Source organism: Candoia aspera, chromosome 6 (assembly GCF_035149785.1).
Source record: "Candoia aspera isolate rCanAsp1 chromosome 6, rCanAsp1.hap2, whole genome shotgun sequence".
In the NCBI taxonomy this organism is placed as follows: Eukaryota; Metazoa; Chordata; class Lepidosauria; order Squamata; family Boidae; genus Candoia; species Candoia aspera.
The window spans coordinates 88194721-88477409 of NC_086158.1; the positions used below are offsets into that span (position 1 = coordinate 88194721).

The 282689-nt window shown below is 42.1% G+C and overlaps 2 protein-coding genes across 9 annotated transcripts; one reads left to right on the plus strand and one right to left on the minus strand.

Annotated features, from left to right (window-relative positions):
* Positions 1-13604: 13604 nt before the first annotated feature.
* On the minus strand, positions 13605-224316 carry GBF1 (golgi brefeldin A resistant guanine nucleotide exchange factor 1). Of its 8 annotated transcripts, none has more exons than XM_063307612.1 (40): positions 224140-224316; positions 216047-216152; positions 213888-213954; positions 156411-156542; positions 155211-155329; positions 153407-153515; positions 152941-153001; positions 140939-140993; positions 120155-120281; positions 110712-110929; positions 109636-109789; positions 109242-109453; positions 108980-109078; positions 108446-108640; positions 106127-106307; positions 104835-104972; positions 104006-104094; positions 93334-93536; positions 92047-92170; positions 90526-90651; positions 90158-90240; positions 89805-90041; positions 89241-89334; positions 80776-80952; positions 77892-77956; positions 75638-75761; positions 73894-73965; positions 71122-71216; positions 69046-69199; positions 64810-65032; positions 49554-49711; positions 45759-46002; positions 43117-43307; positions 38562-38712; positions 22342-22472; positions 20903-21004; positions 20079-20192; positions 18550-18727; positions 17411-17548; positions 13605-14890 (listed from the first exon to the last, which is right to left on the minus strand). In XM_063307612.1, exons 1-40 carry the CDS (start codon positions 224205-224207, stop codon positions 14619-14621), a joined length of 5586 nt encoding a protein of 1861 aa, XP_063163682.1. In that variant the 5' UTR covers positions 224208-224316; the 3' UTR covers positions 13605-14618. The 8 variants fall into 8 exon arrangements, with proteins under 8 accessions (XP_063163682.1, XP_063163678.1, XP_063163680.1 ...); XM_063307608.1 differs by having other exon boundaries at positions 43105-43307; XM_063307610.1 differs by having other exon boundaries at positions 104835-104930; positions 109636-109804.
* A 29524-nt stretch (positions 224317-253840) lies between these two features.
* PITX3 (paired like homeodomain 3) lies at positions 253841-260944 on the plus strand. The gene is made up of 2 exons (XM_063307845.1): positions 253841-254122; positions 260073-260944. Exons 1-2 carry the CDS (start codon positions 253841-253843, stop codon positions 260616-260618), a joined length of 828 nt encoding a protein of 275 aa, XP_063163915.1. The 3' UTR covers positions 260619-260944.
* The last annotated feature ends 21745 nt before the right edge of the window (positions 260945-282689 follow it).

The following is a 282689-nucleotide window of genomic DNA, read 5'->3' on the forward strand; positions in this document are numbered from 1 at the left end:
TATTCTCTGGATCATTCCTCAGTAAGGAGACATCCAAAGAATTAATGAGGAACGTTGTGCGAGCAAACCGATGAGAGGTCAGACTTTAGTTCTAAATTCAGTCCTCGACACTTTTTCAGGTTGTAAGCAAATGCAGATTTCAACTGCTGTAACTCAAGATGCCCACTCAGTCAAAGACGGCATTCGCAAACTAGGTGGTAGTCCATGTTCTATCTCGAAAGGAGAATCAAGAAAACCATGTGTTTTCAGGATCATTTCTCAGTGTAAGGAGAAATGAAAACGGTCAATGAAAAAAAACGGAATGTTGCCACATTGCCGAAAACGGAGCTCTAAGCCCAAGGGAAAAGAGCGGAAATGTTAACTACAGCGTGGTGTGAGCAAACCGTTAGAGATTAGACTTGAGCTGTAAATTCAGCCTTGGACACTTTTTGAAGTTTTGAGAAACCTCATTGAGAAGGCTGATGTTCGCAATTCCTATGACGGCGTTTATGCTCAGTGCAGAATTCAACTGCTAGAACTCCTGATTCCCACGAAGTCAAAGTCCGTATTCGAAAGCTAGATGGTAGTCCATGTATTCTCTGGATCATTCCTCAGTAAGGAGACATCCAAAGAATAAATGAGGAACGTTGTGCGAGCAAACCGATGAGAGGTCAGACTTTAGTTCTAAATTCAGTCCTCGACACTTTTTCAGGTTGTAAGCAAATGCAGATTTCAACTGCTGTAACTCAAGATGCCCACTCAGTCAAAGACGGTATTCGCAAACTAGATGGTAGTCCATGTTCTATCTCGAAAGGAGAATCAAGAAAACCATGTGTTTTCAGGATCATTTCTCAGTGTAAGGAGATATGAAAACGGTCAAGGAGAAAAAACGGAATGTTGCCACGTTGCCGAAAACGGAGCTCTAAGCCCAAGGGAAAAGAGCGGAAATGTTAACTACAGCGTGGTGTGAGCAAACCGTTAGAGATTAGACTTGAGCTGTAAATTCAGCCTTGGACACTTTTTGAAGTTTTGAGAAACCTCATTGAGAAGGCTGATGTTCGCAATTCCTATGACGGCGTTTATGCTCAGTGCAGAATTCAACTGCTAGAACTCCTGATTCCCACGAAGTCAAAGCATATTCGAAAGCTAGATGGTAGTCCATGTATTCTCTGGATCATTCCTCAGTAAGGAGACATCCAAAGAATAAATGAGGAACGTTGTGCGAGCAAACCGATGAGAGGTCAGACTTTAGTTCTAAATTCAGTCCTCGACACTTTTTCAGGTTGTAAGCAAATGCAGATTTCAACTGCTGTAACTCAAGATGCCCACTCAGTCAAAGACGGCATTCGCAAACTAGGTGGTAGTCCATGTTATATCTCGAAAGGAGAATCAAGAAAACCATGTGTTTTCAGGATCATTTCTCAGTGTAAGGAGAAATGAAAACGGTCAATGAAAAAAAACGGAATGTTGCCACATTGCCCCGAATGGAACTCCACGCCAAAGGGAAAGAAACGGAGAAGTTAACTACAGCGTTGTGTGAGCAAACCGATGAGAGATTAGACTTGAGCTGTAAATTCAGCCTTGGACACTTTTTGAAGTTTTGAGAAACCTCATTGAGAAGGCTGATGTTCGCAATTCCTATGACGGCGTTTATGCTCAGTGCAGAATTCAACTGCTAGAACTCCTGATTCCCACGAAGTCAAAGCGTATTCGAAAGCTAGATGGTAGTCCATGTATTCTCTGGATCATTCCTCAGTAAGGAGACATCCAAAGAATAAATGAGGAACGTTGTGCGAGCAAACCGATGAGAGGTCAGACTTTAGTTCTAAATTCAGTCCTCGACACTTTTTCAGGTTGTAAGCAAATGCAGATTTCAACTGCTGTAACTCAAGATGCCCACTCAGTCAAAGACGGCATTCGCAAACTAGGTGGTAGTCCATGTTCTATCTCGAAAGGAGAATCAAGAAAACCATGTGTTTTCAGGATCATTTCTCAGTGTAAGGAGAAATGAAAACGGTCAATGAAAAAAAACGGAATGTTGCCACATTGCCCCGAATGGAACTCCACGCCAAAGGGAAAGAAACGGAGAAGTTAACTACAGCGTTGTGTGAGCAAACCGATGAGAGATTAGACTTGAGCTGTAAATTCAGCCTTGGACACTTTTTGAAGTTTTGAGAAACCTCATTGAGAAGGCTGATGTTCGCAATTCCTATGACGGCGTTTATGCTCAGTGCAGAATTCAACTGCTAGAACTCCTGATTCCCACGAAGTCAAAGTCCGTATTCGAAAGCTAGATGGTAGTCCATGTATTCTCTGGATCATTCCTCAGTAAGGAGACATCCAAAGAATAAATGAGGAACGTTGTGCGAGCAAACCGATGAGAGGTCAGACTTTAGTTCTAAATTCAGTCCTCGACACTTTTTCAGGTTGTAAGCAAATGCAGATTTCAACTGCTGTAACTCAAGATGCCCACTCAGTCAAAGACGGTATTCGCAAACTAGATGGTAGTCCATGTTCTATCTCGAAAGGAGAATCAAGAAAACCATGTGTTTTCAGGATCATTTCTCAGTGTAAGGAGAAATGAAAACGGTCAAGGAGAAAAAACGGAATGTTGCCACGTTGCCGAAAACGGAGCTCTAAGCCCAAGGGAAAAGAGCGGAAATGTTAACTACAGCGTGGTGTGAGCAAACCGTTAGAGATTAGACTTGAGCTGTAAATTCAGCCTTGGACACTTTTTGAGGTTTTGAGAAACCTCATTGAGAAGGCTGATGTTCGCAATTCCTATGACGGCGTTTATGCTCAGTGCAGAATTCAACTGCTAGAACTCATGCTTCCCACGAAGTCAAAGTCCGTATTCGAAACCGGGATGGTAGTTCACGTATTTTCAGGGTCATTTCTCAGTCTCAGGAGACATCCAAAGAATAAATGAGGAACGTTGTGCGAGCAAACCGATGAGAGGTCAGACTTTAGTTCTAAATTCAGTCCTCGACACTTTTTCAGGTTGTAAGCAAATGCAGATTTCAACTGCTGTAACTCAAGATGCCCACTCAGTCAAAGACGGTATTCGCAAACTAGATGGTAGTCCATGTTCTATCTCGAAAGGAGAATCAAGAAAACCATGTGTTTTCAGGATCATTTCTCAGTGTAAGGAGAAATGAAAACGGTCAAGGAGAAAAAACGGAATGTTGCCACATTGCCCCGAATGGAACTCCACGCCAAAAGGAAAGAAACGGAGAAGTTAACTACAGCGTTGTGTGAGCAAACCGATGAGAGATTAGACTTGAGCTGTAAATTCAGCCTTGGACACTTTTTGAGGTTTTGAGAAACCTCATTGAGAAGGCTGATGTTCGCAATTCCTATGACGGCGTTTATGCTCAGTGCAGAATTCAACTGCTAGAACTCATGATTCCCACGAAGTCAAAGCCTATTCGAAACCTAGATGGTAGTCCATGTATTCTCTGGATCATTCCTCAGTAAGGAGATATCCAAAGAATAAATGAGAAAAGCCAGAATGTTGCCCCATTGCCCAAAACGGAGTGCCAAGCCCAAGGGAAAAGAACGGAAAAGATAACCACAGCGTTGAGTGAGCAAACCGATGAGAGATCAGACTAGCTCTAAGTTCAGTCCTCGACACGTTTTGAGGTTCTATGGACAACATGGAGAGGACTCCTTTTACCTATTCCTATGAGGCCCTTTATACTGAATGCAGAATTCAGCTGCTGGAACTCAAGATGCCCACTCAGTCAGAGACGGCATTCGCAAATTAGGTGGCAGTCCATGTTCTATTTCGAAAGGAGAATCAAGAAAACCATGTGTTTTCAGGATCATTTCTCAGTGTAAGGAGAAATGAAAACGGTCAAGGAGAAAAAACGGAATGTTGCCACATTGCCCCGAATGGAACTCCACGCCAAAAGGAAAGAAACGGAGAAGTTAACTACAGCGTTGTGTGAGCAAACCGATGAGAGATTAGACTTGAGCTGTAAATTCAGCCTTGGACACTTTTTGAAGTTTTGAGAAACCTCATTGAGAAGGCTGATGTTCACAATTCCTATGACGGCGTTTATGCTCAGTGCAGAATTCAACTGCTAGAACTCATGCTTCCCACGAAGTCAAAGTCCGTATTCGAAACCGGGATGGTAGTTCACGTATTCTCTGGATCATTCCTCAGTAAGGAGATATCCAAAGAATAAATGAGAAAAGCCAGAATGTTGCCCCATTGCCCAAAACGGAGTGCCAAGCCCAAGGGAAAAGAACGGAAAAGATAACCACAGCGTTGTGTGAGCAAACCAATGAGAGATCAGACTAGCTCTAAGTTCAGTCCTCGACACGTTTTGAGGTTCTAAGGACAACATGGAGAGGACTCCTTTTACCTATTCCTATGAGGCCCTTTATACTGAACGCAGAATTCATCACGAATGAGATTGTCAGTGCCACACTTGGGGGAAAAAACAGGTCTTACGTGTTTTTCAGAAGGCTAGGAGGGTGGGGACCTGCCAAACCTCAGGGGCAAGAGTGTCCCACAGAACTGTCACAGAAAAGGCATGCTTCTTAGATCCTATAAGATGGCAATGTTTAAGGGAAGGGACTAAGAGCATGCCCACCCTATCTGATCTGGCAGTATGGGAGGGCTTTAAAGGTAAGAACCAGCACCTTGAATTGCACCTGGAAGGAAACTGGGAGCAAGTGCAAAACTACGTGGGTGGTTTTCCAGAGCAGGTCCATGTAGATTGCATTGCAGTAACCCAAACAGGAAGTGACTGAGGCATGAGTGACCATGAGCAAGGTCTCCAGGTCTAGGAAAGGGCGCAATTGGTGCACCAGTTGAATCTGTGCAAAGGGCCTCCTAGCCATGGCTGCTACCTGCTCCTTGAGCAGGAGCTGTGAGTCTAAGAGGACTCCCAAATTGCGCATCAACTCCATCTGGAGAAGTGCCACCCAGTCCAGAGTCAGAGATGAAATATCATCTGGGCCTGGGGGGCCAAAAGCCCAGAGCCACTCCGTCTTGCTAGGGTTGAGTCGAAGCTGGTTCCTTCCCATCCAGACTCTTACCGTACGTTTCAGATTATTGGAACTTTTCTTTTTTTAAAATTGCATTGTTATAAATCTTGATACATTGTGTTCTTTCAATACAGTGGTGTTTATATAATTAAAGATTATTGACATTCTATTATTTATTTACAGTATTGAAAATAGTATTATATCAATATTAATTACAATTTAGGATGCCAATATTACAAGTATAACAGTATTTGGCTTTTTCATCCAAAGTTGAGTATAACATTGAAAAAAGAACCACTGCAACTTGCATCAAAGTATTTGTTGTAAGATAAATGTTTTGATCTTAAGCTGATTACTTAATATTAAAGTCTCCATTGTATTGTTACTTAGTGTGTATATATACACACACACAAACACATGTTAATGAAAGGAAAACATTGATAAACGGAGCAAATTTAACAAGAATTAAAATACCAAAAAGTAGGAAAAAAGGGAAAAAGGAAAATAAAGAACTATTGCTGATTTGCAAAATTTATAGATGTTTAGGCCATCTTAGAAAGCAGACTGTAAGTGATTATATTTGCGATGCTGCATGATGTGTTGTATGTATGGGAACTATTCTTGCTTAAATTTAAACTACAGGTAGTCCTGTTCAACAACTGACCTGTTTAGCAACCGTTCAGAGTTACAACGGCACTGAAAAAGTAACTTTGTGACCAGTCCTCGCACTTACAACCATCACAAGGTACCTGTGGTCATATGATTGAAATTCAGGCATTTTGCAACTGGCAGGCTTTTACAACCATCACAGTGTCCCGTGGTTACGATTGTCATTTGTGTGCTTCACAACCAGCTTCCAACAAGCAGTCAATGGAGAAACCAGCAGTAAAATTGCAAGTTGTGGTCACGTGATGTCTCGTTTAATGACCCATTCTGTTTTGCTTAATGACCGCAGCAGAAGTAAGGTCATAAATCTGTTGCAGTCACATGATGTCTTGCTTAGTGACACGTTGCTTTAGTGACAGATTTGCAGGTCCCAATTGTGGTTGTTAATTGAGGGCTACCTGGATTGTGTATATATACAGTTTTGCCTCTACTGCATAATCTCCAAGTTTAAGTTCCCAGTCAGAATTGTATCTTCCTTCCAGTGTTGGGCAAAATTTATTCTTGCTTCTGTAGGCATGTATCTAATTAAATGACAATGTTTCTTGCTGATTTTTTTCTGAGATTATACATTGCAAGAAAAGTTGTGGTTTCATTTCAAATGAATTCAAATTCCAAAATTTTCTGCATTGAACTACAAAGTTATGACATTGCTGAACAAGGACTTACAACCAGTTCTCAAAGTTGTGGCAGTTACAGCATCTCCACGGTCACGTGATCGCAATTCAGGCACTTGGCAACTGGCTCACAATTACGATGGTTGATGTCATGAGTACTGATGGCAAGCAGGAGGGGGCCTCTATCCAGGGGGGAAAACGCATGCGTAGTACTGAGGAATTAAGCAGCCATTCAAAGAGACACAGATCAGACCCGCCTTAACTTTCGGGGTTTATCTGTCTGGGTTTTTCCCACACTTCTTCAGTTTGTTAGGATTCTGTTTAATGTAGCAGTAATGTACCTACTCCTTGTCTCAGCGTGATTCCTGACTGTTAGGACATCAATCCTAACAAACTCCTACTCCCATTGAAAGAGGGAGGAACAAGGAAAAATAAAGGAGAGACATTTGGAAAATGTCTTCGGAAAACCAGGAAATTTGGCAAGCCATCCAACAATTGGCAGCAGCCCTGCAACAACACCAACAACAAGTAGATCTCCAGATCAACACATTACAAGCAGCCATGCTACAGCAGTTACAACAACCAGCTCCGATTAACCCACAACCGGTGCCAGCAGCAGTAGCAGCAGCAGCAGCAGCAGCAGCAGCAGCAGCAGCAGCAGCAGCTCCGCCAGTAGTCTTGAGATCCCAGGGCAGTCTACCAGAGAAGTTTGGAGGAGAAGCAGGATAGTTGAGAACCTTTCTCACACACACTTTGACGACCCGATCAGAGAGGTCACTGCCAGCCGGGAAATTCGGAAGCTCAAGCAAGGCAACAAGAGGGTGGGAATCTACATTGCTGATTTCAAGCTGTTAGCAGGAGATCTGGACTGGAATGAGAGTGCCTTGAAAGATCAATTCAAACAGGGGCTGGATGAAGAAATTAAGAATGAATTAGTGCGCCACGGAACACCAGCTACCCTAGAAGCTTTATATCAGTTGTCTGTGGTCATAGATGCCAGGCTAGAAGAGCTCAGACAGATGCAGCCGGGGAGAGGCAGGGGCCTCAGGACGCTTCCAGGATTTCTAGCTCTCTCCGCAGCATCTCCTTACTCAGGACCAGAGGAGCTGATGCAGATCAGGGCAAGCAGGAGGCTTATTTCCGAGGCTGAGAGACAGAGAAGGAGAGAGAGAGCCCTCTGTTTCTACTGCAGAGTCCAGGGGCATATGGTGAGAGCTTGCCCAGCAAGAAGCCAAGCAAATTCCGTAAGAGCCCCAGGGCAAGCAGCTGAAACAAGAGCCACCTCCGCCTCTACTTCCAACCAGGGAAACTCCGTCGGTCTCCCTCCACAGAGCTCAGCAGGGAGACCATCAATCAATTAAGAAGGGCTCATTCCGAGGATTCCAGGCAATCCTTTTACTACTTACCAGTCATAATGCATGTAAACCCAGAGCACCAGGTCAAGCTAGAGGCCCTCGTGGATTCCGGAGCTTCCACCAATTTTATTGATGTACAGACCGTACAAGACTTCAACATCCCGACCATAGAATTGCCATGTCCCATAGAAGTGACGACCATTGACGGCCAGCCCCTCAAGGCAGGGCCGATTAGAAGGTTCACAGAACCTGTGCAACTAACAATGGGAGACCACATTGAGTGGATCCAACTTTACGTTACGGCATCACTTAATGTGCCTATAGTCCTGGGCACACCTTGGCTGAAGATCCACAACCCACTGTTGAACTGGACTACAGGAGCAATCTCCTTCCCAGCTAAGGAATGCCAGCACCACAAGATTCAAGCCGCTCTCCTCTCTCCAGCAACCAATGCAGTCACGGAAGCAGGGGGGGTCCAGTTGCCAGCCAAGTATGCAGATTTCGCAGACGTTTTCATCGAACAAGAGGCCACAGCACTACCCCCCCATAGGGACTGTGATTGCACCATTGAGTTGATATCAGGAGCCAAGATTCCAGCAAGGAAACAATATCCCATGTCCCCCAAAGAACTAGCCACCTTAAAGGATTACTTGGATTCTAATCTCCAAAAGGGTTTCATCCAACCATCTACTTCCCCAGCGTCTGCTCCTACCTTCTTCATACCAAAGAAGCCTGACCTGTTGGCACCGGCAACTCTGGAGGCACCCATGAGAGTGGTCCACGATTTCAGTTTTTTAAATAAACTCTCAATAAAAGAAAATTATCCCATGCCGTTAATATCTGATCTGCTGGATCGCTTACAGAAAGCATGCATTTTTACTAGGTTGGACTTCAGGAATGCGTACAATCTGATCCGGATGAAAGAGGGGCATGAATATTTGACTGCCTTCGACACCAGGTTTGGTAAATTTGAGTACCTTGTTTTGCCCTTTGGCTTGTCTAATGCAGGAGCCATATTTTCCCGATTTATGAATCAAATTTTCTCTGATTTACTAGATAAGTATCTGGTCATTTATCTAGATGACATATTAATTTTCTCTGAGGATGCTACAACTCATGTAACCCATGTACGTAATGTCTTACAAAGACTGAGAGAGAACAAGCTGTTCGCCAAGCTAGAGAAGTGTGCCTTCGATTTAACTGAATTACATTTCCTGGGCTATAAGGTATCAACAGAAGGCATATCCATGGATCCTTCTAAGGTCCAGGCAATTCTCTCTTGGCAACCCCCCTGAAATGTGAAAAATTTCTAGGGTTCTGCAATTTTTACAGGCGGTTCATAAAAAACTTTAGGGACAGGGCTAGACGCCTCACACAGCTTTTGAAGAAAGGATCAAAAATCATTTGGGGGGAGAGGGAGCAAGCAGCATTCTGAGAATTCAAGCAACTCTTTGCATCCCAGCTGCTGTTAAAACACCCTGATCCCACGAAGCAATTCATAATGCATTCAGATGCTTCCGATATTGCCATTGGGGCGGTGTTTCTGCAATATACAAACAAAACCAAGAATACATTGCTTCCTTGTGCCTTTTTTTCACGCATGCTCTCACCAGCAGAGAGAAACTATGAAGTTTTTAACAAGGAGTTGCTAGCAATTAAAGCAGCATTCCAAGATTGGAGGCACTGGCTAGAAGGTGCAGCCTTTCCTGTGAAAGTTTGCACCGATCACAAGAATTTACAGCTTCTACAAAACACCAGATCCCTCACCCCACGCCAAATCAGATGGAGCCAGTTTTTCTCCCGTTTCAATTTTATTATTTCCTATGTTCCCAGGGTGCAAAACTGTTTGGCAGATGCCCTGTCTCGATCCATTCAGGCAACCCCCGCCACTCACCAGGAGGTACAGGCTACTATATTACAACCTCACAACTTTCAGCAGTCTATGAGGAGGAATCCCAAGCAGAGGAGTTCGTAAGTTTGCAGTTTCCACCCCCCTGCCCCCTGAAGCCTTGACACCAGTAACAGAGGCGGGGGGGGGGGGGAACCGCAGCCCTCCACCTCGGGCTTGCATTTCCCAGGGGGGAGGGGGGACAACTCTTCTAATTATCTAGCTATTTTCCAGCAGCAGCCACCTGGGCCAGAAGAGTTATCAGACCTGGAGAGCAGCACTGATTCGTCCTTGGAGGAGTTTTCCTTTGAAGACTTTCCATCGTTGCCCAGTTCCCATGAGAGCTTAGAAGGAGACATAGACTCTTATCAAGCTCTGGAAGGGAGGGGGCTGAAATGGAATGTGAATCTGGAGGGGAGGGTGATGGCGAGCAGTACTGATGGTGAGCAGGAGGGGGCCTCTATCCAGGGGGGGAAAACGCATGCGTAGTACTGAGGAATTAAGCAGCCATTCAAAGAGAGACAGATCAGACCCGCCTTAACTTTCGGGGTTTATCTGTCTGGGTTTTTCCCACGCTTCTTCAGTTTGTTAGGATTCTGTTTAATGTAGCAGTAATAAACACTAGAGACCTACTCCTCGTCTCAGCGTGATTTCTGACTGTTAGGACAGTTGCAGCATCCTGCAGTCATGTGATCACCATCTGTGACCTTCCCTGATGGCTTCCTACAAGCAAAGTCAATGGGGAAGCCGGCAGGAGGTCACAAGTCGCCCCCGCAAGTTGCTCCTGCTCCTGCTTCTGCTTCTTCTTCTGAGGAGCACCTGGGCAGCATGAGAATCTTGTACTCCGTAGCGCCCACCCACCTGCCTGTACTCCAAAGCGCCCTCCTGCCCATACTCTGTAGTGCCATAATCCATAGTTTCACTATGAAACCAGCACTTGGTACAATTCTGGGCAAATTGCTCTATCATCCTGCCACTTGCCTACAGCCAGCATAGTGATTTGTCTCTTCCAAATAATCCTGCTAGCTCTGCTGGATTATCAGTTGCAGATTATTTATTCCAACTGGCTGGATTCACACAGTATCTCCTGTCTATACGACACAAATACAACTCTAACGATTTCCACTAACTTTCATAAATCTTTGCTAAAAAACTTGTTCCCAAGTGCCTTAATAATGGCATAAGCTTCTAGGTATCTATTTTTGTCTTGTTTGCTTTGAGGTTCTGGATTCTTCACTGTCCTCCGACAAAAGTAGGTAGGCATGTATGCTGTGCCCGACTGCCTGACCATATTTTTGTTTTTTCCCTTTCCCCCTTTCGCAGAATTTTCCCCCTTGCAGAAGAGAGATTGCTTAAACAAGCTATTTCTTCCTATACTTTTTTTTGGCAACGCAGCGCTTCCCTAAAAGGTGCTAACCACAGGTTAACAAGCTCAGCGAATTAATTAGTTAATTAGCACCCTGGGCTGGCTTGAACTATCTGAAACTGGCAAGACCCTGATCAGTCTCACCCTAAAGACTTTCTTTTGCCTCCTAAATGGCCTGGAGCATGCTAAGCGAACAGCCAGTGCTAAGCATTCCTTTGGATGTGTATTCCCCATTGTGTGCCCATTTACTCCCTTGTAATCACTTCCTTTCCAAGGAATGTAAATACAAACATTAATTTCCCCTTGCTAGTTATCCCAGAACCAAGGTGAGGATTCCAAAGGGCAAGGGAGTGGGGAAAAAGGGCTGTAAGATTTATCCGTTTTTCCTAGCTTCCTCCTGTTCCAGAAACCTTCCCCACCATTTGGGCTCACTTGGCTGTTTGGGGTCATATCCTTCTGATGCTCTAAGTATGTTCAGGGGCAATTTCTTAATAAATCTTTTTCAAGATTTATTACCACTCTGGCATCTCCCTTAGCGTTCTTATTCTTTGGTATCCGTCCTGCAAATTTTAAATTAAGCATCAATGCACAAATTAATGGCAATACATCTCAAGAAGCAATTAATTCAATGGATCAGACTGCACAGAAGATGTGTAGGAGTTAGGTTTTTGTAATAGGATTAGGTTTGATCCTCTGTTGAGGTTGAATACTGAGTGGCTCATATCTTTTGGAATTGGACTTTTTTTTATAACAATAGTTTATTAATAAGATGATAGGAAAAGTAAGGATTAAAGATACGATAGAAAATACTCAGTACCGGAAATACACAATGAACACTTTAAGAGAACTATGCAATTCAATTCCAAAACTGAGGAACAATACTGGGCTTGCAATTCTTTAAAAGCCACAGGCTTTAAACATCTGGATTTTTTTTTTAAATAGAAAGCATAAGCAATGAGGCTGAAGCAAGATATTCCCAGATGTTTATTCCTAGGGGCATGGGGGGGGGGGAATGAAACAAAAAGTGAATAATTAAACAAGAATGTATTTAAATACTGTTTAGAGAAAAGTCAGATAATTATTTCTCACAAAAATTAATCATATAACTGGGACATGTTCTGATATGACATTTACTAACTCAGCAAGAAATCAATTGGGAGCAACTTAAGATATGGAGATAAACTCCAACTAAAAGCTGCAATACTTTCCATGGCAAGACTGATTTAAACCTGATTAAAATCTTCAGCCGTAATTGTCTGATCCACGGCCAAGGTGAAAAGATGTGCAATATATCTGGAGAAAATTTCTGAGGCTATAATAATAAAAATACTGCATTGACATAAGGATATTTTAAAAAAATTCTCTAGAGCAAGTATTTCTTCTTCCATCAAAAGTTCTGAACACTCCTGAATCAAGCTTGCTATATATTTTGAATCTACAGATTCTTAATCCACTAATATGTTTGATCAATATGTGAATTTCTTGTTAAAAACAATTGTCAGGTTTTAATTTACATCACTTTTGCCTTTTTTTGAAGGGACATCTCAGGCCTTTTACATCTCCCAACATGAATGAAAACTCCATGTTCTTAAAGCACAGAAAGATCATTGGTTTGGTCTACTGTAGCGGTTCAGGCAATGGGCCAGGAGACAACCCCACCAAATAAAAACTAAAAAAGCTCCTTACACCAAAAATCCACTAGAACCTCTGGGAAAAGAACAGATGTTGCAGAAACCCAGCTGAAGCCAAGTGTACAAACTCCCCCAAAAGCAAACATACTGCTTTTTTTTTTTTAACAAGTGAAGTTCAATCAAGTTCATTTATCAGGTCAGGTTAGATCATAAAATGTTTTTCATGTCAGTATCCAGAGTTATACAAAATATTGCTGGAAAAAGAAAAGAAGGATTTTACCTTGTTTTGTTTTGCTGCTTGATCATCCTTAAAAAAAATTTTACTTCTGAAAGATCTGTGGGGAAAGTTCTGAAAATATCTTTCATAATCATAATCCCATTTGATTTTCAATCAAGGTTGATGAAACATTTAGCATGATGTCATGCTAGATGTAACATATGGTTCCTAACTGGAGATCTCAAAAATCTTGTAATGGACTGAACTAGGAGTGAAATATAGCATACTTGCAAGGGCAGATTCACCCAAAAGCTTTTCTGTAAAACCTATTTAACCAATGTAAAAAAAAAATACAATTTTAGACACGCTGCTATATTTCAGTCCACTGAACTTTGTAAGAAGCAATTACACAATTATATTTTAGGGCCAAACAAAGGCTATATTTTTTCATAAACTTAACTTATGAGTGCTATGCTTTGGCAAGGAGCATGTTACAGTGGGACTATGTCTATCTAGCAATCCAGTCTGGTGTAGCGGATTAAGGCACCAGGCTAGAAACCAGGAGACCGTGAGTCTCCAGCTTTAGTATCCAGCTTTAGACACGAAGCCAGTCAGGTGACCTTGGGCCAGTCATGCTGTCTCAGCCCTTGGAGGACAAACCACTTCCAAAATCTTGCTAAGAAACCTGCAGGGACTTGTCCAGGCGGTTGCCAGGAGTCAACAATGACTCAAAGACACACACACACACACACACAGTCTATTTATGCTCTCTTTGCTTCAAAAAGGCAGATTCTTCATAGGCCAACAGTGATGATCTCTAACTTTCCAAAGCAATCTCGAATAAAAAGACAACGTATCTGACATGTAAGGAAATAAACTTCTAAGCCAAATTTCATTTACAGGTAATTTTTATTCCATTGTAAAAAGTCAATTAATTTCATATATATATATACATACATACATACATACTCACACATATGCACATACACCCAAATCCACACCCACACCCGCACGCAATCAACTTGCTGTTCCACACAGTAGACATTGGCTTCAGTTCTCAGTGGGATTCTGCAATAAATGTAGAGAATTTTAGCCTGCATAAGAGGAAGGAAGCCCTAGCTGAAACACATTTTATTTTCTGGGCTCACGCAGGAGAGAAATGGCCTCCCCTAAGTGAAAGACTGCTACAAAGATTGGAAGAAACATTTTGCAGCCCATTCCCGAAGGAGGTATAGGAGAGGCCATTTTCTGCCTGTTGCAGAAGGACCTCACATAACATACCCTTTACCTCAGTACCTCTTGAAGGGAAGCAGCAAGCACTAGATCGGAATGCCTGCAAGGCACTCAGCAATGTGGAAATAAAAACAGGAGCACCACTCCAATGCTACCCCTAATGAAGCTCACATAGCAATCTGAGATTATTATTTTCTTTCTTCCCTTTGTTCTAGATGCAGCTTTCCCCCAGTTTCAAATTCTGTTCAGTGACCTCTTTCTACTCCTCTCAGAAAGCTCAGTATACTCTGGAAAACCTACAAGTCTGAATCCCCCAAGATTCAAGAGCCAAATAAGGGTCCTAAAGAAAACCTATGGATCAGTGCAAGGAATACTGACAAAGCACTTATACAGAAGCTGGATGTTTCTTTGCTTGATTCTTACAGTACCTGGCTTCCCTGCTCCATTCTGAAAGGAATCAAAGCAGGCTGGTACTGAAAACTGTAAAGCAAAGAGGAGCTGGCCATGGGAGCCAGTCCGTGTACTAAGCAATCGGAGAGGATTTTTGCCTTAGGATATTTACTTTGGGATGCTACTCTTCTGCTTAGGACCTTCTCTAGAGCAATCATAACTTCAGTTGGACACAGCATGATCAGAATCCCTCACTCCTGCAGTGATCTCTATTTTTCTCTTTAATTTATTTCAGAAACTGAGATGGAGTCAGTAGACTGCTGAGTAGCCAAAAGGGGAACAGGGGAGGTTGCCTCTATGAGGGCTGGGTTCAAAATTATAGGCAGAGACAAAGGAGGCACTCCCACTTGTAAGGGGGAAGCCAGTGGCTGAAGAATAAGAGGCTGCTGTGCCACTGCTGGAGGTACATCTGTTGCCATGTTCATCTTCCCAGGTGCTGCTGGAGAGGCAAAATGTAGTGCAGGGTGACTGGAAATGCAGGCATTCTCAGAATCTGTAGGGAAAAGATTACATATTTTTCATTTTTATATGACATTAATGTGATGGACATTAGGCTCCATCACTTTCCCCAAATTTCACCCAGTTCATTCTGAACTCCTCTCATTCCTTAGATTTTGAGTGTTTTCATGTCTGCAATGGGAGGTTTCTTGTATAATCTCCCTGCAAAATGTCTATTGTAGGAGAGGTGTGTTAGTCTATGGTGGCAAAAAATCAGAAGTCTGGTAGCACCTTTTCTTCCCACCTCATTCCAATTTCTAATCTCAGCTGCTCAGCAAATAAGTTTTATCAGAACTGATATACAGTAAATGCCACCACTTGTCATCTAGACCCATGTCCCTCCTGGCTGGTGAAAGCAGTCTGGGAGGTGACATGTGGCTGGGTCCAGGCGATGGTCAATACATCCTTGAGGGAAGGGGTGTTTCCAATTGCCTTTAAGGAGAAGCTGGTACAACCCCTCCTCAAGAAACCATCGCTGGACCCTACTGTGCTGGATAATTTTTGTCCAGTCTCCCACCTCCCCTTTTTGGGGAAAGTGGTTGAGAAAGTGGTGGCATTACAGCTCCAGAGGGTTCTGGAGGAAGCGGATTATCTAGATCCCTTTCAGTCAGGTTTCAGGCCAGGATATGGGACAGAAACTGCATTGGTCGCACTTACGGATGATCTCTGGTGGGAGCAGGATGGGGGTATTGCATCCATTCTTGCTCTTCTTGACCTCTCAGTGGCTTTTGATACCATCGACCATGGTATCCTTTTGGGTCAGCTCAGGGAGTTGGGGGTGGGCGGTGTGGTTCCGTGCTGGTTCACCTCCTTCCTCCAGGGCCAGTCCCAATTGGTGGTGATAGGAAGTGAGATCCAACCCTCGACCCCTCCTTTGTAGGGTGCTGCAGGGTTTGGTTCTCTCTCCTCTCCTATTCAACATCTATATGAAACTGCTGGGTGAGATCATCTGTCACCATGGGATGAAGTATCATCAATATGCTGACGATAGTTGTATATTTCCATCCCAGGTGAGGTAAGTGATGCTGTGACTGCCCTCTCTCGGTGCCTGGGGGTTGTGGGGGCCTGGATGGGGAATAACAGGCTTTTGTTGAACCCTGGTAAGATGGAGTGGCTGTGGGTTAAGGGCTCTTCCGTATCTGGGACTTTGTCATCTTTGGTTCTGGATGGGCTTGCACTGCTCCAGACAGACCCAATGCGTAACTTGGGGGTCCTCGTGGACTCACGACTCCTGCTCGAAGAGCAGGTGGCAGCCGGGGCCTTTGCACAGCTTCGTGCTCTGCACCAGTTACACCCTTTCCTGGATCGGGAGGTCCTTCGAACTCATGCCCTTGTTATCTCCCATATAGACTAGTGCAATGTGCTGTACATGAGGCTACCCTTGAAGAGTAACCGGAAGCTTCAGCTGGTCCAGAATGTGGCTGCGCGGGCTATTTTTGGTACCCCTAGAAGGGCGCACATAACACCTTTGCTACACAAGCTGCATTGGATACCAGTCTGCTTCCGGGTCCAATTCAAGGTGTTGGTTATCACCTATAAAGCCCTACATGGCATGGCACAGGGCTACCTGAGGGACCGTCTCTTTCCCGCTTCAGCAGCCCGTCCCACCCAATCATGCAGAGAGGGCATGCTACGGACCCTGTCAATAAGAGAATTCCATCTGGCGGGGTCCAGGAGGCGGGCCTTCTCTGCAGTAGCACCCACCCTTTGGAACATCTTGCCCCCGGAGGTGAGATTCGCCCCATCACATCTAGCCTTCCAAAGGAACTTGAAGACCTGGCTCTGCCACCGGGCTTGGAGCAGGGAGGAGAATAGTCATACTTGGGGCTGGCTAGTGCCTTGAAGTGCCCCTCCTATACAGTGACTATACAGCCATCTGGATTTTATTATATTTGGTAGCTCTGTGATATTGTTTTATAGTGCATTTTATACTGAAATGTTATTATATATTTATTGTTTTATATTGTCGGAGATGGGCTGTGACAAATTTGATAGATAGATACCAATTCTTACCTGCTATTTCTAGAGTTGGGCATACCTCTTATCCATTTCATACCCCACCTTAAAATCTTTTTAAAAATTATTTAATTTAACTCAACCATACCTCCCCAGGGAAGGCTACCTCTTTTATGACATTCCACTGTCAGGCCCAATATAGCCTGACATTTTGGCCCAATATAGCCTGTGTAAAAATGCAATCTGTTCCACTGGCTGCATTTTAAACATTTAATTGATTGGTTTTCATGCTTTGAATTTTAGCTTTGTATTTTGTTTCTTGAGTACCTTTAAAGCACCTACTTAAAAACCATTTTAAGAAAATGCAGAATACCTACTTTACTGAAGGATAAAGCAAATGATTCCTCCTTGCCTTTGCACATTTCCCTATTAGACTATGTGATTATGAGCAACTGGAGACAGAAATCTCTTTTTGGTTAGGGTTTTTTTCCTTTCTTTTTTTATTCTGTTCTTATATTCATAGTTCCAACGTCCATCTTGCAGAAGGTATAACGCCTACCATTGGCTTCCAGTTCTGGAGACTTCTCAGAGGATGCTGAAAGAGTGGATGGCCTTGAATCCTCTCCAGAAGAACGTGTCTGAGCAGATATTGATGGTTTTGGAGGATGTACTTCCACTGGTAAGGTAGAAACTGGGTCTAAATAAAAGCAGCAAGCAGCAGTATTATATTTCTTCCCTCAGATAAGGCTGCATTCAGACTACTACCCCTCATTTATCTGCACAATACTTTATTTCCTTAAACACACGCACAATACCCTAAACACTTACACTTCATTCAAACTTGGTTGATCATCATCCCACAGAAATCTAAGCTAGAGCTACAGTATGAGGTACTAAACTACAGACAGTCCTCGTTTAACGACCACTCATTCAGTGACTGTTCAGAGTTACGACAGCACTGAACAACTGGTACCTATGACTGGCCTTCGAAGTTCCAGCCATCCCAGCACCCCCATGGTCATGTGATTGCAATCTGGGCACTTGGCAATCAGTTTGCACTTACAACATTTGCAGCATCCTGCAGTCACATGATCACCATTTGCAATCTTTCCTGCTGGCTTCCCACAAGCAAAGTCAATGGGGAAGCCAGCAGAGAAGGTTGCAGGTTGGTCCAGTAAGTCACTTGCACCCTCACCCACCTGGTGGCAGCAACCCCTGGCCCCTCTGTGCTCATGCTGTGCAGGCCACTTGCACACCCTCCTCTGCCCAGCAGCAGCCACTCCCAGCCCTGCCGCACTCGTGCAGCACCTCATCTGGGACTCGCTTAATGACCTGCAATCCTCATTTAACAATGGCAACTGGGAGTGCAAGGATTGCTGTCACTAAGCAGTGCCAGGATTCTGTCACTAAGCTTTATGACCACATTGCTTAGTGACAGAAATTCCAGTTCCAATTACTGTCATTAACCAAGGACTACCTATACTAGGAATATGTGTGTTCAATAGTCCTTTTCAGGTAAAGAAAACTTTAGAAATAGGTATCCCCAGCCAGGTTTCTCTCTCTGCCTGGGCTTGTGGCTTTCCCAATCTCAAATAGTAGGGTCTGTCTGTCTGCAGGGATCCTGGTCTAGAATGGACGATGTAGCTCTGAGGCTCAGGGGCTCTATATGGGCCGCTGAATATATACCTGAATATATACCTTGGATGACTGTCTGTTTGAAGAGCTCATCCTGCAGTTTTGGCAAAAAGCAGACTATGCGCTCCCAGGTGATCTCCCATAGATCTGAGTAGCCTGTTCGTGAATCAGCATTATGGAATATCCCGGCTGTGTCCATTACTAGCAGCATATTCTTCAGTGATTCAGGGATGGCCTCTGGCTGGAAGGCACAACATATTTAAGAGCTGAAACCAATGGCTCTGCAACTTCCCGGAAACTTAGGTGGCCCCGGAACCTCCTGCAAAATTGCCACTGAGTTTTGATGGCAAGAAACAAGTGTTATTACTTGGAACTGCATTTGAGAATAAGAGAACACTTGGCATGTTCTAACTTTCTACTGCTAACCCCACAACTTTTCTGGAGTTGCCAGGAAATGGGAGAGAGCTGCAGCACTACCTGACAGCAGTACAGTACTAATCACTTGTCTGTTTTTCCTAAAACCAATTTCACATCCCAGGTCAGATCGCTTTAACAATTTCTCCTTTTGCTATCTCATGATAAGTGTGCTGACAATAAGTTTTAATTGCACTTGTTGGTCCTGAATTTTTGATGCACCAATCATGGTTTGGCACTAAAACTATCTGCTCCTGCCATTACAGGAACAGCAGCAGCAGCAGCAGCAGCAGCAGCAGCAGCAGCAGCAGCAGCAGCAGCAGCAGCAGCAGCAGCAGCAGCAGCAGCAGCAGCCTCCATTACCCCTCTCATACTGCCTGCCACGTTTGAAATCTTAAAACAGTGTTAAAATCCCTTTTTCGTTCTACTCTATCCCTTTTGGCTGTAGCTGTACAGAACAAGCTGCTTCTGTACTGTGATAGCTGGGATGACAAGTGGAACAAAATATCTGATTCCTGAGATTCTCATCCAACAGATAATGAATGAAAAGCCATGCCAGAAATCTCAATAGAAAACTGTCCTTCTTTTCTTTGATCATTTTGAGATTCTGTTTCAACTGGATGGAATAGGAGGAAAGTGGAGGAATCTTTTGTCACCTCCTTCTCCTGCTTGACCGTTTCTTTGAGACAAAATAAAAAGTTGATTTCTCTTCCTTGAAGTTGAAAACACCCCAGGCCACAACTCTGCCTTACATTCCGCCTTTCTTTATTTTTTCCAAGCAGGTGCATTGCTGCAATGGGTATTGCTCCATCTATCATCTCTGCTTATGAAGAGGCAAGCTTTTTGTTACCTAGATGAAAATAGTTAAGAGGTGTAGTGTGTAATGTTTGTGTGTTTATAGGATGGGGAAGGAAGGGAAGAGGACAGAATGGATTAAATAATTCACAATTAGTACTTTTCATTTATTTATTAATCCTGATTGTCTAATTTTTATGTGTGACCCCAGACATAAACATGGCACTTGGCCTGATTAAGGCTGCATGCTCTTGTTATATTTCTTCCTGCCTGGCAACTTTGCAGTCATCACAAGTTACTGTCCCATTGAGAAACTGAGGAGGTAAGGACTGGACCGGGCAAAGAGAACTACTAGCAATCAAGGATAGCATCCATTCACTTACCAACAAGTCACTGGAGCCAGCGTGCATGTATTTGTCCATAAAATCCAAAATTGTCAGCCATAAAGCAGCAAATGTTGGGAGAGAGAGGAGCGGGGACAGATGTTGCAAGAAGACCTAAACAAAATAGAAAGCCCAGTGAGAATTGTAGTTTAGGATTTAGCAGGACATGTAATATAAGTCTTGTCCCCAGTGACTCTCAATGTGATCTTAAAAGTTTTTTTTTTTACCAACATCAGTTTGACTGAGTTGTACACTGTTCCTTGTTATTCTTAATACAAAATTAAAACAAACTGAGTGAAATGACTAGTGCCAATTACAAATGTGGCACACATTTTTCAGGGTAGATATATGAGGAATCAAATTAAGGTTCCCCCAAATCAGCCTTCCATTTTAAATTCTGGAGTAAAATTTTACTACTTCATATAAAACACATCTAGTCCTTTAAAGCTGAAAAAAGCTCCTTCATGAGATTACAGATACAACAGAAATGGTTAAACATACATATTTAAATAACAAGTTTATAGCAAAAAAAAAGTGCTGAATCTTTTTTTAAAACTTGTATTGCCTCCCAAAGGAAACTGTGAGGCAACTTTCCAGTCCCATAAGTGCTCTGATAAAGGAAACAAATTAGCTTTCATTCTTGTTCAGTGACAGAACACATGCTGGGCAGTCCCTGTTGGAAGTGGGGTCACTGGTTCCATTTTGGCTACATTCTGGAAATCGTATCCAACTTTTATTTTCCTTTGCTTAATAGGAACAATCATAAGAACCATCACAATTCAGTCAGAAATCTTCCCTCTCTGAAAAGAGAAGCAGTGTTGCACCTTGGAGAGTAAAGTTGAAGCTCTCATTCTGGTCTCCTCCATCCCTCCAATATCTGCTGGGCTAATATTTTCGAGAAGCTTGGTCAGCAAAGGAAACAGAACCTGTTGATCCAAGGTACAGAATTTGCGAAGGGTGAAGAAAGAAAAGGAAACTCTAATATACAGGTTGCAAGCAAGTCAGGACTCAAGTACTGGTAGACTGGAGGAGGAAGCAGACTGACTCATCAATAGAAAAATGGCATTATTAAAATAAATGTCCTCCTATAGGCCAAAAATGGGCACTGGTTCCTATTAGTTTCCACTTGTTTACTTTGCCCTGGCCTGCATACCCCACAAGCCAGTGAATTAATGATCAGAATTATGATCAGGGGTTCATAGTGCTGTTAGTGAGGTATCTAGTAAAAGAATTGGCTGTTAGTGAGAATCTGCTGTCTACTTCGATGTATGTGGCAACAACTCCCTATGCCATTTTTCTTGCAATAGTCCCCAGATAGCATCAGCTTCAACATTCTGATTTTAACCATAATTCAAAATGTAAGAAAGGTCTGACTGGGGTTGGGTGGGGGGCAGGAGAGGAACTTGGATAGTCTGTTGCTTTTTGATAGTCCAACTGCCTTTGAACTTTCTCCACAGCAGCAGCAATCCCAAACTGTCTGCATTCCAGCTGGTCATTGTAAGCAATTATAACTTAGAACTCCTTCCTCAATTTGTTTCTTGTCTTCCCTCTCCTGTCCATTACCAACATTGTTTTCCCTTTCTACAAATGTTTCTAGGCTGCTCCAGGAGCTTTTTTGGCTAAAAACACTAATATTCACGATATCATAGCAAAAGCATCTTATATAATACAAAAATAGCTAATTTTGAATTTGCAGTTGCTGAAATGTTAAGATGAAGTTCCATCAAAATCTCACATTTACAATGTGTATGTTAATGTGCAATACCGTTTGACAGTAGTAAATAGGAAATTTCCCATTTGGCATGGTTACTGTCATTCAAAGTGACAGTAAAACTTTTTCTCTGATTTATCTAACAGCAATTAAGATGAGATCATCCTTATATCCCACATCAACTGAGTTATCCTTGGGTTATTTATTTGAACTATTTCTATCCAAACATTCCATATAATATTTAAAGTAATAAGGTATCATTAACAGTACAAATAAACAGCATATAGTTGAATAAATTCCATGTATATAACAATCTCTTTCAAACATGGAGATGATCATGGCCTGATCATAGAAAAACAATTTTTAAGATTTTCTAATTTTTTTTTTGTTTCAACTTATTGCAGTCTTTAATTTCTAGTAAAAGAATAGGTTGTGGTGGCTATTTCACTTAAATTTCCAAGACCCTGCGATCAGAGTGAGTCCAATCCTTACCATCTCTGAAAAGCTAAGTCATTCCTCCACATAGAATTTCCTGTAAGGGAGACACATTACCTTATTGAAACAGGATTCCCATTCCAAAGCATCGAGAGCTTGCAGATCATGCACAAGAAGAGCCCGCTGCAGGTAGGTCAGCGCCTGCATCCGCACTTGTCGTCTTGCATCACAACACAAGCAAGCAATGCCTGTACAGAAAACAAAATGATGTGGAAAAGAATAGTGATTCTTGGTCAACAAACTTTAGAGCTTTCTTATATCCAACAAGGAGTTATATTTCTCACCTCTTCCGAAGCAACATGAAAATGTTGTAGCATATTCAAAATAACAAAGGCAAAGCCAGATGTTCCAGTGTTCCAGTGTTCTACAGTATTAGGTATGAGCAATAATTCTCATAGTAGTTGGCTTATAAATGACCGAGAGTTAGCAGTGAAGGTGACCAAGTGTCATGTTCACTGTCTCAATGTAGTTTATACATCGTAACATTTCACATGCCATGGCGCTGACGCGCGTTTCTGTTTAGGAGGGAGCTGCTGTGAAACCTTGTACCAAGCTCTGTATCTGAATTCATTACAATGGAATGTGTTTGAGTTATGTTATCTGTTCAAGGCCTTTTCCCGCAGACCATCAGAAACTGTTAGGAGCACCTGGGATTGTGAACTTGAGAAGATTCTATGGGGGGAGGGATTTCATTTGCACCAAGGGTTTTTAGCTTGAATTTGGCGCGCTTTCATCATTCTCAGCTTTCTCTGTGATCCTGCATACTATTCTTTAATAAATCAGATATCTTTGAATTCCTGTTCATGAGTCTGACAGTGCTTTAGAATAGGCAACCATTACATAAAGCTGAGAATCCCCAAAGTTGTACCATTAGCTACTACCAAGATCATTTTCTTGCGAGGGAAAATAGTTAACGATGACTGAGTCCAAGCTCACGACCAGGGGACTTGAGGAGACAGCTAGCTTGATGCCCGAGTCGACGGTCAAGAGCGGAGAACTGAACCTCACCCCAGAACCTTCAGACTCCCGGGATGGATCAAGTTCCAATTCTGAGGTGGAGGAATCTAACGATGGGGAAGAGCCAGAGCAACTGCCCCCCAGCGAATTGCTCGCAGAGTTGATCACCTTGGATGAAGTAGGGGAACCCCAGCCAGGGACATTAGGGGTGTCCTGGAAGTATCGGTTCCCACTAGCCCCAGACAAAGAATCTACTACGTTATCAACACAGAGAAAGCCGAACACGCGAGGGAGGGAGGACTCTCAAACCCCTGAAAGACTAAGAGTGATGGAGGCCAAAATAGAATCGATAGAGTACATGCTAAGAAACCTGTCTCTGTCACTGGAGGGGCAGGGGAAGCGCGGAGGAGATCCCAGCTTCCCACAACCATCCCTCATCCTCCCATCCGGACTGCCAGCGGAGGGGGGCCGGAGACAGCTCCGGGATGAATCTCCACCCCACAGGGCTCAATCACCAGTGTCCCCACACCGAAGAGGGAAAGCTACTGTAACCTGGGGCCCAACCACTCAAGTGGCTGCCGATTCCACTCCAACTGGAGTGGGGGTGAGAGACTTTTCTGTCAAGTTTGATGGGGATCCAACAAAGTTATCTTTCTTTTTAACTAATGCTAAAAGTTGTATGAGGCAGTTTGGAGCATACTTCCCTTCCAAAGAGGCTAAAATAACTGCCACTGCCACCAAGTTGAAGGGTCGAGCGGCTGACTGGTATGTTCAGTTAAGTGATGCTGACTCCCCTGCACTTGATTATTTCGATGATTTCATGTGGGCATTAAAGCTGCATTTTGAGGATCCTCTGGCCAAGGCAAGAGCTAAGAAGGCGCTGAAGGATCTTACCCAGGGCCAAATGTCCGTAGCTGATTACACCCTAGAGTTTAAGGCTCTAGCTGGGAAAATCCCTGACTGGTCTCAGTCAACCCTAATAGAACTGTTTAAAGAGGGACTCAACCGGGACGTCCTATGGTGGGCGTTGTGTAGAGACGACCCAGAGTCATTGTATGACTGGATCTGTCTGGCAGGCAAGGCTGAGCATGCTCAGCATACCTTCATGCAAACTAGAAAATCTGAAAAACCACCCACCACCATGAGGGGACCCCGAAGTGCTACGACTGCTGCCCGGCCAAGCTATAGAGCTTGGGATGAGGAGAGAGATTGGCGCTATGCGAGGGGTCAGTGTCTCCGATGTGGAAAGGAGAGCCACCAAGCAGCTGATTGCCCAAAAGCCAAAGCTGGAGATCGAGCGGGGAAGCCGCCGGCCAAATCGCCCCCCCTCACGGCGGATGACAGCAGCCAAGGGGACAGCCGACGCGGAGGAAGTAATCTTCTTGGGAGAGGCTGAAGACGACTCTAAGGAGCCAGCGGGAAACGCCAGCCACCTGCCATGAAGAGCGCCTGTGGGCAGGTGGAGGAGGATGGGCGCGAAGATGCTATGGTGAGTGCTAACTGTCCCACTTTAGCAGTAAAAGTGAAATTGGGTTCCCGCACGAAAACTGCAGAGGTCTGGGCTTTGGTTGACTCTGGGTGTTCCATGTGTTTAATTCACCCTGATCTGGTTGCTGCTTTGGACCTGCCTAGCTTCCCCCTCCAGCAGCCTTTGATCTTCACACAGGTGGATGGTTCAACGGTGGGGGGGGGGGGCGCAACCCATTTCACTGGAACTGTCGCAATGCGCAATGCCACCGTGAGACTTTGAAATTCGTTGTAGCACCTGTTGGCAATCCCTTGGTAATTCTGGGGATCCCCTGGTTGACCTATCAAAGCCCCTATATAAACTGGGAGCACAGAACTGTGAATTTTAAAGATGGTTTTTACCAAGCTCCTACAGCAGAGAGAGTTGCACGCGCGGGGGTTGGAAGGGCAGCGATTGCCAAGCCGCACCCTAACTTGACACATTTAGAAGGCTTGCCTGATCAATACCAAGACTTTGAAGACGTATTTGGGGAGATGGAAGCAGATCAGCTACCCAACCACCAGAAAACTGACTGTGCAATAGAGTTGGTCCCCAATGCTCAATTGCCCAAGCCTAAAATTTATCCGATGACTCAGAAGGAGCTTGAGGCATTATGGGACTTCATTGACAAAAATCTGTCAAGGGGATTTATTGAACCTGCTACATTCCCAGTTGGGGCCCCTGTGTTATTCTGGGAAAAGAAAGATGGCACGCTTTGACTCTGTACGGACTATCGAGGGTTAAATTCCATCTCTATTGTCAACAAGTACCCTCTCCCGCTCATGAAGGACATGTTAGCTCATTTGTCAAAGGGCAAGATTTTCTCCAAGCTCGATCTTCGCGAAGCCTATTTCCGCATTCGCATAAGAGCTGGGGATGAGTGGAAAACTGCTTTTAATTGCCCACTAGGATCGTTTCAGTACAAAGTCCTCCCTTTTGGGCACCCGGAGTCTTCATGCAGTTGATTAATGAAGTTTTACATGATCATTTGTTTAAAGGGGTCCTGGTTTACTTAGATGATGTTCTCATTTACACTGAAACTGAGGAGGAACACGAATGCCTCCTCAAACAGGTATTACGCAAACTTAGAGATGCCAAACTCTATGCCAAGCTTTCCAAATGTGAATTTCACAAAACCCAACTTGACTATCTGGGCTATCGGGTGTCTGACAAGGGTATTGAGATGGACCCTGCAAAAATTCAGGCGATTCTAAGTTGGGAATGTCCCCGCACCTGGAGGCAATTGCAAAGTTTCCTCGGGTTCAGTAATTATTATCACCAGTTTATCCAGGGGTTCGCTGAGATTGCCTTGCCCCTCACTGATTTACTCTGTACCAAGGGCTTGGGGGAGACACGCAAAGTAAAACACCCTGGGGCCGTGCTGAATTGGACGCCTGAATGCCAGGCAGCATTTGAAAAGTTGAAAACCCTTTTCACTGCTGAGCCTATTCTACAGCACCCTGATCCTGAACGCCCCTTTGTGGTCCAAGTTGATGCTTCTGACTCCTCAGTTGGGGCTATTTTGTTACAGAGGGATTCTGAAAATCACTTAAAACCCTGCGCTTATCTGTCCAGGAAATTTTCTGAAACCGAACGCCGTTGGCACGTTTGGGAAAAGGAGGTGTTTGCTGTAAAAGCTGCTTTGGAAACCTGGCATCACCTCCTTGAAAGCGCTAAATGCCCTTTCGAGGTTTAGACCGATCACAGGAATTTGCAAGCCCACTGCACCCCGCGCGTCTCAGCCCTAAACAAATTCGCTGGGCTCAGTTTTTCAGTCGCTTTAACTTCCAGTTAAAGTTTATCCCGGGAAAGAAAAACTTTCTGGCTGATGCTTTGTCACATTTACCTCAGGACCTTGACCAGGTGGCAGATGTGGTTGGGACTGCTCTCACTGAACCACAACTGGGCTTGGTTGCTGTCACTCGGAGCCAGACCCGTGCACAGGCAACCCCACCCCCAGCCCCGTCTGGGAAGCGGGAAGTGCAAGTTCCTTGTCAGTTACAGAAGGACTTTCTCCAGGCACTGAAATCTGTCACTTGGTTGCTAGCTAATAGAGACAATGTTTCTTTTGAAAACGGTCTGGCATGGGTGGAACACCGCCTTTATGTGCCTGAAACTTTAAGAGCTGATGTTTTGCAGCATTCCCATGATGATAAACTTGCTGGACACTTTGGTTTTGTCAAAACCTTGCATTTGGTTCGTCATCAATTTTGGTGGCCAACCTTAAGACGTGATGTAAAAGATTATGTTGCTTCCTGTCCTGTTTGTGCCATGTCAAAACGAAAGGGGGGGAAACCACAGGGGCTTCTACAGCCAGTGGCCAGCCCGTCCCGTCCCTGGGACGAGATTTCTATGGATTTTATTGTGGATCTTCCAGTCAGAAGAAAACTGTAATTTGGATTGTAAAAGATTTTTTCTCCAAGCAAGCGCATTTCATTCCCTGTGCCTCCCTCCCATCAGCCCCACAATTGGCATGCCTATTCCTCCTCCATATCTACCGCCTCCATGGTAGCCCCTCCCGTTTGGTCAGTGATCACGGAACACAGTTTACTTCCCAGTTTTGGAAATCATTTTTAAAATTGATTGGCACCAAACAAGCGCTGTCCACTTCTTCCCATCCTGAGAATGACGGTTCTACTGAGATTTTGAACTCTACTCTTGAACAGTTTCTAAGAGCATACATTAACTACCATCAGGACGATTGGGTGGACTTATTGCCTTTTGCTGAAGTTGCTTATAACAATGCTGTGCATCAAAGTACCGGACAAGCCCCTTTTCGCGTGGTTTCTGGTCACGACTTTGTTTCCATCCCTGAACTGCCACAGCCCACTTCCCAAACATGTTCTACATCTGACTGGGCTGTTAAGCTGTCTAATTCCTGGCCAGTCATTCAGCAAGCTTTGGCTGACGCCCAAGCTGCTTACAAGTCTCAAGCTGATAAGCATCGCTCTTTACAACACGACTTCAAAGTTGGGGATCAGGTGTATCTATCTACTAAATTTATCAAATCACCGCAACCCTCTAAAAAACTTGCTCCCAAATTCATTGGTCCTTTTCCTATTGTTGGTCTTGTCAATCCAGTTACTGTTAAATTGGAACTGCCTCACAATTTGAAACACTTGCACCGTTTTCCATTGCAGCTTGCTTAAGCCTGTGCACCACTCACCACGTTGGCACCCTCAACCTCCTCCTCCCGCTCCAATTATGATTGACGGCCAACACTTTGAAGTCAAGGACATCGTTGATTCTCGCAAGCTTCGAGGCACCCTTCAGTATCTGGTCCGATGGAAACACTTTCCTCATCCTGAATGGGTGTCTGCCCACCATGTTAATGCTCCTGATTTAGTTTGCCGTTTCCACCTTGCTTACCCTTTGAAGCCTGCTGCTTAATGTATTCTTCATTTTGGGGGGGCAGTATGTCATGTTCACTGTTTCAATGTAGTTTATACATCGTAACATTTCACATGCCATGGTGCTGACGCGCATTTCTGTTTGGGAGGGAGCTGCTGTGAAACCTTGTACCAAGCTCTGTATCTGAATTCATTACAATGGAACGTGTCTGGGTTATGTTATCTGTTCAAGGCCTTTTCCCGCAGACCATCAGAAACCGTTAGGAGCACCTGGGATTGTGAACTTGAGAAGATTCTACGGGGGGAGGGATTTCATTTGCACTGAGGGTTTTTAGTTTGAATTTGGCGCGCTGTCATCATTCTCAGCTTTCTCTGTGATCCTGCATACTATTCTTTAATAAATCAGATATCTTTGAATTCCTGTTCATGAGTCTGACAGTGTTTTAGAATAGGCAACCATTACACCAAGCTTATTACTGACCATGAAATTATTCAGGAATTAAAACAAAAACAGGATTCTGAAGAATTCCACCAGGTACCTGATAGAACCAACTAGGTTTCAGAGGGAGCTTGGGAAATTCCCTGAGGCTCTGCTGAACTCCACAGTTCAAGTGAGGCCTTAGTCACCACTTGGAATGAAAGGGCAATGTCAGCCTTGGATTTAATTGTGCCTGTGTGGCTTCTCCAGTTTGTGGGAGCTCCCTGGTTTTCCGAAGAGCTCCAGGAGGTAAAATGACACCTAGAATGTCACTGGAGAAAGTTGAGGAGGGAGTCCAACCAAGCACTGTGATGAGGAGAAATTTTTTTGGCTCTTAGTGCATCTGTAGAGAGCTGGCTGGCAGCCCAGTTCAAAATGCCTTGGGCCCTTTTGGGGAAGGGTCAGGGGAGCATCTGCAAGGCCCCTATGCATCACAGACAAAGTAAATCTTCTTTGACCTGGATTCTGGTAGTGCATGTCCTGTTGTGATTGAGGCATGGTTTGGCTTGGTTATCTGGGAATAGTTCGAGTCTGTCAATCACAATGGGGGGGCAGGGCCCTTGGGGCTAGAAACATAGCCATCTGTTTATTAGAAACTTATCCCTCTTGTTTGGTTAAGGCCTCCCAGAAGACAATGTGTGGTTGAATAAGGGTGTGGTTTTACCAGCTCTTAAGGAGGCAGTTTTCCTCCTCAAAAAACCACACAGGATCCAACAGTATTAGATAAATTCCAGTTAATCCCTAACCTCCCCATTTTAGGGAAAACTGCAGAGGCTGTGGTTGGGACTACAGCTTTAGGATGAAACCCTGGCAGGCCAAGGATGTGGGCAGTACATCCATATTGGCCTTTTTTGGCTTCTTAGCAGCTTTCAGTACATCAGTCATGGTTTCCTTCTGGACCAGCTCAGGTGGTTGGGATTGGGGGGGGGCACTCTGTTGTGGCTCTCCTCCTATGGGGTTGGTTCCAGTGAGTATTGGGAGTAGAAATCTAATCCTAGGCCCCTGCTATATGGAGTGCCTCAGGGCTCAATACTCTCCCTGCCCCTACTTAACATCTACAAGAAGCTGTTTGGCAAGGTCATATAGCAAGGTCATCTGTTCAGCAAGGTCATCTCCACCCTGGACCATGTGATGTCATCAAGGTTCTGTCACATATCTGGAAGTGATAGGAGTCTGGATGGTAGTAAACAGGCTTAGGTTCAACCTTAGCAAGACTGTGGCTGTGGATTTAGGGGCTACTTTGCTACAGAGTTCTGGATGAGTTGCCCTATTCCAGATGGAACTGTTGCCCAATCTGAGGGTCCTCCTAGATTCCTGGCTTCTGCACAAGGCCTTTGCACAAGTTCATTTGTGTGCCAATTACACATGTTCCTGGATTGGGGGAGGACTTACAGTCACTCACACTTTACATACCTCTTGTTTGTACTACTGCATTATGCTCTACATGGGGCTGCCTTTGAAGAACACTCAGAAACTACACTGGTCCAGAATGCAACAATGCAAATAATTACGGGTACACCTTGGTATGCCTATATATCATCATTACTGTATTACTTGTCCTCCTAGGCACTGGTTCAGCTGTAACTATATGTATGCCTGGCTCCCAGCACAGCATGTTTTATTTTAGCTTTGTATTTCTTGTTATTTGTATATGTTTTTAACCCTTGTTAACCATCCAGAGTGAGCAGTCATATAAACTGAATAAATAGGCAGCTCAATGAAAAATGCCAAACAAGTATAAGGCAGCTGTAAAAACAAACTTCATTCAGTTAGATTCCTGCACATAATCCAGCCCCAAAATAGTTCCATCTGAATACATCTAGCAAAGCCCACCACCTCTCAAGGTAACTGGTTCCACTTTCAAACTGCTCTTACAGTTAAGAAGCTTCTTCCTGGTATTCAGATGGAATCTGACTTCCTGTAATTTGAATCTATTATTTCACATTTCTTGACATTCTTCTGGGTGCCATTTGAAGAATGTTATCTCCCTTCAGATTTTTATTCACAAATTCAAGGTAGAGTCTGGTTGATGTAGAATAAAATAGATCTATTACTTTCTGTAGTTTTGAAGTTATACTTCTTTTGATGCAGCCTAAAATTGCATCTTTTCTTTTGCAACCATATCACATTCCTGATTCATGTTGAACTGAATGAATGATTAATTTTGACTTAGAACTGAGACTGAAAATAAAATTCCTCATATATACTGTAGGTATATATATCACATACCTCAAAATCAATATTGCATGGTTGGAAAAGGTACAGCTTAGCTTCCCCTATGATAAAAAATGACAGTGCTTGCAGCTGAAATTGCCAAAGTAGATGGTAAATGGGACATGAACTATCAATCGATCAAACCTTTATTGGCATTATAAAAGCAATAAGATACAAAAGGCATTAACATATGAGAGTAACAAAGCAAGAGAGGTACTCATTGAAAAATTTGATTACATTTCCTTTTAAGTACTTCCTCTAAGAATTTGGCAACAATTTGGATAGTTTCAGATACAGCATCACTCAGAAGATATTGGCAAGATGATACAGTATCTACAACATTTAATGGGTATTTACTCTGTAAAGGGTTTGAGAGTAATTCATGCTGAAGAGACACAAATAAGTGGCAGTCAAAAATGATGGGATGGATTGTATCTGGACTGCCATAGCGACAGAGCCTCTCATGCTTGGGAATGCATTTGTACCGTCCGAAGAGTACCTCAGAAGGAAAAGCATTTACTCTGGCCAGGAAGAAGGCCCTACGCTGAGATGGTACCACGAGATCCTGCAAATAATGCGCCATCTTGCCCAGATGATTTTCTACACCAAGCGTAGTAGGCGAACAGACACAAGGTAGAGATGGTCTGAATTTATGATATTCTAAGTCCAAAAATCTCTGTTTAATAATACTAAATACATAGGTTTCGTCCGAGAAATATAAATCCTCAACTGCAATCCCGATTTGCCTGAGCTTGGACATTATACAGCGAGTCCAAAGCAAAGTATAGTTATCTTTTTAAAGATATGATAACAGACTTCGAGAAGCAGCGCTAAATAAAATTCTAAGCCAGTATTTAATTGTTATTATCCAAGCTTTAGCTTTGACCAGTTTCTAAGCAAATCAAGCTTTGACCAGTTTCTAAGCAAATTGTGCGATAGGAGACGCAATTAGGAGCCCCTAAAAGCTGCCTCAAAAAGGATGCCTGAATACCGCCTAGATAAAAGTAAAGGTAAAGGTTTCCCTTGACATTAAGTCCAGTCGTGTCCGACTCTAGGGGGTGGTGCTCATCTCCGTTTCAAAGCCGAAGAGCCGGCGTTTGTCCGTAGACACTTCCATGGTCATTTGGCTGGCATGACTACATGGAACGCTGTTACCTGCCTATTAATCTACTCACATTTGCATGTTTTCGAACTGCCAGGTTGGCAGCAGCTGGGACTAGCAACGGGAGCTCACCCCATCACGGATTCGAACCGCCGACCTTCTGATCGGCAAGCTCAGCAGCTCAGAGGTTTAACGCGCAGTGCCACTGCGTCCCCTCTACTTTAGAGTTAAAGACTCTTAGCCAAATAGGAATACCATATAGTATTTGAGAGAGAGATTTGGCTTTAAATATTCTAATCGCTGCAGGTGCAAATTGGTTACCTCTTGTAAAATAAAATTGTTTAATCTGGGCAGCCAAACAATTGGCCAAATGAATTATCTTATTACAATGAGTTACCCAAGAAAGATTATAACTAAATGTAATGCCAAGATATTTAAAAGTTTCAACTTGTTCAATTTCTGTACTACCCATGACCTATCTCAGCAAACACCATCTTTTGGCATCTTTGATTTAGAGAAGTTAATGGTGAGTTACGTTGACAATAATTATAAAATGCTTCCAAGTAAGCCCACTCTCACACAAGAAAGGACTGTAGTATCGTCGAGTGGAGTGGGAAGACCGCCAAGACTGGGGGGGGCAGGGAGGTGACCATTAACTGAGCTAAGAGAGTGAGCCAAATCATTCAGAAAGAGGTTAAAAAGGTGAGGGGCAAGAACACAGCTCTGCTTAAACCCCTTCTGCGTGGGTATTCTCTCTGTTAGATGACCCTTGATCGAATATTTAACTTGACAAGAGGTATCTGTGTGAAGGTTCTTTAACAGAAACAACAGCCTCGGGTCAATTCCTTGGTTCTTCAGTTTGGTCCGTAGTACATCCCTCAGAATGAAATCAAATGCACTTTTGAGATCTATAAATGCTATAAAGAGCCTTTTCCTTCCTTAATTCAGACATTTTTCTACTAGGAAATTCAATGTAAGGCAATGATCTATTGCAAAATTTCCTTTACAGAAGCCTATCTGTTCAGGACCAATTACATCATTTGTATACATCCAATCTAGCAGACAGCGTTCAAGCTTGCCCAAGATAGATAGCATAAAGCTTGCCCAAGATAGATAAGAGACTGATTGGACGAAAATTACTGGGCTGATCAAACCCTCCTTTCTTGTAAATTGGGATTATTGAGTTGAGCCAAGTATTCGGAATTTTACCATAGTGATCAATAAGCGTGAACAAAGAAGCCGACGGCTGGGCCCACCAATTAACATTTTTTTAAAATAGTTTGGCTGGAAGCCCATCTGGACCAGGCGATTTTCCCATTTTTAAATCGACAATTAATTCGGTAATTTCATGTATACTCACAGGAGGCCACTGTGGTAGATCTAAGAAAATGGAGTCATTATCCTCGTTATAGGACACTACAATACATTATTGAAAAATGTGCCACCCATTGCACATTTCTTTTGCAGGAGTGGCAAAAGAAGGGTTATCAATAGAATTGCTCAAAGTAAGTTTCCAGAAAGATTTGCTGTCATTAAATTTTATAGCTCTAAACAATTGGTCCCATTTACCCTAAAAGAATAATTTCTTTTTCCTGGTTATAAGATCTTAAAAGCTTTTCTTATGTTTTAAAAATTCATTATATATACTAGAGTCCCCAGATTGACATTGTTCTTTAAACTTGCATCTCAATTTCTTTTTTCTGTTATGACATTCTGATCGAACCAAGTGGTAGATTTTGAGACAGCTACCTCTACAGGTTTAGCTTTTAAACTACATTTACTAATTAAGCGGGAGTAAATAGAGAGAGCTTCTTCAACCGAGGTTGAGTTGGTTAAGTCCAATCACAATCTGGTCATTGATTCAGATCCAAGTAAAGTATGAAAATCCTTTTCTGAAGATGCAGACCATCTAATTCTTTTAAGAATATTGTCTGAATCATGACTGTCATAAAGCAGTATACGATCAGGGTTCGATAAGTTACATTTTAAAACTATAACCAAGGGAAAATGGTCACTTTCAGTATGAGTTTCAATAGTAAAATAGGAAATATCTAACAATAAGCTATATGAGCAAAGAATATAATCTATTACACTTTGATCCCTAACAGAGGTAAAAGTGCACCCTTTTGAATCAGGAAAACAACTTAAACCATTTAGAATTATCATATTATACATGATGCAAAGATCTAGCATCTTCCTCCCTGTGGTATTAAAAACTGCATCACTAGATGAACGGGGTAAGCACAGAATCGGCGGTAGAAGCTCTTCATCATCAAAGCCTAACTTTGAAAAACAATCGTGTATGCTATTTCCAATTCTAGCATTAAAATCACCAGCCATAAGAAGTTGATCTGCAGGAAACTTTAGCTAAAAACGAAATGTAGTTAAAAGGCTTATCCTAATTGGCAATATAGTCACCACATTCTGCAGAGTGGGGTAAGTAGACATTAACAATAATAAAATTTATAGAAGTTAATACCAGCCTAAGCGCTTGGGCTATTGGGGGACGTGAGTCTAATGACAGAATCTGTACATCAAGGTTAGTATTCACTAAAATTGCCAAACCAGCCTTATGATGGCCCTTACTAAAAAGTTTGTAGGCTGGAAGAAAAACGTTTCTAAAACCATTTAAATTAACAGGGGTTGCTGACCAAGTTTCCTGTAATAAAACACAAAGGAAGTTAAGAAAGTAATAAAATCCGAGTCATACATTTTGTTTCTCCACCCCGCTACATTCCAGGAAACCAAACTCAAGGATCTGGAGAGGGTATGTATTCTTAGTCAGTCCAACTCAGTTATCTGATTCAGGGAATTGGAAGGATTGTCAAATATGCAGCCATTTAGAGAGATGGACTTTGGAGCAGAATGTGCAGCTTCCATATTTATAAAATTCAAATCAATCAGTAGATTCTGGGTGTTAGGGATGGCCTGACAGTACTCTGAGCCTTTAGTTGTTGTTAAAATAGACTTCGCATAGAGCCTCAATGGGGAGAGGATCATGGTCTTTTTGTTATTAGTTTAGGAGCAGGAAGCCTCATCATTTCTTATACTTTGAAGTCTATTTTTTGTAAATTCTAATATTTCTAAAATCGTTTGTTGATCCAAGGTAGGTAAAGTTCCAAAAGAGTGAAGAAGTTCCTCTTCAATTGAGTTCTCTAAAAAGTTATAGAGTGTACAGTTCTGAACTTGAGTCCACAGTTCACCAGTAACTTCTAGTGGCTGTTGGGATTCTTTTACAATCCTGTCAGTCAAATCAGTTGGATAAGTCGAAGCCAGATGACGTAACATTAACTCCCGCCGCTCTGAGATTCTTTGTTGGCTGGCTTAATCGCCGGCTTCTTAGGGAGTAGAGCTTTGATTATTGTATTGACAAAGATACGTACTGGAAATATCCCTTTTGTTCAGAGGTACTTTTTATGTTTTTGGATTAGTGAAGGCAGTCTAGCAGACTTAAATACTAACATAGTTCTTTGTGCCCATGGGGTATAATTAAGGAGTTCTACTGATACCAAATCAACCAGTTGAAATTTAATACAAAGAAGATCATGAAGATGGGATTTAACCTGGGATTTACAGTATATTTCCAGCTTGGTATTTTCCCTTTATAGCTGCAAATTGTTAAACATACTTTGGTTGGTTGTAGAACCAAAGATTGATGTTGTTTACATTCTAACAAAATCTCTGGTTCGCTGCTATTTCTCCGTTCACTCTCCTGACGATAAAGTGGATTTTGAAATAACCGCTGGGTTCTTTGTTTAGATGGCAGAGAAGGAGCCTGGTGATCCTGATATATTTGAGCAATTTTAATATGAAGCTTCTTCATTTCAGCGATAAGGCTGGAGAGATGAGATTCAGTTTCTTTCATATTCACAAAAATACGCTTCACTGTTTGAGCGATTAAGTCAAAGTGAGACTGCTCAAAGGCGAGCATGTCTATCTCTTCCTTTTCCTCTAACTCTTTCCCATTGTTTTTCTCAATTCCCTCCGACTCCAGCATCCTATTAGGAAAAGATGTATACTGCTTCTTTAATTGCCCCTCCCCAGGCCTAGCTTCAGTGTCTGTTTGCTTCTCCAACACAAACCTAAATACATCTCTGTCCTTTGGCTCTGCAAACTCATGACCGTTTGTTGCACTGATAGTAGAATCCCACTGATGATCTTCACTTTTATCATTAGAGGTAAAAAAAGTCTTCTATTTCAGATTGTTTACAAGCTGGTGATAATAATTGGCTCCTCAAAGCTCCTGGAATCATAATCCCTCTCCCGCTTTTGAGCCAGCCAACAGGGTATAATAAAAGATTAAATTATCTCACCTCAAGCTTACAAAGGCTTGTCAGTAAGATAAAATAAGCTAAAATTTAAAACTATTTAAAACTATTTAAAACAATAAATAAGAAAAGAGGCTGGTGGAGAGTAAACATTAAGGACCTCAAGGTCTGCTGCTCCAACTAGATACTTGTAGATATGGAATAAACCAAGAATGGAAGAACTTATTAAAGCTTTAAAATAATTGGCGAGTCTCTTTCCTATCCTCCAAATATTTTTGTGGCTTGAAAAATCCTCTTTTTTTGCTGGATCATTTTAATCATTCAGAAGAGCAGTAAATTCATATGCCGGAACATGAAATAATGTATATAAAATCACGCATGGAACAGGTTGATGGACAGAGAGGTTTTTCCAATGAAGAGAGATTCAAGAATGAAAAAATGGTCTTATTTATAAATGATGTTATTCACTGCCATCAGATCGCCAATTAGATTGTCCCCATAATATAATGTCCCCTTAATATAATTAATGAAAGATCACTGAGAAGAATGACCTTATATTCTGAATTATTTGATTAATACTTAATCAAATTAATACTCTTCCAAACGGCCCTGAAGACATGGTTTTGCCAGTGAGCCTGGGGATCCCAGGTTGATGCGGAGCCCATCAAATGGCTTGTTTGAATGCCGTTTGATAGGCTCCGCATCAACCTGGGATCCCCTGCCAGGGGGGTGTAGTGGGTTTTATATTTGAGGTTTTATTTTTGTAAGCCGCCCAGAGTCACTGTTTATCTGTGTGGACAGATAAATCTCATGAATGAATGAATGAATAAATGCAGTATTTTTTATTGTTCATCCTCTGAGTGATGCCTAATGCCTAATGATCTCACCAAGGATCCAGGTCAATAAATGAACATAAATTTATTCTGGAATGAAAAAATAAGGTTCCCCCTTTTTTTATAGCCACTCATATGTAGTGTTTATGGGGTATAAGTGTAGTTTTACTGTGTAACATTAAGGAGGTAGACTTGTTCTGCAGATAAGTTGAGGCTGAGGTTCATGGTACAGTGGAAGTTGTTGAACTCATGATGGAATTTGATGAGAGATTCTTTTTCATGGCCCCAGATGATGAAAACATAATCAATGAATAATTTGATGAGACCCATGGAAAATTTCTAATTTCTTTGATGTTACAGTTAAACTACATAGTGGACACATAAATGCCATGTTATACAGAAAACATATACTGTAGATCATAATGCATGCCTACATGCTTCCCCCTCCATCCACAACATACTACCAAATATACCACCTATAGCCAGGCACTACACAGTAACCACAGTTGTTCTGCCCCATTTGGCACAGATGCTCAACAGATGGCATTCAGGAGACTGAATGAGATGAACAGACAAATTAAAAACACTAGACTAATTCCCAGGGAGGACCTATTAAAAGCCAGACCACAAAAACAAAACACCAGAATACCACTAGTTTTCACCTACAACGCACAGCTTAAGCCATTAAATGCATCATTAAATAAGCTACAGCACATACTGGATCATGACACTGAACGTTCTCAGGCAATGAGTGGCAGGCCCATACCTACATACAGACAACCAACACAAGCAACAAGAAACAACAGGACAATGATGTTTGCATGGGAGCGGGACCCTGCATCAAATCCAGATACCCACTTTGTCCCCACATTCACCAATAGTGTTATCACAGGCCCCAAAAACTTCATACTCAAAATTAGAAGTGCATTCACATGCTCTTCCTTAATATGATATAAGCCATCATTTGCCAGCAATGCCTTTCTGAATTTTATGAAAAACAAAAGAATTAATGGACACAAATTGACATCAGGACTCAGAAAAAGCACAAAGTAGTATCAGAGCATTTTTAACCTCCCAGGACAGATCTCAAAGTAGCCATTTGGGAAAAAAGAAATTCTATCACCACAACTGAGCAAGAGATTTCTGAAACTTGTATACAATGAAATATTTCAGGCTATTTTAGAAGGTCTCAACAAACACAATGGATTTTAATACATTAGAACTGTTAATTGATAACATGCTAGTAATCTGTGTCACATGTAACCTCCCTCCTCCCTAAGTCCAATTTAAAGTACATTTGTTTAGCTACTCTATGAATTTGATGAAGTGAGCTACAACTCAGAAAAGCTTATGCCTTTTAATAAAACTTATTGATGTAGTTGAAAAAGGTGCTACCAGATCCTTTCTGGTTTTTGGCTACCAAAGACTAACATGGTTCTTTTACAAAGGCTAATTAAAAAGTTTATCTCATTTATTTACTCCAATTGGTAATGATCACTCCTTTTGTCCAACAGACATCAAACTGTACAGATACCATACTGTAATGTTCCAGATGGTGCTAGCTTTACCTTGCAACAATGGGCACCAACAATTGGTCCATAATGCTTGAGAATTTGCTTCTATTTTCTTCTCTGAAGCTTCCAGATGGTGCTGCTCTTCTGCCCAAGAACTGTAGATGGTAGCAGCTCGTGTATGAAGGGTATGCATTAGGTCCAACAACTGTAAAAGAAATAAGATAGGCAACAAACGTATCGATCTCTCTTTTTAAGAACAAATAAAAAACCTTCACTATATTTAGGATTAAGTATTACCAATATCCTATTCATTTCACACACACACACACACACACACACACTGATACAGTATATGAAAATGAAATAAGCTCTCACAAAAAAGGAAGAGTTATGAAGTCTCAATTGATGTAAATGAAACATGATAAAGAAAAGAACCTGGGTGCTACTTACTGCAGAATGAATTCCAATTACAGTTTTTTAAAAAATGAACAGAAATATGTATTTATTTAAAATATTTCCAGACTGCATTTTGGGGGAAAGCCCTTCCCCCATAATTTTTATTAGGAATAGACATTTCTGGGGTATTTAATACAACAATTTAGTACAAATCTTTGTTCGTAGCTGGCTCATCAACTAGAATACCTTTGATATTTTCAGAATTTCTAACAGCACAAGTTATTTTAAATTCTAATATATTCTAAACTAAACATAAAGAAAGGGTGGTATGGAATACATATAGTACTTATGAAGGCACAGTTTGATAAGGGGAGATGACACTCCATTAGTAATAAATTGTGAATAAAGGGCTAAATAAGAAAAATATTAAAGATAACATTTTTGCGGAAAGCCATAATTAGTCACAGAGCCTCCCGTGCCACCATGTGGTATACTATACTGAAAGTTTCTCAGCATCTTGGATGAATTTTTGGATTCTATTTTGAGATAAAGCTATGATATCAATTAAATCCTAGAAAAACTCAGTGAGCTGGATGAACAACACGACTAGTGTAATGGTAGGAATTGCAAAGCAAAGTGCAATTGATAAGCAGTATGCACATGAACTTAAAGTTAAAAATTGGGCAACTACATTTTATCAAAGAAATTGCTAAATTTAATGCTAAAGAAAGTCCCAAAGAATCATTTCTGAACCTGAGAAGGATCACCGTGTGTACATCATTGATAGAAAGTGATAATGACCAAATTTAAAAAGCTTCATTGTATTATCTGCAATGGGTAAGAGATTAACGATTCTTTAACTTTGATGATAGAACATGTGTTACCCTTTTGTAAGTTCACAGATTTGATTGGAAAGAAAAGATTCTTCTTTCCTTCTTTTGAAAGAATTCCCTTTAACGGAAAGAGATGGAGCAAGAATGGCAACTTGTTTTGTGACAACTGCGGAAATCTCACATTATGTAAAAAGGACTATATTTCATAAAACTTAAAAAAACTTTTATAGACAAAGCCTATACAAGTATTACAAATATATGAGAGTATTACTCAGCTTAATCTGCTTAAGTATAGAAGCTTAAATTTAAGATTTTGGCTCTTAGTTTTGTTTGAGTAACCTTCATAGTTGAGTGCCATTATTTTAATTGTTCTGTTTTTATTGCATTTTGAACAATTGTATGTTGCCCAGAGCCTGTATGGATTGGGGAAGATTATAAATCTTGTTAAACAAACAAACAAACTAGACACATGAAAGTTATGATACACAAACATAGTTTTGAAGGCAGTCTGTTATGAGCTACAAATGATTCCAATTAGAATGCTAATTTCCTCCAATCATAGGTCAACTGTTAGGAAAAGCGTGCTAGTGTTCAGTGTAACTGCTCTGGACCAATTAATTAGTATTAGACACTGAAACCTCAAAAAAACAACAGATATCAAACTATCTTGTTTCTTTATCATATTTCTTGTTAAACAACTTCAAGAATCCATTAAAAAAGTAGTTAGTTATTCCAAATTACCACTTGTCTAAATCCACCCAAACTTTGGGATTAGGTTTGGTTTACAGCTTTCAAGGATGGAAGACTGAATTCCCTTACCTAATTGATATGCTAATCCAAACTGCTCTTCAAGCTAATATTCTTAATTATAGGAGAGGTCCCATTGGTAATCTGTGATTCAGATCTGATTCACTTTTCTTATTATGAGCTATTTATTTTTTAAAAAGTCACACAATATAAAACAATGTGAATAAATATCTAGTTAGCTTGCTTGCTTGCTTGCTTGCTTGCTTATTTATTTATTATCTATCCTGCCTTTATTATTTTTTATAAATAACTCAAGGTGGTGAACATACCTAATACTCCTTCCTCCTATTTTCCCCACAACAGCAACCCTGTGAGGTCAGTTGGGCTGAGAGAGAGGGACTGGCCCAAGGTCACCCAGCCGGCTTCCTTGCCTCAGGCGGGACTAGAACTCTCCTACTACACCTGATTGGCTCTTGGGCTGAGAGAGAGAGACTGGCCCAAGATCACCCAGCCAGCTTTCTTGCCTAAGGCGGCACTAGAACTCAGAGCCCCCTGGTTTCTAGCATGTTGCCTTAACCACTAGACCAAACTGGTTCTCCACTTATTTTATTTTATAATTATTATATATAATATTATAATATTTTAATATTATATTATTATATCATACAATATATATATTATACAATATTATATTACATTGTGTAATATTACATAATATTAATAATATTATGTAATAAATATATAATTATTATATTACATTTTATAATTATTATATAACTATTATATAAATAAAATTGCTCAGATCTGTTCAAAGTTGGACTCTATGTGTGAAGCAGGGTCTGAGGAGATGCTGAGGGAATGTTTTAGCCTTCTTATCTGGGAACAGTTTGATCCTGTTGGACCCGAGGAATTCGACAGGATCTTCCAGATTGTGAATACCACCACCTGCCATTTAGATCCATGCCCCTCCTGGCTGGTGGAGGTGGAGGTGACATGTAAGCAATGGTAAATACATCCTTGAGTGAGGGGGTGTTCCTGGCTGCCTTTAAGGAGGCGCTGGTGCACCCTCTCCTCAAGAAGCCATCACTGGACCCAACTGTGCTAGACAATTTTCATCCAGTCTCCCACCTCCCCTTTTTGGGGAAGGTGGTTGAGAAGGTGGTGGCGTTGCAACTCCAGGGGGTTCTGGAGGAAACGGATTATCTGGACACCTTTCAGTCAGGTTTCAGGCCAGGATATGGGACAGAAGCTGCATTGGTTGCACTTACGGATGATTTCTGGCAAGAGCAGGATGGTGGCAGTGCCTCCATCCTGGCTCTTCTTGACCTCTCAGCGGCTTTTAATGCCATCGACCATGGTATCCTTTTGGGACAGCTCAGGGTGGGTGGCATGGTTCTATGCTGGCTCACCTCCTTCCTCCAGGGCCGATCCCAATCAGTGGTGATATGGAGTGAGATCCGACCCTCAACCCCTCTATTGTGGGCTGCCGCAGGGTTTGGTTTTCTCTCCTCTCCTATTTACATGAAACCATTGGGTTAGATCATCCATCACCATGGGATGAGGTGATGATACCCAATTATACATCTCTATCCCAGGTGAGGTAAGTGATGCAGTGACTGCTCTTTCTCGGTGCCTGGGGGTTGTGGGGGTCTGGATGGGGAACAACAGGCTTCAGCTGAACGGAGTGGCTGTGGATTGATGGCTCCTTGGCTTCCGGAAAATTGTCATCTTTAGTTCTGGATGGGGTTAGACTCGGTGCGTAATCTGGGGGTCCACTTGGACTCACGACTCCTGCTTGAAGAGCAGGTGGCATTCGTGGCCAGAAGGGCCTTTGCACAACTTCCGGTTATGCGCCAGTTACGCCCTTTCCTGGAAAGAGAGGCCCTCCAAACAGTCACTCACGCCCTGGTCATCTCCCATATAGACTATTGCAATGTGCTCTACATGGGGCTACCCTTGAAGAGTATCCGGAAGCTTCAGCTGCTCCTGTGCGGGCCATTTTTGGTGCCAGTTTGCTTCCGGGTCCAATTCAAGGTGTTGGTTAAAGCCCTACATGGCATGGGGCCAGGTTACCTGAGGGACCGTCTTATCCCCATCCCATCAACCCGCCCCACCCGATCATCCAGAGGGGGCATGTTATGGACCCCGTCTGTAAGAGAATTTCATCTGGCGGGGTCCAGGAAACAGGCATTCACTGCAGTGGCCCTCGCCCTTTGGAACATCTTGCCCCTGGAGGTGAGGCAGGCCCCTTCACTCCTGACCTTCCCGAAGGCCCTGAAGACTTGGCTCTGCCATCTCACTTGGGGCAGGAAAGTGGGTAACCATTCTTGGGGGTGGCTCACACCCTAGAGCCCCTCCCACCAGCTTGGAATTTTATAGCCTCTTGGATTTTATACATGCAAATTATTGCATTTTATATTTGTAATGTGCTTTATTTTTATGGGATTTTAACGTTTATCATTGTAGCTTGATTTTATTGTAAGCTGCCCAGAGTCCCCCTTTTGGGGGAGATGGGCGGTAATAAAATTTGATAGATAGATAGATAGATAGATAGGTAACTATTTTATAGTTATTACACTAGAAAAACCACAGGGAGAGGAAGAAATCATGGCTATACTTACGTCGTGACTAACCTGTAAAGATACAGTGTGATAACTGGCTGGGACACTCTCATCCTCATCCTCATCTTCACTGGTGGAACGGTGCTGATGCTGGCTGTAGGTTTTAAAGTGCCTCAGAGAGTTTTCCTTTGCTTTCTTCTTAAACCGTGTTGATTTGGGGTCATATTTATGATTCTTTCCTCGTTTCTCCTGGGACTTACATCCTATTAACACAATATATAGTGGTACTTAAATGTTTGTGAACCCTTTTGAATTTGCAGTATTTCTGCATAAATATGTAATCTGTTCTTTATCTAAAACTAAAGAGAACCCAATTAAACAAATTAGTCACAAATATTATACTTGTTCATTTATTTATTGAGGAAAATGATCTAAAGCTACATATTTGTATATGGCAAAAGTATGTGAACCTCTAGGATTATCAGTTCATCTGAAGCAGAAATTAGAGTCAGGTGTTTCAATCAATGGGATGATAATCAGGCGTGCATGTGGGAGGTCTTGCCTTATTTAAAGAACAAAATTCTGGGTATTCACTATCTAAGTGTGATCTTCATAATACAGGTATGTGGAAGTATGTCATGGCTCAAGTAAAAGAGATTTCTGAGGACCTCTGAAAAGCAGTTGTTGATATTCACCAGTCTGGAAAAGGTTACAGAACTATTTCCAAAGTTTTTGGACTCCACCCATCCACTTTCAGGCAGACTGTGTACAAATGGAAGCAATTTAACACCACAGTTACCCTCCCCAAGAGTGGTGGAATAACCGAAATCACACCAAGAACAAGGCCTGTAATATTCCAGGAGGTCACAAAGAACTCCAGGATAACATCTAAGGAACTAAAGGCCTCTCTTGTATTGGCGAATGTTCATGAGACCACTATCAGGAGAACACTGAATAACAATGGTGTGCATGGCAGGATTGCAAGGAGAGAGCCACTACTCTCCAAAAAGAACATTGCTGCCCATCTACAGTTTGCAAAAGACCACATGGATAAGTCAGAAGGATGAAGAATGTTCTATGGATGGATGAGACCAAAACAGAACTTTTTGGTTTGAATGAAAAGCGTTAAGTGTGGCTAAAAGCAAACACTTCATTTCAGCGTAAGAACCTTATCCCATCCATGAAACATGGTGGTGGCAGTATTATAGTTTGGGCCTGCTTTGCTGCCTCTGGACCAGGACAGCTTGCCATAATTGATGGAACTGAATTCTGAATTGTACCAGCAAATTCTACGGGCAAATGTCAGGGTATCTGTCCATGAACTGAAGCTCAGGAGAAAGTGGGTCATACAGCAAAACAATGACCCAAAGCACACAAGTTGTAGGACCAAATGGTTAAAGCAGAAGAAAGTTTATGTTTTGGAATGGCCAAGTTAAAGTCCTGACCTTTATGTTATGAAGCAGAAAATTCAAGTGAGGAAGCCTACCAACATCCCTGAGTTGAAGCTATTCTGTAAGGAGGAATAGGCTAAAATTTCCCCAAGCCAATGTGCAGCACAGATCAACAGTTATTGGAAACTTTTAGTTGCAGTTATTGCTGCCCAAGGGGGGGCACAGCAGTTATTGAAAGCAAAGTTTCACATACTTTTGCCATACACAAATATGTAGCTTTGGATAATTTAATTAGTCCAATATCCTGACTAAAAGCCAGTATGAATTGTGTCTCACCCATCCCCAGAAATCTAGGTACAAACCTTTTCTATCACCTCAGTCACTCTTGGGTTGAGGAAAAGTAGCTCTCTTGGTTTTTTTTTCTTTTAAATATAGTTCTTATAATTGCTTCTTTAAGTAATAAAGAATGATTAATGAAAAGAGGCAAAATTGATCCAAAATGTTGGATCATTTTCTTTATCTAGTTTTAGGACTTGTGTGGAGAACAGATCACATTTTAGGTCATATTTATGCAGAAATATTGAAAATTCAAAGGGGTTCACAAACTTTTAAGCACCACTGTAAATACATAAATCTTGCATGCCTACTCTAAAGCTCTCAGCTTAAACAGTAAGCAACTGAAAAAGTGATAGAAAAATGGGGGAAAGCCCAAACATTCCTTATGGAATCTGTCAAATGATTAATGCCTCTTTTCATTAATCATTATTTACTACTCAACCCAAGAGTGACTGAGGTGATAGAAAAGGTTCATACCTAGATTTTTTTTGAGGGGGGGGGACACAATTCATACTGGCTTTTAGTCAGGATATTGGACTTTACTGGTTGCCTAAATGGATAATTGTGATTGATGTAATGAAAAAAGTACAGCTCTACTAGTTTTGTTGGGGTTCTCAGCAGCTTTCAACACTAAGAAAAGGCTCACTGGAGATAACTTACTCTTGTATCACTTCCACATGCAGGTTCTCAACTTCTGCTAGCTAGCTCCAATACACACAAACTACTTTACATCACATTTTATTCTTCAAGTCTTTATATTTGCAATTAGAATTATTTAAGGCACTTGCGTTTACTATTCTTTGAAGGGAAACATACATGTGAAGGAGGGTAAGGATTCTTTTTTCTGGGAGTAATCCATATGGCTAGCTTAACTGACATGATTTTCAAAGTCACCCAAATTATATAGATATTCCCTTACTATCCCTGTTTTAAAAAAATGAATTGATGATGATGATGATATGTAGTACTAACAGAAATCTGGCTTACCTCCATTCAGGCTGGCTTCCACAAAGATGCGGATTGTTTTGACGCACAGCTCAAAGTTCTCAGGAGTGACATGTGCTGCATCTCGCACAATAAAAGATAAGGACTCAACACACTTCATGAGAGATTTGGTATTGTGTGGGCCCAGGTCCATTCCCACAGTCAGACTATATTGATTCACCAGGGGAGAACTGCTTAGCCTGGAGAGTCCAGCCATGGCTGAATTATCAATGTCATCTTTCCCAACCTGTGAAACAGAGAGTATTCAAAGTTTACAGGAAACAACTTATTCTAACTAAAGCCAATATGATGGTTTTCTCTTTTTTACAAATATAATTTTTATTAAGTATTTTAAGGACAATAGTAAAAACTAATACAAACTAAACTTAGAGAAAAAGGAGAGAACGGAAAAAAGAATAAAAAGTGCAGGAAAAAGGAAAAAGAAAGAAGAAAAAGAAAAGAAAGAATATAAAAAAGAAAAGAAATACATAAAGAAGTGACTTCCAACCTTCATCACAAATTTAATAACTGTTCACCCGCTATAAGGTTACAAACAGATATCTCTTCACCCCATGCTATAAGCAAATCCACAAAACATCAACTTCTCAATCTTGGTGTCAGCAAAAAGTCCATAAGGTGTTGCCAGAACTTTGCAAAAACAAAGTCTTATTTTAACCTTTATCAAATAAACCAACTTTATATTCCTTCCTTTTACTTCTAACAGTCTTTAATTTAATTAATTTAATCTTTAATTCAATCAAAGATTGTTGTAGGATTTATCTTCAATTCTTCTTTATCCCATCGCACAATCCCATTTAACAAGCCTTTTTTGTAGATCCAATAAGAAAACATTTTCCAGGACATTTTCTTGGTTTATCATTTGTATTTCATTTTTAATTTTTAAAACTTCAGCCAGTTTCTTTTGTATATCCAGCAAAGTGTCCTTTTCCAAATCATTCTCTTGGCCTGTCATTTGTAGTTCCACTTTTAGTACTTTCTCTGTCTTGTCAGATAAAATTTGTTCCACATCTGTCATTCCTTCATTAACATCTTTTATACATAGTTTATCCATAGAAGCAGACATCATTACTGACAGTGTTGATATTGTAGTTATTAATTTCTAGCTTCCTTTGGGAATTATTTAAATGAGACTGAGTGCGGCCAGGGACTAAGGATCTAGCTGAGAATAATTTTTTCCAGACTTGAAATACAAGTACTGATGTAGGAATCAAATCTACTGTAGATTTTTTTTATTTATTTGTCAAATTTTGCCACCACCCATCTCCCCCCAAAGGGGGACTCTGGGCAATTTACAATAAAAATAAAACATTAAAATAATACATAAATAAATATCAAATACAAATATAAATATAAATATAAATATAGAGAAAAAAATACAATAAAATCCAGATGGTGATGAGTTTTAATGCCGCTCATATATATCTAAGGCCACCTTAGGGCGCCAGCCATCCCCAGGAGTGACTACTTCCCCTCCCACCCCAAGTAGGCTGGCAAAACTAGGTCTTCAGTAGTTTTTGGAAGGCCACAAGAGATGGGGCCTGCTGTACCTCTGGGGGGAGGATATTCCAGAGGGCGGGAGCTGCTGCAGAGAAGGCCCACTTCCTGGACCCTGCCAGATGAAATTCTCTTACAGATGGGGCCCACAACATGCTTTCTCTGCATGATTGGGTGGGACAGGTTGATGTAATGGGTGATAACCAACACCTTCAATTGGACCTGGAAGCAAACTGGTACCCGGTGCAGCTCATGAAGCAACAGTGTTACATGGGGCACCAAGAATTGCCTGCACGGTTGCATTTTGGACCAGCTGTAGCTTCCGGATACTCTTAAAGGGTAGCCCCAAGTAGAGCGCATTGTAGTAGTCTATATGAGAGATGACCAGGGCATGAGTGACCGTGCAAAAGGCCTCACGGTCCAGGAAAGGGTGTTAACTGGTGCACAACATGAAGTTGTGCAAAGGCCCTCCTGGCCACGACTACCACCTGCTCTTTGAGCAGGAGTCGTGAGTCCAGGAGGACCCCCAGATTACGCACCGGGTCTGTCTGGGGCAGTGCAACCCCATCCAGAACTAAAGATGACAATTTCCTGGAAGCTGAGGAGTCGTCAATCCACAGCCACTCCATCTTACCAGGGTTCAGCTGAAGCCTGTTCCCCATCCAGACCCCCACAACCCCCAGGCACCGAGAGAGGGAGGTCACTGCATCACTTACTTCACCCAGGATGGAGATGTATAATTGGGTATCATTAGCATATTGATGATACCTCATCCTGTGGTGATAGATGATCTCGCCCAGCGGTTTCATGTAGGTGTTGAAGAGGAGCAGAGAGAGTATCGAACCCTGTGGCACCCCACAAAGGAGGGGCTGAGGGTTGGACCTCTCGCTCCCTACCACCACCAATTGGGACTGGCCCTGGAGGAAGGAGGTGAACCAGTGCAAAACCACGCCACCTATCCCCAACTCCCTGAGTTGCCCCAAAAGGATACCATGGTCGATGGTATTGAAAGCTGCTGAGAGGTCAAGAAGAGCCAGGATGGAGGTACTGCCACCATCCCGCTCTCGCCAGAAATCATCCATGAGTGCGACCAATGCCGTTTCCATCCCATAGCCGGGCCTGAAACCTGACTGAAAGGGATCCAGATAATCTGTTTCATCCAAAGTGGTGCAACGCCACCACTTTCTCAACCACCTTCCCCAAAAAGGGGAGGTAGGAGACTGGACGAAAATTGTCCAGCACAGTAGGGTCCCGCGATGGTTTCTTGAGGAGGGGGTACACCAGTGCCTCCTTAAAAGCTGCAGGAAACACCCCCTCCCCCAAGGATGTATTTACCATCGCTTGGACCCAACCACACATCACTTCCCGAGCTGCTTTCACTAGCCAGGAGGGGCAAGGGTCTTGTTTAGTTTAAGAGTAAGAAAATTGTCCTCCTCCTTTCACCCAATTCTCTTTACCTCACACATTCAGCTAGTGCTTCACTGGCAGCTCTAAGACTTGGAAACACAGCCTGAAAGAGCCCTGCTGAGTTGGTTATCACAGCCTGGAAGAGTCAGCTGGATTCCATCCGTATTTACTGACCAGGACCCTGAGATCAATATTATAAAACTGCTGCCAAAGCATTCCCAGTAAGATGGGTGGGAAATAAATTTGATAAATAAATAAATTCTTCCCAATATTAAATTCTTTAAAAAAAATTTCCCTGGTTTAAAACATTTTTTTAATACGTCAACTTTTAAAGATTTAAAAGTCAGTCTCTGTGTGTATGTGTTCATGTATGTATATGTCTGTGTGTATGTATATATGTATTATATATGTGTGTCGATAGATAGATACAATAGATACAGCAGGGTTCTCATACACACATTCAAACATTAATAAATAAATTCTAGAGTCAAGGTAAGCAATAATTAGTTGTGTTGGATAATATGATTCAATATAAGGCAGCTTCTTATGTTCACAACTTAAAGAGAGAAAAGAAATCAATGGACTAATGGACTCGTTGGTCTTGGAAACAAAGCAAACTATTTTCTGATTTGGGAAAATTATATGGGCTAGTTTTGAAGCCTACTCTTGCTGGTTACCACACATAACCCTCAAGGTTACCTTAAGCCATTGTTGAGGGCTTACAACAGAGTTTGACTGCATATGCAGAATCACTTTTAGCATTGTGAATTAGGGACATGATCCTTTTACTTCTTCAAACAATAGATGGAGAAAACTCCTAATTATTCATTCAACCTAGATACATATAAAGAAATAAAAGCACTAAAAATTACTTACCACAAGCCAGCCACTGTTCACCACATCCACATCAGTGACAGAACGATGCATTTTACCTTGCTTGTTGTGATCTGCATATACCTCTGAATCAGAAGTGTAGCCACGATCTAGGCTGGTTTCATTTGGATGATAGGAGATCTCACTGTCTGACTGAGCTCCTTAAACAAACAATTAAACAAAATGGAATGAGGCAAATGTGTAAGAGCTTATTTTTTTCATACCAGCAAAGAGACTGGTATTTTGAACTTAGCCTAAAACAGACCTGAAAGGAAGGGATTTATTTATCAAATTTCGCCACCACCCATCTCCCCCAAAGGCCCTGGGGGGTTATCTAGATATTCCACCAATACATTACAAGAAGCCAAGTATCTCCAGGACAGCCATTTCCTTCTGGAGGCCTTTTGCCCTTGTTCCACCATGGTCATTGATGTGGGCCTTTGTTGTAATGTCTCACCCTTTCACTTAATGTTCCAAGGCTACCAGTTCAAACACACTGTTCTCAGCTCTAGTGACTTGATATGCAGTACCAACTCAGGCTGAGACAATATGCTCTGAGCAGTGAGCTTTTAGGTTCAACCTATCAGGCTGGTGTCCTATTTCTCTTATCATAGTAGATGGGACCTCTGCAAGGATCTAGCAACCCTGCTTAGAACCACTAGGCAGCTCAGCAGGCAGAGCTGACAACACAGCAGATTTTTCAGGCTCAGGCAGGTTTTCCTGAAGCTCAGGAGTATTTTCCGGAAAAAGGAAATCACCAGCAATCATCCCATCTGCCCTCTGGACAGCTGCTTGTAGCAAGATCGCAAACAGCGTTTCACGTTCAACTGGTAAAAGCTTAGCTGGGAGGTGGGGACATCACCAATTTCCGAGCTGCGCTGTAGCCTTAAAGGGACACTAAGACTGGCCACCCCATTTCTTTATCACCCAATTTATATTTCTTTTAAGTACACATACCCTAAGAGAGGCTTTCTACAACAAGGAGAAGTGGGTTCTCTTGGTGCTTATTGTTAGTTTTGAGATTACTTTTTAAAAATTATTTCTAAGTTTTGGACTTTGTTTTCCCTCTAAATATTGAGGATTGGGGATATGCCAACAGCTCTATCAAGGCTAGCCAACTGTTTGGTTTGATAGCTTTCACTGTGGAGCTCAACATCAACATTCTGAAGGTTTGAAGCCTGTTTAACTTGTTCAGGGGGTTGAGGTTCAAGGTAGCTCTCCAGGTTCCATTATTTATTGGAACCATGAACAAGTTAGAAAATAGAACAGAGTTCCATTCCTAAGTTGGCATCTGTTATAATGTGCCACTGTCTGGTAGGTAGTCCACTGCATTCTTCTATCTTTGCTCAGGCCTGCAACTAGAGTCTGTGTCACCTGGGACAAACATGGATTCCACACCCATTTTGGCACCCCCCCCCCAGTGCAGTGCCCAGGGCACATGCCCCACTTGCGCCCCCCCCAGTTGCAGCCCTGTCTTTGCTGTTTCTCCTTGCACTTGGAGATGGAAGATGGACATTTTTCCCCCTTGGAATACTTTGAACTGTTGTTTTCTTTCTTTGGGATTGAGGGGACTTTTTATCCTTGTTCTCCAGAAACACAGAATCAACGACATCCCCAAATAGTTTTCTGGACCATAGAGTTTTGCCATGAAGTTGGCTCTTAATTAGTGGTCTATCTCCCACCATTGTGCTGTTTTGGCTGTGTCCTATAGGCTGTCCAATATCAATTCTGCTGTTCTGAAGATCTTGACAATGCACTCTTAAATATTTTGATTCTACTGGGACTTCTTGGAATGGATCCCAACCCAAATAATATTCCTTATAGTGGCTATGGAGGTTACATCTACCCTGATGGCCAATGACACTGCCTTGTGAACTTGTTTTAGAAAGTTGCCTGTACTACATTCTCTTGGGTCTATGAGAATATTTCTTCCCTCTATTGGATCAAAGGATTTGAAGATCAGGGCTGTTACTGACTTGTCATGCTATCTACTTCATGTTTTCCTGAGAAAGAAGATATATGAGGATAGTTCTGTTATTGGTCAGTTCTGTCCAGTCGTTTTCAGCCTCTATGTGGCAAGAAAGGGTGCTGACATCCCTTGTGTTACTTTAGAGTTGCTAGTAGTAGATCCATACTGAACCACTATGCCTGTGTAAGACCCTTGTTATCCTTATCAGGCAGTTGTCCATCTGAGCCTCTTGAGGATAATCCCTCCACCCTTTTGTTTGTTTCTTTGTCTGTCTGCCTATGCCCTGGGGATCTTCCTCCCCATTTAAGATATTTCGTGATGATGATGATGATGAGGTGAGCATGATATATGACTCTGTTTTCTTTTTCTGTGGCTCCAAGGCTGGAATTCTCTCTCTTTGCATTTCTTCTCATCTAGCATTTGTTCTCCTGCTACGCATTTTCTGCATGAACATGACAAGGCACCTGAGTGCTCTGATGTGGAGTGAGAGCAAGGTCTGAGGAAACCATGATTTGCTTTGGACTAATCCATAAATGAATGAGAACAATTCCATTCAATTCCATGCTGCTTTGCCTAAGGGTGGGTAGGGGATGAAAACTGATCTTCCTTGAGGGGTTAAGTTGGGACAACTAGGGGAACTGCCCTTCTCCCAAGTCCTGAGCCAACCTAGTCAGTATAGTTAAATTAGCCAGTGCCTGCTTTATCTTGGGACATGTCCTACCTTCAAAGAAAGTTTCAGATTGGTTCTCCTTATCTCTCTATTTCAATATTAAGTAGATACTTGACACCCCTAGAAAAACCTTAAGGATTCTGATTTTCTCCCTTTGATTGGAGCTATGTCAAGCTCCCTTTCAAAGAGAAGGAAGAGGCGGTTACTCTTTTTTTAATATAATTTTTATTCAATCTTTTTAAAAAAGAAGATAAAAACTAATACAAACTAATATAAAGTAAAGAAGAAAAGAGAAAAAGAAAGAAGTCAGAGAAAGCAAAAAGTGCAAGAAAAGAAAAAAAGTTAAAGAAAAAGAAAAAAAGAAAAAAGATACAAAACAGTGGCTTCTGATATTATTCACAGCAGTTATAAGTACAATTATCTCTCTTTAAAGTTACAACATAATACTTTTTTCCTGTCTAATCATCAAAACCATAAATCACGTCATTTTTTTTCATTTTTACACAAAAAGTCCATAAGAGGTTTCCAGTCCCCAATAAATGTAGATAGTGTCTTTTCTCTAATCAAAGAAGTTAGTTTATCCATCTCAGCAACATCTGTCAATTTCACCAACCATTCCTCCATAGTGGGTAGTGTCAAATCTTTCCATCTCTGTGCATAAGAGGTGGGTACTCTTTCAAGAAAGAAGTGGTAGTTGAATCCTGCAATGCTGGACACAAAACCTATAATGTAGCTGCTAAGACCACAGAGTGGCAAAGTCATCAAACTGAGTGCCAGAGATCAAAGAACATCACTTCTGCTTGAGTGAAGACCAGCAATTTCAGAATAAACGCCTTGGCCTGGGCTTATTCAACCACTGAAATATCTATGATAACCTGCCCATGAGAACCAAGTGTGGTGTTGGCCTAACTGGGGAGACCCAGGTTCAAATCCATACTTAGCAATGGAACCTCACTAGGTGACTCTGGGACAATCTCTCTCTCTCAGTCCAATCTACATTGAATTATTGTTATTGTGGAGAAAAATGGGAGGAATAGTGCTCTATTTTGAATTCCCCTTTGAATTCTTAAATGAAAGGTAGGGCATAAATCAAATAAACAAACAAACACTAGGCAATCTGAAATAACAGCTGTGATGTAAGCGCTGCATATATGTATCTATGCATAAAAAAATTCCCTTCTCACCCCTATGGGTGGTATGTGTCTTCCTCAACCTGGGGTCCTCTACCAGAGGCCTGGGAGTTTGAGGGTTCTGTGTAGTATCTTAGCTGTTCCTAGCACTGCAGTCTTCTGGACAGAGAGTTCTGATGTTGTTCCTGGGACCTGCTGGAGCTACTGTTCCAGCTTAGGAGTCACAGCCCTGAGTGCTCCTACCACCACTGGGACCATTTTGGCTTTCACTTTCTACATCCTCTATAGTTCCTCTTTCAGGCCCTGGTGCTTCTCTAGCTTCTCATACTCCTTTTTCCTGATGTTGTTGTCACTTGGCTACATCTATCACTACTGCTGTCTTCTGGTCCTTGTCTACTACTACAATGTCTGGTTGACTGGCCAGTACCTGCCCGTCTGTCTGGATCTGGAAGTCCCACAGGATCTTAGCCCTGTTATTCTCCATGATCTTCTGTGGTTGTACTGTTCAGTGTATGCTGTTCCTGCCTGCATCTTACACCCTGTCACTAATGTGTTGGACTGTCCCTGAGGCCTCTCTGCACAGTCTGCACCTTGGGTCCTGTCTAGTGTGGTAGACCCCTGCTTCTATGGATCTGGTGCTTAGTGCTTGCTATGATCAGTACCTCAGTGCTGTCTTTTAGTCCAGCTCTTTCCAGCCACTAGGATTTCCCAGTGTCAACCACCTCAGCTATCTGTCGATAGTACATCCCATGCAGGGTCTTGTCTTGCCATGGCACTTCCTCTGCTTGATCTTCTTCCATGTCTGCTGCTGCCTCAGGCATTCTTTCAGCAGCATATTTTTGGGTGCCATCTTACTGAAGTATTCCTGGATGCTCTGGATTCCATCAGGACAGGGGCTTTGACACTCACCAAATCCTGCCCACCCTCTCTCCAGCTGGTGTACAGTCTCTGGGTATTGGACTTGAGGCAGAAACCTCCATACATTGTGAGGAGCTTCCAGGTCTTCACATCAGCAGCCTCCATTTCCACCTTTCGCCAGCTCACTACGCCGGCACAGTATCTGATGACTTGGCAGGGTGTACGTGTTGATGGCATGGATCTTGTTCTTCCCATGGAGCTGACTCTTCAGGACCTGTTTTATCCTTTGATGGAACTTGGATGTTGCTGTCTTCCTTGTCTCCTCATCGTGATTCCCATGTGTCTGTGGGATACCAAGGTACTTGTAGCTGGTCTGTATGTCTGCTATGTGGCTTGCTGGTAGTTCCACCCCATTGGTCTTAACTACCTTCCCTCTCTTTACTACCATCTGGCCACACTTCTCCAGTCCGAATGACATCCCAATGTCCTCACTGTAGATCAGTGTCAGGTGGATCAGTGAGTCAATGTCTCATTCACTCTTAGCATACAGCTTGATGTCATCCATGTAGAGGAGGTGGTAGTTCCACTCTTGAACTTGTATCCATATCCAGTTCTTGTGATTATCTGGCTGAGGGGTTCAAGCCTAGGCAGAACAGCAGTGGGGACAGTGCATCACCTTGGTATATGCCGCACTTGATGGCCACTTGTGCAAGCTGCCTTGAGTTGACTTCTAGTGTTGTCTTCCACAGTCCCACTGAGTTCTTGAGGTAGGTCCTGAGTGTCCTGTTGACTATGTCTAGTGCCAGGCATTCACAGATCCATGTGTGTGGCATTGAGTCATAGGCTTTCCTGTAGTCAATCCAGGCTGTGCTCAGATTGGTCTGTCTAGACCTTGAGTCTCAGGCAACTGCTCTATCTATGAGCATCTGGTGTTTTGAGCCTCTGGTGTTGTTCCCAATGCCCTTCTGAGCTGTGCTCATGTACTGGCCCATATGGTCCTGCAGCTTGATGGCTATGATGCCTGATAGGACTTTCCATGTTGTGGGGAGGCAGGTTATTGGCCGGTAGTTGGATGGTGCTTTTCCCTTGTGGGGGCCTTTCATGATCAGCACTGCCCTTCCTTGTGTTAGCCAATCTGGGTGGGACCCTGCTGCTAGCGGCTGGTTCATCTGTGCTGCTAGGCGTTCATGTACTGCTGTTAGTTTCTTTAGCTAGTAGGTGTGCATCATGTCTGGGCCAGGTGCTGCCCAGCTCTTCATGTTCTTGACCCACTGTTGGATGTCTGCTACTATGATGGTGACTGGTTCCTGTTCTGGGAGATAGCTGTAGTCTGCTCTCAGGTCCTGCAGCCACTCTGCACTGGTGTTATATGTCTTCCCTTTCTCACATACGTTCTTCAAGTACTGTTCAGTTTCTGCTGGTGGTGGCTCTGCTGTTTCTGTGTTGTTGTACTGCAGTTGGGAGTACACCTTGGAAGGTTCTTTGGAGAACAGGGCATTTATCTTTTTGCTCTGCTTCTCTTTTTGGCCTGGTAGCCAGTGCTGTGAGCCTTTGTTTAGCAGTCTCTAGCATCTTCAGATGGAGTCAGGCCCTTGTATTTCTTCAGTAGCCAAGTCTTATCCTTAATCTCCACACCCTTCTGTAGTTCCACCACTGACTAACTTCTCTCTGCATTGCCTTGATTTTAGCCTCCAAGGTAATTTTCCTGGGGGGTGGGGTACGTACTGCTGTTCTATTTGATTGTGTAGCCAAGCATCTACAGGATTACAGCAGCTGTAGTGTACCAGTTCATTGGTTTGAGTTATGGTGGTAGTAGGGATTGTTGTGAGGTGTCATGCGCTGCCTGCCTCTGAATAATACTCAGACACTGGTTCGTGGATCAGGCTCTGATTTATTCACAGCGCAGTTACAGCGTCGGAAGAAAAAAGCTGAGAGTGACAGGAGCGCGCCGGTGCGGGGTTTAAATACCCCGCGCCGGTCAGCGCCCCCTCACTCGCAGTCACATCACCCCCCTTTGTCCAATACGTTGCCCTGCCGGTGGGTGAGGGGTTGTGAGGCCCCGCTGGCGTTCCGGGATCGCCCATCATCAGGTTTTCTATTCCTCTGGTGATTGCTGTCAGCTGGGCGATCTCCGATGTATTGGCGCTGATGGCTTGGGTGTGCTCCGTGATCCGTTTAGTTATTGTTTGTTGGCCGTTAGTCGTTGTGGGTTGATGGCTACTTATCTTGAGCCCCTTCACCTATTTCCTTGCTATTGTCATGTGTGCCATTGCGCTGATGACTTCAGCTCAACGGCACTCATGACATACTGCCCCCTTTCCGAATAGTGCTCCCCCCCGGTTTTCTGGTTTTTTGTTTTTTTTTTTTCTCGGTGGAGCTGTCAAACGGCACTTTTGTTTTTTGTTTTTTTTGAAATTCCCGCCGGAGTAGTTGTCGCCCCTCCCTTTGCTCCTCCCTCTACCACGTGCCTTCCCAGGGTGTGTCCATGGTGCGCATGCCCGGGTCCCGTCCTGGCGTGCGCATGCTCCAGCCACACCCTGTTTGTTTGGCTCAGTTCGGCGAGGAGAGAGGCGTGGCTGGTCGGGTGCTTATCAGCTCCAGGTAGGGCCCTTCTTTTTTTCCAATTTAAAGTGCGTCGCCTTTGTTGTATCTCCTGGGCGTCGCCCCCAGGTTGCCCTGTTGACTTGCTTGCCACTCCCCCGCGGCCGGGGGGGCGGGGGGAGGGTGCTGGCGAACGCTTGTCATCACCTCGTGGGCCCGGGGCGGGGGGAGTGAGTCCCGGGGGGGGGAGGTCCACCCAAGTCGCGGGCTTGGGGGGGCCCTTTCCCTTGGGGCACGGGAGGCGGGGGGCCTGCGGGGGGGGGGGGTTGGCTTGCTGACCTTGGTTGTGGCTTGTCGGGGTATGCCCGGTGAAATGCTCTGGTTAGGTCAGGCGCGTTAACGTTGTGCGCCGCCACCCATTCCGGGTGGGGGAAGTGTTTCCACCTGACCAGATAGTGTAGAGTTCCTCGTTGCTTGCGGGAGTCGAGAATGTCCCTTATCTCGAAGTGGTGCTGCCCGTCGATCATCACCGGTGCGGGCTGTGGCGTGCTTGGGTGCCATCGGGAGGTGGTTGCCGGTTTCAGGAGGCTGGTGTGGAACACCGGGTGGAGTCTCCGTAGGTTGTGTGGCAGGTCCAAGCATATTGCTACCGGGTTCACTATTTGCGTGACTCGGAACGGCCCGATGTACTTAGGCCCCAGTTTTTTCGAGGGTTGGGTTGACTTTAGGAACTTGGTGGATAGGTAGGCCATATCCCCTGCTTGGAACGTCGGTTGTTGGCACCGGTGCTTGTCGGCCTGCTCTTTGTAGGCTGCCTGTGCATCCTTCAGCGCCGCCGTGATTACTGGCCATGCTTCCGCGATCTTCCGTCCCCAGTCGCTAGCGTCCACCTGGGGTTCCGGGGGTTGAGGTAGCTCCGGTATGGGGACGAAGTCGCGCCCCGAGACTACTTCAAACGGAGTTTTCCCAGTGCTCGTGTGGACGGCGTTGTTGTATGCGACTTCGGCGAACGGGAGCAGTTCAGCCCAGTCGTCTTGGTGGTAGTTAGTATATGATCGTATGAATTGCTCTAAGGTGGCATTAAGAACCTCTGTGGCTCCGTCCGTCTGGGGGTGCCAAGCCGTAGATAGGGCCTGTTGGGTCCCCGTCAGCTTTAGGAAGGCCCGCCAGAATTTGGAGGTGAACTGTGTGCCCCTGTCGGTCACCACACGTGCGGGACATCCGTGTAGCCTGTACACGTGGATGAGGAAGAGTTTGGCTAGCTGTTGTGAGGATGGGACCGACGTGCAGGGGATGAAGTGGGCCTGCTTTGAGAAGTAGTCCTTCACCACCCAAATGGCCGTTTTCTTCTGGCTGGGTGGGAGGTCCACTATAAAATCCATAGAGATTTCCTCCCATGGGCGGGAGGGTTCTGCCACCCGTTGTAATAGCCCCGCGGGCTTGCCTGGTGCCCGTTTGGCCCTAGCGCACGTTGGGCAGGACGCTACGTAGGCTTTTACGTCTCGCCTGAGCGCGGGCCACCAGAATTGACGCCGTGTTAGGTGTAGGGTCTTGAGGAACCCAAAGTGTCCTGCTTGTTTGGCGTCGTGTGACCTATGCAAGATCGCCTGGCGTTGCGAGTCCGGGACGTAGATTCTGCCTTCCCCCCATGCCAGGTCCTGTGCCATCGTTACCTTGTCGGGGTTTGCCAGGAACCAGGGGTCGGTTTTGAGGGCGGCGGCGAGGTCCGTGCGCATTCCCCCTGGTAGTTGCGGTTGGCTTCTTCCGGTCGCCGGTTGTCCCGCCGTCGGCTGCGCCGTAGAGTCGAGCTGCCTCCGCGCGCCGCTTCGGGTGGTCACGGCCATCCCCAGTTGCGAGGCGGATAGGACCGTCCCAATGGTGTCTGGGGCGGGCTCTTCGTCTTGGGGCAGTCGGGAGAGGGCGTCGGCCAGGAAGTTCTTTTTGCCCGGCATGAACTTCAGCTGGAAATTAAAGCGGCTGAAGAATTGGGCCCATCGGACCTGTTTTGGGCTAAGGCGTCTAGGCGTTCGTAGGGCCTCGAGGTTCCGGTGGTCAGTCCAGACCTCGAATGGCTGGGTGGCTCCCTCGAGTAGGTGTCGCCATGTCTCTAGCGCTGATTTCACCGCGAAGGCTTCTTTCTCCCAGACGTGCCATCGCCTTTCTGTCTCGGAGAACTTCCTTGACAGGTAGGCGCATGGTTTCAGGAGTCCCGTGGGGTCTTTCTGTAGCAGGATGGCTCCCAGGGAGAAGTCTGAGGCGTCGGCTTGGACCACGAACGGCCGTTCTGGGTCCGGGTGCGCGAGGATTGGCTCCGTAGTGAACAGCGCTTTCAGCTTGTTGAATGCGGTCTGGCACGCGGGAGTCCAATTCAGCACTGTGCCTGGGTTCTTGGCGCGTCGGGTGTCCCCCACCCCTTTGGTTTTGAGGAGGTCCGTTAGGGGGAGGGCTATCTCTGCGAACCCCCGGGCGAATGACCTGTAAAAATTCGCGAATCCGAGGAAGCTCTGTAGTTGGCGTCTGTTGCGGGGGCGCTCCCAGTTTAGCACCGCTTCGACTTTTGCGGGGTCCATTTCGATGCCGTCCCCGGAGATTCGGTACCCCAGGTAGTCTAGGCGCTCTTTGTGAAACTCGCACTTTGTAGGCTTGGCATAGAGCTGCGCCCTTCTGAGCTTGTCGAGGACTTGCCTGACTAGGGTCACATGTTCCTCGTGCGTTTTTGTGTAAATAAGGACGTCGTCGATGTAGACCAGGACCCCTTTGAACAGATGTTCATGCAGTACCTCATTGATGAGCTGCATGAACACCCCAGGGGCCCCCGCGAGTCCGAAGGGCAGTACTTTGTACTGGAAGGCGCCTAGGGGGCAGTTGAACGCCATCTTCCATTCGTCCCCCTCCCTGATTCGGATGCGATAGTACGCCTCGCGAAGGTCCAGTTTGGAAAAGACTTTGCCCGTGGACAGGTGGGCGAGCATGTCCTTCACCAGGGGTAAGGGGTATTTGTTGGACAGGGAAGCCGCGTTTAGGCCCCGGTAGTCGGTGCAGAGCCGTAGGGTGCCGTCTTTCTTCTCCCGGAATAAGACGGGGGCTCCGACCGGTGAGCATGCTGGCTCTATGAATCCCCTGTCAAGGTTTTTATCGATGAACTCCCGGAGGGTTGCCATCTCCTTCGGGGTCATCGAGTAGATCTTTGGTCTAGGTAAGGGGACGTCGGGCAGTAGGTCGATCCGGCAATCCGTCTTGCGGTGGGGGGGTAGTTGGTCAGCTTCTGCCTCTCCGAAGACCTCGGAGAAGTCGGCGTATTGTTCCGGTAGGTCTGCTGTGGTAGCGGCGTTGTCTTGTGTGGTCGCCTCCGCTCGTCCTACAGTGGGGTTGGTTCTGCCCGCTGGAACTGGTGCTCGATACTCGCCGTCGCCGAATGTGAAGGTGCGGGTCTCCCAGTTGATCCGCGGGTTGTTTGTCGCGAGCCATGGCATCCCCAGGACTGCAATGGGCCGTCCGATGTGCGTGACGACGAACGATGTGCGCTCGGTGTGAGTGCCCATTTGCAGGGTGACCGGCTCGGTTTGTAGCGTGGCTGGTTTCCCTCCCGCTGTGGAGCCGTCCAGCTGGTGGAATGCCAGCGGCGTGGGGAGGGGGAAGCAGCGGAGGTCGAGTTTGGCGACTAGGTCGGGGTGGATGAGGTTTTTTGAGCACCCCGAGTCCACTAGTGCCGCGGCCGTGGTAGCTCCGTTGCCGGCAGAGAGTTTGATTGCTGCCATTATTACGGGGCTTTCGTCGTTCCGTCGAGGTGGTCCGCGCTGCTGTCCCACCGCCTGCCTCGCCACGCGTTTCAGGGCAGGCGGGGAGCTTTTCCCGCCGGCTGTTCGGGGTCTGCGTTATCCTCTTCCCCCCAGTAAGCGTCCCAGCCTTCCTCTGGTGTCGCTGTGGCCACGGTCATTCGGCGGTGAGGGGGCGGCCCCAGGTTGAGTGGTTTGGGGCTAATTTTCGGGGTGGGTTTGGGCGCGCTGGTCGGCGGTCGGTTGGCGAAGCAATCCACCGTCTTGTGCCCTAATTTGCCACACCTCCCGCAGGGCTCCCGGGTGAATTTCTTTTTTGGGTATATGGGGCCGGCCATCCCCACGTGTGGTGCGGGTACCTTTTTTCCGGCATAGTTTGTGTCTTCCGTGGTTGTCATGAGGAAGGTGCGGTGCGCGTGTTCGGCTTTCCCCGCGAGGTGGATCCACCCGTGTAGCGTTTCTGGGTCGTCGCGGTAGAGGGCCCATTGGAGAACGTCGCAATTGAGTCCCCTTTTGAACATTTCCAGCAGGGTGGTCTCGGACCAGTCACTGACCTTCCCCGCGAGGGCTTTGAACTCCAGGGCGTAGTCAGGGACCGTGCGTGTGCCCTGTTTAAGTCTTTGGAGTGCGTTTTTCGCCCTTACTTTGGCTAGGGGGTCTTCGAAGTAGTTTTTCATCTCATTGATGAAAGCAGGGAAGGTGGCGAGGGCGGGGGAGCTGGACTCGTACAGTTGGACGTACCAGTCCGCCGCCCTGTCTTGGAGTTTGATCGCCACGGCGGCGATCTTGTCGGCCTCGGAGTCGTAGGAGTGTCCGTGCCTCCCCATGAACTCCCTAGCGTTCGTGACAAAGAACGAGAGTTTCGTGGGGGTCCCATCGAAGAAGATGGGGAAGTCCTTTGGGGCCCGGGCGTTTTGCGCGGCCCTGCCTCTCGCTTCCCGGTCTGTGGTGTCGTCCGCCTGTGCCGTCTGCTGACCCTCCGCTGGCCCGTGGGGGTTCGGTGCTTCGCTCGGGGTGTGGGCCTGTGCGGGGACGTCGTTGGGTGGCGCGGGGGCCATAAGCGACTGGAGCATGGTCTGGAGTTCCGTCAGTTGAGCCCGCATGGCCGCGAGTTCAGCTCGTGCCTCCTCGTCCACAGCCCGCGCCGCCGCTGGGGCCGGTTCCGCTGGCGCGTCCTCGGGGGTGGGTTGCCAGCGGGGTTCCTCCTCCCTCTGCCGCGGGTCCGCTTCCTCCGCCGTCTGCTGGGTGTCTCCATCGTCCTCCTCCGTGTTGACCGCCGTTGGGCTGTCGCTCCACGCCCATTGCTGGGGTGCGATGTGGGGCGCGGGGTCCTCCGCTGGTTTCGGAAGTCGTGCTGCTCCCTCCCGCGGTCGGGTTGCCTCCGTCGCCATCTCCCCTTGGGGTTGGAGCTGAGGCTCGGGTCGGGTGGGGTGGGCGTCCATGGCTCCGGGAGTCCGCGGTGCCTCTGGCCTTGGTCGGTCCTCCTCTGTCTCTTGCCGCGAGGCTCGCCCTCCTTGCCCGCGCCGCTCCGGCCTCATCTTGCTGGTCTTCTCGCCGTCTACTCCTCCCGCGGCTCGTTGTCGTCCGGTGGGGCTCGGCGAGGCTGAGTTTATGACTCTCAGCTTTATGTCATGCGCTGCCTGCCTCTGAATAATACTCAGACACTGGTTCGTGGATCAGGCTCTGATTTATTCACAGCGCAGTTACAGCGTCGGAAGAAAAAAGCTGAGAGTGACAGGAGCGCGCCGGTGCGGGGTTTAAATACCCCGCGCCGGTCAGCGCCCCCTCACTCGCGGTCACGTCACCCCCCTTTGTCCAATACGTTGCCCTGCCGGTGGGTGAGGGGTTGTGAGGCCCCGCTGGCGTTCCGGGATCGCCCATCATCAGGTTTTCTATTCCTCTGGTGATTGCTGTCAGCTGGGCGATCTCCGATGTATTGGCGCTGATGGCTTGGGTGTGCTCCGTGATCCGTTTAGTTATTGTTTGTTGGCCGTTAGTCGTTGTGGGTTGATGGCTACTTATCTTGAGCCCCTTCACCTATTTCCTTGCTATTGTCATGTGTGCCACTGCGCTGATGACTTCAGCTCAACGGCACTCATGACATGAGGGCTCTGTTGGCATCTTCTAGCATACTATCTGATGGTACTTCTCCAGAGCCTTGGTAATCAGTCTCAAGAGTTGACTGTAGCTAGTTTATCTGTGATCCTATACCTCATATCAGCTCTGTGCTCCGTAATGGAGTGGGTGGCAGTGACGTTCAAATTTCAGGTTTTGGCTGCACATCCAATTCTTCTTCCAGGTCTTTTTGAGTCTGGGATGTAATGTGTAGTTAATCTCAAGTTGTGAGAGCAGCTTCCTCTTCACTGTGTTGAAGCAGTGAACTAGCTGTTTCTCAGTTAGTGTGGATGTAGGTCTTCTGTCCATCCATAGTTCCCTCATACATTTCATATACCCCCCCTCATTAGGTCTACTACATAGCATTCATTAGTCTACCTCGTAGCATTCCATCAATTCCAGGTTCTCTTGTCTTGTATGGTGTATGGTTTGTTCCAGTAGCCTGCTTATTGTTAGATTTTCTGGTTCCCCAACATCTGGCACAGACCTTGTTAATCCAGGCGATGTCTGAGCCAGCATGACTCTCCTAGTTCGGGTCACTCTTACAACCGAGGTAGGCAGGTGAAGTGTTAGGAAGTCTTTCCCCACAGGCCCCTACTGGTAAGGTACCTACCAGCCAGGATTCAAACCCCAGTCTCCCATGTCAAAGGGCAGCTGTTAGATTCCTCCGACCAAAAGGTTCATAGAACCCCTTATCGGAGCATCTTCCATTGCTTCCTTATCACTGGGTCAGACTCTCTGTTGCCAGATGAGAGGGGGTGTTGGGATGGAGTGTGAATTGCATTATTATGGCTAGAGATTTATGGTGGTACACATCAAGGCCAATCAGTAGAGATACACAAGCAACACCACCTGGGTGGGAAGGGGGGTGACATACTGCCGTGGGAAGAAGGAAAAGAAAGCAATTAAGGAAATGTAGTTTTAAATGTATGTTTTAGTGGGAATTCTCCATTCGCAGCTTTACTCTTGTCCTGAACAGTTTGCTTCAGTAAAACAGTTAAAGGACCCAGGTCTCCTGACTGTCACTGTGTGAATGCTTGAATGAACCAGGGCTGACAGCAGCATTCTAACCACTACACTATCCAGCCACTCTGTGTGTGTGTGTGGGTGTGTGAAAGTGCAGGCAGAATTGAGCCTAACAAGCTTCCCATCTGGCTCCTCTCAGCAGGATGCAGCTGTTTCAAACCTTCAGAACTGCCAGGAAGCAGTGTTTCTCTGTTCCTTTCCTTTCTGGTAAAAGAAAGGGGGAGCAAAGCTGAGAATCCATCATTTCAATACATTTTTGGTGTCATTCATTCATTCATTCATTCATTCATCAAATTTGTCACCACCCATCTCCTCCGAACTCTGGTCTTAAGCGAACACCTATGTCACTGTCATCCTTTGATTCCCTAACAGAAAAAGCTAGCATCTTGCATATTTTCTTTGCCCCAAGAATCTAGTGATTCAAACCATTGGGAGCATCTTATACAACCTCTCCCCAGTACACTGCCTTCTCCTCATCATTTTTTTTTGGGGGGGGGGAAACTGAGAGGCAAGTAATTGTAGAGAAACAGGAAGATGACCTTGACTGAAATATGCAGGAAATGTTACCTAGGCAAAAGGGGATGAAACATTTTTTAAGGCTAGAACAATGTGATAGCATTCAGAAGCAGCTCAGGTAGATGCCTCTCTATTCACTGAAGTATAAGGAGGAAGAGGAGATACAGCACAAACAGACTTGCAGGATTCTGTTATTATAGCCAATCTTAATAAAATAGTTTTAGTTTTTATATGGTTTATCATATATGATTTTATATGATTTCCTGGTCTGGTCTAACTAGCGGGGCTTTCAGTAAGCCATCTCCCCACTATTTCTGGGGTACCTTGAAGCAGTAACTTCTTGGAAGCTGCATATTGACAGCAAGGTAGGTGAACCCTACCTATAAATCTTATTTCCACCACTCCTAGTAAAAACATAGCTTTTAATCTGCTGCTATATTTATATTTAATCCTAATGACTAGAAATATGACTGGCAAAAAATGAAAAGGAGAAAACTGCTCGTCTTCAACCTAAGTTGAAGAGAGATGGTAGCTGAAATCAGACCGGGTTTTCTGTAATCTCCTTTACTAAACAAAAGTCTGGAGCAACAACTGCTAACCTAACAGATAGGCATCATGCTTCTCAACAACAGAACTCATTGCCACTGACCAATCTTACCTGTGTCATTCTCTGTTCTTGGTGTAGCCTGCAGCGCTGGGGGTGGTTTCACCCCAGAACCAATGCATTCCAAGAGAGTAAAGAGTGTGTACCAGTCTTCTCCAGAGTGAATATTGGCAGCATTAGTCTTGAGAAGCTCATGAAGGCCATATGCAATCTGATGACTTGCCCTGTTTAACATGCTGGGTTTCATCATGAGCAAGATACGCAAGGAGAGCAACACCTACTCAGAGAGAAGCAATCGTAAGTACAGGAAAGGTGAATTATGTCTATACCAGATTCACTTTTGTTATCTGCTTGCAGCACATTCAAGTTCATATTAGGTGAAGAATAACTAGATTTGAACTTGTATTTTCTTGCCTGAAGAAAAATCACAAAGCTTTTTTCTTGAATTTATTCCTACTTTAAGTGTTTTGAAACATGAAGGAAGCAAAAAGAGGGAAGTAGTAATAAATAATAACTCAGTAGTAAAATAGATCCCTGGTTATTTAAAAAAAATACTATATAGAGTCTGAAAACTGCAAAGAGTTTAAAACCTTTCACTGCCATTTCAGAATGGAAAAGAGAATATGAAACACAAGATTTGTGTCTAAACGAAGTAAATTTTAAGTGAGATGTCAGAAATGAAGGAATTCCTTCATAACTTTAGGGTACTGCTATGATGTTGCAAATGACACCTCCTTTTCTGATATTTGTTGTAGCATAATCTTGTCAGATGGATTTAAATCTTTTTTGTCTGCTCTGAAATCCTCTTTTATTAGCTCAGAAACCCATCTATCTCCCAATGTTTGCAACATAATAGGATTACTCAGGTTTCTCCAACTTGTTGTCTAGGCGCAGCAGTTCCCAACCTTTTTGGCACCAGGGACCAGTTTCATGGAAGACCATTTTTCCACGGACAGGGGGGGGGTGCGCGATGGTTTCGGGATGATTCAAGCACTTCCTCTTTTTCCCAACTTTTTATTCTTTTTTCTTCATGCCGTTTGGAGATAGCAGCCAATGGGCTTGCTTTCTCTGACAGGAGGTGGAGCTCAGGCAGTAATGTGAGCAATGGGGAGCGGCTGTAAATACTCAGGCTGTAAATTTGCTCGCTTGCCCACTGCTCACCTCCTGCTGTGTGGCCTGGTTTCTGACAGGCCACGGACCGGTACCGGTCCACGGCCCAGGGGTTGGGGGCCCCTGGTCTAGCGAACATAAAAAACTCCCACCTTTGAAGCAGTAGGAGTGGGTGGAGTGGCCATGCCACCTTTCCAGTTCTAAAGTAGAGAGGTGTCATGACTCAGAGCCCTGAGGGGAAGAGTTTCAATATAAATAACTTCCCTGGTCAAGAGAAGTTAGAATCAAACGTTGGTTGATTCTACCTATGCAAGCAACCCTGCATCTTAAAATAACATTAACATTCCTGGATTCCAGCACTGAAGCCATAAGTGGCAAACGTGGGCCTTTTACTCATTCCGTACTAATGGACTAAAAGAAACAAAGAAGTTCAATCAGAGTGTGCAACTTCTTTGAACAAAACACAAACAGACTTTCTTCACTCCCAGTTCTAGTTGCACTTAGAGCTCTTGTAACTATCACATGAATGAATCTGAGCCCTGTTGTATCTCTGATGATACTGGACACCTCTTAGCTTTTGTAGAAGTTCCTAACCTAACCTAACCTAAACAAAAAACAGAACAAAACAAAACAAAACAAAAAACAAAACAGAACCAAACATAAACAAAACATTTGTTTTTGACCACTTCCACTAAGCATCAAGGCTGTGTCTCTTTCCCACAGCAGAGACTGGTAGCAAGGGGAAAGTTCTTAGCTGCTGCTCAGCATTTGAATTCAAAGAACAGAAGACAAGCATCAGTTAAAACTCTCTATTTCCCAGCTTTAATTCCTGGTTGGCATTGAGGTTCTGAGGCCCTTTCACAAATTTCAGCTCACCCAGAAAAAATGATGGGGATCAGCATATCTATGGGGGGAGGGAGTATGTGAATAAAGTAATGGCCATGGCAACAAAAGGCTGGCATTGGTCTCTAACTTTCAAAAATATGAGGGCTATCATATTCCAGCCATACAGTAGGAGAAACTGGTGACTTGCTTATAATTTTTCTAGTGGTCATGTGTGAATTCATATTTTGGTTTTGTGCCTACAGAGTAAATTGCTGGGTATATTCCAGCTAAGCTTATTGGTGAGAATGCTGGACTACTGACAATATGCTTAAATGAAAAAAACTACCACCACTTCTCTGGTCTGTGTCACCAGTACTACTGAGCTGCCATGGTCAGAGTGGATGGGTGAGATGGGTGAATTAACAGATCATTATTTAAAGTGCCACAGTAACAATTAAGCAAATAGGTCATCTTTATCTGCTCTCTTCTTCATCTCCTCTCTGAAATTTGTGCATATTCTTTCAGAATGAGAGTGGCTGGCTGGAGAAAGCTTGCTGGTGGGAAGGTGACAAACTGTACCCAGTAACAGTAAGCTGTAATGGAAATAACCTGATATATGTGATAATCAATTGCCAACTGGAAAAAAATGGAATAAAATCCTCATGTGGAGAAGCTGCAGATGATAGATATTAGATGGTGCTTATTTAGAACTTCTGTATTACCAGACATCCGATCTGGCAATGGTAGGGCTTCTTTGTGAAGTCCACTGCTAGAAGACTTATCTCTCTGTTGAAGATTCAGATGGAAGACCTATGTCCATACTTGAAAATGAAGGGTTGAGATGATACAATCGACCTGATTTTACAGTGAAGAGTAGTTTTTGAATGTATAGTCCGTGTAAGAACTAAAGAGATATTTGCTATCAAAGAGTGTACTTACACAATGGGCTCAAGCATCCTGACCAAAAACCATGTATGATGGAAAGCAACAACCCAGCCATTGTTCTTGTTGCACTCACCAACATGCCTGGCAGTGTTTATTTGTTGAAACCTTGTGGCTTCATCTTGAAAGATTTCCATAGCATCAGACAAATGTGGAAAGAATCTGGTTGCTTTTTCCCATAGGAAACATAAATATTTGGCAAGAAATACTTGGCAACCCTGAGCCCCATGATAAAGAAGGAGCAGAACTTTTACAACCCACAGCCTTTGTTATCCACAAGAGTAATATCATGGCTGTGGCCATGACTGAAAAACCTTCAGTATAAAGGTCTTTCAAATGGAATTTGAAAGATGGTGCTAAAAGACTAATGAGTAGTCCTTTCTTCTACCTTCAGAATTTTATAATGTAGTTAGAAGGCATGAAGGACAGTTTTATTCACATTCACTATTTTTAGTACAGTAGGAAGCATGGCTTTGCTGCTCTACTGCCATGCATCTACTCTAAGTCAGGTGGATCAGGCTGTATAACATCAAACCCAAGGGAGTGGGCCATTCTCTTATTTGTTCTGTGTAACTATGAGTATTTTCTGGACATGAAAAAGGAGTCTGATTGCCTATCTCTGCACTTGATAAGGACAATGGAGAGAATCAGATATCAACAAAAATCTCAAAACATAGTCACTAACATCCAAAGATAGTGCATTTTGGGAGAGTATGGATTGTCCTTCTGTTTCTTCTGATCTTCAGACATGAGCAATTATACACATGTAATTGTGCTTAAATCCAAAGCTTGGTACTTCGTGATGTACCAGGGACAGAAAAGCAATCAATGTGACTGTACTACATTCACTGCAATTTGCCAGTGTCAATTTCTCTGTTTGTGTGGAGCTCAGCCAAGCCACGATTTTGCTCAGCAGTGAAACCTTAGGCACACAAGTCCTATGGAATCAGCCTCATTTGCTCTAAAAAGTCAGACTTGTTTTGTAAAAAATTTTTTAAAAAAATGAGGACAATCGAGCAGGACTCCTTAACATGCCTCTGTCGCAAGGTAATCAAGTAAAGGGAGTGCCCATCCAATGGCAAATTCAGCACTTTCTGAATGGTTAGCATTACATCCATAAAGTCCAGAAACTCTGAATACGTCCTATAGAAAAAAATCCTGAAAGAGCATGGAAAAATTCTGGAAATACTTTTCCTGTAATGGTCAAAAAAGAACGAAAAGAAATGGCTTACCCTTAATGTTATGGGCAGATGACACTATTAGCATTGGAACATTCTCAATAATTTACTGTGTAGGTGCAGAGCCCATGAGTATGAATCATGACCATAAAGATGACAAAGGAACTAACACTGCAGAGACACCATGAAATCAGCCCCTTCAGAAAACTGACACATCAGACAGAGCTGCATTTACCTGGGCACTTATTTCTTCTCTGCGCAGAAGTCGGATTGCCAGTCTCAACAGTCCCACTACTGCTCTTTCCACCAGAAAACAGTATTCCATAGCATTAACACACAAATGGTAAATGTGATCTCGCATTGCCTGCCAGACAAAAGTCACACGATCCCTAGAGGGAAAGGGAAAGAGTATTGTGAGAAAAAGATAAACCCAAGCATAGGCTTTCTTAGGGAAGGGGAGCACCTGAGCATGTGTCCTGAATCTTTTGAGCAGCTCCAATAATATAACTTGACATTATGCCAGCTTGCCTCTTTTCTTAGAGCTCAATAATCTTGCCTGTCATGTACTCTAAGTGAAAACTAGAGATCCAAATAATGCCTCAGTATGTAAGTGGGAGGAGAAAAGCATTAAAGGTAAGTTCTTTCTAAGATGGAAAAGGAGCTCTAGTTAGAATGTTACCAGTATAGGCACACTGGAAGAATTAATTATCCTGAATAAGGAAACAGAGCTATGGAGTGGAGGGGGGATGAGGGCCTTTAAGGAGAGAAATGGACTTTTCAATCATTTATTCAACAAAAAGATAACATATACTTTATGCCATTTCCTTCTGTGGAAAAAATAAGCACATCCTTGGCTCTAATTCCTGGTATTACCCCCTTTGGCAGAAACAACCTCAAGGAGGCATTTCTTATAACTGTCTGCCACTCTCTAACATCAGCTGGGAAGAATTTTTCCTACTCCTCCATGCAGAATTTTTTCAGCGATATGAACATGCATAGCCTGTTTCAAATCATCCCATAGCATCTTGATCTGGGCTTTGACTTAGCCATTCCAGAACTCTATATAAAAAATTCCCTTCTCACCCCTATGGGTGGTATGTATCTTCCTCAATCTCGGGTCCTATATGTATGTATGTATGAGCATTTATTAGCATTCAGCATTCATTTATAACCATTATTACAAATGGTAAGCATGACTTGAGATGGTTGGAGGATGTATTGAATATCTCTTGAATTGTTTGTAGAACATTTGATGTTCATTTTCTTAATCATTATAGGGTTACATAGGGTTACTTTTGGATGGTTGCAGACTTTAAAGAAAGTCCAATTTATCATTAATTACATTCAGTTCCTTATAAATTAAAGAGACAGTATCTGTTCTTACCATATATTACCTAGCTAGGAATTCTTCTTGAGAGACATTATTAGTTGGTTGATCGAGGAGGGCTTTTTATCCTGATTTTTAGTACAAGGTTTTAATACGATGCCCTCTGTATACACACTGGCAATTAGAGCTAATAGACCTGCCCTTTAGTTGATAAATTCTACTCATGGTGAGGAAATTGAGGTATTTGAGGTATTCTTATTAAATGACCAATACCCAAGTGTATCCAAAGGCAGTAGTGAAATTTTCATTTAAAGTCTTAGCTTATAGGAACCATTTCATCCCTTCTATGCAATGTTAACTTTATAGGGTTTCTCCCTTCTGTGTGTGTGTGTGTGTGTAAAAGACAGCACACCATTAATACATGTATTAAGTGTATGTATGTAAGATACACGTACACACACACTTATTCATGTATTAATGGTGTGCTGTCTTTTTAAAATTCTGTGACTTGGTCTTGGACAATCAATCAATATGCAATCTTACTGGACTATATGCACCTATGGTTCTTTTATAAGTGGAAATTAGCCCAAGTCCTTATGTTATATGGTGACTGTTGTTGCTAATTTTATAATTAGTGGGAAGAGATCACTTTCTGGTCAGCTTCACACTAAGAAGTGGGTCACATATGGGGACAGATTGGAGGAGATCAAGCAGAAGTTATCTGTCCTAGTAAGTAAGCTCACCATCAGTTCTCCCATTAAGAATGATTATGTGCCAACAAGTCATCATCAACTCTTAGTGACCATATAGATTTTCTCCATGACATTAAGAATGAGATAAACAAACCTGATTGCCATTTGCTATATTCTTCAGCCTGACAATTTATCCCTGAGTCTCCGGTTAGAGAACTCTGTCAAGGAGAATTGGAAGTTCTCAACATTTTTTGTCATGCTGAGAGGTGAAATGGGCATCTATATGACTCACCTATTTTCCAGCACAATCCTCAGAAGCATCTCCAAACAGAAAGCACAGTCTTCTTCATCATAGGTTTCCTCATCAGGAGTCACAGATATGAGAGCCTGAAGCAGCCAGAGAATATTCACATATTTAAAAATTGGTATGAAGTGGGAACAGACATTATAAAGTAAATCTACACGTCCCTATTGTCTCCTCAAAAGCCTTTTTTGCTGCTGCTGCTGCTGCAATGGTCATGGAAATGAAAAATCAAACAAGTTTTGTAGGCATAATATTATACATTTATTTATAACAATATTTGTCTGCCGCTCCAATTTTAAGACACTGGCAGCTCACTATAATCAAATACATTTTAAAAACTTCATAATCTCAACAGCATAAAAGCATCATAAACCAGCATCGATGGGTGACCAGGTCCCTCTTGGGTAAGGAGGAGTTAGGGGAACTCTTACAGGACTGCTGTGAGGAATATTCTTAGCATCTGCTAGAGAAAGCCGCTCAAGTTCACTCAGTGTTGGACTCTGGCTGGACAGATCCTTTGGAAGTGACTGAGACACAAATGAGCCCTGCTATTTGGGAGGAGTTCAAGTTGGTTAGTCCCGAGGAAGTGGACAGGGTCCTCATGGCTGTGAGTTTGGTCACCTGTGTTCTGGACTCATGCCCCTCCTGATTGGTTAAGGCCACCTGGGTGGTGGCATGTGGTTCGATCCAAGCAGTGGTTAATGCCTCTTTGCAGGACAGTCTGTCTTGAAGGAGGCAGGGGTGCACCTCCTTCTCAAGAGGGCATCAATAGGTCTAGACAACTTTAATTTAGTCTCCACCCTTCCATTTTTAGGGAAGGTTGTTGAGAGGGTGGTTGGTGCTCAGCCACAGAGGGTCATGAAGCAGATTATCTGGACCCTTTTCAGTCTGGGTTCAGGCTGGGGTACAGAACCGAGACAGCATTGGTCTCATTTGCAGATGTCCTTTGGAGGGGATGGTACAACCATCTTGGCCCTCCTGGATCTTTCAGCGGCAGTGATATCCCTCTGAGCCAGGTTTGAGGACTGGGAGTGGGAGGTGATTCTCCTCCTTTCTCCTTGGCCAGTTTCAGTTGGCAATGGTAGGGGGGAGAGAGGTTGAGACCTAGGGCTCAGGTCTCTCTCCTCTCCTCTTAACATTTACATGAAATTGCTGAGTGAAGTCATTCGCTGACATGGGGTGCAGTATCATCAGTATGCTGATGATACCCAGTTGCACATCTCCACCCCTGGCCAGGCAGGTGATGCTGTTGTGGTGCTGACCGAGTGCCTGGAGGCTGTGGGGGTCTGGATAGGGAGGAACCAACTTTGACTCAACTCTGGCAAGACCATCTGGCTTTGATGCAGACTGGCATTAGTAAATACAGATTTTATTGAAAAATGTCTATTGCACAATGCATTCTAATTAGATTTAGGATCTTGAGAGATAAGAGAATTAGTTCTTGTGATACATGTCCATCTTAGTGTGGCACTAAGACTTCAAGCTGTAGTATGTAGAGTGCTACTATAAACAATTCCAGGAGTTTAAGTATCTTTGACCTACATCCCAATGCACAGCCATTTGAATAAGTTATATCTCTTCTGTATATATTCCAGAGCAGGAAAAACATATAGGTGGTCCTCATTTAGTAACTGCATTTGGGACTGGAAACTCCATTGTTAAACAAAGTGCTCACTAAGTGAAAAATCACACGACCGCAACTGTGCTTATGATTTTTACCTCAGCTTTTCTTTGCTTTACAGCATCAGAAGGATACAACCCCAAAAAGATGGGTAAGCCCAAATGGTGGGGAAGGTTTCTGGAACTTGACTCATAAGGAAACCGGGTTAAAGGGCAAATCTTATAGCCCTTTTTCCCCACTCCCCCACCCTTTGGAATGCTCACCCTGGCACTGGGATAATTAGCAAGAATAGCATTAATGTTTGTATTTATATTCATTGGAAAGGATTACAAGACAGTAAGCAGGCATACAATGGGGGATACACATCCAGCCAGCTGTTTGCCTAGCATGCTGCAGCTCTGCTTAGGAGGCAAACAAAAGTCTTTAGTGAGAAACTAATTAGGGTCTTGTCAATTTCAGGGAGTAGCAGGGGGAGGAGGTTTCTGATCTGTGAATTACAGTCACAGAGCTGAGCCTGTTAACTTGTGGTTAGCACTTGCTGTGCTGCACTGCACTGTGGAGAAAAACAGCTCCGGAAGAGATAGCTTGTTTGGGCAATCTCTCCGCTCTGCGAGGAAGGGAAAAGAGAAAAAAACGGGTCAGGCACTAACTGACTGTAATGGCGAACATGTGACTGAGGGGGAGATGCAGCGAAGGTCATAAATGTGGGCATTGGTCGCAATGTTACTCTTTCATCACTGTCGTAACTGCGGACAGTTGTTGTCCAAGGCAGTCGCTAAAACACGACTACCTGTAAAGGATACGTAGGATCATCCCCCAAAATACTAAATAGAAATACTATCATACTCAAGGATCCCAGTTTGGATTACTGGTAGAAAGCTAAGCATGGTAATCCCATATTTCTGAAGGAAAATGAAACCAAAATGAGACAATATAGCTCCAAAGAATTTCTAGGGGGACAGAACTTCAAGAAGCTGGCAATATTTTCTTATTTTGATAACTAAGCAATATAATACCCACCTAAAAAGTGCAATGAAATCTCATTACTCGCAGTAAGCTTTCTCAAATCTCTGCAACTGGTTTAAGCCAGTCATGCCCTCATATTTCCAATCTTCCTGAAAGGCTAACTCAAACCTCACCTTCATTAATTCCTGCAGGGACTCAAGTTGCAGAAACTTGCTCTCAGTGATTAACTTCTCTGGATCACATTGCTATAAAGGGAAAATTAAAAGGGACTGCATTAGGAGACAAATTATTAATCTCGCAAGGCAGACCTTGTAGAATGTACATAGTGCAAGAATGTACAAGTGTCCACGAACAGTTCTAGAATATATTGCCTCTTTATTAATACCCCATACTAATTTTTAGGGCGAAGGACCTCTTGGTTTGAACCCAGCATCTTTTTCTTAAGCAATTAAGGAGCATAGTTTGTTGAAAGGACTATGAACTGTAACAAATACAAATAAAACAAAATATATAAATCAAACAAATATACCTGTCCAATATATCTAAAAATGTATTGTAGCACTTAAGGTATGGAGGCTTCTAAAGAACTTAATGTTGGCTCTTTTTTTCATTTGTTTAGTGCTATCATCTACTGATGATAAAATCCATTATAAATATCTTTTTCCCGAATCAGAGTGAAAGCTGTTAAATTTCATGTTAAAAACATCCAACTATGCTGTTTTTCCTGTCTGCCATTAATCAGAACAATAGAGGAATGACACAAGGTTCCCTGACAAAAGATAAAACATTTTTATTGCCATACCCACCTTGAGCTCCCACCCAAAGGTGGTGATGGTGGTATTATTATTATATTACTACAGGCAGTCTTCTCTTAAGTATCACAATTGGGACCAGCAACTCATCGCTAAGCGATGCGGTCATTAAGTAAGACATCACGTGACCGCGACTTGCAATTTTACTGCTGGCTTCTCAATTGACTCTAGTTGTTGGAAGCCAGCTGTGAAATACACAAATGGCAATCACATGACTGTGGGACACTGTGACAGTCATAAATGCCCACCGGTTGCAAAGTGCCAAAATCTCGATCGCATGACTGCTGGGACACTGTGATGGTCGTAAATGTGAGGACCAGTCATAAAGTTACTTTATGATGTAACTTTGAATGGTCACTAAACAAGGCAGTTGTTAAACGAGGTATATCTGTAATATGTATGCATACATGACTATTACATATGTATGTATACATTTATATTAGTAATTAACATACATGATCATGATATTTGTATGAATATATCTGGCACATATTTATTTTAACCACAACATCTATCAATATCTCCATTTGGACTAGTGGCATTTTCTTATGAGACAAAAATGCCCACAGTAGTCTTCAAAAGTACTTGTTACTGATAAATTAGTATGATATGGAAATGTTAAAGACTGAATGAAACAAAGAGATCTGCATTTTGTTTAAATAATGGGAAACTGTCTCAATGTCTGTATAAAACATTTCAAAACAACTTATAGCATATTCAGTCAACAGTATTTCAGGCTTACTGGACCCCACTGCATCTGCATAAAAAAAGGAATGAGTAAATCACCGTGTTGTTGGAAATGCAATGAAAATAACAATTAAAATATCTATTTCCAGTCTTCTAAAACAGTTACATTCTGGGAAGATGTAATTACACATAATAATTTGACTTTGAGGCATGGTTTAATATTTTCAGATGTCAATATTCTTTTGAATATGGACACTGACAGTTGAACAACAGAAACAGATTCATCACTTTCTTCTCATTGCAAAGAAATCTGTCCTTCAACAATGGAAAGATAAATTTATGGGCTTGATTACTCAGTGGATTGAAGATTTGATGTTCTAGTTTATATGCATTTATCTTTTAACTGAACCCAAATTACCTTTATACATTCCAGGGCCATTTTCTTTGCTTCTTGATTCTCTGTGGATGGTCCTCTTATACCAGATTGTTCTGTGCCACTGAGTGTCAGCCAATTAACAAAAATTAACACTGTAGACTCACCACTACAAAAGAAAGAATGCTTAAATATATGGAGGGAGGAGAAACTATGCAAACAGTATCAGAGTCCCAATCCTAATGCAGCCAAAAAGCTCCCATTTATTCTCAAGAGAGATGTCAAGTAAAGCACGACCGCATCACTTAGTGACGGCATTCCTTGCAGTCCCGGTTGCCACAGTTAACTGAATCCCATGGTTGTCAGGTAAGACTCCTGCCGGCTTCCCACAACCAAAGTCAGTGGAGAAACCGGCAGGAAGTTGCAAGTCCCAGGCCGGCAGGCAAGTAAGGGGCTGCTGCCGGGTGGGGGAGAGAGTGAGGGGTGCTGGGAGGGTGCGCGGGGGTGCTGCATGGGTCGGGGAGGGTGCAAGGGAGTGCGCAAGGGTCAGGGAGGATGTACAGAGGTGTGACGTGGGTCCAAGAGGTGTGGGGGGTTTGTGCGAGTGGCCAATGCAGCATAAGGGTGGGGAGGGTGCGTGGGTGGGAGAAACTTACCCCAGCAACTTGCAACCTTCCCTGTCAGCTTCCCCATTGACTTTCTGGGGAAGCCAGCAGGGAAGGTTGCAAATGGCAATCATATGGGGTGCTTGGCAATCGAAGTGCGAACAGGTCACCAAGTGCCAAGATCACAATCACATGACCACAGGGGTGCTGGGACAACCATAACTCTAAGGATCAGTTGTAACCACCATTCGTTCAGCACTGTCATAACTTCAAACTGTCACTAAACAAATGATTGTAAGTCGAGGACTACCTGTATTAGAAGTACAAGGATTGCAAATGTATAAAAAGATAATTACAAAATGACTGAGGTATGGGGGAATCTCAAACATCACAATGGGGACAAAACATCCTCAGGAGACATAGAATATTGGGTGTAGAGGAAAAACTATGAGATGGACAAAAAGTCATGACTGCTGGCTAGAACCTAATTAAGAGCAATTTGCACTATAGAATATAGATTCCATCTATATTTTCTAATAATTAACAGCTTTACATGTAACTATAGAAGTTCAGGCTTTTTTTCCACCAGTCTACAGGTAGTCCTTGATTAATGACCACAATTGGGACTGGAATTTCTGTCGCTAAGCAATGTGGTTGTAAAGCAAGATGTCATGTGACCACATCACTTAGCAACTGCAACCCCAGCAATTCCCCCTGCCATCGTTAAGTGAATTTTACCAGTTGATAGCTGAGGACTCACCCCAATCCAACCCATTCCAGGCTTGGCCCCACCAAGCCCCAAGCCTCAGTAAGGTAGGGGGCTGCTTCCAACTCCCCTCACCTGCCTATCTCCCTTCCACCTCTGCCTTTTCGGCTGCCTTTCACCCTGCCTTGCAGGGCAGCAAGCAGCTCCAGAATCACGCAGCTCTGAAGCTGCTTGCCATGCCCCGGGAAGCCTCAACCACCCCAGCAAGCACCAGCAAGTATTTGTTCCCCAGCTGCCTTCTCTCCCAGTTCCCTGCACCGACCTTTTCGGATCCTTTCCAGTGCTTTTGCTTTCTCTTTTTTGGACCCAGCTTCTCTGGCAAGCTGTGCTGCCTTCAAAATCAGCTCTCCAAAGTCAGCTCTTCAAAGTCAGCGCAGCTCAACGAAAGCTGAGGGAGCCACGTGTAGGAAGTGTTTGCCAGAGAAGCTGGGTCTGAAACGGAGAAAGTAAAGGCAGCAAAAAGGGTCCAAAAAGGAGACAGCAAAAGGCAGCGAGGTGCTTCGCAGCCATGGCAGCTGGGCACAAAAGGCGAATGGTTGGTGCAGGGAAAGAAGGCAGCTAGGGAATAAATACTTGCTGGTGCTTGCTGAGGCCGCTGTGGCTTCCTGGGGCATGGCAAGCAGCTTCAGAGCTGCACAGTTTTGGAACTGCTTGCCGCCCCACAAGGCAGGGTGCAGGGCAGCCAAAAGGGCAGAGATGGGAGGGAGATAAGAGGGTGTAGGGAGTTGAAGCACCCCTGCGGTTGTAGGTGTGAGCAGGCTGCGAAGCACCTAAATTTTGATCACGAGACTGCGGGGGCACTGCAACAGCTGTATGTTTGGGTTCTGGTTGTAAGTCACATTTTCAGTGCATTCGTAACGTCAAACAGTTGCTGAATGAATGGTTGTTAAGTGAGGACTACCTATATTGCATTATCTGGGCTACCCACCGATTAGAAGGTGTTTCCTCTCGCTGAAGAGAAATCTTGCCATTGGGATCTACAAAATCTTCAACCTATGGATCAAACCAATAAATTACTACTTTAAAATGTATTTATTAAAATATTTCAATACTGCTTTTCATTGCATTATTAGAATCTATATTTATGCATCATAAATATTTTAAATATAGAAGCACAGCCATACAATAATTTTGAAAAAGGCCATTAAAAATATTGTTGCTACTTTTATCTTTCAATGCTTACTATTTTTAGTTTTGGGGTTCTGTTGAACCTTCTCAAGAGGACCATTTCCTTTGTTGCTTAATAACAGTCCTGCCCATTTGAAGACCACCACTAAAATGTATATTACTGTGAACAGGTTTTTTTTAAACTGATTTTTAAATTTTGTTAGCTGCCCAGAGTTAGCTGCTTGGAAGTTAGCTTATTTGGGTGGCCAAATAAATTGAAATGAATAAATATACAAACCAAAAATAAACAAACAAAAATAGAGCAGCCTAACCCACTGAAATGTCCAGGCAAACAAAGTTGTTGCTTAGCACTTAATATATAATGGCCTTAATGATGGTTTTCTAACTGGAACACCATGTCAGAGAAGTATTTTTCTTCATATAACTTAATACATGGTGTATTAAATTATATGAAGTAGCAGGTTATTTATACAAGCAGGTTAACAGAGTGTGATACTTTCCTAAGTTGTTTCAGGTGGGTCAGCCTCATCCACCAAATCCTTTCTTTTATCGTACAGAACAGAGGAGGGATCACAAAAGGAGCCTTACCTTACTTTCCTTCTCTTTTCTACCACTGCCATGTATATTAAAGGGTTAGGCTGAAATAACCACAGGCCACTCCCTTTCGGACCCTCCATGCTAATGGTAATTATTTTATTATTTTTATTTTTATTATATTTAGTATTATTTCCATTGGCTCTGAAAAGTTCTAGGCTTTTCAGAGAGAGTGAGAGTGGGAAAAGGTAAGCTGTTTGTCTCCCCCTACTTTTACCTGATATATCTCTGATTTTGCCAGTTAACTGGTTTTTTTTTTTTTGGTGATGTTTAATAAATAAACAGAGCAAGTTTGGTGTAGTGGTTAAGGCATCGGGCTAGAAACCGGGAGACTGTGAGTTCTAGTCCCGCCTTGGGCACGAAGCCAGCTGGGTGACCTTGGGCCAGTCACTTTCTCTCAGCACTAGGAAGGAGGCAATGGCAAACCACTTCTGAAAAACCTGCCAAGAAAACTGCAGGGACTTATCCAGGCAGTCTCTGAGAATCGGACATGATTGAACGGATAAAACAAACAAACATCAAGCTATTTTTTTTTTTGCTAGCTGTACTGAGTGGTGTATGTATTTGCTCTAATCTGGATACAGGGATTGACTGGGAGTCTGCTGGGTGCAAACCAAACTGGAAATTACCCACAGTAAGTTTCCAGCGGTTTCTAAATTTACAGGCCAAAACTAGGACCTTCAGTTGGAGGTGCCTCCAACTAGAGGCAATTCTGCATTGGAGCCTTAAGCTGCTCCTGTCCTGTGTTGATGCCAGCTGAACTTGAAGAAGAAAACTCTATTGACTGGGACTCTCTGGCAGCAGATAGCCAGGTATTCAGTCCAGACTGCTGGTTAATGCAGCCCCCTATTGGACAATTCTCTGCTGCTGTCCCCTCCCAACTTTCCATGTGAAGAAAGCTATTGCAATTGCTTTTCTTTCTATGTATGTGCCTTACATATGCACACATGTAATGCTGTTTACAAAGATGAAGCATCAAAATGGATATAAATCAGCATTAAAACAAAAATCTTTCTTGAATTTTCCAGATTCCTATACATTATCACCAAAACAAGAATACAAGTAGACCTCAGGTTACGACCACTCATTCAGCGACCGTTCAAGGTTATGATGGCACTGAACAAGGGGGACTTAGAACCGGTCCTTGAAGTTGCAGCCGTCGCAGTGTCCTCACAGTCATGTGATTGAAATTCAGGTGCTTGGCAACCAGCTTGCACTTACAATGCTTGCAGCATCCTGCAGTCATATGATCACCATTTGCAACCTTCCCTGACAGCTTCCCACAAGCAAAGTCAACGGGGAAGCCAGCAGGAGGTCACAAGTTGCTCCTGCTTTTTTCTCCCAAGGAGCCCCTGGGTGGCAGCGGCATCTCATACTCCATAGTGCCCTCCTATCTACATTTGCGCCTGCCCACCCGCACTCTAGAGCGCCCACCTGCACACACGCCTGTCCATAGCACTCACCTGCTTGCCTGCACTTGTGCCTACCTATACCATCTACCTGCCCACATTTGCACCTGTAGCACCCGCCCACCTTCACTCCATAGTGCTCACCTGCCTACCCACAGCTCTCACCCACCCACTTGCTTTCAAGTTGTCTAATAAGGAAAGGCTTGTGACTGTGACTTGCGACTTCCAGCCAGCTTCCCCATTGACTTTGCTTGGTGGAAGCTGGCAGAAAGTCGCAAGTCACAGTCACCTGAGGTCCTTGCTTAATGATCTGCTTAATAATGGCAATGGGGACTGCAGGGAATGCTTTTGCTAAGCAACGTGGTTGTGCTTTACAACTGCATCACTTAGCGATGGAAATTCTGGTCCCAATTACTGTCGTAACCTGAGGACTACCTGTAGGCAAGGATGAAAAAGAGAAGGTAATGAATGGTTCCTCAAACACATAACTTTATATCATTGGTCTTTATATCTTACAAATTTCCAATTTATAGGATTTTTAAGCTAGCATTTAATATATTCTGCAAAGAACATTTTAAAAATGTCAGGCTTTCTTGGCCTGAATATACAGCAAAGGCCAAGGATGGCAAATCCTCTTGTCCTCTCACCCAATTAACCTCATATCTACATTATTTGCTTTACCTCCACCATGGTTTTTGGCAATAATTCTGCTCTGAAAAGCTGCAACATTGCCTCCATTATGTTTTTCCAGCCCTCTCGTAAAATGTCACCATGTCGATGAGCCAAGTGGAACACAGTCTTTGCTGCAATGTGGGCTTTTGGATTGCTTCCAAAAACTGTTGGCAAATTCTCAATTGACTGCAAGAGAAAGGTACAAATCAATAAATCCTCATTTTAAAAAAAATCACAATTTGGTTAGGTCTAAATTAGTAACTCAAAATGGAAAGACCAAAGTTAGTCAAATTCGCCACAATAAATAATACTTCAGTAATTTCATAGCCTATGTATTGCAGTACATTGTCTGGAACAACTCTTAAAGGAATTTGGACACTTCCATTTGGACAAAACGTCATCAGAAGGACATAAATGTGCCTCTTCAAGCCAAGGATGGCTTGAGTTTAACTTCTCACGAAATGCTGGCAATTTTACAATTTATCTGCTATGTATACAGTCCTAAGTGAACTGGGTCATTGTAAACTGTTTCTACATAAAATTCAGAATCTACAGACAATTCATACATACATAGATACATACATTGCCTTCTCACCCCTATGGGTGATAAGTGTCTTTCTCAATCTCAGGTCCCAGAGGCCTGGGAGTTGAGGGTTCTGCTCCTAGCATTGCACTCTTCTGAACAGAGAGCTCTGATGTTGTTCCTGGGATCTGTCGGAGTCCTTTTCCCAGCTCACAGCCACTTTCACAGCCCTGAGTGCTCCTACCACCACTGGGACCACTTTGGCCTTCACTTTCCACATCCTCTCTAGTTCCTCTTTCAGGCCCTGGTACTTCTCCAGCTTCTCATTCTTTCAGACCTGGCCATACTTCTCCAGTCCCAATTATATCCCAATGTCCTCACTGTAGAACCATGTCAGGTGGATCAGTGAGTTGATGCCTCATTCACTCTTAGCATACAGACTGATGTCATTCATGTAGAGGAGGTGACTGATGGTGTTCCATTCTTGAACATGTATCCATATCCAGTCCTTGTGATTATCTGGCTGAGGGGGTTCAAGCCTAGGCAGAACAGCAGTGGGGACAATGCATCACCTTGGTACATTCCGCCCTTGATGGTCACTTGTCAGAGCTGTCTTAAGTTGACTTCCAGTGTTGTCTTCCACAGTCCCACTGAGTTCTTGAGGAAGGTCCTGAGTGTCATGTTGACTTTGTATAGTGCCAGGCATTCACAGATCCATGTGTGTGGCATTGAGTCATAGGCTTCCCTGTAGTCAATCCAGGCTGTGCTCAGATTGGTCTGTCTAGACCTTGAGTCTCGGGAGACTGCTCTATCTATGAGCAGCTGGTGTTTTGAGCCTCTGGTGTTGTTCCCAATGCCCTTCTGAGCTGTGCTCATGTACTGGCCCATATGGTCCCGTCATATGGCAGCTATGATGCCTGATAGAACTTTCCATGTTGTGGGGAGGCAGGTTATTGTTAAAAATTATATGCTGCCTGACTCCCAGCAATTCTGGGCAGCTTACAAATGATTTAAAACATGAAAAAACATGACAATAAAAACAAGAAACAAAAAAGAGTAGAGATGGCAGAATAACAAACTGGATGGAAACAAAAGAAAGCAATCTAAATTAAAAGGAGATTTCAGTCATCCCCACCAAAGGCCTGGGTAAAACGCCAGGTCTTCAAGCCCCTTAGAAACAGCAGCAAGGGGGAATGTTTGGATCTTTGGGGGAACCTCATTCCATAAGGCAGGTGCTGCAACAGAGAAGACACACTTCCAGGGTCCTGATAGATGGCATTGCTTAACTGAAGGGACCCGAAGCACTCCAACCCTGCCAGATTGAATTGGCCAGGCAAATAACTGTTAAAAATAACTACATGTTTGTTCTGGAGAATCTGTGGCTATGTTGTATAAACTCTGAGTGGACAAATGGAGAACAGAGAGAGTTTAGCAAGAGAGTTCAACTGGGGAGAAGGAAGAAAGAGAAAGCAGAACAGAGAGGAAGAATCAAGGATGGAGAGGATGGAGAGAGATTGTTGACTGATTACTACTGATTGAACATTGCTCTGTAGTTTAACTTTTGTGTCTGACTGAAGCATTGCTTCCTGCTGACCTAATTGAGGCAACTTCAGGGGAAATATAAGAAAGCCAACTCCCAAAGGAAGTGGATAGGGACAGCAAAGAAAAGTTTGGTGAAGGAGGTCAAGGAGAGGCCGGTACAGACAGGAGTAATTGCCCTCGTGACCTATGGAGGAGGTGCCATGTTTGTTTTCTTCCCTAAAGACAACAAGAACTATACAGGCTGCAAGTGCAGGCAGACTGTCCTCCTGGAAAAGAAGGTGAAGAGCTTAAAGGCAAAATTTTCCATACAATTTTATCAAGGAGAATAAGGAAACCTTGGGTCAGACATAGAAATTTTTGTGCAGGGACAATACTAAGAAGCTTCCAAGAAGATAGAAGGAAGAGGGAACAAAGAGATGGAGAAACATAACCCACTCAGGAAAAGATGCAAGCCACTCAGGAAAAGTTCTTATTCCCTACAGCTTCAGTATAGATTAAAAAGCCTTTCTTGCTGATTATCTTTCTGGATCCCTAGAAGAAAAAGCTGCCATAAGCTCAGGGAGTGAGGATGTACAGGCTCTGCAAAGGAGAGGATTCCTGCCTCTGCCCCGAAAAGAAACAATGTCTGGTGGTGAATGGAGACTGAGAAGGACTGAAGCAGCAAACTGTTCACTAGATAGTCTGTGAAGAGAAATGTGCTATCTTCCTGAGGCACAAATGTTGGTTGTAACAGAAAGACTTATTACCTCTTTTTACCCTGGAGAGTAATTCACAGATTTCTGAAGAAGGGCATTTGCTCAGCTTTCCAGGGATGGGAAGGAGAGAAGCTCAGGTTATATCAAACTGAAAGTAGGTTGTAAGGCAGAGGTTGATAAGGTCCATTATCCTGGGTATTTCTATTTTGGTGTATTTGGCTAGATCAGGTGTGTTGCGCAGAACTGCAGCCATGGATTCTTTTGCTAGTGCCGGGTCTATGGATGTGAACAGAACTGTAACGTCGAATGATACCATGATCTCATCTTCTTCTATTTTTATGTTTTTGATTTTCTGGAGGCACTGTAGTGGGGAGTTGATAGAATGTGGTGTCTGAGTTTCTTTGTAAGCTCTTTAGCTATGTTATATGTGGGAGTCCCTGGTAATGATATGATGGGCCGAAGCGGTATGCCCGGCTTGTTACAACATACAATACGAAGACTGTAACAGCCACTATGTAGGACAGACAGGCAGAAGACTAGCAGAGCGCATCCACGAACACCAACTAGCAGTCAGAAGACACAATGACAACTCCTTAATCTCACAACATGTCATGAGTACTGATGGTGAGCAGGAGGGGGCCTCTATCCAGGGGGGAAAACGCATGCGTAGTACTGAGGAATTAAGCAGCCATTCAAAGAGACACAGATCAGACCTGCCTTAACTTTCGGGGTTTATCTGTCTGGGTTTTTCCCACGCTTCTTCAGTTTGTTAGGATTCTGTTTTATGTAGCAGTAATAAACACTAGAGACCTACTCCTCATCTCAGCGTGATTTCTGACTGTTAGGACACAACACATGGACAGACTCAACCATAGTTTCAACTGGGAAATGGTGAGCATCCTAAACCAAGCCAAATCCAAAAACGCCAGAGAATTCCTGGAAGCCTGGCACTCAGACAAAGCAGCCATCAACAGACACATAGAGGTAAACAACATTTACATACCAGTCAAAAGAGAAAATAGAAAAGCCAAAAGACCAGTACACTCCCTTGCCAGCAATCAACACCCAGATATGCAAAAATCAACACTAGGATTAACACCAGATGAACCATCAAACAGCACAATACACCCTAATCAAGGAACTCAGGCAATCAACCAAGCAGCAAACAACAGCCCAATCAAAGAACTCCCAGGGAGAGAACAACACCCCCACCAACACAAGCAGGGCAAGCCACGGTATATAAACTGAGAGCAAGGCCCACTCCGTCTTTGCACTGAAGATGTGGCCTAGTCTGGCAATGAAACGTCTGCAAGAAAACAACAAGGCTCAGAGAGCACCAAGGACTCCACAGTTCAACCCTGAGCTACAAATATTTGCTTCAAAAAGGTGTGCTTTGCACAATTACACCTAGTGAGCTAGTTGCATTATTACCTGAACTGGTCAGACTGGCAACGTTATTCATGTTTTGCGTCATATACTGACCACTACAACGTGCTCTATGTGGGATTGTTCTTCAAAGTGCTACCGTGGATGAAAAATGTGACAGCTATGCTGCTAACTGGTGCAAGGTACAGAGATCATATGGTGCCTATGTTAAAAAAAACTACAACAGTTGCCAGTTGTTTACTGGGTTCATTCTAGGGCATTGGTGTTCTCCTATAAAGCCCTAAACAACTTAGGGCCTGACTATCACCTCTTCCATTCCAAACCTGTTTGGTTGATAAGGTCTGTGAGATTATCCATGTTAACAGTGAGAGAGATGGAAATAAAGATGAATTATGCAAAACAAAGAAATTTGAATTTGCAAATAAAACAGGGAAATGGTTGGCATGTAAAAAAAGAAAAAAAGTGATATTAAACTTACAAGAATGAAATATTCCAACAACAGATAATGCAGGTATGTGAAAAGTGTTTCATCAATATTACTCTACTTTATATAAAGGTCAAGAAATTTCCTCGGAAAAAGTGGATGAATATTTACTGAAGATTTATCGACCAATATCTTTATTGAATAATAACTATAAATTGTTTACCACGATTTTGGCTGAAAGGTTAAAAATAATTTTATAGGACTTTATTCATGAAGATCAATGTGGGTTTTTATCTAAAAGACAATTACAAGATAATATTAGAAATGTCTTGGATATTCTGAAGTATTTGGAACAACACAATGAAAAACAAGCTGCATTGATCTTTGATGCAGAGAAGGCTTTTGACTATTTATTTATTTATTTATGATAAATAAATTTGTTTGTTTATAATAAATAAATAAATAAATAAATTTTTTATGTTTCGAATTTAGTTACTGCCCATCTCACTCAAAGAGCGACTCTGGGAGGTTTACAATAAAACCAGAATAAGTAGACATTAAAATACAATAAAAACAATAATCTTAAATAAAAATATATAATCCAAGTTATAGCTGTTAAAAAAATTATTAATTCAATTTAAAGGAGCATCTTCAGGGTGAAGATTTGAATTGGATTTTCTTGTTTAGACTTCTGAAACAAAAGGACCTTGGAGATAATTTTATTAAATGGGTAACATCAATTTATACTTCACAGAAAGCACAAATAATTGTTAATGGAGAACTAACAAAACCCTGTGAGATTCAAAAAGAGACGGCGACTTCCGGCTGAGAGCCATGACAAGCTAGATGTCCCTTTTTTGTAACAGGATGGCATTACGATGGAGATGGCAGGGGAGGCAAGAACTGAGCTGCCAGGGGAGATCTTGAGATAACCCACATGACCCCATATAGCTGCTCCTTGTGAGTAACCTGCAGGAATCGCCATTTTGTGGTTTGCTTGTGGGTTGAGTGGCTGGGAGCCGAGGGAGAAACCATCTTTGCTCGCAGTCATCAATGCAGCCTTTTTTAAGGACAGCAAGCATGACCAAGCCTCAATTCTTAATCACTTTGGAATTATGTTTTTTTCCCTGCTGCTTTAGAAAGTATAAGACCCTTCGGAATGACAAGTTATACTGCATTCACTAGGTGAGTCGCCTTCTTAGAAAAAGAATTTTTAATTACAATTTTAAAAGCTCTGAAAAATATTACTTCCTGGATTAAATAGCAATAGGGTGCTTTGAATATAGAGTTTAGAGAGTTTAACTATGGATTAAGGGCTCAGATGGACTTGGACTTAAAATTTTAAACTTTTGGAAGGATTCTTCTCATGAGAAAGGGGCTTTTTTTATCCTTTCGTTAGTCAAAACAAGATAGGTAAAGGTAAAGGTTTCCCTTGACATTAAGTCCAGTTGTGTCCGACTCTAGGGGGCGGTGCTCATCTCCGTTTCAAAGCCGAAGAGCCGGCGTTTGTCCGTAGACACTTCCGTGGTCATGTGGCCGGCATGACTAAACAGAACGCTGTTACCTGCCTGCCGAAGCGGTACCTATTAATCTACTCAAGTTGGCATGTTTTCGAACTGTGGGACTTTAAAAGTTGCACACTAGAGGGAGCTAGAGGATAACAAAAGAATGGAGGGGGATATTTTAACAGTGAGCAGTTTGATGGAAAATTATGAAAAATTTATTAAAGTTTATGACAAATGGACTTTGAAACTTTTGGAAATGATAGATAGATGGACAATTAAGGATGCAATGGAAGAACAAAATACTTTGGATAAGTTTGAAATTAATCTGAATGTGGATATAAATGTAAGGGATGAGAAGGATGCAGAAAAGGATGTGCTGGACTTTCAAATGAAGCAGAATGATGCTTCAATGTCTAAAGAGTATATACAACTAACAAACCAGAAAAGTGATATGGATAATTCTTTTTTTACTGCATGTGTCCTAACAGTGAGTATCACACTGAGACGAGGAGTAGTTCTCTAGTGTTTATTACTGCTACATAAACAGAATCCTAACAAACTGAATAAGTGTGGGAAAAACCCAGACATATAAACCCCAAAAGCTAAGGCGGGCCTGATCTGTGTCTCTTTGAATGGCTGCTTAATTCCTCAGTACTACGCATGCGTTTTCCACCCTGGATGGGAGCCCCTTCCTGCTCGCCATCATTACTCATGACAGCATGTACAAAAGAGATCTGTTAAAGTTTTGAAGGATTTTCTGAGAAGTGACCAAAAAAAAGATGAATTCCTCCTTCTGGATTTACAAAACAGACTTGCTAATGTTTTGGAAGATTATTTGGGAAAGGATTAAAAAAAGATGTCAAGAAATCAAGATGTAGGACTTTATTTGAAGGGGTTAAGAATTAAGATTGTTAAAGGGATAGGGAAGGAATATAAGGTTGGCTTATTCAATCAAGGATAAGATAGATAATAAGTTGTATCTGAAAACCCTTACTGGACTTTTGCTGACAAGGAATGAATGATAAGGATTTTGGATTTTGTTTTTAGCTAAGAGATGAGATTTCAGGTGAAGAGAATATATGTTGCAACTTAAGAGATGGAGATAAAGTTGGGGGAGATGGGCGGTGATACAAATTTAAATAAATAAAAATAAATAAATTTACTTAAATTGTGTGTACTTGTTGGGATGAAGGGGGGAAGTTACTCATTTTTTCTTGTTATTTTTCCTTTCTCACACTATATTTTTCATTCTTTTTTCTTTATTTATATTTTTGTAGTTTGTGTAGTTTTTATTCTTTTTAACTGTAATCCTTAATAAAATTATTTGAAAAAAAAGAGATTCAAAAAGGAACAAGACAAGGATACCAGCTGTCTCCACTCTTGTTTATTTTAGTTCTTGGGGTACTGATGAGAGAATTGTGGGAGTTAAGATTAAAACAGAAACTTATACAGTAACTTAAAGGCTTCTGTGGATGACCTGGTGTTAGTCTGGAAGATCCCCCAGAGCAGGTTTCTCAACCAGGGTTCTGTGGCACCCTAGGATTCCACAAGAGGTCACTAGGGGTTCCCTGGGAGATCACAATTTATTTAAAAAATCATTTCAAATTTGGGCAACTTCACATTAAAGAGGTAAGTTTCATTCTTTATTTTTACTTTAAGAACACTTAATACATATACGCAGGCCTACAGATGAAACGAATATAACTATTTTGTAATTTCTGGCCTATATTTGAGCCTGAATGTGCAGGGGTTCCCTGAGGCCTGAAAAATATTTCAAGGGTTCACCCAGGGTCAAAAAGTTGAGAAAGGCTGCACTAGAGGGAGTGGAAACATTAATGGGAGACTTAAAGGACTTTGGCATGCTAGCAAGTTTTCAGATTAATAATCAGAAGATGAAGATGCTAACAAAAAATATGAAAATAGAAAATCAAATCAAACTGATGAAGAAAACTGGTTTTAAGATTGAGAAAAAAGTAAAATATTTGGGTATTATTATGACAAATACACCGTTACTACCTCAACCCTAGCCACAATAAAATCACTGATTTTACTGAGGATGGGGAAGAGGCACACAAATGCATTTGTCATTTTGGGGGTCACTGATGCCATCAAGTTTGAAAACCCTGGACTAACCTGTCAGGCTTGTTCATGAGTATTGCCATGAAAGTATTCTGTTGCAAGTAACATGGTTTAATTGTAGTTTAATTTCCATCTTCCCATTTGAATCTGATATGTATATAGCACTGAAATAATTTCAAATATTGAGCCATTTACTGGGGTCAGCTCACTGCTGGTTAAGTATTAAGTAATAAAGTGGTATATATTCATATATGAATCAGTCTTCTTCATTAACTGTGATTAAATTTAAATTATCTACCTGTCTCCATTTGAAGACTTACCTCACTGCTGAGGGCTGTGAATTTACAAAGAGAAATTATGAGGTTGTCAAAAACATCACTGAGGCCATAATGAGCAGATATCATGGCACATTTTCTGAAAGACAAATCATAACACTGTAAGAGAAACCACAGTGAATGTTTCTAGATTCTCCAGATCCTTCACATTATTTTCCTGTGATACAAAAAGACTTGTTCAAATCAAGCAGGTAACTTTCAAATGATACCATGTATGTGTTAATGATGGGCAAACTGATGACTATTATCATCATTGCAATGATTATTGTATTTAATCCACGATTAATCGTGGATTAAATACAATAATCATTGCAATGATGATAATAGTAGATGGCATTCAGAAAATACAATTCTGTCCGCCAAAACACAAATACTACCTCAACGTCCATTTTCCATTCTTGCATATCTATTCATATGTATTCACTGGAGTCAAATACTGTATGCCTTTTTATGGAAAATATCAGCAAGATTTCCTTAACATCAAAGTTTTTTGGTCAAAATAAGGACATGGGATATAAAATAATGTTGCAGGCTGTGAAGGAGAGTTACCTGAAACCAGAAATAGCCTTCTGGATTATTGTTTCATCTAAGCTTTTGTCAAAAACATAGGAAAGGGCTGCAACAGTAGGTCCCCAGGTCATAGCAAAGAGGTCATGATCATAGCTGCCAGGTGGAACATGCAGGAAGATTCCTTCATCAGTGGCTCCACGATGCAACAACACACTCCATACATAGTTTTCTTTTACTAAACCTGTCTGCTCTTCTGGCATCACAATCTCTTCATTTCTATCAGAGATGAATACAAAAACATTAAATGATCAGTTGTTAAACTACATTGTAGCAAATGTACTAAGATTGCTCTGATAACTCTCTCCTTCCAAAGGTAAATATAAAACACTTACTTGATAGCATAATATATATCTTCTAACATGTCCTGGTCAAAATCTTTGCCACCATTTACTCCTTTCAGATTTTTTCGGAATTCCTGTAATTAGCAGTGAGAGAAAGTACAGCATTACGTTCTGATACATTCTGAATTCTGCAAATTAGCTTTATTGTATTTTGAATACTTTATTATGAAATGCAGAAGGAATATCTTTGGAAGATTGTTTTGGGATTAGTTTCTAAGCTACTGAAAATTCAAGAGAAAAAAGCATAGAAACAGGAGCAAGAAAGCTGAAGGTGCAAATATAAATCTTAATAAAGCCTGAGACATCAGAAAAAACAAGATATTCAGGTTAGCAGATCCTATGAAGAAGAAATATCTCACCTCTAATGTCATAGGTACATTCTGCTTGCGAACATTATGATTGTGCTGGTCAGTATTCAGCATGATAACTGCATAGGCCAAAGCAAAACAGGCATCACTATTAGCAAATGGAGTCCCATTTGATTTCTGAAAAGGAGAGTGAGAATGGAAATCAGATCCAATATAATGAAACTATAATATTGTATTTAACTAAAAGGAAAATGACACAAATTTAAGCCACTCTGCTCTAAAAAGAAAGAGTAAATAGAAAGTCTATAAATCCACACAAAAAGGTCTCATACATTACCCAGCTTTCCTACCAAAGTTTGTTCATCGAGGATTGCCAATTCTCACTAAAACCAATCTTGGAGAATATTTCCCCCTACCAAATTTGTGTATATCACCCAACTGGATATGTGTGTGCATGTGTATATATATGAACTACCATAGGCCACACTCCAAAATAAAAAGGCAGGACAAAGACCAAAATTAAATTAATATTGATTATTGATTATAAATTAACATTAATTGTCTGTAAAGTAATGTAACTTTTTGTAAAATTATTAGTTCCCCATCTATATGTACACATTCTTTCTCACAGAAACTATTCCCTTGCATACAGAGAATGCAGAAGTCAGCTCAGCGAAGTTAAGACTTATTTATTCTTTAATAAATCCATTGAGTCCACAGGTTTGTGGACTCAAACCAAAACATTGAGGATAGATCTGTTTAGCCCAAGTTACAAACTGGAATAGAAACTGGGAAAAACTTTCCTCAGACATTGATACGTTTTTTTCTCATTTGTTTGCAACCAAGAAACAGGGTAATAGCCCTATGTACTAAGTTGCAAGTATAAAGGAATCGTATTTAGGTTGCAGTAAGTTTATAGTAAATTCAATTGAGTTGTGTGTTCTTACTTCCAGGTAAATACACAGAGAACTTCTAATCTTGTACATCTTTTTATTGCCTTTGATATTTGCAACAGATAACCTCACATTTATGTCTCTTACATATTTGCTTACTTTCAACAGTACTTTCCTGTATTATCTCAGAGAATGTAACATTATGACAACCACTCCAACTCCATTCACAGCTGATTTCAGGAAGGAAAAACTTAGTCTTACTTTCAAGTAAAAATAGTATCTAACCTCTACTCATACCATTTTTCAGCATGTGAGTGTTGTCCCAGTTTCCATTGTTATATTATTTCCATTTCAGTTTATCATTTACCATCTTGGTGCTAGTTTTGGATATTTTTCAAATAGACAATTCACACAGAATGCTAAACTATAATGTGGTTTGTTTGATTTTGGCTGATTTTTGTTGTGTTTTGGTAATAAATCATAGCTCACATATGAATTCAGCCACTGTTGAAACTTTCTCACCCCTCCCAAAAAATTTCAAGTAAATATAACCTGACCAAAATCAGCTATTCTTTTCCACAATGGTAAAAGTAAGTATACAGAAAAGTATTCTTCATCCCAATTTAATTACTTAATATATTGTTTAAGAACAAAAGAATAGGACAATTTCAAAACATACATGCCAATGTTCCGTAAAGGCTTCCAATAGCCTCTGAATCACAGGAGCTTCTCCTGGCAAACGAAAGGCTTCTAGGTAGAATCGCAATGCTTCATCTAGTCGTAAACCTTGGAAATGGAAAGTCCTGAGGAGAAAATACAAAATCAAGGTAATCTGGTAGAACAAAGGGAGTATTAGGCAGATTTACATCACAAAATCATTAATGGTCAGAACATGTTTTATTTTCAGACCTTTATTTCCAATTATTTGGAGATGCACGGGCTACTTTCGGAGAATGGTTTGGTATGACAGTAAAAATCCTACAGAGAAGATGATACCACTAGGTTGTTCCAGAGAGTCCTTTATCCATGTTAATGTTAGCACTTAGCCAGTTTCATCAGGTCTTACCAAAGCCCTGTATTTTTAACATAAGGGGCAGCAAACAGGTCTGTTCATTAAAAGGTCTTTTACACACCAGCTGTATCAAAAATGATTTGGAAATACAGAGTTCCATGCAATGAAAAGTGTAACAGTCTTCTTATTTTTAGGTTCTGATTCAGAGAACTCCAAAAACAAAGGAAGGCAAATCTGGCAGCTTCTTAAGCCAGTTTTTAAAATCAAATTATGGATTTTAGCCCGAAACACGCAATGAATAATGCTGAAATACTACCCAACTCACATCTATTAAAATTTAGCTTACAAATATATTAATTATAATGGGGCAATCAACTGAATTTGATCTGAGGGCCAGGTTCTGGCTACTACTTTACCTAACAGGCAAGGGAAAGAAACTCTACCCTTCAATATCATTTATATTTGTCATTTGTATTCCTGCAGGAAAAGGTGAGCAATGACATTTATCTCTTCCTGCTACAGGAGAAATGCTCAGGCTCAGACCTCTGTTTCAGCCATGCTGATGATACAGTATCATTCTCTTTCAGCCCAATGTTAACTCCCAAGATTAGTGTGGAATTAAAACAAGGGAGACTCCCATGTGTGCTCTCTTGAGGTCTCAATAGTAAAGGTAAAATATAAACATGATAAATATATAATCTAACCATAAAGAGACAGGTTTGTACTATTTTAGAATGAACAGCTGCTCCATCTCAAGAAGGCAATTGGTAAGTTCCAAATTCCAAATAACTAACATACATACATACAACCCCATAAAATAGCACAGCAAGCATAATTCCTAATGATTTCCAAGGTCCTTTGCAATTTATAACTGTATGAAAATCAACCAACCATTATTCCCTATTCCAGGGTTCTCTTAGCTTGCTCCCAATGTGTTTAAGCATTTCTACTCACCTGACAAAACTATCCAGCAAATCGACATTTTTCCGATCACTCACAAATTCCCCAATCATTTTCTTGTCCAGTCTAGGATTTTCTCTCAGCCACTTTGCCACTTGATTGTTATCCATTGGGGTAGCCAAGAAATTTTTCTCCTGAAGAAGCTGTATTCCTTTCTTTGGCTTTTGATTGAACTGCTCTGAACCACTTATTAAGAGCTTAAAAAGTCAAACCAATGAATTAACCAAGATATACTTTATAGTGGGATTATTCTAATACCAAATCACATACTGTCTGTATAATAATAGAATTAAGTATGTTCTTTTTTAATCTTTAGATTTGGAGCCCACTTTTAGACTTTATTCCACACGATCAGTTATACATTAGTAAAATATAATACAGCCACTTCTTGTTTAGCGGCTACCTCATTTAATAACTGTTCGTAAATACAATGGTAATTTTTTAAAAAAACAATTCTGACCAATGCACTTACACTAAACTTTTGCGCCTGACAATAACACATGCTGGACTGAGAGTAATGCTGGCGTTGCTGCATGAGAGAACTTTATCTAAACGAGATGGCAGTAACCAGTGATCTTTGCAGCACCTCTCTCTCTCTCTTTCTGTCATATATTTGCTTAGTGACCATTTCACTTCCGATTTAAGGAATGGATCACAGTTGCTAAATGAGGAGAGGGTGTAATTCTATGAAGATATTACCATTTAAACACCTTTTAAACGATAACATCTTCTCAGAATTAACACCCTCTCCTCACCCTAAGCAAATATTTATAACCTCTCTATTACACAGGAAGGCAGCTAACAAAAAACAGAACAGGAACAAGTTACCATCACAACATGTATTAAAGAACACAGTAAACAGTTATCTCCCAAAGGCTTTCTGAAAAAGCCACAGTTTTTATAGGCCTAAAGGAACATTCCTTGAAAGGAAATTGTATTCTTTTGACATATTACTGAAATGGCTCTTATCTCATGTAATCTACCAGCACATCTCAGGCAATGGTAGAGTACAGGATAAGTTCTCTAGTGTCTTGACTGCATTAATAGGTTCATATTTTCATCCTACACCGTTTGAACTTTAAATGTCAATTCTTTGACTATAGCTACAAAACACTAAATTTGATGCAAAATTCAGATCAATTTGCTCTTGTAATATTGCATTCCAGAAAGTTGTAATTTCTGTGTACAAAGGCTGCCTTCTGTGAAAGAGTAATTTAGGTAACATGTCATTAAGGCATAAAGACACCATCATCAAAGCATGCATCTGATCATGTTTTGACACACCCATTACCCATATATACATTATAGCCAGAAGCATACGCAAGCTACAAATCTGAGACTGAAAAGAAACACAGAGCTAGGTATCATCTTAAAACCAATGACATGCTGCACCAAATCTATTTTTATCTCTCTCTTAATTTTCAGTTACGAAATGATGTAGACAACTATGGTATCCTACAATCCTTCAAATGTCACAAAATAATGATCTAATTTCACTTTCTGGCTGGCTTCATATAACATACTAAACTTTCATAACAGGTTTTGAAATTTCTAGCCTAAAATAGGCTAGAATCAGGATGAGAAATACACAATTCAGTTTGTTGTGGGAACACAGCCACTGTCTTAAGTAAATTGTGTGAACAAGGACATGGCATTATGCCGTAATATGATTTAATTGTTTGGACAAAACATATTATGTGAACACAGGAATTGTGTTTTCCTATGAAAGCAGATTCTGAGACTGATCCTCCAAGAAAGATTGGAATTACCCATGCTCGAAATTTCATCCCACCAACATTATACACCACAACATGGCCCATTAAAATGAATACTTCTAAGAGGTCTAGAAGAATCTACAGGGGTTTATTTTTCCTGTCCATATTAAAACCATCTGTTAATAGTTTATTTTCCTGTCACTTATTTTTGTACTGAACTAGCAAAAATCCCAACAGATTGAAAAAACACCCAAGTATCAGAAGAGAGGGAGCTCTTCTAACTCAAAATGAAGTTGGTCAGCCAGCTGTCCAACTGCTGAATATTTCCAAACTCTGTTCACCTTCATCAAGCAGAGCACTGAAGTAAATAACATATAAAGCCCTTTCTATTTTTATGATTATATAACCTCCCCCTTCAAACCAGAATGCAATTGGATAGACTCCATTCTGTGAAATTAGTTGAAATCAATAAACTACAAAAAAACCCTATATCCTTGGACACAAATACAGGTAGTTCTTGGGTCATCATGGCAATTGGAACTCGAATTTCTGTCACTAAGTGATGGGGTTGTAAAGCGCGATATCACGTGACCGCATCGCTTAGCAACGGCAATCCCGGCAGTCCCAGTTGCCGTCATAACCCCAGGACTGTGCAGGTCATTAAGTGGGAAGAGGCAGGAGTCCCAGGCAAGCAGGCGAGAACTGCACATAAGAGCTATGGGCACGGGGGTGCTGCGAGTGCTAAGGAGTGCAGGCAGGTGCCATGGGCAGGTGGTAGCGGCAGATGTAAATGCGGGCCAGCCCAAATTTTGATCACATGACCACAGGGGCGCTGCAACAGCCAGAACTTTGAGGACCAGTCATAAGTCAATTTTTTCAGTGCCATCATAACTCTGAATGGTTGCTGAACAAATGGACTTAGAAAACCTGAGGACTACCTATGCTGTCACCAAGTCAGTGTAAAATTTATTCTAACCAGATTAGACACAGGTTTTCTGCCACTGCTGCTTAAACTATAATTCTGTTTCATTTCTGTAATCTCTTAAGGAGCTCAGAAGCCAATTATCTGGAAATAAGGTCAATTACATGCAACATTTTTCCATTTCAGAAATCAATCAATACACTCAATCAGTATGTACCTCCTGATGATGGCTACAAGAATCACAGATGCAAAATTTTGAGACCAGACAGGTCCATCATAATTTTTCCTTTTGCTTATTTTTAATAGAACTGATTTTTATATCAAAAGATTGATGCTTTTATTTTCATCTCTTGAGCAGGAAAAAGGATTGCTGTCTCTGGTCACAAGCCTCAAAGCTGTTAAAGCCAGGAGATGTGGCTACAGTGGTAGTTTTCTTTTTCATCATCATTATTACCACCATCATGATATGATGCCTTGATTATGTGTAATTTGTGCAGGCTGTGAGGGGCTTACCTGTCTCACCAGTTGGTGTCTATATTACACTTGGTAATATAAAGTTACTAAAGAATTTTTGTTTTCAAAGGAAAAGAAAAATTTGGTGTAATTCTCATTAGTAGAGTGTGATGTTCTTATACCTACTTCACTGTGAAGTGACCAAGATCTTGAGAAGATCAGATCACGGTATATCTCTCCACTAGCTCTTTGAGCTAGTGGAGAGATATACTGTGCTCTGGGAAACTCTTGATGTCAGAAAGGCTCAAAATAGGGTGTGATTGGGAGACGCTCTTGGCCCAATATTTCCAAATCTATCACCTTCCCCAAACCAGTAGAAAATTTGGATTAGTCTGAATTATTTTCTTCTTAGGACTTGCAGTAGGAGGGAACATTATTCAACTTGGAAAGGAATGAGGAGACAATCATGTTACCACCCTGACATTTCTCTTTGATCTATTGCTGAATAGCTTTTCACATGACTGCCCTCTCTCGGTGTGATGCTGTGACTGCCCTCTTGGGGCCTGTAGGAGTCTGGATGGGGAACAACAGGCTTCAGCTGTGGGTTAATGGCTCTTCTGTATCTGGGACTTTGTCATCGTTGGTTCTGGATGGGGTTGCACTGCCCCAGACAGACCTGGTGTGTAATCTGGGGGTTCTCCTGGACTCACAGCTCCTGCTTGAAGAGCAGGTGCCAGCCGTGGCCAGGAGCGTCTTTGCGCAGCTTTGTGATGTGCACCAGTTACGCCCTTTCCTGGATCGGGAGGCCCTTCATGCAGTCACTCATGCCCTCATTATCTCCCACATAGACTACTGCAATGCATTCTACATGGGGCTACCCTTGAAGAGTATCTGGAAGCTTCAGCTGGTCCAGAATGCAGCAGCGCGGGCTGTTTTTGGGGCCCCTAGAAGGGCACATGTAACACCACTGCTGCATGAGCTGCACTGGGTGCCAGTTTGCTTCCAGGTCCAATTCAAGGTGTTGGTTATTAACTCTAAAGCCCTACATGGCATAGGGCCAGGTTACCTGAGCGACCGCCTCTTCCCCATCACATCAGCCTGCCCCACCCAATCATGCAGACAGGGCATGTTACAGACCACTTCTGTAAGAGAATTTTGTTTGGCGGGGTCCAGGAAGTGGGCCTTCTCTGCAGTAGCCCCTGCCCTGTGGAACATGCTGCCCCCGGAGGTGAGGTTAGCCCCATTGCTCCTGACCTTCCAGAGGAGCCTGAAGACCTGGCTCTGCTGCCTCATTTGGGGCGGAGAGGGGAGTAGCTCCCCATGGGGATGGCTGGTATCTTAGACCACTCCTCCCACGTATGGACTCTATTGGATTCTCCTGCCACTTGGATTTTATTCTTATTCTTATTTTTATATTTATTTATTAAGAGTAATGATATATTTATATATTGTATTTATCTTTTACGCTTGCTGTTGTAATTGATTATTTTACTGTAAACCACCCAGAGTCCCCCAGTGGGAGGAGATAGGCAGGGACAAATTTAATAAATAAATAATAATAAATAAATAAAAGAACATTTAAACAGGGATGTTATTTTTTTTCTGGACTGCGGTTATATTAGATTTTCAATTTTGTTGGGCAATAGCCATATGTCAAAAGTAGTGACTGAAACAGAAACAAAAACATTTTTTTTCATTTATATTTGATTAAAGTAAATATAATTTAATATTTCCATCATATATTTAATAATGTCCTCCTTCTGTCCCATTAAAAGCAAAACTTTGGTAACAATTTCCAGAATTTGTTTGGGATCACAATCAATGCTTTCAGACAGGGCATATGGCCTTGGAGCTTCACATTGTACCTTTTTATTTTGACTTCTGGAGGAAGAAATAACAGACTGAAGACAGCTCTGCGAAAGCCAGAGCCAACAAACTCGGTAGAATGAAGAGTCAGTGAGTAGACCAGCTCATCAAAACCTCTCCGGACAAAGAGAGGATTTGAGATCACCCACAAATGCTCCAGACAGCTGCCCCTCGCAAGGAGACTGCAAGATAGCAGTTTCTGGCAGGTTTAGAGCTCTGGGAGATAAGGGAATAGCCATCATGCTCAAACTGTGGTCAGCACCTTTGAAAAGACACTAAGTTTGCATGCTTCCATTTCTAATCACTTTCAGAAATTGCTTGTTAACTGCTTTTCAGCTATTTGTTAACTGCTTTTCAGCTATTAGAAACCCTTGGATTGACAAGTTTGACAGCACCAGATGAGTTTCCTTCAATTGTTAGCGAAAGAAAGTTTTAACCACAAGTTTAAGAACTGAAAAACTATATTTTGAAATAAATAGCAAAAGGGTGATTAAAACTTTGATTTTAGAAAGTTACAAATGGACAAAGGGTCCAGATAAATTTGGAATAGGAATTAATTATAAAGAATCCTTCCCATGGGAAAATGCTTTTGTTTTGAATTTTTTTAAAAAAAACATAAGATTTTAAAAATTGGACACTAGAGGGAACTAAAGATTACAATTAAAGGAGATGAACACATAAACTCAACTGACAATTACAGAATGAAGCAGAATATTCTAACAAAATATTGAAGGATATTTTTGAACAATGGACACAGAGGTTAATATTAATAGTTTCAACAGAGTTTCAACAGAGACATCTGCTTCATAGACTGTGTTTAAAAGATGTTCAATCAATCAAACCTTTTTTGGCATTATAAAAGCAATAAAATACTTCAGCTGGTCCAGAATGCAGCTGCGTGAGCTATTTTTGGTGCCCCCAGAAGGGCACATGTAACACCACTCCTGCGCGAGCTGCATTGGGTACCAGTTTGCTTCCGGGTCCAATTCAAGGTGTTGGTTATCACCTTTAAAGCCCTACATGGCATGGGGCCAGGTTACCTGAGGGACCGCCTCTTCCCCATCACATCAGCCCATCCCACCTGATTGTGCAGAGAGGGCATGCTACGGACCCCACCTCTAAGACAACTTCGTTTGGCGGGGTCCAGGAAGCATGCCCTCTGTAAAGGGTTTGAGAGTAATTCATGCTGAAGAGACACAAATAAGTGGCAGTCAAAAATGATGGGATGGATTGTATCTGGACTGCCATAGCGACAGAGCCTCTCTGGCTTGGGAATGCATTTGTACCGTCCGAAGAGTACCTCGGAAGGAAAAGCGTTTACTCTGGCCAGGAAGAAGGCCCTACACTGAGATGGTACCACGAGATCCTGCAAATAATGCACCATCTTGCCCAGATGATTTTCTATACCAAGCGTAGTAGGCGAACAGACACAAGGTAGAGATGGTCTGAATTTATGATATTCTAAGCCCAAAAATCTCTGTTTAATAATACTAAATAGATAGGTTTTGTCCGAGAAATATAAATCCTCAACTGCAATCCCGATTTGCCTGAGCTTGGACATTATACAGCGAGTCCAAAGCAAAGTATAGTTATCTTTTAAAAGATATGATAACAGACTTTGAGAAGCAGCACTAAATAAAATTCTAAGCCAGTATTTAATTGCTATTATCAAAGCTTTAGCTTTGACCAGTTTCTAAGCAAATTGTGGGATTGTTGTTGTTATTCGTTCAGTCGCTTCCGAGTCTTCGTGACTTCATGGACCAGCCCACGCCAGAGCTTCCTGTCGGTCGTCAACACCCCCAGCTCCCCCAGGGACGAGTCCGTCACCTCTAGAATATCATCATCCACCTTGCCCTTGGTCGGCCCCTCTTCCTTTTGCCCTCCACTCTCCCTAGCATCAGCATCTTCTCCAGGGTGTCCTGTTTTCTCATTGTGTGGCCAAAGTATTTCAGTTTTGCCTTTAATATCATTCCCTCAAGTGAGCAGTCTGGCTTTATTTCCTGGAGGATGGACTGGTTTGATCTTCTTGCAGTCCAAGGCACTCTCAGAATTTTCCTCCAACACCACAGTTCCAAAGCTTCTATCTTCCTTCTCTCAGCCTACCTTATGGTCCAACTCTCGCAGCCATATGTTACTACGGGGAACAACATTGCTTTAACTATGCGGACCTTTGTTGTCAGTGTGATGTCTCTGCTCTTAACTATTTTATCGAGATTGGTCATTGCTCTTCTCCCAAGGATTAAGCGTCTTCTGATTTCCTGACTGCAGTCAGCATCTGCATTAATCTTCGCACCTAGAAACACAAAGTCTTTCACTGCTTCTACATTTTCTCCCTCTATTTGCCAGTTATCAATCAGGCTGGTTGCCATAATCTTGGTTTTTTTGAGGTTTAGCTGCAAGCCAGCTTTTGCACTTTCTTCTTTCACCTTCATCATAAGGCTCCTCAGTTCCTCTTCACTTTCAGCCATCAAAGTGGTATCATCTGCACATCTGAGATTGTTAATGTTTCTTCCAGCGATTTGAACTCCAGCCTTGGATTCCTCAAGCCCAGCATGTCGCATGATGTGTTCTGCGTACAAGTTGAATAGGTAGGGTGAGAGTATACAGCCCTGCCGTACTCCTTTCCCAATCTTAAACCAGTCCGTTGTTCTGTGGTCTGTTCTTACTGTTGCTACTTGGTTGTTATACAGATTCTTCAGGAGGCAGACAAGATGACTTGGTATCCCCATACCACTAAGAACTTGCCACAATTTGTTATGGTCCACACAGTCAAAGGCTTTAGAATAGTCAATAAAACAGAAATAGATGTTTTTCTGAAACTCCCTGGCTTTTTCCATTATCCAGCGGATATTGGCAATTTGGTCCCTAGTTCCTCTGCCTTTTCTAAACCCAGCTTGTACATCTGGCAATTCTCGCTCCATGAATTGCTGAAGTCTACCTTGCAGGATCTTGAGCATTACCTGACTGGCATGTGAAATGAGTGCCACTGTTTGATAGTTTGAACATTCTTTAGTGTTTCCCTTTTTTGGTATGGGGATATAAGTTGATTTTTTCCAATCTGATGGCCATTCTTGTGTTTTCCAAATTTGCTGGCATATAGCATGCATTACCTTGACCTCATCATCTCGCAAGATTTTGAACAGTTCAGCTGGGATGCCGTCGTCTCCTGCTGCCTTGTTATTAGCAATGCTAATTGTGGGATAGGAGACGCAATTAGGAGCCCCTAAAAGCTGCCTCAAAAAGGATGCCTGAATACCCTCTATTTTAGAGTTAAAGACTTAGCCAAATAGGAATACCATATAGTATTTGAGAGAGAGATTTGGCTTTAAATATTCTAATTGCTGCAGGTGCAAATTAGTTACCTCTTATAAAATAAAATTGTTTACTCTGGGCAGCCAAACAATTGGCCAAATGAATTATCTTATTACAATGAGTTACCCAAGAAAGATTATAACTAAATGTAATGCCAAGATATTTAAAAGTTTCAACTTGTTCAATTTCTGTACTACCCATGACCTATCTCAGCAAACGCCATCTTTTGGCAAATATTATTACCTTTGATTTAGAGAAGTTAATGGTGAGTTACGTTGACAATAATTATAAAATGCCTCCAAGTATCTTTGTAAGCCCACTCTCACACAAGAAAGGACTGTAGTATCGTCGGCATAAAGTAACAGTGGAGTGGGAAGACCGCCAAGACCGGGGGGGCGGGGAGGTGACCATTAACTGAGCTAAGTGAGTGAGCCAAATCATTCAGAAAGAGGTTAACAAGGTGAGGGGCAAGAACACAGTCCTGCTTAACCCCCTTCTGAGTGGTATTCTCTCTGTTAGATGACCCTTGATCAAATATTTAACTTGACAATTTACAAGAAAGGAGGGTTTGATCAGCCCAGTAATTTTCGTCCAATCAGTCTCTTATCTATCTTGGGCAAGCTTTATGCTAAACATCTTGAACACTGTCTACTAGATTGGATGTATACAAATGACGTTATTGGTCCCAAACAGATAGGCTTCTGTAAAGGAAATTCTGCGATTGATCATTGCCTTACATTGAATTTTCTAGTAGAAAAATGTCTGAATTTGGGAAGGAAAAAGCTCTTTGTAGTATTTATAAATCTCAAAAGTGCATCTGATTTAATTTTGAGAAATGTACTATGGACCAAACTGAAGAACCAAGCAATTGACCCGAGGTTGTTGTTTCTATTAAAGAAACTTCATGCGGATACCTCTTGTCAAATTAAAAGATGTTATGAAAGAGGAACTTTTACCTGACAAAATCGAGACTGAGTTGAGAGTGGATTTACAAATGACAGGGTACAAGAATGACATGGAAAAAAGTGTTACACTGGATATTCAAAAGAAACATGGACATGCAAAAGAAACTGGCTGATGTTTTAATAATTAAAAGGGATATACCCACATTAAACCAAGAGAGTGACCTGGATAATTTTCCTATATTGGATTTACAAAAATGGCTTGTTAAAGTTTTGAAGAACTTTGTGAGAAGGGCAATGAAAAAATGAAAATAAATCAAGTTTTAGGACATTATTTGAAGGGACTAAAGATTAAGATTTTTAGAAGTAAAAGCAAGGAATATAAAGTTGGTTTATTTGATCAAGGTTAAAATAGATATGTTGTTATTTCTGGTAATCCTTAATGGACTTTTGCTAACACAATATGTTAAAACACATGACAATACTTTATGGATTTGTTTATAGATAAGAGATGGGATATGGGAAGAAGAGATCATCTGTTGTACTTTAAGAGGAGGTGATAAGTTACTAAATTGTTTATACTTGTTGTGATAAAGAAGTCCCTTCTTTATACTTTCTTTTTCTTTACTATATTACTTTTCTTTCTTTTCTATTTCTCTATTTTTCCTTTTTTCCCTTTTTCTGTACCTTCTACTCTTTCTTTTTATTCTTCTATCTTTTTAAAATTTGTTTTTTTACTATAGTAATTATAATCTTTAATAAAATTACTATGAAAAAACACTGTACCTTTCTATTTCACAAAGTATGTAAAATATATTAATTCATTTTATGTTTTTATTTTAATTTGTTTGGCTAATTCCATTTTATTGACTATTTCTCTAATTGTTTTAGTTGCTTGTTTTTGTCATATGCACCTAGAATCAGTGCAGAGGAGAACTGCAGAGACCCAGGTTCAAGTCCACCCTCAAGCATGGGGGTTCAATGAGTGACTCTTCTACTTCAAGGATTGTTTTGGAGGAGAAAGCACTTTGAGCTCCTCTACAGAATGTGGGATAGAAATCTAACAAATTATTAAATAAAATGTTTTAGTCGTTGTTATGGAATTTTATTTTCTGATTTAATGCTTGCATTTTCTAATGTTTTTGCAAACTATTTTCAGCATTGAGAATTGGTTTTATGTGTTTTAACAACAGCTGAATTTCCAAATATCTCCATTTCCACTGCTTTTGTTAAATCCCCAACTCTGTTTCTTTCCTGATGCTTTCTACCTATAGCAATTCCACAAACCTACTGACATTTACTTGGGTCCTTCTATTTCTATGTTTTCAAAAGCTAATGAAAATATTTAAAGATCACTTTAGCATGGGATATTCAAATTTGATCCCCCCTTCTTCTTTTATGCTTATTTTTACTATAAACTTAAGAATGAACTCTACATCTTTATCGTATGCATAATGCCTACATAATATAGATGCTTTAGAAACAACATGCCATACCTTCTTTTTACTCTTAATCATTATCAGTTCTTGTGTTGTGGGTAGGAAGCAGGAAAATCGAGTAGGCTTTCTTGGAATGATCTTTTCTGCTAAAACAAAATCAGACTGCTTTTACAGTAGAACCTTTCAAATAGCTAGCATTGCTGATTGTAATCAATTAAAACAATTTTCACTCCACAACCCAGAAGTACTGCTCTTCTTTGTCAGCCATAATCCTGATGGAGACTATTAGTTAACAACAAAACAGGACCCTGTGATTAAGCTGCATATATTAAAATAGAGGGAAGGACACTACATAAAAATACTTGCTACATAATGTACAAGATAGCTACCTACTGTATCTCTCCACAGCCTGAAACAGAATTTTGCAGTGGAAACACAACAGAGCCACAACCATTGAAAAAAGAATGATTTATAGCAGTATAAATCCTACAGTACACTGTATGGAATAAAACACCAAATAGCACGCAATTTAATATATATCATACAACCAGGAGTCTGTGAGTTCTAGTCCCACCTTAGGCATGAAAGCCAGCTGGGTGGTCTTGGACCAGTCCCTCTCTCTCAGCCCAACTCACCTCACAGGGTTGTCGTTGTGGGGAAAAGAGGAGGAAGGAGTATTAGGAATGTTCGCCACCTTGAGTTATTTATAAAAATAATAAAGGCAGGATAAAAATAAAATAAATAAATAATATATGAAAATACTTAAAATCATTAACCAGTCTTATTCATAGCCAGCTACTAATGATGTACCACCAAAACCAAATGCATATTATTTATATGCTTCACTGTTCCAGTCTACCAGTACTGAACTAAAAGTCAGATTTACCTGTATCACTTCCCATATCTGAATTCAGACAGTCTTGCTGTTTCAAGTGGGAGGTCACCAAGCATCCATTATTCAATGAACATGTCTCCGGTAATTCTGCAGTGGATGATTTAAGTTTTGTTTGCAGTTCTTCAGCAACTATATGGTAAGAAGAATATCTATCTATCTGTCTGTCTGTCTGTCTGTCTTTGTATGCCACATATTTTTATGATTCTAAGTGGCTTACAATGCATAAAACTAAAAACATCCATAAAAATACTTGTAAATACAGAAAGCAATTCAAAGCATTAAATAATGTTTATAACAATTATTGCTACTATTAGCAATCACTGCTACTTAAATACCCTCGTAAAGAAGACTGTCCTCATTATTTAAAAAAAAGACCCAGGATAGGGGCACAAATGACCTCTGGTGAAAGCTGTTCCAAAGAGAGAGGCTCCCACTGTGAATGTCACTCTCTTGTTCTTAACCCCTTCACTGTTTCTTGGGTGGGTATGCAGAGATTCCTTTCCTTGCTAGACCATGTCATCAACAGAAAATACTTTTAAGTTCACCATATTGTTCTATAGTTGACATTATTTTGAAGAAATATAACCATATTTAATCTTAACTGTTTGCTTTCAGGAGGTAAAAGATTGCCAAAGTATTCTAAGGATAGAGATCCTTTAGGGTTACAATCCACAGAGTTTTGTATGAGTGGATGACCGTAGAAATCAAAATAACAAACACAGTTTTTAAAAATCAAGCAAAAACAACACTAGAAAATATTATGATACAGTAAAAGAGAGGCATAGTAGAGACAGTAGGTAAAGGCTGGATTGTGACAAATCCTAAGTGTACAAGTAACAAGCCAGGGCTTTATTTAGCATCCAAAAGCAAACAATGTTGGTGGAAACCTAGCTTCTGCAGCAACAACATTCCAAAGCTGTTGTGCCATGATACAATACCAACTCCTGTGTCACTGCATAATGAACCTCTCCCAACTGGGGTGTAATGAGCAGGTTATCAATGTTCGGATGGGTACATATTAGAAAAGGGACTCCCTCAAATATTGGAGTCCCAAATGAGTATGTCCCTTGCCAAATTTGTCTGCAAAATTAAAAATTAAAGTAATGGACTGAAACCTTGAAGGGAAAAATCCCACAAGAGACATAAGCAGGTTTAAGAGATTATAGGCATAATAGTTTGCTAAAACTTAATGTGGAACAGAACAACAGTTGCCTACAACACAGTCAGGAATGGCAAATGTCACCATTCAGTTAAGAAGAAGGTACCAAATAAATGATTCTCACTTGCTTCTCTGATGCTATGGGCAATTTCTGTATTTGGTTTTAGTACTTCTTTCTCCTGCTGGTATATGCCTCTAAGTACTTTGGCTTGGCACTGTGCTTCAATTTGATCAGTCACTGTCAACAATGCTTCAAGTGATAGCAAATGAGTAGTGTACAGTTGTCCAGTAACAGGAAAGGCATTCTGAAAAATCAAACATAATTAAGGATATATCCAGTTGTAGAAGGAAACCTAAATACAACATCTATTTAACTTAAAGTTCTACACGGCTATGCAAACCTTCATAACCTTTTGCAATCCTTAAATATCGGTCCCCACAGAAGATTGGTTTTCTTTTCTGTTAAACACTGACTCAGTATATAAAGCTCCTAAATTTTTCTTGGTTCTGATTTCCTCCCTAAGAAAGTTGTATCAGCTCAGGTATCCATCCAACATATACTGTGGTGAAGAGAGTTGCAAGGAAATCATTTTTCTGCAAACTCCCCATCATACTTGAGGATCCCTTTTATTTCATCAACTGACAGCCTAATTGCTTCTGTTTTTCTGCCTTGAATTTAAAGAAACCGGTTTCCCTTAAAGTTTCTTACCACAGAGATCCTTTTTTTCATTCCTTATTATTACCTTATACTTCATCTATCAGGGTTTGTGCTCCTTTCTGTTCTCCTTGTTAGAGACAGGCTTTCCATTTCCTGAAGAAAGCCTTCTTAATTTTTACAGCTTCCTGGATGTCACTTGAAAGCCATGCTGGCTTCTCCTTGGACTTGGCTGATCCTTTCTTGTATTATGGAATGTAGACAAATTAAGCTTTAATGGCTGTGGTTTTAAATAACATCTAGGCCTTATGATTTGGCCCTTATGACCTTTCTTTCGAATCTCTGTTTCACCAGCCCACTAATTTTTAAGTTTCCTTTTTAGTAATTATATGTGACTATGTTGGATCCTGCTAGCAATTTCCATTTGCCTATACGCTAAATGTAACAGCATAATGATCACTATTTCCCATCTGTTTCCAAGCACAATTCAAACCTGATCACAGTCACCACGTAGGATTAAATCTAGGCTTGTCTACTGATTGGTCTATTTTGTTCTATGCTCAAGAAACAATAATTTAGGGTATCTAGAAATTTGGTTTGTTTGCCACAATCTGAGCGTTCATGTATCTAATAATAAATCTGAGAGTAACTGACATCCCCATTATTTATAACCATTTTTCGTTTGCATGTTTTCTGTTTTTTTCCCCACCATTATCCTCAGCATTTTGATCAGACAGGCAGTATCAGATCTCTAAATCAGGGGTTCTTAACCATTTTGTGCCATGGATCTCTTTGCAGGTCTGGTGAAACCCAGGACCCATTCTTAAAAAATGTATTTAAATACATGAAATAAAACAGTGAAAATAATTTATTTCCCAAGTCATGGATCTCCTAAAATCTATCCACAGGCCTTCAAGTCTAGAACTTTGCTAATTTGCATTTGTAGCCAGGTGTTCCCATCCATAGTGATACTGTGAAAGAATCTGGAGTTCCATTATTTTCTGGTATATTAGATTTTATACCATTTTATACCATTCTTGATATAAAGAAAAATCATAGTAGTTAGGAATGCTAGATTTAATTATTTCTCTTGCTGTATTCCTAATTCCATACTTATTTCATAGCCTGTAGAGGAACACACAAAGATTAAGCACAACTTGCTAAGCACCACAGACCTAATCAAGTATAAGACAGGGATATTTTATCATCAGTGTCCAATTGACTTTAAAGAAAAGTGTTCTGGGAACAGCATGCCAACATTGATCAGAATCACAATCCAAAATTATTTTTTTCCTATACATACACCTAAAATCCATCCTCTCTCCCCCATAAACAGGCTTACTTCAACACATATTACTGCAATTGGGTTTTAAAATATTTCCACTGACAATCATGGTTAAGTTTTAAACCATGAGGCATTTTTCTGAGGAAAGGGTACAGCACTGAAAATAGACCTTCCAGCTGAGCTCCTCTTCAGAAAATACTCCCAGTACTCAGGATCTGAAAAAGTCTTTTACTGATAACTTTGGATGATACGCTGAAGCACTGCTAGGGTGCAGAAAAGCTCTGATCAGCTATAAGATTATTTTTCTCCTGTTATATCAGTTCAGTGAGGCATGAGTAAGGAGGGCAAAACTTTGAGAGGCTTGTGGGCCAAACTGGGAATTTCCACAGGCCACATTCAACCTTTGGAGAAGTTCCCTAAGTTTTCCTTAAAAAATAAACATGGATATTATTTTGTGCTTGCAATTGTACTGAAAAGAAAACACCAAAGTAATTCTTCAAGACCTTTGATAGCAGTTTGCTGAGGTCTTCAAACAGGTTAGCACAGTAGTAGTCACAATCGTAGTTAATGTAGAGTTCAGTTACAAAGCTAGGAATCCTCCATAGCTGAACTATAGCCTCTAGAGCCATCTCCTTCATTTCATAGAGCATCTTGGGGTTTTCCACAGTGATGATCTCCATCAGTTTCTTGATATACATCTGGCAGAAAGGTATAGGATAGTTCAGGTTATTGGATTAATCTATAGCATGGGTGAATGTTGTAAATTATACTTCCTTTCTTTTCCTGGTCTCCACCCTTACTTTTCTATTCTAGACTTTGCAGCTAGAGTTTCAAAATGTTTTTCTCTCTGCACAAAGCACTGAGGCAAAAAATATAAACTAATACATTAGAATGTAAGAGCACAAAATGCTAGCATATGAACATGTATAGGGAGCATTTTAATGATATGGAACATTTTTTCAAACTGTCCCCAGGCATTCCCCCAGACAGGAATAATTTCTTCCAAAGATTGGGTAACTATACTTCAAGAGGCTCACCTCCAGTTGGAATTTCAGGTGTTCTCTCATATTCTCAAATAGAAGGAAACAAACCCTAAGGGAAGCTGAATATAAATTGAGCCGCTCCATGTTCAATAACTGGGAAAGAATGAAAAGTTCAAAGATAATGAATGTAAATCTATTCTTTCCTCCCATCCAAAAAAAACAATCCAAAATCATACAGAAAATAATTATTCCAAAATGCTTTATGTGCCATATTTTTAAAGATAATACTTATATAGGTATTTATGACCATACTTACTTGAAAGAGATACCGACATAACTCTTCTTTTATAAGTCCTAAGAGAGATGGACAGTTTGCAACAGAAGTCAATTCAAGAGCAACAGTGAGCAGCTGTAGACCCATGTGGATCATCACCTCAGAATTGTGACGGTCATGTGGATTAGTGAGGGAGATGAGGAAGCGCAGTAGTTCACGAATACAGGGCAATCCATAAGGGGCTAATGTTGCTCCTTGATAAAGAGAACACACAAAAAGTTTGCAACTATGGTACTCCTGCTCAGCATCCTTCCAGTTAGTCAGAGATACAACATTATTCTTGATAGTGGCAAATTATTGGTATTTCTTTCTTTTTTTAAAGACATAGAATGGAAAGAAAACAGAAATTATGATTACGTTTTTCCAGTCCACTCACCTTCTTTTTGAGAACACTGAGTAAATCGTACTCCTCGGGGATTAACGTAGTCCATGTCATGAACTGAAGCAGAATCTGAGTGTTCAGTTACAGAAGTACACTCCTCAAGAACCTCTGGGATGGATTCAACTGAGGCAGATGGAGTCTTTTCCTCCTGGGGACATACATTCTTTAATCACAAAGACAATAAGGCAGAAAGGTAGCATAAGCTAATATTGCTACATGACACAGGTAATCCCATACACTAGTTCACTGACATAAGTAACCCCATATGCTAAAAAAAATCAGTCTTCATAATCAGAATTGCTCAGCTTTGTGATTAGATATCTTGCACCTACAACAGCAGCAAATTATTTTCCACCTCTAGCTACTTTAAGAATAGTAATATATTCAACAGTAAAAGCCTTTTCAAAGTTTTAAATTTCAATTTCCATCAACCTTGCCAAAGGCAAGAGAAAATGGGAACTGTAGTCTTAAACTTTTCATGACCATCCGGTTGCCTACTCTGTTCAAAAATTTATGTAGGCAACTTGTCCACTGCAAAATTGCTCTTCACCTTAAAAGATTTGTGTCATTCATAACCCAAACCAATCCAACTAGTATAAGGTTAGTGTTGTCTAACCTTCATGAAGAGTAATTCTGGTAATACAAACTGTGCTTGAGAAGACCTACAGGGACAGCAGATATTAAAGTTTGAAATGGAAATACTTTACTGAGATTTCACTATTTTAATTGTAGTAATTATTTTGCAAGTTTCATAAAAAGTAGATTAGAAATCAAATTCATACACATACAGAAATATTTTTCATCTTATTACCTTTATATTTATTTGCAAGGCTAATCCGAAAATGCAGTAATGTAACTATCACCCTATTTTGTGTTTCAGCCTCTATTACCCATATTAATCATATTATTTTCACATGCTAATTTCTTAATATACTCTTTCTTTTGGTTTGGAGGGAGAATTAAAATCAGCCCACTTAAGACTACATAGCTGGCCAACTGAACTGAAAGCACTTTTATAACTGTAACTGGTATGTTGGTCTGCTGAGCTGCGCTGTAAAGGAAATTCATACCTGTAGTTCTAACTGTTCTCTGGCTCTAAGCTCAGTTAAGGGCATTGTTGCACTGATTCCCAAAGGTTTGAGAAGTTGTAAATCTGTAAGATCATCCTTTGAGCTGATTTGGGAAGATAACTCCAAACCACTGTCAGTGACAGGACTGACTATAGAAGATGCATTTTCTGAATTTCCAGATGAAATGGGGGAGGGTACATCAATGACATTAACCTCACCTGTGAACAATAAATAGCAGTAATATTAGCCATATATTCATTTATTGTACATGGTGTCCTCTTTCCATTTTTATATCTGCTATATGTGTACTGTTATCCATTATTTCACTAATACATACATGGTGGCCTACCTCACTGGAATTAATTAAAAAGAACATACTGTATTTATTTCACAAAGGACTCTATTGTCTTTTAATCATACCTCAAGGTATGATTAAATTACTTTTTGTATCAAGAGCCACAGCCCTCACAGGAAGAACAATGAAATCCCAACTCCAAGCATACAACTTTGAAACTCACAAATTTATCTGAAGTGGAAAATTTTGACCCCAGAAATATTTCCATGAAAAAATTTTTGACCCTCATCTCTGATTAAAATCAGACTATTTCTAATCAGTTCTGAATTAGAATATTTACAGAGCACCTGTTTCATAATATAACTGAAGGATAGTATACTTTCCTACAGAAATACGTATTTACATACATACTCTGTTTAAAGACTTTTGTGTTGAAGTTAACAACTTGTGTAATAAATCAGCACCCAAGGAGCCATGCCTGCAGACCAAAAAGATGCCTCAGAGAGCAGCTGAGATTTTTTCCAGGATCATATAATTATCATTGCAACTCTGTACAATTCTGGGAACAAATGTTTGGTTTAAGGAGTAGTAGACAGGTGATACATACAGGCCACTGCACATTCTGAAGCAATGATTCTGGTGCACGGCACATCCTATTCTATATTCCAAACTATTATGTTAACTCATCTTGTTAAGACATACAGTTTCTACAGACAAAATTATAGGAGGCAAAATCACTGAAATTATCACAACCGTAAGTTCTCAAACTCTTTTGGCATTTTTGATCTGGTGCATCTTGAGAGAAATAGTAAAGTCTAGCTGGATGTAAGGATAGAGGCAAAAGTGATTCATATACATTTAATGAGATGTATCTTCTTAAGTAGCTCTGATGAGAAACATAGTCCATTTATTCAGAATATTCAGTAGAGATTTCCAGCATATATTAATTAATAGAGTATTTGATTTATATCCTGCCACAATCTTGTAACTCTAGAGGATTAAGGAGAAATAGGGAGTTCAGAAAAGAAGAACAAAGACAATAAAAATGTTTTCCAGACATCTGGAATGAAACAGGAGAAGACCTGTGATTGTTTGATTGATACTAACACTTCCCATTTTTTTAGAACAGCTTAAAATGTTTCACTTCTGTGACAGCTATTTTCTCTTTCATTTTCATAACTAAAAATGTCCACAGGGAAATAATGCTAATGTCTTCATTAAACTGTCCACAATATCATGAGAACCAGTGCCTTTTCTTAATATATTTTTCAGTTCTCCCCCTACTTCCTTTCAGAAAAACTTGCAGTTTTATTATTCTGTTAGAAACAAAATACCTTCCTAACAGTAAGAGTAATTTGTCAATATCCTCCACTAAAATCATGGCATTACACCTACAGCTTTTCCATAAACTATTTTAAAAAGTTATCTGGAATAAGAGATTGATATTGGTATTTCACAGATTGCTCTTGAATGGGCTATCTCTAGTTGCCTATCTGGTTTTAAGAAGCTCTCTGGTTTACTGAAATCAGGAGTCTGGTAGCACTTTTTCAGACTAATAAATTGTATTAATTAATTTTATTAAAAGGCATATGCTTTTGTGGGCTAAAGCTCACTTCATTATGACTAAAGTGATGTAGGATTTAAACTGGGATGAGGCAAACACGAAGTTATTATGTAGATGCAGGTGACATGTGAGATAGATTACAAGTACCTTATCAATTAAAATTGTAATGAGTTAAAAAACAATTGTGTTTGCTAAGACCTCCTGAGATAGCCCAAAACATTTTGATATATTTGGTCCAGAAGGCGGCTGTGCGGACAGTTGTTGGTGCTGTAAAATTGGCACACGTGACACCACTGTTACTCAAGCTGCATTGGGTACCAGTTTGCTTCCGGGTCTAATTAAAGGTGTTAGTTATCACCTTTAAAGCCCTACATGGCATGGGACCAGGTTACTTGAGGGACTGTCTCATCCCCATAACATCGACCCGCCCCACCCGGTCAGGCAGGGAGGGCATGCTACGGACCCTATCAGCAAAGGAATTTCATCTAGCGGGGTCCAGGAGGCAGGCCTTCTCGGCAGTGGCGCCTGCCCTTTGGAATATCCTGTCCCTGAAGTTGAGATGGGTTTCCTCGCTCTCAGCCTTCCAGAAGAATTTGAAGACCTGGTTCTCCCGCCTTGCTTGGGATGGGGAGGGTAACAGCTCCACCTGGGGGTGGTTGGCGCCATAGCACCCCTATTGATTGTGATTCCATCTCCCCTTGGATTTTACATTCATTATCTTATTTACATTCTTAGATTGTAATTTAGGTTTATATGTTTTTATTATTACTTTTATTGTAAACCCAATGGGGGGGGAGATGGGCAGTGATATAAATTTAAATAATAAATAAATAAATAGACAGACAGACGGACTGTGGTATCCTTCTGGATCGGCTCAGAGGATTGGGTGGCACAGTGCTGTGCTGGTTCGCCTCCTTCCGTTGGGGTCGATTCCAGTTGGTGATGATTGGGGAGGAGAGTCCCGCCCTTGGCCCCTACTATGTGGGGTGCCATAGGGGTCGGTGCTTTCTCCTCTCCTTTTTAACATCTACATGAGGCTGCTGGGTGAGTTCATCCATCACCATGGGGTTGGGTATCCTAAGTATGCTGTGCTGGTTTGCTGTGCTTAACCTTGTGTTTGCCTCATCCCAGTTTAAATCCTACATCAGTTTAGTCATAATGAAGTGAGCTGTAGCCCACTTTTATTATATATTCACTCCTGGTGAATTAAGCTATGCTGTGAACATCTTATCCTGGTGTTTGGAGGCTGTGAGGGTCTGAATGGAGAACAACAGGCTTCAGCCAAACCCTGGCAAGACTGAGCGCCTGTGGTTGTCGGGGCCTACGTGTTCCAGGGTTATGCCATCTTTGGTGCTGGATGGGGTTGCACTACCCCAGACAGACCCAGTGCGCAATCTGGGGGGTCCTCCTAGATTCACGACTCCTGCTCAATGAGCAGGTGGCAGTCATGGCTAGATGGGCCTTTACACAGCTTTGTCTTGTGCACCAGTTGCGCCTGTTCCTGTTTACAGTCACTCATGCCCTAGTCACCTCCAGATTGGACTACTGCAATGTGCCTATATGAGGCTACTCTTGAAGACTATCTGGACGCTTCAGCTGGTACAGAATGCAGCAGTGCGGGCAGTTATGTGCGCTCCAAGAACAGTACATGTTACATCTCTATTCCCTGAGCTGCATTGGTTGCCAGGTTGCTTCCAGGTCCAATTCAAGGTGCTGGTTCTGACCTTTAAAGCCCTTCATGGCATGGAACCAGGCTGAGGGACCACCTCTCCCCAGTTACATCAGCCTGCTCCATCAGATCTTGCAGGGAAGGCATGTTTTGGGTACCATTGGCCAGGGACTTGCATTTGGTGGGTCCCAGGAGACATGCCTTCTCAGCTGTGGCACCCGCCTTATGGAACATCCTTCCCCCTAGGATTAGATCAGCGCCATCCCTTTTGATATTCCAGAAGTTCCTCAAGACCCGGTTATGTGATCAGGCCTGGGGCTCCTAGGGAACTGGAGACTTGCTTGGTGGCTCCATTGTTGAGGGGGCCATTTTTATCCTCCCTCATTTACAGTTTGTATTTTTGGTTTTTATGATATTTATTATAAGGCTTTTATATTTTTATCTACTGCTATATTTACTGTTTTTATCTGATTGTTGTATGCCATCCAGAGTCGCCTCTGGTGAGATGGGCAGCTATATAAATTGGATTAATAAAATAAAAATAAATAAAAATAAATACAGGAGTTCAGCAATCTCTTTCTCAATTGTGCTAGAAAAGAAATTGTTTTTCAAAAGGCTACTCTGAGATCTGTAATGGAGTGTCCTGGGTGGTTGAAATGTTGTGATATTATTTTGTCCCTGGTTTGAGTGCTGATATCAAACTCGTGTCCATTAATTCTTTTACACAAAGTTTGGCCTCTTATCTTGGGTAGAATCTAGAGGGGCACTGCCGGTGGATGGTGGCATACATCATATTAGACAAAGAACATGGGAAGGTGGTTTTAATCTTGTGATTTTGTTAAGCTGGGGTCTGTGATAGCCCTACTGGTGTACATAAGGGGACAAAGTAGACATCTGGGTGTACTGCAGAATCTGGTTCCAATATTAGCATAATTGTTGTTTCATATTGCTTGTGAGAATCTATTTCAGATGAGCGGTTGTCTGTATGCATTTTAAGGGCCTTGCCACACAGTGCCTGAGAAAGTACAGTGTCATGATCCTATATGGGTAGTAGCATATTAATAATGTGTTTGAGTGGCTTGAGCTGTGAGCTGTATGTGACAACCAGTGGTGTTTTGTTCTGTTTTTATGCTCTGTCTTTTAATAGGCCCTCCCTGGGAACTGAGCTGCCTCAGTTGATTTGTCTATTGATCTTGTTAGGTGGGCAGTTTAGTCTCTTAAATGCCTAGTTAATTCTATCCGTTGAGCCTCCCTCTCAATGCAGTTGTGGTAAGGAGCCTGGTTACAAATAGATTTGGCAATGTGTTGAAGCTGGAAGCACGCAGTTAATGGATGGTGATCTGTAGGTTTCTTGTATAATGTGGGGTTTATGAGTCCACTGTGTAGTCTTATCATGACATCATGAAAATTGACTTGATCTACATGCGGCTGCCCTTGAAAAGTATCTGGAAGCTTCAGTTGGTTCAAAATGCGGCAGCCCACACGGTTTTGTGCAAGTACAGATCTGCACATGTGTCACCTCTCCTGCAGGAGCTGCATTGGTTGCCAATTTGCTTCTGGGTCCAATTCAAGGTGCTGGTTGTCGCATTTATTTATTCATTCATTCATTCATTCATTTATTTCTCAAACTTCTATTACTGCCCATCTCCCCCAAGAAAGGGACACTCTCTTTTAAAGCCCTTCATGGCTTGGGGCCAGGTTATTTGAAGGACTGCCTTTTCCCAGCTACATCTTCCCGACCCACCAGATCAGGGAGGCGCAATGTGTTACAGGTCCGCCCCATTAAGAAGGTCCATCTAGTGGGACAGAGAAGAAAGGCCTTCTCCATGGTGGCTCCCTCCCTGTGGAACATCATCCCTGCAGAGATAAGATTGGCCCCCACCTTAACACTCTTCTGAAAGACCCTGAAGACATGGTTTTGCTAGCGGGTCTGGGGATCCCAGGTTGATGCGGAGCCCATCAAGTGGCTTGTTTGAATTGTACTGTTGCTGCCAGGGGGGTGGGGGTGTTGTGGGTTTTGTATTTGGGGTTTTATTTTTGTAAGCCGCCCAGAGTCACCATGAGCGAGTTGAACAGCCATATAAATCTCTTTAATAAATAATAAATCTAAATATAGGTTGAGGCTGAGGTTGATGGTGGGGTGGAAGTTGTTGAGATCATGATGAAATTTGATTATTCTTTTCTATGTGTTCAGATGATGAAAATATTATCTATGACACTAATATCTTATGATTTTTTTCTACTTGATAGTCTCATTTAAATTTGGGCTATGGTGAAGTAGTGATCATTCTCTGCTATTGCTTTATTTGGGCCTTAGCTGATTTTCTGGGACAGTAATGCCCAGGCTAGAGACAATTATATAGGCTCAGATATTCCAAGGATCAGATAGTCTGATAAGATAGCAAGAACAGCACAATTAAGAGCAACTAAGCACAATTAATTATCTGGAAGAAGTTTGAGTCAGTTGATCCTGAGGAAGTGGACAGGGTCCTACAGGTAGTCTTCACTTAACAACCATTCATTCAGCCACCATTCAAAATTCTAACAGCACTGAAAAAATGGACTTATGACCTGTGTCCGCAATTATGACTGTTGCAGCACCCCCACGGTCATGTGGTCAAAATTTGGGTGGTCGGCAGCCCGCCCGCACTTACAACTGCGGGGTGCTTCAACTCCCCTCATCCACCTATCTCCCCCTCATCTCTACCCTTTTGGAAGCCCTACCTCCTGCCTTGCGGGGCAGCAAGCCCAGCCACACCACGCCAGCAAGCCACCCACCCGTGTCACCCACCCGCATCAGCCACTAGCCCACATGCCACCCTCCCACGCTGCCTGCCCATGCCGCGCCACCCACCCACACCACCTGCCTGCACTGCACCACCCGCCCATGCTGCACCAAGCCACCCACCCGCTGCTCCAAAGGCTCTGAGAAGATAGCACAAGCTTCCAAAGACAGTGTTCTGAAGGGAGAGATATGGAGAAAACGTTCACCAGAGAATCTGGGTCCAAAAAGGACTCAGCAAAGTCAGCAAGGTGCTTTTGCTTCGCCCGTGGCAGCTGAGTAAAAAAGTCGAAAGGTGGGTGAGAGGAACTGGGAGAGGAGGCAGCTGGGTGAATGAATGCAGGCTGGGGAGGCTGGAGCTTGCTGGGGTGACTTCACGCAGCACGGGTGGCTTGACGAGGGAGAGTGGGTGGCTTGGCGTGGGCAGGTGGCTGGGGCGATGCAGGGAGGTGGCATGGGCAGGTGCCTGGCTGGCATGATCTGAGTGGCGCAGCCTAGGTGGGTGGCACGGTGTGGGCAGGTGGCGTGGGGCAGTACGGGTGGGTGGCTGCTGCGGCACAGGTGGCACAGCACAGTGCAGGCACATGGCGCAGCACAACGCAAATGGCACGGCACAGCACTGGTGGCTTGGCACGGGCAGCACAGGCAGGCAGTGCAGGCAGGTGGGAGGCTTGGTGCGTCTGGTGCCACAATGCAGGCGGGTAGCACAGCGCAGGTGACTTTGTACTGCACGGCAGGGTTTCCTGCCCTGCAAGGCAGGGTGCAGGGCTTTCAAAAGGGCAGGGAGACAGGCAGATGGGGGGAGCTGAAGGCAGTGTTTGGGGCTAGGAGGAACCAAGCCCGGAATGGCTTGGATTGGGTTAGGTGCTCAGGTTAACAAGTAAATGGGTAAAATTCACTTAACACTGGCAAGGGGAATTGCCAGGACTGCAGTCGCTAAGCGATGCCATCTCACTTTACAACCACATGGCTTAGCAACGGAAATTCCAGGCTCTATTACCATTGTTAAATGAGGACTACCTGAATTCTGGACACATGCCCCTCCCGGGACGTTACACATTGTTGGGTCCAAGCGGTGGTTAATGCCTCTTTGTGGGAAGGGATGGTTCTACTTGTCTTGAAGGAGACAGTGGTGTGCTCCCTTCATAAGAGTTCACAGTTGGACTCAACCTTGTTGGACAATTTTTACTCAGTCTCCAACCTTCCCTTTTTAGGCAGGGTTATTGTCATGAGTAAGGATGGTAAGCAGGGGGCTCCCATCCAGACTGTTAAGCGCATGCGTAGCACTGAGGAATTGGTCAGCCATTCAAAGAGACACAGATCGGGACCGCCTTAACCTTTGGGGTTTATATGTCTGGGTTTTTCCCACGCTTCTTCAGTTTGTTAGGATTCCTGTTATGTACTAGCAATAAACATTAGAGACCAGTTCCTTGTCTCAGCATGATTCCTGGCTGTTAGGACAGTTATAGCGAGGGTGTGGGCTCTCAGCTTTGGAGGTCCTTGGATGAAGTAGATTATTTGGACCCTTTTTGGTCAGGGTTCAGGCTGGGTTATATTACTGTAATGGCACTGGTTGTACTTCTAGATGACCTTTGAAGGGCTCGGGATGGGGATGATGTGTTCATTCTGACCCTCTTGGATCTCCTGATGGCTTTCAATATCACAATCCCTTTCCCACAGTGTTCCAGCTACAGTGGCAAGAAGTGTGTAAACTCTTTAGAACTATCTGTGATGGTGCAGTTCTGTGACCTACAATGTAATCAGAATGTTAAGTCCTATTAATAGCTAGAGAGATTCTGGTTAAACAACATCCAAAAGAGTGCACTCTGTCATGTCTTTCTTGAGCAAGTTAAGCCAATATTCACTGTCTTTGCTGGAAAAAGTATATGAAGATGAAGGTTAGCTTTTGTAAGGGGGCAAACTGAGCTGGATGTTCAAATAAATGAGATGACAATCCAGCATGACTTTGATGTGACTTCCTCTCTGTAACAACATTCCATGTATGTTCATTGTTCTCAACAGTTATAAAAGTGTAGAGAAAATGCAACACCGCTGTTACCCTTCCCAGGAATGATTCTTCCACAAAAATCACCCCAAGAGCATGGTATACAATATTCTGAGAGGTTGCAAACAATTTCAGAATAATGGCAAAGACTCAGCAAATTGATTTTGCACTTTCTGATAGCAGTGTTCATGAGTCCACCATAAGGAAAATACTGAACAAAAATGGTGTTCATGGGAAGATACCAAGGAAGAAACCTGACTGTCACCCAACCTAACTTTACCAAAAAAGATCTGGATGATGTAAGAATTTACTGGAACAATGTTCTGTGAACAGATGAGACAGAAGTGGAACTTTTTGGTATCAATGAGAAATATTATGCTTGGAGAAAACAAAACACTGTATTTCAATAAAAGAATATCATCCCATTCATGAAGTGTGGCAGTGAAACAGTTCACGCATGAAACCTCTTGTACACCCTTATATTAAATCATAGTTGTCTTCTTGTACTGCTTATGTTCATATTCTAAGCATTAACGTCTTGACCAGGCCTGCATAGCATGTGGCCCATCAAATAGCCTTGTGCAGCCCGCCAGTGTTTTTTTAAAACTCAGTAAATCCACTGTCGCCAAACATTGTCGCTCTTAGGAAGGATCCACCACTGCTGCTGCTCACACACTGTTCAGAGGCTCCAATGTCTCCAGGTCTCACTGACCACCAGCTCCCATCCTGTTGCCGAACAGGTGATTGGCTCACCAGCTATTCATTTGTAACCTGTGATTATTTTTAATTTATCAATGTGTCCCATTCCCCTCTATGGGTTGTGTAGGCCTGGTCTAGACAACAATCAAGTATATACTGATATCCATTCCACTATGGCTTTTATGGTTATAGAATCATTGGACTCTCTTCTATATAATATCAAAAATAATTTAGTACAGGCCAAACTTGAGTCAGGTTTCCATTTATGTTTTATTCTTCTAAACCCCTCACAATTTAGGATCTATTTACATGAAAGAACATTTCTTCCCATAGCTCCTCTCACCAACATGGCAACTGGTAACAAGAAAGAGGGAGAGTTTTCTCAATGGAGTAGATACATTTTAGTATATAAACAATTATTTGTCATACCTGTGCCATTAGCAAATGACTGTTCTATTCCTTGAGATACCTTGGTTACATGGCAAGAGTTTCTTGGTGATCGTTTCTGCTTTTTCCATTTTGATGAATCACTCATCCCTCCTGCTCTCATTTTCAACTGTGAATAATAAACACATAAAATGTCTCCTATAGCCAGAAGAATTGCAACAGCGTTCTATTAGGTCAAAATCATATTCATGCCAGTCTATGTCAGTATTCGAGCCAGGGAATTAATATTCCAATATGTTTATATTTATATTTAAATATGTGTATGCATGTGCATGTAAATATATATATGTAGCATATATAGTACAAAATATAGCTCAGAATTGAACTGATGGATTCTTGGTATTCACTGAACTTGGCTGTTTTCTTGCAGACATTTTATAACCAGGGTAGGTAACATCATTAATGTTTTTCATCATCAGTTAATATTCATCCCAATTTCAGTTGGAAATCTAAACTGAAATAAAAATGTGCTAGAGATATTTTAAGCCACAGAATGTGTATCATGAACACATATACAAGGTACACTATATGAACTCAGGGACATGAGCTCTCAGGTACACTATGTATATTGATATATACAAATCAGTTCCTAAATACAGAAAATGAAGTATTGTTCAAAATTTTAGTGATATTGATTTCCAGAATTCTCTTTCACAGCTAAAGGTTATATTCTTTTTTTTTTTAACTGTATTATAAAGCCCCAGCTTGCAAGTTACAGAGCCAGTTTGATGTAGTGGTTAAGGTACCAGGCTAGAACTGGTTCTAATCCCATCTAGGCCACGAAGCCAGCTGGGTGACCTTGGGCCAGTCACTTTCTCTCAGCCTTAGGAAGAAGGAAATGGCAAACCACTTCTGAAAATTTTGCCAAGAAAACTGCATGGACTTGTCCAGGAAGTTGCCAGGACTCTATACGGACTCAAAGGCATCAAACAAAACAAACGATTTTTTAAAAAACATTTGCAAGCTAAGTATTCTATTATTGATGGCAGAATGTTAGCTGCCTCAAATGTACCCACCACCCCAAGGTCAAGGCTTGACACAAAATGCACTACACTTTCGACTCCTGAAAAGTCCAACTGACTTGCAGTTTCATCTCAATCATTGTCATTACCCTCCTGGAACACTAATAGATGGGAAGTTAGAATTGGGGACCCTGCTGTCATGAGTTATACAGTATTTCTCAGTTTGATATTTCTTTGCTTCAAGAGACCTGGCCAGCTACTGTTTCTTTACTGAGAGATATAAATCGTTGTCCTTCACAGCAGTCCCTGGATCTGGACAAGGGAGATTTTTGTGCTGGTTTGAGCATGCACATCTCAGTTGGTCCTAATACTAAATCACTTTATTAGATCCATCTGAGAATTTTGCACAAGCAGCCATCCTTAACTTCCCTGACGTAGTGAATAAAAAGGATGGTGTTGAAGGACAGAAGGAACACCTGCTACCAAGGCAATGATCAGATAAATGAAACTTGAGCCCAGGCCAAGAAACTAATTTATGAAAATGCTTTAGAGAGCCCACTCTCCCCTACAATTCTCATGAAAATAAAAGTGGGGAAATGATGTGATTGTTTATTCATTCAGTCACTTCTGACTCTTCGTGACTTTGCGGACCAGCCCACACCAGAGCTTCCTGTCGGTTGTCACTACCTCCAGCTCCCCCAAGGATGAGTCCGTCCTTGGAAGGATATCATCGATCCATCTTGTCCTTGGTCGGCCCCTCTTCCTTTTGCCTTCCGCTTTCCCTAGCATCAGCATCTTCTCCAGGGTGTCCTGTCTTCTCATTATGTGGCCAAAGTACTTCAGTTTTGCCTTTAATATCATTCCCTCAAGTGAGCAGTCTGGCTTTATTTCCTGGAGGATGGACTGGTTTGATCTTCTTGCAGTCCAAGGCACTCGTCAGAATTTTCCTCCAACACCACAGTTCCAAAGCATCTATCTCACTTCTCTCAGCCTTCCTTATGGTCCAGCTCTCACAGCCATATGTTACTATGGGGAACACCATTGCTTTAACTATGCAGACCTTTATTGTCAGTGTGAGTCTCTGCTCTTAACTATTTTATCGAGATTTGTCATTGCAATCCTCCCAAGAATTAAACATCTTCTGATGTCCTGGCTGCAGTCAGCATCTGCATTAATCTTTGCGCCGAGAAATACAAAGTCTGTCACTGCCTCTATGTTTTCTCCCTCTATTTGCCAGTTATCAATCAAGCTGGCTGTCATAATCCTGGTTTTTTTTTTTGAGGTTTAGCTGCAAGCCAGCTTTTGCACTTTCTTCTTTCACCTTCATCATAAGGCTCCTCAGTTCCCCCTTGCATTCAGCCATCAAAGTGGTATCATCTGCATATCTGAGATTGTTAATGTTTCCTCCAGCAATTTTAACCCCAGCCTTGGATTTCTCAAGCCCAGCATGTCGCATGATGTGTTCTGTGTACAAGCTGAATACGTAGGGTGAGAGTATACAACCCTGCCACACTCCTTTCCCAATCTTAAACCAGTCTGTTGTTCCGTGGTTTGCTCTTACTGTTGCTACTTGGTTGTTATACAGATTCCTCAGGAGGCAGACAAGATGACTTGCTATCCCCATACCACCAAAAACTTGCAACAATTTGTTATGGTCCACATAGTCAAAGGCTTTAGAATAGTCAATAATACAGAAATAGATGTTTTTCTGAAACTCCCTGGCTTTTTCCATTATCCAGCGGATATTGGCAATTTGGTCCCTAGTTCCTCTGCCTTTTCTAAACCCAGCTTGTACATCTGGCAATTCTTGCTCCATGAATTGTTGGAGACTACCTTGCAGGATCTTGAGCATTACCTGACTGTCATGTGAAATAAGTGCCACTGTTCAATAGTTTGAGCATTCTTTACTGTTTACCTTTTTTGGTATGTGGATATAAGTTGATTTTTTCCAATCTGATGGCCATTCTTGTGTTTTCCAAATTTGCTGGCATATGGCATGCATCACCTTGACAGCATCATCTTGCAAGATTTTGAACAGTTCAGCTGAGATACCATCGTCTCCTGCTGCCTTGTTATTAGCAATGCTTCTTAAGGCCCAACCAATCTCACTCTTCAGGATGTCTGGCTCTAACTCACTGACCACACCGTCAAAGCTATCCTCGATATCGTTACCTTGTTGTGGTGCTGGAGCCTGAGCACCTCAATGATGCCATGAGCTAAACCGTGAAGGGCCACCCAAGACAAGAAGGTCATGACAGAGAGGTCAGACTAAATGCGATCCCTGGGGAAGGTAATGGCAACCCACCCCAGTATTCTTGCTGTGAAAACTAAATGGATCAGTACAACCAGAGATATGTCGGTATACCATCGGAAGATGAGACCCCCAGGTCGGAAGATGGTCAAAATGCTACTGGGGAGGAACAGAGGATGAGTTCAACTAGCCCCAGACGTGATGACGTAGCTAGCTCAAAGCCGAAAGGACGGCTAGCGGCCAACAGTGCTGGTGGTGAACGGCGAATCCGATGTTCTAAGGATCAACACACCATTGGAACCTGGAATGTAAGATCTATGAGCCAGGGCAAATTGGATGTGGTTATTGGTGAGATGTCAAGATTAAAGATAGACATTTTGGGCATCAGTGAACTGAAATGGACTGGAATGGGCCACTTCACATCAAATGACCACCAGATCTACTACTGTGGACAAGAGGACCACAGAAGAAATGGAGTAGCCTTCATAATTAATAGTCAAGTGGCTAAAGCAGTGCTTGGATACAATCCAAAAAATGACAGAATGATCTCAATTTGAATTCAGGGCAAGCCATCTAACATCACAGTAATCCAAATATACGCCCCAACCACAGATGCTGAAGAAGCTGAAATAGAGCAGTTCTATGAGGATCTGCAGCACCTACTGGACAACATGCCTAAAAGAGATGTTATTTTCATCACAGGAGACTGGAATGCTAAGGTGGGCAGTCAAATGACATCTGGAATTACAGGTAAGCATGGCCTGGGAGAACAAAACGAAGCAGGACATAGGCTGATAGAATTTTGCCAAGACAACTCACTCTGCATAACAAACACTCTCTTCCAACAACCTAAGAGACGGCTTTATACATGGACTTCACCAGATGGACAACACCGAAATCAGATTGACTACATCCTTTGCAGCCAAAGATGGCGGACATCTATACAGTCGGTAAAAACAAGACCTGGAGCTGACTGTAGTTCAGATCTCGAACTTCTTATTGCACAATTTAGGATCAGACTAAAGAGATTAGGGAAGACCCACAGATCAGCTCGATATGAGCTCACTAATATTCCTAAGGAATATGCAGTGGAGGTGAAGAATAGATTTAAGGGACTGGACTTAGTAGATAGGGTCCCGGAAGAACTATGGACAGAAGTTCGCAACATTGTTCAGGAGGCGGCAACAAAATACATCCCCAAGAAAAAGAAAACCAAGAAGGCAAAATGGCTGTCTGCTGAGACACTAGAAGTAGCCCAAGAAAGAAGGAAAGCAAAAGGCAACAGTGATAGGGGGAGATACGCCCAATTAAATGCAAAATTCCAGAGGTTAGCCAGAAGTGATAAGGAATTATTTTTAAACAAGCAATGCGCGGAAGTGGAAGAAGACAATAGAATAGGAAGGACAAGAGACCTCTTCCAGAAAATTAGAAACATCGGAGGTAAATTCCAGGCAAAAATGGGTATGATCAAACACAAAGATGGCAAGGACCTAACAGAAGAAGAAGAGATCAAGAAAAGGTGGCAAGAATATACAGAAGACCTGTATAGGAAGGATAACAATATCGGGGATAGCTTTGACGGTGTGGTCAGTGAGCTAGAGCCAGACATCCTGAAGAGTGAGGTTGAATGGGCCTTAAGAAGCATCGCTAATAACAAGGCAGCAGGAAACGACGGCATCCCAGCTGAACTGTTCAAAATCTTGCGAGATGATGCGGTCAAGGTAATGCATGCTATATGCCAGCAAATTTGGAAAACACAAGAATGGCCATCAGATTGGAAAAAATCAACTTATATCCCCATACCAAAAAAGGGAAACACTAAAGAATGTTCAAACTATCGAACAGTGGCACTCATTTCACATGCCAGTCAGGTAATGCTCAAGATCCTGCAAGGTAGACTTCAGCAATTCATGGAGCGAGAATTGCCAGATGTACAAGCTGGGTTTAGAAAAGGCAGAGGAACTAGGGACCAAATTGCCAATATCCGCTGGATAATGGAAAAAGCCAGGGAGTTTCAGAAAAACATCTATTTCTGTTTTATTGACTATTCTAAAGCCTTTGACTGTGTGGACCATACCAAAGTGTGGCAAGTTCTTAGTGGTATGGGGATACCAAGTCATCTTGTATGCCTCCTGAAGAATCTGTATAACAACCACGTAGCAACAGTAAGAACAGACCACGGAACAACGGACTGGTTTAAGATTGGGAAAGGAGTACGGCAGGGCTGTATACTCTCACCCTACCTATTCAACTTGTACGCAGAACACATCATGCGACATGCTGGGCTTGAGGAATCCAAGGCTGGAGTTCAAATCGCTGGAAGAAACATTAACAATCTCAGATATGCAGATGATACCACTTTGATGGCTGAAAGTGAAGAGGAACTGAGGAGCCTTATGATGAAGGTGAAAGAAGAAAGTGCAAAAGCTGGCTTGCAGCTAAACCTCAAAAAAAAAACCAGGATTATGACAGCCAGCTTGATTGATAACTGGCAAATAGAGGGAGAAAACGTAGAGGCAGTGACAGACTTTGTATTTCTCGGCGCAAATATTACTGCAGATGCTGACTGCAGCCAGGACATCAGAAGATGTTTAATTCTTGGGAGGATCGCAATGACAAATCTCGATAAAATAGTTAAGAGCAGAGACTCACACTGACAATAAAGGTCTGCATAGTTAAAGCAATGGTGTTCCCCATAGTAACATTTGGCTGCGAAAGCTGGACCGTAAGGAAGGCTGAGAGAAGGAAGATAGATGCTTTGGAACTGTGGTGTTGGAGGAAAATTCTGAGAGTGCCTTGGACTGCAAGAAGATCAAACCAGTCCATCCTCCAGGAAATAAAGCCAGACTGCTCACTTGAGGAAATGATATTAAAGGCAAAACTGAAATACTTTGGCCACATAATGAGAAGACAGGACACCCTGGAGAAGATGCTGATGCTAGGGAGAGTGGAAGGCAAAAGGAAGAGGGCCGACCAAGGGCAAGATGGATAGATGATATTCTAGAGGTGATGGATTCATCCCTGGGGGAGCGGGGGGTGTTGACGACCGACAGGAAGCTCTGGCGTGGGCTGGTCCATGAAGTCACAAAGAGCCGGAAGCGACTAAACGAATAAACAACAACATACAGATCTTCCGTATATTCTTGACACCTTTTCTTGATCTCTTATTCTTCTGTTAGGTACTTGCCATCTTTGTTTTTGATCATACCCATTTTTGCCTGGAATTTACCTCCGATGGTTCTAATTTTCTAGAAGAGGTCTCTTGTCCTTCCTATTCTATTGTCTTCTTATACTTCTGCACATTGCTTGTTTAAAAATAATTCCTTATCTCTTCTGGCTAACCTCTTGAATTTTGCATTTAATCTGGCATATCTGCCCCCTATCACTGTCGCCTTTTGCTTTCCTTATTTATTTATTTATTATTCAAATTTTGCTACCACCCATCTCCCCCAAAAGAGGGACTCTGGGTGGTTTACAATAAAATTAAAACTGTAATAATAAACAATTAAGATCCTATAAAAAACAATTTACAAATATAAAATACAATATAAATAAGTATAAAATCCAAGAGGTTAAAAAATTCTAATCAAGTGGGAGGGGCTCTACGGCGTGACCCAACCGCATGAATGGTTGCCCACCTTCCCGTCCCAAGCAAGACAGCAGAATCAAGTTTTCAGGGCCCTCCCAAAGGTTGGAAGTGAAGGCGCCTGCCTCACCTCTGCAGGCAAGATGTTCCAAAGGGCGGGGGCAACTGCAGAGAAGGCCCACTTCCTGGACCCCACCAGATGAAGTTCTCTTACAGACAGGGGCCGTAACATGCCTTCTCTTCCTGACTGGGTGGGGCAGGTCAATGTTGTGGGGATGAGACGGTCCCTCAGGTAGCCTGGCCCCATGCCATGTAGGGCTTTAAAGGTGATACCCAACACCTTGAATTGGACCTGGAAGAAAACTGGCACCCAGTGCAGCTCACACAGTAAAGGTGTTATATGTGCCGATCTAGGGGCACCAAAAATAACCTGCGTGGCTGCATTCTGGACCAGCTGAAGCTTCTGGATACTCTTCAAGGGTAGCCCCATGTAGAATGCATTGCAGTAGTCTCTATGGGAGATGACGAGGGCATGAGTGACCATTCGGAGGGCCTCTTGCTCCAGGAACGGGCGTAACTGGCGCACAACCCAAAGGTGAGCAAAGACCCTCTTGGCCACGACTGCCACCTGCTCTGCGACCAGGAGTCATGAGTCCAGAAGAACCCCCAGATTACACACCAGGTCTGTCTGGGGCAGTGCCACCCCATCCAGAACTAAAGATGACAATTTCCCGGAAACTGAGGAGCCGTCAACCGACAACCACTCCATCTTACCAGGGTTCAGCTGAAGCCTGAAGTTCCCCATCCAGGCCCACACAGCCCCCAGGCACTGAGAAAGGGCAGTCACCACATCACTTACCTCACCCAGGATGGAGATGTATAATTGGGTATCATCAGCATACTGATGATACCTCATGCCATGGTGACGGATGATCTCACCCAGTGGTTTCATGTAGATGTTAAATAAGAGAGGAGAGAGAATCGAACCCTGTGGTACCCCACAACAGAGGGGCCAAGGGTCAGATCTCTCGCTCCCTGTCACCACCGATTGGGAACGGCCCTGGAGGAAGGAGGTGAACCAGCACAGAACCACGCCTCCCACCCCCAACTCCCTGAGCCGTCCCAGAAGGATACCATGGTCGATGATATCGAAAGCCGCTGAGAGGTCAAGAAGAGCCAGGATGGATGCACTACCTCCATCCCGCTCCCGCCAGAGATCATCCATAAGTGTGTGACCAATGCCCTTTCTGTCCCATATCCTGGCCTGAAACCTGACTGAAAGGGGTCCAGATAATCCGTTTCACCCAGAACCCCCTGGAGTTGCAACGCCACCACCTTCTCAACCACCTTCCCCAAAAAGGGGAGGTGGGAAACTGGACGAAAATTGTCCAGCACAGTAGGGTCCCACGATGGTTTCTTGAGGAGGGGGTGCACCAGCGCCTCCTTAAAGGCAGCCAGAAACACCCCCTCTCCCAAAGATGTATTAACCATTGCTTGGACTCAACCACGTCACCTCCCGGGCTGCCTTCACCAGCCAGGAGGAGCATGGATCTAAATGACAGGTGGTGGCATTCACAATCTGGAGGATCCTGTTCACTTCCTCGGGTCCAACAGGATCAAACTGTTCCCAGATAACTGGGCAAGAACGTTCCCTGGGCATCTCCAGAAACCCTGCTTCATGCTGGGAGTCCAACTTGGAGCGAATCCGGGCGATTTTATCCTGCAGATGCTCAGAAAACTCTTCCGCACAGCCCTGTAGGTGGGCCACTGGGCCCATCTTTCGCAGAAGGGTATGTGTGATCTTGAACAGGGCCGTAGGGTGGCATTCTGCGGATACAATAAGAGCGGAGAAATATCAGCATTTTGCCGCTCTTACCACCACAAGGTAGGACTTAACAGTGGCTCTAACCTGTGTTTGGTCGGATTCAGTCTTTGTCTTCCTCCAGCGGTGCTCTAGACATCTCTTAAGCCTCTTCAAAACCCTCAACTCCTCCATAAACCAAGGGGAGTGTCGGGTTGGATGAGGCAAGAGAGGCCGCATAGGCGCAATCCTGTCCAAGGCCCTGGCCATCTCCCTATTCCAGGTAGCGGCAAGGGCCTCCACCGGATCGTGCCGCAGATCCTCTGGTATAACCCCAGGGTCACCAGGGCATGATCCAACCATGACAAAGGGGAAAGATGTAATTCTCCCCTCAGATCATCTTGCCACTGCTCCGACAAGAAAACTAGGTCCGGGGTGAGGCCACTGTCTCTAGTCGGGTCCCGAATAATCTGGGACAGGCCCATGGCTGCCACGGTCGCCATGAATTCCTGAGCTGCCTCTGAGGCCCGCCCCAGGGAAGGCATTGAAGTCCCCCGAACCATAAGTTTGGGGAACTCCACTGCCAACTCTGAGACAGCCTCCAGCAGCTCAGGCAGGGAGGTTGCTGCGCAGCAGGGAGGCAGGTACAGTAGTAACACTCCCAACTGTTCTTGGAGGCCCAACTTGAAGAACAGGGTCTCACAACTGGCCACTTGTGGAGCAGCACCCCTGAAGGCCACTAGAGACTCTCAGATAATAACCACCACCTCTCCTCCCCTGCCCTGGTGTCTCGGCTGGTGCCACACCTGAAACCCAGCTGGGCACATTTCCAAAAGGGCTACCCCTCCTTCTGGGCCCAGCCAGGTCTCAGTGATACACGCCAGGTCTGCCCCCTCCTCTGTGATTAAATCACATATGAGGGGGGCCTTGTTAACAGACCTGGCATTAAGGAGCAGCAGCCAGAGACCAGGGCACTCAAGAACCCACTGACCAGGGCCTGGGTCTGAACCCGGAGGGCCAGAACACACCACCGGTAACCAACACCGGGGCGTCTTCCCTGAAGATGGCCCACCCTCTGGTTCCCGTCATAACATTCCCGACCCATCACCACCTCAATAGTACACCCTGCCCTATAGCCCCGGGATTTCCAGGCCCCGTTGCCTCTACTCCCAGACCTTCAGGAACCCTGGGTGGAAATAAGGGTCTCCTCCACTCACACATCTCCAGCACTCAATCAACCCCAGGGCAGTGGTAGGCCCCGCAGTGTACCAGCTCATGCTCTCGGCACTGTGGGGGCCTAACCAATGCCCCCACACTCTTCCTGTGCCCCCCCCCAGCCTCTCTCACTGGTCTTTCTCAGCAGACAGCCATTTTGCCTTCTTGGTTTTCTTTTTCTTTGGGATGTATTTTGTTGCCGCCTCCTGAACAATGTTGCGAACTTCTGTCCATAGTTCTTCTGGGACCCTGTCTACTAAATCCAGTCCCTTAAATCTGTTCTTCACCTCCACTGCATATTCATTAGGAATATTAGTGAGCCCATATCTAACTGATCTGTGGGTCTTCCCTAATCTCTTTAGTCTGATCCTAATTGTTCAACAAGAAGGTGAGATGTCAAGATTAAAGATAGACATTTTGGGTGTCAGTGAACTGAAATGGACTGGAATGGGCCACTTCACATCAGATGACCACCAGATCTACTACTGGGGACAAGAGGACCACAGAAGAAATGGAGTAGCCTTCATACTTAATAGTAAAGTGGCTAAAGCAGTGGGGGATGGTTTCGGGATGATTCAAGTGCTTCCTCTTTTTCCTGACCTTTTATTCTTTTTTCTTCACGCCATTTGGAGATAGCAGCCAATGGGCTTGCTTTCCCTGACAGGATGTGGAGCTGAGACAGTAATGCGAGTCTGACCGCTCACTCACCGCTCACCTCCTGCTGTGTGGCCTGGTTCCTAACAGGCCACGGACTGATACCGGTCTGCAGCCCGGGGGTTGTGGATTCCTGATCTATATGATAGTACCAGGTAAAGGAGATTAAATAGCCACCTTAGTGAGCTACAACAAGCAATATAGGTATATGCAAAAATTTAAGCAGCCATGGCCACATTGTATCTTTCCATCAGCTCTTTGAGTAGTCCAGTTCAGGTAACAGACTCCACAAGTTTGACTGGAATGATACTTCATTGATATAGGTTATATTAACGGAATCTTGAAAGCCTACATTTTTCCTTTTCTCCCTCTTATATCCAAGGGAGTTAGGGCAGAGCCAATCTGAGTTTCTTTTTTGTGCTTTCCTCATTTTCTTGACTTAAAGCATGTTTTTGTAACTGTCGCTGCTTTGGAGTCATCTCTATGGCTTTCACCTCCCTTTAGATTTAGTCTCCCGCCTGCAAAGAAAACACTGGAATGGAGTCATGAAATTAACTACAGACTCACTCCAACTCCCCTCACTAACTTCCACCCTCCTTACACAGCAGCTCTCTGAGATCATTAGACAAGTCCTGCAGCAGAGAAGTAGGAGTAGGCAATTCCCTCCTTCCTTCCTGCTGATGTATGGGCCTACTCCCCTTGCCCTTACCTGGCAGCTCCCCCAATCATCCAGGGAGTGCCCTCTCTCCTCTGGCTGCATGCTAGTCTGTTCTTGTGTTAGCCCTTTTGAGGTAATCCAGACTAGGAAACCAAGCCATGTAGATGTAGTGGGATGAGGGAATGGCCTTGAGGGACAGGAGGAAGAGCTGCTACCAAGACAACAGTCAGATAAAAGGAGCTTTAGTCCAGGGCAGAACTGTAAAGTGCAAAAACATCTCAGACAAGTTCTAGTTCTCACGAAAATGAAGGGAGGGAGGGGGGAAATGCATTCAGACTTGCAAGATTCGTTACTATATCTTTATAATAAAAGTAACTCTGGCTTGCATGACTGGTTTCAAGTCTGGTCTGCCTTGAAGGGCTGACAGTATGTCAGTTTACTCACACTACTTCCTTGGCCCGAGCTCAGGCCCCTTTTATCTGACCATTGTGTTGGTAAAGCCCTTCCTCCTGTCCTTCAAAGCCATTCCCTCTTTCTGCTAAGTTTCTGGAGAGCTCATCATGCTGGGAAGCACAGAGTCACTTTCATCCTGGGAGTCAGTCACTTTATAGAGGTGGCAGATCATGGGGATGAATCTTTCCTAGGAATATTAGATGAAACTGGTGTACAAGGTGCAGGGTGTGGACATCTGTTGAACTTTCCCATGATCTGTCCAATTTCAGATAGCCCTGCTAGATATTCCTTTTATATCGCACATCCAGAATAGTTTCTACTTTATACTCTTCCTCCCAATTCACCAGAATGTAGGGACACATAAGTATTTTAGATTGTAAGCTATAGGGAGGTTCCCACTGTACATGTAGCAATTGATGAAAAATAGGATGAATCTTCAGAGATGCAGATACTTGCAGACAAAAGGCCACTGGGTTAATTTGCTGAACCACTGAGAAAGGGCTAATAAACTTTAGAGTCCAGCTTTTTGGAGGGTTGGGCCAAAAACAAAAACTCAGTTGAAAGCCACATCAACTCTCCCACTGCAATCTTGGCAAACTCTTGCCTGTGTATGTCTGCTACCGACTTGTATGCAGCATTCACCAAAATCCAGCTGTTCCTTTTAGAGAAGCTGAGCAGCCTCTCTCTCCTGTAGGATGTCTCAGATGTGATGAAGGAGTTCTAGAGGGCAGAACATGGGGGTGGAAACTATAGGTCACCTGAAAGGGTAACATGTCAATGGTACTGAGTTATTGTAGGCAAATTCTGCAAGAGTTCAGTCCAATTGTCTTATTGATAAGAAACACAGAACCTTAAATATTGATCCAAAATCTTGTTCACTCTCTGTGTTTGACCATTAGAGGCAGGTTGCTTCAAAGAGTACAAATTAATTTTAATGTCTAATAATTGGAAAAGTGCATCCCAGCTGGCTCACCAAGGACAGATTTAGCCCAGCAACAAATATGACAAGAGTCAAAATAGTCCTTGACATTTGCTCTTGCCCTCAGCCATCAAAACTCTCTGAGTACCCAATGCGGTTTTAAACACATCCCCATGTCCAGTAGTTCTACTATCATTTCTTCCCTTAAATGATAGGAACATATAACCAGCCATTGTGAAACAACTGCCCATCATCTGAAGTGAAAAGCAAAGAATCAGTCTGTGGAGCTTCCTTGAGGTATCCATCCAAGCCCTGGCATACACATCCTGTTGATGCTGAACTCTAATCTGATCTAGTAGATGTGTTCCAGAAGAACTGTGGAATGAGGTTCGATATTAAGAAGACTGACTATCTTGAATATGGTAGATATTCAAGATTAATAATTTCAAATTAAATAAGGTGATCCAATTAAAGCACCTGGAATCAAACATGGCTCCTGAACATGAAACACCCCAGGATGCCCAAGTATGAATTTACAACACCTGGTTGAAATGACACCAAGTAACTGTGTTCTATTCAATAAGAAAACCCCTATACGTCTGAAATCCAAAGTCTACCTAACAGTCATAAGACCAGCTACAATGTATGGAGTGGAATGCTGGCCCACAACAAGAAACATGAGCAGGATCTCCATACTATGGAGATGAGAATACTATGGTGGTCACTAGGCATAATAAGACTAGACTGAAAAACAAATGAAGATATGCTGGTGTTGTCTCCATTGCTGAGAAAAACAAGAATTGTGTCTGGAGTGATGTGGCCATGTACTATGTACTAGCAAAATCTCCATAGCAAGAATAGCTCTAAAATTAAAAGTAGAAGGCTGCCAGCCAAAAGAACAAATAAAAATACACAGGTTCAACCAAATGAAAAACAAAAGTTCAACTAAAGAAGAAGAAAGCCAACTTCCACAATATGATCTTGAGTATATACCCACTATTTTCAAGGAGAACATCTGGAATTGCTTTAGTCCTGAAGCCCTGTACCCCAGAGATAGAGAACCAGAGGAACTATGGAATGAACTTAAAGAAGTTGTTATGGATAGATGTGAAAAGAGACTGGCAAAGAAGAAGAAACAGAAGAAAGCAAACTGGATGTCAGAACAAACCGTGGAAATTGCCAAGAGAAGAGAAGCCAAAGCCAAGAAAGACAAAAAGCTGAGGAAGGAACTTAACAAAGAGTTTCAGAGAGATGTTCAAAGAGAAAAGCAGTATTGCAATAATTGCAGCAATATTTGTAAAGACATTGAAGATGGAAACGGAGAAGAAAAGTCTTTCAAAAGATCTCTGAACTCAGAAGGAGGTTCCAACCTCGAACTGGTATTGCGAGGAACGTAGACCTGTAATCTTAACTCAATAACTAGTGCCACAAGCCATTAGGAAAGGTAAGAAGTTCTTTAAGTGTCTAGTTACAGGTTCAAAGCCTTGAATGAAACTTTCCCATTCCCTCTCACTGCCAACCCCTCCTCCTCGTTAGAATAAACTGCCCAGCACTTTTCCGCTTTTTTATGCACCCCCACCACTTTCGCTTTGAATCTGCATCACTTTCCAGATGGTGCCAACTATCTGACCTTGATAAGCAGCTTCCCCAAAACAACCTTCAACGACTCTGTTGGAATGGAATGCTGGCAATTCTCTCCCCTGCACCTCTGTGTTACAACTCTAACTACACGTATCTATTCCCAGCTACTCAACCCCAATAAATCGTGACAGAGTATTGAGTTCAGACACCATTAACTACGCTCCACTCTGACAGGTATGGTAAAAGACAACAATGGACAGATAGTAACCAATTCAAAGTAGATCAAACAAAGATGGAAGGAGTATACCGAAATACTGTACAGTAGAGATGTCAACACTGAAGATACCCCGGAAGATATTCCTTACTTGCAAGAATCTCTAGTATTAGAAGATGAAGTAAGATCAGTACTCCGGTCATTACCAAGTTGGAAGGCTACAGGAACTGATGGAATACCCACAGAAATATGGCAAGCAACAGAAGGAGAATCAGTAAAGTAAGCTATGCCAGCAAATCTGAAGAATGACACAGTGGCCAACAGGTTGGAAGAGATCAATCTACATTCCAATACCAAAAAAAAGGAGACTTAACAAAGTGTGCAAACTATTGTATAATATCCTTAATTTCACACCCTAGCAAAATAATGCTTAGGATCACCCAACACAGTTTAGAGCCCTACATGGAAAAAGAGATGCCAGATGTTCAAGCTGATATTAGAAAAGGCAGAGGAATATGAGACATTGCTGATTCACGCTGGATAACTGAGAAAGCCAAAGAATACTAAAAAGAAGTCAATATTGTGTCAGACTTGAACAACAACGTTATAAATACTAAAACTTCTTTTATTATAGGGCTACAGTAACAGAATCTTGCAATTCTAAATGTGCCTCTCCTTTCCCTGCCTTTATCCTAAAGAGAACTGGGGAGGGTCAAGTCTGAGATATTTTCTCAAATTACATTCCTGCTTTGGACTTACTGTAAAATTCTCTTATCTGACCTTGGCCGTAGCTCATCCTCCTGTTCCTCAAGATTATTCTCACAGCCCATTACAATATGAGCTTCACTGATTACAGAAAGGACTTTGTGTTGATTATATCAAGCTGTGGAATGTGCCCCCTCATTAACTCAGCAACCTAAAGATTCAAAAGGGGATTACAAGGGGCTGTGTTTATTACAAACAATGAATTAAATTTGTATCTATTGAATGGATCTATCAGTGGTGATTTCCCTGGCAACTTTTCCCACTGGGTTGGTTTTAAAACCTTTCTTGAGTGATTGCATTTTAATCTCATGGAATTTTATCATTCTTATCTAGATAATCGATCTGATAGTGACCATCCTTCTGCTATTATAGTTATAAAAGCATTCAATAATTTCTTCCTGGAAACAGACACTACCCCAACCTTGGAACCAGATTTAGAGCTGGGGCTGATCCATGCCAAATGGACTCAGCAACTCAATGAGCAAACATTTCAGCTGTTCTTTCTGATGCAGCATTGCAATTTCACCTTATTATATTAAAGAGAGGTCTGGGAATTCCCTTCTGCAGACATTCACCAAACTCATTCAGTTACTCCAGCCAGTATTCTCCATTCAGATACCGAGGAAGAAAGAAAAACATAGGGGGAGGCTCATCCCTCTTAGCCCTTTTGACACGGAATGTTTTGAGGCCAAGAGTAAACTGATTAGAAAATTCATATTATATAAAGAGAACCCAGCTGAGCACCCCATCCAGGACTTTATGTCCTTGAAAAAAAACAGTACACACTCCTATTACAACACAAGAAAAGAGAACTCACTGGGACTTCCTGGCAGCATCATCTCAAGCCAGAAATTCCATTTTATTCTGGTGCCTGATAGCTTCCCACCTTTTGATAGGCCCCTTTCACTTCCCCACCTTTTACCTGTGTCTGTGTGGGAGGACCACTTTAGAGCACTAAATGTACAAGAAGATTCTCCTAAATTTGACCTAAATCTCAATGTTAACTTGTTCCCCAATTAGGTCTCTGTCACAAGTGCTGAAATGAAGACTCTTATAAATCAGCTAAAGCCTAGTAAAGCTCCAAGGAATGATTTTATTACTGCTGAAATATTATGTAATAATTTGGAATGGTGGACCCCAGTTCTTGGTTTTCCTGTTTACTTATATTGACTGTAATGCTCAGATCCCAGAGGACTCAGGCCTAGTCCTAAATAGTACCCATTTACAAAAAGCACACCAGAGACCTGCCTGCTAATTATAGGTCTATTAGCCTCTTATTATACTTAAGTAAGTTCTATGCCAGATGCTTATACAACAAATTAATTGACTGGATCAACCTAGAGTACATATTGGCAGACAAGCAAGCAGGCTTTAGGGCCAGGCATTCTATCTATGGACATGCCCTTATACTTCAACATCTGGATGAAAAATATACATATAAAACAGGCTCAGTTTTATATACAGCATTTATTAATTTTAGGTTCGCATTTGATCTAATTCCCAGAGCAAGACTATGGACTAAGCTTATAAACACTACCATAGTTAGACGGATACCGTTGCTTATATATAATCTTTATAAGAACTCTAAAATCAAAGTATGCAGTATGCAGTATGCAAGGCCACCACACTAATGAGATTCCAACTTACAGAGAAGTGAGACAGGAATGCATCTTAGCTCCCCTGCTGCTTAATCTATACATAAATCTGCTCATGGCCAAAATAAATCAATCAGAAGATCAACCCCCCAAATTAGCTCACAGATATATTGTAACTTCGTTGTATGCAGACGATGTAGTAGTTCTATCACCAACTAGACTTAAAGGATCTCTGAATGCCCTGACCAGTTATTGCTCTGAGAAGCACTTGGGACCAATTATATCACAACTAAGATCCTGATCTTTGCAAAAAGACATAAACTGCATGCCTGGAAGATAAAATATTGAAATCCTTTAAATATCTGGGTATGGTTTTCTACAGTTCCACTAAAAGTAGTGCACACCAAAATAATGTTATGCAAAATGCTCAAAAAACAGTGACTGCAATTCAATTCTTTAATTTCACCAGAGGAGCACAGCATATCCCAGCAGCACTGAAGTTTTATATTCAGCTAAGGCTTGCATACAAATACTGTTCAGTGCCCAGCTAGGTCCTCTTTTACTCTCCTGAAAGGGTCCAATCAAAATTCTTATGGGCTTTTTTCCAGGTAGCCCCCTTGCATTACAAACATAGTATTAAGGGCTGACTAAAGTTGAAATAGAGCCTCGTGTGGCGCAGAGTGGTAGGCAGCAGTATTGCAACCGAAAGTCTCCCCACAACCCGAGTTCGAATCCAGAGGAAGCTGGATTCTCAGGTGGCCGGCTCAGGTCAACTCAGCCTTCCAACCTTCCGAGATGGGGAAGGTGACGACTGGGGAAGGCAATGGCAAACCACCCTGCTACAGTCTGCCAAGAAAACGTTGCAAAAGCGGCATCACCCCAAAGGGTCAGACGTGACTCAATGCTTGCACAGGGGACCTTTCACCTTTTCAAAGTTGAAATGGGTACATGGAACTGTATCACAGCATACTGGCTGAAGTTACTGTTTTTTCCTGCAGGTTTGAATTTTCCTTATTGAGGACAATTACAAATCAGTATGGACCAGGGCAATTTCACAAAAACTCCAACATCTTTTCCAGGGAGGCATCCTTAATGATGGGCTATGAGCGTGCGCTCAATGCATTCACACAGCATATCAAGGACCTGGAAGCCCAACAAAACCAGTCTGCTCTAAGAATGTTTTTCTAAGTAGCCAACCCCTCTTTTTCAAACCAGCGAGATTTTACATCATATAACCGTCACCAAATTCCAAAGAGCATTAACTGTAGCATACTTCTGTGAGGTTTGAGTCAGCTTCTGACTCCGAAAACAAAACTTACCTTGAGTCAGAAGGGGAAATCGAAACGTATCAGGAAGGATTTGGAGAAATAAAAACCAAAAGTGACTCAGCAGAGCGGGAGAAACTAGAGACACTGATTGGACAAACTTCGGAGGGAGATTTAAATCCTCCAATCAGCGCTCAAGAAAGATGAGCAGAGAAGCACGCGAATCAAAAGGCAGCCCAATTGGCTGCAGGTGAGAAAAGGCACGGAAAGGATCATTTTAAAAGGCAGGCGCGCCAAGAGCAAGCTGCCAGAGACAACTGATCCTTCGAGCTCACAGCATCTGCAGAAGAGTCCTTATCTCAGTCAGAAGCCTTGCCTCTAGCCAGCGTGGAACCAGAGCCAGCCCCTTCTGCCATCACAGACCTGCTTCCTGCACACATCGCTCCAGTCGAGCCTCTCCTTGCTGTCCCTGCCGAGCATAGCCTCGCATCCAGTTCCAAGCCTCACCTCATTGCTCCAGCACGATTCAGTCTTGCCTCCAGTTTCAAGCCTCATTGTGATGTTCTTGCCAAATCCAGCCTTGTCTCCAGATTTGAGCCTTGCCTTGACACTCCAGCCAAGTCCAGCCTTGTCTCCAGATCCAAACCTTGCCTAGGTGCTCCAGTCCAGCCTTGTCTAGCCTCTGCATTCCAGCCTAGTCCAACCTGCGTGCCCATTCACAGACTTGTGCCTCCAGCCTCCTCTTTGCCACGCACTCTAGCTCCACCGAGTCTTACAGCTTCAATAAGAGAATTAGCTGAGTTCTGCCTCACTGTTTTGCCATAATCTGAACCTGCAGCCTTGCCTGGGTGTCCTTTACTGCCTGGGTGGACTTGATTGAATTGCATTGCCTATTCTATTACAAGGACTTTTTGCTGTTGTAAATAGTTATTGTAAATAAAGAATTTAATAGTAATTCTGCCTGCTGTCTCATAGTCTTAACAGGACAACTTCAACACTCTCCCCAGTACAGGGCCAATACAAAAAAGTCCCCTATGAGCCTCTGCAGACAAGGGGCTAGTGAAAAACAGCTCATGTTCTGTTATACTGAACCGTCTATAAAAATCCGAGGAACCACCTTATAACTCCTTACCTGGCAAAACACACAGAAAATTCTCATCTTTTTAATGTTCAGTTGTTGCTATCAGATCAGTATGATTCAGTCTCCTCAAACATAGCCAAATTTTGCTATATTGTTTGTAAAATCAGACAGACTTTGATTGCCCATTGATGAACCCACCACCAATTGTAATATATTTTTTATTCTGATTTGTTTTTATTTACTTATATTTTAATGTGCATTTATCTGTAATTCTGGTCTATGACAACAACAACAATATTCCTTCTCTCTCCTTCTCCTTCTCTTAATGTGCTTAGAAAAATGGGAATCCCAACATCTCATTGCCCTCATGAGAAACTTATACACAGGTCAGGAAGCCACAGTATCAACAGAACATGGCAAAACAGACTGGCTCCAGGTTGACAAAGGAGTGATACAAGGCTATATACTTTCCCATTATTTATTCAATTTAAAATTGGAGGAAGAAACATCAATTACTGTGTTACACTGATGCCAAAAATCTAATAGCTGAAAATGCAAAGGATCTGCAAGGTCTGCTAATAAACATCAAGGAGCATAGTGAAAAATGGGACCAAAATTAAATATAAAGAGGACCAAACTAATGACAACAGGTACAACAATCAGCCTCAGAAATGATAATGAAGATATCAAATTGGTAGATAGCTTCTGCCTTTTAGGATCAACCATCAACTGTAAAGGAATAAGCAGTCACAAAATACATCACAGACTAGCATTTGGTACAGCAGCTATGAAGGCTTTGGAAAAGATACTCAGATGCTGTGATGTGTCCATACCTACAAAGATCAAAATAGTGCAAGCAATGGTATTCCCTGTGACATTCTATGTAAGTGCAAGTTGGACTTTGAAGAAACAGGATAGAAAGAGTATTAACTCTTTTGAAAGTTGGTGTTGGAGAAAACTCCTGAGAATACTGTGGACAGTGAAGAAAACAAACAAACGAATCATCAAACAAATCAACCTAGAGTTCTCACTTGAGGCACAAATGACCAGACTCAAATTATCCTACTTTGGACACATCATGTGAAGACCTAACTCTCTGGAGAAGGCTTTAATGGAAAGAAAGATGGAAGGAAAAAGAAGGGGATGACCAGTAGCAAGGTAGATGGGCTCAGTTACAGTGGTAATGAGTGGACTGTTGGAAGACCAGAAAGACCAGGTTAGGGACAGATCATCATGGAGAAAATCTATGTGGCCACTAAGAGTTGACACCAATTTGATGGCACATAATCAATCAATCAATCAATCAATCAGGGACACCACAGATGTCAAATGGCAGATACAGTGAAACAAGTCGACCCTTCAACCAATGGGACAAACAAGGAGGAGGAGGGTGTAGGTGCACTTAAAAGTAAAGGGGTCAATAGAGCAATACTTGTCGGGCTCAGCCCAAGAACCACATAGAAGCAATCCAGCCAAAGTCCAGTTCTTTATTTGCTTACACCTTTTAGACAGAATCTTGCCAGACTAAATCTGCATCACTCTAACCTAATGGATATACTGTTCCTTGGGAGATTCTAGGGAGTGGCTATCCTAAATCTCTTCCTCTGTCCACTATCCAACTCAGGACTGTGTTGTCTCTTGTCTCACCCTCCTCCTTGGAATGTGCACTGTCCTTTCTGAGAACCTGCTGTGCTATTACAGTCCATCACATCACCTCCCCCTCTGGAGACACATTCCATCACATCACTCTCTATTTTGGATCTTACCTTCTTTATGTTGGTCCCCACATAGCTCTTAGGCTCCTCTTTAAACTGAGATGATCTGGAACAATGTAAGCAGACAAAGGTTTTAGGAACAGGGAATATAAGAAAATATTCTTCTTTTTTATATATACTATTTTTTTATTAAACATTACAATTTACAACAATAGAAACTAATGCAAACTAAAGGAAAAAATGGTGCAGTATTTATCTATTTAGCATATGACATACAATGCCAGGGAGTCTACAATGTTTTTACACACAGTAGAATATAGTAAAGAAAAAGAAAAGAAAATATATAAAGAAGTGACTTCCCCATTCATCACAAATATCAATAATTTTAGTACATTATCACCTCCCCTTAAAATACAACGAATGATCTTTTCTTCCCATATCCCATGTCTTATCTATAAACAAATCCATAAAACCCATCATTTCAGTCCTGATGTCAGCAAAAGTTCATTAAGGATTACCAGAGATGGCAATATATCTATTTTAACTTTGATTAAATAAACCAACTTTATATTCCTTCCTTTTACTTCTAACGATCTTTAGTCCCTTCAAAAACTGTCATAAAACTTGATTTTTTCATTTTTTTTCTTTGTCCCTTCTCACAAAGTTCTTCAAAACTTTAACAAGCCACTTTTGTAAATCCAATATAGGAAAATTATCCAGGTCACTCTCTTGGTTTGTTATTTGTATATTCATTTTATGTCATGTTTCCCATTTCAATGTTCTGTTAACATTGTAACGTTTCACATGTCAAGTCATTTTCCGTGTCCATTCGCTTCACTCGTTCGGGGTTTTTCCATTCCTGCGCCCTCTTTTGTTTTGGAGCTTTGGAATGTATGTTTGGGTTTGCGATCTTGTTCAAGGTTACTTTCCCAGGCGTGTGTAACGGTTCTTAGCACCTGGGAGGGGGCGCGTACTGACGGGTGCCTGGGGCGGGACTGGCTTGCAGGCAAGTCTTTTAAGTTTGTATTTCGCACGCTTTTGCTCATTCTCAGCTTTCTCTGTATTTGCATACTATTCCTTTAATAAATCAGTTATCTTTAAGCCTGAGCTTGTGAGACTGAGTATTTGGGATTAGGCAACCATTACATAAATCTGAGAATCATTTAATTACTTTCCGCTAGCCCCATCCAAAGTTGGGTAGAGAGGAGCGCTAGCGATGATCGAACCTCCGCTTCGTGAGAGTGAGGGGAGCGAAGAAGAGCCGGACTCGACGAAGACTCTGGTAGCTCCAACTTCGAGAGCGCAAAGAGCCGCAAGTCGGGAGAGGCGAGATGCTCAACTGGATGAGCTATTGTCAGCGGTGCAGGGTGCCACGGGGGGTCTACTCCAACCCCAGCCCGAAGTGGGAGCAGCACAGGGGGGGGGGATCTCCACAGCCGTCCTGGGAACCCGAAATCCCCTTATCCCCAAGGGTGGTGGTAACCAACAGACCCCTAGAAGAGCCGGTCACTCCTGCCCGCATGAAAGCCATAGAGGACAAGATGGAAATGATAGTGACTTTCATCAAAGATGCCACTAAAAGTTCGGGGTCCCTACAGGAAGACTGGGAAGAGGAACCCTCTCAGCTGTTACCCCCCCCCCCGACGGAGTTCCCTGTCATTCAGGGGAAGAAGCAAGATTCGAGCTCCCCGGACCGTGGGGGGAAGAGAGTCAAGGGCGTCTCGAGATCGGCCACCACTGGCGGCTCGACGCCCGCTGTTGTTTGCGAAGCCACCACAGCCGGTGGAGCCGGTAAGAACCTTCCCACCTTTTGGGGTAAAGTTTGATGGGGACCCTACCACCCTGTCCTTCATTACCAATGCTAGACATTATATGGAAGATTGGGGCCGAAATTTCCGCTCTGAACAAGGCAAGATTAATTTCATTGCCAATAAGCTGAAGGGGAGGGCAGCTGACTGGTACGTAACACTGTGCCAAGCTGAAGCCACCGAGTTAGAGGACTTTGATGAGTTTTTGTGGGCGCTGAAACAGCACTTTGAAGACCCCTTAGCCCAGGAGAGAGCGAAGAACGCCCTAAGAAAACTCTACCAAGGGACTCTCTCTGTCGCAGACTACGCTTTGGAATTTAAAGCCCTGGCGGGGAAGGTGGAAGACTAGTCCCAGTCGACTTTGGTAGAGATGTTCAAGCAAGGGCTGGAGACGGAAATCTTCCATTGGGCTTTGGGCAGGGACGATCCCAAAACGTTATATGGCTGGATACAGTTGGCAGGCAGTGTGGAAAGCGCCCTACAAATGTATGCCCAGAGTAAGGAGATGAGACAGACCCGAGCCGCGAAGGGGGCTCGTGCCACTGGACTTTCGAGTCGCCCTAAGCCGAAAACCTGGGAAGAAGAAAGGGAACGGCGATTGGCGAGAGGGCAGTGTTTAAGATGCGGAAAAGAGGGGCATCGCGCTACTTCGTGCCCGAGGCGCCGACCAGAAGAGCGGCCCGGGAAAGCGCCGGGAAAATCACCCTCCCTGCCGCGCAAGATGAAGGCTGCCTGTGCTGAGCTCGACCCTCCGGACCTCCCATTTGGGGATGAGGACGAGGAATTACAATTTGACAAACCGGCGGGAAATGCCTTCCACCTGTCCTGAAGGGCGCCCTTGGACAGGTGGAGGAAACCGGGCGCGACCACGATTCGGTGAGTGGGAACTTCCCTACAATGACTGTCAAAGTAAAATTGGGCTCTAGAACTAAGACTGTCGAAGTCTGGGCCATGCTGGACTCGGGTTGTTCTCGTTCACTGATGCATCCTGATGTCGTAGCTGCCCTAGAACTGCCCGTGTTCCCTCTGCCACGGCCCATGATCTTCACACAATTGGATGGGACCATGGCGGGGGGGAAGGCAGTCACACACTCTACAGGACTGGTGGCTTTACAGATGGGCACTCATTGGGAGAAATTGCCGATTGTCGTAGCTCCGGTGGGGGGCCCTTTGGTGATTCTGAGAATGCCTTGGTTTGTGCAACAAAACCCTTTTATCAACTGGTTACATAGAACAGTAACGTTTGCTGATGGATTTTATAAAGTACCTGAAAAGGACTTGTTAGAGGACATGGAGGGAGGTCGGGTGGCTAGCACTACAGTACAAACTCTTTTACCACTAGAAGGCTTGCCCAGCCAATACCAAGATCTAGCTGATGTGTTTGGGGAAAAGGAAGCAGATCGCTTGCCACCTCACCGAACAACAGACTGTGCCATTGAGTTCTTACCTAATGTAAAGTTACCTCACCCAAAGATTTACCCCATGTCTCCCAAAGAGCTGGCTACGCTAAGGGAGTTCATTGACAAAAACCTGGCTAGGGGTTTCATTGAGCCTGCTAACTCCCCGGTGGGGGCTCCTGTCCTCTTTAGACCAAAAAAGGATGGCTCATTGAGGCTCTGTACCGATTTTCGCGGGCTCAATGCAGTCTCAATATTAAATAAATATCCTTTGCCCCTGATCAAAGATATGTTACCACATCTGGCCAGAGGCAAAATCTTCTCAAAACTGGATTTATGAGAAGCCTATTTTCGCATTCGCATAAGGGAAGGGGACGAGTGGAAAACAGCGTTTAACTGTCCTCTCGGGGCTTTTCAATACAAAGTCTTACCCTTTGGTTTGTCGGGGGCACCTGGGGTTTTTATGCAACTTATCAATGAGGTCTTGCATGACCACCTGTTTAAGGGAGTACTGGTGTATTTGGATGATGTATTGATTTATACTGAAACCATGTCAGAACATATTCACTTGGTGCGTCAGGTGCTTACCAAATTGAGAAAAGCAGAGTTGTATGCTAAACTGTCCAAATGTGCCTTCCATCAATCACAAATTGATTATCTGGGATATAGAATTTCCGCTAAGGGCATTGAAATGGACCCTGCCAAAGTGGAAGCTATTATAGCATGGGAGCCTCCATGTACCAGGAGACAATTACAAAGTTTCCTTGGATTCGCCAATTTCTATCGGGCATTTGCCCAAAATTTTGCCGAAATTGCCCTCCCTCTTACCGAACTGTTGAAAACTAAAGCGCAGGGGGATACGCGGCATTCAAAAAACCCAGGAGCGCTCCTTAAATGGACTCCGACCTGTCAACAGGCGTTCGAAGTGCTCAAACAAATCTTCATTACTGAACCAATTTTACAGCATCCTGACCCTACCAAACCTTTCATAGTACAAGTGGATGCTTCTGATTTCTCCGTTGGAGCACTACTACTTCAGTCAGACCAGTCTGGCACCCTAAAACCCTGTGCATACCTCTCTCGCAAATTCACCGAAACAGAGAGACGGTGGCATGTTTGGGAAAAAGAGGTTTTCGCTGTAAAAACTGCTTTAGAGACTTGGCGCCACTTATTAGAGGGGGCTTCAAACCCTTTTGAAGTCTGGACTGACCATAAGAATCTGGAGGCACTAAGCACCAGTCGTAAACTCAGCCCCAAACAACTTCGCTGGGCTGAGTTTTTCAGCCGTTTTGACTTCACCCTTAAATTCATACCAGGCAAGAAAAACTTTTTAGCTGATGCGCTCTCCCGCCAACCCCAAGATGCTGGCCCAGGGCCAACAGTCCAAGGTACGGTCTGGACCGAAAAGCAATTGAGTTTGGCAGCGGTGATGCGCAGTCAGGCGCGAGCGCATCAAACGCAGCCTCCAGCCGCCCCGCCTCCCAACCGCTCACCGCGCTTGCCAATTCCATCGGATTTGCAACAACAGTTGCTGCTCCACCTTAAAAATGATACTTGGTTACAAACAAATCAAAACATTGTAACTTTCACTGACGGTTTTGCCTGGCGCAACGATCGTCTCTATGTGCCTGACGCTTTGCGCAAGACAATTCTCCAGCGCTGCCACGATGACAAGCTGGCTGGGCATTTCGGATATCTAAAAACACTCCACCTGGTTCGGCAGCAATTCTGGTGGCCAACGTTGCTTAAAGACCTTAAAGCCTATGTCACGGCATGCCCTGTTTGTGCAGCTACAAAGTGCAAAACAGGCAAGCCTCAAGGTCTCCTTCAACCCGTTGCCACCCCATCCGTCCCCTGGCAGGACATCTCCATGGACTTTATCGTTGACCTACCCCCCAGTCAACGAAAAACCGTCATTTGGGTGGTTAAAGATTTTTTTTTCGAAACAAGCCCATTTCATTCCATGCGCATCTATCCCCTCCGCGCAACAGCTGGCACGCCTCTTCTTCGTTCACGTGTACCGCCTTCACGGTATCCCCGCCCGTTTGGTGAGTGACAGGGGCACACAATTTACGTCACAATTTTGGCGGGCATTTTTGAAACTGCTGGGCACCAAGCAAGCCCTCTCCACCGCGTGGCATCCGGAGACGGACGGCTCTACGGAGGCGGTTAATTCTACTCTTGAGCAATATCTGCGAGCTTTTGTCAATTACCAACAGGACAACTGGGTCGACCTACTCCCTTTTGCTGAAGTCGCTTATAACAATGCCGTACATCAGAGCACTGGCCAAGTTCCCTTTAAGGCTGTCTTCGGCCGGGACTTCGTTCCAATCCCTGAACTCCCGCACCCGCAGCCCCTACCAGCCTCACTCACTGACTGGGCTGACTCTCTCAAAGACTCCTGGCTAAACATTCAGCAGGCTCTACTCCATGCCCAAACCACTTATAAACGACATGCTGACGCTAAACGCTCCCCTGAACCTGCTTTCACTGTAGGGGATAAAGTCTATTTGTCGACCAAGTTCATCAAGTCACCACAACCTTCAAAGAAGCTGGGCCCTAAGTTTGTGGGTCCTTTTTCTATTGTGGCACAAATTAACCCTGTTACTTTTAAACTCGATTTGCCCCACAACCTCAAACGTTTACATCCTGTTTTCCATTGCAGTTTGCTCAAGCCCTACCTGCCGTCGGACCGCTGGCATCCCCAACCGGTTCCACCACCTCCTCTCATGATTGATAACCAGCAACACTTCGAGGTTTCGGAGATCCTGGACTCTCGTCGCCAGCGTTCCACTTTGCAGTACCTCGTTCGCTGGAAACATTTCCCTCATCCTGAATGGGTTGCTGCCCCTGATGTGCACTCACCTCGTCTGGTTACACGCTTTCACTCTGCCTACCCTGACAAACCCGCTCCTTAGCATTGTTTTTTTGGGGGGGCGATATGTCATGTTTCCCATTTCAATGTTCTGTGAACATTGTAACGTTTCACATGTCAAGTCATTTTCCGTGTCCATTCGCTTCACTCGTTCGGGCTTTTTCCATTCCTGCGCCCTCTTTTGTTTTGGAGCTTTGGAATGTATGTTTGGGTTTGCGATCTTGTTCAAGGTTACTTTCCCAGGCGTGTGTAACGGTTCCTAGCACCTGGGAGGGGGCGCGTACTGACGGGTGCCTGGGGCGGGACTGGCTTGCAGGCAAGGCTTTTAAGTTTGTATTTGGCGCGCTTTTGCTCATTCTCAGCTTTCTCTGTATTTGCATACTATTCCTTTAATAAATCAGTTATCTTTAAGCCCGAGCTTGAGAGACTGAGTATTTGGGATTAGGCAACCATTACATTTTAATTATTAAGACATCAGCCAGTTTCTTTTGTTATGTCTAGTGTAACATCTGTTTCTATGTCATTCTTGTAGCCTGTCATTTGTAAATCCACTTTCAAATCACTCTCTATCATGTCAGGTAATACTTGTTCCTCTTCCATAGCATCTTTTAAACACAGCCTATCTATAGAGGCAGACACTCTTAAAATTAACTTCTGGGTCCATTGTTCAAAAATATCCTTCAATACATCCAATGCTGAAATAGTTTGCTTCATTCTATACTAGTAAGTCAAGTTTGCATGTTCTTCTCCTTTAATTATAATCTTTCATTCCTTCTAGCATCCAATTTTTAAAGTTGTATCTTATTATGGGGGGGGGTTTTCAGAATTTTTCAGAATTCAAAACAAAACCATTTTCCCATGGAAAGGATTCTCTTGTAATTTAATTCCAAAATCTTATTTCAAATTTATCTGGACCTTTAGACTGTTTGTGACTTTCTAAAATCAAAGTTTTAATCACCCTTTTGCTGTTTGTACCAGAAAAAAAAATTAAGTCCTTAAACTTGCATTTAAAACTTCTGCTACAGACTGAGGAAACTTCATTCCAGTGCAGTCGTCAGTCCCCCTTTTTGTGGAGCTGTCTTCAGTTCGCCATTTCTTCCCCAGAAATCCAAGAAAGTACTCTTCTTAACAGTCAGCAGACAATTATAATGGAATTGTATTATGCTTTGATTAAGAGACTTTTCTTCTATACGCAGCTTCCTTACCTTCTGGACAGAAGAAGTTTCCTTACCTTCTTCTAATCAACATTACAAAAAGTAATCAGAAAAGCAACAAACCATACTAATCCGTATGTTCAGAATTCTGTTAGAACTGATATTCTTAGAAAATGATTTATTAGGTCAGATCATTGTCTCTTAGTCAAGATGGTCTCAGAAAAAGATCTCGGTATAGGGGTTTGGACTGTGAATGTTGTCATTCTTAGTTACAGAACTAAAGAAAGGTACAGATCTGGGCAATTCCCTTTGTAAAACTGTTGGAAAAAATGACTGGATGTATACCTGTCTCATTATGTTCATTAATTAAAGTAAATTAAACTAAAATTAAACTAAAGCTAAGATTATTATTCCTTGAAAAAGTAAACTAGATACATGAGTTAATGGTCAATGGTTGACACCAGTTATGCATATTTCACAACTACATCCAGCAAGGTGCTCCTGAGAACTCACAAAGAGAACATAAAACTATCTTCCTAGAGTAGGAGAACACAACCTATTTCTGGATATTTTTTTAAAACAATGTTTGGCTTCTGAGGACCACAAAAAGCATTGTTACTATGGTGACACTGAAATGAGCAGGGATAACAATTTTGTATGCTTTAACTTAATGTGTTCATTTTTTACTTCTTTTTGGCTAAATACACTCCCTGCCTAAAACCTGAGGAAAATTAGTGGCAAAATCTGTGAAGAAATGTGGTCCTGGCCTTTGAAAAGGGTAGGTATGAGCAAGCCATTATGAGTGGACTTTCAGAAAAGATTACTCAGTCCTAAAAAAGAGGAAAATGTGAGAAACCTAAAATACCTCCGCTTTGATTTTGTCTGGTAGAAGGTAGGGCAGAGAGAAATACTGACAGGCTTTCAAGATTCTTTTATTTTACCCTGTAAGAATTAAAAAGTTTCCTGGAATCCTTGCCATGCCTGTTTCTTGACCGGCCTAACTTGAAGGGCTAACACAACCTCCACAAAGATGGAGCTGGCAATCAGTGCAAATCATTCTCTCCTGTTCTAGACCATTTTGGATATTGTGCTAAATTCAACTGTAATTACCAAAAATCTGTGTAACTGCATACTAGCTAATTATTCAAAGTATAAAAAAAGGGTTTTTCATAAAGCATTTTATGAAACCTTATCTGTCTAAATCCATTACTGGCATCCATGGGCTACACAGCATGGTTTTAGATTCCTTTGTTTTGTTTTACTGGGGAAGGGAAAATAGCTGCTAACTGACAATCATGGTAAGAAGATATTTATAGACAAATCTGAATGTAGTTCTCGACTGAGTTTTGGTTCAGCAGTTTTTAATTTGGAGGACAGGTATAGTATCAGAGTATTGGAGAAGGGAAAATGTTGCTCTCATCTTCAAAAATGGGGAGAAGGACAACCCAGGGAACTACACTAGTCAGCTTGAACTCAGGTGCAGATGATTAAGCAATAGGTCTGCAAGCATTTAAAAAAGAATGCATTCATTTGCAGGAGCCACCATGGGTTTATCAAGAATAAATCATGCCAAGCCAAGCAGGCTTCCTTTTTTGATACAGACTGCACTTTAGTTGTTTACAGGATTGCAGTGGACATAGTATACCGTGACTTCAGCAAAGTAGAAAAGATGACAAAACGCGGGCTGGGCTATATTATCATTAGAGCTGGTTAAGCATCCAACATGTATAAGCCAATGGCTCCATGTCAAACTGGAGGGAAGCGTCAGTGTTTCATTCTTGGTCCTTTGCTGTTTAACCTATTTAACCTAATAGACTACCTGACTTTCTTACTGAAATGATACACCCTAGCCAGACAGGCTTTGTTCCAAAAAGAGCCAGTTTGGTCTAGTGGTTAAGGTGCTTGGCTATAAACCAGGAGACTGAGAGTTCCAGTCCTGCCTGAGGCATGAAAGCCAGCTGGGTGACTTTGGGCCTGTCCCTCTCTCTCAGCCCAACCCACCTCACAGGGTGATTGTTGTGGGGAAAATAAGAGGAGGAAGGAGTAATAGGTATGTTCCCCACCTTGAGTTATTTATAAAAATAATAAAGGTGGGATAGAAAATAATTTTTTTTAAATGTTTTAAAAAATATATGACAAATAATATAGGACATAGCTTAAATGTTATTGACAAGATTAATCAGAAAAAAAACTGGTTACAATTCGGAATGGCCTTTTTTATATTTACAGTTCTGAAAAAAAATGGCTTGTGGCTCTAATTTTTTCACATGGAACAGAGTATTTCCAAAGAACAAAAAAAGAGTTCAAAGAAAAACATCCAAGCCTGGCTACATTTTGCAAAAACCTACATCAAGTCTGACAAAAGCATGTGGGAAAATATGTTATGGTCTGATGAGACTAAGGTTGAACTTTTTGGCCATAATTCCCAAAAGTAAGTTTGGTGCAAAAACAACACTGCGCATCACCCAAAGTACCCCAGACCCCCAGGGAAGCCTGGTGGTGGTGGCTTTATGCTTTGGGGCTGCTTCTCTTCAGCTGGAGCTGGGGCTTCAGTCAAGGTGGGGGGAATGATGAACAGTTCCAAATATCAGTCCATTTTGGCACAAAACCTTCAGGCCTCTGCTAAAATGCTGAAGAGGAAGAGGAATTTCACCTCTCAATGCAACAATGACCCAAAGCATACCTCCAAATGGCTTTTGTAACAAAATAATGGCTTCACCAGAAGAAGATCAAAGTTTTGGAATGGCCCAGCCGGAGCCTGGACCTGAATCCAGTTGAAAATCTGCGGGGTGACCTGAAGGGGGCTGTGCCCAGGAGCTGCCCTCGCAATCTGGCAGATTTGGAGTGCTTCTGCAAGGAAGAGTGGGCAAGGATTCCCAAGGCAAGATGTGCCATGCTGAGAGACTCCTGCCCCAAAAGACCAAATGCTGTCATAAAATCAAAAGGTGCTTCAACAAAGTATTAGCTTAAGGGTGTGCACACTTATGCAACCACGTTATGCTATTCATCCAAATTTGAAATAAGGAAGAAATTCCTGACCATGAGAGCTATTTAGTGGAATAGCTCGCTTTCTGGAGTCATGAGTGCTCAATCACTGAAGGGTTTCAAACAAAGGTTGGACAGCCCTTTGTTCACAATGGCCTGAGGATTTCTGCTCTGGGCTGGAGATTGGACTAGAAGACGTACAAGACTGCTTCCAACCAGATGCTTCTGACTGAATTTAGGGGGGAAAAACTCCTAACAGGAGTTTTTACAGCAGAACCAATTACTCAGAGAGGTGGTGGGCTCCCCTTCACTGGGTGTTCATCCAAACAGATGGGTGTCTAGGTCTGGAATGTTTTAATTTGGATTCCATCTCTGAGCATGATGGACTCAGTGGCCTACCTGACTTCTTCCAACTCTGATTCTATGATACCAAAAACAGAGAATGTATGGCCCCGAGGATCTCACTAAGCTATAACTCTCATCATTGCACGCAACTGTTGATGTTGACTGAATCTGCCTGCAACTATAGTTCAGCAGCATCAGCAGTCTTATTTCAGCCAGATTCCTCTTCTACAGTCTACTTCCTTGTCTGCAATGTGGATATTCTTTAAGGGATTCTAGCTTTATTTCTTCAGGAGTTTCCACTGGGTAGACTACCTGTAACTGCTTCTGGACTGTAGTGCTCAGAGGTGGGGGTACAGCTTATCATTAGAGCAGGAGATAGGGATGTCATGCTAGATATTTTTAAAGCTTTCCAGTTCTGCAGTGTGTTTGGGCCTCCAGTGGTAGTACCAGTTTTTCAGTCTTTAGATCACTGCCGTATTCTGGGATCACAAGAAAATATTTAAATATCTGCAATGCACTGATTTATAAGATTAAATCTGTCTAATAAACAAGTTACTGAACAATCATGGAAAATCATGACAACATTTGCTTTCCAAGTGCCTCTAAAAAAACAGATGATCTATTGAGATCTACTCAGGCTGAAGGATCTCAGCCAGGTGAAACATAAAGGGTTCACTAGGAGGCTTGCACATTAACACTTATGTCTGTCATGCTCTTTGAGATGAGTTTGTTGTTTTCCTGGAGAGAATAAGACTAAAAATTTAGGGCAGCCTTTAGTGACTGAAGCCTTTATTTTTAGTTAATCTGTATTCTCCATATTATGTGATAACATATTGCTCAGTTTCATATATTATAATGTTCTTGCTTACTCTGCATTGGAGGCATAAACCCACCTATGGAGAACATACATTTTGATGAAGCTTTGCAGGGACCAGTAATACTTGGAGTGGATGACTTTCTAGAGCAGAGCTTTCCAAACTTTTCATGTTGGTGACACACTAACACACTGCAGGTGCAGCCGCGTCACCAGAAGTCATGCGGAATCAGCTGTTTTGACCCAATTATGCATACTGCGCATGCGCAGTACCTGTATGATCCCTCGTCTAATGCACTGCAGGTGCAGCCGCATCACCAGAAGTCATGGGGAATCAGCTGTTTTGACCCAATTATGCATACTGCGCATGCGCAGTACCTGTATGATCCCTCGACTAACGCACTGCAGGTGCAGCTGCATCACCAGAAGTCATGGGGAATCAGCTGTTTAGACTCGATTAAGCATACTGCGCATGCGCAGTACCTGTATGATCCCTTGACCGCGCGACACACCTACACACTACAGCCGACACACTAAAGTGTCATGACACGCAGTTTGGAAAGCTCTGTTCTAGAGTATGCACATACATAAACGCTAACATACTTGAAAGTGTGCAATCTTCCCACCCTTGAAGGGCCATCTGAGCGGTGCTGAGACAAACACAAGAAAGTTTACCTTGTGAAGAGCAGCTGTACCATGTCGACCAGAGTGTGCTCTGCAGATTTTCTCAATAACTCTGAAGACAAAAACAAATAACACAGGTGTCATTATCCCATGTGATATTATCTAGAGGCTTCTCCATGTAGACTTCCCTCCAAGTGTTGTTTACAAAGGATTACTGGAAATTTATTAAAACCAATCCAGCCTCAGCTGTGCAGAAAGAAAAGGAAAGATACACTATGTAGCACTATAGAGCTAGAGGAATGTACAGATGAGAAAGGGAAAGACACAGTAGAGCAGGAAATTATTAGCAAAGTCTACTACTTTTTAAAAAAAATTAAGGAATATAAACTCAATTATACACATTTAGCATATTTTGTACTTATTTACATTACAGCATCCAGACTTATTTAATACCGACATAATATATGCCCAAATAATATGAATGTTTGTGGTTTGCTTGTTTACACTGCAGACCTACCACTAAGCCTCATCTCAAAGCATATACGGAAGCAAGACTGCATGATTTCACACACAGATTCATTTGTGAGATGAGCTCCAACTGGAGCAAGGAGGAGAGTCCTCAAGACCTGAAAAAAGAACAAATCAATATGAAATGATATACTCGAATCACATTTTAACACCACAGGAAATTCATATAAAATAATGAAGAAACACTTAAGTGTCAGCTAAGCAGTGGAGGAATACTTCTTTTGAGTATCCTTATTTAGACAACTGGTCTCATATAAGTGAATGATAGCAACAACAAAAAAAATTCTTCCCCTGCCACATCAATCTAGATCAAGTATAGATATAGCATGTAGTCTGAACAAAATATTTCCCAAACCAGTCTCTATGGACAGAGTCTGAGAGAAAGATTGTGAACCCTTAAAACTACACATAATCTTGCAGAACTGTGACTGACATTGTAGTCTGAGTTTTATGTAGGTCAGTGAATAAAAAGTCTGGTTAAATAAACAATATACAAAATAGTATATGCTGTTACTGTCTTTATTGAACTCAGTGAGTCAACATTTATTGTCTTTGTTAGAAAAAGTGTATGAAATGTAGTAAAGTGCAAGCATCTCTTTCAGCAAGAGTAACTTGAATGTTGGTGAATCCCACATATCAGATTGAGGTATCTTTAGCTATTCCTCTTTATAGAACTGTTTCAACTCATTGATATTTTGGGGCTAACTGGTGTGAAATACTTGCTTAAGGTCATGCCACAATATTTTAGTTGTGTTAAAGTCAAGGCATTCCATTTTCATATTCCAAAATTCCAAAATGTGACATTTCTTCTGCTTTGGCCATTCTGTTGTAGATTTACTTGTGTGGTAAGGACCACTGTTGTGCTCCATGACTCACATTCATTTAAGCTTCAGCCCATGGACAAATATTCTGTAACTTTCCTGTTGGTATAATCCAGAATCCATTCTTCCCTCAGTGATTGCAAGTCAGCCCCAAACTATGATATTCCCACCATCATGCTTCATGATTGTTCCAAAAACCTGTGGAATCATCCAGGTAAGATGATATAGGAGATAGACAGCAATGAGCTTTCTGGAGAGCAGTGGTTTCCTAACTGGTATCTTTCCATGCATTCCACTCTTGTTTAGTGTTTTCTTTACGAAGACCCATGAACGTAAGACAATGAAACACTGCAGATACTTTGTCAGTATTCTGGAATTCTCTGCAACCTCCCAGAGTACCGCCTGCTTTACATTTGGATGATTCTGGATGGATGATCACTCATGGGATGAGTAACTACGGTGTTGCTTTTGTTTGTTTGTTTGTATACTATCTGCTGGACAGTGGATTGGCAGAGTCCAAGGTCTTTGACAATGGTTTTGTAGCCTATTTTCAACCTCATAAGCATCAACGACCATTTTTCTGAGGTCTGCAGAGATCTCTTTTGATCAGGGCATGATTCACTTCCATAAACGGTACTGTGAAGAAAAGACTCCAATGGGGGCAACTAATGTTCAGTTTTTATAGCAAAAGGCACATTAAATTCACATCTTATTGTCTGGAACATCTGAGTCAACTTACTCCCTAAAAAGTAATCATTCTACAATTTCACATTCATGCTTTTTTCTCCAACAAAGTCAGATAATGTTTGCTAAAGGTGTTCAATTTTTGTGTGTCATCTGTTTAGTCAGAATCTCTTTCTTAACAGGATTCTGATGAAGCTCTGATCACAGTGTACATCACAGTACTTGCAGAATTACAGATAAATCTAAAAGAAACTTCAACCACAAACTTTACCACTATATCCACCATACCTGCAAGATCTTCATCAGGACAACCTCATCACTTGCAGGATCAGTGCCCACAAATCTGGCATGTGTTACAGCATCTGCCAAGTTCTCCATTCCCTCAGCTGTGCCCTCATGATTAGAATCTATGCAACAAAAAAGAATGTTTAATAAAGCAAGGCCAGTGTGAAGAGATTTCCTAGTAAAATACACCACATTTATTTCCATGACTTTCCTTCTCCTTCCCTGATCATCCATAAAATGTGTTGTACCACTAGAACCGTAATTCAAATTAACAATTAGGACTTTACCTTCTGAACATTCAGAAAAAAGAACAATAAACCTTGTGGCAAAGGTACCGATCACTATATCTCACTTCTGCCATATTTCTCAATCCTATCGAGTGTCTGTGGGTGTTTGGGCCATCCAAATCTGGGAATATTCCAAGTTTGACCATGACCTCTTCAGGGTTGGTACACAATCTGGGGATCTTCCTGGACTCACAGCTCCTGCTTGAAGAGCAGGTGTCAGCTGTAGCCAGGAAGGCCTTTGCACAACTCCATCTGGTGCACCAGTTGCACCCTTTCCTAGATCAGGGGACCCTTCAGAGAGTCACTCATGGCCTAGTCACCTCACTTCTTGACTACTGCAACACACTTTACATGAGAACCAGTTGTAAAGTTACTTTTTCAACACCACTGTAACTTCAGACAGACGCTAAAGAGGGCAGTCATTTAATAAATTACAGGTAGTCCTTGCTTATTGACAGTAATTGTTGCAGCATCCAATGGTCACGTGATCGCCATCTGAATCTTCCTGCCACCTTCCCCATTGACTTTGCTTATCAGAAACCGGCAGTAAAGGTCACAAATGGTGATCACGTGACCACAGGACACTGCAACATCATAGTTGAGAGCCAGTTGCCAAGTGCCCAAATTGCGATCATGTGACTGCAGGGACATTGTGATGGCCGCAACTATGAGAACCCATCATAAGTCCCCCTTATTCAGCTCTGTCATAACTTTAAACAGTTGCTGAACGGGGGGACATTAAGTGAGGATCCATATTATTTCTATTTTTAGCCATGTAAAATTATTCATCATAAAAACCAAACAGAATTTCAATTCTCCTAGGATCATAAATATGTAATTCTCAGACAAGTAATTGCTCTTTGAGTCATCAATTTTAGTTGATAATAATAAAAGAGAAAATAGTCTCAATCCATACCTATTAGTGCATATGAAAGGAATTTGTTTACTGATGTCAGAGCCAGTCCAGTAATTGGGCCTGTAGTATCTTCTGAACGAATAACTTCCAGAAAAGGTCGAAGAAAAACAATAGGCTCAATGGCTGAAAGCTCTAGAGCAAAAGACAAAATTAAACATCATAAAAAATTACTTTTAGAACAAAGAAAATATTCCTCAAATGAAGGAAGAATCTTGCTGAGATTCTAGTCTGGCAGCCCCAAGATGTATAGTTGACTGGTTTATTTATTCATACATATATTCAAATAAACTAAGCACCACAAAGAGAAATCTAAAAAGTCCTTGCCTTATATGTTGATATAATAATGGAAAGTAAAGCACAGAGAACATATGAAACTTATTCACTGAAGTCTGTTACCATTTTTATTACAATTGTTAATTGATAAGGTACCTGTAATCAGTCTCTTGTGTAACCTAGAACTGCATAACCACTTGATCTTCCTTCCCTTCTCCCTTCCACTTCATCCCAGTTTACGTGCTATTTCAGTCAAACCACTCTATACATCTGATGAAATAAGCTCTAGTTCATGAAATTGTTTGCTTTTTAATAAAATTTGTTAGTTTGAAAAAATGCTACCAAACTCCTGATTTTTGAATTTTGTTATTTCGGTGCCATAGAACCCAGTTCCAGTTAAAAGCACTGTTAGCAACTATATTGCTCTACTACAGTATACTAGGATTAATTTATTGGGAGAAAATTGTAGCAATAATTATTTGTGGTAATTATCATATTCCACAGTCTTCTGTATTGTGCTGACATAACCTAATGCAGATATATATAAAAGACAAAGGGGAGGTACTTTATGGGAGGAAAAAGGAAGAAAAAGACATTTATATATGGTACATTCACTGTGCCCTTCCTCTCTTCCATGACTGGCCCGTGTTCTTTGAGATCAATCATAGCTACACTCAATTAGCAGTCTGTTTTCCTCTCCCAACCACAGAGAAATAATGCACTATACTTAACATACATGCTCATACTTCTTGATTATGAAGATAAATAATAAAATAAAGAACTATTTAACAGATTGTATACATTACCAAAATATATGTAAATTGCTTTTATCACTATTATGAGTACCAGCAGGAATATTTGGGGGGGCGGGGCAGCAGAGGAACTGCAATGTGAGATGTAATTGTAATTAACTGCAGAATGTGTGTGTTAGAACATACCTATCCAATTTTCTTATATTACTGAATTGTTTGGGGTAATCCTACTATCACACAATTTGCTAAAGAAAAGGCTCATTGGAGTATATGGAACTGCCTTGTACCGCAGTAGACCCTAGTATTGAAGTTTAGTATAAACTAAACTGACCGACAACAGCTTTCTAGGATTTCAGACTTCTCCAGCCATAGAGAAAGAGGGAATTCAGAGACTTTACCCCTTTCTCTTGGAAACAGTAGTAAGCACTACAGAGAGCGTCAATGAGTTTACGGGGAGTGTTTCTTTTGCCCTTCAGATGGGGACAAGCAGTTATATTTGGCCAGAGTCTTGCGGTCACTTTATTTTCATGCTGTTGATCAGCCACCTTCTTCATTAGCTAACATAATAGAACTTTTGCACTGCTTGAATTTTATTCAGCACAAATGTTATTAGAACTACCTGTTTGCTCTTGGAACTTCAGGTTTTCTATGCGGTTGCTTAATTAACAATAAAAACTCAGTGGCATCAGAGGTAGTTCTGGTAATTGACAAGACCACCAAGAAAAATAAGACCATTCTTAAGAAATTTACCTATTTAACCCTAACCCTATACATATATAGAAATGGCAGAAAGCCTTGGTACGCTGTCACAGTTGAAGAGAGATCTCCAATCGGGCAATGATCCCACTTTCCAACAATCGGGCGGGGCAGGTGATTGAGGTGGTGACAGGTAGGGGACGATATGACAGGAGCCAGAGGGCGGGTCATCATAGAGGAAGATGTCCCCGGTGCTTGTTACCTGTGGCGTGTTCTGGCCCTCTGTGCTCGAACCCAGGTCCTGGACAGCAGACTCGTGGTTGTCCTGACTTTCAGCTGTTGCTCTGTAATGCCAGGCCAATAAACAACAAGGCCCCCCTCATATGTGACTTGATCACAGAAGAAGGGGCAGACCTGGCGTGTATTACTGAAACCTGGCTGGGCGTTGAAGGAGGTGTTGCTCTTTCAGAGATATGCCTGGCTGGGTTTCGAGTCTGGCATCAGCCGCGACCTCAGGGCAGGGGAGGAGGGGTGGTTGTTGTCATCCAAGAATCCCTAGTGGCCATCAGGGGCCCTGCTCCACAAGTGGCCGGGTGTGAGACCCTGTTCTTCAAGCTGGGTTCTCGAGAACAGTTGGGAGTGTTGCTACTGTACCAGCCTCCCTGCTGCGTAGCAACCTCCCTGCCTGAGCTGCTGGAGGCCGTCTCAGGTTTGGCAGTGGAATTCCCCAGGCTTATGGTGTTGGGGGACTTCAATCTGCCTTCCTTGGGGCGGGCCTTGGAAGCAGCCCGGGAGTTCATGGCTACCATGGCAGCCATGGACCTGTTCCAGATTATTCAGGACCCGACTAGAGACAGTGGCCTCACCCCGGACCTAGTTTTCTTGTCGGAGCAGTGGCAAGATGATCTGAGGGGAGAATTACATCTTTCCCCTTTGTCATGGTCGGATCATGCCCTGGTGGCCTTGAGATTCTCTCGTGCCACCCCACTCCACAGGGAGGCAGGACCCATTCAATTAGTCCGCCCCCAGTGACTGATGGACATGGCTGGGTTTCAGAGGGAGCTGGGGGTTGTACCTGAGTCTCTCCTGCACAGTCCAGCGGAGGCCCTGGCTGCTGCCTGGAATAGGGAGGCGGCCGGAGCCTTGGACAGGATTGTGCCTGTGAGGCCTCTCTTGCCCACTCAAATGCGGCACTCCCCGTGGTTTACGGAGGAGCTCAGGGTTTTGAAGAGGGTTAAGAGACACCTAAAGCATCGCTGGAGGAAGACAAAAGCCGAACCCAACCAAACACAAGCTAGAGCCACGATTAAGGCCTACCTTGTGGCAGTAAGAGTGGTGAAGTGCCAGTATTTCTCCACTCTTATTGCATCCGCAGAATGCCGCCCAGCTGCCCTGTTTAAGATTACCCGATCCCTTTTAGGGAAAGGGGAGTCAGACATCCATCTAAAGGGCCATGCGGAGGAATTTTCGGGGCACCTGCAGGATAAAATCACCTGGATCTGGACCGAGTTGGACTCTAAGCGTGAGACAGAGTCGGAGGAGATACCCAGGGAACATACTCACCAGGTTATCTGGGACCAGTTAGATCCTGTTGAACCCGAGGAAGTGGACAGGATCCTTCGGACTATAAATGCTACCACGTGCCAATTAGACCCATGCCCCTCCTGGCTGGTGAAAGCAGTGCAGTAGGTGACATGTGGCTGGTTCCAGGCGATGGTAAACACATCCTTGAGGGGGTGTTCTCAGCAGCCTTTAAGGAAGCACTGGTGCACCCCCTCCTCAAGAAACCATCACTAGACCCTACTATACTGGACAATTTTCTCCCAGTCTCCCACCTCCCCTTTTTGGGGAAGGCGGTTGAGAAAGTGGTGGCTTTGCAGCTCCAGAGGATTCTGGATGAAACAGATTATCTAGACCCATTTCAGTCAGGTTTCAGGCCCAGTTATGGGATGGAAACGGCATTGGTCGCACTTATGGATGACCTTTGGCGGGAGCGAGATGGAGGCAGTGCATCCATCCTTGCTCTTCTTGACCTCTCAGCGGCTTTCGATACCATCGACCATGGTATCCTTCTGGACCGACTTAGGGAGTTGGGGGTGGGCAGTGTAGTTCTGCGCTGGTTCACCTCCTTCCTCCAGGGTCGGTCCCAGTCGGTGTTGATAGGGAGTGAGAGATCTGGCCTGTGGCCCCTCCTTTGTGGGATCCTGCAGGGTTCAGTACTCCCTCTGCTCCTTTTTAACATCTACATGAAACCACTGGGCAAGATCATCCGTCACTACGGGGTGAGGTATCATCAATATGCAGATGATACCCAATTATACATCTCCATCCCGGGTGAAGTAAGTGATGCTGTGCCCGCCCTTTCCGAGTGCCTGGGGGCTGTGGGGGCCTGGATGGGGAACAACAGGTTGCGGCTGAGCCTGGGGAAGACAGACTGGCTGTGGATTAATGGCTCCTCGATTTCTGGGAAATTGTCATCTTTAGTTCTGGATGGGGTTGCACTGCCCCAGACAGACCCGGTGCATAACTTGGGGGTCCTCCTGGACTCACGGCTCCTTCTCAAAGAGCAGGTGGCAGCTGTGGCTAGGAGGGCCTTTGTGCAACTTCGTGTTGTGCACCAGTTACGCCCTTTCCTGGAGCGAGAGGCCCTTCAAACGGTCACTCATGCCCTGGTTATCTCCCATATAGATGACTGCAATGCGCTCTACATGGGGCTACCCTTGAAGAGTATCTGGAAGCTACAGCTGGTGCAAAATGCAGCTGCACAGGCCATCTTGGATTTCCCAAGATCAGCACACGTCACTCCTTTGCTCCGTGAGCTGCATTGGTTGCCAGTATGCTTCCGGGTCCAATTCAAGGTGTTGGTTATCACCTTTAAAGCACTATATGGCACGGGTCCAGGTTACCTAAGGGACCGTCTCCTCCCCATCACATCAGCCCGTCCCACCCAGTAGTGCAGAGAGGGCATGCTACGGACCTCATCTGCAAGAGAATTCCATCTGTCCAGGAGGCAGGCCTTCTCTGCAATACCTCCTGCCCTTTGGAATATCCTTCCCCCAGAAGTGAGATTGGTTCCCTCCCCCCTGGACTTTAGGAAACAGCTAAAGACCTGGTTCTGTAATTATGCCTGGGGAGGGAGGGAGTGTAGCCATTCTTGGGGATGGTTAGTTTCTTAGAAGGACCCAGCTCTGCCTGCAAATCATAAAGAACTTTCAGCCATCGAGGTTTTTATTATATTTATTGTATTATGTATTATAGTGCTTTATAGTTTTATATTTTTATTTATGTTTTATTGTAAACCACCCAGAGTCCCTTTTGGGAGATGGGCGGTGATAAATTTGATTAATAAAATAAATAAAATAATAGCTTCATTAGGATTGCTGGAGTCTTGGCATAAAGGTCCAGTTGGTTAATGCCAGGTCTGTTTGCAATAAGACAATTTACATCCATGAGTTGGCAGGATGAAATGGCAAATCTAGTGTGCTTTAATGAAACCTGGTCGGGTAAGGGTGACTATGTCATCTGGGTATAGGGTCTTTTAGCAAGCTCAAAACTAAGATTGGAGGTGGTGGTATGGCTTTGATTATGAGGGACACTGTACCTGTGGCCAGGGACTCTACTCCTGAGATACTGAGATATGCGTGCCTTCATGTTAGATCGGGCTATAGAGACAAGTTAGGGCTCTACTGTTGTACCAGCCACTTTGCTGCCCAGTGGGATCCCTTTTTGGACTGCTAGAGCTAGTGGTAGAGAGCCCTCAAATTTTGGTGTTAGGTAATCTCAACCTCCCAAGCCTGAGGGCTGACTCTGGCAAGGCTCAGGAATTCATGGCCTCCATGGGCTTGTCCCAAGTCATTTCTGGCCCAACTTATGTGGGCCAGAGATGACTATACATTAGACCTTGTGTTTGCCTCGGAGCAGATATTACATGATCTGGAAATGGAGGAACTTTCAATTATGCCAATATTATGATCAGATCATGCCCCAATCCAATTGCAGTTAAGACCTCCATGGGATAGCAGGACCAATTTGGACGGTCCACCTGAGGCACTGAATGGATTGTTTTATTGTTACATTGTTATTGCCAAGAATCGCGAGATTGTGGCAGGATAAAAACAGAATGAATGAATAAAGTCCTCTTCTTACATAAAGCTATATTCAGGCAATATTTTTCTTCTGTAGTGAAAATCCCTTGAGACTGAAATCCAAGGGACATGTTCAAATCCTAAAACAATCCTAAAACATGAACTGAATGAGAAAAAAGTGCTTCGTATAGGTCAGACAGAGATGCTCTTCTTCAGTCAACAAACAAGCCAAGGAGTGACATTTTGGAGGAAATGGTAGAATATAACACTAGTAAATAATTTCCTTGGCTTCCTTCAACTATGTAAAATCATTCAATTTAACTTACAACCCACCACAAGGCTCTGCTATCTAGGTATACTTCAGGAATGAAGAGGCTTGGGTATCTTCACAGCAGAGCTGTGTATAATATATGAGAAAATACTAATTTCTGAGCAATCACATGCCAAATTGCCTAAGCACCAAGGTGTAATCTGAGAGGTCCCAATCAGTAGGTAAAAAAGAAGAAAAGCTTAACAGTGTATTACATTGTTTAATGTAGAAAGAAGAAAAGAATCATTACAATCAGAAATTTCAACAAACATACAAAGCACATTTGCAACTATAAAGCAAAGTTATTTGAATACAATTAAATATTTAATAAACTTAAAAACTTTAAGCTTATCAACCTCTCCTTATGAAAACCAATTCTTCCAAAATTTCTTCTGAAATGTGGAAGCCAGGAGTTAGCACAGTGAACAGAGTGGCTGACTCAGCTGACTCTTCCTTACAAGTTTATTTCTACCTGGAAAAAAGTATTACCAAAAGGTTTTCCTTCTGTGGCCTTCCTGTGCCATTCTTAATAATTAATTATAATATAATATAATATAATATAATATAATATAATATAATATAATATAATATAATAATATTAATATAATATAATATAATATAATATAATATAATATAATATAATATAATATAATATAATATAATATAATATGATATGTTATTAATTGTAACAATATATTATATATTTTATTGTAATAAGAATTATAATAATGTGTTGTTGGTTTTTATATGTATTTTATTTATTACTTTATTATGCTTTTATCTTGTTTTTATTGTTAGCCACCCAGAGTCATGTATTTGAGATGGGCAGCCATAGAAATCATAGGGAGGGAGGGAGGGAGGGAGGGAGGGTACAGTACAGTACAGTACAGTACAGTACAATACAATAAATAGTACATTTACTATAAGTCATCCACAAATACCAGAATAGTGTCATTTACATCCTAGGTACTTATTTACCCAAAGGCCTAGGTACTTACTTGCTTATTTACCACAAGGCCTGCTTAAATAGCCAAATTTTCATGGTTGTTCCATGAAATTGCTGCCCATTAAAAGGACCACTTTGAGAATGGTTTAAATTATAATTAAAATTAATAGGCTAAAACAATTAGTAAAACACTACATTATGGCATTTTATAAAACTATAGTACAAACATATAAAATAAAAACAACATAAATGTTAAAAGAGAAAATAAGAGTAATAACAGGCAATAATCAGAGTAATAATAAAGCAATAGAACATTAACAATCACAGCAGGATTAACACTTTATTAAAAGGCCGTGGAGAATAAAAATGTGTTTGGCGCTGAAAGAAGTGGTAGGAGCATCTAACACTAAAAAGGTCCATTCCAGTGTAGCTACATATAGGGAAGGGTATACAGCATCACACGATAGCTACTTCTATAGGAGGGTACTTCTACATGAGAGGGTAATCAGAGAAGACCTCTAAAAATGACTTTAATGTAGAACATATGGGAAAAGAATTTCCTTCAGATACTCTGAGATGCTTTTTAGGTTTACACCCAGTACCCTGAGTTTGGACTAGAACAAACTGGCTACCAGTGAAGATAATAAAACCTGGTGTGATGTATTTGTGTACTATGAGAAGTTTCTGAACAATCTTCAAGGGCAACTCAAAGTACAACGGATTTCAATAATCTTAAACTACCAGGGCATTACGATGAGGCTATTTTATCTTAGTAGGGCAATAGCTTGTGTACCAGCCTACTTCATGCTACTTTTAGACTTACCAGTCAGAAGCAATAATCCTCCATCTCTATGTCCTCTAATGAATAATAACAACGTTTGTTTGTTTATTATTTTATTTATATGGCCATCCATCTCAAAAGTTTTCTCTCTTTTGTTATGATTTATTTGCTATCTAACAATGACTTGCCTTCTCACACATGCACCAATAAAATTTTTATCAAATATAACATGAATTCTGGGTACAAAAGTTATACAAATATGAAATAAAGAAAACAAAAACATAAACTCAAGAGTATCAAACTCAAGATGGACTGCAGTGCCAAAGAAATCAATGTCGCCTCTTTCAAGCCAAAAAATAGTTCCTGTTCCATTCAACAACAGCTAGAGGGCAACATTGCTAAATCTAAGTAACAGCAAGAAGATTAATGGTGATATTAACCAAATTTTCTGCTATGCCTTTAAACATACCCATTGGTCTTCAACACTTATTCTTCAATAATACTGGGGGATACAACGTCCTGCCTCCCAATCCTTCCCCTCCCAACCACTATGGCAAACTTTCCACACAAGCCAGCAATGGAAGTTAGTATGTAAATTCTTATAATGAGTCTCTAAATCAAATAAGCATGAATCACATTTTACTTGGCTAAAAAACAAGGAATGGATGGGTCAGTAAATTAAAGGGAAGATAAATGAAGCTGCACTGGGAACTTTTCTCTTTTGTTTCCCCATAAGGTGAAAGAATCCCAAATCCATGTTTTCCTTTACAGAAGTGGAGAAAGTAGCCTCAGAAACTGGTAAAAGATGGAAGTCAAATAAGCATGTGCCCCCAAGAATCAATTTACTGCAGATGGTAAGAGAGAATAACACACAGCAACAGATTTATATCTGTATCTTCCCTTCCCTCTGCAGTTCTTTCTAAACTTTCACTTCAATCAGGTAATGCTTGCAGAATGGGTCTAAGACTCAAGTGACCTATCCTCTTCTTGCTTGTATTCCATTTTAACTGCCCTCTGCGTATTATTTCTGGATACATATAGATGAAGGGGCTCTAGCACTATGAATGAAAAGACATCATGTAGCTATGCTATCTTCCTAATTTTTTTCCTATCAAAAGAAAGAGATAAAAGAATTAAATAGAAAAAGATCAAAAAGGTTTAAGTAAAAGACAATGATATCTGAGCCCTTGAGGCAGGACAATTGAAGGATCTGGAGACAATAGCAGAATACAGTAAAACTTTATTCGAAAACTAACAATACTTTTTCTATATGATTGTCTTATGAAATAAAGGGGATGGAATTACATTTATACACACTGAGTTCCTTAACTACTATTCTGCACAGAATTATTTTGTGGAAATAACAAGAATAAACATTTATTCATTCATTAAATTTATATGGCTGCTCATCTTTCATACATAACTCTGGACAGCTAACAAAAACAATAAAACAATAAACAAAACCATATATAGCATAAAATATCAGCCAAACAACAACACATAACAGACATCCACAATCAACCTAAGAAACAGGCTCATCCACTCTGCCAGGGGCCCAGGCTTGATGGCAAAACCAGGTCTTCAAAGCCTTGTGAAAAGCCAGCAAAGTGGGGTGAGTCTGATCTCCAGGGGGAAGATGTTCCAGAGGCCAGGTGCCATGACAGAAAAGACTCTCTTCCTGAGTCCTGCCAGATGGCATTTCCATGTGGATGGACCCAGAGCATGCCTCTCCTGCCAGATATAACAGGAGTGGTAGATATCACCAGGAGAGATAATGCCATAAGTAACTCAGCCCCAAGCCATGAAGAGTTTTAAAGGTAATTATCAGCATCTTCAATTGCGTACTTGGAAGTAGACCAACAGCCAATGCAGCTTGAGGAGCAGAGATGTCACATGCACCGAATGAGTTGAAGCTTCCAAATACACTTCAAGGGCAGCCCCATGTAGAGTGCATTGCAGTAATCCAAGCAGGAGGTGACCAAGGCACAAGTGTCTGTGAGTAGGGCCTCCCAGTCCAGGAACAGGTGCAACTGACCCAATACTAAGTTGTACAAAGGTTCTCCTGGCCATGGCTATCACCTGCTCTTTGAGCAGGACCCATGAGCCCAGAAGGGCCCCCAAATTGCATACCAAATCTGTCTTGGGCAGTGCAACCCCATCCAGAACAAGAGGTGGAAAGTCCCCAGAACTGAGGGGTCCTAAAACCCAAAGCCACTCGGTCTTACTAGGGTTGAGCTGAAGTAGGGTTGAGCTGAAGCCCCTTGTTCTCCACCCAGACCCCCAGAGCCTCCAGATAGGACCTCCATGGCATCACTCAGATGGTGTAATGCTATGTGGAAATTACCTTGGGAGACAGGACGAAGAGATGCTGCCAAGGCAACGGTCAGATAAAGGCAACTTAGCCCGCAGCAGGAATATGGGTGGGGCAAGAGGCTCAGAAGAGACCTTCCCTCCCTCCCTTTCTTGGGCTGTAAAGAAGACGGTGGGAAAGATTTACTTTCAGACCTGCAAGATTCTGTTAATGTAACCTTACAATAAAGTGGATCTATCTATCTATCTATCTATCTATCTATCTATCTATCTATCTATCTATCTTGTCACTGCCCATCTCCTCCCACCAGAGGGACTCTGGGTGGTTTACAGTAAAATAATCAATAAAACACTAAACATACAATATAATTACAATATATAAAATACAGTATATAAATAAACAATAAATATAGGTAAAAATAAAATCCAGATGGTAAATGATCTAATTCAGTCCTTGTGTGTGACGACCAATTTAAGGCACTAGCCATCCCAAAGTGCGACTATTCCCCTCCCCGCCCCAGGCCAGGTGGCAGAGCCAGGTCTTCAAATTCCTCTAGAAGGCCAGGAGCCAAGGGTCCAACCTACCTCCAGGGGTAGGATGTTCTAGAGGGCGAGAGCTACTGCAGAGAAGGCCCACCTCCTGGACCCAGCCAGATTGAATTCTCTTACTGACGGGGTCCACAGCATGCCCGCTCTGCATCATCAGGTGGGACAAGTTGATGTAACGGGGATGAGGCCGTCCCGCAGGTAACCTGGCCCCATGCCATGTAGGGCTTTAAAGGTGATAACCAACACTTTGAATTGGAAGCAAACTGGTACCCAATGCAACTCGCGTAGTAGAGGTGTTATATGCGCCCTTCTAGGGGCACCAAAAATAGCCCGTGTGGCTGCATTCTGGACCAGCTGTAGCTTCCGGATACTCTTCAAGGGTAGCCCCACGTACAGCACATTGCAATAGTCTATATGGGAGGTAACAAGGGCATGAGTGACCATTCGAAGAGCCCCCGATCCAGGGAATTAGCTCATCTTGCCATGTTTCCTGTCGCCTGGCCCACCTCACAAGGCTGACAGATGGCCTGGGGTGGAGATATATAACTGGATATCATCTGCATACTGATGTTACCTCACCCTGAACTGACAAATGACCTCACCCAGTGGCTTCACATAAATGTTAAACAGGAGGGAAGAGAGCACCAAGCCTTGCGGCACCCCACATAGCAGGAGCTAGACCTCTCCTCCCCTACCAAGTGGAACCAGCCCCAGAGGAAGGAAGAGAACCAGCACAGCATGGTGCTGCCCACCCCCACCCCTAGAAGCCAGTCCAAAAGGATACCATGATCAATAGTATCAAAAGCCACTGAGAGGTCAAGAAGAGTGAGGACGGATACAACACCCCCATCTCGCCCCTGCCAGAAGTCATGGTAAGGTAAGATAGGTATCTCAGAAGTTCAATTTTCCCCCCACCCTAACTACCTTACTACTGCACTAGTATTTAACTGAAAGTCTGCATACATACGTACATTTTGGCACTAACAAAATAACTGAACTTTTTAAAGAATAGCTCTTAAAATAATAGCCAGTAGGTTCCATTTCTGCAGAGGTACAGAAGTTGCGGGGGGCAGGAGACTTCTTTTAAAAATGTTATTTTTTTAGCAGTTGTGGGCCAGAGATATAGAACAGTATAGTAAGGCCTCAGGAGAAGAGGCTGGAATTAGCAGCATACAGGTAGTCCTTGCTTAATGATGGTTCACTGGAACCAGAACTGCATCAGTAAGTGATGCAGTCATAAAGTGCAATGTCACTTGACCATGCCAACTTATGACAGCAGTTGCAGCAGTTCCAGGTGCTGTCATTAGGCGAATTCCATGTGGTCGCAGCATCCCACAGTCGCAGGATCACCATTTGTGACCTCCTGCCAGCTTCCCCGCTGACTTTGCTTGTTGGAAACTGGCAGGGAAAGTCGCAAACGGCGATCACGTGACTGTGGGATGCTGCGACCATTGTAATTACAAGCCATTTGCCAAGTGCCTGAATCACAATCACGTGATGTAATGGTTGCCTAATCCCAAATACTCAGTCTCACAAGCCCGGGCTTAAAGATAACTGATTTATTAAAGGAATAGTATGCAAATACAGAGAAAGCTGAGAATGAGCCAAAGCGCACGAAATACAAACTAAATACCCTCGCTTCAAACCCAATCCCGCCCCTCACCCCACCATAGTAACCACCCCCTCCCAGGTGTTGGCAACCGTCACACATCGGCCTGGGAAAGTAACCTTGAATACATGTCATAACCCAAACATACATTCCTGCAGAACAGCAAGGAGATTACAGCCTGGCACGGCTGAAATTCCCCTCCCCGCAAATGACAGACACGGAACAGGAAAGTGACATGTGAAACGTTACGATGTATTCAAACCATTGGAACGATGAACATGACACGTGACTGCAGAGACACTGCAACAGCTGCAATTGCAAGGAATGGTCATAAATCCCCTCAATTCAGCGCCATTGTAACTTTGAATGGTCACTGAACAAGTGATCTCTGAACCAATATTTTTCTCTGGGGTAGTTTGGGGGTTTTTTTATTTTAGAAGTAAAATGAACCTATGGTTCAAGACCTGGATATAAGTGGGACTGACTTTTCCCGATAGGATCTAGTCAGATCTTATCAGATCTAGTCTGGGCTTAGGGATTGCCATCTTGAAACATCATAAAGGCAAGGCTTATCAACTGTTGCATTCACCCTGGAACAGTATTCCCTCAGATATCCTAATGGACTTCTCTTCCTGTTTTTTACAAAATACATCAAAACATGGTTATTTCATGTTGGGGGCTGGAATGGTATGATCTGTTCCCTTTAGCAACAGAACGTGTCTTTTGCTTGGTGGTTGTTGAGTGGATTGGATTCCTGGGCTATATGTTTTCTATGTATTTTCTAAATAATGGTAGTTGCTATTTTACTGTAATGTATATTATATGTTTTTAACCCAGTTTACAATGACAACAAAACAATCAAAACTGCTGGGTATTTCAATAGCATCAGGGACACTGTATGTGGCAAAACAGAGACTCAAGGATGCACACAGCCACAGGCCACAGACTACTCCTTTGCCTATTAATGTCATATTCGATTCAATGGTGCTTATTAAATATGATCTGGACTGCATCCACTGTTCATTCAAAACTGTCTTCCATAACATCTTAGATTACCATTTCAAAGGGAGCCTAAAATGAATGTTTATACCTTTTCATGAACTGACTCATGGCCAATAACAAAAAACAGCCCATTAGGAACATACAATGTTTTGGATCCAAAGCAGAAAAGGTGGTTCAGAAGGAGTGTAAGCATGCATACCACATCCATTGGCAACTCTTTACAATATCAAAGCTGTATCTTTCCCAAACTTGCATGGTAGCCACACAATCCCAGGAAAATATGTGCTTGGGACAAGCAGCTGCCAACAGCATGCCCCTACCTACTTCAAAGCATACTGTACACCCTATTGGCACCTCCCTACTACAAATATGTATTTTCCTGAGATTGGGTGGCAGCACAACTCTATAGCCAATGTGTCTCTCACAGAATAGTAAGAGCAATATTAGGTAGTTTATAATTATAACACAGAATCTGAGTAATGCATTTTTAATAATGAGTACATGCATTTTATTTTTATAATTGCTCATGTATATGAAAGACAAAATATAGCTCAAATAAATAAATAAATAAATAAATATAACCTATAGATGTACATAGGGCTGATTCTTCAGAACAATAGTTTACTGCTATAAATAAAAGAATTTAGACGTTTCCACTTCTGCATCCCAACACAAACAACAATGTCCCTGTGGTATAAATATTAGTGAGCATAGTTTCTGTCCTTCTGTCACCAAAAGGTTTTAGAGAACAACATCATAAATCAAAGTTTGGCAATCTTGCATCTGTGGGCACAATGGTGCATATAATTTCCCTGAAAGTGTTCCAAATTAAATTAAAAATATTTATTTTAAGATTGTAAAAAATATTTGGAGAACACTGAATATCCCAAAATTCTGATGTTCCACCTGCACCAGAGGGCAGTGCCCTCATAGATAATCAGTGGTATTCAGTGTACAGTTGAGAACCATTACTATTTCATTTAAGAATGAAATGATATACTGTATGTTTCAGGAGAAAAAACAGGTCATAGAAATATCTTTGAAAGTAATAAGAAATGTAGAGCTTTGGGTACTGTATAAAAATAGGATAGGTAAAGAAGAACTGTTTCTTCATACAGAACAAAAGCTGCCTTCATTTAAAACACTTTAGAGATGAAACAGTTTGAACACTACTGAGACCACAGTTCATTCTGTACTCACAATATCAATCACATCCAAAAGGATTGCATCAGACTCCTGGAATGCTGAAGTCCACATATTTGCTATTCAGCATGAAAACTGCTATTCAAGTTCAATCAGCTATAAATGTTGCTTTGTTTTAATTTTCCACTGAACTTCCTGGAACCTATTATCAGACTGCCAGATATGTGTATTTAGCAATGGCAACATGGCCTTTTCACCATTGCTCCATTGCTTCAATGTCAGCTCCAATGAACAGACACATATAACCCAACCAGCAAAAGACACTCGACTTTTACAGTTGTTTATAACTCTTCAGTGAAAGATAAATCTACTGGATCATACTGTATTCTTTAACTCTACAAGATACTACACTACACTTGATCTTAGCCGATAGGCCAAGAAGTGATTAACTCTACAAGAAGAAATACTTTCAGGACTCAGATCTTTCTCATGTTCTTATGTCTAAAAATATTTCCTTTTTATTTATAAAATTATTCGCATTTCAAAATTTCTACCAGTAGCTCCCACATTGCTTGGGAAGTTTTCCTTTAGGAAAAAAAAACATTCAGAATAACTACATTTTTCACAGAATACCAACCTACCTGCATAAATATTCTACCACAACTCAGAAAACAGATTTACTTCAAGAAATTCAGGAACTTCAGTATTAAACAGAATAATTAAAATTACGATAGTACTGTTTCTTTTCCATTTTGCATATCTTACCAAAGAAAGTACAAGTGAAGTGGTTGTAGAAACTTGGAAGGCAGTGTTTCTTTACAGTACTGTTTTTATGATTTTATGATTACATGGAAACTCCTCTTCATATGTGTTATGATTAAAATCCTGTCACATACATAACTTTGCCTTATTTATACCTGCATTTAGAAAAGTGCTTCATACAGTTTGTAATTTCAAAATTTATATTGGGAAAGTACCTATATTAGACCAATTCAAATATTAAAAATATTAAGCTTCCGTGATCTCCAAATCACTTCACCAAGCGCTATGTTATAAAAAGAAGATTGGGAAAGGAGAGGGGGAGTTTGATGATACCAAAGTCACAAGCCAGTATGATGAAGAGTCCCAAGAGATAGAGTATAAAAAGACACTACAGACATTCAAATTAGGCTAGCTTCAGACTTCACCAAGATCTAAACTAGAAGTCTAAACTGTTAGTATACATTATACTATCCAACAATATTGATGATGATGATGATGATGATGATGATGATGATGATGATGATGATGATGATGATGGGCCTGGAAAAAACTATTTTGTTTAGGTGAGTAAGGATCATGAATATTTGTGTCATTATGAGGAGCAGGATATTTAAGAGCTAACATGAGGGAACTTCCCAACAGATCTTAGCATAAAGTCCACAGCAGAGTGCTGGTTGACAAAAGTAACATTTATTTGTCCTTGTACTAGTGAGAAATCAAACATTCCACATATTGCACATCTCTAATGGATGAAAAAGTAACATACTTTTTATGTATAGCTTCCTTTTTTCTGTAATGTGACTGCCTGGAAATGTGGATGTGAGAGTTTAATTGCTGCACTTGGCATGAATTTTTGCCACAGTGGTACTAATTTCATTATAGCATTTTTTTTTTTCCTATAATGTCCCAGAAACTGATCACTGAAAATTTCTGCTAAAGGTAAGTACACGCTGGGTAAGATTTTGCTTTACCAGATACTTGGAGAGCTACCACCTATTAGAAGAAAAAATACCAATCAACATAGACAAGTGATCTGTTCCAAATGTGAAGTAGCTTTATACATGTGATAGGATTGTACATGTTCCAAAAATGATTCCGAAGAAGCGGTTTGGATCTCACAGAAGTGCAGCACCTCTCTGCTATTCATTAAAAGTAGCCAATCTTTTGCCAGGCTTCCGTGTTAAGAGCTGCATAAACTTTAATGACTCAACTGCTTAAAGCAGCAAGATTGAATATCTTTATTATGGTCTTTGACCAGCCTTTACAATAAAAGAAAATAGTTTAACAAGTCATTGTCAGGGAAAACAAAAACAATAAAACAGTGAAACAATATGTCTAATTAAAAGTTTTGCAGAATTGTATAACTTGATAAAAATATTTGGTCACCTGGTGTGTGAGTGTAAATCAGGGAAATAAACATAAAATCTGTCTGTATGACCCTCAAATTTGGAGATGATTGGGGAGATCAGAGTACATCTTGGGACATCATAAAAAGGGCACTGTATGAGGACATGGGCAAGAGTTTCTACTTCCCTGGATCCACAAGGGCAAAGTCTCTGTGAACAAGGAGTCCCATGAAATCTTCTTGCCAGCAGTGCTGAAGGGAGGGCATCAAAGCAAGCTCTAGAAAAGGCCCATCTATATTTGCTTAAAGTTAGATTGTATAGATACCCAGCTGTGGAGGGTTTGCAGCTATCTAGAATTTGACAATAGAGTTCGGGAGCACTGGTAATATCATTTTGGTGATCAATGTCCCAAATTCTTTCTTTTACTATTGATCTGGCCTTCTCCAGGGTTGGTAAAGGTAAAGGTAAAGGTAAAGGTTTCCCTTGACATTAAGTCCAGTCATGTCCGACTCTAGGGGGTCAGATGATATTGAATAGGGTACCCTGGGCTCTCATTACATTAGAGATGGATTGTGTTTTACTTGGGGCTGCCTTTGGAGATAAATCCAGAAGCTACAGTTGGTCCAGAATTCAGGAGCCCACTTGCTGGCAGGTAAGAGCCACTTTAGCAAGGTGACATCACTTTTATGGAAGCTGTATTGGTTAGCAGTTTGTTTCTGGGTAATTAAAAGTGCTGGTTTTAATTTATAATACCCTAAATGTATGGCTCCTTTAAACTGAATCCACCCAACCTGTGCTCTTCATTTGAGAGAGGATGCTCTGGTTTTCTTCCAAAAAGCAAGAAGGCAGGAAACAGAGGGTTAGACTTTCTTGCAAGCTGCCCTGCCCCTATGGAACAGCCTCCCTCCGCCCTGAGGATCAAGCAGTTTGCAATGTACTTTAGGCAAATGGTTAAAACAGTGTTATTATTGGGGGGCATTCTGAGCTAAAACTATTAGCTATGCCATAAGTAAGTTGATAAATTTTACCATTACTTTATGGTATTTGATGCCACTTTTAGTGAGTTTTGGGGAGAAGCTTTCAGACTGCTTACATTGATTTCAAACAGTTATTCGATTGGGGCAGTATATAATAATTAAATAAATGATGAAATTTGACATCCAAATACTTTTAGAACAGGGATTCTTATTCAGGAATAAATTTCAGGGATCTGTAAACTTAGATGGGGATTACAACTTTATTGTTACTATTTTATTTTATGCATTTAAACATAATTTTCTGAAAAGAAGTCCATAGGTTTCACCACACTCTTAAAGGTTAAGAACCCCTGGTTTAGAGAATGACACATTCCCATCTTCTGTAGTGTCAGAGAAAAACCATAATAATAGATGGGCCAGGATACATACTTTCTTTAACTGGATTAGAAGTTGGGATAGGGTCAGTCAACTTTCCACTATTTGAGCATTGGATTTGTGCTGCAGTCCCTTCATGCAACATCATAATTAGTTGCAGGAGCTGGTAATTATGTCTCAAGGGAAAAAGCTGCTGGTTTTTTCCACAACCCCTTGTGGGGAATTGAATCAAATGCTGCTTTAATCCAGGAGAATTAGTATACTTTGCAGAAAGGTGGTACAGAAAATCAGCAATAAAAAAACCTGATCTAAAACTGGCTTACTCTATTCCTAAGATTCTTTCTTGGACCATCCAATCAGCAAGCTTATAAAAAATATATTTAGTTTGTTAATTATGCATACTAAGCTGACAGGGCAGTAGTTAGCTGGATTGGTTTTGTTCCTTTTTTTGTATATTGGTATTATGATGGCAGACTATAGCGGGGTGGTTTGCCATTGCCTTTCTCACCTTTCACCTCACATTATGTTGGAATTAGTCCATGCCTTGGGTGTTAAATTCACCTCCCTAACAGTGAATAAGGGGGTCAAAACAGTAGTCCACCAATCAGGGTTTTGTTTCAGCATTTCTGGGAGAATCAAGCCCCCTCCAGGAGCATTACCACTTTTAAGATGAGCAATTAAGTTAATTATCTCTGGCTTAGAAACTAGGGACTAGTCAGAAAGAGAGTTAGAGATTGTTGGATATATGGCAGAATTCCTGGCTGTGGTTTGGAATAATGTAGCACAGTGAGTATCCCAGGTCTCTATTAAATTATCCATTCTATATCTGGAATTTGCAGTCATAGAAGAAACAAAGAGCCAGACCATGGTGTCATTTTTGGCTAAGATTGATTGAATTAATCTGTCCCATTCTGCCAATTGATTTGCCCACTTCTTACTCAGGAGAACCTAACCCTTGTATTTCTATTTCTGGGAATAAAAGGTTTCCTGGGAGTGAGGATCACTACTATCCATAGTGGCTTTATGGATAGCAATCACTAAGCTTTAGTGATTTCTTCTTATACATGGGAAAACCCATAAAGCAGGAACCAAACTATATTTAACAACTTACTATTGTTATACCCCAAAAAGGTGGCTGATCACTGCCAAGAGAGTCACTGTCTGTTCCAGCCACTCCTGCCCTATGTGGGCTAACAGGCAGGGCTATAAAAATTCTCTGGCATTTGATTTCCCTGTAATCTCTTTATTACTATCCCACCTCCCCTGCAATAAAACATATGCTGCTACCACAGAAAAAATACTTCATACAACTAGTGAAATAAATTACAGTCTATGAAAGCATAGTTAATGGGTTGTTTGTCAAAGTAGTATAAAACTTTTTGTTTTTGTTGTAACACTCCCACGGTATTCTGATGCTCCTGGCAGCATGATGTTTTCCTTCCGTCTAGAACCTCTTGTTGACTAGCAAGCTGCCAGGAAAACTGATTTTCAGTTTTCAGGGGGGGAAAAGGATAGTGGACAGTGTAGTAAAAATACAAACCAGTATGCCCTGACTATTTCAGATCTCTTAGAAACTTTAACATTAGGCTGACCACCACCAAAGGTGGATTTCCTTTTAAAAATTCATTTAGTTAATTAAATATTAATCTATAGCCTGCCTTATCTTAATGATCCTTCCTTCTTCCTTTTCGACCTATTCATTTTTCCCATTTTCCCAAACACCTATATTGTATGGTCAGTATAAATACTGAATGCCCATCAAGAGCAACAAGTCTTAAACATGATTATGCTCAGAAGATAGAAATATAGATAGAAATGCAGTATTTGTTAAAGCAACTTCTAACTCTCTCTGTTCATAGCATAAACAAAAACCCTGGCTAACTATATGCATGTATATGTTATTTTCTTGGGAGCAATAAACAAATGATTTGTAACAGCCTTCCTATTAGCATGTAATTAGACTATTTTAATATTCTGGATTTTCATAGTTTACCTGCAAGCTTCAGCCCGAAGTGTATAACTGTCCCTGAATAACTAACTGTCCCTTACAGCACATGCCAAATGTAAGGCTTGTCACAGTTACTTCCAAGCTTCTCCTTCAATCCTACAACAGGTGATTATTAAGTGCTTTTTCACATGCCTAAGAAATTGTACATTCAATTCCAGTCATCAAATAATTTTCCAGAATATAAATAAATCATAGCTAACTTTGGAACTCATGTAAAATACAATACACTGAATTTTGCATTTCTGTGAAATGAAGCATAGTTCATATAAATTAGAATGGACACAACACCAATGAAGTTATAGATTGTGAATACCTTATAGTTTTCATGAACAATTAATGGCAAGATTCCTTATTTGTCCTTAGTTTTCCAGTAACCTGTTATCTAATTACCTTGCCATTCAACTATTAAAATCCAAATGACTGCTTAACAAATTACTTGAATGGAGGTTGCAACTTTATCCTCTACCAGAAACATTTCCCACGATATAGACAGAGGACTTATTGTTCATATTCCTCACTCATACACATGAACAATCATGGAAAGATAGACTACAACAAATGCAACAGTCTCTTGCCAAACTCTTCCATATTCAAAATTCCCAAAGGGTAAGAAATTATTTTGCAGTTAAAAGACAAAGCTTTCTTTCCCAGAACAATTTGTCTTTTGCACTGACAACCACTCAGTCTTATTATACTGATACAACCAAATTTAGTCAGTTCCACATTTCCAGCTGTGCTTAAAACGCATGTTCCTGCCAATCACCTTGGAACATACTGAAGCTCCAGAGAGGGAAAATGATTCTACTTTTCAAGCAAGCTCTCTTCACCACTCAGAAAAAAAAAACTTTTATCTGATACACCTGTTCATCTCTTGGTGGCCAAAACAGAAGATTTTAGGAGTAAAATGCAAAAACATGCTATCAGAAAGTAAATTTACTTTTCTAACTCATTCTGTTTTAAGAAGCTCAAAGTCACATAACTACTGTCCTTACTAATACTGGCCAACTTTAAGAAAGAGGTTAGGAGTGTGAAGATGTCTAAAGAAGCATCCACAGCGTTAATAATACAATTCTGTATATATCCAACAAGAAGTAAGCATCAGTCAATTTGATCCATCTAATCATTTTAAAAACTACTTAAAATATTAATAGGATTTTTTTTAAAAAGAAACTTTATTATATTTTCAGAGTAAAGATAAAAACATGAAAAGATAGAAAAAGATTGAAAGGAAACTAAAGAAAAAAGGAAAGAACTAAAAAGTGCAGAAACAAATAGAAACAGATACAAAAAGAATGACTTCTGACTCTTTACAGCAAAGATATACTGTTATGGACATTGCCCCCCTCTCCTTCATCAGCAATGTCCATAACATATACATAAAAAATACATCAATCTCTTACCCCAATTTTAACTATAATAAACTTTATTTTTTTTAATTACAAACAAAAGAAAACCAAAAGCAATTCTCTTTGTAATACATTTTATTAAATTTCAAGAAAAGAATAAAAACTACAAAAAACAAAAAACTGCAAAGAAAGAAAAAACTAAAAAAGTGCAGAAACACAAGAAAAAATTTTTTTTTAATTTACAGAAAGGTGTGGCTTCTGACTTTTAACAGCAAGGATATATGAAATTTCCATAATCAACCTCTTACTCTATATTGAACCAAAACACCACATTATTTCTATAGGTCATTCCACTTTAACACATAATAAATAATCACTAAGTACAGTTACTCCTCCCCCTTATATTAAAATGAAGAAAAAAGAAATTCATATAAACCTCTTAAACATCTATCTCCCCTCCCAAAGATAAAACATATTTAATTATTCCCTTCCTACCACTATTCTATACATTTCTGTCTACTATAATAAGAATCAGATTAAAAAGCACATCCAAATCTTTAAAGGCAAATGGCATCAGTCAAATCCTTTAAGCAAACCAAATGAACATTCTGCAACCCTTATCTGACTTCAAACTAAACCAGAGCAGTTACATATCCCCAAAATGTATACAGAGTTTTCTTCTTAAAAAAATAAAACAGCCCAACTGCCCCCTTCAAAAATTCCAGGTTCTCTTCATGGCATTCCACCAGGAGATCAATACTTAGATCTTGCAGATCACTCTCTCCCTTAGATTTCTCCAACTCCATTATCCAACCTTCATCCAGCATCTCAATAAAAATCCCAATCTTAGTCTTAAGAAAAACCTTTCTATCACTCCTAAATTCCTCAATTTCATCCTCCACATTCTCAACCTGATGGCACATTTTAGATCTCATATATTCCATAATGTCCTGGATGTCTTGCATAAAAGCTTGATAGAAGTCGGAAGAAATCTGTTTAAAATCCTGGTGAAGGTCAGAAAGTATCTGTCTGAATTCCTCCATGTCTCACGCAGTAGATTATGGTGCCCCCTAAGAGCTTAATTGAAAGTCAGAAATATAAGTGGAAGTTGAAACTATTTGAAAGTTGTTTACTGAAAGTGAGAGTGAATAGCAGACTGTTCTCAAGGGAAAGTGAACAGAAAGCTGAAGGTTCAAATCAGCCGATTCAATGAGTAGGAAAATGCTAATATCTTCAAATTTAACACAAAAATAACAGGAAGACAATTGTTTATTCTCAATCTTTAGAATTTCCTTTGGAAAAAAAACGAAAATCCAAAACTTAAAAGAATTTTAGTCCCAAAAATAACGTTAAGCACCAACACAGCTGGCTTCTCCTCACTGTAAAAAGTCTCTCTTGGGGTACAATTTGCAAAAATGCAAATTGGTGATTTAGAAATGGGGTAGCCAGTCTTAGTGTCCCTTTAAGGCTACAGCGCGGTTTGGAAAGTGATAGAATCCCTGCCTCCAGGCTGCTCTTACCCATCAAATGTTGCAATCTTCTGGCTACAAACAACCGTCCTGAGGGCAAATGAGATCATTGTAATTATTCTCCTTAATCTGGATAATGTTTTTGGGCTTCGGGAAAGCCTTCCTGAGCCCAAAGAAAGCCACTGCATTATCTGCTCCACCCGCTGAGCCAGCGGGCACAGCCATTCAGTCCGCCATTCCCACCAGAAGCCACCAAAAGCAATTCTCTACCCCCAAAAAAATTTTATACTAAATATTGTCACACATTTCTACAGTCAGTTTCACCTATCTGCCAAATCTATTTAATCTTACCTTATTATACCCCTAAGGCTACTATCCATCACTACACATAAAATATCTAACTCTTAATATATAAAAAATACAAAACAAACTATTATTTCAAACTAAATATTCCACAAACTTACAAGGGATAAATTTGTTATATATTCAGTTTAAAAAACCTTTAGGATCACAACACGTATCTTTCCCCAGTAATTCTTAACATTCTTACAAAATTTCCATTATCAATATAAGTATTATATCAAATAAAAAGAACATCCTGGGTATTCATCTTAATCACCAAAATCCATACCAACCATAATCATAAAAATTTATCCCACCTCAAAAAGAGATTATCTTATTTATAAAACGCATATCTAATTCCAATAATTCTTAACATTGTTATATAATCATTCTAAAGCACAAAATGTATCTTCATCTCATATATCAAATATAGGAAATATCTTATTACTAATATTTTTAAAATATTACCATTATTAATATCAATATAACCTAAAGTGAAAATAACATCCTGGGCAAAGGATCATCTTAACCATCAAAAATCCATCCATACAAGCATAATTGGAATTTATCCCACCTCAAAATAAACCAAAGCACCATTTAGTTTCTTATTCATTATTTCATATCTTGACATTATACAGAGAACATTCTCTATCTCCTCTTTCATCTTCCCATCTTCCCATCCTAAGAACCTCAAGTTCTCTTCTGAGACTTTCCAAAATTTCAGACCAAGTTTCTTTTCTTCATTTTCTTCATATTCCAGAAAAACAATGTTATCCAATTCTCTTCAAGTCGCTAATTTCCATCTTATTCTTTGACAAATCCAGTATGTCCTTTAAATATTTGGCATCACTGCCACTTTTTTTCCCCAACTGTTGATCTTCTACATCATCTGAACCTTGTAGAATATTTTTTATACAGTGCAAAATTTTGGAATTAAATTCCTCAAGAGTCAATTTAAAATCTTCCATGACTATTTAAAATAATCTATAGCACCCTCTAGTGTCCCAGTGGATCTCCCATAAAAATAAAATCTAATCCAAAAAAGGAGGTCCAAAACACTGAAAGAAAGATCCAGTTACCATTATTTACATGGCTAAACCAATCAGCATAATAGGAAATAATAACAGAAAAAACTTTCCCACAGGAGCCCAAAACCAAAAAAGGCAGATTTCGGCTTCACTGAAACAGATTTGCCAAATAAAAAAAGGAGAAAAAGTCATCAATAATCCCTACAAATTCCCTCACTTCTTTTTAAAATGAAGAAAAAACAATCAGTATTCTCAGCTTTTGGGGGGGGGGGTGCAATATATACAGAGCACAAACTTCTACACCATTCACTTAAACAAGAAATCCAAGATATAATGAGAATCACCAACAGAAACAGCTTCTCTTCATTTTAAAAAGCCTCTCTTAAGCAGCAAATAAGCATAAAAATAACGTGCTTTAAAAATGGGGTGGTAGGCTCTAGAGTCCTTTTGTCTTTGACGCAGGCTTGAACAAGATGACAGCCCCACCTCCCAACTATTCCAATCACAGGTCAATTGCTGAAACTCCATTTCACGGCCCCCCGCAAGAAACAGCTGTCCAGAGGACAAAGGGGATGATATCCAGGATTCTCCTTGGATCTGGAGAATTCTTTGGACACCAGGAACCAGCCCAAGTCCATAAAAAAAAGCATACATTGTCAGCTCCGCTTCAAAAGGAGCTGTTCAAGCCACCATATTCCCACCAGAAGTGTCAAAATATTAATAGGAATCGGAATTGTTATGTATCTTGCTCATAATTACTTCTGAAGATTTTGGAAAACTGTTTTTGTTGACATAAAGCTTATTAATAAATGACACTATTGATGTCATTTTAATTATTATAGTTACATGTTTAATGCAATCTAAACAAAAGCAGACTTTTCTACATATTTGGGTTACAGCAGCTGTTGCATACTAAGAGTTATAAGTCATTTCATAATTCTTGTAACTTGATTTAGCCATTGCTCTAAGTTATGCTTTGCTTTCATTGTGATTTTTTTAAGTTACAATAACTGGATGCAGTCAGCTTCACAGAATCATACAGGTGGAAGGGATTTAAAAGATCATCTAGTCTACCCTCTTTCTCAGTGCAGGATCTACTGCACTCCAGTACCTTTGACAGATGACTGCCTAGCCTGTCTTTCAAGACCGCTAACGAAGGTGCATTCACCACTTCATGTGGCAGCATGGCTGACAACTCACACACTCAGGACTTTTTTCTTGATACCTAGCCTTAATTTCCTTCCCTGCAGTTTTAACCCACTGGTTCTGCTCCTGTCTTCTGGGGCAACAGAAAATAAGTTTACTCCCTCTTCTGTGTGACTGTGTGACTCACCACTTTCTCCTCACAATGGACCTACACAATTTTTGGCTTCTATTTCTAACATATTCAAGTAATCCTTTTTTGTTGTTTTTGGTATATCTCACAAGACAGCTCATTCTGAGTGTTCGCCTTCCAGACACATTTTCTACAGTTTCTGGAGCAGCCTTTCTCAACCTTTTGACCCTGGAGCACCCTTGAAATATTTTTCAGGCCTTGGGGAACCCCTGCACATTCAGGTTCAAATATAGGCCAGAGGTTACAAAATTACTGTATTTGTTTCATGTATAGGCCTGTATATATGCATTAAAAGTAAACTAAAAGAATGAAACTTACCTTTTTAATGTGAAGTTGCCCAAATTTGAATTAATTTTTTAAATAAATAGTGATCTCCCAGGGAAACGCTAGTGACCCGTCATGAACCCTAGGGTTCCACTGAACCCTGGTTGAGAAACCCTGTTCTGGAGACTACCTTGTATTTATGTTCAGCTATGTCTTCCTCCTCCCATTTCCTGTACATGTGCTTTCTTCTCTTCAGCATTTCACAGAAAACTCTGTTTGTGTTCACAATGTCCTCTGGTTTCTCTTATTTTTCCTTTCTGTGGGGACGGTTTGCAATTGACTCTTCAGTACTTTGTAATAGTACTGAATACTTTCTGAATACTTTTCTCCTTAAGGATTTGAAGCCACTGGATCTGATGTACTTCATGCTCAGCTATGAACCATGGTCTATATCCTGAATACTCCACACAAAGGAGTAAATTAATGCTCTACTCTTAGTGGTGGCAACAGGTAGATAGAACAACATTCGCTATCAGGATTGCTTCTGTGAGTAAGCTAAAACTTTCAGAGGATAATATTCTCTTGAATTATATATCTAGTACATGGAATTTGACAACTGGACACTGTAAATGGATTCTTCATGTCCTTACTATGGCCAAAAGACTGATATTGTGGCACTGGAAGGATAAAGAGCCAGTTTGGTCTAGTGGCTAAGGCAGCAGGCTAGAAATCAGGAGACTCTGAGTTCTAGTCCCACCTTAGGCATGAATGTCTGCTGGGTGACCTTGGGCCAGGCCCTCTCTCTCAGCCCAGCCCACCTCACAGGGTGGTTGCTGTGGGGAGGAGGAGGAGGAAGAAGAAGGAGTATTAGGTATGTTTGCCATCTTAAGTTATTTATAAAAATAATAAAGGCTGGATCGAAAATAATAAATAAATAAATGTCAATGGATTGAAGACTCAATGGATTGAAGACCTGATTACACTTGTCAGTTATGAGCAAATTGCTTATAGACATAGACTCTGTATGGACAGGTATAATGAAATATGGTACTAGTTTATACAAAATATAGTAGGTTAAAAAGAATGATAGTTATATACAGTAATTGCATTAGAAATTAATATATACACGCTTGAATATTTACTTTTTTTTTATCCATTCAATCGTGTCCAATTCTCAGAGACTGCCAGGACAAATCCCTGCAGTTTTCTTGACAAGGTTTTTCAGAAGTGGCTTGCCATTGCCTCCTTTCTAGGGCTGAAAGTGACTGGCCAAAGTTACTCAGCTGGCTTTGTTCCTAAGGTGGGCCTAGACACCAAGCTGTCTCTCAATATTTACATTAGACAAGTATATATAGAATTATAACTGTTGTTATAACGATATATTATACTTTTTTTTTCCTGTTTTTCACTTTTTACAACACTTTTTATGTGTTTTTTTCTTTGAGAATATATTTGCATTACAATTATCTGGGGGGGGTTCTGTTATTTTAAAAGCTAAATAAATAAAGGACTGTTTCTGTGACTGCTCAAATACTGAAGTTGAATTAATCAACAATCAGAAATTAGAGATCAGCCACTGCAAGACCAATGTACTGACTTTGCTCTGTAATTACCTAAGTCTGGGACTCTTTTTCTATTTGCTATTATATTCCCTGACCACCCTCTATTTCTCCTATTAATCTCTGTATAGGCGTTTGCCAGTCATGGCAATCTCTACTACTCTCCGTTGGGTCTGGCTCACTTATAGCATGCTACCTTTCTTCCTGCTCTTCTTGGATTGAGGAAAGGAAGGGGGAAGAAAAAAGGAGATGTGGAAGATAAGGAACAATATTAATGTGGGTTCTTAGACTCCTCTCTATTATGATGGAGGATTCTTTCCATTTTCCTTTTAGGTATGCAAGTTTTGCATCTTCCCCTGTTGCTCAGCTTTTCAGCCAAAAACTAGCTAGAAGATACATTCATTCCATTTACATATTGCCTCTATTTGTGGTTGGAGAGGAAGTTTTGCTCTCCAAGTTCCCCTTTCTCAGGTGTGTGTGGGGGGTGGAATTGTTGGGAAGGACTATATGGACACTACCCTCAGGATAAAATGGTGGAAAAGCCATGGACAATTTTGCCCTCTACACACTCATATACTGGCTTACCTCTCCTTCCTCAAATCCACCACTGTATTTGCACCTTCATTTTAATGTGATTTGAGAATAGAGTAGAAGGTGAGCTTAGCCTCCATGTTAAGAGCCATTAAGGAAGACTTCTTTTCATTTCTGTACCATGCAGGAAGTTCCTGGCATTCACCTGCAGTTGCTGGGAAGGCACTGCTGGAGGCATTGCTCAGCAGCACCAGCGAAGTCTTTTGTGCTTAGCAGTTCCTTGCTTATTCAATATTAACAAAACCTGTGATATAGTGTAAATGAGGAAAAATATGTTTGGCTTCTTCAGATGATAATATCCTTCTAGGTCATTACAAGAGTCTAATCATTTATAGTATTCATTCTATTTTCTAGGTTTGTCATCTCTGCCATCTTTGTTTTCTTTCTGTACGTTGTTTTCTTGTTTTAATGTTTTTCTAACTATTTGTAAATTACCCAGAGTTGCTGGGAGTCAGGAGGCATATAAATTTAATAATAAATGAATAAAAATATTTTGGTTTCAGTCTTTCCTGAGAGTTAGTACCTAGGAGATGACGCTAGAGAACCAATTATCCTGGCCAGTGATAAGTAGAGCAAGGGCTCTCAAACTTTGCAATACAATGACCATTTAGAAAGATAAAAGAATTTGTGTGACTTTCTCATCAATAGGGCGAGGATTTCTATGACATGTCATTTTTTTTCTGGAACCTTTATTTGAATTTATAAGTAAGTTAAAACATGTTTTAGAGTAATCTGGTGAGAATTAGATGCTTTTCATTTTGCCTGAAAAGTCATATTTTGACTTTTTAAAGGTGTTATGTTATATTTCTGTTTAATTTTGTAACAAAAATCATATTTTCGTCATATTTTCGTCATTGGCAACCCTCCTGATAAGCCAGCAAGTTTGAGCCAGCAAAGGAAGTGAGAATTTGCCTGGGTTTTTTTTTCCTTTTTCTTATTCGCTCCCCAACTCAGGGAGGTTTCTGTGCGTGTGTGTGAGAGAGAGAGAGAGAGAGAGAGAGAGAGTGAAAGGTGGGAACAAAGGCTTCTCCCCTGACCAGGCCTGGAAAAAAAAAGTGAGAATTTGCCTGTTTTGTTTTCTTTTTCTTATTTGCTCCCCAACTCAGGGCTGTGTGCGCAGGAAGGATGGAAAGGGAAAGGCTTCTCCCCTGACCAGGCCTGAAAAAAAGAATGAGAATTTGCCTATTTTTTTTCTTTTTCTCATTTGCTCCCCAACTCAGGTGTGTGTGTGTTCAAGGTGGTAGAGTCACATGAGAGCTGCAATCTGATTTCAACATGCTTAAAAGTAGATTTTCAGCTAGTGGGAAATTACAGCATCTTGTTCAAGAATTTGGGGAGCAGATTTTCAGTAGCGATGGTGATATTTTGTTTTGTAAATTGTATGAAGTTAAGGTATTGGCCCAAAAGCATTTTAATATTCAACAACATTATGACACCGCAAAACACAAGAGTTGTTTAGCAAGATTTACCTTCACTAAGAACAGGCAATGTCTCCTTTTCGAGAGAGCTTCTTCAACTGCAGGTTCATCAAATACCCAGTCAGAATTTTGTAAGGATCTCTGTACAATGATGGTTACTTCAAATATCCCCTTAAGGAAATTAGGTAGTGGTAACCTCAGGCATTTTTTGGAGAAGTACACCAGTCACCCGATTCCAAATGAATCAACTGTAAAGAAAAATTACATCTCTGCCTGCTATGTTAGAAAAGATAAGATCTGCTGTTGACAACAATAAGGGATTTCAATAGATGAAACGAGTGATGTAAATGGAAGACATATAGCCAATGTTATTACTGGCACTCTGAAATGTGACAAGCCTGGTGAAGTATTTCTTCTAACATGTGAAACTCTACAAAAAGTAAATAATTCCACTATTGTTATGCTCTTTGACAATTCGATGAAACTACTCTGGCCAGATGGTGTAAAAAGGGGAAATCTCTCTTACAAAGAGAAGGATAAGAGATGCCCCTCCATACATGACTAAAGCAGCCATGGGACTTCTTTATCCAAAAATGATCCATATGACATGCCTTTCACATGGTTTATACAGAATGACCGAAGAGATTCAAAGCAACTATCCTGATGTAGATAAGATAATTTCGAATGGGAAAAAAACATTCATTAAGCTCCACTTCAAGTACAAAAATTCAAAGCAATTACTGCTACTTTGGCTCTCCATCCCCAACCTGTCATGACACATTGGGGGACTTGGCTGGATGAGGCTATGTATTATTTCACAAATTATGCTTCCTTGCAGCAGATAATTAAAGAATTTGACTGTTGTGAATCTTCTTCCATCAAGATTTTGCAAGATTCCTTTTCTGAAACCTTGCTGGAAAGTTAGCATATATAGGATCTAACTTCAGTGGATTATCAAGAGCAATCACCCACCTTGAAACTGTAGGAATGGAACTTAGTGATGCACTGAACATTGTAAAATAAACAGAGTGATTTATAGCAAGCAAAGGGGAAAGTGGCTGAAAAAATTAGTGATAAACCGCAAAGAGTGCTGCAATCTAATCTGGGTTATTCAACACTTTGCAAAATAAGTAACGTTCGAAATGGACTCGAAGCAAAATTTGAAGACTTCCAGCCAGAATTTTCTCCAGATGAGTTTGCTTTTTTCAAATTTGCTCCTATAACCTCTTGTGATATTGAACAGAGTTTCTCCAGATACAAGAACGTACTGCTGGAATGCTAAGGTGGGCAGTCAAATGACACCTGGAATTACAGGTAAGCATGGCCTGGGAGAACAAAATGAAGCAGGACATAGGCTGATAGAATTTTGCCAAGACAACTCACTCTGCATAACAAACACTCTCTTCCAACAACCTAAGAGACGGCTTTATACATGGACTTCACCAGATGGACAACACCGAAATCAGATTGACTACATCCTTTGCAGCCAAAGGTGGCGGACATCTATACAGTCAGTAAAAACAAGACCTGCAGCTGACTGTAGTTCAGATCTCGAAATTCTTATTGCACAATTTAGGATCAGACTAAAGAGATTAGGGAAGACCCACAGATCAGCTAGATATGAGCTCACTAATATTCCTAAGGAATATGCAGTGGAGGTGAAGAATAGATTTAAGGGACTGGACTTAGTAGATAGGGTCCCGGAAGAACTATGGACAGAAGTTCGCAACATTGTTCAGGAGGCGGCAACAAAATACATCCCAAAGAAAGAGAAAACCAAGAAGGCAAAATGGCTGTCTGCTGAGACACTAGAAGTAGCCCAAGAAAGAAGGAAAGCAAACGACAACAGTGATAGGGGGAGATATGCCCAATTAAATGCAAAAGTCCACAGGGTAGCCAGAAGAGATAAGGAATTATTTTTAAACAAACAATGCGTGGAAGTGGAAGAAGACAATAGAATAGGAAGGACCAGAGACCTCTTCCAGAAAATTAGAACCATTGGAGGTAAATTCCAGGCAAAAATGGGTATGATCAAAAACAAAGATGGCAAGGACCTAACAGAAGAAGAAGAGATCAAGAAAACGTGGCAAGAATATACAGAAGACCTGTATAGGAAGGATAACAATATCGGCTTTGACAGTGTGGTCAGTGAGCTAGAGCCAGACATCCTGAAGAGTGAGGTTGAATGGGCCTTAAGAAGCATTGCTAATAACAAGGCAGCAGGAGATGACGGCATCCCAGCTGAACTGTTCAAAATCTTGGAAGATGATGCTATCAAGGTAATGCATGCTATATGCCAGCAAATTTGGAAAACACAAGAATGGCCATCAGATTGGAAAAAATCAACTTATATCCCCATACCAAAAAAGGGAAACACTAAAGAATGTTCAAACTATCGAACAGTGGCACTCATTTCACATGCCAGTAAGGTAATGCTCAAGATCCTGCAAGGTAGACTTCAGCAATTCATGGAGCGAGAATTGCCAGATGTACAAGCTGGGTTTAGAAAAGGCAGAGGAACTAAGGACCAAATTGCCAATATCCGCTGGATAATGGAAAAAGCCAGGGAGTTTCAGAAAAACATCTATTTCTGTTTTATTGACTATTCTAAAGCCTTTGACTGTGTGAACCATAACAAATTGTGGCAAGTTCTTAGTGGTATGGGGATACCAAGTCATCTTGTATGCCTCCTGAAGAATCTGTATAACGACCAAGTAACAACAGTAAGAACAGACCACGGAACAACGGACTGGTTTAAGATTGGGAAAGGAGTACGGCAGGGCTGTATACTCTCACCCTACCTATTCAACTTGTACGCAGAACACATCATGTGACATGCTGGGCTTGAGGTATCCAAGGCTGGAGTTCAAATCGCTGGAAGAAACATTAACAATCTCAGATATGCAGATGACACCACTTTGATGGCTGAAAGTGAAGAGGAACTGAGGAGCCTTATGATGAAGGTGAAAGAAGGAAGTGCAAAAGCTGGCTTGCAGCTAAACCTCAAACAAACCAAGATTATGGCAACCAGCTTTGATAAATGGCAAATAGAGGGAGAAAATGTAGAAGCAGTGAAAGACTTTGTATTTCTAGGTGCGAAGATTACTGCAGATGCTGACTGCAGCCAGGACATCAGAAGACGCTTAATCCTTGGGAGAAGAGCAATGACAAATCTTGATAAAATAGTTAAGAGCAGAGACATCACACTGACAACAAAGGTCCGCATAGTTAAAGCAATGGTGTTCCCAGTAGTAACACAGGGCTGCGAGAGCTGGACCGTAAGGAAGGCTGAGAGAAGGAAGATAGATGCTTTTGAACTGTGGTGTTGGAGGAAAATTCTGAGAGTGCCTTGGACTGCAAGAAGATCAAACCAGTCCATACTCCAGGAAATAAAGCCAGACTGCTCACTTGAGGGAACGATATTAAAGGCAAAACTGAAATACTTTGGCCACATAATGAGAAGACAGGACACCCTGGAGAAGATGATGATGCTAGGGAGAGTGGAGGACAAAAGGAAGAGGGGCCAACCAAGGGCAAGGTGGATGGATGATATTCTAGAGGTGACGGACTCGTCCCTGGGGGAGCTGGGGGTGTTGACGACCGACAGGAAGCTCTGGCGTGGGCTGGTCCATGAAGTCACGAAGAGTCAGAAGCGACTAAACGAATAAACAACAACTGCTGGACAACAGAAGGAGTTTTGCGTTTGATAACCTCAAGATGTACATGGTCATCCAATGCAATTCTGCTGTTAATGAAAACTAATCCAGGGATGACCATTTTACTCTCAAAATATTTATTTGCTTCCTTCAGTACTAGCACTTCTGCACTGGAAGTGAAGAAGAATAAACCTTTTAATTTGTGTGTCTCTGTGTGCATCCGTGTGTGTGTAAGCACAGATTTTTAAAAATTGGGTGCTAATTTCAGAAAAATTGTAAAGTCATATTTTTGCTTTAAAAGTCATGTTTTTGGTTTAATTGGTCATATTTAAATGGTTTTAAGGTCATAAATGCTTGCATATTTCTAACATTTTTAGGTCATAGAAATCCTTGCCCTGCTCATCAATATAACTAAAAATTGCTTGGGTCTATGGTTATGCAAAAAAGAAATTTACTTCTTACTTTTTATAACTAAATTTTAATCTGTATCAAATAAAATAATAACACAATACAATGTTATAAAGTAGTTTAATTAAAACAGTTTAATTTGACATATTTTCAGTGGCAAAGATGAGCACACTTTCCTTTGCGTAATTTATTTTTTAGACGGGCACTCTCATGTCGTTTCACCAAAAAAAAATAGCAACTGTAGAAAACACTGACTTGCACAAATAGAATGTTACAAACAAAATTAGTATGCTTATAGTCTTAATTTTTAATACTCATTTTATACACTGTTTCAAAATTTGGAGACAAACATTGTCAAGAAGTTTATTTTCAAAGAGGCCTTAAAAGATTAATCAATGAACTATTTTTCTTCAATAGCATTGGATGTTCCAGCTATCAGTTTACCATCAAATAAATTCCTTATTTAGTCAAATGTTTTCAATAACACACTGAGGTCATTCTTTTTCAGTGACAATAACATAGGTGAAAGCAAAAATAACTTTCATCCTTTTTTGATTTAAATATAGTTTTGTCAACACTACCAAAAGATTTCTCTTACCAACGAACAACACCTTTTGCATTTGAAAGATTAGAAATTTAAAATTGCATTAAAATATTAATGCCAAATTCATAATTCTGGGAATAGACCATTCTGCACGTTAGTGAAATTCAGTGTTTTTATCCAATATTTTTAGGGTTGTGCAAAATTTGTCAATGCAATGCAGGGATTAGTCTGAAGACTTCCAAAACATTCTGTTTCTCTCTAGACCATACCATTCTGGAAGGCTGAACCATGCTGTTCTTCATCAGTTTTCAGAAGTAAACCATCCATACCAGCTTAGATGTTCTGGCCTCAAATCAGGCCTGTTTGTACCAAATGTTATGTCCCAAACAATCCACTCCCAGTTTGGAGGATTTACTTTTGGAAACTACCAAACTGCCCTTCTCTCCCAGAATGAACCTATATAAGAACAGGTTTGGTGAGATCTGGAGGGAAATGGAATGTTCTGGATTTCTCTGGATCAGTTTGACAAATTTTGCATATTCCTAACAATAAAGGATAAAAATACTGTTTCACTAAGTAATATAATTCTACAGATGCTCCAAACTGTAATGGTTGCCTATTCTAAAACACCATCAGACTCATGAGTAGGAATTCAAAGATATCTGATTTATTAAAGGATAGTATGCAGGATCACAGAGAAAGCTGAGAATGATGAAAGCACGCCAAATTCAAACTAAAAACCCTCAGTGCAAATGAAATCCCTCCCCCCGTAGAATCTTCTCAAGTTCACAATCCCAGGTGCTCCTAACGCTTTCTGATGGTCTGCGGGAAAAGGCCTTGAACAGATAACATAACCCAAACACATTCCATTGTACTGATTTCACATACAGAGCAAGGTCTCACAGCAGCTCCCTCCTAAACAGAAACGCGCGTCAGCACCATGGCATGTGAAACGTTACGATGTATAAACTACATTGAATCAGTGAATATGCATGCCATGCCCATGGAGACACACATATATTTCTGAAATAAGCCAAACCCAACTATTGATGGTTAGTGTCAACAGACTGTAGTATTTAATAATTTGTCATACATTCAATAGGTGACAGTTATTATACTTCACAAAATAAGAGGTTTGTCCATTTCGACTGCATCAAAAGTTTGATCTACAAAATATATTATGCTTTAAGTCATGGGTGTCCAACCTTTTGGCTTCCCTGGGCCACACTGAGTGAAGAGGAATTGTCTTGGGCCACACATAAAATATATAATATAGTTAATGTATATAAGGAATAAAACTTCATTTATTTTTTATATTTTTATTATAACATTTTAAAAAAAGAGGGCAACATAAAACTAGTGAGATATTTGACCTTGTTTTTCTGAAACTAATGCATCAATGTCTGGTTCGATGAAAGTGGTTGCAATTCTCAATGAGTTCTCAAAGTGCTCGTCAGAAATTTTAATTGTAATTTTACTCTTTGTGTGCTTCATCCTTGAAAATAGTTGCTCACAAATGTATGTGCTGCCAAAAAGCAATGTCATGAATAAGGTGTGATTGTGAAGTGAGGGATATTTTTCTCTGGGAAGATAAGTCTTATAAAAGTCCAGTAGAGAGACATGATCAAATTTTTCTTTGACTTGAATGTCTGATTGCAACTCTATGCGTTCCATTTGAAATTTTGGAGGTAATGTAGTTATGTTGACTGAAAATGGAGTTGAAAATATACCAAAATATTGATGATTTTTCCAGAAATCTTGAAACCTGTTCTCAAATTCCTGTATCAAACCAAAAAGCAAGGCTGCATATTTCTCACTGTTCACAAGACTGCATTTAGTCAACGTATTAAAATGTATAAAATTATTTTCCATAACTTAAGATTGTCATACTTTAATTTCAAACGCTGTTATGATTTGAAACACTGCAGTGATAGTTGGTTTTCACCTTGAAGATGCATGTTTAACTCATTTAAATGAGCAGCCAAATCCACCAAAAATGCTAAATCTGTGGGCCATTTTTCATCTTCAATTTCTGGCACAAATTTTCTTTTTGATTCCATACATGATTTCATTTTGCAATAATGTTAAAATTTTACTATTTTGGGGGGCTGCATTACTAGCTGTTCAGGGCCGAATGCGGCCCAAGGCTGCAGGTTGGACATGCCCGCTTTAAGCAAAGCAAATTACAAAAACCTTATCAACATTTTTGATATGATTACAGACTTGAATCTCTTCTCTTACATTGTATTGCAAATGTAAATAGATACTGTAAATGTATTCTGTAAAATAAATAAATATATATATAAAGTTCATTCCAAAGTTACATTTTATAACAACAATATTAATTGTAACAATATTACAAATAATGTATTCTTTTTGACAGTTCATAGAATCCTCATGCCTCTGCTAAAAAACAGAAACCAGCAGAAAACCTATTTGTAATCTTAGCAATGCTCAAACATCCAAGGTCACCTATCAACTATTTTTTTAATGTACAATGTGAAAACTCTTGATGTAAGGTTCTGTAAAGTTACAACTTGCCTCTCCATAATATAAAAATTTAAACAAAATAACTGGATGGGGCCAGTGGTCTGATCATAAGAAAACAACAGAAATACTTAAGTACTGAAACAATGCCCTGTCTTAGCTGAAATTCACTCTTTATAGAACAGATTTTGCTGATGAATGAATTATCTAAATTAAATAACATATTTAATGTCTACTCTCTGAAAGATTATATTTAACATTTGGAAAAATTATATTTAAACAGACAACTACTTCAGCATCCTGGAATATGATCCTGGAGACACAAAACTCAATAAAATGTAGCTATGTAATGTATTCTCTGATCTCTTCCTTCATGATCATGACTGCAAATCACTCTTTCTAACAATTATCTCTCTTCTCCATACTTCTTTCTATGCAATTTAATATCTAACTATAAGGAAAAAAGGGACGCGGTGGCGCTGCGGGTTAAACCGCTGAGCTGTCGATCGGAAGGTCGGCGGTTCGAAACCGTGCAGCGGGGTGAGCTCCCGTTGCTCGTCCCAGCTTCTGCACACCAAGCAGTTCGAAAACATGCAAATGTGAGTAGATTAATTGGTACCGCTTCGGCGGGAAGGTAACGGCGTTCCGTGAGTCATGCTGGCCACATGACCCGGAAGTGTCCTATGGACAACGCCGGCTCCAAGGCTTTGAAACGGAGATGAGCACCGCCCCCTAGAGTCGGACACGACTGGACTTTACGTCAAGGGAAACCTTTACTATAAGGAAAAAAATCTAACCTAACTTAGAGAAAAATCTAACCTAACTTAGAGAAACTTAGCATTTGCTTCTTTTGGTATCTTCCCCTCTCCTTTAATAGTTTATCACTTATAAAATCGTATACCATAATCTAAAAAATACATATTTTTTAACCTGTTTAACATAGTGGTGAAGGCATGAGGCTAGAAACGGGGACACTGTGAGTTCTGGTCCCATCTTAGGCATGAAACCAGCTGGGTGACCTTTGGCCAGTCACTCTCTCTCAAACCTAGGAAGCAGGAAAGGGCAAACCACTTCCAAAACCTAAGAAAACTGCAGGGATTTCTCCAGGCAGTTGTCAGGAGTCAAGACCGACTCGAAGGCACCACATACACACACACACACACACACACTACACAAACTTAAAACATTAAAAATACAAAACATAATACAAAAACTATAATAATGTTTAAGTTTAAAACATAATCTAGTAAATATGAAATAAATAAAATCTTCAGTTTTTAATCATATAGTCAATTCTGACTAACTATAACCATATTAGTTACACTCCAAATAAAATAATTCTTTCATTAAAGATATTAGATTTATTTTGAGGCATTGTTCAATTTCTTTCTTAGCTGACTCCATATTAAGTATCTCTCAACTTGCACAGTATCTCTGAATCTTTTACTATCATAGTGGATATTTGTTTCCAAGATGGAAAAATTAGATTTGGAACAAGCAAATTTTACATAGCAATGTTCTCACTGAACAGTATATACCATTCTGTTTTATGCAATACCAAGGCCAACCAGAATCATTATTTGTCAATGGAGCAAGAACTAGTAAACTGAATCTTCTCTTGTAATGTTGTTCTTCATATATGTTTAGGATTACACAGAAAACCATAACTTATCATTTAATCAGAGCTATCAGAGGAATTGGCAGTGTAATATTCTGAAACAAATATTCTAGCAAAAGTATTAGTTTTCAAAAGATTGGCTTTATCAGTTAAATATAACCTGCACTATGTTTGTAGATGTTCAAAAAGTATTTAAAAGGAATAACTGATATACAATTTAATTATTTAAATAATGTATATTGCCCTCCATCCACAACTCTGACAGCTAACAATAATTAAAACTACAACAATCAAACCCAAAAATGCAAAAACCACAACAGTATTAACACAGCTGAGATCTTCAGAAAAAAACTTACATCCTACAACCATATAGCCCATCCTATTCCCTGAGGGAATAGCCAAATTTTTGAAAATCTTTTTAAAAGACCATCAATTTTTAATAGCTAATAACAGATTATAAATCTATGAAACAATCATAAATTTAATTGCTTCTTTCATTAAATATTAAAGTTAGAAACTTAATAGCTGTGTGGAAAAAGATTAAGAAATGCTGCTTTCCCAAAATTGATTTTTTTCTTTTAATTAGAATCTTCTACAATCTTGTAAAAGAACACAACACATAGCTCTGCCTTAAAAAGTTACCAGGCTGTCTATACTCTGAGTGTGGCCTGACCTTGGAAACAGTTCTTCTCCCTTCCATCTACCTTCTCCTTTCCCTGGGACCAAGCTATAGGAAAATATGTGACACAATTTCTATTTAACTATCTGAAATTGTTGCAGAGACTGTAGTTGCCTCATGAGAAAATAACCTGGGAGCTGCTCCTGAATGGAATATATCCTCAGCCTTAGCTGCAGTTTTTACAGTTGCATGAGTTAAACCCGTTTGTTTTAAGTAAGCGCCAATTTCAGCAATAAGATTTTTGTCTGTCCTGTCTTTTGTCAGTTAAAATCTGTGAAAGAAAACTAGCAATGAAAGGCTTTTTTTTAACGCACAGTCAAGATGTTTTTAATCTGTTCCTTTGATACTACATTTTAAAAAACAATCCTAAGGATTTTAAAAACTTAATTTTTAATGCATGATTTATAAATCAGATATTTTTGTTTCAAAGATGCTTTTATTTATATCTATCAGCAAGCAGGAAGAACATTTGTGAACTTATTTGCAAGTATAACGCAAGTAGCCCCTGAGAGATATTCAAAACAGGTGTAAAATCTTGAGAAAAAAATAATATTAAAAAGCTCTGTAAATATATATAATTAAAAGAAGCAGGAGTAAGACAAAGATGTATACCAACAGCATATTTTTAAAAAATCTACTAGTCCATATAGAGGAACTAAAGCCAAGATAGAAACTTCCAAAAGTCAAGGAATAAATCAATGGGTGAACTGAAATACTCACTGCAGTTCCTCAGGGCTAAAGGTAAACACCCTTCTGTCTCAACCAGGGCATCCCATACATAATTCCTAAACAGTTAAATAAGCAATGTCTCTAAGGAGAAAAAGGTATTCTGCTGCAACATGTCTAACATTTACATTGCTCATTAAACAGATTTTGTTTAAATAATGAACAAACTGTATTAGATTCCAATGAGAATTGTAGAATTATAAGTCAACTGATAAAGCTCAGAAGAGATGGAAGAAATGGGAGGGAGAGGAGAGTATATTGACTAATATAAAGGGCGCAGCTTGAGAAAGGATATTCCTGCCACACCTGATCAAACATAGTCCACAAAGGGGAGAGGGAAAAAAGAACTAGAGGAGAAGCGAGACAAGGCTGTTGGAAATTTGCATCCAGAACAGATTAAAACAAATTCAGTAGGGACTGAGGAAATACAGAATATATATTACTATAAATGCAAAATGGTTCTAAAAGCTAACTCAAATGTCAAGATTACTGCTTGAATAAATCTGAATATGAAAGTCATTGGTTCCATAACTTAATGAAGAAATGCTCAAGAAGAATCCAGGCAAGAGCTGAAAAATGTCCTAACAACATGAAAGTAGAGGTTTTCAAGAATACTACTGAAACCCATCTATACAATTCACCAAAACAAGATTAGTTTTGTACAATGTCTTCAAGGTTAATCTTAGGAGGATGTTCAATCAGAATTAAATGATAGTATTAAACTCACAGAAGAAACAGTGAGGTTGGTCAATAATGAGATACAGGAAATATAATTATTGATTCCACAGTTAAACAGGAATTTGGAATTTAAATATTTTGCACTGTCTCTCCCATTATCCCAATGAAATGTCCAAGTGAGTGTTTAGTGTTCTGTACTTAAAACTTGTTAAAAGGTTTTCTGTATTTTCTTTTCAGCAAGCGAGAAGATGTCTTTTAGACTTGTTTGAAAGAAGTTGTTACAGTTTTTTCGTCTTTCAGTCATTTGGTAGTTATGTGCACACAAAATCAGAACCCTTCAGTCTTTTTACTTTATTTCCATTCTGTGCATACATCTAAAATATTTGGAAGGGTAGTTCAAATGATGGTTCAAATGGTTGGAAGGGCATCAAACCAACTTTATCCTAGAAAATCTTGAAATTGAATTTCCCTTTTTATATCAGATAGAGATGAAATTATTATATGCATAAAACAACAACAAACACAAATGGGATCAACACTTAACTTTAGACTTTAGGAAATACCAGATTAAGCCACTCCACACTGAAATAAGACACCAAGCAGGGTATGGAAGGTGTTTCCAAACCTTTCCTTCCGCAAAGCTTTTCAAGTGTTTCAAGTCTGAATAAAACATCCTATGCTCTGGAGGTCTATCCCAAGCTTAGGTGTTCCATTCCATACTTTTTCAAATCGCCCCAACCCCTGCTGCTATTGCCAAAATTAGTAGAGGGGGTGAGGATAATTGAGTTGCACCTATAGTTGCCTGTCTGATAAATCAGTTTTGGAAGTTAGAATTCATGGGTAATAATATAAAGTTGTTGTCCAAGTCAGTTCTCTTGTGTTTTGCTTTCTCATCCAGGCAGATTTCCAAACAGAAAAATAAGCACCAGGTATGTGCATCACAAATAGCTTTCTTAAATTGCTGAGCTTTTCAGGTTCAAACTATGCTGCTATATTTGTCGAGCTTTGTAGGCAGGTTTCCAAAACAGTGTGCCTTGTGCATATACATAAAGAAAATGTCACAAGCCAATAATCAGAGAAATCTTTTTTCATGATTGTTTTGTCACTCATGAGCTAGTCAAAGTGAACTACCCTGCTGTTGCTTTTTTCTAGGCTCTCGCTGTTTGTTCAAGCAGGTTGTAAAAAGCATGCCTGTTACTTCTGTTATTCATTATGGGAATTTAAAAACTTAAAAAATAGAAATCATCCTCTTTGCTGATTTTCTGTAGATTGGGAGGTAGGTAAAACTCAGCACTGACTATCAGCCCATTTATAATGGACAAAGTAAGGGAGCAAGGGATTTGTTTTGACATTTAAGGGAGCAAGGGATTTGTTTTGACATTTAAGGGAGCAAGGGATTTGTTTTGACATTTTGACATAGTGATGATTTTTGCATATCTGGGTGTTGATTGCATATCTGGGTTTTGCATATCTGCTGACAAGGGAGTGTACTGGTCTTTGGGCTTTTCTATTGTCTCTTTTGAATGGTATGCAAATGTTGTTTATCTCTATGTGTCTGTGGATGGCTGCTTTGTCTGAGTGTACCATTCAAAAGATATGCAAAAATCATCACTAGGATTAACCCCAGATGAATCAGATGAATTCTCTGGCGTTTTTGGATTTGGCTTGGTTTAGGATGCTCACTGTTTCCCAGTTGAAACTATGGTTGAGTCTGTCCATGTGTTGTGAGATTAAGGAGATTAAGGAGTTCCCATCGTGTTTTGTTAATCCTTAATCCTTAATCTCTAAACCTTTAACTCCTTAATCTCACAACACATGGACACATGTCCTCTTTGGAGAGCAGTGGGTTTCGCCTTGCAACCCTCCCATGCACACCATTGGTGTTATAGTCTTCTTCTGATGGTGGTTTCATGAACACTGACATTTGCCAATGCAAAAGAGGTCTTCCTTAGACATTACCCTGGGGTTCTTCGAGCCTTCCCAGAGTATTACATGCCTTGCTCTTGGTATGATCTCGGTTAGTCGACCACTCCTGGGGAAGGCTACAATGGTGTTGAATTCCCTTTATTACCCAATCTGCCTGACAGTGGATGGGTAGAGTCCAAAAACTTTGGAAATAGTTTTGTGACTTTTCCAGCCTGGTGAGCATCAACAACTGTTTTTGGGAGGTCTTCAGAAATCTCTTTTGCTTGAGCCATGACACACTTCCATATACCTGTGTTGCGAAGATCATGCTTTGATAGTGAATATCCAGAATTCTGTTCTTTAAATAAGGCTGGACCTCCCACACTCACACCTAATTATCATCCCATTGGTTAAAACACCTGACACTAATTTCCCCTTCAAACGAACTGATAATCCTAGAGGTTCACATACTTTGCCACCGTTACCCTTAACCCACTCAAAAAAACAACTCAAAAAACAACTTAAAATATACCACTGAAATTTGGCTATGTTTCATATATGCAATAAAGGCATCTGCCTGACAGCAGTTAGGGACTAGAGAAATATCTGTGAAAGCGTTGTTTCAAAGAAGCCATTGACTTCTCTGTACCTTAATTACCCATATTTCAAAAATCTCACCTAAACCTTAGATTATACCTTGAACTTCAAACTACGCTTGTTCATTTGCTTATAGATATACAACTGCATTATTATCCAATACCTCGTCTGTAAAATTGAAGATGAACTATTCTGACCTTACCATACATTTTAAAAAAACGGAGAATTTAGTCTAGGCTAAACAGAAAGTTTATAACATGGGAACAAAAGCTCAAAATTAATGGGAAAAAGAAAAAGTAAAAAGTAGAGCCATACATCTGATTAGAGATGCTAGCAGCACTAGAATAACTAGTAAGCAAGAAATTATTATTACTGTATTAGATCTCTCTCTCTCTCTCTCTCAACTCAAGGCAGAGAACATAAGTAATACTCCACAAAAGTATTTTCTCCACAAAAACATCCTGTGAGGTGGGTTGGGCTGAGAGAGTATGTCTGGCCCAAAGTCACTCAGCTGCTTTCATGCTTAAGGGAGGCCTCACAGTCTCCTGGTTTCTAGGCCAGCACCTTAACTACTACACCAAATTGGCTCTCTATAATCCTTTTGTTCATTTTTATTGTACTTTATATACTGGAGACCCCATGAATAATAAGAAAATTATTTGAGTGGCTGTCACATCTTAATACTTCAAGACAATCATAGGGAAGAGTTAAACTCCCCTTTCACAAAAGAAGAGCTAAATGAAGTCATCTCAAATTTGAGGAGTCATAAATTGCCTGGCTCAGATGGCTTACACAAGAAACTGGGAGATATCTTAATTCTAGAAATAGTGACTCTTTCTAATTAGAGTTGTGGGGAGTCAAGTGGCATATAAATTTAGTAAATGATTAAACTCTATCTTAAGGAGGAGTTCAATTCCAGAATCATTAAGACACACTCTAGACTGACCCTGCTTCTTAAGTCAAATAAAGATAAAGAACTGGTAGAATCTTGTCATCCTACAGTTTTGCTTAATCAAGATTTAAAGATTTATACAGCTTGTTTGGCAAAAAGACTAAATTCCTTCACAAGGTACAACATAAATGCTGACCAAGCCCGATTTATTAAAAAGCAGACAGATTGCAGATACAATTTGCTACATTCTGAATTGTCTGCATTATAGCAGACACACTGAAATTCCCTTAGCAATTCTTACCTTAGATATTTTTAAGGTCTTTAACTGGCTGGAATGGCCATACATTATTATATTGGTGGAACATCTTCAAATGGAACTGGATTCATTACCATTCTTAAACAAATATACGGTAAATCCTCTGCAACAATCCAAACAAATCTCTGGAATTCAGAAGCATTTGCCATCACTAGAGGCACAAAGTAGGGATGCCCACTATCTCCCTTGTTATTTGAGCTTGCCATTAAACTTCTAGCTCAAGCTATTAGATGTAACAAGCTATCAGAGGCCTCTTCATCAACAAAATGAACATAAGATCCATCTCTATACAGATGACATAAGCCTAATATTAGTAGACCCTATTCATGCAGTTCCTAAGTTACAAGAGGAACTGGCAAAATTTGAGACTGTGGCAGGCTTTTCAAAATAAACTTCTTGAAATCCCAATTGTTATGTTCTAGAGTTGAGCCAAAACCTCAGCATAAACTTTTAAAACTCCTTGGTATTCCAAAAATCACCAAAAAATAACAATATTTGGGAGTCACTATTTCAAATAAAGTATCTCAGCTTGGTAAATTGAACTTTGCCCTTCTAATAAAACCTATGAAAATGAAATCAGGAAATGGGATATCAAAATATCATGGCTTAGAAGAATCACAGTCACTCCCTAAATTGAGACTCAGTTTGGTGTAGTGGTTAAGGCGCAGGAAGACTTAACTTTATACTCACTGAGAAAAGATCAAGGCTTTGTAAAAAAAGTGTTATATCTAAAAACATGTCAGGGTGGGTTTGGAATTCCATATTTATCTTTTTATTATGAGACTTTTCACTTAGGAAATATCATACGGCTATAGCAGACATGGAAACCTAAATCTGGGTTGAAACAGAGGCCCCAGAAGAATACTGCAGGGATATTAAAAACTCCTGATTCTTACTAGACACTGTTAAAAGGTTTAATGCCGATGACAATCCTTTTTGCAATGCTAATTTTAAAATTCAGGCAAAATGGATTTTAGCTAAAGCCTTAGTGCCTCCTCGTTCTCCTCTTATTTCTACTTATAGCCATCTTAAATTCCCCACATCCATTACTATATTTTATAAACTAAAGATCCATCAGACTAGAGTATTTATATCATTCCAGTAATCTTATTAATTTAGAGTTTGGCTTCATGAATTGTTGGTCTTGTGTCCCTTTGTAACATTTTTATTGTACTGTTTATGGTTATTATAAAATTCATTATATATTTATTATTACAAAATTTATATTTATTATTTATTATATTCAGTAATAAATATTATTTAATTAATAAATTTATTAAATTTATATAAATTTATAAAATTTAATAATAAATTATTAGAATAAAAATAGAAAAGGGGATTTTTTTTTTGTAATTGTAACTTTTTTTGTAACTTTTTTTACAATTCTAACTAATACTTAGAAATTTTCAGAAGTTTCCACAATTTGATGGCAAATGAAGAGGAAATGCTTAGTTCTACAGAAAATCTAAGGGAAATGAGGATGATCCACCCCCATAGTATGTGATGCACTCCTTGATTGTACTTATCAATGTATAGGTATAATTTCCTTTGCTTGTTAATACCAGCTGAATTTACAAATACTCTTAACTCTTACCTGTGGTTAACTCAGGCATACTTTAAAGTGGTTAACCCCTTAAGTTAACCAAATTTTCTGGGTTCACACAACACAATGAACCATAACCACACTGGCTGAGTTCACATAAGCTAGATTAAAATGTAATTGGTTAGTCTGTGCCTCAGGGTTTTCCATGAACATATTTTTTCTTCTTCTTCAGTGTATCATTAACTTTTGCCTTATTAAAACTGTTTCATCCCCACAAGCTTCTTGCTAAGAGACCTATTTTGGTTCTATAGTGTCTCCTTTCTTCCTATTTTGTGTTTAAAAATTACACCTGAAATCAATACATAGGGAATCAACTATCTGTATGTAAGGGTTCTTTGTTACTGATGTCTTCCAGAAGATGTTACAGCACTATTAAATGGGCAGGTTGGATATAAATGAGTGAGATGAGGGAAGGAAAAAGCAGAGATATCTCCTTGCCATCGAAAGTTGCTATTCCTATATCTGGCCAAAATGGGAGTGTCACCACTTTATCAACTTTTATTTATTAAATTTATTTATTAAATTTCTCTGCCGCCCATCTCATACACGATGACTCTGGGCGGCTTACAAATAAAATAACAGTCAGTAAAAAACAATACAATATAAAATCAATACTGTATAAATATACTTAAATAGCAATAAAAATATAAAAATATCAGATATAAAATGTGAAATTCAGGATGGGAATCAGATTTTGTACTTGGCACAATCACTGTACCAGCCACCCCCAAGAACAGCTATCCCCCCTCCCATCCCAAGTGAGGTGGCATAGCCATGTTTTCACCCCCTTCTGGAAGGCCAGGAGAGTGGGGCCTATCTTACCTCCGGGGGTAAGATGTTCCACAGGGTGGGTACCACGGCAGAGAAGGGCCTCCTCCTTGACCCTGCCATTCGGCAATCCTTCATGGACAGGGTCCATAGCATGCCTCCTCTGCCTGACCGAGTGGGCTGGGTCGATGTGATCGGGGTGAGGCAGTTCCTCAGGTAACCTGGACCCATGCCATGTAGGGCTTTAAAGGTGATAACCAACACCTTGAATTGGACCCGGGAGCAAACTGGCATGCAATGCAGCTGGTACAGCAATGGTGTTTTATGTGCCCTCCTTGGGGCTCCCAAGACTGACCACGCAGCCACATTCTGGGCCAGCTGCAGCTTCCAGATACTCTTCAAGGGTAGCCCATATAGAGTGCATTATAGTAGTCTATGCAGGAGGTGACCAGGGCATGAGTGACCGTTCAAAGGGACTCCCAATCCAGGAAGGGGCGGAGCTGGCGCACAGTACGAAGTTGTACAAAGGCTCCTCTGGCCATGGCTGCCACCTGCTTTTTGAGCAGGAGCCGTAAGTCCAGGAGAACCCCCAGGTTCTCCACCAGGTCTGTCTGGGGCAGTGCAACCCCATCCAAAACCAAATATAGTATGTCCCCGAATACCCGGGAGCCCCTAACTCGCAGCCACTCCGAGTTAGGGTTGCACAGGGTTCAGCTGAAGCCTGTTGTTCCCCATCCAGATCCCCACAGCCTCCAGGCACCGAGAAAGGGTGGCCAGAGCCTCCGTTACGTCACTCAGGATGGAGATGTATAATTGGGTATCATCACCGCTTGGATTTTTTATTCTTTATTTTTTATTTCTATTTATAGTATTTTTTACTGTATTTTACTTTTTGTATTATTCTGATGGTTTTAATCGATTGTTGTAAACCGCCCAGAGGCCTCCAATGGGAGGAGATGGGCAGGGATAAATTAGATGATTGATAGATAGATAGATAGATAGATAGATAGATAGATAGATAGATAGATAGATAGATAGATAGATAGACGTGCTGGTGGTACCTCATCCCGTGGTGATGGATGATCTCACCCAGCGGTTTCGTGTAGATGTTAAAAAGGAGCGGGGAGAGTACTGAACCCTGCGGGACCCCACAACGGAGGGGCCGCAGGATGGATCTCTTGCTCAACACCGACTGGGACAGGCCCTGGAGGAAGGAGGTGAACCAGCGCAAAACTACACTGCCCACCCCCAACTCCCTGAGCCGACTCAAAAAGATACCATGGTCGATGTTATCGAAAGCCGCTGAGAGGTCAAGAAGAGCAAGGATGGATGCACTGCCTCCATCCCATTCCTGCCAGAGGTCATCCATAAGTGCGACCAAGGCTGTTTCTGTCCCATATCTGGGCCTAAATCCTGACTGAAAGGGGTCCAGATAATCCATTTTATCCAGGACCCTCTGGAGCTGCAATGCCACCACTTTCTCAACCACCTTCCCTAGAAAGGGAAGGTGGGAGACTGGATGAAAATTGTCCAGAATGGTAGGGTCCACTGATGGTTTCTTGAGGAGGGGGCGAACCAGCACCTCTTTAAAGGCTGCCAGAAACATTCCCTCCTTCAAAGATGCATTCACCAACACTTGGACCCACCCACACGTCACCTCCCGAGCTGCTTTTACCACCCAGGAGGGAAATGGATCTGATTGGCAAGTGGTGGCATTTACAGAACCAAGAATCCTTTCCACTTCCTTGGGCCCAACAAGATCAAACCACTCCCAAATAACCGGGCAAGTCCGCTCCCTTGGCATCTCCCCTGACCCCGCTACATGCTTGGCACCCAACTTAGAATGAAACAGCAATTTTATCCTCCAGATGCCCAGCAAACTCCTCAGCCCAGCCCTGTAAATGGGTTTCTAAACCCCCCTTCCCCAAAAGGGATCAGGTGATCACGAACAGGGCCGTTGGGCGGTATTCTGCAGATGCAATAAGAGCAGAGAAATATTGACGTTTCACCACTCTTATCGCCACAAGGTAAGCCTTAACAGTGGCTCTAGCTTGTGTTCGGTCGGAATCAGCCCTCATCTTCCTCCAGTGGCACTCTAGAAGCCTCTTAACCCTCTTCAGAACCCTCAGCTCCTCTGTAAACCAAAGGGGGTGTCGAGTTCAATGGGACAAGAGAGGCTGCACAGGCGCGATCCTGTCCAAGGCCCCGGCCGCCTCCCTAATCCAGGCAGCAGCCAGGGCCTTCATTGGACCGTGCAGAAGATCCTCGGGTATACCCCCCAGTTCCCTCTGAAACCCTGTTGGGTCCATCAGTCACCAGGGGTGGACCAATTGAATGGGTCCAGCCTCCCTGCGGAGGAAGGTGGCATAGGAGAATCTCAAGGCCACCAGGGCATGATCTGACCATGACAGCAGGGACAGCTGTAACTCTGCCCTCAGATCACATTGCCACAGCTCAGACAAGAAAACCAAGTCCAGTGCGAGGCCACCGTCCCAAGTCGAGTCCTGAATAATCTGGGACAGGCCCATGGCCGCTATGGTGGCCATGAACTCCCGAGCCGCCTCTGAGGCATGCCTTAGGGATGGCAGGTTGAAGTCCTCCAGAACCATAAGCCTGGGGAACTCAACCGCCAGCCCCGAGACAGCCTCCAGCAGCTCAGGCAGGAAGGTTGCTCCGCAGCAGGGAGACTGGTACAGTAGCAACACTCCCAACTTGAAAAACAGTGTCTCGCAACCAGCCACTTGTGGAACAGCACCCCTGAAGGCCACCAGAGATTCCTGGATGACAACTGCCACCCCTCCTCGCCTGCCCTGGGGTCTTGGCTGGTGCCATATCGTAAACCTGACTGGGCACATTTCCGCAAGGGGCACCTCCCCTTCAGGGCCCAACCAGGTCTCAGTAATGCACGCCAGATCTGCCCCCTCCTCAATGATCAGATCACATATGAGGAGGGTCTTGTTGTTAACTAACCTGGCATTAAGAAGAAGCAGCCCAAAGCCTCAATAGGTCTGCTGTCCAGGGCTCGGGTTTGAGCACAGAGGGCCAGAACACGCCATCGGTACCAAACACCAGGGGCACCTTCCCCGACAATGGCCCACCCTCTGGCCCCCGCCATACCACCCCCAACCCGTCACCACCAGAATGGAATGACCCACCCTAATCCCCCCAGAACTTCCATCTTCCCCCCATCCTGACCCTCCAGGTACTCCAGCTAAGGGTCCCTCCACCCAATCATACCTCAAGACTCATCCATCAAACAACCATGGGGTGGTGGTGAGCCCCCGAGCACTCCAGCTCTCACTCTCAGCACCATAGGGACCCAGCCATCACCCCACCCCCACCGCTACTGTGCCCCCTCCTCCGGCCTCTCTCACTAGCTGGCAGGAGGCACCCCAATCGTCCTCCTCCCTCTTGACTCTCACTCAAGAAGGGAGGAATCCATTCACACATCATCCACTCTCCGGCTCCCCCCCATCTCTCACCCCCAGGAGGGAGCACTCACTCACCACCCAGGATGGACCCCCAACTTTTCCCTATGGGGGTTTACTGTTCTTCTCCGATGTTTCCTTCAGTCCAATAGAGTCTGTAGTTGCCCCTGGTGAGCTGAGCCTGGGGGCCAAGTGCCCCTCAACATCCACTTTGGCTCCTGGGGTGCTGAGCCGCTGCTTACTCTTTGGCTCACCGCTCACCGCCCTGCCCCTCAGCCTCAGGGGAACCCCCAGGGCCACTCCAGGCTCACCGCCCTTCATGTGATCTGCCCAGTCTTCCAGGTCTCCACTCACCGCTCACCACACCGAGTCTTTCGGCTACTGTGACCTCCAGTGCCCAGACGCACTCACCACCTTGCCTGTCAGAATGCCGTGCTGCCATCCCGTGGCCCCAGACAACCCCAGGGCCGCTCCAGGCTCCTCCAACGCCCAGGCTCCTCCAGCACTCCAGCCGCTTGCCTCACTGCTCCACTGCCGCCTCGCCACTTCGCAGCCTCAGGCCACTCCAGGCTCACCTCTAGCCGCCACTCCAAGCCCACTACTAGCCTGTCCAAGCCCCAGGGGTGCCCCAGGCACCTCCAACACCCTGGCAAGCTCGCCACCTGCTCCACTGGTCCACCGCCTGCCTTGCCACTCCGTAGCCCTGGGTTGCTCTAGGCTCACCACCCGCCGCTACTCCAGGCTTGCTGCTCGCCCATCTGAGCTCCATGGCTGCCCCAGGCTCCTCCAGCCCCCAGACCCTCGAACTATGGGGTCAAAAAAAAACAAACAAACCCTAGCCGTCCTTGCTCAGTAAGATGGGGGCGGGAAGAGGGGATGAGGGGGTCTTCTGTTGTCAAAGCCAACACCCCCCCTCATCTCCGCAACCGGCGTCAGCTACCGGCCGCCATCTTTTTCTGTCAATGTAAATTATTGGGAAATTATTTCTGTTGTTTGTGGTGAGAGGAAGTAGGGAGCAGGTTAGCTAACCATAGATCATAATTTAGCCCTGTTCTTTTTTTTTTGCATTATTTGGATCAGTTCTATTTTTTTCTCTCTCACATTTTTCATTAAGAATTCAATGTAGGCAGATACAGTTGACTTTTGGATACTTGGGAGTAATGCCCTTCACAGGACAGGAGCAATATATATTTAATAATTTAGGTACCACAGGAGAGACTTCAAACTTAGTAGTTGGCATCTGTGAGCTTCATTTCCTTAAATCAAGACTGGGCAAGGAGCATGTTATGATAATAAATACAGTTTCGTCTCTGTTCACTTTTTCAGAGATTGGGAACTGGAATAACAGAACAGAGTTAGAACAAAAAATATGAATCAATATGATTCAGTGGAGAACAACACATTTTAAGGGAGCATCTCTGTGTGGTATTTGACAATTATCTCTTTCACATATTTCAAAATACAGACATATGGCCAAATCCAGTAAATAATTAGGCAATGCAAATTTATTTATTTATTTATTTATTTACTATCCCACCTTTATTATTTTTATAAATAACTCAAGGTGGTGAACATACCTAATACTCCTTCCTCTTCCTATTTTCCCCACAACAACCCTGTGAGGTGAGTTGGGCTGAGTGTGTGTGACTGGCCCAAGGTCACCCAGCCAGCTTTCATGCCTAAGGCAAGACTAGAACTCTCAGTCTCCTGGTTTCTAGCCCATTGCCTTAACAACTAGACCAAACTGGCTTAGTTTGGTCTATTAGTTATGGTTAACATTTTTTGACCGATAGCATACCTTAACTATAACAACTCAGTACATTTTAGGTTTTTAATATAATTTAGATTTATTATCCATCTAATCTATGAGGTCAAGGGACGCGGTGGCGCTGCGGGTTAAACTGCTGAGCTGCCGATCGGAAGGTCGGCGGTTCGAAACCGCGCGGCGGGGTGAGCTCCCGTTGCTAGTCCCAGCTCCTGCTCACCTAGCAGTTCGAAAACATGCAAATGTGAGTAGATCAATAGGTACCGCTTTGGCGGGAAGGTAATGGCGTTCCGTGTCGTCATGACCCGGAAGTGTCTACGGACGCCGGCTCTAACGGCTTAGAAACGGAGATGAGCACCGCCCCCTAGAGTCGGACACGACTGGACTTTACATCGAGGGAAACCTTTACCTTTACCTTTAATCTATGAGGTTTCTTCCAACCACATGGGGACAGTTCTCATATACTCAGATCAACTCACAGAGAATAGCATATCAGTTAGGCACTTGGATATGTGGACAGATCTCAGATGGAAATCTGGGAACTGGGAAGAGGAATGTATGTTAGTGAAATCAAGCCTAATACATTAGTGATAATTAGATCAGTAGTAGCACTGGTATTGAAAGAACATATGTAAAGAAGGAAATTGTACTCAGTTGTTCCTTGAACATGCAAATACTAAAACCGCACAAAAACCTAAATGTGAAGGTTCTTTAGATCTTCCTGCATTTAGCATAAAATTTTAAAGACAATTTATAAACCCATTTCCTTAGTACAGGTTATCAGCAGCAGTAAGGAGCCCACATATATAACTGTACTGAAGCAGAGCCTACATATTCAAATGAACCTTTGAATAAGGCAATAGCAGACCAAGGATTTAGAAACCCAACTCTCAATCTCTCAAGACAAAAGTCTAAATGCCACACATTGCGAAGCTTTAATTTATTCTGAACACACAGTTTGGCACTTGGAGGACCAAGGGCTCAGGTCTTCATCTCTTAACCCCATTACATTTTTTGGCGGGGGCGGTACAGTTAGAGAAGATCAACATGTCAGCTGACTTTATGTTATTTTAACATAAAATAAATACATGGGAAGCTTGTATGTTGCAAAGCAAAGCACAGCCTCAAGCATAACCTTTATTTTCAAGGAAGTCTTTGGATGTCACAAAGATAATCCAAAACATTAGTATAAAACAAAATAGCGGATGACCGCACCACACTGCTTAATATGAAAGTGTGTCTATCTGACCTAATAAAAGTCTAAAATGAAGCCACAGAGAGCATCCTAGAAATGTAGAACATGTCATAGGGAGTAACATTACCAGCTTTGCTTTCCTGGTTAAGAAGATATTTGTGACTGACTCTGCCCATTATCACCATCTGTGAGCATCTCCTTAACATTCTCTTAAAATTTCAAATGATCCAAAAGGTTGGAGTACAGGTTATTTTATTTATTTATATTCCGTCCTTCCAATACACACAATAGTCAAGGTGGCTTGCAGTAGAAAATATATTAATAACATAAAAACCAATACATTCCAAAATGCTGAAGGAAACAAAAATTCAATGGCACTGATACAAAATTTGAAGTCAGACAATGCCATCATTATAACCAACCAAAAATTCACAAATCTGTAATCATGATTGCCAGACAAATTCTTCATCTTGAATAATAAAGAAGCAGTCATTAAAGCTGGGCACATTTTTCACAAGAAGTGCATCAGACCTTATACAAATGCTACACCTCTCTGCTATTCATGAAAGCCATCTGTCTTTTTTAGGCATTTGTGCAATAAGATTTATTTATTTATTTGTGTGGTTTATATGGCCACCGCTCTCACAACAGTGACTCTGAGCGTTGTACAAGATTAAAACAACACTTCACCACCTAAACGACATGGAGATGTCACCAACAAGGGACCACAATGAGGAACAGAAGCTTCTACATGCTAATATGACATAGAAATCAATCAAGATACTGAAAAAAAATTGAATCCCATCATTACTAATAAATACAGGGAATTTTAAAAATTAGCAATACAGAAACGTTGTTGGGAGTTGTAAACGAGTTGCCACCGTGATCAGTTTTAAGATGTAAATAATGCCAAAGAATAGGCTTTTCGTGAAATAATTTTCAGATGTTAAAGAACAATGAAGGACAATGAAGAACTGGCCAAAGTTATTTGAAATATGAGGTTGGATTATCCGTTATGCTGTTAAGAAAAAAAGGAATGTTTGTCTAGGATACATCAAAGGGTATCTTAACAACAGAACTGAAGAACAGCATCAGAAACGTGAATACTGGTTGTGGTAATAAATAAGGCAAAAGACATTACAAATGCAAGGAACTGATCTAGTACTGAACAAGACCACTTGAAATCTCAGTACTCAGAATGGCTCTTGGAAGGGATTCAAGTTGTAAATCCTATAGGAAAAATAAAAATAAATAAGCCTAGTGTAACACTCTTCAGCAAAGGATCGTTACCTTGTCGTGGTGCTGGAGCTTGAGCACCTCAATGATGCCATGAGCTAAACCGTGAAGGGCCACCCAAGACGGGAAGGTCATGACAGAGAGGTCAGACTAAATGCGATCCCTGGGGAAGGTAATGGCAACCCACCCCAGTATTCTTGCCGTGAAAACTAAATGGATCAGTACAACCAGAGATATGTCAGTATACCATCGGAAGGTGAGACCCCCAGGTCGGAAGATGGTCAAAATGCTACTGGGGAGGAACAGAGGATGAGCTCAACTAGCCCCAGACGTGATGACGCAGCTAGCTCAAAGCCGAAAGGACGGCTAGCGGCCGACGGTGCTGGTGGTGAACGGCGAATCCGATGTTCTAAGGATCAACACACCATTGGAACCTGGAATGTAAGATCTATGAGCCAGGGCAAATTGGATGTGGTTATTGGTGAGATGTCAAGATTAAAGATAGACATTCTGGGCGTCAGTGAACTGAAATGGACTGGAATGGGCCACTTCACATCAAATGACCACCAGATCTACTACTGTGGACAAGAGGACCACAGAAGAAATGGAGTAGCCTTCATAATTAATAGTAAAGTGGCTAAAGCAGTGCTTGGATACAACCCAAAAAACGACAGAATGATCTCAATTCGAATTCAGGGCAAGCCATCTAACATCACAGTGATCCAAATATACGCCCCAACCACAAATGCTGAAGAAGCTGAAGTAGAGCAGTTCTATGAGGATCTGCAGCACCTACTGGACAACACGCCTAAAAGAGATGTTATTTTCATCACAGGAGACTGGAATGCTAAGGTGGGCAGTCAAATGACACCTCGAATTACAGGTAAGTATGGCCTGGGAGAACAAAATGAAGCAGGACATAGGCTGATAGAATTTTGCCAAGACAATTCACTCTGCATAACAAACACTCTCTTCCAACAACCTAAGAGACGGCTTTATACATGGACTTCACCAGATGGACAACACCGAAATCAGATTGATTACATCCTTTGCAGCCAAAGGTGGCGGACATCTGTACAGTCGGTAAAAACAAGGCCTGGAGCTGACTGTAGTTCAGATCACGAACTTCTTCTTGCACAATTTAGGATCAGACTAAAGAGATTAGGGAAGACCCACAGATCAGCTAGATATGAGCTCACTAATATTCCTAAGGAATATGCAGTGGAGGTGAAGAATAGATTTAAGGGACTGGACTTAGTAGATAGGGTCCCGGAAGAACTCTGGACAGAAGTTGGCAGCATTGTCCAGGAGGCAGCAACAAAATACATCCCAAAGAAAGAGAAAACCAAGAAGGCAAAATGGCTGTCTGCTGAGACACTAGAAGTAGCCCAAGAAAGAAGGAAAGCAAAAGGCAACAGTGATAGGGGGAGATATGCCCAATTAAATGCAAAATTCCAGAGGTTAGCCAGAAGACATAAGGAATTATTTTTAAACAAGCAATGCGTGGAAGTGGAAGAAGACAATAGAATAGGAAGGACAAGAGACCTCTTCCAGAAAATTAGAAACATTGGAGGTAAATTCCAGGCCAAAATGGGTATGATCAAAAACAAAGATGGCAAGGACCTAACAGAAGAAGAAGAGATCAAGAAAAGGTGGCAAGAATATACAGAAGACCTGTATAGGAAGGATAACAATATCGGGGATAGCTTTGACGGTGTGGTCAGTGAGCTAGAGCCAGACATCCTGAAGAGTGAGGTTGAATGGGCCTTAAGAAGCATTGCTAATAACAAGGCAACAGGAGACGACGGCATCCCAGCTGAACTGTTCAAAATCTTGCAAGATGATGCTGTCAAGGTAATGCATGCTATATGCCAGCAAATTTGGAAAACACAAGAATGGCCATCAGACTGGAAAAAATCAACTTATATCCCCATACCAAAAAAAGGAAACACTAAAGAATGTTCAAACTATCGAACAGTGGCACTCATTTCACATGCCAGTAAGGTAATGCTCAAGATCCTGCAAGGTAGACTTCAGCAGTTCATGGAGCGAGAATTGCCAGATGTACAAGCTGGGTTTAGAAAAGGCAGAGGAACTAGAGACCAAATTGCCAATATCCGCTGGATAATGGAAAAAGCCAGGGAGTTTCAGAAAAACATCTATTTCTGTTTTATTGACTATTCTAAAGCCTTTGACTGTGTGGACCATAACAAATTGTGGCAAGTTCTTAGTGGTATGGGGATACCAAGTCATCTTGTCTGCCTCCTGAAGAATCTGTATAACGACCAAGTAGCAACAGTAAGAACAGATCACGGAACAACAGACTGGTTTACGATTGGGAAAGGAGTACGGCAGGGCTGTATCCTCTCACCCTACCTATTCAACTTGTATGCAGAACACATCATGCGACAAGCTGGCCTTGAGGAATCCAAGGCTGGAGTTAAAATCTCTGGAAGAAACATTAACAATCTCAGATATGCAGATGATACCACTTTGATGGCTGAAAGTGAAGAGGAACTGAGGAGCCTTATGATGAAGGTGAAAGAAGAAAGTGCAAAAGCTGGTTTGCAGCTAAACCTCAAAAAAACCAAGATTATGGCAACCAGCTTGATTGATAACTGGCAAATAGAGGGAGAAAATGTAGAAGCAGTGAAAGACTTTGTATTCCTAGGTGCGAAGATTACTGCAGATGCTGACTGCAGTCAGGAAATCAGAAGACGCTTAATCCTTGGGAGAAGAGCAATGACAAATCTCAATAAAATAGTTAAGAGCAGAGACATCACGCTGACAACAAAGGCCCGCATAGTTAAAGCAATGGTGTTCCCCGTAGTAACATATGGCTGCGAGAGCTGGACCATAAGGAAGGCTGAGCGAAGGAAGATCGATGCTTTTGAACTGTGGTGTTGGAGGAAAATTCTGAGAGTGCCTTGGACTGCACAAAGATCAAACCAGTCCATCCTCCAGGAAATAAAGCCAGACTGCTCACTTGAGGGAATGATATTAAAGGCCAAACTGAAATACTTTGGCCACATAATGAGAAGACAGGACACCCTGGAGAAGATGCTGATGCTCGGGAGAGTGGAGGGCAAAAGGAAGAGGGGCCGACCAAGGGCAAGGTGGATAGATGATATTCTAGAGGTGACGGACTCGTCCCTGAGGGAGCTGGGGGTGTTGACGACCGACAGGAAGCTCTGGCGTGGGCTGGTCCATGAAGTCACGAAGAGTCGGAAGCGACTAAACGAATAAACAACAACAAAGTGTAACACTGCAATTTTATTGCGTGCAAATGTTACTATGAGACAAAATAAATTCAGACGTTGTAGCTAAAACATTTAAAGAGACCTAAACATTATTGTTTAAAAATTCAAAGACATTGAAAACAGTAAAGATATTCAAAATGAGGACGTTGGTGCAGAGAAATAACAGTGAAAGAAACAACAAATAGTTGGGAAATGTAAAATTAGAAGGTTGGAAGAGCAGAAAAAAGCTAACCAATTATAACTGAAACATATCCATCTTACATATTGACAATAAATTACTTATAGAAACCCCCCCACAAAAAAACATTTGTGAATAATCTTTTTTCAATCAAAATTTCCTTTTTCAGAAGGTGAGATATTCTTAAGCTAGGGTCATTTTCCCTATGAGTATTTGCAGTGCAAATACATCCTGCTTCACAGTATTAATTTTAAGACTTACCAGTTACATTGTTCAAAACTTCTTTCAAAACACTGAAGCTGTGCAATAAGGGATCACGCTCTTCATCCTAAACATATGAATATATTGTTACATATTAAAGCTGGATCCTCAGAACAGAGAGTGAACACTTCAATCTTCTTTCAATAAACTCTTCAATGGCACATTATACAAAGATGTGACTATAAAGTGAAATTTCTTCTAATTATTAAATAGTTTACAGTTCTTACTTCTGAAGAAAAATAAGAGTTTTTTGTAGGAGAGGACAGTATATGGTATCACTCAAAACTCCAGAAGTTTCTACACCACAGCACAACACACTACAATAGAGCATGTGAAATAAACAGGGCACCTAGAGATCATAACTCAAGGAAATAAAATGATGTGTTAGCCATCATTAGACCCAGTGGGATGACAACATGGAAGGCAACAATGTATTCAAAAGAAACACACCCAAAAGAAAGGATAGGGGTTTCAGTTTTTTTTAATTCATTCAATCATGCCCAATTCTCAGAGGCTGCCTGGACAGTATTGGGGTATTACACCACTGAGGTATTACACCATTCCTAAAGAAAATAAACAAGTGCACAGATATTCAGGAATTGGAGCATGAAAATCTTGTTGAAAGTGTTTAGGTAAGAATAAAACAAGAAACAAAATTAATACATTCACGTGAGGTTTTGTTTACAGACTATGTGAGCAAGCAAAAAATACAGATGATATCTTCAAGCATCACATTAGTCCTTCAGAGGCATTCAATAGGGATGAGGCATTATTCTGATATCTGCTCAGCACCTGGCTGTCAAGAGTCCAAGGTCCAGCAAATTCTGGTGGATCAACATTTATGTGAGAACAACCCTAATTTGAAGGTTTGAAGGTAGAGGAAAATAGTTTTAGCTAAAGTCCTGATCTGAATAATAGATTAATACCTTGAATCAACTGGTCAGTAGTAGCTATTTTAAGGATTCTGAGAGGTTATGTTTCAAATATGACTCACCTTAATCATCTGCATGGCAGTATTTACAATTAAAATATATATTACTATAACAGTATGGTCCAGAAGCTTTAGCAGCTTCAGAGGCACTTGAAATACTTGTAAGATTAAGTGATGCTGTATTTGAAATAAAACCAACAATTCAATTCTATATAAAACAAAAAATATATAACCGTTTTACATACACTTCTTATGATCCAGGAACAAAGTTAATTCAGGAATGAAGTTAAATAAAGCTTGTTCCATATCTACTGGACTTTCCAAAGAATGTTTTTAAAAAATGGATCACTATCGGGTGTTTTGAGTTAGCACAGTATGAAATCCGAGGGTACCTCAGTATGTCCGTGTGACTCTTCTACTTCACAAGCTGCACTGGTTACCAATTGGCCTCCAGGTGTGATTCAGCATGCTAGCTGTTATATATAAACCCTTTGTGAAGTGGGGCCTGGATATTTATAGGACTGCCTTTCTCCCATTGTGTCTGTCCATCCTACAAGATCTGGCAGGGCAGGCATGCTCTAGGTCCCACCTACAAAACAATGTCATCTTGTAGGACCCTGGAGGTGTACCAACTCTGTCATCATTTCTGCCGTCTAGAGTAGAGCCTCCCTGAGGTCCATTTGGCTCTAATCCTTCAGAAAAGTGTTACAATTTGGATTTTCCAACACACCCTGGGTCAGGGCAATTTGTAAACCACTTGAATTTTTGCATATTCCCCAATGTGCTGCTATTATTGCATGTGGTTCTGTATAGTTTTCTTTTTTACTGAAGTTTTTAAACCACTGTACACCACCTTAAGCCATTTCAATTAGGTGGCATTATAAATTGAATAAATAATAAGGGTTTGGACTAATCATTCTCTCAGCCTGTTATCACCCACAAGTCCTGAAGAACAGAAATAAAAGGAAGAAAATAATCTTGTCCAAGTATGGGTTAACAAGTATGGGTTAACAACATAATTAATTAATTAAAGGTGTGTCCAGTAGATATTCTGGGTCAGGAACAACACATTCAAGTCATTTTGTCAGCCATAATCAAAGATTAAAATGGCATATATTAACACAGAGTCATTATTGTAGTTTCTCTTAAATAATTAATGTTGAAAGATACATTTTATTAGGCAAATTTGGATTCAATTAATGCAATTCTTCCACTTCCAGTAACTTACCAAACGTACGTGAGTACTCCATCTTGCACTGCGTTTTATGGCTCCTACTACTGTATTGATTTCACCTTGTACAATGTAAATGTTCTTATCCACAATCCTGACAATCCTAAAACAGAGACATCAAATTACTATTACACCAAAAAAGGTATATTCCCATATTAGATCAAGAAATTAGGGAAAATGCCCCAGAGTCAAAATTTTGAAAAGAGGCAGAAGAAATTTTCTAGGGCAAGTAGCATTGATCTGAATTGCACTTTAGCAGTCTGCTTTATGATAGTTATCTGTTTGTAAACACAGAGTTTACAAACTCATAAAAACTATTAAAAGGGTTCTTTTTATAAATCATTCATACCCCAACATTGGCTTATAGCAGGAGTACAAAAAATGAGGCTTCTGGGCTGCATGCAGCCTGAAAAAGGTTGGTTATGCCCCATTACACTTTGTCACCTCCTCAGCTTTATCTACCCACCAATGGACTACTAGATTGCTCACTAAATATTCAATTTCACAAATGAGACACTGGTTCTTTTTTCTATCTGATCTTTCTCAGCCTGCTTTCCCTAATGCATTTCATGCTACTACTTGTCTCTACTTTTCATATTTGCCCCAGTCAATGTTTCTTAGCCTACCTTCTGCTGTCTCCTACTACAGCTTCTCTTTCCCCTTCTCCAATCCTACCTTCCACCAACCTCCCTACATCCTTCTTAGCCCATTTTCCCTAGTACTATTTCTTTAACTTTTTTTAAATCGATGCTGCAGGGGTTTTCTTGACTTTGCCATTATCACATTAAAAGAGTGATAATAAAATAAAATAATTCAAATAATGAAATAAAATAAAAATTACAGAAATACAAATGACAAAAAGGGACTCAGTCCCATCCAGTTTGGAATGCGATCTTCAATTTGCAATACAAAGCCTGGGTGGCACCCTCAAACTAAGAAGTTGTGCACTTTGGCTTATAATTCCCAAAGCAGTTACAATCACACATTTAAAAACTGGCACATTGATATACAGTTATCATGTTCTTCTCCCCCAGAGCACTCAAGACTGCTAACAGACAAAATTAATGTAAATAAAATAATTGAAAACCAGTTAAAAATACATGACCAGTAGAAATGATCACAAATAATACATTAGATGTATCTGTGTAAATATTTACCTTGCTACTATCATCTCCTAAAACCCAGAGTCATCTGAGTGTCAAGAAGCACTCTGAAATTGCAGACACATACTTTCATGAGAGCATAATCCCATTAAAAACAGACTGAACTCTAACCACCAAGTGTTGGTTCCTGCTGGTCTACAGTACCTCCATCTTGGTTGGATTTAGTTTCAGCTTGTTCGGGTTCATCCCATTCATTAAAAAATTTAGACTATGTTTTTTAAAAAAGCAACTCCCTCAAGTTGTATAGGAACTAACAATCCTTTCTAGGTAGTCTTCCGTAACTGCCACCCGGTATTTTCCAGCCAGCATATCTACTCAATTCTCCTCCAGCCTCAAAAGACAATAAAGCTCAGTAACGTAAGCATCCAAATGTCAGTTATTTTAAGCTAAAATCCATAATAATCCATTCATCATCAGACCAATCAATGTATCACAAATTATCACAAAGAAAAGGGAAAGAACTACAAATGGTTAACAGTATGATAACAAGTTATTAGAAATGCTTATGAGAATACAAAGAAAAGTAATAGTCTACGCACATTATACCTGAAAATACAATTAGCTGCAGTACAGGATTTAGAAAATCAATGATGCTTCTGTCACTATGTGGTCCATCTAAAAGTAAATCCTGTTCACTCTGCAGGGACTCACACATTTCTAGGCCATGGTTTCATATACATTTTCTACCAGGCTACAGTAAAATAAATCTAAAAATAAAAGGAGAAAGAGGCAGTAAAGATTCAGATAAAGCTGAGACAGAGTTGAGGACTTGAAGGGACAATGAAGGAAAATCCTAGGAAAAAAAGAGAAAACTGTTCATAGCTTACTGTTTTAACTTGCAACTGGCAATTCATTAGCAATGTTTTACTACTGTATGTACTAAACTTCAACAAACCCAATACATAATTACCTCCAATGTCAAGAAGATTGAAACTACTTTAGCAGATACTGTACATGATCAAGATATCAAAACTTAATTTAAAAAAACATACCAAGGCTACCCTGAAAGTGAACACAAGGCAGCACACAAAACAGAATTAAAACACCTTTGAAAGCCAAAGGGCAACAAATACTAATAATAAACAAGGTGACACCCCACCTCAGAAGAAGGTAGGGCAAGGACCTATTAAATTACCCACCCCAGGGGACTTATGGATCCTGCTGAGTTTCAGAGGGAGTTTGGGGCTTTCCCTGAGGGAAAGTGGGCAGTTCAGCCAAGGCCTGGGTTGCAGCCTGAAATAAGTGGGTGCCTGAAATCTTGGACCATATTACCCCAATATACTGATCCTGGGGTGCACCTTGGTCTTCCAAGGGGCTTTGAGAAAAAAAGAATCAGAACCTGGATCCCCATCGGAGAAAGACAAAGAGTGACTCTGAACATGACTAAGCACCCATATTTGGGATTACATTGGGGAATTACTTCTCCACCTTCATTACATCCACCAACAGCTGTCCAGTGGTCCTATTTAGGGTGACTCATTCCTTGCTAGAGAGGGCCAAGTTGCATATATTGGGATACTGTGAAGAATATTCTAGCTATCTGGTGGATAAAGTTGCTCCAATAGACTCTGAATTGGACTCCTACTAGGCTAATCCAGTTGAAGAGCGTGGAGTTTGATCTTGTGGGTTTAATTTCAGATGAGTTTGAGTCTGTGACTCCTGATGAAGTGGACAGGGCCTTTCAGACTGTGAGCTTGGCCACCTGTTTATTAGATCCAGATCCCCACTGGGTTGTTAAAGCTGCCCAGAAAGTGACTGTGGTTGGGTCCAGGTGATGATGTTGGCTTCTTTGAGAAAACAGATGGTTCTCCTCCTCAAAAAACCATTAATAAACTGAATGATCCTTGAGAACTTTTATCCGGTCTCCAAACTTCCCTTTTGAAGGAAGGTTGTTGAGAAGGTAGTCAGGCAACAGCTTCACAGTATCCAGGAGGAAAGGGATTATCTGGACCTGTTCCAATCTTTCAGGCCAGGGTATAATTTATTTATTTAATTAATTAATTTTTATCCCACCATACTGAGATGGCACTAGCTGCATTTGTTGATGACCTTTGGTAGAGCCGAGATGGGAATGGCATGTCTATCCTTGTGCACCTCAGTCTCTCAGCAGCTTTTGATACCGTCATTATGGTATCTTTCTGGACTGGTTGTGGGGACTAGGAGTGGGAGGCACCATGCTGTGATGGTTATATTTTCTCTGCAGTTGGTTCCAGGTGGTGGTGGGGAGATTGAGTCCATGTTCCCTCATTTGAGGGGCACCACAGGCTTTGACACTTTCCCTGTACATGAAACTGCTGGGTGATGTAATCCATTGATTCCAGGTCTTGTATCATTAGTATGTTGATTATACCTAATTGTGCATCTTAACCATGGGTCACTCAAGTGATGCTATCAATGTCTTACCCAGCATCTGAAGGCTGTTGAGGTCTGGCTGGGAAGGGAACAGACAGACTCAATCCTGACAAGATCAAGTGGCTGTGGATATTTGGACCCCCTGGTGCTAGACAGTCTTCATCTTTAGTCTTGGATGTTGCAGCACTTTCCCATTCAAGATTAGTGCACAATCTGGGGGACATCTTGAATGTATAGCTCCAACAGTGCACCACCTGCACTGAACAGATCCAACCAGTGCACCACCGCACCAGTTGCTGGGGGGCCTCCACATGGTCAGGCCTTAATTACCTTGCGAGTGGACTATTGCAATATACAGGGGACTGGACTGCCCTTGAAAAACCACTCAGAAGTTACAGCTGGTCCACAATGCAGCAGCATGGACAGTAATGAGCATCCTGTAATACGTTTATGTGACACCACTGCTCTGCCAGTTGCACTGCTTTCAGGTGCAATTCAAGGTGCTAGTTACTACCTATAAAGCCTTTCATGGCATAGGGCCTGGTTACTTGGAGTAGTAACTTATCTCTGATAGTTTCTGGCCATACAGTAAGATTGGGTGAGCTTGAGGTCCCCTCAATTAAACAATGCCATCTAGTGGGAACTTAAAGACACGCCTTCGCTATCATGGCGCTCACCCTCTGGAACAGCATTCCCCACCCCAAGACCCATATGGTTTCCATCCTGATGATGTTCCAATAAACACTGAAAACTTGGCTATTCTCCCAGGCTGGTTAGCTGGTGAGCCCCTGTAAGATTTTGTGCTGTTCTTTGTGAGGGGTTTCTCTCTAGATGGTGTGAAAGGTGAAAGGTCCCCTGTGCAAGCACAAAGTCATGTCTGACCCTTTGGGGGGACACCGCTTTTGCGATGTTTTCTTGGCAAACTATATTGGGGTGATTTGCCATTGCCTTCCCCAGTTGTCACCTTCCCCAGCATGCTGAGTACTCATTTTACCGACCTCGGAAGGATGGAAGGCTGAGTCGACCTGAGCCGGCTACCCAAGAATCCAGCTTCCGCTGGGATCAAACTCAGGTCGCGGGGAGAGTTTTCAGTTGCAATACTGCCACCTACCACTCTGCGCCACACAAGGCTCCTCTCTAGATGGTATCATGTCTATTTTGATTTTTATATATTTTACGTAGATTGCCCAGAATCACTTGGAGTCAGCCATTCTTTAAATCTATATAAATAAGTAAATAAATACATTTGCATCATAAAAGCAGTTCTAAAATTTAAAAAACACTCAAAGGCCATTAACCAAACACATTCCTAAAAGCAAAATTTTATACATCATCATGCCTTCCAGAGCTCTATTGGCAGAGTACGTCATATAATGGATGAAACCATTTAACAGTTTAGACCTACAGTAAGGAACTTACAACTTCAAGATATTGCTGAATGACACTTTCAGCAGCCCTAGCCAAAATGAAGAATGCTGAGAAATTGTAGATCAGCAACATCTGGATGGAAGGGCCAAAGTCTTATCACAAACTTTGGGGCTACATGCTCAATTCATGGAAGTCTGAGGATCCAGTAATATCCCAGAAGAGTAAAACATGTAAGGAAAAACAGAGGAAAGAAAAAAGTCCTCAAAAAATATAGATCCTAAGCAACTGAACTGAGTCCAGAAAGAAACCAACAGCCAAAGTAACTCTACTGTATTCCCTCCACTCCCAACACCATTTTTCTTATCCGGAACAAAATACTAGATCAAACAAATGCCCTATAATATATCTAGTTATCACTTTGGAGAGGCATATGATTGTCATATAAACTACGAAATCTTGAGCCTCACTGAATAAAGCCACCTTTACACAGTCACTGATAATTTACTCCTGTTATCTGACAGTGTACTAACAGAATCCCTATTATATTCCAGAAATTAAAGCAACATTCTTTCTTTTAATATAATAGAAGTATTCTACAGTACAGGGACTGCTTGATCTCAAATCTACATTGGTCATTCTATTTACTGAATTTATCTCACTAATGTCAAGAAATGTATTCATACTTTAATTATCAAGATAATTGGCTAGTTCCAGTTTTGTACAAGTAAAAAATGTTATAAATAAAACAATAACCCTTGGAGGTAGCAGAAAGTCCTTGGAATAGTCAATAAAACAAAGAATCAGAATTTAAAGTAATCCTATTATTTAAATTATGTTCCTCAATTTTTAGAATCAGCATGCTGCTACAATATCACACAACATAGGTACAAGTAGTCTATACAATTTGAATATTTTTAAGATTTGTATTTACAAATACAATTTGTATTTACTAAGAAACATCTTGAGTAGATTAACTGGGCTGGCAAACAAGTGAAGCAGCAATATACATTGTGTTTTCTTAAGAGAAAGAAAATACCCTCACTATGGAATAAATATTTTTTGTTATCAATTTACATGTAGTATAGAGCCTTAGTTTTTACTGATGGCACATTGACAAGCCACACTTCAGAGCAGGGATTGGGTGGACAGGCTGGGTTTATGCTAACAAATTGCTGGATAACAGTACCACAATTTTCTATATGTTGGAAAATACAAAGAAAAATAGATGTGTGAAGTTTCTCATAAGCTGAAAATACCCATTTTACCTTTTAGAATCCAACCCCTAAACAACTGAACATAAATCAGTAAAAAAAATTATTAGCATCTTTGCATCACCAAAATGCTTCCCCAGCACTGATAAAGGTTTTTGAATCCCACTTAGTGGCTTAGACACTATAAAGCAACTCATCTACTTATCAGACAGCAATACACCTTTTTGTGTAACACAGTCTGCCATGCCATGATGCCTAATTAATAATAATAAAATAATATGCGTGGCTGTCAATAATCTTATGTGCCTAAACAAGAATCTGCAATCTCCTATTTGCTAACCGCATCAACCTAAAAAAGCTAAAATAAATTAGAAAGAAAACAAAGATTGCAATCAATCCTGCTTTCCACAAAAAGTAATGGTGACAACACTTGTTGAGATGGGCAGCTATAGAAATCAAACAAACAAACAAACAAATGAATGACAAGCTATATCCAAGTATTTGAATAGATGGCATAGTTAGTATCTTGAGCAATGTAGTTTATAGAACCTCTACACCAGCCTTTCTCAACTTTTTGACCCTGGAGGCCTCAGGGAACCCCTGCATATTCAGGCTCAAATACAGGCCAGACGTTATACAATTATTATATTCATTTCATGCGTATGCCTGTATAGATGCATTAACAGTGTTCTTAAACTAAAAAATAATGAAACGTAACTCTTTAAGGTGAAGTTGCCTGAATTTGAAATAATTTTTTAAATAAATCGTGATCTCTCAGGGAACCCCTAGTGACCTCTCGCAGAACCCTAGGGTTCCAGGGAACCCTGGTTGAGAAACCCTGCTCTACACACAGGTCCTAAGTACTTCCAGTTCATATTAAAGTCAACTTCTTTAATCTCCAACAGACATTTAAAATAAATCAAGATGTTGTATAACTAGATTTGAATGAATAAAGGATAGGGCTCAAGGTTAGACCCTCAACCTTGTTATAATGAGAAAAACATTAAGTTAACACATTGTGCTAAGCCACAATATGGTGCAAAGCTAGCCAATACAGTTAATTCAGTACATGATCTTAAAGCTATTTCCCTATCTGTACTTTATACTGTCTTCTGGCATTTTTTTCATCAATCATCCACCACTGAGGCAATATAAAGCCTGTCTTTGCTACTGTTCTAGCAGCTCAATGGCTTGAATATGGGTAACTCTTATCAGACAGGGTGACTAAAGGAGACTTTACCAAAGTTAGGTGTCTGCCTCAGGTCACTAAATCCAAATCCATACCCAATTACAGAAGAGGGAACAGTTGTCCAAAAACAACATCACTCCTTCAGACCTCAGTGCAGATCAGGCCAGCTGATATTCTCCTTGCTCCCAATCTGTATGTACAGATGTAAAATACCATACCTCTTTCCCTTTTTTTCCACACAGCATCCCTCCAGATATTTGCCATTCCCAAACAGGCACCCAGCAGAGTAAAGAATTTCAAATTCAAGAACCCGTGGGGGCAGGGAGCGACCATGGTGTAGCCACAAGGCAGTCCATGCCACCCATCCTGAAGCCCAGGCCTTGCCAAGCTAAACGTCTGGTCTTGGGTTAAAAAAAAAAAAGGTAGGCCAGCTACCGTTGAGCTGGATTGGCCGAGGAATCAGTTCGCACAATACAGCTAGTGATACACCCCGAATTCCGCCGTACTTTTCAACACCCCGCCTTCTGACCATTCGTGATTCGCGAAAGACCCAGTGCCCGCGGAGACCTCCAGCTGCCCGACATTCCCGCCCCATCCCCGTTACTAAAAGTTGGTAGGGAAACAATTCCTCAGGCGGCAGTAAGGGAAATCATGTTGCTCCGCTTCTCGTCGTGCTTCTAGCTGCTGCCACCTTTGGACTTACCGCTGCTTGCTCGCTGACCGCATCGCGGCCTCCAGCAAGACAGGCCCAAGCCCAACTCGAGCCTTTCTGCGACTGCTCGCTCGCTCCCTCCTTCCCTCGCTCACCCTTCCATCCATCCGGCGGCGTCCAAAACGGGGCCGGCTTTGGCGGGCGTCGGCAGGCGTCTTGGCATTTCGGGAGCCAGGTCAGCAGCCGCAGTCCCGCGAAGCCGAAGAAAGGCGGCCTCAGAGCGACAAAAACCGGCTCCGCTCTTTTCTCTGACGTGGAAACCGACTACAACCGAACTCGCTACGTGTTCGCTACGAGGGAGAGGCAACCCAAGTAGCCAATCGAGAACCATCCTGAGATGACAGAAGATCTATTCTCCAATCAAATCAACGAATTACACTGAAGGACGGACTGAAGGTTTAGCGTTCCAAGAAGACTCGGCAGAAGAACCAATCAAATGCGAGATGAGTTAATTGACACGTCAGTTACCAATATCTGATGCCAAGTCTCTGGTTAGGTGGGTGACTCCCAGCCTAGGAAAATATCGTGACATTTAAGCTGCACGGTTGCGGTGGTGCGTAATTGTAGTTAGGCAGTTGTCAGCTGTGTGTGGGATTCAGTCGCCTCGTTGCTTTTCAGCCTTCTCCGTAAAACAACAGACGTGTACATGAGAGGCATATTTGCAAGGGCAGGTAGGTTTAAGAGTTTGCGGAGACATTTGATCCATGATTGGTGTTCATACTGATGCCTTGGAGGCAAGTCCTGGAAGCGCTGATTCGTGGAGACAGCAACCGTTCATACCCAGGGAGCGTCCATGGCTCCGGGTAGATGTTTTCCTGGTTGCAATTCAGTACCTTAACAGCTACCTTACAATGGGCTTTCTGTTCTCAATCGCTGCAATTCCCGACTGTTTTGGATAAAACCTAAGGAAGCCACAGACTCTCATTTCAATGCTGCCTTGGACAGCATTTCCTTGAAGTGGGAACTACTTTAAGCTTAAGGAAAACTTAATCCTATCTCATTCACAGGCTGGAAACAAGATGAAGGCAACATTATGGGCACACACAGTGAGAAAGGAGGCCTAGCCCATTGGAGGTACTCCATCTGGGTCCACCTGCATCCCTGAGCTACGGAGTCTGAAGTGGTTTTACATAGCACCATGGCTCAGCAGTCAGTATTGCTTTAGCGCCCTCAGCTGGAAAGGGCCTTGCACACTTCTCACTTCAGACAAAGCTATGATACTTCTTTGGAGTTGTTGACACATGAGCCTATTTACCTTCACCTAGTTGTCTTATATTGCCAAAGCCAAGTGCAAGAGGTAGGCATCAATAGTCAGGAACAGACAGAGAGATGTCTCAGTGCCAAAGCAGCATTTATTAGATACCTTGATGTGTTTCAGATAGCAAGTTCTTTGTTAAGGACATTAAAAATGATAGAAGCAGAAAGTTACTAGAGTTCTTAACAAAGGACCTACCGTCCCATGTGCTTTAACACTTTGAGAGTCATCACTTCATTTGTTTGTGATATTTTGCCAAAATCTAACCCTTTCTGACAATTACCTGAATGATGGTCAATTTCTGTAAGATATTCCTACAGGGTTTGTAATAATCTTCGCTGTCATACACATGCACTGAAACACACACACAGGCAAATCCACACATCAGTTCCTATCTGTAAGGAATAATTAAGGCATTAATTGCAGGTTGGGGTTCTAAGAATTGCTTGTGCCATGTTGACAAGGGCATAAGCTGAATGCGAGTTCTCAGCCCTGGTGGCACATTGGGATAAATCATCTGCACTTTGAGGGTCCAACACTGTAACAACACAGGGGAGTTCTCTCAGTCAATTCTTAGAATAAAACTATATTTGAAACATGCAGAGCTTTAAAGAGTCCAGTGGTGCCTTTAAGGAGTAGCAAGTTTACATATATTTTGAAGAATCACAATCCATTTCATCAGGATTGAATCAGGATTTTTATTTCCTCATGATAAAATAGATTGTGATTCCTTAAAGCTTACATGGTTAAAAACTGCAAATATGATGTAATCGTTGGAAGTTTTGGGGAGTCTTTTTGCTGCAAAATAACTAACACAAATAAGTCTTTGGGAACATTTCCTCAGTTGTGGAATTCATGCTAACAGCATCATGTAAAAACCTGTTGACTATGGTCATCTGCAGGTGGCAACAAGCAGGGGAGACAAATGATGATGTATGCATCATATCATCATGCAAATATGATGTAATCGTTTTGGTTTTATTTGGCCTGGAAACCCCATGAGTTGATTCAATTCAGTGAGATATAAGCATGATAGATGAATATCAACTACTTAAAATTGTGCTGAATCAACAGTGGCAACCAGTGCAGAGCTTTCATGGGATCCTGGACTTTGCATCCGTTAGCAAGCTAGCTGCTATATTTTGCCTCAGTTGCAACTTTTGGCTATTTTTAATGGTACTGTAGAATATGTTACAATAATCCAGATGGGATGCAATCAAGGCATTAATAACAGAGTCACTGTTGATGCACTAGCTGCAAATGTACAAAAGTGCCTTTTGCCACAGTTGTCACCTGTGACTCTAGTAATAACTGAGGATCAACAAGTCCCAGTCCCAAAACAGCCTGTTCAGGGAGAGAACAACTTCAGTCATAACAAGCTAAATCTTATTCCATGATTCTAACTTCTTTTTGATCAACAGCATTTTCTGCTTATCTCCCTCATATAGACCAGTATCAAACTTAGGCAACATAATGGTTGCGTCCTTGGAGTTAGTTGTAAGGAACAATAAAGCTGAGCATTATAGCATACTGATGGCACACTCCAGATATCCAGAGGAACTCCCCTAGCAGTTTGACCTCGATGCTGAACAGAAGACTTTAGTTACACTGTGTTTTCCTGAAGATTTGGGTTCCCCTCCCCCAAATAATTATCTCTGAACTGGGATGGTAATCTGGGGTGGGATGGTACTGAGAATGTAGAAAACCCATTGCTATCATTTCAAGCAGGATTGGATGAGGATTGGGACAAACAATTAGCCTTGCCCTCTGTCTTCTGGGAATGTAGGTGAAACTAGAATATCTAGAGTTTTTATTTTATTAAATAATTTCTATTTTATTTTTATTAAAATCTGTTTGTAAAAGACCAAGGTATGTGTTTTATTACACTTACCTTTAATTTCCATTAAAACATTAAGTCTAGCTTTATATATTATAATCACTTTCCTCACTGCTGCTTCCAACTCAGTCTTCCTTACTGATTAATAAGTATTTATATATTTATAAGCCATTTATTCCAATAATTCTGGACAACTTAGATCAGATCAAATCAAATCATATTTATTTGGTCAATGACCAGCAAAATTTAAAAGGAGAAAAACAAAGTAAAACAAAGCTGGACAACGTAGAAGAATATACATATAACAACTGGTAATTAATGTAATTCTTTCAACAAAGATGTGATATGACCCCAATGATGTACATTCTGGGCCAGGTGCCATTTCTGAATCCTATCCAATGGCTGCATGAGCTGCCCAACAAACCTCAAGAGCTCCACTGACTGGTTCTCCACTAATGCAGAGAGGAAACCTATTCCTACTTTCCCCCTCTGATTGCTATAGCTTTGGGTATGCTGTCTGAGTGAGATGGGCGGTGACTAAATTTGATATATAAATAAATATGGCATAAATGCTATCAGAAAGCTAATCAGACTCATTCCTAGACTTGTACCACAGCTGCTCAAGCTACCTGGTATGATCCTTCATTTCCTACATGAAGAGCAAGTGCATCTATTAGTTCCACTGTATCAAGTGCCTGGGAGACTCCATTATTCCTTGTCTCAAATAGGATATCAACAACATGGTCAGTCAGGTTCAAGAAAATGTCACACCAAAACTGACTGGTACCCAATTGGATGCATTATCTCTGAGGATGGACCAACCTAACCCGATACCCTTCGCTTTGGCTGTGTATGGCAGAGTTCAAACTGTCATTCAGCAAACTGTCACAGATCATGTGTTTCCCCTCTGTAACATTTTTAGTATACAGAATATTTTACACTCTCTCCTTGAAATACAAATAAATTATTGACTGAATGCTGTAAAATATTTTCATAGTTTTTATACAATGTAAAGACAAAGAAATGCCAATAGAAAAGTTTCGTATCACTTTGAAGAAGGACTGAAAGAATTATATTGGGGGGGAGTTCAAGATTAGCTCTGGAGCTCAAAAAGATGAGTTAACCTTTGTCCACCCTAGTCTAACAATATGTAGAACAATGATTAAGGAAAGCTACTACAAACTTCTATAAATTATGGGTAAAGGGACTTGGGGAATGCTTGAACCTATGAGGTTGTCTAGGAAATAGCTTTTCGATGGTAGGGAACTATTATTTTAAAACATACAAAGGCATTTTAGCCTGTCCTATTTTTCCTCTCATGTCCTCGAAGAGGAAGTCAAAGATCTCCTGGCATGGGTGGCTACAATGCGAGTAGCCGCGGAAACAACAGAGGTGGAGCACAGTCTCTCGATCCCACCTAGAGGTCGAGGGAACTGCATACCCTTGCTTACAGTACTTGTTTTATTTCTCATTATGCCAGCGCGCACGTAGCCCCTCTCTCGTTCGGACCCCCGTAAGCCCCTAAAGCTTGTCTTTGAAGAAACGCCTTCCCAAAGGCCCGATCCTCCTTCCGCTTAAAGAGTTTTCCCCCCAGCGGCTGCCTTCGCCGGCATCCTCCACCGCGCGATCTTTCGCCCGCGGCGGTTCTCCCTCCTCTCGACGGGGCAGCGCCTTGGGAAACAACTGTCGGGCAAGGCGTGGTCTGGAGCCACACCTAGGAAAGAGGCGGGACCGCCGCAGCCGGCGCGCAGCTAGAGATGGGGCGGGCTAGGAGAGCGTTGCCCGAGGGCAGCTGGCTGGGGGCGACGATGGCCCCTTCCATAAAGCCGATGTTCCCCGCGCAGAGGAGTCACTCGGCCGCCGGATCACTCTCCGTGCTGCGGCGGAGCAGAGCTTGCACCGAGGACGTCGGGGTGAGGTGGAACCTCACATCCCCAAGTCCAAAGGCGCGGCGAGACTGGACGGCGCCTCTTCAGTGCTGCGGGAGCTGCAGAGCTGTAAGTGCCGCTCCCTTCGCTCTCTCTCGGGGCCGGCCGTGCTTCGGAGAGTCGTTTTCCCCCTGGCCGCGCTGCCCAACCCAACCCAGAGGCAGTTTGTCTGGGATCGCCTCCATCCGGGTGAGAAAGGAATTGGCCGACAGTCGGACTGTGCTAAGCTGCGCTGCAGTCGCGGGCGGGCGGGCGGTCGAGCGGCTGCGCTCCCTTTTCCTCGCGTGGGTTTTCGTTGGCCAGGCCGGAGCAGGGTAACGCTTTGCTTCCACTTGGCTAAACCAGAGCCGGAAAAGAGGTTCCACAGCTGTTCAGAATTAATTGGGATTCCTCTCTCTAAAGGACAGTCTTCGTTTTGATTAAAGGGGGAGGGAGGCCGTCTGCGGCATGTGGGAGAGCGCGTGAAAGAAACCAAACTGGACCGCATTTCGATAAAGAGACTAAGGGCGTTCACGCAGAGACCGGACTCCTGTGTACAAGCCGAAGTAAGGCCGCAAGTGCCGACAGGAAGGAGATATAGATATATAATATTTTGCTGTTCTGTAAACATGATCCTGATCAGGACATTTTTAGTTAAGATCCTGAAAAATACTGACCTTTGAGGTTAATAAAAGAAATTATAAATTATAACCCAAAATTGAGACTATTTTAAATAAAATAATTCACACATTATTACATTATTAACTGAAACAGCACCATGCCAAACATATTTTACAGTTATTTTATTAACGTTTTGTAAATATCCTATCATAATCAAAATATATTTCGAATTTGCTTAACCTAATATCCGATAGACAAGGATCCTGCCTGTCAAATGAAAACTGAGTCAGCTACATCGATATTGTATCACATCACTCAACATATTTGTTATCTAAAATAATTACATCAAAATATTGGGGTTCTTAAAATAATTGTAATGCAAGGATAGCATACAAGAAATGTAGTTAGGACAAGATTCAAATAACTTGGTTGTATTTAAATTAGCTCTCCGTTCTCTTGGATTCGGTGTTTTTTTCCTTCCCCCAGCTATAATCATCTCCCTTTAACGACTATATGATGACTGCGTTAGCACTTACTGACGGGCGCGGGCAGCAGCCCCTCATTTATTAGTTTCCCACCCAGGCTAGAACCCGCGGGCGTTGCTGAACTCGGGCCAGAAACCACGGCTGGGCGAACCGTCCAACCCCTCGGCTGGGAGCGGAATCAGGGGTTGGCGCCCAGGTCGAGCCGGCTCACCCTTTACTGAGGCGGCGACAGTGGAAATCAACGGGCCTGGAAGGATTTCCCGGGGTCACGAACTTGTTTTCCTTTTACATGTCAAAGAGTACTGAACCAAGTGTTCGACACTCGTCTTCTGCCCTCTTCTCAGGGCAAGTCCGGGAGCCCGAAAGGCGGAGAGAGCTTTTCTCGTGGCGGCTCCGCAGAGAGCGGCCGAGCGGCTGCGCTGGAGGAGGGGAGGGAAAAGCGGGCCCGGCGTAGGACGGGCTCCCCCACCGTTCTGAACCCCCCGAAACAGCAGGGGCCGAAGAGGAGCGGCGTTTGCACGTTGGCACCCGTCGGAGAGAAAGCGGAGAGGACACGCCTTTCCTCCAGCCTTTGTTTGGAGGGCCGACGCGTGTGGCTGCTGGCTTTCGGGTCGATCCCGATCCCGGTGAGGGGAAAGCGGCGGTCCCTTACTTTTGTAGACTTACCCAGGAAGGGGCTTCTGGCCCCGATCCGTAGTGCGCTTCTGCCGGAAAGTTGCTTCGAGTCCATCATCATAGCGTGCCCAGAGAAGGCCAGCGTCGTCTCTTCCTCGGGGGAAGGAAGCGAGGTTGCTTTCACCTGAGGCGGGGCGGTGGGGCGCCCTGACCAATCGATCCTCGATTAAGGTGCCAGATCCGGCGTCCAGGTAACTTCTGCGTCCAGAGTGCTCTCCTGCCGCCGCGTGGGGCAGGATGTGAGGCGCGCCGGCTGGAAGAGACCGAGTCCTTTGACTGCCCCCCCCCCCTGCCCCAAGGAAGCAGGCCCTTGCGCTGGAAGAGAGCCGGCCCCGCGAGCCTCGGCCAAGTTACTTCCTTCTCCCTAGACTGGCCAGTTCGGGGGAATTCAAATCTGGCACCAGTCATATGAAGGAGTCATCCCGAAAAGGAGAAGGAGCAGTATTGGACATTAGGGGAGGGGCCCAGAATGAGGGCCTTCTCCTTTGAAATCCCGACAAGTTCAAGACATGAAACAATGGGCTTAAATTACAAAGAAGCTGATTTCAATTAGTAAGAGCTGTTCAACGGTAGAACAGATGTCTCAGGAGATAGTGGACTCTCCTTTGCTTGGAGGTATTTAAACAGGCTGGATGACCACCTCGCAGGGATGTAGTAGTAGTTGTGGATTCATGCTCTTGTAGGTGAGACTAGATAATCTCAAAATAGCCTTCCAGTTTGATTCTACATAAAACAGGGCATAGGCCAAAGAATTAGAAATACCGTGCTTTATCCTTGGTAGATTAAAATAAAAGGAATTGGAATTGTGGCTCTTTATGGAAAAGAGCAGAGCAGAAACTGGATTGGCTGGGTGGTAAAATGGATTGCTTTTGAGAACAGAAAGAAGGATGAGCTGTTAAACGACCTTAACTGTTAATGGTTGAATTAAAGTACTCTCTACCCATACTAGCATGTGCACAAAATGATGCTGTCAAAAAATTTGCTACCTATTACCACCCTCTATCCTACCTCTGCTGGGTTTTTTTTCCAAGTCATTGCTGAACGGTGCTGTTCCGATTTACGAGTGTGGCATTTTTATAGGCAAGGTGATTTGTTTTCTGTCTTTAATGCGGCCCCTTTCAGTACATCACTAGCTAGAAGAAAAATATCCACGAGTCGCTTTAGCAGGAATGGGATGGGTCTGATTTCAGAACTTTGAGTCTTTCCTCCTTTGCATTTGTGGCACATACAGTATATGCCCCAGCAGCATCCTTTTTTCCTGCTGTTCCTAATCATGACATTGCTTTCACCTGTTCTCCAACCTATAAGGCAGGCTTAGTCATACCCATCTTGAAATACTGGTTTGTCCCTTATCCCAATTAAGCTTTTGTTTGGACAGCAGACTCATGGTTGTCCTGACTTTCAGCTGCTGCTCTGTAACACCAGGCCAATAAACAACAAGGCCCCCCTCATATGTGACTTGATCACAGAAGAGGGGGCAGACCTGGCGTGTATTACTGAAACCTGGCTGGGCGTTGAAGGAGGCGTTGCTCTTTCAGAGATATGCCTGGCTGGGTTTCGAGTCTGGCATCAGCCGCGACCTCAGGGCAGGGGAGGAGGGGTGGTTGTTGTCATCCAAGAATCCCTAGTGGCCATCAGGGGCCCTGCTCCACAAGTGGCCGGGTGTGAGACCCTGTTCTTCAAGCTGGGTTCTCGAGAACAGTTGGGAGTGTTGCTACTGTACCAGCCTCCCTGCTGCGTAGCAACCTCCCTGCCTGAGCTGCTGGAGGTTTGGCAGTGGAATTCCCCAGGCTTATGGTGTTGGGGGACTTCAATCTGCCTTCCTTGGGGCGGGCCTTGGAAGCAGCCCGGGAGTTCATGGCTACCATGGCAGCCATGGGCCTGTTCCAGATTATTCAGGACCCGACTAGAGACAGTGGCCTCACCCCGGACCTAGTTTTCTTGTCGGAGCAGTGGCAAGATGATCTGAGGGGAGAATTACATCTTTCCCCTTTGTCATGGTCGGATCATGCCCTGGTGGCCTTGAGATTCTCTCGTGCCACCCCACTCCACAGGGAGGCAGGACCCATTCAATTAGTCCGCCCCCAGCGACTGATGGACATGGCTGGGTTTCAGAGGGAGCTGGGGGTTGTACCTGAGTCTCTCCTGCACAGTCCAGCGGAGGCCCTGGCTGCTGCCTGGAATAGGGAGGTGGCCGGAGCCTTGGACAGGATTGTGCCTGTGAGGCCGCTCTTGCCCACTCAATTGCGGCACTCCCCGTGGTTTACGGAGGAGCTCAGGGTTTTGAAGAGGGTTAAGAGACTCCTAGAGCACCACTGGAGGAAGACAAAAGCCGAACCCAACCGAACACAAGCTAGAGCCGCGATTAAGGCCTACCTTGTGGCAGTAAGAGCGGTGAAGTGCCAGTATTTCTCCACTCTTATTGCATCCGCAGAATGCCGCCCGGCAGCCCTGTTTAAGATTACCTGATCGCTTTTAGGGAAAGGGGAGTCAGACTTCCATCTACAGGGCTGTGCGGAGGAATTTTCATGGCACCTGCAGGATAAAATCGCTCGGATCCGGAGTGAGTTAGACTCCAAGCGTGAGAGTCAGAGGAGATACCCAGGGAACGTACTTACCAGGTTATCTGGGACCAGTTAGATCCTGTTGAACCCGAGGAAGTGGACAGGATCCTTCGGACTATAAATGCTACCACGTGTCAATTAGACCCATGCCCCTCCTGGCTGGTGAAAGCAGTGCAGTAGGTGACATGTGGCTGGTTCCAGGCGATGGTAAACACATCCTTGAGAGAGGGGGTGTTCCCAGCAGCCTTTAAGGAAGCGCTGGTGCGCCCCCTCCTCAAGAAACCATCTGGACAATTTTCTTCCAGTCTCCCACCTCCCCTTTTTGGGGAAGGTGGTTGAGAAAGTGGTGGCTTTGCAGCTCCAGAGGATTCTGGATGAAACAGATTATCTAGACCCATTTCAGTCAGGTTTCAGGCCCGGTTATGGGACAGAAACGGCATTGGTCGCACTTATGGATGACCTCTGGCGGGAGCGAGATGGAGGCAGTGCATCCCTCCTTGCTCTTCTTGACCTCTCAGCGGCTTTCGATACCATCGACCATGGTATCCTTCTGGACCGACTTAGGGAGTTGGGGGTGGGCAGTGTAGTTCTGCACTGGTTCACCTCCTTCCTCCAGGGTCGGTCCCAGTTGGTGTCGATAGGGAGCAAGAGATCCAGCCCGCGGCCCCTCCTTTGTGGGGTGCTGTGTTGGCAGATTGCTAGGAAAGCCTTTAGCCCAGGAGAGATCAGAAAAGTCACACACCAGGCATTTCTATAAAAATAATTTTTATTTACAGAAAGCAAAACATATTTAAAAGCTCAGGCTCTCAGTGAGAGCAGCTTGACTCCCTACATGCCTACACAGAAGGGAAACAGAAAACTGAAACAAGTCCAGGCACATTCTTTCCCCCCAGGTGCAAAAATTAACATTCGAAAAGGGGACAGTTGAATTCAACCTTTTCACCCGGCCAAAATGATTAGTTACCATAGTAACCTTAACCTGTAGTACAAAACAATATATTAACACTCCCCTTTTAATACTACAGATTAAGATGCCAACCAATTTTCTTTGACAATTCTGTATGTCTTTCCATTCACATTATTTTAACATTATCTCCCCTTTGGTTTAACAGAAAGCTACCATCCTCCTCCCTGTGTTTTTCCAAACCTAGGTTATTTGTTATATTTCCAAGGCTTTTTAATGTGAAATGGCTTTTCATGCAGGCTTCAAGCCTTTGTTTTTCTGTTGGTGTGAACAGCAGCAAATCATCAACATAAATGCACAGATACATACAGCCTTGTTTGTCTTTCTTCATATATACACATGGATCTGCTTTTCCTTTTTTAAAACCAAAATTCTGCAGTTTTTCATCTAATGTTTGGTTCCAGGATCTAGCAGCTTGTTTTAACCCATAGATTGACTTCTGCAGTTCACAGACTAGATTCTCCCCTTTTTCATAGCCAGGGGGTTGCTGCATGTATAATCTGTGGTCTAAATCACCATAGAGAAATGCAGTTTGAATGTCATAGTGGTGAACCAACATTCCTTTGAGTGCAGCAATTTTTAACAGTAATCTAATTGATTCACCTTTAGTAACTGGTGCAAAAGTCTTGTTAAAGTCTAAATCTTTCCTTTGAACCCTTTTGCAACTAACCTTGCTTTATATTTTTGGATTTTGCCATCAGCATCCCTTTTCAGTTTGAAAACCCACCTACAACCCAGACAGCGTTCATTGGGACGTAGATTTATCAGTTTCCATGTTTTATTTTCTTTCAAGGATGCTAACTCCTGTTGCATGGCAGAATGCCAATTTTGTGCAATCTCAGGTGGTAAAGCATTCACTTGTTCTAAAGACTCAGGTTCTGTGAATATGTTTCAGCCTGAAAACATGATGGAGGAACGCCTTTATTACTCCTCTGAGATCTGCGAGGTAATACAGGGCTTATATTTTGACTCCTATCACTTTCCTGAGAAGCATCTGTCTCATCAGACAGATCTTCAGTTTGCTTTTCTGGTTTAATGTCCTCATCAGGCATAAGATCACCATCAGCAAGTCCTTGCTGTTCTCTTGTGGTGGTCAGATCAACTGGAGAGCTAGAATTTAATCTCCCCCAGTTTTGTTCAGCAAAAGAAGCGCTTTTGCTAATTATCAATTTCTCTCCCACTATGAACCTGTAGCTCCTTTGGCTTTGTTCATAGCCAACAAAGATGGCTTTCTTTGTTGTGGGGCCTCCTTTCCTTCTCTGCTGTTTTGGAATGTGAACCCATGCAGTGCTACCAAGATGGTTTACCTTTGGTTTCACACCATAAAACAAATGGAATGGAGTGTCCTGAATCACAGAGTTATACAATCTGTTTTGTACATAACAGGCAGTAGACATTGCCTCTCCCCAATACTTAAAAGATAAATGTGAATCTTTAAGCATGCATTCCATCGCATTTTGCAAGATTCTGCCCTTTCTTTCAGCAACACCATTTTGCTGAGGGGTGTAAGGGTTAGAATCTATCCCCTTTTCTGCTAGGAACCTTTTGAATTTGTGAGAAAGGTATTCTCCTCCTCTATCACATTGGAGTGCAGATACAGGCCTAGGGAATTTTCCATTTGCCCATGTCACAAAACTTTTAAATTTCTCAAATGCCTCATCTTTATGTTTTAAGATGTAGATAAATGTGTATCTTGAGAAATCATCAATGATGGTCATTGCATACCTTGCTTGTCCAAGACTTGGAGCAAAAGGACCAATAATGTCAGAGTGTACAATTTCCAAAGGTCTAGTTGTAACTCTGTCACTATGCTTACTCACAGGAGCTTTTAGTGTTTTGCATTCTTTGCAAACTACAGTCTAAGTATTTGTCACAGGGTTTTATCTTTAGGTCAGCACACAGCTGTGGCATTTGTGCTATATACTTGAAATTAGCATGACCAAATCTCCTGTGCATCAGGTGTACACATTGGTCATGATATGGAGTGTTGCCAACTGCAGCCTTGCAGCTTGGCTTCCTTGCATTTTGCACAACGTACAAGGAGTCTTTTAATATACCAGTAGCACACAATTTTCCATGTTTACGTATCTCACAACCATTTTTCTTAAATGTTATGACATACCCTGTTGCAGCCAATTGTGCCACAGATAAAAGGTTTGATTGTAAATTTGGCACATACAACACACCTTTTACAGTTTCTCCCAAGCAGGATAAATACAAGTCACCTTGTCCCCCTTTTGGTCACAGACCCATCAGCCAAAGATACACTTTGTCTTTCAGTTTTAGACAGTGACACAAAAGAGCTTTTACAATTACATAAATGACAATTGGCCCCAGAATCTAACACCCATACATCAGAATTACCCTTCTCAGCAACCTGTGCAATTTGGGTTGTCTAAAGAGCCTTCTTCTGTGTTGCCCTTGTGTTCTTCTTCTCTGTCTTTCTACTCTTGGGTCTCAAGGCACAGTCTTTCTGCAAATGTCCAGCTGAACCACAGGTGAAGCATCGCTGGCTGACTAGCGCTGTGGCCTCAGCTTCCTTTCCCTTCTTTTCCCTTGTTTTCTGGTATTGCAGCTTTCCAGAAGAGATGGGGGGGATCTTTCCTCTCTCTTCTCCCATTCAGCGAGTAAGCGCTGTGTAACATACGATGGGGTGAGGTCTGCTTCAGGCATAGCCTCCAGGATACAAATCAGTGTGTCCCACATTTCATTTAGTGAGGACAGGAGGATATAGGATTTTGTGAGAGGTGTAAATTCCATCCCTCTGTCCTGCAACTCAACAAACAGCTGCTGAATATAATGCAGGTGCTCAGGAAGGCTATCTCCTTCTGCAAGGTAGGCTCTGTACAGCTTTTTCATCAGAGTAACTTTACTCCCTGCTGTTGCCTTTACATATAAGTCTCTCAAAGCGTCCCAAAGTTGCTTTGCAGACTGCATGCCTCGCACGTGGACTAGCTGATTGTCCTCAACTCCCAGGATAATGGTGGCTCTAGCCCGCTCATCCTGTCTCAGCCATTCAGCACTGGGGTTTTGGGGGGTTTGCTCACCAATTGGCAGCCAAAGATTCTCTCTGCGAAGATACATCTCCATCTTCAGGGCCCAATTCAAATAGTTGGTCTCTGATAGGCGCTCCAGAAGCATTGCTGAGGGCTGGGAGGTAGCCATGGCTTCTTCCTTCTTTTGCAAGTCACCTCAGCTGGCTTCTTTGTCCTATAGACCGGCAGTTACTGGAAAATCTCCAGGTGGCTCCAAAGAAAATCTTCACAGGTCTTTGCTACCTGCCTTTAAATTGTGCATGAGGTGTGGAGCTGATCTCTCTTTTCTCTCTGGGGCTTACTGGGCTGTTTACTGGGCACATAACCTGTTGGCAGATTGCTAGGAAAGCCTTTAGCCCAGGAGAGATCAGAAAAGTCACACACCAGGCATTTCTATAAAAATAATTTTTATTTACAGAAAGCAAAACATATTTAAAAGCTCAGGCTCTCAGTGAGAGCAGCTTGACTCTCTACATGCCTACACAGAAGGGAAACAGAAAACTAAAACAAGTCCAGGCACATTCTTTCCCCCCAGGTGCAAAAATTAACATTCGAAAAGGGGACAGTTGAATTCAACCTTTTCACCCGGCCAAAATGATTAGTTACCATAGTAACTTTAACCTGTAGTAGAAAACAATATATTAACATGCTGCAGGGTTCAGTACTCTCTCCGCTCCTTTTTAACATCTACATGAAACCACTGGGCGAGATCATCCGTCACTGCGGGGTGAGGTATCATCAATATGCAGATGATACCCAATTATATATCTCCATCCCGGGTGAAGTAAGTGATGCTGTGGCCACCCTTTCCGAGTGCCTGGGGGCTGTGGGGGCCTGGATGGGGGACAACAGTTTGCGGCTGAACCCGGGGAAGATGGAGTGGCTGTGGATTAATGGCTCCTCGATTTCTGGGAAATTGTCATCTTTAGTTCTGGACGGGGTTGCACTGCCCCAGACAGACCTGGTGCATAACTTGGGGGTCCTCCTGGACTCACGGCTCTTTCTCGAAGAGCAGGTGGCAACCATGGCTAGGAGGGCCTTTGTGCAATTTCGTGTTGTGCGCCAGTTATGCCCCTTCCTGGAGCGAGAGTCCCTTTGAATGGTCACTCATGCCCTGGTTATCTCCCATATAGACGACTGCAATGCGCTCTACATGGGGCTACCCTTGAAGAGTATCCGGAAGCTACAATTGGTGCAAAACGCAGCTGCACGGGCGATCTTGGGTCTCCCAAGATCAGCACATGTCACTTCTTTGCTCCGCGAGCTGCATTGGTTGCCAGTATGCTTCCAGGTCCAATTCAAGGTGTTGGCTATCACCTTTAAAGCCCTGCATGGCATGGGTCCAGGTTACCTAAGGGACTGTCTCCTCCACATCACATCAGCCCGTCCCACCCAGTCGTGTAGAGAGGGCATGCTACGGACCCCGTCTGCAAGAGAATTCCATCTGGCGGGGTCCAGGAGGCGGGCCTTCTCTGCAATAGCACCTGCCCTTTCCTTTAGAATATCCTTCCCCCAGAAGTGAGATTAGCTCCCTCCCTCCTGGACTTTAGGAAACAGCTAAAGACCTGGTTCTGTCATTATGCCTGGGGTAGCCATTTCTGGGGATGGTTAGTTTCTAGAAGGACCCAGTTCTGCCCTCAAATCATAAAGAACTTTTAACCATCGAGGTTTTTATTATATTTATTGTATCTGTATTATAGGGTTTTATAGTTTTATATTTTTATCTATCTTTTATTGAAAACTGCCCAGAGTCCCTTTTGGGAGATGGGCAGTGATAAATTTGATAAATAAATAAATATAATCTGGCATGCTTCACTGACTGACTGTTCTGTTGGTGGCATAGTCAGGCGACTTCTAGGTGGTAGAATCAGCCCAGCTGAGCCTATTGGCCACTTTACAGTCAAGCAGGGAGGCATCTCTTCTACAATCCCTGGCCACTGTCTTCCAGGGTGATTCCACTTCTGGAGCAGGATTCTCTTGGGCTCCCTATATCTACTGAGTTAATCCCTGACTCAGACACCTGGCTGAATCTGAACAGCAACTGACCAGTGATGGCAGGAAAGGGGCTACACAGTAAAATGGCTTTCTGCTGCTTCCTCAACTCTTTCTGATCTGCTACCTGGCATATATTACTAAGACCTGGTTGGGCATTGGTGTGTGTATCCACTTTCAGGAATATCCCCACCTCTGTTTTACGTGTGGCACCAACCATGACCCCAGGGTAGGGGCAGTTGAATTATTATTGTCAGCCAAGAGACTCTGGTGGCTTTCAGAGCCACTGCCCCTGTGGATGTGAGACCCTGTTGGTGAAGTTAGGTTTAGCCTCCCTCCTGCATAGCAGCTTCCCCACCTAACTGCTTGATGTTATGTCTAGGTTAGCAGTGGAATTCCCCAGACTTAAGGTACTGGAGGACTTTAATCTGCCTTCTCTGGTACAGAGTGAGAGGTGGCTTAAGAGCTCATGGCTATCATGAACCTTACCCAGATTACTGAGGGCCCAACACACAGCAGAGGTCACACCTTAGATCTGCTTTTTGTGTCATTACAGTGGCAACTCCCATGATCTGGAGTTGGAAGATGTCACTATCAGTGTCATGTCATGGTCAAATCACTCTGTTAGCCTTGGAGTTCTCTATAGCTGCTCCTGGCTGCAGGGAAGAAGGACCTATTTGACTGATTTGCTGTTGGTGCCTATTGGACTCTCTTAGGTTTCAGAGAGAACACAGTGCTATTCCTAAGCCTCTAATGCATGGTTCAATTAAGGTCTTAGTCACTGTTTAGAATTACAGAGCAATGACAGCCTTGGATCAAATAGCACCAGGTAGACTCCCTTGCTTGTCAATCCCAGAGAGCTCCATATTTTTCAGAATGCTCCCAGAGATGTAGTAACAGAAAAGATGCCTAGAATGCCCCTGGAGGAAAAGAAAGAGTGAGCCCAACCAAGCATGGGCAAAAGCCTTTAAAAATCACTTTGTGGTAATAAAGGTAGCAAGATGTAATTATTTTTCTGCCTTTATCATATCTTCAGATTGCCTACCAGTGGCCCTGTTCAAAGTGACTTGAGCCCTCTCAGACAATGTGTGGCCATAGGAACACCTGAAGGGCCATTGTGAAGACTATTTGAGGTATCTGTTGGATAATATTGCTTGGATCTACTCTGAGTTGATCTCCGGCTGTGTATGTCCTATGGTGTAGACTAGGGCACAGTCTGGCTTAGTTATCTAAGAAGAGTTTGAGTCTGTTGATCCTGAGGAAGTACACAGGGTCCTCAGAGCTGAAAGTGCAGCCACTTGTGTATTAGATTCATATCCCTGCTGTTTGGTCAAGTCCTCCCAGAAGATGATGTGTGGTTGGATCCAAGTAATGTTGAATGCATCCTTGAGAGAGGGGATGGCTGTGCCAGCTCTTAAAGAGACAGTCCCCTCCTCAAGAAACTGTCACTGGATCCAATGGTGCTGGACAATACTTGTTGAGAAGGTGGGTTACAGCTTCAGAGGGCCATGGAGGAAGCAGATTATTTGGCCTTTTTTAGTTGGATTTCAGACTTGGACATAGTACTAAGATGACATTGATTGTAGTTGTTGGGTGATCTCTGGTGCATCTATCCTGGCCTCCTTATCTCTCAGTGGCCTTTGATGCCACTGATTTTTATGAACCAGCTTTGGAGTTGCAGTGGTTCTCCTTCCTCCAGGGCTGGTAGGGGAGGAGAGTTCCACCTCTAAGCCCTTGCTTTGCAGGACTTTATTCTCCTCCTATTCATTTTTAACATCTACGTGAGGCCACTGGATGAGGTTATCCATCAGTATGTGTTAAGTACCATTAATATGCTGATGATATCAGCAATATATCTCTACCCTGGTTGACCAAGTCATGCCATCAAGGTTCTTTCCCAGTGTCTGGAAGCTGTGGGGGTCTAGATGGAAAAGAAGGCTTTCCTTAACTAAACTGAATATCTGTGAATCTTCTATTTTTAGTTCTGAATGGAGTAGGACTTTCAGACAGAACAGATGCACAATTTGGAGATCCTCTTGGATTCTCAGCTCCTGTTCAAAAAGCAGATGATAGCTGTGGTCAGGAAAGCCTTTGTACAAATCCATCTTGTGCACCAATCACACCCATTCCAGGATCAGGGGATCCTGCTTATGGACACTCAATCCTTGGTCACCTCTAGTTTGGGCTATTATATGGCACTCTGTATGGGGCTACCCTTGAAGACCACTTGGAAGTTAAAACACTGCAAGTATTTGTTGGCACACCATGGTACACCTACACACTGTATCCCAGTAGACTTCCAGGTACAATTCAACATGCTGGTTACCACCTTCATGTCAAAAGGCCAGGTTACTTGTGGGACCACCTATCTCTGATTATTTCTGCCCATCCCACAAGATTCAACAGGGTGGGAATGCTCCTGGTCTTTTCTATGAAATAATGTCATTGATGGAACCCAGGAAATTTAACTTGTTTGTCACAGTACCTGCTGTATGTTACAGCATACTCTCTGAGACTCAGATGACCCCAACTGTCTTGGACTTTCATAAGGCCTTGAATGCTTGTCTCCTCCCCCAGGCATTGGGCCAGAGTAGTAGATGATCCCATATTTCATATTTAGGGAAATCATTATGGTTGGCCTTGGATTTATTTTTGTTCTTATTTTTGTTGGCTATTTTTTGTTACTTGTTTTAACACAGTATTAGTCACCCAGAATTATACATTTTGAGTTGGGTGGTTATAAACGATGGATGGATGGATGGATGGATGGATGGATGGAGGAGGGAGGGAGTGAGCTTATCAGCTGATAATAGGGCCTTCTTTGAATACATTCATGCAAAACATTTGCACAAAACCAGGGTGACTTTGGACAGATAACTAAAATTACTGGTCTAGCTACCTGTTAAAATTTGCTCTTCCCTCAGCCTATGTTAAAGATAATGACTTGTGGGTTCCACCAGCTGGTGATATTTGGTGGATGGAGAGGCAAACTAACTGGGAGAATCCACCCATCCTTGTCAATGTGCCCTGTACAGAATAACTAAGAAGAGCATTATTTGCCAGCATCTTGCCTATAGCAGGATAAAAATTGCCAGTGGGGGTAGGACATTTGATGCCAGTATAGATTCCTGCTGGCTCAAGTACTGGTGGATAGTATTTTAATTTATCCTTAGGAAGAACCCACTGCTGGCTAGTTTGTCTGCCCCTTCTCCAACACCTTGTTTGAGTGTTTTCAGATTAAAATAATATGAAATAAAGAAACATTTAGGAAGGCATCAGAACAGAAATAATTCAAGAGAGGAGGGAGAATACTATGATTACACAACATAGTTGTGCTTTTTAAGGCAGGAAAGTGAGACTAACTAACTAGTGGACATTTACATCTTACTTCACATGAGAGGTTTGGGGAGTAACTGAATGGACAAATACAGGAAAATGGTGAATAAGCAACAAAAGTCCAGGTCTACATTCCTCATTCTATCTGGACACTGCAATGAGGAAGACAGGGCTGCTGCTTCTAAAAGTAAAGATATTTCATAATACTGTTAAAGCAAAATAGTACAAAACGTTCCATCTTATTCTCCAAATGAAATAGTAGAGGTCTTCTCCCTTTTAGGAAGCTTGGAGAAAAGCATCTGTCAAAAAACAGGTGGGGGTAACATGAAATGTTACGATATAAAAGGATCTTGGGAAACAAAGTATTAATAGTGAGAGAGAGAAGTATTTTGTTTTTGCAGAAGTTAAAGTAATCGTTTTTGTAGAAGTTAAAGCCACCCTCTCCCAAATTTGTGGGAGTGTAGCATTGCGGAACATCCATTCTTTCATTATTTGTGTACCATGGCTTAACAGTTTATTCTTGTAAAGAGAAAAAATAAAAATAATAAACAATTGACAGTGCATCTTGTCTTCCTTGAAACAGCCTTACTAAGATACGACATAGGGAACCAATTGTGTCCTGAGCTTTAGCAAAATCCAGAATGTTCAGAAGTTAAATTGCTGTGATTTTCCAGGTCTTTCAGAAACTGTAGGCCATGTGTGTGTTTAGACAGTTTTAGTCTGGCTCTCCTCCCTGAGGCCAGGCTCTAGTATTTCATTTGCCATTCCCATTATTTAACAGAACTTAGCCAAATCTAAAATGCTGTGCTCTAATGGTTTTATGTCAGAAGTCAATTCCCCACAACAGCAACCCTGTGAAGTGGGTTGGTCTGAGAGAGAATGACTGGCCCAAGGTACCCAGCCGGCTTTCATTCCTAAGGCGGGACTAGAACTCTCAGTCTCCCGGTTTCTAGGCCAGCACCTGAACCACAACACCAAACTGGCTCTTGTTTTGCTCCTTCGGTATTTGAAATAGTATTTCAACTGTACACTCCCCAGAAATATTCTTTCTTATATTTTTTAAACTTCTTATAATTTTACATAACAGTTCTTTAAGGAAATTGAATTTGCAGTGGTACCCCATGCTGTGAATTTTCAATACTGTGTGCATGGCTGGGGCCATTGGAGGTTTCATTTTTCCAGCCAGATTTTGTGTATCATTTAATCTACATTTCTGTGGTAGTGTATGGAAAGTTTAAACTTTGCCATGACTGTCAGTTGATAATATAACAATTGTTTTATCTAGTTCTAGAAAACTCAACTCTGCTTTGGGAAGATTTTTCTCCTCCTTTTCTGTAAACCCCATTAGGCACCTGCAGATGGAGCTTGGTACATTTTTGGTTTTGGTTTTGCACAACAAATACTACCCTGTTGATTTCACACGAAGCTTGATTTTTCAACAGTGAAGAAGTGAGATTTGTAAAGTACATCTGGACCCGGTTTTTTGTTTTGTTTTTATCCTTTGTTTTTGCTCCAATCCACAATTAGCTATTACAGTCATTTAAGGGAGCAGAAAGAGGATATGACAGACAAGTTACATAATAGTGCTTAAAAATCTGAAAGTTCAAAGGGTCTTTTGCAGGCACCTGATAACTTGGACAGCTGAATCAGTTTTCATCCCCAAAATATCCATCTATATAGAAACATCCCCAACATCCCTATTATTATTATTATCCCTGAGGTAAAGTGAAATCTGTCCCTAGGAATTGGGGTAGAATCCTATATGATGTCTGTAATAGGGATGTAAAGGAATTCTGCCAAGAATTACTCTGGGTGGCCTTGGGAATTCATCCCAGAGGAATCTGCATGAGACAGACACTAGCTATAACCAAAGTCTGAATAACATTTATCCTTCCTTCCAAAATCTTTTGTCGAGGGACAGGTTTGTTTCCAAAAGTGCCAAAGGAAAAAAATCTCTCTGCAAAGAGCCTGGATCTCCTTTAAGTGCGCTGGCTTTTAAAAGTTTAAATAACGCTGGAAGTAATTCCTTTGACTCTTATTTGTTTGTTTGCTTGTTTTAATGTCAGTGTAATCTTTTTTTACCTCCATCTAGTCTAGAGCGGACTAGAGCAGATGTGGCTTGCAATTAAGGGAAAGGACAGTTGTTATAAGAAAGGGATAATTCACAATTATTGCATCTCTGTTGTTCACATCGAGCTTTTAAACTATCAGTTTAAACTTGTTAAACCCTTGTCCATTTTTTTTTTAATCCTCAGGGAAAAAATGCCAAACGAGAAAACTTCATTTCCATAGTGTGTGTATGCATGCGCACGGGCATGTGTGTGTATATGAATGAGGTAGTCAAAGTACTGGACTAGTTCCTTCCTTTAGTCTTCCCTGTGGGGCATGGAAGCCACCTGGGTGACTTTGGGCCAGTCACACACTCTCAGACCTAGCTTGGGAAACTGAAAAACATCTCTCTACCAACCCAGACTGGGTTAGACCAGTGTGGTGGATGACAGTCCATAACATTCAAAGAAGAGATTTTCATACTGCAGATTTGGGCTGGATGTGAATGTATATGTACAGATACATATCATATGGTTTGCATTAAATTAAGTACTGTATTTGGTATTTTGAAAAGGGCTAATATTTATAATAAATAAGCCTTGCACAGTTTACAAAATGGAAAAAAAAACAGACTAAATTTGCACTGACATGACTATTTTTAAATGCTGAAAAATAACTGTTTAATAGAAAATACATCTGAGTTAGAAATGGCATTTGGAGACAGACATGTGGATGCCCAATCATAGTATATTAAAACCTTGGATTTCTATTGACATATTTATTTATTTTTATTTATTTATAAATTTATTCACCGCCCATCTCCCCCTCATGGGGGACTAGGCGGTTTACAATAAAATGCAGTTAAAACTTAAAACCATTTCAGTATAACATATTTCACTTTTGCATTAGAAACATAGAAGTATTGTTCCTTGCTTGTGAACCAGGAAATCAAAAAAGTTACAAATTGGAGGATATATTAGATATCAATGTACTTGGCAGGTAAGTATAAACTGTTTAAAAGCTCCATGTGAACAACAGAGATGCAATAATTGTGAATTATCCCTTTCTAATAACAAATGTCCTTTCCCTTAATTGCAAGCCACATCTGCTCATTTCAGAGGATGAGAAGAAACAAACTGGGGAATACCCTGTTAAGAGTACATTTGGCCCAGATAATTGGCAACTTGAATTGGAAGTCAGTTAAGATCAATCAAATGAAACAGCAGCTGACAAAGAGGAAACATGGATGATGCAAGCAGATCACAGCTTGTCCCACTGACAGCCTTTAACTACTTCTGAGTAAGAGTCACAATTGCTGTTTATCCTGTAGTGATTAATGGTCTCCCTTGCTTCCTGTTTTACTTCCATTATGATCAGAAGTGTAGAAAAATTGTTCTGATGTTTTATACTGCTCCAGTTCTTCTATTAAAAAAATGAACGAACTTTGTTTGAACTTGCAGCAGTTTTCCATTTTTTCTGTTTCTGGGCCTGTGCTTCCAATCAAAACTCATTTCACTTTGCTGTTCATCTTTGCCCATTTCATGTTACTGAATAAACAAGGGCATGTAGATGTTCCCAAAATTGTGAACAATACCTATCAAATGTCCACATGTTAAACTATACCGGGTCAAGACAAAACTAAAAGATCATGTCCGGAATCACAGAGTGGATGTCACCACATATTCTGAATCATCTCTTTTCTCCCCGCCACCCCTTCCTCCAGTTAGGAAAGTGCAAGGAAAGGCAAGTCAGTGTTTTGGTTCCCAAGAATAAATATAAAACATACATAGTTTAATTGGATATGGTAACAGTACAAAGAAGAAGTAGGTAAAATTTCATCAAATTATGAAAGTAATGCATAATGATGAAGTACCTTCAGAGGTTTCAGGTTAGGAATTCTTCTGTTAAGGAACAACCATCAGGTACTGTATGATTTTGGCTGATTTTATGAATGAAGGGAAAACAGAGGAAAAGTAAATACTTCAGCACTACCAAGTTCTCAAAGATTGCTTCTAAAACATGGAGGAATGGGGGAAGGGAGTATGTTGTTTTTGTGGAACATTTGCAACTTGTGTTAAGTACATTCAAAAGAAATAGCCTTGAATTTAACTGGAGCAAATTCAGATAAGAAATAACGACTGTCTTCCACAACGGCGTTCCGAGTCGTCATGCTGGCCACATGACCCGGAAGTGTCTATGACAACGCCGGCTCCAAGGCTTAGAAACGGAGATGAGCACCGCCCCCTAGAGTCGGATTCGACTGGACTTTACGTCAAGGGAAACCTTTACCTTTACCTTTCCACAATTAAAAATCTGTTGGCCAACAAAGCAGAGCTTCAAAAAGCTGAATTCAATTCTTGTCCATAATAGTCTACAAAAGAATGGGAATGGAAAGAAGCAGTTATTACAAATAATCATGCTGTAAACTATCTGAGGTATGCCTTGTACACTACAATCTTCTTATACAAATAAATACAACCAGTGAGAAGCTACATCACAAATCTAGTGTATTAAATCCAGAAAAGTAGTCAGATAAGAGAGCATTATATGATACTCTCACTTTTTACTTTTTTAAATAAATTATTTCTGAGAAGAAAATTAAGGAAGTTTGAAGCAACTCTTATTGCACAGTGAAAGGCAAAAATGAATGGGAAAACTGACATAAGTGGAAGGCTTAACTGCTAACTCTAAACAACAAGAATCACTTACATAAGTTGCACTTTCCATATACAGTGGTGCTTAATTGTTTGTGAACCTGTCTGAACTTTCAATACTTCTCCATAAATATGACCTAAAATGTAATTTGTTCTCCACACAAGTCCTAAATAAAGAGAACTCAAACAAATGACTCAAAAACATTATACTTGTTCATTTATTGATTGAGAAAATGATCCAAAGCTACATATTCGTGTGTGACAAAAGTAAAAGTTTGCTGAGTAAGCCTTTGGTGAAGTAACTTTTACAGTAGCAAAACTTAATTACCTTTTGCTAGGAGGTTTTGAGGGCTATGCCCAATAGTTCTCTAGCAGGTGAAAGGGAGAACTCTAGATCTGAGGATTACACTGTCAGAAGAGTGGAAACTCTGCTTTTGCAGATGCAGTCACATACAAATAACTCTCATAATGAGGAACACGATCATTTCGTAAACATTGGGAAGAAATTTAATCTGCTGCTTCCTTGAGAAGGGGCTTAATACATTCAAAGACAGCAAAGTTGCATACATCTCAATATTTAGTCCAAGAAATTAATGTGCTGTGCATTTCTGCATAATTCTAGGAATCACACAAAAGCCCTCACAATAGCAAGAACCATAGATGGACTCCCCTTCAGGTACAAAATGCTGCATGAAAAGGTATCAAGGAAAACACTGATTCCTATATAGACCTAGGGCTCTTTGTGCAAACGGTATGTTTGCACATACATGTACATAAAAGTGTGTGTGAACTTGCCTATGCAAGTATGTATTTAAGTCTCAAACCACTGCTTGTCCTTTGGGGAAAATGCATATTGTCTTAAAGGTTCTTCTCTAAAGCTCCATTATTTTCCTCAAATAAGAAATATATAAATATAAATATATATATTTGTGATTTTCAGTATCCATTGTTTAAAAATACAGAAATAATTTTAATTCACTTCAGAAAAATGCAGATTAAAAACGAAGAGGAAAATAATGTATTGCAAGATACTGACCAGATTCACAATTAGAGCATTTCTGCCAATTGAGTGACTGTTCTCAGCCTTTGAGAATACAGAAATAAATTACTCTAACAGTGGAAGATACGTCAAAACTTACACTGAAACAATTATGAAATGTCAGCCTGCAAATCTATATATGTTTTCCTCGGATTCAGCCTCACTGTGAAAACACTTTCACTTTCATATGTTAATTTGGTCATGCTGTTGGTCTGCAGCCCTAAAGACCTGAAAATAAGTCTCAGTGAACTAATTTACCTCCAGGTAAGCATATCTCTCCCCCTCGCCCTTCCCCGTATATCTCTTCAGTTCCTCTCCTGTACCTGTTCCAGGCAGATGGAGTTCAACTTGCTCACTGACTCAGAAGCTCAGAGCCCCGCTCTTTCCCTCTCAGAATCTGGGACACCTCAACATGCACACAGACACAAGGGGCAAGAAAGTGGTAAGTAGTAGAACAGATTCCTTCCTCTCCTTTTAAAAGGTTTTTCTCTATTTTCCTTCAATGAAAGAAGCAATATATTTGTGTTTTTCAGTATTCTCTGTTGAAACATTCTAAAAATGAAGGTTTAATTTACACTTCGATATTAAAATTCTATTTTTGTAGGCTATACAAATTCAGCTCCCAAAACTAACTCAAACTTGAGTATTTTTTAACAATGCAGTTGGAACTGGAATTGAGACCAAACTGAGGGTTGTTTGCAGATGCCATGAGAGATATCCCATATCATTGTCTATTGTCCCCACTTAAAATGGCCCATCTCCAATAGGCAGGTATAATGGGCAACTACCTGGAAGATTCCCACATTCAAACTGTGAAACCTTCCTATTTGCCTTCAAGGAAAAAAACCATCACAGTAACCCAAATCATCAATTGCAAGGATGGAACTCATCAGGCCTCTCTTCAAAGGCCAGGTCTTAATGGCTTTTCTAAGTGCCGGGAGGAGTAGTACTGATTTCACCTCAGGTGGAGCACCATTCCTTTGGAGAAGGGCAGAACAGAAAATGACCTGCCTTCTCAGCTTTCCTGTCAGACTTTTACTCCATGCTGATTGAGGAGGGAGCCCTGTGATCTTATTGATATTTTTATTATGGTTTTTCAAACTGACAGATTCACACTAACAAGTTAAATTGTTATAGGTGACAATTTAGTAAGTAAGTAAGAGGAAAAAACAATAAATAAATAAATAAATAAATAAATAAAAGTAATAGGAAAAAAGGTAATGAGATGCATGTGATTTAAATTGGCTATTTTGTTAAAATGAACATTTTGAAATTTCATTATCAAATACAAAGTGCTTTGTTGAGGCCAAAGATAAAATCTTTAAGTGTTTATAATATTTTAGGACAAAATACAAGTGGTACATGTCACTAAAAACACTGAAAATTAGCATGAGTGTGGGGCTGATATGCCTTGCCAAGATGCCCTGGGAAATAGCATCTCCGCCTCTTCCCAATGTGCAAATATCTATGCAAAATAATGTTGGCATGTCCAGGCAGAAAGCATCTTCCCTCTAACAAATAGAATAAAAAGTCAAATAGCTAACTATTAATTGCCATTTCATGACAATTATGCCTTATCCTACTGTATGTAATTACAGACTTAGTCCTGAAGAGGGGGGTGGCCTCTTGAAAAATATGGTATATTTTTTTCAATCATCATTTGTACAATTTAATCTAAGGTTGTACAGTCTTGTTCACAGAAAGTGAATCAGTGCCAGCGAACAGGAGTAGCTTCACAAGCAATAAGCTTTTAGGTTGCAATTCTGTAAAGTATTTGTTAAGTGATTTGCAGTGAACCAGTGGAACTTTTTTCTAAATAAGTTGCAATTCCTTCAATTTCCTTCATGGGAAGCGGAGTGCTAAAGGCCCCTTTTTTTGCTCTATATGAGACTCAAGTCAGAATTAACTTAAATGTATAAAATATTTTATTGTCTCTACAGAAGACACAAACTTGTGATATACCAGGCTTCTTTACAAGGAGATGTTGTAGTGGTTAAGGTCTTGAACTAGGACTGGGGAGACCCAGGTTCAAGCCTATCCTCAGCCATGGAAGCTCACTGGTGAGTTTGGGATAGTCACTCTCACCTCAACCTACCTAACAGGGTTGCTGTTGGAAAAATTAGAGGAGAGAATCTTACGTACCTCACCTTGGAAGAAAACTGGGACAAAACTAATAAAGAGCCTTGTTGATGCATGTGATCCCATTAATGGCTGTTCCTGCTTAAGCAGCTAATGACTCCTGAAAGTCCTTGTTACTTCATCCATCAATATAACCCACAAATGTTTATACAAGCTTAAATAATCTGACAGCATCTTTGGCCCAATTGTCCTTTTCCCTCAATATCCTTTCCATCTGACCCACCAGACATTGATAAGCTGGTTCAACTATTATCCTTGGCCTTTTCTCTGAAAAACAAGGTAGCTGTAAAATGCTAGCTTACCTCTCCCAGTGGAAGAAAAAGCAACTTTTTCTCCAACATATTCTTGGAGGTGTTGAATGGTTCAACATCTGTGGTATTTTTCCCTCTGCCCTTTTTCCTCTAGTGTCTAGCCTACTTTAAATTTTTTCCAAGATTCACATCAACATTTCTCTACCATGCAATTGTAATTGTCTGGCGGTAATTCATGTATGCTCGTGAGGGTATAGCTGGTCAATGGGCAAATTACATCAACTCGGTTCCAGGCAGGATATTCCCATCTCTGCTCTAAACATGGGCAGAGTTGTTAAACTGACCACCAGCATCTTTTTACATAAGCATGCAAGATAAATAAGTTTCAGTTTTATATGGGGAATACTGTGTATAGAAAAGGACAGTGCTTAATTCCTAAAAAGTCTTATTTTTCATCTACATGAAACCACTGGTGGAGGTCATCTGTCAGTTTGGGGTTTGGTATCATCAATATGTGGATTGTACTTCTCAACCTTGGGCTGGCCAAGTGATGCTGTCAATGTTCTGTTCCTGCGTCTGAGAGCTGTGCAGGTCTGGATGGGGAGGACAGACTCAGATTCAATCCTCTCAGGATTGAGTGACTGTGGATTTCAGGCCATCCCAGATCTGGGGACTTCTCACCTTTAGTCTTGGATGGGGTTGTACTCCCTCATTCAAGACTGGTGCACAGTTTGGGAGTTATATTTGATTCACAGCTCCTGCTTAAAGAGCAGGTAGCAGCTGTGGACAAGACGGCTTTTGCACAGCTTTGCCTGGTGTGCCAGTTGCACCTGTTCCTGGATGGGGAGGCCCTTCAGACAGTTACGTATGCCCTAGTTACATTACAATTGGATTACTGCAACACCCTCTACATGGGGCTGTCTATGAAGACCACTGGAGAGCTACAACTGGTCCAGAATGCTGGTGACCATCTGTAAAGCCCTTCATGGAATAGGGCCTGGTTATTCAAGGGATGCCTACCTCCCATGGTTTCTGCCCATATGGAAAGATCAGGCAGAGTTGATGCAGTTCAGGTCCCTTCAAACAATGCTATCTATTGGGACCCTGGAAGTGTGCCTACTCTTTCATAGCAAATTATATTCGCCCAGGTAACTCCCAACCTAATGAAGCTTTGGAAATCTTTAAAAATGTGGCTGTTCTCTGAGGTTGTAGGGTAGGATGTCTGTGAAGCCCTATCAATGTCCCCCCCCCCCAACATATGGGATATAGTTGTCTGGATGCTTCAGATTTTTCATTCATTGTTTTTCTGTTTTTAAATTGTAAGCCACAGTCATTCTGGAGTTGGGTGACATCCAAACCCAATCCAATTCAAGAAACAATAAGAAATCTCTTCATGGAACACCTGTGATCTGTTGTCAGGCTTCATACTTGGTCTTAGAAGTGAATCACAGTTCTTTAGCCATTTAACCTTTAATCTAGATGTCAGATAGACTTGGAAGAAGACTCCCAACTAGTGTATAATCTTTATTGCAGACAGAATAAAATACTAACCCAGCCAGGGATGTCTGCGGGCTATGTGTGTGTGTCAAGAATGTCAAAATGGTGGATGTGACTGGATGATTGAAACCCTGTCCATTTTTAATATGCATTGCATGCATCACGTGCACATAAAAAGGGGTGATGCTTTGGTTGCTCCAGTTGTGCCTGACCTGCGGATGTCCCTGGTAATACAGCAGTGCAGAACCTTTATATATCTATGATCAACATTTAAAGTTTCTTCTTCCTGCCTTTCTAAATTAATAGATACTTGAGGTTGTGCTTGATGCTTTGGGTGGCTGGAATATGTTTACATAATGATCCTCTCTCTAGCCTAGGAACCACTGGATCTTCCCTTACCAGTTTTATCCCTTACATCTGTCCATAATGTCAGATTACCTATTTGTACTATTATTATTATTATTATTATTATTGATGGGAACAGTCTTGGATATGGTGACATTAGATTTTATATTATTGAAATCAATTATATAATTGATTTCTCTTTCTTTAAATACAAGTTGATACTAAAAAGAGACCTGCCGAAAATAGCAGTAGTGCTAAGTCACCACCTTAGTTCCTAAATGGAAAGGTGGAATAATAAATAAATATCCTGCAATATCAGTAAAAGTGTTTTATATCTATCAAATAAAAGAACAGTTTGCCTCTGGATGAAGCAATGTTTATGTAACTTTTTTTTTATCTTGAAACTGGTTATGTTTTTAAAATTTTATTTGGGGGCTGTTTTCTTGGGATCTACAGGTCCAAAGGCTGGCAGCTCTAAATGGCCCAAGTGTTTCTTGGTAAATGACAGTGAATAGCAAAACAATTTTTAGAATGAATAATTAAGTTACTATTCTGCAGCTGTTTCATTTCTTTAAGATCTCACCAGCTTTCAAACTCTGGGATGGAAGGTGTTGCATGTGTTCCTCCTCCCCGTGTTTATTTAAAGCAAAAAAGTACCCACCTCCTCTCATGACAACCATGTGAGAAATTCAGAAGTCTCAGGAATCAGGAAGGATTCAAGTTTTAATAGCTAGTAACATTCATGAACATTTAATTTACTCCTTCAGTTAGATATATTTTTCCTAATTGCATGACTGTTAAAGAAAAATGATTTTTCAAGTTATGAAATGTCAGCGTGTCTAGGCTGCCCAGTCTTATGCAATCCACAGGATTTACTCACAAATATTCCTCAAGTGAACTGGGTTTTACTCCTCTCAAAGGCATATATGATCACTAAAAAGTGGAAGAATTCAGAGCAAAAATTAAGAAAAAGCATCTGTCTGTACTGCCACCGTGTGCCTTATCCAAAGGATCAGCCTTTGTGATAAGCCATCTGTGTGCAGTGGCATACCTACAGAATTGTCTTTGGCTCAGACAAATGACTTGTGTATGTGTTGAGCTACTGTACAAAAAGAGGTCATCATTTAATAGTAGCACTTTCATTAGTAGGAATGTTTATGCAAGAAAAATCATTGCCTTGCACCACTGTGAAAATCACTGATGGATTCCTTGCTTTTGCTTACGTAGACACAGAAAAATCACAGCAGAACCAGACTGACGATTCCACTCCTGAGGATGGCTCCTTGAGAAAGAAGCAACGTAGGCAGAGAACTCATTTTACCAGCCAACAACTCCAGGAGCTGGAAGCCACTTTTCAAAGGAATCGGTATCCAGACATGAGTACCCGAGAGGAGATTGCTGTCTGGACCAACTTGACAGAAGCCAGAGTTCGGGTACAGCTAAATTTTTGATTTCCTTGAAAATGACCAGAATGTGAAGGAGAAGGCTGAATAAAAAGTGAGACAGCAGAACAAGTCTGTGTATTTGGTTGTATCTTTGTGCCTGCCCTTTGGGAAAATTGGGCATTTAAAGTTAGATAAAGAATATATTCCTAAGATTTAATGATGCATCATATAGTATACCTTTAAAACAGAGGGACATTCTCACAATCACTCTTACAGTGAACTCAGTTAGAAGATGTAGCCAAGAAACCTCTTTCCCCAAAATACAACTAAAGGAATTTCTGGTAACGTGAGGATCTTTTTTTTTTTTAGGTAGCAACAATTGCTTTAGAGCAGGGATCCCCAAACTCTTCAGCTCACTGACCCCTTCATGAAGTTTCAGATCAACCCCCAAACATTTATTATATGAAAATAATTTAATAAATGCTACTTTAACTAATAGTTCTAATACAACAACAACAGCAACAACAACAACAACACCATTGGCCCCCTTTGTTAGTCCCATCGATCCTTGGGGTCGATATTGACCACTTTGGGGAACCTGCTTTAGAGGAATGTATCTAATAGATATAGACCCAATTGCCTTTGATTTCCTCAAATCCTTAATGAATACTTTAAAAAAAACCCTAGCTACTCAAGCAAGAAAAAAATCTATAAGTTCTTAAAAAAAAAAACCTACAGGTTTATGGCCCAGTTTCCCCAACACGTTTCAGTGGGTTAATAGGAAGGGGTTAATGTGTTTGGGGGAACATCAAAAAGGGATTAATTAGCCCAGCCAACTAACACTCAAGGGGCCAAATGATAGACCCAGTTACATTAACTCTACCTGTCATGGGTCATCTGGATATATCTAAAATAGTCAGTTGACTCATTGTGCATACCTACTCCTCCAAGAAAAAGAGCTGAAGCATAAGAGCAGTTGAGAGAACTCCATTATAGAAGTTATTGCCAAGGTAGGGCAGCACTAAATGCACTTTCCAAACCACATGTGCCGCTGCTTGCCCAGCCAGTGGAGAGGGGGCTGATGATGCCATGCAGGCTTGCCAGTGTTCTTGATGCAAGGGCTTGTGGGATGCCAGGAACTTTCTGGGACAAATGAGCAGGTCTCCACTAACTGGAGAAATAATAACTTTTGACCTAATTAGTATGATTGTGTAGAATCACCAGTAAGATTTGACTAGATCAGTCATATTGTGTGAAGAGGTCCATCAGGTTGTAGGTTTCAGGCCTTGTGTTAAATAAAAGACTACAAAAAGCTTCACAACTTATTCTATGCCAGAGTCATTGAAACATTATTTATGAGCTTCCTGTATGCTGTGGGACTCAGCATGATCTTCTTAATTTCTTACAAGACAAATGTTGAAATCATAATAGGTAATCTCTTTTTTAAAAAAAATATCCATTGCAACATTTTGCTACATATTCTGTTGTTTTCCATTTCTGATGTATCTTTTTCTGATGTACCCATGTATCTCCACTAAATAAGGTAAGTATGTCATGGGGTACATTGCATCTTTTAATCAGATTGGATTCTAAATGTTTATAAAATGGATTGGGGGTTCCCAGACTGATTTAATTATGTTGCATAATAGATACTACTATGCTGGACAACCTGGCATCCTGCAATTGATATGTGAATAGGGAAGCTGGATCAGATCAAATACTCATTTAGTTCAGCTACCCATCACAGTACCTCTAGGAAGCTCACAAATACGACACAAGCATAGTAGCGCCCCTCTTCCCAATTCTTCTCAGCAATTTGGATTGAGAAAATCATGGCCTCTGATATGAGAGGTAATGTGCAGACATCATGATTAGTTTGTTGTTGTTTATTCGTTTAGTCGCTTCCGACTCTTCGTGACTTCATGGACCAGCCCACGCCAGAGCTTCCTGTCGGTCGTCAGCTCCCCCAGGGACGAGTCCGTCACCTCTAGAATATCATCCATCCACCTTGCCCTTGGTTGGCCCCTCTTCCTTTTGCCTTCCACTCTTCCTAGCATCAGCATCTTCTCCAGGGTGTCCTGTCTTCTCATTATGTGGCCAAAGTATTTCAGTTTTGCCTTTAATATCATTCCCTCAAGTGAGCAGTCTGGCTTTATTTCCTGGAGGATGGACTGGTTTGACCTTCTTGCAGTCCAAGGCACTCTCAGAATTTTCCTCCAACACCACAGTTCAAAAGCATCGATCTTCCTTCTCTCAGCCTTCCTTACGGTCCAGCTCTCGCAACCATATGTTACTACCGGGAACACCATTGCTTTAGCTATGCGGGCCTTTGTTGTCAGTGTGATGTCTCTGCTCTTAACTATTTTATCGAGATTTGTCTTTGCTCTTCTCCCAAGGATTAAGCGTCTTCTGATTTCCTGACTGCAGTCAGCATCTGCAGTAATCTTTGCACATAGAAATACAAAGTCTGTCACTGCCTCTACATTTTCTCCCTCTATTTGCCAGTTGTCAGTCAAGCTGGTTGCCATAATCTCGGTTTTTTTGAGGTTTCGCTGCAAGCCAGCTTTTGCACTTTCTTCTTTCACCTTCATCATAAGGCTCCTCAGTTCCTCTTCGCTTTCAGCCATCAAAGTGGTATCATCTGCATATCTGAGATTGTTAATGTTTCTTACAGTGATTTGAACTCCAGCCTTGGATTCCTCAAGCCCAGCATGTCGCATGATGTGTTCTGCGTACAGGTTGAATAGGTAGGGTGAGAGTATACAGCCCTGCCGTACTCCTTTCCCAATCTTAAACCAGTCCGTTGTTCCGTGGTCTGTTCTTACTGTTGCTACTTGGTTGTTATACAGATTCTTCAGGAGGCAGACAAGATGACTTGGTATCCCCATACCACTAAGAACTTGCCACAATTTGTTATGGTCCACACTGTCAAAGGCTTTAGAATAGTCAATAAAACAGAAATAGATATTTTTCTGAAACTCCCTGGCTTTTTCCATTATCCAGCGGATATTGGCAATTTGGTCCCTAGTTCCTCTGCCTTTTCTAAACCCAGCTTGTACATCTGGCAATTCTCGCTCCATGAATTGCTGAAGTCTACCTTGCAGGATCTTGAGCATTACCTTACTGGCATGTGACATGAGTGCCACTGTTCGATAGTTTGAACATTCTTTAGTGTTTCCCTTTTTTGGTATGGGGATGTAAGTTGATTTTTTCCAGTCTGATGGCCATTCTTGTGTTTCCCAAATTTGCTGGCATATAGCATGCATTACCTTGACGGCATCATCTTGCAAGATTTTGAACAGTTCAGCTGGGATGCCGTCGTCTCCTGCTTCCTTGTTATTAGCAATGCTTCTTAAGGCCCATTCAACCTCACTCTTCAGGATGTCTGGCTCTAGCTCACTGACCACACCGTCAAAGCTATCCCCGATATTGTTATCCTTCCTATACAGGTCTTCTGTATATTCTTACCACGTTTTCTTGATCTCCTCTTCTTCTGTTAGGTCCTTGCCATCTTTGTTTTTGATCATACTCATTTTTGCCTGAAATTTACCTCCAATGGTTCTAATTTTCTGGAAGAGGTCTCTGGTCCTTCCTATTCTATTGTCTTCTTCCACTTCCGCGCATTGCTTGTTTAAAAATAATTCCTTATCTCTTCTGGCTACCCTCTGGAATTTTGCATTTAATTGGGCATATCTCCCCCTATCACTGTTGCTTTTTGCTTTCCTTCTTTCTTGGGCTACTTCTAGTGTCTCAGCAGACAGCCACTTTGCCTTCTTGGTTTTCTCTTTCTTTGGGATGTATTTTGTTGCCGCCTCCTGAACAATGCTGCCAACTTCTGTCCAGAGTTCTTCCGGGACCCTATCTACTAAGTCCAGCCCCTTAAATCTATTCTTCACCTCCACTGCATATTCCTTAGGAATATTAGTGAGCTCATATCTAGCTAATCTGTGGGTCTTCCCTAATCTCTTTAGTCTGATCCTAAATTGTGCAATAAGAAGTTCGTGATCGGAACGACAGTCAGCTGCAGGTCTTATTTTTACCAACTGTATAGATGTCCGCCACCTTTTGCTGCAAAGGATATAGTCAATCTGATTTCAGTGTTGTCCATCTGGTGAAGTCCATCTATAAAGCCGTCTCTTAGGTTGCTGGAAGAGAGTGTTTGTTATGCACATTGAGTTGTCTTGGCAAAATTCTATCAGCCTATGTCCTGCTTCGTTTTGTTCTCCCAGGCCATGCTTACCTGTAATTCCAGGTGTCATTTGACTGCCCACCTTAGCATTCCAGTCTCCCGTGATTAAAATAACATCTCCTTTAGGCGTGTTGTCGAATAGGTGCTGCAGATCCTCATAGAACTGCTCTACTTCAGCTTCTTCAGCATCTGTGGTTGGGGCGTATATTTGGATCACTGTGATGTTAGATGGCTTGCCCTGAATTCGAATTGAGATCATTCTATCGTTTTTTGGATTGTATCCAAGCACTGCTTTGGCCACTTGACTATTAATTATGAAGGCTACTCCATTTCTTCTGTGGTCCTCTTGTCCACAGTAGTAGATCTGGTGGTCATTTGATGTGAAGTGGCCCATTCCAGTCCATTTCAGTTCACTGACGCCCAAAATGTCTATCTTTAATCTTGACATCTCACCAATAACCACATCCAATTTGCCCTGGCTCATAGATCTTACATTCCAGGTTCCAACGGTGTGTTGATCCTTAGAACATTGGATTCGCCGTTCACCACCAGCACCGTCGGCTGCTATCCGACCTTTTGGCTTTGAGCTAGCTGCGTCATCACGTCTGGGGCTAGTTGAACTCATCCTCTGTTCCTCCCCAGTAGCATTTTGACCATCTTCCAACCTGGGGGTCTCATCTTCCGATGGTATACCGACATATCTCTGGTTGTACTGATCCATTTAGTTTTCACGGCAAGAATACTGGGGTGGGTTGCCATTACCTTCCCCAGGGATCGCATTTAGTCTGACCTCTCTGTCGTGACCTTCCCGTCTTGGGTGGCCCTTCACGGTTTAGCTCATGGCATCATTGAGGTGCTCAAGCTCCAGCACCATGACAAGGTAACGATCCTTTGCTGAAGTCATGATTAGTAGTCATTGATAAACCTTATTTCAAAGCCATTCAAATTGGTGTCCAATGTTTACAATTTCTGTAGAATCTCATACCATTCGGCTTCATTGAATAATCCCAGGATATCATGTTATCCTGAGAGAAATGGAGAAAAACCTCTCTTTACTTAATGTCTCCATACTATGCATGCTTTGATATATCCCTATATGACCCTTTTATTTGCCTATTTCTCAGCAATCCCCTCCCCTTCGCATGCCAAGGATTTGTTTCATATCCAGTCTTGGGATTGTTTGGTTGCTTATTTTTACCATCCTTTACAGCTCTACAATATTCTCTTGCAAGTATAGTGATTAGGATTTTACAAAGTATTCCAAATGTAGTTGCGCTGTATATTAGGGCTTTGCAGTTTGAAAATGACACTCTGATCTGAGTGGTTCTTGGGAGTAGTGGTAATTAATATAGGAGGAGCTACTAAAAACCAGTTTTGAAAGTCAGAACAGGTGCAACAACAGCAGATCCATATGTTTGAACTGTGTTCCGTGACAGTCATCTGAAAAATAGGGGATGAGTATCTGATTTTTAAGAACAAATGAAGCACAGTCTTGCAAGGGGCATGTAGATCTGTCTGCCTCTTGAATGCTTCATGAAATATGTATAAATCTGCTGTGTGATAAATCTGATAAATGTGATAAATTTATCTGCTGTGTGATAAATCTGCTGGGTGATATGTATAAATCTGCTGTATGATCTTCTTTCTGTGAATCGCACCAATTCTTCTAGATTAGGCCAAGGAATGCTCTCTGCAGGTCAAATATCTGTTTATCTTGAAATCTACTTTTTCCTAGCATCTAAAGCCAGAAATATCTGAAGCAAATACGTTTTGTAAGATTTTAACAAGAACTATATCATTCTTTTACAGGTGTGGTTTAAGAACCGCAGAGCCAAATGGAGGAAGCGGGAAAGAAACCAACAGGCAGAACTTTGTAAGAATAGTTTTGGAGCTCAGTTCAATGGACTGATGCAACCTTATGATGAGATGTATAGTAGTTATTCCTATAACAACTGGGCTACCAAAGGACTTACTGCCAGCACACTGTCAACAAAGAGCTTCCCATTCTTCAACTCCATGAATGTCAATGCCCTTTCTTCGCAGCCCATGTTTTCAACATCCAATTCTATAGGATCTATGTCTGTACCTTCCTCAATGGTTCCTTCAACAGTGACTGGTGTGCCAGGCCCAAGCCTTAACAATCTTAACACCCCTGGTCTTAACTCTGCAGTTTCATCCAGTACCTGTCCTTATGCATCCACAGCCAACCCTTACATGTATAGGGATACTTGTAACTCTAGCCTGGCTAGCTTACGATTGAAGGCAAAACAGCATGCCAACTTCACCTATCCAGCAGTGCAGACAGCAGCCTCCAGCCTGAGCCCATGTCAGTATGCTGTGGATAGGCCAGTATGAGAACTGAGAGACTTTCCACTGCTCATTGTGAACTATTAGCTGAACAAAGATTCCCTGGCAGATGAATTCCAGAAAGATGCATTTATAATACTGTTACAAATCTTTTACTATCATTTTTGTAAAGCATATATTTTTCCTCACTGAATGTCCATTTGGGACAGAGGAACTTTTTGCAAAGCTTTGAATTATTATATCTGGTGACAACAAAGACACCCCGGAAAATGGGACAACTGTTGACACTGCTCATAATTTATGACCACAATTTGTGCTTTATATGGCTTGCCCTTGCTCACATAAGGAGGTCTAGATTCTGTACTGGAAGCAGCAAGCTTCATAAATGCTCATCATGAAATGCCCTGGGTACAACTGTTTTTCTGTTTCCTTTTTTTAAAAAAATGCATATTATAGTGAAAAATTACCAAAAGTGATTTGATACCACAGGAAGAAAGAGAGTTTATGTGAAGATGGACATGTCATGAGTTAACTGGAAGATCAGGGACAGAGAAATTTAGAGAGGTGTACCTAGGTATCTCTGGCTACCATGAGTTTAATAGAAGCTGTCAGTATGTTACCAAAAGAGCACTGACATTTGGACAAAGCTGAAAACAAGTAATTACATTTGGAACAAAAGAGCTGTGTGATCTAACAGCTCTGCAGGATACTTCTTTAAATGTATAAAATCAATAAGCTTATGAAATATATTTCATTTCCCTGTATAATTTCATTTTCTACCAAGTAGGGAGTAGTATATTCACACACGGTCCTGCTGATTTCATTTTTCAATGATTTGTTCAAGTTTCCAAAATAAAATAAATCCCCTGAGCATCTCATGCACGTGTGATTATTGCATAAGCAACAAACACTATTTGTATGCAACAATTCCTTCTAGCTGTAGAAAAATTAAGGCTCATAACTGCAATTGAACAGAGGTAATCCACTGATTTGGACAAAATGGACTCTGTCCTCTACCACACCCAGACAATGATTTCCAATTATTAGTTTCCAGGATGATCCAGACAACCATTTCTTGATTTGTTTTCCATTTCATAGGTCTTACAAAAGTAGCACATGTGCCTCTGAATCACACTACTGTTCCTGCAATAATACTTTTATTGTCACAGGTAAGGGAGTACAGAAAGAGCTTTCAAGAAGGCCAATTTACCTCATCCCCAAATACAGGTTGTTCTGGTTTTCCACCAGAATTCCTGAACTTTTCAGGACCCAGAGATACACAAATCAAAATCCATAGATGCTAACCATGGCCAATAGAACTGCAGTCTAACTGTAACAAGAATGCATAATGGGAAGAGCTGAATGAAATCATGCTCATCTAGCTTCCTTTTACTTGGCTTTATTGTAATTTATTTTAACCTGCTCAAGAGTGGCACACTGAAAGGAGGGTGGATACTACGGAGCTAATTCTTCATTATGTGTTTGGGTTTTTTGCTATTCCAACATCCCCTCTAAACTATCCAAATAAGGTGACCAAAAAAAGTGTTGATTTATACATGCAAGCATAATTTTTCTTTAAAAGTTATGTTTTGATGCTAATAAATTATTTGAATGCTAGCAGTGAGGCAGGAGAAGAGAGATTACTTTTTAAAAATAGCCTCAATAGTTTTCTTGAAAGGTATAAACGCTTTAAAAATAGGTGTTTCTTTTTATATGTTGGGATTGTGTATGTTTGTATGCATTTGTGTATATATCTGTATGTTTGCATGTGTCTGTGTATAAACATATGCCCAGTGGGGAGAGATCATTTAACGTCTTTTAAAATAAAGGTAAATTTAAGTTGCAGTCTGATTTGAATTTCTTCACCCTCATAAATTAAAAGGTGGCATCATGTTAATCAGAGATGGAAATCAATAAACAGGAAAAATTACAATGATTGAAGCTCATTTTAAAACTCCCAAGAAAATCCACAAAAAGCCATCATGGTACTATGGTTGAGTTGTTGGGCTAGAACCAGGTTCAAGTCCATCCTCGGCCATGAGTGTGCGGCAGTACACTCTCAGCCCTTCCTCAGAATTTTGGGGGAAAATTGGAAGAACGCTACACACATCTCCTTGAGGTCCTGGAGAAAGGCCAAGTATCTATCTAACAAACAAACAACTAGGTACATTTCTCTTGTCCAGGAAATGAAGCAATTCTCCTTTTACAACTGTGAGGTCCTTTCTTTTCTCTTATGCAAAAAGGTATGATTTCTGTTCTTACTGTCTTCTCTGAGCCTAGGGATAAGCTAGTGGAACAAATATATTTGCTGATTGTATTGTCCAGTTACAAACTTGAAATCATTTATTTAATCACATTTGTGTAGCTGCCCATCTTACATAGTGACTTTAGTGAAATTACTTGGACTGTATTATTTTTTACACAATTATAGTTATTACTGGAGTACTTTTGTTATTTTGTATAGGTTAGACACTTCCTCTCTAATCAGTTTGTCTTTTCTGTGCAAAAATGTTTTGCCTCCCTCTGCTTGTGTGAAATTGCTTCAAATTTGTTTGTCTTTTATTCCTGGCACTTCATTTCTCACTAAACCAAGGGAATGGTGCCAACTGGAAATGGTGCCCAGAAAGAAGCTGCTTAGAGGGAATAGAGACTGGCATCTGATTCACCTCCTGATGCCAATGGTCTACTTGGCCTTGAAGTGCCTGCCAGACAGCTGGGAAGCTCCTTAAGCACCCTCTAGAAAGCAGTAGAATATGTCTGAGGCAGACCATCTAAATTGGTCTCACAACCCATGGAGGTCAGAGGTAGGCTTTCCAAAGGATAGTGGGTACTTGGTCCTCAACTTGTACATCAGGCAACAGTGTAGAAGGAGATGCTGAAGAGACAGACGAAGCATGGAAGCGTACAGTAATCAGCAGAAAGATCAGCAAAAGCTTGATTAGGGCTGAGTGAGGTGCCTCTGCTATAATGTTAAAGAGAAAAACCTGAGAGCAAATAACTTTAGTAGAAGAGCAGGAAGCACAGAACCAGCAGAGGGATGCCTCTCGGAAGTCTCTGAGTCTTTGTACATGAATACCTTGCTTCTGAGCATCCCCATGAATGAAAGGGAAATCCAGGGAAGCATATCTTAAGCCTTAAGACATGAGTGTCCAACGCTTTGGTTTCCCATTGAGTGAAGAGGAATTGTTTTGGGCCACACATAAAATAGTTGTCCTGCTTCCAATAACAAAGGGCAGGCCTTCCAAGGTCTTTCAATTATCTCCTTGATCCGATCCAGGTACTTCATTCCCTTTCTTCCTTCAACCTTGCCAAGAGTAGCCATTTTTTTCTATTCCATCTGTTACCCCGTCAAAGTAGAGCAGACTAGGAAGCCAATGCAATGGAGGTCAGTACTACTTTTATTGTAAAGCTGTAGGACCAAAATCTTGCAGATCTCAATGCATCCCCTTTTTTTTCCCTGTGAAATAGGGAGAGGCATGCATGAGACGTTTTCTCAAGTTACTTTCTTGGCCAAGGCTCAAGGAGGCTGTTTCATCTGAGGGTAGACTTACATGCCTACCTCCTCCTGCTGTCCCTCAAGGCCATTTCCTCTGCCCTCCACACCATGCTACACTGCCATCACACACCCAACGTGTGTAATAAAAAATCAGGAGTCCGATAGCACCTTTTTGCAACTAAAATTTTATTAAGTGCCTGGATTAGGAACTGGGCCTGAGGCTGACTCAGGGCCGAACAGAACAAGCTAGAAGCTTCTTCCCAAGGAGCGGAGCAGGGAAGGGTTTTGCATGCCTCCCGGGCGTGGGCGGAGCCCGCTGGCGCTTTCCAGGGAAACCGCCGGGTGGAACCGGACCAGGCGAGGCTCTGACCTTGGGCCTCCTCGCCCCCCCAGCCATTTGCAGGTGGGGTGCCGGGATAAATATACCCTAGCCCGCCCCCTCTGTCCGCCTGGGGCTCCAAGTAGAGGTTTCGACCCTTTCGGGAAGTTCCGGAAACAAGCCTGGAACAGAGGAAAGGCTTCCTTGCCCGGCGCCCGTAGGGAAGAGGTGGACCTGCCCGAGGCTCCTCCTCGCCCGGGACCCAGATCCCAAAGAGAGGCTGCAGGAGGAGGATCCGCGCTCCGCCTTCCTCACAGCCCCGCGAGCGCGACTGGGGAGCCCTGGGAGAGCCGCGCAGATACAGCCGCGCACGTGGACCTCGCGGACAGCAAGGGGGCCGGGCGCCCTCGTTCTCTCCAGGCTCTCCCAGGGTTAAAGGGAGCGAGTGCGTCTCCCTAGAAAGGGCGTGCTGAGGATAGGGGTGGCCCTTCCCGCCCTCTCCTTCGCTGTCCTGGCGGATCCCCCCCAAAAGTTAACGATTTTGGGGGGTCGCATTACTAGCTGTTCAGGGGTTTATGTCCTGATTTTCCCCTTCTGGGAATTATCAAGTCCAAAGAGCCGATGAGAACTAGTACAAATTGAGGGATCTATCAGTAGCAGAGCTGGCACCAGCAGCTTTAGAAAAATCTGCGTGCAGAACTCAATGTCACCAAATCTGGCTTGTCTTTTTTCTTTTTGTCTGGTTGGAATCAGGTGGGCAAGCCTCTTGGAATTTCCTTGGAGCCAATAAAGTTACTGCAACAATAGCTTGAACTCTGCCTTATTTAGAGCTTGCCTATCAGTTTATGCATTTTTCTGCAGATATGGCCTTTATTCATTGCACTGATTTCAGTAAGAGAGTCATATGAATGCATAATGCAAATAAAAGCAGTACAGTCTAGTTGAATCGCATCAAATCTGGATGCTTCTTGAGATTATATCTAACCCCTACGTTTCTCTTTCTGCACATGTGCCTGGATTCCATAGCATCTGTAAATGAGAACAGTTACTCCCCAAGCATAGCAGTGGATTCTTGCATTGGGCAAGCAGTGGAGTAGAAGATCTCCAATGGATGACTCTATGAGTGATAATGTATTGATTCTCTCTTTTAATAAAAAAACAAAAAGAAGCAGCCATTGCAGAAGTTGACAGGGGGGGTGGAGAAGTATTGCTGGGTTGCCTTTCTCACAATGTGCTTTGGTCAGCAATGCCAAAGGCAACCAAGTGGGCAGCACTGCCAGCTCATCTCTGACATGACCCAGCATCAAGAGCCCTTGGATATTCTTGAGAAAACAGTTCCACATGTATCTTGCCTACCTGCTATGCATCTGAAGATCTTCCAGATTGGCTGGTTTTGGCAAGTGTGGCAGGATTACCTAAAATGAATGTACACAACGTGACGAGATCCTCGCTGGATGCAAAGATATTTCCAAGCTTTGGTGTATACTGCGGAAAATTCCGCAGTGTTCACCATAGCTGGAAAACCTGAAAGACTTTCATTACCTGTCAAGGAGATTCCAGGCTGGGTGGTTTCAGCAAGTGCCACAGAATTGCCCATTGTGAACTCATCTTGTAAGTGACTACCTTTGAGTCTCTTCTCTTGTGTTAAAAATCTTCCAAGCTGGGTAACTTCAGCGCACACTTCTGGCAAACCCAAAATAGTCAACCTGAAACCATTTTACTCCACATGGAAAGGCTGAGGTGGCTCCAAAGCAGACTATGTGGCTTCATCTTGATCATAGAAAAAATGGAAGATCTTTCATGAAGTAGCTTTGAAGAAGTGATTCATTTCAAGCTTTGCTGAAACACTCCTTTGAAACTGCTTTGCACAGTCCTTGAGATTATAACATTTCTGTAATGATTGCCTATTCAAAATCACTATCAGACTCACACAAGGCTTTCATGGATATCTGATTTAATAATAGTATGCAGGATCACAAGCAAAGCTGAGAATAGTAAAAGAGCAGGCTGTCTCCCAATAAAACCCCAAGCAGCTTCCAGTCCCTCCCCCCAGTCAGTACAATTCCATTCCCTGCAGGTGCCCCTAAGGGTTCCTGCTGGTCTGAGGGAAATGTCCTTGACCGGGCAAGATAACCCAAACATGCATTCTTCCTATCTCGCATCGCAGCCTGGTACAAGGAACAGGAGCAGCTCCCTCCTGTACAACAACTGTAGATGGCAACCAGGAGCAGATGCCGACGCCGACCGCTGCTCTGAGGGGAAGACTCCCGGGTCTCACCTCTTCCCCCCCTGGCTTTCATTTGATCGGGGGCTTTGGAGGGGACTTCTAGGCTCCCTGGCCCTCATACCTGATGGGTCGGGGTTGGACGGAGCCCCCTGGGTGGAGCGGCGAGGGGCAGTGGACCTGGGTGAGCCCCAGTGGCGCGAAGCAACGTGGCAAGTCCCAGTGTAATGGTTGCCTATTCTAAAACACCATCAGACTCATGAGTAGGAATTCAAAGATATCTGATTTATTAAAGAATAGTATGCAGGATCACAGAGAAAGCTCAGAATGATGAAAGTGCGCCAAATTCAAACTAAAAACCCTCGGTGCAAATCAAATCCCTCCCCCCATAGAATCTTCTCAAGTCCACAATCCCAGGTGCTCCTAACGGTTTCTGATGGTCTGAGAGAAAAGTCCTTGAGCAGAGAAAATAACCCAAACACATTCCATTGTACTGATTTCACATACAGAGCTTGGTACAAGGTCTCACAGCAGCTCCCTCCCAAACAGAAACATGTGTCAGCGCCATGGCATGTGAAACGTACGAAGTATAAACTACATTAAATCAGTGAACATGACACCCAGAGGTTTGGCGGCACACCAGATTGGTGGCGCATGGGACTCAGGGGAGACTCAAGTGGCATGACAGCCCGACTTTGGAGGCCAGCCCAGTGGAGCAGTTTGGCGGCGCAGCAGAGCAGTGGTGAGACAGACCTGCAGACCCACCTTGGAGGTCCAGCATGGCAGAGCGGGTGAGCGATGCAGACCAGCAGCACAGCAAGCTGGTGGAACGAGCCTGGAGGCCCGCTTTGGTGGAGCAGGTTGACTACCAGCTAGACGGTGAACTGACTGACTGACTGACTAGGGAGTGCCCAGGATAGACCTAGGGGTATAGGCCTTGGCGTTGCAGGCCCAGGGACGTGGAGGGAGCTGGGCAAGGAGATCTGGGCCATCCCCTCCCTACCAGCCTGGAAGCGGTGGAGAGCTGTTGGGATCCCTCCAGTGTGAATGAGGACTCCCTCCTGGGGTGAAAGATGAGGGGGGGAGTCAGGAAGTGTTTGACAGTGTGGGAGAGCGCTCACCTCCTGAGTGAGAGGCAGGAGGTGAGGGGGAGCAAATGAGATGCCCCTGGCCAACCGGTGAGAGAGGCCGAACAGGGAGCAGTGTGACTGAAGAATGAATGGGTGGGTGATGGCTGGGCCCAGATGGCACCGAGAGCACGAGCTGGTGTGCCAGAGGGCTTGCCATTGCCCTGTGGATGACTGTGTAGGTGTGAGGGTGTGTGAATGGAGGGATCTCTACTCCAAGCGGGAGACTCCAGAAGTGCTGGAATAGGGCTAGGTGGATTTGGAGTCTCTGGGGGCTGCAGGGCGGGCCATACTATTGAGGTGGTGACGGGTAGGGGACGTTATGGCGGGAGCCGGAGGGCGGGCCATCTTTGGGGAAGACGCCCCCGGTTTTGTTACTGGTGGCATGTTCTGGCCCTCTGTGCTCAGACCCAGGTCCTGGTCAGCAGACCCATAGGGGCCCTGGTCTCTGGCTGTTGCTATTTAACACCAGGTCTGTTAACAACAAAGCCCCCTCATAGGTGACTTGATCACTGAGGAGGGAGCAGACCTGGCATGTATTACTGAAGCCTGGCTGGGCCTCGAAGGGGGGGTGCCCCTTTGGGAAATGTGCCCGGACAGATTTACAGTATGGCACCAGTCGAGACACCAGGGCAGGGGGGGAGGGGTGGCAGTTGTCATCCAGGAGTCTCTGGTGGCCTTCAGGGTCCCTGCCCCACAAGTGGCCGGTTGTGAGACCCTGTTTTTCAAGTTGGGTGCACGAGAACAGTTGGGAGTGTTGCTGCTGTACCAGCCTCCCTGCTGCATGGCAACCTCCCTGCCTGAGCTGCTGGAGGCCGTCTCAGGGTTGGCGGCGGAGTTCCCCAGGCTTATGGTTCTGGGGGACTTCAACCTGCCTTCCTTGAGGCAGCTCGGGAATTCATGGCTACCATGGCAGCCATGGGTTTGACTCAGATTATTCGCAACCCAACTCAAAACAGTGGCCTCACCCTGGATCTAGTTTTCTTGTCAGAGCAGTGGCAATGTGACCTGAGGGGAGAGTTACAGCTATCCCCATTGTCATGGTCACATCATGCCCTGGTGGCCTTGAGATTCTCTTATGCCGCCCCCCTCCGCAGGGAGGCAGGACCCATTTGATTGGTCTGCCCCTGGCGACTGATGGACGCAGCAGGGTTTCAGAGGGAGTTGGGGGTTATACCTGGGGATCTGCTGCACGGTCCAGCAGAGGCCCTGGCCACTGCCTGGAATAGGGAGGCGGCTGGGGCCTTGGACAGGATTGCACCTATGCAACCTCTCTTGCCTCATCATACTCGATGCTCCCCGTTTACGGAGGAACTGAGGGTTTTGAAGAGGATTAAGAGACGTCTAGAGCGCCGCTGGAGGAAAACAAAGACCGAACCCAACCGAACACTGGGTAGAGCTGCTATTAAGGCCTACCTGGTGGTGATAAAAGCGGCAAAGCATCAATACTTCTCCGCTCTTATTGCGTCTGCAGAATGCCACCCAATGGCCCTATTTAAAATCACTCAATCCCTTTTGGGGAAGGTGGGTGCAGTGACCCACCTACAGGGCCGTGCGTAGGAGTTTTTGGAGCATCTGCAAGACAAAATCGCTTGGATCTGCTCCACACTAGACTCCAAGCGTGAGGCAGAGTCTGTGGAGATACCAAGGGATCGTACTTACCATGTTATCTGGGAACAGTTTGATCCTGTTGGACCTGAGGAAGTGGACAGGATCCTCCGGACAGTAAATGCCACCACTTGCCAATTAGATCCATGTCCCTCCTGGCTGGTGAAAGCAGCTCGGGAGGTGACATGTGGTTGGGTCCAGGTGATGGTTAATACATCCTTGAGGTAGGGGGTGTTTCCAGCTGCCTTTAAGGAGGCGCTGGTACAACCCCTCCTCAAGAAACCATTGTTGGACCCTACTGTACTGGATAATTTTCATCCAGTCTCCCACCTCCCCTTTTTGGGGAAAGTGGTTGAGAAAGCGTTGGCATTACAACTCCAGAGGGTTCTGGATGAAACGGATTATCTAGACCCCTTTCAGTCAGGCTTCAGGCCTGGATATGGGACAGAAACGGCATTGGTCACACTTATAGATGATCTCTGGCGGGAGCAGGATGGGGGTAGTGCATCCATCCTCGCTCTTCTTGACCTTTCAGTGGCTTTTGATACCATCGACCATGGTATCCTTTTGGGTCAGCTCAGGGAGTCGGGGGTGGGTGGTGTAGTTTTACGCTGGTTCACCTCCTCCGTCCAGGGCCGGTCACAGTCGGTGGTGATGGTGGGGAGAGATCCGACCCTCGACCTCTCCTTTGTGGGGTGCCGCAGGGTTCGGTTCTCTCTCCTCTATTTAACATCTACATGAAACCACTGGGCGAGATCCTCTGTCACCATGGGATGAGGTATCATCAATATGCCAATGATACTCAATTGTATATATCTCCATCCCAGGTGAGGTAAGTGATGCTGTGACTGCCCTCTCTCGGTGCCTGGGGGCTGTAGGGGTCTGGATGGGGAACAACAGGCTTCAGCTGAACCCTGATAAGATGGAGTGGCTGTGGGTTAAGGGTTCCTCCGTATCTGGGACTTTGTCTTTAGTTCTGGATGGGGTTGCACTGCCCCAGATAGACCTGGTGCGTAATCTGGGGGTCCTCCTGGACTCATGGCTCCTGCTCGAAGAGCAGGTGGCAGCCATGGCTGGAAGGGCCTTTGCACAGCTTCATGTTGTGCACCAGTTGCATCCTTTCCTGGATCGGGAAGCCCTTCGGACAGTCACTCATGCCCTTGTTATCTCCCATATAGACTACTGCAATGCGCTCTACATGGGGCTACCCTTAAAAGAGTATCTGGAAGCTTCAGCTGGCCAGAATGCGGCCGCATGGGTTATTTTTGGCACCCCTAGAAGGGCGCACACAACACCTTTGCTACGTGAGCTGCATTGGATACCAGTTTGCTTCCAGGTCCAATTCAAGGTGTTGGTTATCACCTTTAAAGCCCTACATGGCATGGGACTGGGTTACCTGAGGGACCACCTCTTCCCGTATCATCAGCCCGTCCCACCCGCTCATGCAGAGAGGGCATGCTGCGGACCCCGTCAATAAGAGAATTCCATCTGGTGGGGTCCAGGAGGCGGGCCTTCTTGGCAGTAGTGCCCGCCCTTTGGGACATCCTGCCCCCGTAGGTGAGATTAGCCCCATCGCTCCTAGCCTTCCGGAGGAAGTTGAAGACCTGGCTCTGCCACCAGGCTTGGGGCAGGGAGGAGAATTGACATACTTGGGTTTGGCTAGTGCCTTAAAGTGCCCCTCCTACATAACGATTGAAGAGATCATAGCCATCAGGATTTTATGAGTTGGGGTAGTTAAGAAATTGTTTTAGTTTTAATGGGGTTTTATTAGAATTTTATTGTATATTTATTTGAATTTTATTGACATCATACACCTCTTGCCACCTATATACTATTATATGATCATAGACCCGCCATGTCATCCCTTGCTAGAAAAACTGCATTTTTCATACTGGCTTTTGGTCGTTGCAGAAATAATCCTGTGCTGAGTAGGGTGATTGAAAGGGCCTGGTGTCCTGTACAGGTGCTGGGGACCAGAGGCTGCTGTTTAGTCTTCTTTGGAATCTACCATTTGTGTTGGAGGAATCAAAGCTAATTTCAAAAATTTACCAAAAAGAAAACCAGGGCTCTGTCCAGTTTGAATCAACAGTAGATTTCGTGGCACTGGAAAGAAAATATTTGTAGAATTCACTGTAGTAATTTTAAAAAGAAAGGAACACGTTCCTTGTGACTGACATTTTTCTTACTAGGTTTACCCTCCGCCCCACCCCGAAAAAAAGTAAAACTCATTTGGGCTGCTCTTCTAGAACTCAAGGTTGGTAACAGATAATAAAATAGAAAGGTTCCAAAAATCTATTATTAGAAGTTTAGAATTGATTTACAAAAAGTTATCTGTAAATTATATTGGTATTATTCTCAAATACTTATTTTAATAATACCTATTATTATTATATGAGAGAGAACAAAGCAATAGAATTCCCTGCTCTTTACAGAAATATTTGGTCTTAGAAATTTATGTTAAACCAGTTAACCCAAAAAATGTTCTTGTGTGACCCAATTGTACAGATGAGTATGCACACACCAAGTAATCACACATACACAATAATAAAGAGCAGGCCAAAACTGAAAAATTAATATTAATAGAATTGACTATTCATCGATTGCTTTATTTTTGACACTGATAAATATTATAAACTAGTTTTTAATAAAAGAAGTTTTATCATAATTTACTGCAAAGACTAACATTTTTCTCTCTCTTCCATCTGTTTCAGCCACTTCCACTAAATGCATTTCTTGCCTGTTTTATTGTTTTCAACATATTTTTAAATTATTATTATTATTATTATTATTTGGCTTTGTACCTAAGGCAGTACTAAAACAGTCTTCCAGTTTCTAGCCTGGTGCCTTAACCACTACACCAAACTGGCTCTCATTTTATTACCATAATCTTAACTAATGGAAGACATAACTTCTGCTCAGGCCATAGGTAATTATTTGGGAAATAATCCTCATTTTCCTCTTGGGTAAATGCTGTAGTTTAACCAACTTAACCAAACCAACCAAAAAAAAAAAAAAAGGATTTTTTTTTAATTACTAAGGATTGGATCCTTCAGCAAAGGATTGTTACCTTGTCGTGATGCTGGAGCTTGAACACCTCAATGATGCCATGAGCTAAACCGTGAAGGGCCACCCAAGACGGGAAGGTCACAACAGAGAGGTCAGACTAAATGCAATCCCTGGGGAAGGTAATGGCAACCCACCCCAGTATTCTTGCCGTGAAAACTAAATGGATCAGTACAACCAGAGATATGTCGGTATACCATCGGAAGATGAGACCCCCAGGTTGGAAGATGGTCAAAATGCTACTGGGGAGGAACAGAGGATGAGTTCAACTAGCCCCAGACGTGATGACGCAGCTAGCTCAAAGCCAAAAGGTCGGCTAGCGGCCAACGGTGCTGGTGGTGAATGGCGAATCCAATGTTCTAAGGATCAACGCACCATTGGAACCTGGAATGTAAGGTCTATGAGCCAGGGCAAATTGGATGTGGTTATTGGTGAGATGTCAAGATTAAAGATAGACATTTTGGGCGTCAGTGAACTGAAATGGACTGGAATGGGCCACTTCACATCAAATGACCACCAGATCTACTACTGTGGACAAGAGGACCACAGAAGAAATGGAGTAGCCTTCATAATTAATAGTCAAGTGGCCAAAGCAGTGCTTGGATACAATCCAAAAAACGATAGAATGATCTCAATTCGAATTCAGGGCAAGCCATCTAACATCACAGTGATCCAAATATACGCCCCAAGCACAAATGCTGGAAGAAGCTGAAGTAGAGCAGTTCTATGAGGATCTGCAGCACCTACTGGACAACATGCCTAAAAGAGATGTTATTTTCATCACAGGAGACTGGAATGCTAAGGTGGGCAGTCAAATGACACCTGGAATTACAGGTAAGCATGGCCTGGGAGAACAAAACGAAGCAGGACACAGGCTGATAGAATTTTGCCAAGACAACTCACTCTGCATAACAAACACTCTCTTCCAGCAACCTAAGAGGCGGCTTTATAGATGGACTTCACCAGATGGACAACACCGAAATCAGATTGACTACATCCTTTGTAGCCAAGGGTGGCGGACATCTATACAATCGGTAAAAACAAGACCTGGAGCTGACTGTCGTTCCGATCACGAACTTCTTATTGCACAATTTAGGATCAGACTAAAGAGATTAGGGAAGACCCACAGATCAGCTAGATATGAGCTCACTAATATTCCTCAGGAATATGCAGTGGAGGTGAAGAATAGATTTAAGGGACTGGACTTAGTAGACAGGGTCCCAGAAGAACTCTGGACAGAAGTTCGCAACATTGTTCAGGAGGCGGCAACAAAATACATCCCAAAGAAAGAGAAAACCAAGAAGGCAAAGTGGCTGTCTGCTGAGACACTAGAAGTAGCCCAAGAAAGAAGGAAAGCAAAAGGCAACAGTGATAGAGGGAGATATGCCCAGTTAAATGCAAAATTCCAGAGGTTAGCCAGAAGAGACAGGGAATTATTTTTAAACAAGCAATGTGCGGAAGTGGAAGAAGACAATAGAATAGGAAGGACAAGAGACCTCTTCCAGAAAATTAGAACCATTGGAGGTAAATTCCAGGCAAAAATGGGTATGATCAAAAACAAAGATGGCAAGGACCTAACAGAAGAAGAAAAGATCAAGAAAAGGTGGCAAGAATATATGGAAGACCTGTATAGGAAGGATAACAATATCAGGGATAGTGGACTGGTTTAAGATTGGGAAAGGAGTACGGCAGGGCTGTATACTCTCACCCTACCTATTCAACTTGTACGCAGAACACATCACGCGACATGCTGGGCTTGAGGAATCCAAGGCTGGAGTTCAAATCACTGGAAGAAACATTAACAATCTCAGATATGCAGATGATACCACTTTGATGGCTGAAAGCGAAGAGGAACTGAGGAGCCTTATGATGAAGGTGAAAGAAGAAAGTGCAAAAGCTGGCTTGCAGCGAAACCTCAAAAAAACCGAGATTATGGCAACCAGCTTGACTGACAACTGGCAAATAGAGGGAGAAAATGTAGAGGCAGTGACAGACTTTGTATTTCTATGTGCAAAGATTACTGCAGATGCTGACTGCAGTCAGGAAATCAGAAGACGCTTAATCCTTGGGAGAAGAGCAAAGACAAATCTCGATAAAATAGTTAAGAGCAGAGACATCACACTGACAACAAAGGCCCGCATAGCTAAAGCAATGGTGTTCCCGGTAGTAACATATGGTTGCGAGAGCTGGACCGTAAGGAAGGCTGAGAGAAGGAAGATCGATGCTTTTGAACTGTGGTGTTGGAGGAAAATTCTGAGAGTGCCTTGGACTGCAAGAAGGTCAAACCAGTCCATCCTCCAGGAAATAAAGCCAGACTGCTCACTTGAGGGAATGATATTAAAGGCAAAACTGAAATACTTTGGCCCCATAATGAGAAGACAGGACACCCTGGAGAAGATGCTGATGCTAGGGAGAGTGGAGGGCAAAAGGAAGAGGGGCCGACCAAGGGCAAGGTGGATGGATGATATTCTAGAGGTGACGGACTCGTCCCTGGGAGAGCTGGGGGTGTTGACGAACGACAGGAAGCTCTGGCATGGGCTGGTCCATGAAGTCACGAAGAGTCGGAAGCGACTAAATGAATAAACAACAAGGATTGGTAATTCTGTGCCTATTTGGTATATTAGTGAAAATTATACTCTCTACGCTAGACATCTTTTGCTTGTATCAGTGTTGTGTGACTGGACATACATTCACATAAAGTGATCTGCCTTTCTCTCTTCTCTTGTAGTGGAAAAAAAAAGATAAAATCATTACAATGTTTGCTAAATTCCAGCAGTTATATTAACATCATACTGATTTTTCTGTGGTTTTGGACTCTATGTCTAAAAGTGGACTCTAAAAGTGTGTTTTTAGATGAGTATCTTTATCCAGTCTGCACAATATTCTAGAAGTGACCGACTCGTCCCTGGAAGAGCTGGGGGTGTTGACGAACGACAGGAAGCTCTGGCATGGGCTGGTCCATGAAGTCACGAAGAGTCGGAAGCGACTGAATGAATAAACAAGTCACTTACTCTCCACTGAGCTATTATTTTTGTTAAAACATCAGCTGGTTTCTTTTTCTTTTGTATGTCCCATGTAACATCTTTCTCCATGTCATTCTTGTAGCTTTTTATTTGTAAATCCACTTTCAAATCAGTCTAGATTTTAGGTAAAACCTGTTCCTCTTCCATAACATCTTTTACACACTATCTATAGAGGCAGACGCTATTAACTTCTGGGTCCATTGTTCAAAAATATCCTTCAGTACGTCCGTTAGAATATTTTGCTTCATTCTGTAAGTTTTGAGTTTGAGAGTTCTTCTCCTTTAATTACAATCTTCAGTTCCCTCTAATTCCCTCTATTGTCCGATTTTTAAAGTCTTATGTTTTTTTTTTTAAAGAATTCAAAACAAAAGCATTTTCCACACAGGAACGATTCTTTATAATTAATTCCAAAATCTTATTTCAAATTCATCTGGACCCTTAGTCCATTTGTAACTTTCTAAAATCAAAGTTTTTATCACCCTTTTGCTGTTTATTCCAATTTTTTTTTCTAAATTCTTAAACTTGTAATTAAAACTTCTTTCACTAAGGATTGAAGGAAGCTCACCTGGTGCTATAAATCCTGTTGATACAAAAGTTCCTAACAGCTGAAATGCAGTTAACAGGAAATTTCTGAAAATGATTTGAAAAGGGAGTATGCAAACTTAGTGTCCTTTCAAAGGTGCCGACAGCAGTTTGAATAAGATGGCTGTTCTCTCGTCTCCCAGAGCTCTAAACCCGCCACAGACCGCTGTCTTGTGGTCTCTTCGGGAGCAGCTGTAACGGTATGTAGAAAAGGCCCTGAGAGACAGGGCAGAAACCTTGCCAAGGCAATGGTCAGGTAAAAGGCAGCATAGCCCGCAGCTGCATAGTGGGCAGAGCAAGGGATTCAGAAGGGACCCTCCCTAAGTTCTTGTAAAGGTGACAGCGGGAGAATTGTACTTTCAGACTTGCAAAATTCTGTTAATGTAGCTTTACCATAAAGTAGAATTAGCTCATCTGGTCGTGTTTCCTGTCAGGTCTACCTGGTCAGGCTGACAGCAGCTGTCTGGAGCACTTGTGGGTGATCTCAAGTTCTCTCCTTGTCCAGAGGAATTGTCGAACCGCCAGTCTACTCACAAGCTCTTCATTCTTTGCTGCGGTCATCAGCTCTGCTTTTTGCGGACCTGTCTTCAGTCTATTTCTTCTTCCAGAACTTCTTTAAGTTTTAATTTAATCAGTTACATACAATTTTAATACCATCACTTCTGTGTTATTTTATTTCCATTTGCTTATTTCCATTTATTTTTTAAAAAGACTGATCAAATGCTTCCATCAACCTGAAACAGCCAATAAGTGCTGCTCTGACATAACGGATGATTAAAGGTAACAGATTTTACACACGTTGCAGCTATTGTGGGGAGGAGTTAGAGTAAGTGGGGGGTGGTACAGCTTTACAGGCTGTCACTTGTGAGCTGGTGATAAAAGGCAAAATCACTAGGACATTATAAGGAAGTTAGTTGCAAGTGCATATTTGTAGCACAGTTGCAAGGTTACAGCTCTAAGCCTGCCTTCTTTCTTAATCTTTCCCCTTCCTTTGATGTCCACAGTGACTTTCACACAGGTTCATAGGAAGGGCGATAAAAAGGATAGGAGAGGCTGATTGGATCTGGGACTTGGGAAGACACTCATGTTTCCTTCCTGATCAGGGAGAAAGGGAGCTGTGCTAGGTCAACTTGCTTTTGTATTTCTCCCCCAGTTTAACACACATTCACTGTAGACAGCATCGATTCTCTCTCTGCCACTCCAGACACTGACAAAGAGATACATAAAATTCTCTTTGCTGCTATCTGGTTGGCATCCAAATTTTTGCAGCCAAGTTATGACAGTCCTGGTCTGAACTCCAACAGCAATATCAAATAATAAAAAATGTGGAGCTAACAGAAATAAATGTGGGCGAGCAAATAACTGAAAGGCACGGCTTTCGCGAGAAGTATACAACAAACTCAGCATAATATAGGATCCTTTCCTGATGGAAAGTGAGTGCAAAGTACAAATTTGTCCATGTATTGAATTTGTGTTTGCTTGTTACAGATAGAGCTTTCTACTCATTGAACTACTTCTGCTACAATTATTTTGTGGAGCAGAACCACACAATCTGTAGCTCCCACAAACTACCTCCTAAGCAGGCTGCTCTATGCCAACTGCAGTCAGAAACCAAGCGAGTTGGCTGGTGCCTATTTCTCAACAAATGGAGAACCCACCTTGGGTGGTCCAGCTCAGCCCTCCCTTTTCTCACCTTCGTTATTCCAGAGGCTCCTGTTCCCAGTCAAGGGTGGGAAGAGAAGCATTGATTCCCAGCATATGGGGCCTTCCTCATGTCTGTTTGCTGCATTCTACACTTATTAATAGTTTTTGAGGGATACGAAATCGCCTCCTTTTCACCCCTAGCCCACTGCTGACGCAGCCTAGAGTAAACTTGTTTCACTATTAGTGTTTTTCCCCTCTTCTCCCAACACAAATGTTCATACAAATGCTCTACTGTACCTTGGTGATGCTCGGGTGATGCCACACTTGGGGACTGGGAACTGTCCATGTGGCTTAAAGTTACTGTGCTATGTGTAATATGTTAATATATTGTTTTCTACTACAGGTTAAGGTTACTATGGTAACTAATCATTTTGGCCAGGTGAAAAGGTTGAATTCAACTGTCCCCTTTTTGAATGTTAATTTTTGCACCTGGGGGGAAAGAACGTGCCTGGACTTGTTTTAGTTTCTGTTTCCCTTCTGTGTAGGCATGTAGAGAGTTTTAGCTGCTCTCACTGAGAGCCTGAGCTTTAAATATGTTTTACTTCCTGTAAATAAAAAATATTTTTTATAGAAATGCCTGGTGTGTGACTTTTCTGATCTCTCCTGGGCTAAAGGCTTTCCTAGCAATCTGCCAACATATGTGTAATATCACCTCTTCTCCCTGTGTGTCAGCTTTTAATTATTTGAGTTAAGGAAGCCTGAATGCAATTCTGCTCGATTATAATTGGTTTTCCTGTTACGTTTTCCCTTTCTGAGAAACAAGACTGGGGATACTATCAATCTCTTGATCTTCCATATCCTGCAGGATATAGATTTATTCTAAGGTAATAAATAATGAACCTAACATTTCCAAAAAAGCCCCCCCCCGCAATGTTCCAGCTGACTGGTTGGTAGAACAAAGGAAAGGCATGGAAGAGAATTCCACATCCCCACATCCCCACACATTCAGCAGAACTGGCAGTTTCCCATTGGACGGTGACCTGGGTGAGAGGGAAAGGGGCAGCAAGAAAGCCATCAGTTTCTGTCCTGCAACAGTCCTACAATAAAAATAGTAAAAACAGTAAAACTCCCAAAGTTCAGCCATGGGGGCAGGGCATTTTTAATATAAAATTCCCTTCTCACCCCTATGGGTGGTATGTGTCTTCCTCAACCTTGGGTCCTCTACCAGAGGCCTGGGAGTTTGAGGGTTCTGTGCAGTATCTTAGCTGTTCCTAGCACTGCACTCTTCTGGGCAGAGAGCTCTGATGTTGGTCCTGGGATCTGTTGGAGCCACTCTCCCAGCCTGGGGGTCACAGCCCCAAGTGCCCCTACCACCACTGGGACCACTTTGGCCTTCACTTTCCACATCCTCTCTAGTTCTTCCTTCAGGCCCTGGTACTTCTCCAGCTTCTCATACTCTTTCTTCCTGATGTTGCTGTCACTTGGCACCGCTACATCTATCACCACTATCTTCTGGTCCTTGTCTATTACCATGATGTCTGGTTGATTGGCCAGTACCTGCCTGTCTGTCTGGATCTGGAAGTCCCAAAGGATCTTAGCCCTGTCATTCTCCACAACGTTCTGTGGAATCTCCCATCTGGACTTGGGAGGATCTAGCCCATACACTGTGCACATGTTCCTGTACACAATGCCAGCTACTTGGTTGTGCCGTTCAGTGTATGCTGTTCCTGCCTGCATCTTGTACCCTGCCACTATGTGTTGGACTGTCTCTGAGGCCTCTCTGCACAGTCTGCACCTTGGGTCCTGTCTAGTGTGGTAGACCCCTGATTCTATGGATCTGGTGCTTAATGCCTGTTCTTGTGCTGCTTTGATCAGTGCCTCAGTGCTGTCTTTTAGTCCAGCCCTTTCCAGCCACTGGTAGGATTTCCCAAAGTCAGCCACCTCAGCTATCTGTCGCTGGTACATTCCATGCAGGGTCTCGTCTTGCCATGGCACTTCCTCTGCTTGATCTTCTTCCATGTCTGCTGCTGCCTCAGGCATTCTCTCAACAGCTCATCTTTAGGTGCCATCTTACTGAGGTGCTCTGGGTCTCATCCAGGACAGTGGCTTGGACACTCACCAGACCCCGCCCTCCCTCTTTCCGCCTGGTGTACAGTCTCTGGGTGTTGGACTTGGGGTGGAAGCCTCCATATATTGTGAGGAGCTTCCGGGTCTTCACATCAGCAGCCTCCCTGTCCTCCTTTGGCCAGCTCACTATACTGGCAGGGTATCTGATGACTGGCAGGGCATACATGTTGATGGCATGGATCTTGTTCTTCCCATTGAGCTGGCTCTTTAGGACCTGTCTTATCCTTTGGTGGTACTTGGATGTTGCTGTCTCCCTTGCCTCCTCATCGTGATTCCCATGTGTCTGTGGGATACCAAGGTACTTGTAGCTGGTCTGTATGTCTGCTATGTGGCCTGCTGGTAGTTCCACCCCATCAGTCTTAACTACCTTCCCTCTCTTTACTACCATCCGGCCAAACTTCTCCAATCCAAATGACATCCCAATGTCCTCACTGTAGATCAGTGTCAGGTGGATCAGTGAGTCAATGTCTCATTCACTCTTAGCATACAGCTTGATGTCATCCATGTAGAGGAGGTGGCTGATGGTAGTTCCACTCTTGAACTTGTATCCATATCCAGTTCTTGTGATTATCTGGCTGAGGGGTTCAAGCCTAGGCAGAACAGCAGTGGGGACAGTGCACCACCTTGGTATATGCCGCACTTGATGGCCACTTGTGCAAGCTGCCTTGAGTTGACTTCCAGTGTTGTCTTCCACAGTCCCACTGAGTTCTTGAGGTAGGTCCTGAGTGTCCTGTTGACTATGTCTAGTGCCAGGCATTCACAGATCCATGTGTGTGGCATTGAGTCATAGGCTTTCCTGTAGTCAATCCAGGCTGTGCTCAGATTGGTCTGTCTAGACCTTGAGTCTCAGGCAACTGCTCTATCTATGAGCATCTGGTGTTTTGAGCCTCTGGTGTTGTTCCCAATGCCCTTCTGAGCTGTGCTCATGTACCGGCCCATATGGTCCTGCAGCTTGATGGCTCTGATGCCTGATAGGACTTTCCATGTTGTGGGGAGGCAGATTATTGGCCAGTAGTTGGATGGTGTTGTTCCCTTGCTGGGATCTTTCACGATTAGCACTGTCCTACCTTGTGTTAGTCAGTCTGGGTGGGAGCTTGCTGCTAACCGCTGGTTCATCTGTACTGCTGTGAGTTTCTTTAGCCAGTAAATGTGGATCATGTCTGGGCCAGGTGCTGCCCAGCATTTCATGTTCTTGACCCGCTGTTGGATGTCTGCTACTATGATGGCGACTGGTTCCTGCTCCAGGAGATTTCTGTGGTCTGTTCTCAGGTCCTGCAGCCACTTTGCACTGGTGTTATGTGTCTTCTCTTTCTCCCATATGTTCTTCCAGTACTGTTCAGTTTCTGCTGTTGGTGGCTCTGCTGTTACTGTGTTGTTGCACTGCAGCTGGGAGTACACCTTGGATGGTTCTTTGGCAAACAGGGCATTTATCTTCTTGGCCTCTGCTTCTCTAGTGTGTCTCCTTAGTCTGGTAGCCAGTGCTGTAGCCTTTGTTTAGCAGTCTCTAGGGCTTCAGATGGAGTCAGGCCCTTGTATTTTTTCAGTAGCCAAATCTTATCCCTAATCTCCACACCCTTCTGTAGTTCCACCAGCTGACTAACTTCTCTCCAAGTTGCCTTGATCTTAGCCTCCAACCTTATTTTCCAGGGGGGGGGGGTATGTGCTGCTGTTCTTCTTGATTATGTACCCAAGCATCTCCAGGATTACAGTGGCTGAAGCATATACTAGTTCATTGGTTTGAGTTATAGTGGTAGTAGGGATTGTTGCGAGGGCTCTATTGGCATCTTCTAGCATACTATCTGATGGTACTTCTCCACTGAGCCTTGGTAATTGGTCTCGAGAGTTGACTGCAGCTAGTTTATCCATGATCTTTTGCCTCATATCAGCTGCTGTGTTCTGTAATGGAGGGGGTGGCAATGATGTTCCAGCTTCAGGTGTTGGCTGCACCTCCAGTTGTTCTTCCAGGTCTTCTTGAGTCTGGGATATAATGTGTAGTTAGTCTATCTCAAGTTGTGAGAGCAGCTTCTTCTTCACTATGTTGAAGCATTGGGTAACTAGCTGTTTCTCAGTGTGGATGCAGGTCTTCTGTCCATCCATAGTTCCCTCATGCGTTTCATATATCCCCTCTTATTATGTCTGCTGTTGTAGTAGCATTCCATCAATTCCAGGTTCTCTTGTCTTGTCCATGTATGATTTGTTCCAGTAGCCCACTTATCGTCAGATTGTTCTGGTTCCCCAACATCTGACGCGGACTTTGTTAATCTGGGCGACTTCCGAGCTGGCATGACTCTTTTAGTTCATGTCACTCTCATATTTGAGGTAGGCAGGTGAAGCATGAGGGGGTCTTTGCCTAAGTACCCCTACTGGTAAGGTAGGTACAGCTGAGATTTGAACCCCGGTCTCCTGCTCCAAAGGCAGTGTTCTAACCACTATGCTATCCAACCGCTGGATATATATATATATATTATACATATACACACACAGAGTATATATTGCTAATTAAGGTAAGGAGGTAAGTATGTTCAAGCAGCTGCTTGGATGAGCCCTAATTTCCCCTGACAGGGCCTGCCTCTAAAATAATCCTGGGCTACCTCCATCTTCAGGCCATGGCTTGATGTTCAGCTGCAGTGAGCTGCATTTGGTCCAGAGTGGAAGGGCTCAGATGCCACCATGTTAGCCTTTTCTTGGCTTTAGCTGTTTATGCCCTAGCTGAGTAAATACTGAACTGGACTGCCTGAAAGACCACAGAAAATGGAGCAGAAGAGCATAGGTAGATGCTGTCTCTCAGTAGCAGCAACTTTTCACATTACCAGCTTTACCAATGGAATTCAATCCCAAACTCTCCCATATTGTCTTAACAGCTGGAATAGGCTAGACTCCCCCACCCCCATCACTTCCTTCCTTTA

Excerpts from the sequence above, each read along its gene's own strand:
- GBF1 (XM_063307605.1), bottom strand. The coding sequence starts at position 224,207 with ATGCCAAGACGCCTGCCGACGCCCGCCAAAGCCGGCCCCGTTTTGGAC. Across the intron at positions 140,994-152,940 it reads GTACAGCTGCTCTTCACAAG|ATCATCTCAGTTTAAAGAGG; the intron begins GTAAACTTTCTT and ends ACATTGTTCCAG. Across the intron at positions 109,454-109,635 it reads TCAGTGTTCTCAAAAAGAAG|GAGCAACATTAGCCCCTTAT; the intron begins GTGAGTGGACTG and ends CTCTTTATCAAG.
- PITX3 (XM_063307845.1), top strand. The coding sequence starts at position 253,841 with ATGTTTATGCAAGAAAAATCATTGCCTTGCACCACTGTGAAAATCACT. Across the intron at positions 254,123-260,072 it reads TGACAGAAGCCAGAGTTCGG|GTGTGGTTTAAGAACCGCAG; the intron begins GTACAGCTAAAT and ends ATTCTTTTACAG.